The sequence below is a fragment of the Erpetoichthys calabaricus genome, chromosome 14 (assembly GCF_900747795.2).
Source record: "Erpetoichthys calabaricus chromosome 14, fErpCal1.3, whole genome shotgun sequence".
NCBI lineage: Eukaryota > Metazoa > Chordata > Cladistia > Polypteriformes > Polypteridae > Erpetoichthys > Erpetoichthys calabaricus.
The window spans coordinates 104,007,971-104,253,260 of record NC_041407.2 but is presented as its reverse complement, the minus strand read 5'-3'; the positions used below and the strand labels follow the sequence as shown (position 1 = coordinate 104,253,260).

The 245,290-nt window shown below is 38.8% G+C and overlaps 1 protein-coding gene across 5 annotated transcripts; it reads right to left on the bottom strand.

Moving 5' to 3' along the window:
* Positions 1–6,221: 6,221 nt before the first annotated feature.
* Positions 6,222–222,878, bottom strand: hdac5 (histone deacetylase 5). 5 transcript variants are annotated; one of them, XM_051936384.1, is made up of 27 exons: positions 222,660–222,878; positions 180,902–181,143; positions 144,981–145,052; positions 92,775–93,085; positions 91,219–91,396; positions 85,482–85,587; positions 82,617–82,750; positions 71,836–71,967; positions 63,689–63,801; positions 56,617–56,751; positions 54,624–54,855; positions 53,618–53,835; positions 52,772–53,086; positions 38,383–38,548; positions 34,087–34,220; positions 30,119–30,239; positions 28,537–28,586; positions 27,995–28,102; positions 26,109–26,164; positions 25,923–26,010; positions 22,631–22,750; positions 21,077–21,174; positions 20,396–20,514; positions 19,561–19,694; positions 17,833–17,917; positions 16,327–16,480; positions 6,222–15,497 (listed from the first exon to the last, which is right to left on the bottom strand). In XM_051936384.1, the coding sequence occupies exons 2-27, from the start codon at positions 180,921–180,923 to the stop codon at positions 15,458–15,460; spliced, it is 3,441 nt and encodes a 1,146-aa protein (XP_051792344.1). In that variant the 5' UTR covers positions 180,924–181,143; positions 222,660–222,878; the 3' UTR covers positions 6,222–15,457. The 5 variants fall into 5 exon arrangements, with proteins under 5 accessions (XP_051792344.1, XP_051792342.1, XP_051792345.1 ...); XM_051936382.1 differs by having other exon boundaries at positions 180,902–181,146; positions 222,660–222,877; XM_051936385.1 differs by lacking the exon at positions 144,981–145,052 and having other exon boundaries at positions 180,902–181,146; positions 222,660–222,877.
* Between the last annotated feature and the right edge of the window lie 22,412 nt (positions 222,879–245,290).

Below are 245,290 nucleotides of genomic sequence, written 5' to 3'. Positions count from 1 at the left end.
GTGTGCACCCCATTTGACAAATTAGAGGTACTTGAGTATTTGGAGTATTAAAGCAATGTTGCAGGGTATACCCAATTTTTAAAAAAGGTACCGTACCTGCATTTTTTTTGTGTGCAGATTGTACAGAGCACCAGGGAGGGGGGTTAGTCATCCATTATCACCAGTTCTAAGATTCGAAAGCGGGTATCAATACCAAATTCTAGTAGTGATCCAACCACTAGTATTGCCGTGGTGGTAGATCTCTTTATCATTCGTTCTCCACCCTTGTACCCTAAAGCGCTGGTTTCCAGGTTCAGTCCTTAAAGGCCCCACTATGGCTGCAGGTTTTCATCCCAAACAAAGTCTCCTTTTACTTGGACTCTTCACTTTAATTAAGCAGGCTGTCATTGCCCAGTTTCTATTTTTTTTTTTTTACGTTTTTTCATCATCATGATTTTCATTCTACTTTTCTAATCCAAAAATGATATATATACTTTTTATACGTTACTTACCCCATGTAGTTTGTAGTGACAGGTTGAAAAATGTTAAATCCCCTGTTTTCATCCAGAATGTAAATAAAGTTTATGATAAAATTTACACCAATGATGACCAATGCTGTATAACGGCAAATGATGTGAAAAACATCCATTGGGAACAAAAAAAAAAAATTCTCACATTACTTGCGTCACATTATCCACAAGTTAGTTATCCAGTCATAAGCTTCAAAAGTGCAAAAAACACACATTTTTTACTTAAAAAATCTGGAAAAATTAGTGCACATCATAAATAAGAAACACAAGTCTCCTTGGGACTGACTTTTTAAAATGAATAGTGAATTACATTTATAGCGCTTTTCTAACCTACGCAAAGACAGTAGAGGAGCCACTTGAACTTCCACCAATTTGTAGCATCCACTGTTGTGCCATTATGCTCACCACACATTAACTAATAGGTGGTGAACGAGTGAGAGATAGTTAAGTATGGGATGGAGATGATTTGGGTGTTCACAAGACCAGGCAATGGATCTCTTATGACCACAGAGAGTCAGGACATCAGTTTTACATTTCAGCCGTAGGACTGCACTAATTTTTACAGCACACTGTCCATATTGCTGCTCTGGGGCATTGGGATTCACACACAGACCACAGCGTATGTGCCCGCTGTTGGCATTGTCAACAATTCATCAGCAACAACCGCAGCTTTTCTATCCTAATATTATCCAGGCCCAAACTGGCTTAGCTTCAGGTGGATTACCTGTTCTGACATGCAGGTGCCATTGCTGATGAAGATGATCATTCCTTAGTCAAGAGTCTTTTCTGCACTTCAAAAATTGCATTTCCTGTTCATGATGTTAACGGATTTTTCCTAAAGTATGTAACAATATTTTAGCAAGAAATGCATGCGTTTTGCACATTTTGAGCATGTGACGTATGGATTATGCAACATGAGTAATTTTTCTTTTTGCCATGTTTGTTTTTCACATCATATTCTATTGTACATAAGTGGTCACCATTTCTTTGTAATTACATCATTATTATCTCCTTTCTGCATGAAAACAAGACTTTTTTTTTTCTTAAAAACATTACTACAAAATACATGGGTAAGTAACTGTGATTAGAATAATAAGTTTAATGTCACTGTGCTCTGTACAAAAATTTTTATAAATCCACTCACATGTACAGCACTTTGAGATACTTTTTTTGTATGAAAATGTGCTATACAAATAAATGTTATTATTATTACAGGCCAGGCCAAAGTTAGCACACAGGGGCTCTCAGCATTTAGAACTGCTAGGCAAGCATTTGAAAAGTGAAAGGTACAACTACGAAAATGGGCATCGTACTGTTTCTGTATGTTAGAGATGCAATTGAATCTCCTTGCCTTGTTTGGAACCTAAGTAAGGGCCTGCATGTGGAGAAAACAGTATAAAAGACGTGAACAGCAGCCAAGTCTTCGAAGCCAATGGACGGATGGAGGATATCGTCATCCCGTCCTGAGAATCCTTGCAGTGCATCGGCAAAAAATGGCAGACTGTAGAAATCAAGATCCCACCTTGGTAATGTCTTGCTATGGCTTCCTTTGTCTGTAATGCCACGTAAAGCGTCATTAAAGAAAGCCAAGTTATTTTCTCTTACGTGATTTCTTACCACCATATCACGATGGGAGAGATATCGCCATTTAATATTATATCTATATAGTTACGGGTTACTTAAAACGCCACAATTACAAAAGAACTTAATCCAATTAGGGATCTATCACCCCCCTACAGGAAATAGTAACAAAAAAGCAAAACACATTTTTGGATGGAGTATTCCTTTAAGCAGCCATTAACTTATGAGCATACCGCAGGGGTCAGGCGCTGAAGTAGTTACAGCCTTTCTGCAGTTAAGAGTTGTTTGCCCCCGTGTTTCATTTTCTTGTTAATTGTCATTATTAAGATAAAATTATGTGGAAAAAGTTAATCAATAGGAAAATCAGAAAAAGAATTTAAACACTGGCAAAAAATACATATTTACAGTGCATCCGGAAAGTATTCCCAGCGCATCACTTTTTCCACATTTTGTTATGTTACAGCCTTATTCCAAAATGGATTAAATTCATTTTTTTCCTAAGAATTCTACACACAACACCCCATAATGACAACGTGAAAAAAGTTTACTTGAGGTTTTTGCAAATTTATTAATAATAAAAAAATTGAGAAATCCCATGTCCATAAGTATTCACAGCCTTTGCTCAATACTTTGTCGATGCCCCTTTGGCAGCAATTACAGCCTCAAGTCTTGTTGAATATGATGCCACAAGCCTGGCACACCTATCCTTGGCCAGTTTCGCCCATTCCTCTTTGCAGCACCTCTCAAGCTCCATCAGGTTGGATGGGAAGCGCCGATGCACAGCCATTTTAAGATCTCTCCAGAGATGTTCAATCGGATTCAAGTCTGGGCTCTGGCTGGGCCACTCAAGGACATTCACAGAGTTGTCCTGAAGCCACTCCTTTGATATCTTGGCTGTGTGCTTAGGGTCGTTGTCCTGCTGAAAGATGAACCGTCGCCCCAGTCTGAGGTCAAGAGCGCTCTGGAGCAGGTTTTCATCCAGGATGTCTCTGTACATTGCTGCAGTCATCTTTCCCTTTATCCTGACTAGTCTCCCAGTCCCTGCCGCTGAAAAACATCCCCACAGCATGATGCTGCCACCACCATGCTTCACTGTAGGGATGGTATTGGCCTGGTGATGAGCGGTGCCTGGTTTCCTCCAAATGTGACGCCTGGCATTCACACCAAAGAGTTCAATCTTTGTCTCATCAGACCAGAGAATTTTCTTTCTCATGATCTGCGAGTCCTTCAGGTGCCTTTTGGCAAACTCCAGACGGGCTGCCATGTGCCTTTTACTAAGGAGTGGCTTCCGTCTGGCCACTCTACTATACAGGCCTGATTGGTGGATTGCTGCAGAGATGGTTGTCCTTCTGGAAGGTTCTCCTCTCTCCACAGAGGACCTCTGGAGCTCTGACAGAGTGACCATCGGGTTCTTGGTCACCTCCCTGACTAAGGCCCTTCTACCCCGATCGCTCAGTTTAGATGGCCGGCCAGCTCTAGGAAGAGTCCTGGTGGTTTCGAACTTCTTCCACTTATGAATGATGGAGGCCACTGTGCTCATTGGGACCTTCAAAGCAGCAGAATTTTTTCTGTAACCTTCCCCAGATTTGTGCCTTGAGACAATCCTGTCTCGGAGGTCTACAGACAATTCCTTTGACTTCATGCTTGGTTTGTGCTCTGACATGAACTGTCAACTGTGGGACCTTATATAGACAGGTGTGTGCCTTTCCAAATCAGGTCCAGTCAACTGAATTTACCACAGGTGGACTCCAATGAAGCTGCAGAAACATCTCAAGGATGATCAGGGGAAACAGGAGGCACCTGAGCTCAATTTTGAGCTTCATGGCAAAGGCTGTGAATGCTTATGTACGTGGGATTTCTCAATTTTTTTATTTTTAATAAATTTGCAAAAACCTCAAGTAAACTTTTTTCATGTTGTCATTATGGGATGTTGTGTGTAGAATTCTGAGAAAAAAAATGAATTTAATCCATTTTAGAATAAGGCTGTAACATAACAAAATGTGGAAAAGTGATGCGCTGGGAATACTTTCCGGATGCACTGTACTATAAACTGTACAGTAAATCTCACACCACTGTGCTCTTCTGAATGTAGAATCAGAGAACAAAAGTAGAAGACCACCTAATTAAGCAATAATAGGTAACACACGGTCACTGGTTTGAGTAAAAACCTGCAGCTACACAGGAATTTGGGAAACACTGCGTTAAAGTACTTGGTGTGGGTGATATTTCAATCCCTCCCCCCAAAAAAACAAGATTGCTTTACACCGTACATTACCAATACGTTTATGTTGATCACCACAACTGTCTAAAAGTAGCAATGGCCATTGTGGCTGACACCGCGATCACTGACGATCTTTACAACTAGTAGAATGGGACACCTAAAACCTGCTAAAATTGAGTTTGTGCCTCTCGGTCAGCTCACTGTGGCCCCAAGAAGAGGAAAGCTGCTCTAAATTCCCCTGAATGCTTGTGCTTGATTTGGGGTAAGGGGGGGGACAGGCAGAAGACCCTTCAACCTTAAAGAGTATTGCACAGTTTGGTGAAGAAAACAGTTAAAGGATAAGTTTAACATTTTTCAGCTTGTTGTGTCTTCATAATCATGGTATATATTAATTTGCACCATTCATTTATATTTTAAAGTGAAATGTTTATCCATTTCAAAAATACCTTCTCTGTTCCTATGGGTGAAAATGGGTCTGAAAGGGTCCACAGGTGAAATAAAAAGACTTAAATCTTACCAAATTCATCCTCTTTGAAGTAGCGCAGGTTTCAATTTAAGAAAACATGCCTTCCGCATTTATGAGTCATCCTTGTTACAATGAAGGGAAACTAGAAATAATTATTTTATCACAAATTGTTGGAATTGTTTTTGTTGAGGTAAGAATACACTTCCTGTTCGCTTATCGGATGACAAGTCGTCGTCATGGGTGAAGTTTGAATAAAATAAGGAAGTTGATCAGCATACAATGAAACATGTGTCTGATGCGGTTTAGAGCAATTTTGTTGGTTTGAAAATGCGCATATCCAGCATGTAAAAAAAGTGCTTACAGCTTCTTTTAACTTCACTCAGATAATCGCAATACCTTAAAACAGAGGTCCTCAATCACAGTCCTGGAGGGCCGCAGTGGCTGCAGGTTTTTGCTCCAATCCAACTGCTTAATAAGAAGCCCTTATTGCTCAAGTGACACTTCTGCTTCACTTTAGTGGTCTCGCTCGTTAAGATTTTGAACCCTTATTGCTTATTTTAGTCTTAAACAGCCGAATTCTCGTTTTTTTTATTGTTCCTAATTAGCAATAAGATGAAAATGACAAAAGAGACCAGCATTTCTCCATTTAGCTTGTTACCATTTACACTTGTGTGTATTTAGCGTGCACTATTGGGTTTAATTAAATACTTGGAAGGAACGTGAAGAGAAAAAAGTGAAGGACTGAGAATCGATCCTCCATTTTGGCTTTCAAATCATTTGGATGATATCCTTGGAAAGGGGAAGAAAATCCAGGATATGAGAATGGCCTGACATAGCAGAGTTAAAGCAACTAACAAGCCATGAAATTATTGTCAAGAATTGCTTTCTAATTAAGCAACCGAGTTAGAACAAAAACCAGCAGCTACTGAGGCCCTCCAGGACTATGACTGAGGGCTCCTGCCTTTAAAAGTTATGGCTTGTCGCAACTTAGGTTGGATGTGAACGCTCGAATGGAAGGCCTACTGAAAGTTTGTTCTGCTCATTTCTCCCAGGATGACATTTTGCCCCGAAGAGTCAAAGCAAACATGTTCCTGACTGTCCATTATTGAAGCCAACTGCAGTTCCACACAAATTTAAGGTGAGTCATTTCACTAAAGCTCAACTAAGCGGGCTGAAATGTACAGTCACAGAATATTAAAAATGGAAACGTCGTTTACTATCGAACTGAATACGGTATAGAAGAGCGGCTCTCATGTTGGGTGGTAAGTAGAACAATTGTTACCAGTGTGGCTTTACCGACCTCCTGTCACAGGTTTCAATTGGGTGCCTGGACATTGTCCAGAGTTAGCACAGTGTTCTCTTTGACACGCACAGAAAGCCTTTAAGATAATTTGAAACCGCGTGTTGTAAATTTAAAAAACAAAAAAAAAAAGAAATTCCAGACTCTCAGCAGAAACAAATTTGTTTATTTACACAAAGACAAATGTTATAACATGATACAAAATACTTGACAAGAAATAACAGAAAGGTCAGAGATACAAGAAATAAAAACTTTAAAAGGAGTGTCGTCTTTTTTTTTTATATATTTTCTTCAAAAAATATATGTAGTGACAAAATGAACATCTACAACACAATACTGGTCATCAACCACTAAAGACTCACACTCGTACTTTACAGAATAAAGACAATTTCGCATTGACACTGAGAACAGTATCTACTGAATGTGCTCATGAAAAAAAAAAATACATTTAATAAATTAAGGGAGAAAAAAAAACAAAACGCCCTCATTTATTCCATTTGGTTTAAATGTTAAGACAAGGAAAAAATCTTTAGTTCATGTCCAAGAGAGAAGAACAAACCATACAACCCACCCCCATAATCCTCCCGCCGCCTTACCCAAGGGCACTAAAAATAAAATGAAATCTTCACATAAAAGTTCATATTCTTAACGTGTCAAATGCAGGTGTTCCATGTCACTACGCAGGTAACGTCGTAGGTGGTTTTTCACAGAAGTGGTTTTTGACACCCTCATCCCCTGAGAAACTGCAATGCCAACAAGAGGACACAACACACACAAGAACTGGATGTCCCTCATTCTTCTTAAATAAACACAGAAAACAAGCAAGAAATGGCTCTTATAGGCACCTAAACAAATAAACACACAACTCTGAAATATGGAGACCGTATCCTTAGTTGATTTCTTTCTTTCTTTCCAAAAAGCCTCCATCGTGTTTGTATGGCTTCCTGCCTGGTGGAAAATAACTTCCAAAAAAACAAAACAAGTAAATAAATTTGTCTCCTCTCCAAAGAATAAAACAACAATTTTACTTTTAACAAGAGAGAGACAAAATGTCTGCGGTTCTGCAGAGGTCCATCAAGCCATCCCTAACAGGTTCTTCCTGCCGCATACCCCAAAATAAAACCCAACCCCTCCTCAGCCGTCTTTGTTTGCCACAGAAAATAGTTTTGTTTTTTTTCCCCCCCAAACTGCAAGTTACGTTTCTGTTCTCCGTAAGAGTTTTGATTGAGCTTCCTGGCGTGTTGAACAACACAAGACTGAAGATGTGAAAATGAATTATGGCTTCTTCTTTGATTCACTCGGTAAGAAAAGGGCGTAAAAGAAATCGATGGAATGGGACACACAAAAGACGAGACAACTTTAAAGGGAACACGAGCCGCGCGTGCTGTGATTTGAGGACGATGCAGTGCTTGACGCTGCATTCACAGTTTTCAGAGATTCACATTCCAGTGCCAGTAGGGCTGACTGCATATTTTAACTCTCCCAGATCTGCAGTTTTCTCTGACTTTGTGTGATTAACACTGAAGTACAACTGAAGGATTTCGCACAATGTGGTTCCTCGTTCCCAGTGCAGGAGTGCGGTTCACATCCGAGCTGGGCTCCTTCACTTGAGCTCAGGTCGTACTTGTAAACCGTGAGCTTGCGTCCGTACCGTGTTTCCCACTTGAGCACGTTACACCAGGTGACACCAAGAACAGACGGGCCCATCTTTTTTTTGGCGTATTGTTCTGAGTGACACAAAATGAACCCCCAAAGCACATTTCACCAAATTTTTATTGCTAGGTATGATTTCTACTAAATTTGTGAAATTAAAATATGCAGTCCATGCCTTTCATTTTTTTTTTATTGCAAGATGTATACATGTATGCATGTAACGGAGTTAAAAAAAAAAAAAAAAAAAAAACAGCCAAATACACGTGAGGCACTACAGTATTTGGAACATGAACGGTTGAAGCAGCATCTCCTCCATGATTTCTAACAGGCTGCTGGTGCCTACCAGCTAGTTTGTCTTTTCTCCCTTTGCCCGTACCTGTGGTATCTTAAAGCACTTGGTGCGACTGCCCTTAATTAAACCCGGAAAACAAAAGAAATAATAAAAATGATGATGACGATAAACCTCTGAGGGTTATCACAAGTGTTTTACGGGGCAGTGAGCACACAAGATGATGTCAGCTTTGCGCAGCTAGTCAAAGCTTTTGAGTAGTAAGGATTTACAAAGGATATTAAAATGCATGTAGGGCTTCTCCAAATAGAACTTGCTCCACCATAATATTGCTCTAATATAAGAACATTTAGCTTTATTGCAAAAATAAAAATAAATAATAATCTGCTACAATATGCTGTGTATGCTCTGAGCAGAAAAGGCTTCCACTTTCCAAGCAGTACTCTGACATGGCCTCATCGCCATTCCTGAGAACCACAGCGGTGTGTAATAAGAACAATCGGCCCACTCGTCCTCACTCCTGCCTTGGTCCCGTCCCCAGTCTGTACGGTGCAAACCTAATGACCCCCCCCCCCACTCAGCTGAAGCCATTTACAGACGTCTGGCCGAAGTCAGCTGCCAGGTTTCACCGTGCAGAACGTCTTCCTCGGCACACCACAAAGCCCCATTGCAAAAACAAGAGGGTGAAATTAAACGGGCCAAGAAAATGGCAAGCAAAACAGAATTGCACTTGAATCGTTAGAAGAGGGAATGAAAATTTTAAAAGCAGTGTCACTGAAAAACAAGAGTGCAAAACTAAAGTTGTGTACCGTGTGTGGGGCAGCCCAGGACGTCAATTTGTAACGTGTGGCATTCACACTCCACTAGCAAGTGCGATCAACAGGGGTGTCCTGGCAGATTGTTGGGCCTTTCGTCGTTGACTCGTTCGTCTGTACATCGTCGGTGTGTCGTGTGTTTAAAACTCACAAGAGAAAGAATAATAAAAAAAAAAACCTGCAAGGGAGGCCTGACGATGACTTCCCGATAAACATACTAAATAGCAAGATGCTTCTTAATTTATTTATTACACTTGAATCCAGCAGGCATCAAATGAGTAATAAAAAAGTGTAGTAAAACATTCAAATGTATTTATATATAAACCCACCCCCCCATCATCATCATCATCTTTATCTCTCTATAAATTACTGCGACAAACTGGTGTCTGCTCACCACGGCTTCCTGGGCCAAAAGTTTGCTTTTCTACCATCCCAATTACAATACAGGCGGTGATGGAAGTTGACAAACTAAACTGAGAGGAGGAACCACCGACACGCGGATGTCACCTCAATTAAACAAAGCCATCCAATTTAATGTATAGAATGTTCAGCCTCTTTTAAAAATATATATCATCATCTATACTAGCAAAATATTTTTTCCTTTTCTGTATAAATTGTTTCTTAGCTAAAATATTCCTGTTCTTGACCCCTTCCCCACCCTTAAACATGTACAACGTTTCATTTTCTAATCATCCATTGCAGACCCTCCTTTGTGCTGCCGGCCTCCTACTTTGCGTCCCACGCAAGTGAAAATGGACGAGTGGCAGACCAGCCTTCCTCGTTTCATCTTCAGAGACTACTCCTGACTTTTGACCGGGTGGCCCACTTGCTCCTTTTCGGCGGTGATGGATTGTGAAGTAGTGGTAGTCATCCAGTGAAAGTCTTAACTGGCACATCCGTCTCTCTGGAGCCCTGAGAAACTTTGTTTTAGTGAATAGAAATTTCATGAATTTGTGGCAAAAAAAAAAACAAAATTGGAAAAGCTACGTCAGGGGTGAACAGTGCGATGACAGAAAGTGCAGAGTATTTACAAAGGGCGATTCAAAAATAGAATCCTGAACGTTCATAAGGAGGTTTATAATAAAAACGAGGGCAGACGAAATGCACAGGTGGAGGCAACAAATACAAATCAGTGCGGAATGGCAATCGACAAATGTGTTAAGGCGTCCCAGAGTGATTTGGAGAAGCCGGATTTTTGAGGACAAGCTGTAAGAGCAGCATGCGAATAACATGAGGTGGCATCATTCACATTGCTGATGCATTTCTAGAAATAAGGCAGAGTGGCAATTCAGTGGCCGCTGACCTACATTCAGTATTTTGTTTTTTTTCCTCTTCCTAAATTACTTCTAATGCTACCGACTTTCTAATCTCAAGAGGTGCACAGTAGTCATCTTGTGACTGATCAAACTCTGAGCGGTGTTATGCAAAATAAAGACGTGATAAGATTTTACAGTATAGGGTTAGGGTTTACAGAGCAAAATGGAGTTTTAATACTGAGCAGCTTGCAAAAAATTCAAGTCTGTCACATTAACGGATGCTTTTTATTTGACACCCATTATGGCCACGTTGAAGAGGACGCAGCAAATATGTAGACACGCTTGTTTAGGTTGTGAAACTGTGCGATTATGCAGCGTAGTTTAAAACTGTCTCGATGCATGCTCAATAATCCAGGTAAGGAAATCCTAGAAATTTGATTCTGTTCATCTGTCTGGACAAAGTTTTTAAGTCCAGATGAACAGAATCAAATTTCTAGGGTAGTTTAAAACTGTTCATTCTTTGAAGAGCCTTGTGAAGTTGATTCATGGTAAAATAAAAAATTAAGAACCTGTGAATTCCCTGCAACTTTTCTGTTAGGGTAAGACTATTGGGCCAGTGTCACCGGTGAAAAGTCACTCGGGGTCCCATCTCCCCACACATGGAGACATTGGCTGCAAACTCAGGACCTTTGAATTAGAAAGCTGCAGCTTACCCAGTTGAGCTAAAGGGAGCTGAGAAGTGGAGCTCGGACTTCTAAACTGAAACATGGAGGGCATCACACTACCTCAGTCAGCCTCGCTGCAGGTGTAGTAAAAACCTGTGCAGTTCCTCCAGTCTCCCAGGAGATGGCGCTGTGCCACTCACATCTAACTTTCTTAGTAGAAGGTGCCTTATGCTGTGGCTGGTATGTCAGAAATCCTGACATGACTGGCAGAACGCGTGCCTGATTTTTTGGGCACTCGGCTAATAAAAGGAACACCATAACTCAAGTAAATGATTTTTCAGTTGTTCCTCCATTCACAATAGTGATGATTACTGTGAGATGGCAGGAGTCCCAACCTGCTTGCGAGGTAGTAGGTTCTTTCTATCATGACCCCCATATACTTAAAGAGTTGGTAGAGATTTTGTAAACTACGTGCACTCACTTTGTGTATTTTACAATGACAAGTATGTCCACTTATCAGATGCAGGGCTCCTCCGCTCTGAAAGGAAATGGCCTGAAAACACACAACAGTTTTTCCAAGTTTCAAAAAGAGGAAAAGATTGCAAAAAGAGAGAAGTCTCTGTACATTTAGGTGACTTTTTAGTTAATCAAACATGTGGCAAAACGTCCAGCCCCTCAGCACTCAGGGTCCAATGTCTGGATGTTCATTTTTAAACCGCCTAGTCACCAATATTGTCCTTTACCGTTAAGACAAGAGACGTGTGCCTAAAGTGCTCCAACACTATGCCCTACTTTCAACTGACTGGGACCCCCACACCGCCCTCAACAGTAAAATTCAGACAGACTGGCTTCCTAGGATATGTTTTCAAGCAAGCCAGCTGAGTAGACGTTTAACTTCCAAACTGCTTTAGAAACAAAAGTGGAATAAAGCCTTGTAGTAGATAACTAATTGTGATTTACAACTTGATGCTCCCCCCCTAAGGAGCAAAACAAACAAACAATAAAAGGATCAGAGGGTCCCACCCAAGTGCTAGCAAACAGAGTGACCCCCCAGTGACTTAATGACACTCTTCATGCCAAAGACTATTGCACGTGATCATTTTGACCCTGACATACCAGCTGAGACAGCCCTACACTTTTTATTCTTTCTTGCAGTGAATTTGACGATTTTCACTGCAGCAGCGGGTTCCGCTTTTGTTTCTTTTGTGTGTACCCGTCAGAGTAGTAACATTGAGGGATGGTGACAAAATACACTGGACAAGGCCAGGGCACACAGCTCACCCCTTTACTATCTCAACCTCAAGCCTCCACACCAAAAAACAACACCTTTAAAGTAATTACATTTTCTCAGTCGAGCTGGAAGTCATCTTTTATGATTTTTCTCCTTAAGCGCACCAACATTACAGACGCCTACTGCTGTGGCTCTTTGAAAGTCACTTTAGATTAGCGATGGATTTTGACTTCGGTATCGATACCAGCTTTCAGGCCGCAGTGCCATTACCAACATGGTTCAGTTGGGAAATAATGGGTAGCTAACACCCCAGACCCCCAGTCTCAAGGCTGCTTCATTCTCCTGGCACGCAGACGCACAAATACACACCTCGCCAATTACTAACAGGAGGACCCGGGGGGTGGGGGGACGTGCCAGGGGGTGTGTTCTTTGAAGTGTTGGGTGTATTTATGTAAATATATATGTTCAAACACTGGGGGGGGGGGGGGGGGCCTTTACTGATTCAAGCAAGATTTAATATCTGACAGTCATGGAGCAGGACCTTGGGGTCTGGATGGGGTGGTTTTTGGTTTTGGTCCCCCTTGGAGTTAAACACACCTCGCTGCGAAGTGCTTGAAAACTTCCATGTCTTCTGGTAACGAAATTAAAGAAATGCTGGTACCGTACCGTCTTAAAAACTGTTTTTTCTGTACTTTTTCTATGTTCATACAGGTATACTGCATAACCCCACTTTAGATTTTCAGATATTATAACAATAATAAGTAACAATTTTTCTTTAACCTGTTTCACGCAAGCTGATTTAAAGTATAATGTGCAGTAAATATGGAAAAAAAAGAAATAAGAGAACCGCAAGATAGAAAAATATCAGTTAAGACTAGACGACTTCAAATAAAATGATCACTGGGCACAGCATGTCAGTCCAGGCCAACTTGTCCACTGGCACCAGTCCTCCCCGTAATACACACGTTTACAGATTGAGTGCTGATAACGCACAACCGGACCGCTGCACTATTGGTGAACAACGGGCAAATGATGACATCACGTGTGACAAACGGAACGCTTTACAGCGACTCCGTCTCCTTTCCTCTGGACACCTCCAACGACTTTCCACTCCATCCCCACACCTACAGGACCCTCCCCGCCTGCCATGTTGTCCGATTCAGACCACTGACTGACCGTCTCTCGTCTGAAATGTTTTTCTTTCAAGTGCTGGGCCAAGCGCGAGAAGGCCGCTTTCATTTGCTTCCTTGAGTTCATTTTCTAGTATCCCCTGATAACAAAAGACCTGAAGTGTTTAGCAGTTAATATGGAGAGGTGCAAAGTGCCCAGCTGTACTGCCAGTGAAGATTCCATATTGCAGCTTCCTGAATCCTGAATAGAGCCAAGTTCTTAATCCTGGAGTATTAAACTTGAAATGTGCGACTCATTTAAACGATTTCCCCAAACATTTATTCCTCCAACCAACTGTTTCATCACACCAAGCGGGTGGCTTATGGAGTTTGTAAATTGTGCAACGATGCATTTTGCCCGTCTCCATAATGTTTATTACTTTGCTTGTCTTTCCGTCTGTCCGACAGGAGGGACACGTCGTCTCTCCTAGCGTGGAGGTGCCGACTGCAACCATTGCATACTTGTGAACATACCCGCCATTTGGAGACATAAGTGAGCCAGCAGGCTGGTGTCTCAGCTAACCCCTAAATAAATCAATATCGGTGCTTACATTTCAAAAGACAAAATTAAGAGTGTTACGTTACAAAGCGGACAAAAACGGTTTTGATTTTTTTACTTAAATAAGTACTAAGGGGGGGCAAACAGCTATGACATGTCACTTCGCCCGTGTCCTCTTCAACCCTAACTTACTCAGCAGTGCAGACCAACCAAATGTGAAATTCAGAACACTTCACACTGACCAAATCCACAGTAAATCCTCTCTGTAAAAATCAATCATATCAAGCAAAATAAGGACAATAACACAATCAGTTTAAAAAAAAAAATACAAAACTTGAATATTAAATAATACTTTCAAATTAATATTATATTCAGTTGAACCTTGAGACCATCTATTACTTCTGTAAAAGTGACAATGCATTAAAAAATAAAGAGGAAAATAAATTGTCAGGTGATAAAACTATAAAGATGAAACAATCTATTTACATAAAAAGAACATTGAAATAATTGGTCATATATCACAAATACACAATCTTTTGCTTACTTACAATAAATAAAAATTACAAAGGAGCAAGCAGAGATTGAGGAAAGGGTTTTAAAAATCCTCAGAAACTCCGCTTTAAATGGAGCCCCACATCTTCCCTTAAAAAATAATGGAGACAAGAGAAATAAGAACTTATAAAATATAACAATAAAACAGATTTAAGGAAGGGAGTCAAAAAAAATAAAAATAAAAAAACATGTCTTTGTAGCTAGGCAGGTCCATTAAACTGAGTATTGAACAAAAAAATTAAGGCATTTTAAACAAATATGCAAAGTGATAATCTTGGATTTACTTTATTGGTTTGCTTTTATTGGTTTAAATTCTCTCTTTTTTTGTTTTGTTAATAGTCACTAAGTTTTTCTTTGTAGCTCTGTCCTGCCATGGCTCCCCCAACATTTCAAAAAAAAAAAAATATCGTCCTTTTCTTTTCTTTTCTCATTTCTTTCAATGCTATTCGCTCCCTGGGCTGAACTTGCAAGCTTCTTAATTCCACGCCACGGCCTGTACGACACACGAGTTCTCCACTGAGGGGAGGTAGGCAAGGACGGTGGATGCCACTGGAATATTCCACAACTCCCAGAAAAAAATAGAAGGAGGAGGATGAGGAGAGAAATAATAATAAAAAAAAAAAAAATCACAGGCCTTGAGTAATGTCATCGTAACGTTCAAAACACAAGCTTGTCTTTATAGTTATAATAAATACTTAAGAGGAGAAAAAAAACAACAAGGGTTTTGTTTTCAAGTTGATCCATGGACGCTCCTTATTTTCTTCTGTAACTCACCCTTGTAAAAATGAACAAGAAAATACAAAAAAAAAGAAGAAGTGGTGCCAACACAGCGGCAGCCCATCGATTGATTTTTTTTTTTTTTTTTAAACTTTAATACAATTTGCCACTTGTGATTCTTTCCTGAAACTCGTACGTAACCAAAACAAGATTTTTTTAAAGTGTTCAGAATGAATTCTCTTCACTGGAAAACAAACAAATTGTTGACCATCCGGCACCGAGTTAAAAAAAAAAAAAAAAAAAAAAAAATCACACCAAAAAAAAGAAAAAGAAAAGAAACGTCGAGCTCCCCCATCTGCCTGCCTAATCCCCACACCTATCAGACGCTCCCCTCTCAAAGGTGATCAGTGTGATGAAGAGTGAAGCACAAGACACATATCTGTCAGACCTGGATGAAGCCAAGGAAGAAGAGACGAGGCAGTGTCACGCAAACGTGAAAACAAGGGCATCCAATGACGAGAGCTTCACTTCGCCCTATAACACTGGCTCGTCTTCCATTGGTTCATCTACCTGCCTGCAAAAGACCAAAAATAATAAAAGTCAACCTAAAGAAGCATCTCTTGATGCAGCACAATGTTAAGACGCTTTCAAGCCAAATTACCTTCAAAGATAGATTGGGGTCAGGGCCGGATTTTCCTATAGGCTAACTAGGCTTCAGCCTAGGGCCTCAAGATCAAGAGGGGCCTACATTCAAATTGTTAGCAAAATTTTATTATCTCTCATGTAATTTACAAACTTAAAAATGGAAGGTGAAAGGGCCTCATAAGTGGAATAGCCTAGGGCCTCTTTTCATATAAATCCGGCCCTGATTGGGGTTATTCATTTTTTTTTTTTTTTGTACTGAACGATATTATTTACTGCCAGGCCTCTCACGTGCCTTCTGTAGCACCGCGGCTCTCTCGACTTCACACGTCAAGTTTAATATATGACGCCTTCACAAAGTCTTCAAACCTTTTACTTTTTACACATTTTGTGTGAATGTCTGAATACTTTCTGAAGGCACTGTAGCTAATGGACACTTACGTTTTTGACGGAATTATTAATGACAATAATTCTAATAATGATAGTAAGTTTCTTTAACAAATATTTTGCATTACTTTATTTTTAGGTCTTGTAATATTTCAATTCAAAGACTGCATTTGTATTATGACAATTCTCAGGAGTATGGATTTGTAAGGGTAATGAAAAAGAGATAAAACACCGCAGCCCCTCCTGCTAACAGTGTCTACCCTTAAATTTCTGGAGTGTAAGGTGTCTGCACTTTAAACATTTCCTGCAGTTCTAAGTTGTATTACCAATTAACGTAGTCCTCATGGAAATGTGAGAAATCAACATTTGCCTACCTTGACTCTACACTGACATTTGTCTGCTCAGTGTCAACAGACAAAGAAGCCATTGCAGTGACTGTTTCAGCTTCCTCCTTCTCTCGCTTCTGTGCCTCCAGTAGAGACAGACCCACCGTTGATGCATAACGAACTATGGAACCCCAGTGTTTACCTGCAACATGACATTAATAGGACAGACATACTTTACTGAGTAAACAGTACAGAGTCTTGAGTTAGAAACTCCAGTTCTTAGCTGCATATTCATTTTGCTGACAGGTGGATGGCTGTCGGCAAACCCAAGTTGTATCTGATATCTCTGTAAGCCAAACACGGCGTCTGAAGGGCCAGCAGCATCCACTCCATTGCTGATGATGCTTATGAATTACTGGGCGGTACACTGAAACAACTTCATACTTATGTAAGGGCTGATTGAACAGTAATGGGACTGTCCCCGTTCCTCATTCATGGAGGTAGAAATGGGAGTGCCTGTGAACGGCACACATCAATGTCTGCGAACCTGCAGTTGGACCACCATATTCTTCAGCATTCTATCACAGTGAGTGGAAGAACCTTGTATGTGTCATCATGCTGAATGAAGAAGACGTTCCTGTGAGAGTATGGCAGAGGTATGTGATTGAATTTTGCGGTAAGCTTATGAAAAGCGGTAATTTTGGTGGTGGAAGCGCTTTTAAGGTTGGCAATACAAGACTGAAATGATGAAGCATGTTTGGGAAGGCCATCCATCACATTTAAAAATGTTACACAAACTTTCAGCTTCTCTTGGTATCTCGTTCAAATGTACTCGACACATTGTGACAGAGATACTGACAACATGTCACGTGTGTGAGTTAGGAGGTTTACTCAGAAATCTCATAGAAGAGCTGAGGCAATGATGAACACTGTTCAGTGTCGGTCGAGGAGTCCTGATTTCTTAGCATCCACTGTTAAATGTAACGAATCGTGCATTGCTGTTCTTCCCAAGCTTAATGCAAAATTTAGTCACACGTCTCTGCCATACTCTCATAAGAACGTCTTCTTCATCCGTCATGATGACACATGTGAGGCGCCTCCACTCACTGTGACAGAACGCTGAAGAATATGGCGGTCCAACTGCAGGTTCACACACATCGATGTAAGCTGTTTACAAACACACGGACAGCCTCCCCATGTCCACCTTCTTGGAAAAGAAACAGGTACGGTCTCAAGACTTTTCAATCAACCATCGCATATATTAGGTTATTCTTATTAAATAATTTCTATTCCAAGGTGGACACTACTAAAAAATCTAAACATAAAATCAACCACACAAACTACAGGCGAGCACTGGGGTCCAATGGTGTGGAGACCGATTTGTGGTTAAACTATTTCAAGATATCCTGATTATCCCAAACTTGCAAGTCTCCCCCAGTAAAGGAGTCCACAAACTGTGTTGTATGAGAACAGAGCATTTTATATTCAAGATGTTTCCATTTTCTTTTTTGCTCATAAATTGTAGTGGTCTACAATGAAGACAAACACACTTACTCTGTATTTCAATTACTTTTTCCAATGACGCAACAGCTTTTGGACATGGCTTCTGCTGAAGGAGAGACTGTGGCAGAGGTTCAAGCTGAACAGAAAGTGAAAAAAGTTTAGTAAAGAACATTAGCTGAAACAGAAACAAAAATGGTGGCTTTGACAGCCTAACAAGTAAGTGCCTTGCTACTTGTGCTTGTGGCTCCTGTGGTTGGTTATGCACACAGGGCCGCCTTGGACTTTGTACATTCAGGACATCCACCACCTTACACTTACAACTACTCCAATTTCATCCATGTCTACTACTATATAGTATACTATATACTGCTCCACTGACAGACTGAGGAGATCGTTCCTCCCCCATACTATGCGACTCTTCAATTGTACTCCTGGGGGGGGGAGGGGGGGAGGGGTTGGGGGGTTAAATGTTAACATTATTCAAAGTTATTGTCTGTTTTTACCTGCACTTTTATTACTCTTTAATTTAAAATTGTTTTTTTTTTTATCAGTATGCTGCTGCTGGAGAATGTGAATTTCCCCTTGGGATTAATAAAGTATCTATCTATCTATCTATTATATAGTGCCTTTCAAATCTATCTATCTATCTACCTATTATATAGTGCCTTTCAAATCTATCTATCTATCTATAGCATCATCATGACCTGGACTGTTTTATTTATTTATTTTATATTTTATATATGGGTGTCCATAAAGTCCATGTGCAATTTAAAATAGTTATAGCTTTGTAAGTATATGTGATAGACAGAATCTGTAAAAAAAAGGATTAGAAAGAAGAAACACTTAATTTTTTTTTTTAATTGTTCTTGTTAATTTTCAAACTGTCCACTATCATTACTAATACAAAGGGTAATACGATTCTGTAGTTCTCGGAAAACATTTTCAAGCTGATTTTCAGTAATACCAGCAATCACATCAGTTATCCTCGCTTGCAAGTCTTCTAAAGATTGAGTTTTGGTTGAATAAACATTATTTTTCACATGTCCAATGGAGTCAAATCTGGCAAACATGGTGGCCAAGAAAATGGTCCACCTCTTCCAATCCATCTGTTAGGGAATTTCTCATGTAGAAACTGTCTAACATGCAAAGCAAAGTGACAAGGAGCACCATCTTGTTGAAACACTGTATTCTCTATCCACCCTAATTGTTCAAGTTGAGGAATAAAGTAAGTTTGCAGCATTTCTAAAATAGCTATCACCATTAACAACACGCCCTTCAAAAAAGAATGGCCCTAGGACTCGAATTTTTCCCAAAGCACACCACACATTAACAACTTTAGGAGAATCTCTTTCATGTTCAACAGACTCATGTGGATTTTCAATTCCCCAAATATGGCAAAAATAAAACTTCTAAAGACAGAAAAAAAACTAGAAATATCAATCAAGCTTTCTAATCCTTTTTATGAATTCTTTCTATCACATATACTTACAAAGTTACAATTATTGTAAATTGCACACGGCCCTTGTGGACACCCTGTATACATTTTTTATGTCTAAACGTTATCTGCAAGACCCTGTATTTATGGATTCACTCTACAGTGAAACATGTATGAACACATTTGTTAACCTGATAAAAAAAGTAACATATCAAAATGATACATTTTGTAAGGGACAAAAACTTATACTTCATTGTTTGACAATTACAGGATGGAGAAATAAATAAGTAAATAAATAAATAACAACACAGCCCACATGTGTGGCCACCACCACAGGCTCTTACCTCACTGCCCAAAAGAGCGGAGACGCAGGATTCAGAGGCATCACAGATGGCCGTGAGGTCGTGACCCCCTTCTAATGCCAATACAACACGCCCTCCTGCCAGCTTCATCAGCTGCTTGGTTAGGTGACCAAAACCTTAAATAACAAATTAGAAAGTAAACTTGAAATACTGAAACTGAGTAAACAATCACATGTCAGGGTGCACAATGGGGTGTGAAAATAAATACACTACTGGGTCCACGATGTGTCTTTAAATAGGAGCATTTTTTTAATTAAGTATAAATGGCACCTTATAGCTACTTACACTTACCTAATTAAAATAAAACACAGACGATTTATCCTAGAAGTGTCACACCTAAGCAATTCTTAAACACAAGATAGCAGACGCAGTACAATAATTGACCCAGTTAGAGTAACTAGTGAGTCACATGACTTGCCACATACTGTACCTATTACTTTTAGCACATCTCAATTCTGCGTGTATTTATCATCACAAGAAAAGAAAACACAAAAAAAACCTCTATGTAAACTAAATATGTCCACTCATAGTGGACAAAAATCAACCAATTAACAATGCAAGAAAGATAACACTGTCAAGAGACAAATCAGGTCAATTCAGAAAATATAGATTAAGGTGGACAAAAAGAGATGAGATTGGAAGATAAAGTGTGCATATTTTATTAAGACTGGACTGAAAGCAGAAAACGGAAGTCATGTGAAAAAAGGTGAAGAGAACATCCAATAGACAGCAGGGTTCAGAATGAGCTTGAAAGACAAACAGAAAACAATGGAAGGACAGGATGAGTCGTGATGTTAAGAGGGTACTCTCTACATACATTTAGCAGTGACTGAGTATCCACCCAGCGGAGACTGGTGCCCTTCCACTGCATCAAAGCCAGCCGAAACCAGGACTACATCAGGAGAGAACTCATTGGCAATGGGTATGACTACCGTCCTAAAATCAAATGCAAAAATGTACACAGTTATGGGTGGCGCACAGAGCTGAAGAACGTTTTCCAAGTCAAACATGAACATGTTACTAAGGACTGGAGCCTACCGCATCTCTTTTTTTATAGAAATCGGACACTTAAAGGAACAGAATGTACATAAGGTACATTAAGTGTGCGCATTCAATATTCATATCTCATCTATAAGACAAAAACATATCAAATTCTACTTGCTCCACTTCACAGAGGGAAGCAGCTGGCTGTATTTTTTGATAATCTCTCTATTCATATAGCCATGTCTAAAGAAGAGAGCAGAAGGAGAATATGTACCTTGGCTCAAAGACACTCAGACAGATACGTTAAAATGTTCTTTATAATGAAGGGGATTCACTGATTTATTAGGATATCACAAGACAACCATCGGGGTCAGAGCTAAACACGGCAATAAATGTACAATGAGGTTAGAGCAGAATGTTGGTGAGGAAGAGACATGGAACATAAGATATTCAGAAATTAGAACATGTCAGCAAATGCTTCTACATGATGAAAGTGAAACGTCACCACACATACCTAAAGGCAGCAAGATATTCCACATCTCCCACTGGTGGATCCACTCCACCAGTCCAGGCTATGTTAACGTTGTACCCCACACCGGCTCCTGACCCCACCTAAAACACCCAGAAAAAAGAAACACTTTAACAGCTTGGACAGACGTAGTAATACATTCTTTAAAAGCTAAAAAAAGTTTTCAATAAACTTTTCCATAAATGATGTAATCTCCTTTTGCACTGGGCTTGAAGTGTAATTCTTTTCCTTTTAATATATGGATGTATATATGCACAACTGCTTCTCTCAATTAAAATATGGTTCTTTATATCTTTTGTTAATGTATATTGCTCTATAGATAATAAACCGAATCATTCACAATCTAATTTGTCCAATCCAGGGATTCAGCAGGTCACAGCCTATTCCAATAACATGGAGCGTAAGGCAAGAATCGGCCCTCATCAGGGTGCCACCCGCGCCCACACACTCATCCAAGTCAGTCTACGGCCGTCAGTTAACCTAACCGAGACATTATAGAGGATGTAGGAGGAAAACTGGAAAACACATACGGTCTCCGCACAGATACCATCGGGGTGCGGGATTCAAACCAAAGGATGCTGAATCTGTGACATTGTGGCCATTACAATTGCATCATCATTCCAAGGCCAGGGGTGACATGGTCATCTCAAATTCTTAAATAAAACTGAAATTTGGAATTTTTTTTTTTAATTAGAATTTTAGAGTTAAAAACATCAGTCACTTATTAAATTTACTGATCCAATACATATCAGGTGAGAGTCACAGTACGACTTCACCTTCCAACATTTACATCTTCAGGATGACGGCACCATATGACCAAGTAGCAAAATCCAAGCACAGAGCAGAAACACAAACAGTAAGAACATGTGTTCAGTTTCTGCCATGCCAGGCCACTTTACAACTCCTGAAAGTTTATCATGATAACAAGTCAGAGAGGCGACTAATAAAACTTTAAAAAGTGGCAGGTTCAAAGCAGAAAAACTAACGCAGAGCAAATTTCATACATTTGCTGCCATGCAAACAACATTTACATGAGTTTTCAATGTAGTTTTTGATTGATTCACTTTTTTAACCTTCAGAAACAGTTCTCTTGTACATCGTCAATCTAACAGAAGTCTTTATGAGTGTTGATTAAAAACAATTTGCAAAATAAAAGAGCAAAGATTTTTCAAGCTAATATTTCTGACAAAGTCACTTTGGATCATGTCAACTGAGAATAAAAATGTATTACTACAGCAAACCTTCACAAATGGCAAATTGCATGCAAGTTATACCTTATATTCCTATTTGAGAAAACTCATTACTGAGTTTAAATTACAAAAATGAAGCATGAAAAACTAAAAAGTTATAACATTAATTACAGTCACAGTGAATGATAAGGTGTTCAAAAATGTTTCATCATGTAAAAAAATCAGTTTCAGGAGGCACTCAAACTCTTGAAAAACCAACAGTAATATTTATCACATCAGAATCTCCCTGAGTCCAGTGAAATGTGCCCACATGGCTTTTTCCAACTGGTGCTTCACTTTGAGACCCTACCTCATCGGGGGCCCCACTTCCTGGAAAGAAGTTTCCATCATCATATCGGTGCAAAGAAATGTACAGCACATTGGGGTCACTGTAGAAAGCTTGCTGGGTTCCATTACCATGGTGAATGTCCTGCAGTGGTTACAGATACAAAGTGAAAAGCTGTCAGCGCATGAACTCTTATTTTAAAGTGCATTAAAGAACTAACAAGGATTTACTAAAGCAAGGAAAACATACTACACTAATGCAATTATAATATATATACATACACACAGATGGAATCCTGTTGTATCAAAATTTATGTGACTATAAAAATAATTCGTATGAACAGTAACTTCATTATAACATGGGGAAATATGTATACTAATATGACTGGGATTGCCACCAATTCACCATATCATATGGCAATGGCTCTAGGACAGCTCTGTACTTGCTCTGCTGTGTCTGGTAAATGGCAAACTGAGGGCAAAGTAATTGGCTGTCCTCTGCAGGATCAGGCTTGTCGCACGATGTTCACAACATTTAACACCAGGATTTGGCCTGCTCTTCCTCACACTCCTGGTCTGCCACAGCGGTGATTCCAAGCTGCTGATGTTCTTCTAATCTGAAGATGGGCGCTAAAGCAGAACGTTTGCCTTGTCGCGGTTACTATCTCATGTGCTTGAGTGCTGAAGTTACAACTCCTAGTTTGAATGAAGTCTTGAGACTGTACCTGCCTTCTCTGTACAGTAATAAAGTATCTATTTTTCTTGGAAACCTGGATAGGCCTTTCTGCCTCTTGTGCAACTAAGTGTCACCCAAGCTTGACAATAACTGTGTGTGTGTATATATATATATATAAATAGAAGATAAATAGAATATAAATATATATATATATATATATATATATTTTTTTTTTTAAAAAGCACTTCTTAAATTGAAAAAATATTTTATTTGACAAATGATTTAAGTTAGATTTAACTTTTTTTTTTTTTTTATTACAGAAATACTTCTAATTTTTTTTCCAGTCAGGTCCCAACGCCCAATCTTTAACTTAATCTTCTATTTTTTTTTCGAACCTTCAAAATCGTTGAAGTCACGATTCTGAATGCTTTAGCGGCATCATTTTTCTTCATTCCTGAATCAACTTTTTACAGGATTTTTTATTTTTATTTCAGTGTAAATTGATGCCGTTTCCACTTTTTTTGTTCATTGCAAAGAAAACTCTGAGAAGCGCTATGAAAGTCTATCAGTACAGTACCTGCACACGACACACCTACCCACGCAGACACTCTGTGAAGCACTGACTAAGAATTCAGCTATACCTATATGATGTTGTGCCTACACTCTTGCTGAGACAGAAAATTTTGCAGCAGACTGTCACTTTTTATTGGTCTAACAAGAAAGAGACAGCCTGTTTGCAGGGATCCCAAGACTCACTGAAAAAGTGTAGGGAATCACTATTTTTGACATCGCATTATCATCTTTGGTTGCCATTTTTGGTCGAAAAATACATTTGTTAAACTGAAATTTACATTTTGTTATAAACAAGATTTATTATACATTATGTTGTATGAACATTTGTGTGGGCCAACAAAGTTTTATTCTAAAAATTTTGTTACCTCAGTATTCACTGTAACAGGATTTGACCTGTGTGTTTATATATATATATATATATATATATATATATATATATATATATATATATATATATATATATATACACACACATACATACATACATATACATATATATATATATATATATATATATATATATATATATCAGTAGCAGACCGTGCATTTCACACCTAGGCCTTCAGTAGTGCTCTGTCTGAATCAACCCGTCCCTCAAAAACTAATTTATGGTTATAAAAACCATCTTAATATGCAGAAATACAGCATAAAGAGCTGTTGCATCGCATATAAATAACTCTATAGCCACAATAAATGCCTTTATTGAATAGACAAACCAGGGGTGAACAAGTTCCTTTCTACTGCAGCTACAGCCGCGACACACACAAAAAACATCAATAATAACTCATAAACTTGCAATATTATTTAGGAAAATCGCAACAATGGGTCGTTTTACATGCTTCCTCAGTTGGTTTGCCCAGTTGATTTCATACAAGGGACGCTATTGGCAGATGGCTGAGAAGCTACCCAACTTACTTTTCTCTGTCTCTCTTGCGCTGACTATCTGTGATCCTGACGTATGGGGATTGAGCAGGGGGGCTGTTTGCACACCTAGACGATACGGACGCTCGTCTAAAAATGCTGAAAGATTATCTTCACGTTGCTATCTTTTGTAAAGCTGATTCCTGAAAAGACATGCTGCACAGTGCTTCGCATACTTAAAAGCTTGAAGGGCACGTATTGATTTTTGACTGAAAAACAAACTCTGTCTCTGTCTCTCTCTGTCTGCTCCTGACGGAGGGGGTGTGAGCTGCCGCCTTCAACAGCTTTGTGCCGCGGTGCTTCGCATACTTAAAAGCCAAATAGACATATTGATTTGTTTGCTTCACTCCTTTGAAGAGGAAGATATGTTTGCATTCTTTTAATTGTGAGACGGAACTGTCATCTCTGTCTTGTCATGGAGCACAGTTTAAACTTTTGAAAAAGAGACAAATGTTTGTTTGCAGTGTTTGAATAACGTTCCAGTCTCTCTACAACCTCCTGTGTTTCTGCGCAAATCTGTGACCCAAGCATGACAATATAAAAATAACCATATAAACATATGGTTTCTACTTCGCGGATTTTCTTATTTCGCGGGTGGCTCTGGAACGCAACCCCCGCGATGGATGTATAAGCCGGACTTATGTATAAGCCGATATTCTATTTTTTCATTTTCACAACTTTTTTCCTTAGATAAGCCGCGGCTTATAGACAAGAACTTAGGGTATTTATATATATATATATATATATATATATATATATATATATATATATATATATATATATATATATATATACAAATCCCCTTAAAATGGAAAGTCTTCAATGTGCACTTTAATCAGGTCTGAATGGTTTGATTTGTAATTTTAAACTGTGGAGTAGGGGAGTAAATCAAGGAAAAATGCGACTTTGTTCCAAACATTATGGAAGGACACTGTGTTCTTATTTATTTATGTATGTATTTATTTAATATAACCACTCTCTGACAACCAGTTCAAAAAAGCCAGGCCATCAATGGTTGCCATTATAATTTTTCTGTTTGAAGTCCAACTGTGAGGATTTCTGTCTAGCCTAGCGTGTATAAAATCAAAACTTATAAATGAATTATCATTCCCACAGAATTGAAAGTGACACAGAGAACAGTTCTTACCCAATCAACTATAAGGATCTTCCCAACATTCAGTTTCTGTTGTAGAAGTTTGGCAGCAATAGCAACGGAATTGAAAAAACAAAACCCCCTACAAAGAGAAATGGCAAAATATAAAAATATAATTAAGAATGCCCACTATGTACACATTAGGCTTTAATACAGAACTGCAAATCATTTTCAACATACATTGCAGTGGATTCCTCAGCATGATGTCCTGGGGGCCGCACAACCGCAAAGCCGTTCTGTAAATGCAAGACAGCACAACTCTCATAATTGTCTGTAAAAATGTCTGTCACAAGGTAAACTCCTTTTTTGAAAAGGATGATAAATGTTGCAAGTAGTAAACTCTCCTGCTTGCACACATACCCTGCATGTCACTGCACCTTACAATTCCCAAGTGAGTGTGAGTGTGCTCAGGATACATATTTGAAAACAGTGAAACGATGGCCAGCAGATGCAATCTAGCGCTGAATGGACCTGACAAATCATTTGTTTTGCAGCTCACACAATTGAGCAGTTTGCTCACCAATACTCAACTTTTTAAATTGAAAATAACGGCTATAGATTAGATGTGTTTTATTTAAATGTGAGAAAGAATTACGAGCATGAGACAGTACTGGAAAGCGAAAGGAATGACAGCAGGGAAAGAACAAAAAACAAATACATCTAGGATTTTGACGTAGCCAATTCTTACACTAGAAAACATGAGATTTGCCTCCTCAGTTGCATCCAATAACAGTCAGAAATAAAATTAAACAAAGACGAAACAGGTTAAAATGTAAACAGAAATTCTAATATATTTATATAGTTTGAAAAACTACATCTAGCAGGTTTACCTAAAATGGTTACGTTGCATATACAAAAACTTTACACTTCTATAATTTTTTTTTTATTATCTCTGACATTCATTATTAAGAAGATGTATGGCACTGGGAAGAAAGGAATTATGGGAGCAATTTTTGTATGGAGTTTTAAAGTGTCCTCCCTGATTCACTGTTAAGTTCTGCATGTAATGTGTGTCTCATCAGTTGAGATGACTTCCGATTTTATTCAATGGTGTCCTCTGGCACACACTCACCAAATCATCTACGCCAGCTCCAATAACTTTAGCTGCATGTCTAGTAGTCTGCTGGAGCTTTTCTAATATTTTGATTTGTCAGACTACTAAACTGGTCAATGAAGTGAAGACAGACTGGATCACACTGCAATACAAGGCCAACATGAGGTGCTTGTCCACTTTTTAGAGTCTCAGTTTACATTGAAGAAATAAGCACCAATTGCATTTGTATGTTTTTTGTATTTATATTCAAATTAGGATTATCATCAAGAGTTCATGAATATTTCTCTCTCCTCCTCCAGAATAATGGTGGGTGAATATGGAGATTTAATTTTTTTATTCCTTTTCACATTCAGAGTAACAGAGTTCCTACTGCACACTGAACTCTGTGCCAAATCAATTAATATTTTTATAAGGCTATTTGAGATGGTGAGCATACTGTATATACATCTCTAAACAGCTGCAAAAATCATGACTTCCAATTTTTTATGAAAGTGTACTATTGCAAAATAACTGGGTATTCGGAGGACTGAACAATCACTGAATATGTGCATTATTACAAACAAGGATCACAAAATATACAAACATACGTAGATCCAAAAAAAATAAATGTCTATTCTGCAGTGGAAAAAACAAAAATTCATGTCAAAACTAGAAGGTTGTGATCAATTTAAGAAAAGGGGACATTCATTTTGAGAAAATGTAAATGAATCATATACGGTGTAAATGTATATGGATTGTTAATGCACATCCTTTTCAGAAATACAGTGCCACTAAATCAGTTAACTAGAATTAATAATAATAATTACAATAGCATGTGTCTGACAAAAGAAATGCATGGAAACATAGCAAGCAGCCATAATATTATTATTAATGCAGGAGTAGGGCTGAGAGTCTCTTGGATCACCATAATATTTACAATGTTAAGTACTTCCACAAAGACAGCATGGCTGTTACAGCACTTAGGCAAGCACTCCACCCTTTGACTCTGTACTCCTGACATGAAATGGCTCACCTTGAGCTCTCCTGAGGCTACTTTAAATGCAAGCTCAATGACACATCCCACCGCCATTCGCACAGCACTGGATGAATGCATCTCATTCCAGACGGTGTCACTGTCTACCTGCAAAATTAAAGAGCACAGCAGGGGCCCATTAGCATTGCACTAAAAGCCCTCGGAAATAATCACACATAATAAGATCAATTACTAAGTGATTCTTAAATTTATTCCATATAAAGGTGTGCATTTTAGTGTCTTTTCTTGCATTGACTACAATTTGAACAGACGTCATGCTTCCAGTGGAGATGTACATAACTGAATTTTTGATCTTGATGGTGTGCCTGCATACATGAAATAGCACAGCTAACAGATTTAACATTTTATTAACTTGTAGTAACATAAAAAAATAAATAAAAAGAAGCATATTCATATATATATATATTTTTTAACATATACTCAAGGAATTAAACAGGAGAATTTTTTTTAAAGGCAAATTATTCACATTACAGGACAAAACAGGACCAGAGTTTTAGATGATAAGTGATCAAGGCTCTTACCCCAATGCCTCCACAAGGCAGGACTGCATACATCTTCTGGCTAATTGAACCTGAAAGGGCAAATTAAGAAAAGAGAGAGTAAAGTCGGTCAGAAGCCTCAGTAACTCACAGCTTAGTCGACTTCTGACAGTCTGTACTTAAGAGCTTGCCATTTAGTCTTATTAACGTTTAGTGGTTCAGGCTAGAGAAGATGTATGCGGCATTGCACTGCAGCTTCAAACAACACTCAGTGATGGTAAGACCTATCAGAAACATTGGAAAAAGATTTTTAAAGCAGTCCACAAGGTATCTATTTATCTTAATTTATATTCCATACTGTGCAGGGTATATCCTTCCCATCCAATCACAGAAGGATGGCCATCTATCACAGAGCACAATAGCTGCCAGATACATAAACTATCTAACCATTTAGTGTCACCAAACCTTCAAGTCTTTAAAAAGCAGCAGAGTGTCACAGTACCACCTTTATATTCAGCTCTTTCAATTTTATTTTCTAAGTTTTTCTCAAACGGACCTCAGTTACTGAAAAATTATAAAACACACCTTTCCTTCCGAACTGACAGTGGAACTACTGGTAGAGCATCTGCCGTCCCATGGATCGGACATTTGAAGAAGAAGCTCTAGAGGACACATCACTAACGCACACCAGTGTTTTTAGAAGCAAAGAAAACATTAATTTTTGAAAAGAATGTCATTTTGCACATGTTTTTCTTTCCTCTAATAATTTAAAAGCATTAGTAGAATTTTGTTGAATTGATATGAAGAAGTGAATTGTACACAGCCTATTGGCATTTAACCCTGATACTGTTGTTTTAAACTTTAGAAACTTTTATCTGGGCTTAAAATTTAGTCTGCCCTCAAAAGAAAAAAAAGAAAGAAAACAGATTTGTCTTCAAACCTCGACAACCTTTAAGAAGAATCTGGATGATAGATTGGGACAGCTTAGCTATTGGCTAAACAAACAGGCTTGATGACCTGAATGGTCTGCTCTCGTTTGTCAAATTTCTTATAATATGTTCTTATGGGAAAATGAAGAGAAAATAAAATAATAAAAAGCGTGACCTACAACAGTTGGTATTTATTTTAATAGAGGTTCAAAGGGATGATTTCAAATGTAAGCATTTATTCTGGACTTTCAGAATTTATTTTACAATAGTTGAAAAGGCATAAAGATAAACGATTAGGACATTATGCGATTAGAAATGCTTGACGTGAACAAGCCATTCATTCCCAACAAAGCTCAGCAACCCTATACACTTGACTCCTCCAAATCTACCCTACTACTTGGTAGTTTATTCCTTGTGTCTGTGGTTCTCTGTATCAAAAAAAACGTCTTAATGTCTATGCAAAATTTACCCTTGACAAGTGTCCAACTGTGTCCACATTTGCTTGTTGAACGTTTAAAGTAACAGTCTGGACCCATTGTATTCTTTCCTTTCATAATCTGAAACACTTCAATCATGTCACTTCTTAAATCTCCATTTGCTTCAACTCCTTTCATCTTTCCTCATAATTCATACTTATAACATGATACTTCATACTTCACAACAGCATGTACTGTAGACTTTGGTCATCAAAGTACCTAGAAGCTTTTTGCTGTCAAGTTTCTGCCTGTTCAATGGGCTTGTGCCATACAAGAGTGCGTGGTGCTCTGAATGTACAGTCTGTATCTCATCCAGCGTAGCTTTTCTTCCTCGAATTCGCTGGGGTGGAGGATAAGAAGAGAGAGAAAAAAAAAAGACATTGAGATTTCCTCACATGCAAACAACAGGAAGTATAAATATATTGCTTAACATTTCATTTTTAATAATTTTTGATATCATTGCACCTCAAAAAAAAAAAAAATTGGGCAAGGCAATGTGCAACTTTTTAAGATACAAGAATGTTGCAAAAGCATTAAAACATCATACGGTCCACCGTACTTACGGGAGATTAGTTTATCTTTTGATATCATGCACTATACAGTATATTATGCTTTAACAACTTAATTATAAACGAATAAATCTTGCTGAAGGTATTTCAAATAGTTATTTTTAACTAATTTTCCTTAAAATTACCCATTTGTTTCCACTTAAATACAGAAGGATCTAAAATACTGCTGGTTTCACTTTAGATATCATGATCCCAAAATTAGATATAGCTCTGCAAATTCTGCGTATCTTCCTTGTGCTGTACTTCCATCTCCACAATGTTCAATAGCAGATGGATGGATTTTATTGTCGGAGTGGTACAGGACAAATTATTTTGGGTAAAATCTTTATATATATGTTACGGCCAAAGCCCGAAATCGGCCAAAGTGGGAAGTGTCCAGCCAAATCGGGAAATGGCCAATGTCGCTGTAAATTGACCAGCCAATGTCCGATCTTTCCTTGTTTTCAGGATTTGGCCAGCCAGCTTGCGAAATAGCATGGGGCGATCGGCCAACGTCAGAAGAAAAAAGGCATGAGCAGATTTTGGTGGGTCTGTAGAATTTCATATTTTGTACAATCTCTTTACTTTATGAATATCCATCACTTGTTACAACAAGATGAACTTTTATGACATTTTGAATTGTACAACAATTTCTTATTTTTCTACATTTGCAGCAATTTGTTGAGCATTTAGTAGTGCAATTACATCGAGTGCAGCCTTGGCCGCCAGTCAGTGATTGGGAAGATGCAACGGTTCGTAGTGATTTTTCTTCTGTGCCTACGGTTTCCAGTCCAAGCAGTTTCTCGTGTAGAATGGAAAACTCTTCGCACCTTGAGCACCTTCAGCACATCAAATTTTGGCCAGGGATTTCTCGCCACTTTGCGAAATGGCATATACACTGGTCATTTCTAGTAATTCGGACTTTAGCCACACCTCTCGGCCAAAATACGAAATGGCCAGCCAATTCGGGAACTGGCAGAACTTCGGGTTTTGGCCGTAATATATACACTTGACTTGCTCTTAGTTTTCATTTGGGTTAAAAACTGAAAATGTTTTCAGCTACAAGCACTAAATCCTATTAAGGTATTTTAACTGCTATACCAGTAAGTGAACGATGTTGTTCACTTGCTTGGTTTGGACATATCATCTTTTAATAGGCGGAAAACTTGGAAATAATTTATGTAACAGGTCCACAGGCTCAGACTTCAAGTCATTGATTTTCTCATACAACTTAGATGTAGCCTTCTGGTAACTTTGCCTGAAATCTGGAATTACTTTATACAAATTGGTGGCACACAGTTTTACAATGTCACAATCTTCCTCTCCTCCAATGTTTTGAGCCAAATTTTTCAGTTGCATTATGGCATTGTGCAAAGAAAAGAAGCAAAAATTAAAAATAGGTAACACGCACAGAAAACATGGGGCATAAAATAATTTAACCTTGGGTGGCGATTACTTTACACAAGCCACTGTGGGAATTACGCCAAATGGGAAGTTTTCTGTTGATATGAAACCCCTCTCTCCAAGTCCAATACTCCAGATCAACAAGTGTTCATTTCTGATGGACAAAGATTATAAGAATGGCTGCAATAAACTGCCTCACCTGACAATGCACTTTTAAACTGGACTATGAAAATCTCTGCAGTGCTATTGTGTGGGCTGCTCTTGGAACTGCAGGGGCAGATTGCTGTACAGCAGCATTAAGTGCCTTTCAATAGGTGTAGCCGAGATTCTTTCTCTATGACAACGGAGTAGCTGCAACAATCGTGAAGATTACCCCTCTCAGATTGCTGTCCAGCATATGGCAGACAGTATGCCAGATATACACAGGCACAGCCTTCATTGAAGCTATTTGCCAATTAGATGAACAAGAACTCTAACACAGGCTCCGGAATAAAAGAGGCTACAGTGCCAGTGCACCAACCTGGCCGAGGGCAACTTTCTTAACCTGCACACATTTGTGCAGTAAATACTGACCCAGGTTTCTAAAGGAGGGTTTATACTGGTGTGTGGAAATGTGGGCAAACAGAAGCCATCTCAGGGGGTCTATGGCCATTTCCACACATATGTAACCTTCGTCAGAATTGTAATTTGTTAACTGGTGTCCTGAAAGAACTGCTGCAAAGTGAGGGAAGCCATTTGGGACTGGCAAAAACACTGTGTACAGTAACTCCCCATAATCATTAAGTTACAGCAAATGGACGTGATGCAGAACACAGATTATGGGATCAGGGGTGCAGCACTACCAGGGTTTGCCAGGTGGAGCTTTCTGGAGATGGACCCAGAATTTTCAAAGGGTGTTCTCAGCTCTGGAAGTCCAAAATGTATATACTAAGCAAAGTTTAAAGGATGGGTTTCTTAATTGGGTGTTGTAATAAGATTATAAGTTTAATATGTCACTGTACTCTGTGCAAATATACTTATAAATCTGCCTTTTTCTACTCACATGCACAGTTTTAGCACATGGGTTCACCACATAGAATTGCTAGGCAAGCATTATAAATACAAGACAAGACAGACACAACTGCGAAACGGGCAGTCAGACTGAGAACTGTTGTATACTATTTTTTGTCTGTCAAAGTCAGAATGAAACTGTACCCTCTTTTGCCTAAGTGGGGGCCTGCACGTGAAGAAAGAGTATAAGGCCTTGGAACATTGCCTGGCACACCTTTGAAGCTGACAGACGGATGGGAGATAACATCATCCAATCCGAAAAATCCTTCCACTGGAACAGCGAAAACAGCGAGTCTACACATCGGGCCCCGACTCCCAAACTGGGTTTTTGCCATTGGCTTCCTTCGTCTGTTATGCAGCGTAAGCCATAATTGAATACAGCTAAGTTATTTCTCCTATCTGATTTCTTACCGCCGTATCACTAAGGGAGGGGCATCGCCTTTTTATATTATATCTATATAGTTTCGGGTTATGTAACACGCCGCAATTACAAAAGAACTCATTCCAACGGAGCTAACGCCCCCTGCTGGATACAGGTGTCAAGAGGAAAACTGGAACAAGTGATGTAAAGATTTATTAGCAGAGCATTAGCTGTTTCATATTAGATGGTAGTCAAGTGGTCAAGCTACCTCACTTAATAATCTTAAACCTGAAGCCTGCATTGTTAGGCCCTGGGGAATAGCTAGAGTCTGTTTTCTGTTTTTATTTCTTGATAACTTGTGTTCTCCCTTTTAATAATCCCCATTTCCTGTGTTTTGTTTTAATGAAAGCATTATCTGTAGTATATATTTGACTCCAGAGTGCTTTTGTCCGGGGTTAAGGGAGCACAAAGTATTGACTCTCCTCATTAAATGCTGACAGGAAATGTTAATTCAGACACCGAGTGAGAGAAAACATTCAAGCAAGAGACTAAAAGCGTTTCTGTATCTCGTTGGTGCTGCTTAAAGAAACCTCAAGCACTATTGATTAAGCAGTAGAAACTGGTTAGCCTTATGGCTATTAAGATGGCCACTCAAATGACTTGGCGCAACAGTGTAAAATACCACAGAGACATACAAGTTTAATGCTAAAAGATTCAAATCATTAAATATAATCAACAATAGGTTTACACATTACGCAACAAATTATGTTCAGCAATTCTACATATTTAATATAATACGTTTTGGTAAAAAGCAGCATGCCTACCTCACACCTGCTGAGAAGACCAGTCTCCTGCAGTCGGGACCAAATGCTCTGAATTCTCCCAGCATGCTCCGGGTGATTGTTTGTGTTCCCACATGTACACTGGTGTTTTAGCATGAAAGTATCATAGACCACTCCTAAATGACGCCAACACCAAGCCACAAAAAAGAAATAGGTTTGCTGTTACAAAAGAAAACGTTCATATGGACATACACTAATGTAACACTAAAAATGGTTTTAAACCTCTCGTCTTCCTATTTGCTTTTCTTGGGGTCGCAGTGGCAGGCGGCCAAGCAGGTGAGTCCAGACTTTCCTATCCTCAGTTAAAGATTCCAGCTCTTCCTGGGGAATTCCCAGGCATTCCCAAAGCTACCCGAGAGATTTACTCCCTTCAATGTGTCCTGGTCTTCCTCAAGGTCTCCACTGCGTGGGACGTGCCTGGAGCAGGCCACTAGAGGGGCATTCTTACAACATGCCCGTATCACGTCAACAACCTCTTCTTGATCGGGAGGAGCAGCAGCAACTCTCCTCGGAGGCTCTTCTGAATCACTGAGCTTCTCACCCTAACACGGAGTGTCAGCCAAACCACCCTGCATAGAAACCACATTTCTGACGCTTGTACTTGTAATCTCGCTCTTTCATTCATTACCTAGAGCTCATGACCGACCACAGGTGAGGACAAAGATATTTATCAACTGGTGAACTGAGAGCTTTGTCTTTAGACTCTGCTCCTGTTTCACCACCACAGACTGGTACACGACCTTCAAAACAGTGGCTGTTCCTCCAGTCCACTCGCCAATCTAATATTCCCATTTTCCATCACTGCCACTTGAACTCCTGCACTAAGGGCAGCTGTTCCCCCCTCACCTGGAGAGAACAATCCACTTTTTTTTCCCTGAGAAAGAACCTTGACCTCACACTTGGGAGGTGCTGATCTTCATTCCAGCCTCTTCACACTCGGCACCTTGCTGAAGGCAACAGTAAGAATCGTCAAAGAGGACATCAGCAATAATGCTACCTCCACAACTGAGACACTCGCATCCTCAGCTATGCCTTGACATGCAGCCTGTGAAAAATCACAAACAGGAGTGGTGACAAGACACTACCTTCAGATTTCAACTCCTACAGTGAATGAATCGTAGCGCCATGTATTCGGACACAGCTCTCACTCCATTCATATAGGAAAAGGACAGCACACAAGAGCACCTCCCGCAATACACACTGAAAGACACAGGAACTCCTTTTAAACATTCAGTGCTTTATTTACACCACAACAAATCCTATGATTTTTCTTCATTTAACATCTTCTCATACGATGTATATATTATACCACAATATTTTTCAGTCTTCACTTTTTGTAGGGAAAGTCTCAATGGAAGAAACAATGCTCACAAACTTCATCTCACTTCACTTTCTATACTCTTTGCCTAGTTTTGATTCAGGATTGCAAAACGTTGACCTACAGTATATAGATTAGGGCATCCCATCCTCCGTATCCTCCCCAAACATCTTCACAAATTTCGAGATGTGCACAGTCCAAGTAAGACATACAGTATAACCATTCCACAGCTTGTCCCAAGTCTTTACCCAGCTGGCCCTGCTTGTGTACCCATCATGGGGGACTCCCAGACCACACCACCTGCATCCTCTTGACTCAGCAGTTCTACTCCAACATTCCACTCTGTTGCTAAGTTTTTCACAATAAGGCCAGCTACCCTACACACTTGTACTTGTGATCTCATTTATGTGGTCTTTACGTAGAGCCTGAACTGTAGGTGTAGACAGGGACTAGTACATCAAAATATTCATCTAAGGATTTTAATTACAGTTAAGTACAACTGCTGCATTTGCATGCAGTTCACTGGTCAGCCTCACAATCATTTCTACCCTTAGTGCTCTTAAATAATTTATAGACATTTAGATTGTGATAATTGATTTAACCGCTAAAAATTAAATAAATAAATACATACATACAAGGGACATTCAAAAAGTTTCTGTACTTTTATATTTTCGTTGGAAATGGTGAAGGCGGGGGGAGTAGTAATTGGTCGTGTCTGAGAGTGTCATGTGACTAGTTCTGTCAGGCAAGCCGGCTGCCCTTGCAGTTTAGCATAAGAGTTCTCACCCTGTGGTGAAGATGGCTACGAAACGTATAAATTGCACCAAAGAGGAATGGTATTCTGTCATTCGCTTTTTGTGGGCAGAAGGTGTTGCCAGGAGCACAAATTCATCTCCGCATGTGTACTCAGTATGGAGATAAAAGTTCTCTCTCATAGAGTCAATGAGTGGATTGAAAGGTTCAAAAATGGCCGTACTAGTGTGACATTAGAACATTTGAACACTCTAGACGAGAACAGGCCATTCAGCCCAACAAGCTCGCTAGTCCTATCCACTTATTCCTTCCAAAAAAACATCAAGTCGAGTTTTGAAAGTCCCTAAAGTCTTACTGTCTGCCACACTACTTGGTCGCTTATTCCAAGTGTCTGTTGTTCTTTGTGTAAAGAAAAACTTCCTAATGTTTGTGTGAAATTTCCCCTTAACAAGTTTCCAACTGTGTCTCTGTGTTCTTGATGAACTCATTTTAAAATAACAGTCTCGATCCTCTGCACTAATTCCCGTCATAATTTTAAACACTTCACTCAGGTCTCCTCTGAGTCTTCTTTTGCTTATACTGTAAAGGTTTAGCTCTTTAAATCTTTCCTCCTAACTCATCCCATGTATCCCTGAATCAGCCTCGTCACTCTTCTCTGGACCTTCTCTAGTGCTGTTATGTCCTTTTTGTAGTCTGGAGACCAAAACTGCACCCAGGACTCCAGATGAAGCCTCACCAGTGTGTTATAAAGGTTGAGCAGACCCTCCTGTGACTTGTACTGCACATGTCAAGGCGCTATATAACCTGACAGTCTGTTAGCCTTCTTAATGTCCTCTGAACACTGTCTGGAAGTCGATAGCTTAGAGTCCACTATGTCTCATAAATCCTTCTAATAAGGTGGACTCTCAATTTTCAGACCCCCATTGTGTATTCAAACCTCACATTTTTTCTTCCTAAGAAATGTAATTTCTTTACATTTACTGACATTAAATTTCATCTGCCACAAATCTGCCCAAGCCTGTCTGCTATCCAAGTCCTTCTGTGATGATAACGGATTCCAAATTATCTGCTAATCCACCTATCTTGGTATCATCTGCAAACTTAACCAGCTTGTCTAAATCATTTATAGGATGCAGATCGCTCCAGACGTCCAGCTACAGCCACGACCATGAGCAATAATGTGAAAGCAGCGGTGCATCAGTGGCTATGCGCTCAACCAAAAACATTTTTTGCTGATGGCATTAAAAAATTGGTATGACGCTGGGAAAATTACATTGCAAAGGAAGGCGACTATGTAGAAAAGTGATGTCATTTGTTTTTGAAATTCCTAATAAATAGAGCTGAAAAGAAGTGCAGAAACTTTTTGAATGTCCCAGACACATACATACATACATACATACATAAAATATGCAACTGTGGCAATCAAAAATGTGTTAAGTTTATCCTGAAGCATCCTGTCCTGATCTGGTTACAAGTTTGGAACAGACCATTCTAATTCAATTTATATATCTATTTAAATAAACTAAGCAGTTGTTTCAACCAAGTGCATTTAGTCCAACAGAAGTTTTGAACCTTCAGTAATAAATTACATACTTCTTCAATTGAAATTTCATAAATTTGCAAGTCACTTTGCTTGAAAATGTCAGTTCTTCAAGATACCAATAACTTGACTGCATAAGTATTGTATATAAAGGCTATGTTAAATTTACCCTCTTTAAACCAACAGATTTTACATAAATATAATTACCTGAATATTCTTAAATTTCAATAAGCTATGTGATAAACAAACAAAGCTATGTAAAAAAGGTTATAATAAATACTGATACTGCATGCACACTCAATATTGACTTAGCAAGTCAACTGCTGTTCTGTACGGTAAACATCAACATTCATCTTCATCAACAGAGAACACACTATATACAATACTAACACAAGTGACGGTTTGTTTATGGGCTAAAAATGGAACATTAATATAAATTAGCCCAAAGACGGAACACAGTTTTCAAACTGAATGTCCTGGCTCAACTGAGATTAATGGCTGTTGCATTCCAAGCGCTTGGATTGAGAAGAATGGTCAACAGAGGTTGTGGTTGCCAAATCATTGCAATATTAAAAAAAAAAAAAAAAAAAAGGACCAGAATATGGAGAAGTAGAGGCTTTGGCAGCAACTCACACGACAACCAGATTAAAAAAAAAAATGGGGTTACCTGTAGTGAAAACATGCTTGATGAGCTTTGCAGTCCCAGCACTGCTTTTCAGACATGGGTTTGCAGGAGAAGATAACGCTCGGCCAAGTGGCCGGTGAGGCATGCCAGAAATTGGCAAAGAAGCTTGGTAAACCTGCAACTGCTGTAGGTGGTGCTGATCTGAAAACTGTGAACAAAATAAAAAACAAAACAATGATTTAATCAACTCATAGAAAAGTGTGTGTAATAAGATTATCACAAAATGTACACCAAAGTAGGCCTTCTGCTGAGAGAAAGCAGGTGTGTTTTTACCAAAATGTGTGCATGAAGTAAATGTAATGAACACCCAACACGCTGCTTGTAGCGCACACAGCACAGCTGCTCCCTGTAACACGTGTGCACAGCCTCATGTTCTACTTTAACCTCTTCAACCTTTATCTCTACCTGCAAGCTTACTACAACTCTGTGATGGCCAGTGTGATCTTCTACACTGTGGTGTGCTGGGCTGGTAACATCAATTCAAGAGAGGTCCACCAAATCAACAAGCCAATTATAAGGGCCGGCTCAGTTAGGAGATGCACTCTGGACCCCCTGGAAGTCGCTCAAAGGAAAGAATTAAAACTAAACGGAGTGCTGTTATGAACAATGCTACACATCCTCTATGTGACATACCAACACTGAGGACTTTCAACCAACGTACTATTCAGCAGAATCTTCTTGAGAAATACTATGGGGTTTCCTTTACCCCCAAATTCAATATGCTTTTGTAAAGCTTCAGTGGACCAAGTCAGAAGTTTTTTTCTTTTTAGTTATTCCAGTGTGTATTCAGGTCATAGTTTGTGTGTATGTGTGTCTCCCTGGGGACAGATAAGGTCCTATCTATCTATCTACATTCCAACAAAGCAAACCTAAAAAATGAACAGAAAATGTTCAAGAAACATGACATGAAAGGAAACAGAAATTTTTCACACAGAATCTAGCTACTAGAAAGCCTAACAGTGAATGATTTTGGGGTGTGCAAAAATTTTGGTAATAATATATTAAGACGTATTTTTAAAGTTGTTATGTTAGTGGAAGAAGGGGAGGACACCTTACGAAACATATACAGTGGAACCTCGGGTCACGACCATAATTCGTTCCAAAACTCTGGTCGCAACCCGATTTGGTCATGACCCGAAGTAATTTCCCCCATAGGATTGTATGTAAATACAATTAATCTGTTTCGGACCGTACGAGCTGTATGTAAATATATATTTTTTTTTAAACATTTTTAAGCACAAAAATAGTTAATTATACCATAGAATGCACAGTGTAATAGTAAAGTAAATGTTTAGTTACTACTTCTTGATCGCTCAGCTGGAGCGACTGCTTCTTTCTCCCCCACCAAGTGTCAGCCAAAACACCCTTCTCTCTCTGGGAATTCACAGGGACAGACTGAACACGTGCGGAAATCATCGGCGCGTACGAACCGGAAGGGAAACTGGCTTGTCCGTCACCTCAATGTGTGGTCATGAACAGATGCAAAAGTTTGGCAAACTTTTTGGTCGTAACCCAATTTGTACGTGGTCCGAGGTTCCACTGTACAGTAATTCTGGTCCTGTTCCTGAAAAATGGGGTACGTTCATTAAGACCATTCATTTACTATAAGGAATAAAACTAAAGGACAGTCTCCGTCATTGATACAACAAAAACCACCTTAACCTGAAAATTGCCCCAGGGCACAATACAATGGCTGACTATCGCTCTGACTTCCAAAGTTCATGCGAAAACACAATGTCCCTCTCGGGGATTAATAAAGTATATATAAAAAAATAAAATAAAATAAAACAAAAACCACACAAGGAATGGCTCCGCTTGACTTCCTATAGCCAATCATTTCCACTTCAGAAATACAATACACTATTACAGGATAGTTTGTCCTTGCACAGTGCAACTCTCAAAGCAAGATGCAAAGAGAGATTATACCAGTCGCTAAATACAAAACTATCACATACAAGGGGGCTTCGCTCGCCTACCCCCGGTGTTGGGTAACCCGAAATACATTGATGAATGTATGAGATATATTGGAGTGTAAAGGTGTAGATGACGAATAAAGGACGTATATTCATTAATCCTAATGAATGTTCACTAATAGTGGACTCATTACAGAATGCGTTGTCAGCTAATTGGCGGAATTGTTTAGCGGCCGTCTGTCATTCCTTTCTTTGCCGTTTATCTATTGACTCCGCTGTTTGAGAGGCACGTCGTAGGCGCCTACGTTCATTAATTGTATTCAGGCGGGCTCGCTTCTGTATGTCCGTAAGTTGAGATGTTTCGTTTTGGAGCCGTGACTCGTTTGGTTGCATTGTTTGAGAAGCGCGTTGTAGGCACCTGCGTTCATTTGTTTTATCCAGGCGGGCTCGTTTTTGTAGCCCCGTTAGTCGAGCTCTTTCTTTTTGGAGCCGTGCCTGCTTTGCTTGCGGCATTTCAGACCCGCGCTGTAGGCGCCTGCGTTCATTGATTCTATGTTCATTGTATTTGTCCATGTGGGCTCACTTTTGTAGTTCCGTTAGTCGAGCTGTTTGGTTTTGGAGCCGAGACACTTTTGCTTCCGCAGTTTCAGACACGCGTTGTAGGCGCCCACATATCCGCGCATGCGCCCTCCGTACTATCTCGGGTTTGACTATGCTGTGTTTTGTGGACGTTTGGGGACTCCGTACTTTGTCTGGTTTGACTGTGGGGCGGGACGCCGAAGCCTCTTCTGTTTGTGTTCTCTGTGAGTCCTTATAGTATTGTATTATTGGGATTAATAAAGTATCTATCTATCTATCTACTGTAATGTGATTCACATATGCTGTGGAGTCCGGATCTTTGGGTTTTCTGTACTATCTTGGGTTGTTGCCTGTGGTGCGTTCGAAGCGCGTTGTAGGCACTTGCACCTTCCGTACTATGTCGGGTTTGACTATGCTTTGTAGTATCTTTGTGGACTTGTGGGGCCTCCGTAGCCTCTTCTTTTTGACTCTGGGGTGCAGCGCAGAATCCTCTTTTTTGTGTGGCTGTGTCGTTAGTCGTTAGCTATAGGCGCATTGTTGCTTCATTTCTCATTCATGTTAGTTGAGCTCTTTCGTTTTTGGGCTGTGACTCCTTCGTTCGCGGTGGATCAGACTTCGCTTGCGGTCTATGAGACGCGCGCTGTAGGTGCCTGCGCAATATGTCTCATGGTCCCATCGCCATGTACCTGTGTCCATGCCTTCCAGTTTACCATTCTCGGTTAGTAATATGGATAAGGATACACATTTGTCAAAATACATCAGAAACAAAGTAGAGACTAATTAACATAAATGAAAACACCACCACTGCTGACACTTCAGCAATACTGCATTTAGAGCATATTTCATTTGTAAAGTGATTAGCTGGAAAGGCTGAAGAAAAATACAAACAAAAATGTCAAAATACTTAATATACAAATGAAAGCAATCTGTCACTGAAATCAAATTCCATTGTTATACAGTAAAAGGCTGTTTACTGGTGATTATATTTTATTATAATCTACAGAGCCACAATATAAAGGATAATAAATCATATTATTATAACATGCATGGTTTTCAATGTATAAAACTAGGGGGCTTCGCTCGCCATCCACACCCGCGCTACGCACCAGCCATTTCGCGTCTCTGCCGCTTGTTGAACGCACCCTAAGGGGATGCACTCGCCCCTCCGACACCCCCTCTTACACGGTGATACAATGGGAAACACATTTTTTTTTTTACCTTCTCTTTGCTTGATCAGCTGCTGGCTTGCTGCTGCTGCCGTGCCACATGATAATAATAAATAATAATAATAATACATTTTATTTATATAGTGCCTTTCCCATGCTCAAGGCACTTATAGAATATAATAAGGAATGGCAGCATATACAGTATATAGCATTGTACAAACCAGATAAATAAATAAAGAAGATTATGACAGTGAATTCAGAGAAAGAAAGCCTAACAGACAACATAATTGATGGTCTCACACACACACACAGGTTACATGAGCATCTTGACAGAGAGGTAAACTGAGAGAAAGGTAATAAAGTCAGGTAGAGCTAAACGTCTTCCTGAACAGATGAGTTTTGAGTTGTTTTTTAAAAGAATTCATGGAGTCAGCTGACCTGATTCATTTTGGTAGGTCATTCCAGAGTCTGGGCGCTATACAGCTGAAGGCCCTGCTGTCACCCATGGAGTGTAGATTAGTGTGGGGTACAACAAGATTGCCAGAATCAGAGGACCTTAGTGGGCAGGCAGGCACATAGTGATGGAGAAGGTCACGGATGTAGTTTGGCACGAGGTTATTTAAGGCTTTGTAGGTTATTAGTAGGATTTTATATTCGATTCTGTAGGACACAGGGAGCCAGTGAAGACGGAGCAGGATGGGTGTGATGTGCTCGCTGCTGCTGGTCCGTGTCAGGACTCTTGCAGCTGAGTTTTGAATAAGCTGGAGCTGTGATAGAAGATTAGAAGGAGCACCTGCCAGTAGGGAATTACAATAATCGATGCGGGATGTGATAAAAGCATGGACAAGTTTCTCAGCATTAGAGAAGGAGAGGAAGGAGCGAACACGGGATATGTTAAGGAGGTGAAAGTAAGAAAGTTTCTTAATGTGATTTATGTGGGCAGAATAAGAGAGGGAGGAATCAAAAATGACACCAAGATTTTTTACAGTAGAGGCAGGTCTGATGAGATCACCGCCAAGATAGACTGGGAAGGAGCTCATTTTATTAAGTTGCATTTTAGTCCCACTTTGCAGGAGTTCAGTTTTATTGCAATTTAATTTTAAAGAGTTCTGCTCCATCCAGGTTTTAATTTCACTAAGGCAGGTTGTGAGCTGAGAAAGCTCTGATGAAGTTCCACTTTTAACATTGAAATAGAGTTGAGTATCATCTGCAAAAAATGATAACCCAGTCCATAGCTACGGATAATATGGCCAAGGGGAAGCATGTAAATACAGACAAGCAGAGGACCGAGGACAGAGGCCTGAGGAACTCCTTGTGTGACTGGCGCTGAGCTGGATATGCTGTTGCCAAGACTAACAAACTCTTGCCTATCAGTCAGATAGGACTTGAACCACTGGAGGGCAGTGCCAGAGATACCCAGCATATTCTCCATTCTGGACAGTAGGATGTCATGTCTGACAGTGTCAAATGCTGCATCTGCATCTCGTGCGGCGCAAGTCTGTCACATCACCTATGTCCATATAGTCGATCTCTTTTCGCTTTTACCTTTTCGTTAAAATCGCATTGAATTATGATTCAGTGTTTGGAATTACATCTTGACAACGCAATGTTTAACAGCCCGTGAGTGAATATCGTTTCTTTCTCTCTACAAGAAATGTGTCTGACATAACCATGCAGGACTTTTCCAAATCTCTTTGCATAAGCTCTTGTCTCGGGTGTGGTTACATCTCTTGGCACAAAGACGCGTCTCGCAGGACGTGAAAGTGTCTCTCTGAGACAATCATTATGTCTCATCTCCTTCCAAGATTTTTATTTTATAATAGAGAGATGTGTTTGTTTTGTGTGAATAACATCAGGGTTTTATTTTAACAAAAAAGTGGTGAGATTTATTCCATTAATGAAATGAGAAAAAAAAAAAACAACGGGGTAGTTATCCAGTGATGTGGAGAAGATGGTAGGCCCTAGAAGTCTGAAATCAAGAAGCTTGAAATCAAAATGTTGTCAGTTCAATCTCACCTTTGACTGTGTAACCCAAAGGAGTGCTCTAGTAGGAACAAAATATGTCAAAAAACGTAACGTATATATGGAAGAGCTATACGTTTGCATGCTGTCTTTTTACACTTGAAAGCCAGTGGCATGAGCGAACTTCTTGTAGGCCTCTGGTAGGCAGAAGAGACAAACAGCCATTTTTGTATATCGCTCATTGGTTGTAAGCCAGCTGAGGCTCTGGAGGATTTCCAAAGTCGTCTGTTAATTAATCTTTGCCTCACCATCCAGACAAACATTGTCTTATGTAAACAAAGCATTGCAGCATATTTTACCAAAACGGTTTTACAGTCTTTTTCTTACATATTTGAAAATGCTTGGGGTAAATGCCAAAAAGTCAGTGTGATTCAGAAAGAGACAAGTCAGAGAGAGACCAGACTCTGTTAATGCACTTCTCCATTTTAAACGTTAACTCCAAAAATGTTTTTTTGGGTAAAAATGATTACATGCTAAATCTGTCTCTTTCAAAACACACCACCACCATCGATTCTTTCTTTCCTAGATTCATTCTTGGAAATGTTCCTTTTAGTTAATACTTCAAATAGTAAAAGAGACAAAAAGCACATGTTGACATATCTGGTGAATAGAAATAATGGAAACTGCTTAGAGGTCAGAAAATCTAACTGACAACTCAGTGAGTAAGCAGACTGTCAAGGTGGAGAATCTCAATTTTGGCTAAATTTAGGTCAAAGGTAGCCTATCCTCACAGGTGGCGCAGTGGTAGTGCTGCTGCTTTGCAGTAAGGAGACTGTGGACAATTGTGGGTTCGCTTCCCGGTTCCTCCGTGTGTGGATAGCGCTTTGAGTACTGAGAAAAGCGCTATATAAATGTAATGAATTATTATTATTTATTATTATTGTGCCAACAAAAATAAACCTGGGCCCAAGCTTAAACTTAATTTCACCAATATACAGTCATCCCCCGCCTTTCGCGGAAATTACGTTCCAGACCCACCCGCGATTGGTGAAAATCCGCCATATACAGTAGAAAGACCACTTTTTTTTTTTATAGTTTAAGCCTTAAAATACCCCTCCTACACGCTTTAAACACATGTAAACTTATTAAAACACACTTTGGATATACATATTATACATGGATGTCGGGCTAAAGATATGAGTAACATAATAATAATAATCATCATCAGTTTTACCTTCTCCTGTAAGGTCAAGGTCTTCCTCTGGTGCTTAGGCTCATTGCTACCAGTAGGCTTACAAGATGCAGGACGCTTGGGAGCCATCGTAGGGCTTAAAACAAACGAAAAGCTCACAAAAGTTTGCTCACAAAAGTCAGACCACAAGCAAAGCACGCGATACGCGATTCGTCAAGGACCCACGCTTACTGTTCTTGCAAGATTACACCATGTTAACAGCAGCTAATCAGAGCCCAAGAGAATAAAATCCGCTCCGCTTGGTTGAGTCTCCTCTTTCAGCCAATAACGGGCTTTGTAAGAAATCATCTGGGTGCTGTAACGCGAAACTCTTTCTCTGCTGAAAACCGTATGCTTTGTTATGAATTGGCTGCAAAGTACACTACAGGTAGAACGTACTTATTGAATTTTTCTCTGATATAGCGGAGGGCGTGATAGCTGAACCGCGATAGTGCGGGGGATTACTGTACATACTTTCAGTTGCATTTTTTATCAAGTTTCACAAAAAAAATCTGACGAGCCTGACAAGAAATTCTTCTCACCTACTTCAGGTAACTGTTAAAATCGAACAGAATAGAACAATTTTGATGAGAAGAGGTAGTTGGCTCAAAAAACCTCTTTCGTTCTATTCACCAAACTTTCTTATAGCTACCATAAAAACTTATTAAGTCATTTCAAGTGTCTATGGTTCTCTGTGAGAGGACATAAAATTGGAACATTTGTGTGAAATTCACTCATAACACATTTTTACCTGTGTCCTGATGTTCTTGTTTAAGAAATCATTTCGACATAACCGTCTCGATCCACTGGACTAGTTCATTTCATAATTTTAATCTTTAAAATCTTTTAACCTGATCTTTAGTTGCTTAAACTGAAATGGTTCAGTTCCTTCAGTCTTTCCCAACCACTCCTACTTCATAGTCCCCACATCAGACTAGTTGTTCTTCTGTCGTCTCTCTAGTGCTGCCATGATGGTTTTTTTGTACGATGGAGACCTAAACTGCACTCAGTAATCCAGATGAGGTCTCATTAGTGTGTTATAAAGCTCAGTCATCCCCTCCCTTGAGCTGAACTCCACAAAATGTGGATACTACATAACTGAACATCTTATTAGTCATCTTAACTGGTTTTGGCCTCTTTCTGGATGTATGTAGTACTGTGGTGTTGTACCGTGTTAGCCATAATGGATGTAGTGAGAAGTCAAGTAAAATGACCCTTTTTATTGGCTATCTAAAAAGATTACAATATGCAAGCTTTCGAGGCAACTCAGGCCCCTTCTTCAGGCAAGATGTCATTTCTGGATATAGAAAGTGTTGACTCCATCATGACTCCCAGGTCCTTCTAATAAGGTGTACTTTCAAGTTTCAGACCCCTAATTGTGTACTGAAATCTCTCATTGTTAACTTCCAACATGTAACATCTAACATTTTCACACGTTAAATTTCACCTGCCACAACTTTTCTCAAGTCCGAATTCTGCCCAGTTCTATTTGATTTGGGTGATTTCTACATTCCCTGCTATTTTACTTAGTTTAGTATCACCTGCAGACGTAACCAATTTGTTATTTGTATTCTTGACGAGATCAAGCTTGTATGTATTTATAAACAGTCTATACACATTACTGCACAAAAAATAAGCAATAAGGTTTTAAACAAATAAAGAAAGAGTTCTATAGCATTGATGGACATGTCCATAGCGAGAATGGTCCAAATTTAACTACGACTAAAGCAACTGCCTTTAAAATCAAATGCCAACTTAACGGACTACTAGTGCCGATCTGCAGCAATTAACAAAACTTCTGAGCAAATTCAGCAGTTTTTGGACATTCCTTGTGGTACACTTGCATTTCCAAAGAAAGACTCGATCATGAGCACAAAAAGCTTTCCCTAGGACTTCACAACAAAGCTGTTGTACTAGGGTGTGGTACCATTATGGATGTAGCGAGAAGTCAAGCAAAATGATACCTTTGATTATTTCTGTATTACATCTCGCCTGAAGAAGGGGCCTGAGTTGCCTCGAAAGCTTGCATATTGTAATCTTCATAGTTAGCCAATAAAAGGTGTCACTTTGCTTGACTTCTCACTACAATGAAGCTGTTGAAATTTAAAAATACAGGAATGGCCTTAAATATAAATCAGTGTGCACTTTACTTAAAAAGCTGAAGGCATGTGGTGCCAACTAGGACCCATACGCATCAGAATGACCCACAAGGCTAAATGCAAAAGCAGCAGGCCAGGAACATGAAGAGTTTTAGAACGGCAGGGTTCTAAAAATGAACAAGCAAGAGCAGAACACAGTTTGCTTTTAACCTGTAAACAACAAGACTGGTCAGCTAAGGACCTGTTGTAAAACATGGAGACAACACAACTTCTCATCCGGGATCCAAAGCCAGGTGGGCGGGAGGAGAGCTTTGGCAACGTTAGTTAAACCGATTTACTTTTTATTTTCAAAATCTATTTTCTGTCTCCCTTAAAAAAACATCTTCTCCCTTAAAGAGATGGGGGTCTGTGTATAGATGTGTGCAGAAAATAATACTTTAAATGCATGGAACGTACATGCTGACAGAATAACATGAAGGAAGTGAAGCTGATGAACATTTCTATAAGCACAATACATCTACATTACAGAAAACAAGCTTAAGATTACATTTTCTCTACTTCATTTAGAAAAGTAAATTAATTTCTGCCGTAACGTCAAAAGCTGCATGAAATTGATTTGGCGAAATAAAACAAACATGCAACATAAGGACAACAGCGGTAAGTATTCCTCAATAGCAACCAAAAAGCCAATAAAAAACAAATTATTAAAAACCACACATACTTAAACATTCATTAAAACTTAAGGTCCACAGGCTTTGGTCTTGCAATGTTACGGATAAGTCAAATCTGGTAGCTCTAGCCATTTACCAGAGGGAAGAAGATCGAACCGTGGGATATGACGAGTCAGGTAAAATCTTCATGGCTTTATGTTTCATTCTGCAAAAGTGCAGTGAACCCAAAGTGGGCAGATGGTAACCAGTAAAGTGAACCAACAGTGGTCAGACGGTAACCAGTAAAGTGAACCGACAATGGGCAGACAGTAACCAGTAAAGCGAACCCACAGTGGGCAGACGGTAACCAGTAAAGCGAACCCACAGTGGGCAGACAGTAACCAGTAAAGCGAACCCACAGTGGGCAGACGGTAACCAGTAAAGCGAACCCACAGTGGGCAGACGGTAACCAGTAAAGCGAACCCACAGTGGGAAGACAGTAACCAGTAAAGTGAACCCACAGTGGGCAGACGGTAACCAGTAAAGTGAAACCACAGTGGGCAGATGGTAACCAGTAAAGTGAACCCACAGTGGGTGGATGGCAACCTTAGACTTTAAAAGCAGTCCCCACCACCCTCCCTCTCCCCCTCTGGTTGTTTCCCACCTTCAGCAGAGGGACTGGTATACCAGGCTGTGATTAAAAAAAAATAATAATATATGTCAAAATACTTTAAACAGTTGACCTCTAGAAGATGATCTTTGCATTCTCTGACACCTTTATTCATTTAAATGCACATCTCTCTATTACAGTATATAAAAAATCTTGGGTCGAGGCGTGATTTTCTCGGAGACACTTTAACGTCCCGCAAGACAAGGAGGACAGCTGCTGTACAGGCTTTTAAATGTTCAAAGTGCCGTGTGCCCCCTAGTGAACTTAAAAGGAATATTAAATTCAGTACCTTTTTACCAGTAGCTTCAGCCTGTGGGCTGCTGAAGTCACTATCACATTTTCTGATCAAAAATTAATCTATTTACTTTATGACCAATTTTTATGAAGGTAAAAAAATGCATAAAGGCTGATGAATACGGTAAGGAAAGTGAGAGATGAACTAATAAGAACATAATCTGGAAAACAGTACAAACAAACATATTTCAAAGTGCTTGGATTTATCTTTGCAATCAATTAGTCGAGTAAGTTGTACCACACCTTCTGGGCACTGCCTAGAAAAGGACACTCAGAAAAATCTCAGTATTTGAACAAGGAGAATGACTTGAGAGGGGGAGTCATATTGACATCACTACAAATTTCAGTGGCAGAGGAGGAAAGCTGCATCTGTCAACATCTGCATAACACACTGACCTGTATGGGAGAGTGGCAGAAAAGACCAAGTGTGAGCTTCTTAGTCAAACATGAAAGTTCTGCTCTCACACTGCCCATGTCCAATAAACCTTAGAATTAAGTGAGCAGGTGACAGTATGAGACATAATGGAAAATGGATACAATACCATATTGTAAAATATTAGAGACTGCTTACCTCCATCTAATAAAAATCCAAAGCTAAGCTCTGGAAAAGATTCAACCACAGATCATAGCAAGAACAGAGGGGTGAACACTTTTGAGGGGTGCAGTCAAGGTCAGCACCCTCTAAAATTGGCTGCCTGCTTTGAAATGGGTTGTTTCTCAAGGGTTGTCCTAGAAACCGGAATGAAATTGAACAAATCTGCCGAGAGGAATGAATAAAAATCACTCCTACCCAGTGCGTAAAGATGGTAGACAAGGCACCTTAAATAAATATTCATATTCATTGTGTAAAACTTTCAGCTTTTCACTTTAAAATGTATGTTGACAAAAAACTCTCTTGTGTTTTTGTCGTCTTGAACATTTCAGTTTGCAGTAAAATACTAAAAAGTATAACCTGTAATCTATCAACTTGTAGAATTTCTGTAAAGAGTCAAAATATTTTGGAAAAAAAAAAAACTGCACCTTTCCTCTGCTTTTCTTAATTTATATTTGCAGTGCACGATTCTTAACATTATAGGTCTTGTGAATTTCCCCTTGGGATTAATAAAGTATCATATCTATCTATCTATCTTAATTTGCATTCATAGCACACACGATTCCAAGAATACAAAGTTTATTTCTTTTATACAGTAAATGACATTTCCACCAAAATTCGGTTTTTTGAATGATTTGTGCACTTATACATTGCTATATAAACAGAATGTGCGTATGTACATCCTACATATGTACAGTACATGCACAAAGAGAGAGATGCTGTGTGTGTGAGTCTAAGTATCTATTATATATAAAGCCTAAAGGCAGCTTGTTTCCCTGGTGGGCACAAAAATTAATTTGGAGTTCAGGAGCCGGCAGAGAGGTGGGCAGACAGAGTGAGTCACTGCAAGGATGATGACTCAGAGATGAGCCAATTCATACATTCACAAGGAAAGCTATTCAACAGTTTTGGAGGAGGGATGCTGTTGAAAATTACAATCGATGCTTTTTATTAACCCTGTCAGTGCTAGAAAAAAATATATACAAATTACATTAACTGACAGTTTATGTGGCTTGTCATAAGCAGCTATAAGTGCTCTGCATGAGGCATAGACATGAGAAGAAATGGCAGTTTTTTGTGAAGAACACTACAGCGGATATGTGATTCTGATTTTTTTTTTTTTAAAAGAAGTGAATAGGCGTATATTAGTTTGTAGCAGCAACCCACATCTAGGAAGTAAAAGTTCAGACAAGCTGTCTTTTTTGCACATGATCAGAAAGAAAGTAAAAACTGCACTTTTGCTTTTCCAAAGAACCTGGGAACCTTTCAGAAAAAGGGCCATAAAGCCCTTTAGCAAAGATGTCTCTCATTTTAGAAATATATAAAAAAAAATAAATAAATAAACTCAGATTGGTCCTAGCCCTGCAATGGACTGGTGCCAGGTCCAACACTGCCTAGAGCTCGATGCTGCTATTATAAGATTAAGTGGCATTCATCTTTATGCTAGGTTAACAGTATTTAAATGTAATAACATGCATTACCCAAAAACACAATTATAACACAGTTCCAAATAATTGTTTTCACTACTCTCCTATTTGAACCAGAGATCTTCAAACATGGGTGGCACGGTGGCGCAGTGGTAGCGCTGCTGCCTCACAGTAAGGAGACCCGGGTTCGCTTCGCTTCGTGGAGTTTGCATATTCTCCCCGTATCTGTGTGGGTTTCCTCCGGGCACTCCGGTTTCCTCCCACAGTCCAAAGACATGTCAGTTAGGTGGATTGGCAGTCCTAAATTGTCCCTAGTGTGTGCTTGGTGTGTGTGTGTGTGTGCATGTGCCCTGCAGTGGGCTGGCACCCTGCCCAGGGATTTGTTCCGGCCTTGCTCCCTGTGTTGGCTGACATTGGCTCCAGCAGACCCCCGTGACCCTGTAGTAGGATATAGCAGGTTGGATAATGGATGGATGGATCTTCACACATGAAACCATAAACACACAGAATACAATTACAAAGTAGTGTGGTGGAGAAGGAAACTTTAGGGACCTTCAAATCCCAACCCGATGTTATTCTGGTCAAATGTTATTTTGGATGAAGAGGATAACAGACTTGTTGGGCTGAATGGTCTGTTCTCATCACAATGCGCCTGCCCATTTATATCCTCTTCATAGACTTTAGTGGCACTCCACAGGTACTTTAGGTTATTCTTCATTCACCTCTAAAAACAAGAGGTGAAAGTAATGTAATATAACGGGACATTCTCAAGTGTCATGGTGGTGCAGTCAGTAATGCAGCTTCCTCACAACACCAGTGTCCTGGGTTTGGTCCCCACCCGGGATGTTGTCTGTATGAAATTTGCACATTATCCCCAAAAGCCTTCAGGTTTTTCTCCCTCATTCCCCAAAATTTGCAGATTAGGTAAATATTGATTCTTAGTACGCCCTAGGCTGGGAGTGTGTGTGTGGGTCCTGTGGTGGGCTGTTCCCTGCCTTGCACCTTGTGCTGCCTGGTTTGGATTCAGCCTCCTGAAATGCCTTAAAACAGGTTATCTCATCTCATTGTTAAGCCTAACTCATTAATAGGAATGTGTTTAACTAAATATTTTTCATGCTTCCTATCTGGTGAATAAATAAAAGGAAGACAGGGTGGAGAAGCAGCAGTTTATGCAATTTGTTATTGTTTTAACTTGCAGCTGCGGTGTCCATCCATCCATTTTCCAACCCGCTGAATCCGAACACTGGGTCACAGGGGTCTGCTGGAGCCAATCGCAGCCAACACAGGGCACAAGGCAGGAACCAATCCCAGGCAGGGCGCCAACCCACCGCAGGACACACACACACCCAAACACCAAGCACACACTAGGGACAATTTAGAATCACCAATGCACCTAACCTTTGGACTGTGGGAGGAAACCCACACAGACACGGGGAGAACATGCAAACTCCACTCAGGGGGGACCCGGGAAGTGAACCCGGATCTCCTAATTGCGAGGCAGCAGCGCTACCCACTGCGCCACCGTGCCGCCGCAGCTGGGGTGTCTGCTATGAAAATTTTGAATACTGTATCTTTATATTACTTTGGTAATATAGCTTCACTCAAAGTCCAAAGCAATGCATTTAGGCATAAAGTCAAGTCTGACCTGGTCCTTTAGAAGTGTGTGTAGTTGTGAGCGTGCTCTAAGATGGGTCCCATTAAAGATTATGCTTAATGCCACAGCTCTCCATTATCTGAGTTCAGAAAATAGGTAGATGGAGATGGGAGAGGGAATGGGGGAAAATTTACCTGACTGTAAAGCAGACTCTGGTCATTAGGCTCTTTAAGTTCAATTGAGTCTTCGTCATCATATGTCTCATCCTCCTCATCTGCTTCACTTTCTGTGTTTTCATCCCTTACGGTAATAGCATGATCTGAAAGACTACCATCACCAGGGTTTTCTTCCGCTTCTGGCTGCAGGCCATGTACTTCTTCTACCTGTTCGCTTGAAACAACGTCCCCTAACCGCTCATCTTGCATCTCTGCAGTTTCTGACAGCTCTTCCTCTGTTTCTTCTGGATGGGTTGGAGGTTGGCGTGGAAGGTCTGTGGTTTTCGACAGCATCTGAGTGGGTAAAGTACATGAGGTGAGAAGATGCTGGAGAAAAGCTAAGACGGCAGAGTAATAGACAGATGCTTGACCATTTCCACTGAAGCATACTGTCTAATAGTCCTCCACTACATTGTTAACAATAATACATTATCACTGTGCTTGAGGAGTGACAAATCCTCATTTTGTTTATTCTAGCACATTATCATCATCATCATCATCAAAACCTCTTTTTTTCTTTTTCACATCTCTATGGGCAGTACAGTGTTATAATCTTTCAATAAGCCATATTGTAAGATGATTGCTATAGAAGCTGTTGGATTTTTACATTTTTATACACCAGTGAACTCTAGATTATTTTAACTCCTCTCCTGTTATGGCTGGAAAGGTGAAACCAGCTCATTTACTAACTAAACATCTTTTCTTATGTGACTACACATGCTTTCCATGGTCTGATTTCTATTATAGACTACACTGTATTTGTTATTAGGATAGTTCCTACACATTTGGCAAATTCCTGTTGGTATGGTTGCAACATTCTCTTACCTTACTAAGCTGGATTTGCTGTTGGTATTGCTTCTGCTTCTCAAGAAAGTGCTGATGTTGCTGCTGCATTACAAGCTGCTGAAGTGCCTGGGGACTTTGGGGCAGGGGGGCAGACTGTGTCCTGCTCAAAGGTCGGTGCCGGGGAAGCTTATTTACTGTTCGCATGTTTGTGGAAACCCGTTCACCCGTTACCAGCGGGGACTGACCATAGATAGGAACTGAACATAAAGGGAAGAATACAGTTTTAGTATAGTCAACAAAGGAAGTCACCAGAGCACAGTAGTAAGACATTGTGTATAAAGAATCTTGTTTCATTATTCAGTAATACATTAAGATTTATTAAATGAAAGTTGCCACAAAGTCTGATTCTGTTACAACAGCTATGCTTACAAGGGCTCATACTAATGCACTTGGGCATCAATACCTAAAACTAACAAGAAACAAATAATAAGGAAGTACAGAAAGTATAACTCTTTAATCTGTGTCTAATTTAGAGTCATGGGGAGACAGCAGTATCAAATAATATGAATTACGCTTCATTAATCCAGGACACAGTTGTTGTATTTTAAATGAAACAGCCAGTGATTGAATTCGAGACTGCTAGCATGGCAAAGATAATGCCGTGCCATCCCCACATTCTTTAATGAAGGATGTTTTCCATAAAAAGCAGAGGGGCTGACCTAGTGATTTGATGGTTACAAATCATTGTTACAGATATTAAAATACCTGGAGATCAATTTATGTTAGGCTCTCTACTACCATAGTATATACTGTATTACCAAGAACTAATCCTAAATTTACTTCCTATGTCTGGAAAAGAATGAACATTATTCTACAGTTCCATTTCAGCCCTGCAATCATCATTTTTTTTGTACAAAGAAAACACTTCATATGTGAAGCACAGCCAGATGTGACTCAAAATCGAGTGAATAATCCTTAGAAGACATTAAAATGTGGCTAAAAGCCCAAAAAAAAGAATCAGGATGAGCCTGTTAAAGGGGTGTACCTGCTAGAAGTGCACTCTGCTGCCGAGCTTGCTCAAGAAGCAATACATGCTGCAGAAGGGATGAATGGCTGTGGCTATTGGAGGCTGTGTCGGTATCATGAGGCACCCCAGGAGGCAGGCAGGCAGGGAGTGATGTGGTGCTAACAAACTTTCCTGTAAGAGCACCACCCTGACGTAAGGACTGAATGGCCTGCCTTTCTGCCTCCTGCTGAGCAGCGAGTTTCTGGGAAGCCTGAAAGAAATGGTAACACAGGCAAATAAGATAAAACTTCTTGTTTATCACATTAGCAGGGATGATGGACAGACTAGTATGGATGGACATGGCTAATTCAAGTCTAAATTATTAACAGTGTTTCTCAATCTTTGTGGTGCCACCACCCAGTTTTTCTCATGCCAGTGCGTTCACGACTCAACCCTATGGGGGGGGGGGGTGCATACGGGGTTACCCCTCCATGAATTTAGCATGATCGTCTAAGCTGGGCAAGGTCGTCCAGGGCCGGCCATAATCCACCTGTGAATTGAGCATGACCATTGGAGCCTGGGTGAATGGGTTGGGTGATTGGGGTTTGGTTTAGGGTTGGCCACAGTCCCAAAGCTGGGAAACACTGTTTTACTATTAATGCACCCTACAGTAACAGAAGTCTGTTTACTGTTTTATAAATTGAGCTGTGTCCATATGAATTAATAATGCCTACAGGCATTCTTCAATACTGAATTTTAACAATTATACTAGATTTCATTATCAAGTAAAATTTAAAAATCCACCATTATTGTATATTTGGCTGGTGATTTCTTCCAAGATGAGCTACAAAACTATTATACTATACAACTGATTGTACATTATTATTTATTTAAGTTGGATCACAAACAGGATAAGTGACAAATGTTTTGATTCATCAACTGTTGAAGACTGCATAATGAAAACGTATTTCACCATAAATACATAATATTATTGCCTAAAAAGCATGTTTACAGCCAAAACCCAATACACATCCAATATAAATTGCAGATAGCTAAACTCTTAGGAAATTCTAAGAACAGTCTGCTTCAGGCTGCTATTTCAATTAAATATGTTTACAGTCAATTTATGGCATTCAAATACAACTGTACAGAAGAAAGGAGCAGGGTAAGTCTCCCAACACAAACTCACTTATACGACCCTGAACAAATTACTTAAATTGCCAGTTTCAATACTGCAGTAACATATAAAATTAGCTATACTATAAACGGCATCTAGGCAAAGTGTTCACTGTGAAATATGTGCCATTAAACGTTTGCTTCTTCATACTCGCCCCCAAGGAACTATCTGAAGTTATTGTTTTTGATGAAGAGGAGTATTTTGCCTCGATGTCTTACATATTCAGTATTGCTTCAGAAATTGATCATGAGAATAGTTTCCTTATAAATGTAAACGGGGTGAAAAATAATTAAATTCCTTCCTTTAAAGTATTTCTACAGTAACTCAATGTTTTGACACCCACTTAATCCAAGTAAGACTTGAGGTTGGAGCCCATCCTGGCAGCACTCTTTGCAAAGCGGGAGTCAAGAAACATGGCACCAGGCCAAATTAGGGCCCACTAACACACACTGGAATCACCAATTAATCTAACCTGCATGTGTTTGGGGATGTGGGAAGAAAACTCACACAGACAGTGAGAATGTGCAAACTTCACATGGATAATGTCTGGGCTATGAGGTGATAGCTCTACCTACTGCATCACCATGACACGCTTGAATGTATTTAACTTAACATGTTGTTACCTAAACATGTAATCATTCAAATGCTTGACTGTATCAAAGAAAAGGAACCTTCAAGAGCTATGATAAAAAGTTTTAATAATTTCAAGCCAAAAAAAAAAAAAAACAGTACGGGCTGACAAAGAGTTTTTTTTCAACTTTCTGTAGCATTCTCAAAATATGGAAAATTTAATACACACAACATATAGGAAGAAAAATGCTCATATGAATGAGCCACCAGAATGGATATACTTACAGACATGTGAGAGTTGGCAGCAGAGACTGAGGCAGGCAGGCCAAGAGAAATGTTAGGTAGCGATGGAGATGTATACAGACTGAGCTGACTGACTGATCCATCTGTATTTATTGTGTGATGATGTGAACGCATTTGCTGTATAAAGAAACCAGTGAAAGGGTCACTGAATTTAAAAAAAAAATCAATTTTACTTGAAAGTCTATTAAACAACATTTTATATACTGTATGCATAAAATATCCTGATATTGTAATTTTTGCATAAGAAACCAAAACATCAGATCTTAGGCATTTATATGCAACACTGGGGAAGCCTTCCATATTGGGACCATTCAACAGGTGACTGTGGTAGACACAAGCTTTCATTACAACCATTGCTCTATTTAGCCTTGTTCTTCAGAGATTTCTGTATTTCAATTGTGTATTTAAATGCCCCTGTTGTGTTTATTTTTGCTTTTTTAACAAATTAAGTAAACCTTAACTTTTACAGAATTATTTCACTACAATACATCTCCCATTTATGAAATGCTTGTTTAGAAGGTGCTTGTTAAAATGACTTTTACAAGGAGTGCTGACTTTCAGTCAATAATTTAACAAAAATAAAGCTCGGAATTGAATGCATTAGTTTCATCACTTTAATAAATTATGTCCATAAGTTTCAGTTTACGTATGTTAGTTTTGAATATACTAACTAAGGAAAAAGGAGTCAAACCAAGTTTAATTATATGACAGAGTTAAGCTTCTCATTAAAATTAAGTCTGCAGCCATGAAAATCTGTTGCACTGTAAATGCACAGCCTTTGTGTCCTTAGATACAGCTGGATAAACTTGTCAGTAATAAGCCTTACTGTATGAGAAGCCATAACAATGTATGGAATGTGTCTATATTATATTATAACAGGCTTAATAAGCTGTGTGATGATGCAGGTTCGCTCCACGCTCCCATCTTCCTTCTGGAAGCTCTTGAACCTGACACCGTCGGTAATGTCACCGATGAGTTAGGCAGTGATGCACAACAATGAAGCAAGGGGACAGTGCAAAAAGTGCTATTATTAAAAACAGCAAACAAAACAAAGTGTCCAAATTAAATAAAGTGTAGTGTATCAAACGTCTTCATTAAATAAATAATCGCCGCACTCGCAGCTTACCAAGGGGGCGTCGTATATGTGTGGCGGAAATGGTTCCCTGGGGAGTTTGTGATGCGGGCGGTCCTCGCTTAAGTGCACAGGTGAGGAGTCGTCCCCTTGCTTCACTGTTGTGCCTCACTGCCTAGCTCATCAGTGACATTACCGACGGTGTCGGGTTCAAGGGCTCCCAGTAGGAAGATGGGAGCGTGGAGCGAACCCATATCGTCACAAGCTGATGGTAAACTCAGCTTTGAAAAAAGTTTAATTGTCTCATACAGTATTTGAATAATATTCCGTACATCGTTTCCAGTATTTTTCTGGAGAAAAATAATACGGGGCTATGGGGGCAATGAGAGAATGCTACACCAGTGGAGAAAGATGCATTCATTGAAACTCAGAAAACAAAATAATACTTTTCCAAAAAAAAAAAAAAATTTTCAAATATAGCAGAGGAAAAAAGTTCTACTTTAATTAAGCCAATTTAATGAATAAATTGTATTCTCAGGGTAATAATTTAAAAGTCGGTTAGATCAAGGTACTTAAATAAAAGAGCAATTACAGCAAAGTGATGTTATTCAACATCACTATGGCCACAATGAGCAAGTTATAATCTCTTTGTATTGCTTGGGTTCCCCGCTAGGTTTAATTACTAAATTATTATAGATAGCTACAGCACTATATCATTTCTACAACTGACATAGAGGAATATATACAGAAAAAAAAATAGCGTTCCTATGTTTGAGTATTATCAAATAACAACAGCAACTCAGCTGTTTGTCAACTGCAAATATCATAAGGAGTTACTGTGAGACAGAAAAAGATGCAAATGAGAAACCGACTTTATGGAAACTTGTGGTACCACAAACGCACACAGACTCCTTGAGATGGCGAAGAAGCTGGGAGCCCAACCCATGTTTCAGTTGAGAGTTGCCTAAGAAAACAAATTAAACCCATTTGAAAGTGAAGTTTTAATATATTTAAAAACAAACACATCTGAACTAACTAGGTGATAAACTTTAAATCCAAGTGTAATTATATTGGCCATATTGTTTAATCTAAATATCTTTGATATTTTATTTAGTCATTGGGGCCCTGCCTGGGGTTTGTTCCTGCCTCGCGCCCTGTGTTGGCTGGGATTGGCTCCAGCTGACCCCCTGAGACCCTGTAGTTAGGATATAGCGGGTTGGATGATGGATGGATGGATTTATTTAGTCATTACCTACTTTATAAAAGGCTACACTGCCTGTGTACAATGCAAATCCATTATTCTTTTCCATAGCACACTTTGAAAGCAAGTCAATGGCGTACCAATGAAACTACATTTACAAGTACGGTAGATACTGCATAATATTTCATTGCGTAAAAATGTTTTGGTTATATGTGTGTGCACACACCATGTTTTCTCCACAAACTTTAGTTTTTCAATTTTCTATCATGGTCAGAATATTAACTGCATTCATTTTTTAATAATTATTTACTACCAACCTATTGTATGTTTAGGGAGATGTGACACCTACTATTTATGTTTATCAAGCAGTAACAAATTCAAAGCAAATTCTCTCCCCACTATGGAATTGGGATTTAAGGAGTTCAATGAATTGTGTTAATCACCAAAGCCAAATATTTTTCCATAAAAAGTATTACATTTAGAAATATCATTTTTTAATTTATCTTTTTGAAAAAACTTCTATCCAAGACTTTAATTTTCTGTTCCACTAAGGAAAAAAGTTAAAACTTTCTTAAACTGTTACTTCTTCAGATTTACACTGCATTTCTACCTCAAGGGGATACACAAAAGTGCAGAATCGCTTGCTGGTGTGTGGGCTGAATGAATCAGCTAGCTTAAAAATGCCAAGCAAAGAACAGCAGACATTTTCAAAACGCCATCATGTTTTAATGTCAAATTCTGCTCATATTCTCAAGGTTAAGTCGTATCTGTGGAGTCAAAGGGGAGTTAAAGGTAATACAGTTCAAAAAGAAAATGCATCTTTCAGGGAAAAATAAGTGTTGTTTTTTCACAAAAGACAACATTTGCTTCACTATTTTACCATCTAAGATTTTGCAGTGAAATTTTTAAGCATTTTGCCTCAGACACAAAACAGATAACCTCATTCTCTTCCTCTAAACATTTCATCAAAATCCAGCACAATATACACCTCTACCGGTCATAAGTTTTAAAACATCCATCCATCCTCTTTCTCTTATCTGAGATCAGGTTGCGGGGGCAGTAGCTTGAGTAGAGATTCCCAGACTTCCCTTTCCCCAGCCACTTCTATTAGCTCTTCCGGGGGAATCCCGAGGCATTCCCAGGCCAGCTGAGAGACAGTCCCTGATAGTCCCCTCCTCATGCCGCCACTTTATCATGGCGGAGGGGTTTGCGTGTCCCAATGATCCTAGGAGCTCTGTTGTCGGGGGCTTTATGCCCCTGGTAGGGTCACCCAAGGCAAACTGGTCCTAGGCGAGGGACGTGACAATGAGTGGTTCAGAAAACCTCCTATGATGTATAAAAACTTTGGATGGCGTTTTCCCTCGCCCGGACGTGGGTCACCGGGGCTCCCCCTCTGGTGCCAGGCCTGGAGGTGGGGCTCGATGGCGAGTGCCTGGTGGCTGGGCCTGCACCCGTAGCTGTCGGCTGGGCACAGCCCGAAGAGGAAACATGGGTCCCCCTTCCCATGGGCTCACCACCTGTAGGAGGGGCCAAGGAAGTTGGGTGCAGCGTGAGTCGGGAGTTTTAAAACACTGCAGGTTTTTTTTTTTTCAGTTTTTATGGAAATGCACGCAGTTTAATTTCTTACTGTTTCATGAAGTCAAGGCATAGAACAAATAAACACTGGCAAATGAAAATAAAGTCAAAGAATCGTTAAGTGTACAAAATGTTTGATTCATCAAAGTAGCCTGCACCTTTTGCTGATATAACAGCCAAACTGTAGTAACCCTTTTGAATCAGAATGGCAGTCGCTCTGTGCCAGTCACCAACTCTGCTTGTCCAGCATAAGATCCCCAGACTATCACACTTCCTCCTCCATGTTTGACAGTTGGTGTCACAAATTGAGGAGCCATCCTTTCACCAACTCAACAGTGTGCAAACACCGTGCGTGATAACCAAAGATTTCAAATTTGGATTCAGCGGTCCATAAGACTTTCTTCCAGTCTGCAGTAGTCCACAGTTGGTATTTCAAACCCAATTTTGTCCTTTAAGGGAATGGCTTTCTTCTTGCCACTTGCCCTGTCAAACCTGCAGCACAAAGTCTCCGCTTCGCATTTGAAATTGAAATGTTCTTTTATCAACCACTGTTAAGCTGTGCTTGAAGCTGCTATGCTGTGAGGCGCCTATCACCCAAGCTGGTGACTCTCAGCAACTTATCTTCTGCTTGGGTAGTGACTTTGGGTCTGCTAGATTTCTTCCCGTTTCCAATTGTCTTTGTATTGTATAGGACACTTACTATACGCACTGACACTTTGATTTTGTTTGTCATTTCTCTAAATGAAAGGCCTACATTTCTAATGGTAATAATGATCTGTTTCATTTCATTTGTTAATTGCCATTTTCTTGCCATTATAGCTGGAATTTACAACTTTCTACATTGTAATATTGTCCAAGTAGTACTTCAGAGGGTGTAGTAACACAGTGTGTTCCAACTCTGCTTTAAGTAATCCACAGAAGTTGGGACACCTGTGCAAACTGTTTGCTTCAACTTGCAAGGCTGAGTTTACTTTTATATCTGCAGAACAGTTGTAGGTTGTAACCTAGTAGTTGTTCCCTGAAGAAGTCCCATTTGTAATATTCTGAAATTTCCCTTTTTTCAGTTTCTGCCAACATGAACTTTAAATTTAAACCTCAGGCAGTTTACTGCTTACACCTTTTCACCGTTTTAGGCCATTCATTGCATTTCAACAGTTTAGAAAACCTGAGGTGTTCTAAAACTTTTGGCCGGTAGTGTACAAAGCATGAAAATGAATGCAGCAATACAGTACAATAATACATCTATCAATGTACCAAAAGAAGATAAACATTTCTGCACTGGAAGCTTTACTTGTTTGTGCACAGTTAGTAAAATTTGTTTTGCTTTTGCACAAACCATACTCATTCAAACCAATTCGTTTTTATGTAATAGTTCAGTATGGGACTGAAAAAAGTAAGAGTTTTAAAAAGCAGCCAAAATAACAATAATTGCTCCAGCAATTTATACAGATAAATATACTAGTACCTTACATCTAATGTAATCGATATGCATGCAAAGTTCTTGACAGTGGAAAAAAAAAGCCCACAATTAGACCACCTGCCTCTATGTGGTGAGAATTTTCCTTCTAGAATTAGGAGGAGAAAAAAGAAAAAACATGTCTAGACTGATCCATACAGTCAGTAGAAAATGTCATTATAGTTGGAAGTTGTTTACTTGTTGATTAATTCACATCCAGTTAACCAGATTCTTTTCTAACTCATTTTATACTCAATTTACCAGTATTTCCATTCAGATCGGCAGGAGCAGAATAACCTTTCCTTTGGGAATATTAACCCAAAAGTAGTACTCCAGTAGAAATAACAATTGCAGTGCAATTGTTATTTAATTAAAGATATTTTGAAAAATTCAATATTTATCAAAGATAAAATCTGTAGTATATAATGTATATAAATATTTGTTATTTAATTAAAGATGTTGTGAAAACTCAATATTTATCAAAGATAAAATATATAATGCATATAAATATCTATTATACATGATATTTAAATATATAAAGTATAAGACTTGTGGAAGAATTTGAAGACAATAGCACTGTTATTATAGGGATGTGGAGGTAACAAACTCCCACTATCCATCATTGCTGGGGCTCTTATGAGCAAGCCATGCCAAGTGGCAAATCTGCAAAGATAGCGTAAAGGAAAATTCATTTGGTTATAAAACTAATTGCAAAAGTATATCATTAATAAGTAATCGTTCAGTAATACTGCACTCTCTCTTTCTCTCCGAAGTTACATAAAGAGCAACAAAACAAATGTGCCTGCTTTAATTAATTGCTGCTTGTCACATACAAGAGGTGAGGACTGCTGCATTTCATTCTTAGAAAAAGAAGTACTCTTTACTTACTAAAACAGCATTCAAATCCCTATGAAATATAGTATGTTTCTTATACTAATGTCCCTCCTAGTCCTTTAGAAGTTACCACTGAAACATGCCTAGCTAAATACCATACGTTTTTACCTTTTTAGGCACAAGCCAGGCTGTCAAAGCAGCCTTCTTGCCCGTTATCTTTTGTCCTTGTTCTTTTCTGTCTTTATGTCATTCTCCTTCAAATTTAATACATTCTTTCATTTCTACGTTTGTCTTGCTTTGGTAACACAATGATAGCTTGTGATGCATGAAAATGCCCCTTTATTATGAGCATATTTTTTAAATTGAAATAATGGTATGTAGTGTGGTACAATGTACCTTCAAATGTTCAGTGAGCCATAACACATAACAATAGTTGTAATAACACAGGCTAAGTGAATAGTCCTCTATAAATTCATGATTATATAAATAAAATTTGAATGCTTGTTTACAATTTAGACTCCACAAGAGATGGCAGCTGAGAACAAAACTCAATCAAAGAGTAGGATTTCAAATTCATAATTAATGATCAGTTCAACTATCAAAAAATCTTGGGAAAAAAAAGTTAAGATTTCAAAACTACTAAAACATGGGGGAGATAATTAAATTTCCACATGAAAAATTTAAAATTAAAACCTGCTTTTTAACACAATGATTTAACTATGATGAGTGTGTCTAGGAACAAGCGTTTGTAAATGTGGTAATGTTAGGGAACCTCGTGAAAAAGGACAAGTCTAAGAATACAGTAGGACTAATGGCACCTCATTATCAGGAAAACACTGCAAATTACCTGAAAAGAGAAACTTCTATTAACTAAAAAGCCCATTTTATTTCAATTGACACTATAATGTACACTCACCTCAGCATGAATGTTTGGTACGGAACCACTAGAGCCATTCTCTGCTATGGCACTGTTGGAACTGTTGGGAGAACTGGGGCCCGAGCCAGGGGCACTGCTGCACATAGAAGACACTGAAATACAGAAAGAGGGGCCTGAATGTATCCATCCATCCATTTTTTGGCCCGGATTATTCCATAAGTTACACACCCAGGCACATAGGACCAGCAAAGACTCCTCAATCAGCCTAACACAGATATTTCTAGGATATGTGAGGAAACATGAGTAACCATGATAATTCCTTCTGAACATATAGAGAATACTTGCACGTCACAAGGTAACTATTTGGATTTGAACCCAAGTAGTATCACTGTTGTGAGAAAAAGTTTGTGAATGCTTTCAGATTTTCTTAATTTCTTGAATGAGACTTTATCATTACTTAAATAACAACAATAACTAACTACACTCCGATTAAGCAAACAGTACACACAAACTTGTACATGGTCATAGCTTTATCGAACATACTATATAAATGTAATGAATTATTATTACAGTGGAACCTCGAGATACGATCACCTCTGTATACGAGAAATTCAAAATACGAGGAAAGTATGAGCGAAAAATTCAGATCTAAATACGAGCATTGGCTCGCGTAACGAGCCACGAGCCATGCTGTGGGTATAGCTCGCGGCTTAGCAAGGGGGCGTGGTAGCAGGTGAGAGCCGCGATCTGCGGTGTCTGTGTTTCTCACTTAAGTGCACAGGTGGGAAACACACATCCATGATTGTTCCTGTGGCTGATGGGCTGCAGCTGCCATGTCCTCCCCGCATATATAGAGAAGCGCGAGCCGGTTAAGGGGGAGAAAAAGTAACAGAAAAGAGAGAGAGAGAGACAGAGAGAGAGAGAGAGAGTGCGCGAGCGCGAGCGTGCGCACAAGCAGGCAGGCAGGCAGGCACGCGGGCGGGCGAGTGAGTGCAGGCTCGCGTGTAGCTGAACAGTGAGCTGAACAGGCGAGCCAAACAGCTGAAGCAGGACGGTGTAGAGAAGGTCAGCTGCATTAAGAGTGTCTCGCCTGTTGCAGAGCCCGCAGGTGAGATGCTAACAGAGAAGAAGCACCGGGGATTGTCATCTGTTTTTTAAAGACGGCATCCTTTTGACGTTTTAACCTCGTGTTAAAGGATTGTTATTCTTGTGTATTTTAAACCTCCACTTCACAACTGTTTTAAGGATTATTTATTTAAAGATTTATTGAATGCTCTACTGCACTTTGGACACCGATTTTGATTCTTTTAATAATCAGTTATATTATTTACCAGTGTTATTTATTAAAGGTAGACTACAGTATATATAATTTATCAGTGTTATTTGTTAGGAAAATTGATTTTTATGTTAATATATTTGGGGTGCAGAACGGATTAACTGGATTTCCATTATTTTCAATGGGGAAGTTTGTTCTAGATACGAGAAATTCGCTATACAAGCTCAGTGCTGGAACGAATTAAACTCGTATCTAGAGGTTCCACTGTATTATTACTGTTCAAACAATCAAGATCAATTATGGAAAACGTATGCAAACCTTCAAGTTGGAATGCAACTGGAGTCAGACATTTTTGGTCAGTGAAATTACTTTCAGATGTATGATTCAGGTGCCCTGCTCTATAAAAACAACTCACAGGTTTGGTTTTCTGACTTTCACAACAGACCAGTTGTAGCACAACATGGCCCAGCCAACAGATTACAGAGGTCCTCAGAGGATCAGATGTTAAGGCTTATAAAGCTGGAAAGTGTTAGAAAAGATTTCTAAAGTCTCAGGACCCCATCATTTCAAAGTTAGGCAAAAAGTGAATGAAATTAATAAGATCCAGTATCAATGCTTCTTTCTCGAGAGTGTATGTGTGTGTAGGGTGGTGGGGGAGATAAGACGTTCAGGAGGTGACTTAGAATTCTGGTGTAACAGTAAAAGAACTGCAGGCACAACCAACACCAATACCTGTTTCAGCTTTGCTAAAAACTACCAGAACACAGCATTAATAGATGATCTGCGGTCAGAGGCAACAAGAGTTGAAGTCTGAGGAAAAAAACACACACTGCTTACTGTAACAAAACCTAATCTAATGTGCAACTGTGTCGTAGTCTACACGGCTATCAGTTACTGAAGAAACAATGAAGTTCAAGCTGAACCAGGAAAAGTACCTCTAACCAATATACATTGATAGATAGACTAGTGTAAAAGGAAAAAAGGTTTTTGAAATGGCCGTATCTGACTTCTTACCGCAATGCCATTAACCCCATTGATAGAAGTGAAAGGAAATATTTCAGTTGAGAGAAATGGGCCTCTTAAATACAGATGAGCAGCAAGAGACATTCCAAAAGGCACCACATCTAAGTGTTCTCATTCTTTTTTGATCCTTAGCTGTAAACATTTATGCAACATGTATGAGCTATTTGTTTAATAAGACTGCTTACCATTTGTTAATATGGCTTAGGTAAAGAATGGGGCATTTTTACAATAGTACATAAGCCTTGCCTTATGACTGTAAGCAACTGTAATGCCAACTCCAAGTGGCAATGCAGAGCAAAATGGCAGAATAGCTTAAACAGCAAGATAATATATACAGCTATAATTTGTCATTTTTGTAAGTGGATAAGAAGAACATTAACCTTCATAGAAATGTCCTGTATACGTTGCTTTATTGCAGATATCTGATGATTTTTTCTGGTTTGACTGCTACAATACATCTAACAATAATCTAAAGCAGTGTTTGTGAAAGTGTTTTGGATCTAGAACTATTCTGCCAAAATCAAAGATGTGTTGCATCATGTACAGACATCAGTTACTTCTTAGCATAGACTCTGCGCTGCAGTCACTACACATACTTTACTACATGTAGTGATAGCTACAAGGCTGAGGAAGAAACAATGGAAATGAAATGAAAGTTACTGTCTGCAAGAAAGCTAGACAGAACACTTGTTGGAGGTTGATTTAGAGTTGATTCCCACGCCACTGAAAGTAGAATACTTAATTTAGAAGTGTCCAAGTTGAGCAGTAGCCTGATGGTTGCAACTATAAAAATCTGCACAAGTAATAGTGGGCTTAAATGAACTTGTGGGTAGGTATATGCAATTTCTCCTCATGGAGTTCAGTTATAAAAGTTAAGTCACATAAACTTACAAAGTTGGATATTATAATAGCATTAATTAAAACTGTATACGTAGAAGTAATATACAACAGTTAAAGTATAATAAATGAAAAAAATAAATAAAATAGGCTGCTGGCCTGAACTGAAGGACCAGTGCAGAGTAGAGTATGAGAAGAAACAATTAATGCAAGTTAAAAGTCTGAACAAATAATTTATACTGTGTTTATTTTAGATTACTTGTGTTGTGGTCATTACCAGCACAAATTTTCAAATAGGAGTTTGAAGACTTGGCAGCAGTCATTTTAATAAAACAAATATGCCCAAATAAAAGGAAAGGTTGGACTGTCAATTATGTTTGCTCTTTTCTAATGGGTAGATTTCAACGTCACTTTTCTGAGACACATTGACTGTTGTCTTGCAGACCACTTGACTTTGAGATCCATGGATATAGAGCAACACATAAGGAGAAGTCATTGAAAGCAAGCTGGTCAACCAAAGAATAAATACTTTTCAATAAAGCAAGCGTGTACTTTATTAGGCAAAGCCATGTAATAGGAGGTTAGGTTACATTTTTCCCTCAGTTGTGTTTGAATTCACTAGGCCCAGAACTCTGCAATTTACCAAACGTTCAGGACAGTGAAGCTAGCCCATCATGCCCCAAAGCATTTGCAAATTAACTGGTGATGAACACCTGCTCTGAATATCTTGCTCCCTCCCCTTCCCTAGATGCTTATTTGGATTAAAAACTGTTGAGTAAGACATTCAATTTGTTAAGCTAAATGCACCGTAATGCTCTCTAGAGCATTTCTTAAGTTCTCCGCATATAAGACACAGCATAATTCTGCAAAAAAAGGCCAGAGGCAGACTATAGCAGGTATACTGCTTGCACGATCAGGTGCAGTGCCTCAGTAGCAGGTATCTTGTGCCATTCAAAGAATTCAATATATGACAAGAATTTAAACATCAAACCATTACACCTCCATCTCCAATCTGCATGGTTAATACCCCCCAGGTTAGATTTAGGAGCTCAACTTTTTTAACCATGTCCTGATTTCACCGCCCCATGCGATTTATTGGGAATTGGGATTCTTTACACCAGGTGATGTTTGTGTTCATTATCCGACTGCAACAGCACCTTTTTGTTTTCCAGTGACAGAAGTGAAATTTCTTTAGGCTATCTGCTGCTACACCTCTTTAAAGTTAAGCTACAGATGTACGTTCTGAATAGAGTAACAGCATCCTGAGTCACTGCTAATCTGTGCAAGTCCTCATCCTCCATCAGCTGACTTTCACCAACAGACTGTTTTCAAATAGAGGGCCACCACTGTCTAAATATTTTGAGTGGTGATGTATTCTCAGTAAAACGTATCCACCGTACTGTGAGCAAACCCTAAACCTACCAATTTTCTGGACACACTCACCGAAGCACATGGAAAGCAACTACTATACCACACTAAAAGCCACTTAAATCTCTAGTTTTGTCCATTCTCCCTTTGAACTCTACACAAATACACAATCCACTGGCATCAACTTTGATTCTTTACATAACTAGGTCTACAAATATCGTTGTTTGTTGTCACTGATTGAACAATTAAGTCTGTGGAAGTTCAAGTAAGCCTAATAAGATAAAACGCACAGTACATTTGATATACTGGCACAATGTACACACAGACACATACTGTCTTTCATGTTGTGCTTTTAAAGACATGCAGAAGATGGCTAGATGGTTTGACCTTTATAAATAACATATTTAATTGATCCCAATTAAATTTTCATCTTTAATATGGAAAAAATATAAATATTTTAAAACAGACAGAAAAGCTTAAGCATTGGCAATATAAATTAAATAACATAATTTAACAGTGACATGACAGCCAAAAATAAGACAACTATAATTCATTTTATTTTTGTATAATGCTCTTCATTGGAATTGCACACATTTACAACTTTAACTTAATAACCATGAAGTATAAAACCTTACAACATTAACATACATAAACACACAGGTGGAGAAAGCAAATGAATGCAACCAAAAGTATACTTTCAACAGGCAGTAGTACACAAAAAGAAAAGCATCATGACTGTGCCACAGGGTGACACTGTTTGGCTAAATAACTATAAATGGTTCATGCAACTTTGGTTTGTGTATTTTTGCTGTTCCTGTGCAACATCTGCTTATGATAATTCACAGGTATACAGTGCATCCGGAAAGTATTCACAGCGCATCACTCTTTCCACCTTTTGTTATGTTACAGCCTTATTCCAAAATGGATTGAATTCATTTTTTTCCTCAGAATTCTACACACAACACCCCATAATGACAACGTGAAAAAAGTTTGAGGTTTTTGCAAATTTATTAAAAATAAAAAAACTGAGAAATCCCATGTCCATAAGTATTCACAGCCTTTGCTCAATACTTTGTCGATGCCCCTTTGGCAGCAATTACAGCCTCAAGTCTTTTTGAATATGATGCCACAAGCTTGGCACACCTATCCTTGGCCAGTTTCGCCCACTCCTCTTTGCAGCACCTCTCAAGCTCCATCAGGTTGGATGGGAAGCGTCGGTGCACAGCCATTTTAAGATCTCTCCAGAGATGTTCAATCAAGTCTGGACTCTGGCTGGGCCACTCAAGGACATTCACAGAGTTGTCCTGAAGCCACTCCTTTGATATCTTGGCTATGTGCTTAGGGTCGTTGTCCTGCTGAAAGATGAACCGTCGCCCCAGTCTGAGGTCAAGAGCGCTCTGGAGCAGGTTTTCATCCAGGATGTCTATGTACATTGCTGCAGTCATCTTTCCCTTTATCCTGACTAGTCTCCCAGTGCCTGCCGCTGAAAAACATCCCCACAGCATGATGCTGCCACCACCATGCTTCACTGTAGGGATGGTATTGGCCTGGTGATGAGCGGTGCCTAGTTTCCACCAAACGCGACGCCTGGCTTTCACACCAAAGAGTTCAATCTTTGTCTCATCAGACCAGAGAATTTTCTTTCTCATGGTCTGAGAGCCCTTCAGGTGCCTTTTGGCAAACTCCAGGTGGGCTGCCATGTGCCTTTTACTAAGGAGTGGCTTCCGTCTGGCCACTCTACCATACAGGCCTGATTGGTAGATTGCTGCAGAGATGGTTGTCCTTCTGGAAGGTTCTCCTCTCTCCACAGAGGACCACTGGAGCTCTGACAGAGTGACCATTGGGTTCTTGGTCACCTCCCTGACTAAGGCCCTTCACCCCTGATCGCTCAGTTCAGATGGCCGGCCAGCTCTAGGAAGAGTCCTGGTGGTTTCGAACTTCTTCCACTTACGGATGATGAAGGCCACTGTGCTCATTGGGACATTCAAAGCAGCAGAAATTTTTCTGTAACCTTCCCCAGATTTGTGCCTCGAGACAATCCTGTCTCAGAGGTCTACAGACAATTCCTTTGACTTCATGCTTGGTTTGTGCTCTGACATAAACTGTCAACTGTGGGACCTTCTATAGACAGGTGTGTGCCTTTCCAAATCATGTCCAGTCAACTGAATTTACCACAGGTGGACTCCAATGAAGCTGCAGAAACATCTCAAGGACGATCAGGGGAAACAGGATGCACCTGAGCTCAATTTTGAGCTTCATGGCAAAGGCTGTGAATACTTATGTACATGGGATTTCTCAATTTATTTATTTTTAATAAATTTGCAAAAATCTCAAGTAAACGTTTTTCACATTGTCATTATGGGGTGTTGTGTGTAGAATTCTGAGGAAAAAAATGAATTTAATCCATTTTGGAATAAGGCTGTAACATAACAAAATGTGGAAAAAGTGATGCGCTGGGAATACTTTCCGGATGCACTGTATCTCAGAGGCACTAACAGTTCAAGGTCAAATTTGAAGCACTGCTTTGGAACTTCCGTGGTATACATTTTTTTTTTAAATGTGGCCTGAAGTTAAATACAAATACAAAAGATTTCTCATTTTGCACCTACAAGCAGGTAGCTGCATTTTTTATGGTTTTAAATATTAAACAGGTGAACTGGGAAAAATGAAGAAAGGACGATAAAGATTGCTGATTAAATTAAGGCAGTGAATACTTCTCAGGATTTCTTATGAAAGTGATTGAGGTGTAAAGGCTCTTTCACACCTCATCTTTTTTCTGTATTTTTTTCAGCAGTGAAGTAATGCAGGTAATCTGCTGCACACCAGTAAAATCAGTTCTACGGTCCCTGTTCAGATCACCGTGAAGGAGAAAAGTGCATTAAAAAAACTGTATATTTTCCACACAAAGAAATACAATTGTGTACATTAGTCCATTATTGCGAGAGGACAACGCACAAAAATGGGAGGCCGCCCCTAGCCATTAACTAGCAACTGCCCTTTTCTGTTTCCCGCTTGATGCAGATGCAGCTGATGAGAAACGCCAAGCAGGAATGTAATCAATATTGTCTCTTTCTCTGATGCATCTTTTAGAATTCAATCTCCATGACTGCCATCACAATTTGCAAAGCAGGCACCGTATAATAAGAACACCAAAATACATGTCACATAAGTCACCAGAATGTCTGCATGTGACGGGAATTAATTTTTTTCCACTAGAAAACTTTATTTAAATATAAAATGAAAGGCAGACATGAAAACATGTGAATGTATGTGGAGTAAAGCAGGGTCAAAATGCGTCAACACAGAAGAAAACAAAACTCTAAGTGTGAATTGGGCCTAACTAATAATAATAAATGCTTGTATTTATATAGCACCTTTCCCAACTAGTTGGAAAGAGACTTGTAACTGGAAAGCGGAGGACCAAAAGGTAAATTTGCAGTTGGCCAAAGTTAAGAGTAATAAGAGAAATAGTAGTTTGATGTTAGTGAAGCAGCCCAAATATTATATTCAAAACTAGCCAAACCAAAATAAAATTGTTTTGTTTGTAAAAAGACTTCCCATTTTAATATGTTGTGCATAGGACACCAGATTTGGTAAGGTGCTGCATTCTCTAGTAATAAGTTGTGCTTTACAATCACTCAAGTAAAACTGATTTCAAATTCCCAAAGCCCAGCAATAATACCTGTGATTTCGATGGCCCTTTTCTTGAAAGTGCTGATAACTGTCCCATCCTTGCGCCGTAACAAAGGACTGCTTCTTCTTTCTGCTACCTTCTGTTTTAACCGGGAGCGGACCTTCAGGTTGGGCTCTGAGGCTACAGAACAAAAAATGACAGTCTTACTATATTAAAAAGATCTTAGTGGCCTTTTGTGTTTTGTATCCCAATACTGAATTCTAACATCATAAAGTACTAAAGACAAAGCGTTATTATGTTTTCACTCTTCTCTTTTATTGTTACATTAGTGACCTCAAAGAAACATTGTACTGATGTAATTTGAGAGCAGAAAAATTGATTTAACAACTTTATGAAACACTGTAAAACAAATGAAAAATGTAATAACCATTCTTCAGATCTGCTTACTTATCTGCAGTCACTTTAAATAACCTGAACGTAACTGAGTTGAGGCATCTCACAACAGCTGTTTACAGGAAAATCTGATCTTTTAAGGTAACAAAAAAAAATACTCATTCGTAAGACCTAATCAGTTGTGTCAGGAAAATCTGACACACCTGTTTCTTATAAGAAGCCACTGCTAACAACTGAAAATTCAGCTTTTCATATGGTAAGTTTATTTAGTCTGAATGATTGGGCCTAAGTGAAACTTTGTGAAGCAGTAATAAAACAACGCTACATATAAAAGTAAGTCAATTTCTCTATTTAGAGCTTGAATCACTTTCTGCGCAGTTAAAATACCACATATGGCATTTACACAGCAACAGCAGCTTGCTTTTGAAGTAATGCTCTACTTTCACAGTCAAAGCCGAATGGCAATCAACTAATCACTGCCACTTGAAGAGGGGTTGGTGGGGGGAGACTGGCTTTAAAATCGCTATGTACATATTATACTCCTACTTGTTGGTGATCTAATGTGCTGTAAAGTTCATTTTTAATCACAGCTGAAAGAAGTTGATCTCTTTGACATTTAGTGATTGATTTGCATATTGAAAGAGAACGTCATGTACTACAATTTCATACACACTGGTTACAAATTATAAACAACAGCCACACTAAACAACTGGAGCTAGAAGTCGGCCTTTGTTGATCAAGATAACCTTAAAGAAGTTCCTAACAAACTAGTCTCAAAAAGCACTGGACCAGACTGACTAACCTGCTTCAGCACCTGGCACAACTCTGCCCAATGCTCATCTACATATTTTAGATACTGTATCTCAGGAAAAAAAAAACAAAAAAAAAAACACCCAAATCCTAAAGACATAGAAATGTTTTCCCAATCACCAAAACTGCGTACCCAAACAACTTGAACAACTTGGTTGCCTTATCGTCTCATACTGTATCATGAAATCCTTCTAGAAACTGATTAACAAGGAACTGGGTATACAAAACTTGGGTCTCAGTGGACCTCACCAATTACTGTACACAACAATGAAGGTGGATGCTGCAGCTATGCTTGGAATGCTTTGAATGTTCCGAAACCCAAACCAGACTGCTTTTTATGAGATCTTCCATCTATTTTTAATATCACTGAGCCTCTCATTTTACTTATTAATTTGGATGATGCCCTTATCCAAGGAGACATGCAACATTTGTGAAACAATTCATCACATTTCTTTTGTTTTTCAGACTGAAGCGCAGGCAGGTGAAGTGACTTGCTCATGGTCAAATAGTGCCAGTAGTGGGATTTGAACCCATAACCTCAGAGTTTGAAGTTAAAAACCCAAAAGTTTAACCATTACACCACACTGCCTAATTGCCAATTGGAACTAAATAACTTCAGTTTAGACTTTAAAATGTTTTGCTGGATCCCAAATATTTTTAATCGACAGAACAAAAAGAGTATGTATGGACAGCTATTTTTCTGATGAGTTCTTATCATCCAATAGGTCATCTTATGACTGCTGTCCGTCTCCTCTTCTGTTTATTTAGTATACAAATCACTGCCAGAGCTTACACAAGGACATCGTATCTTAACATTTATGGATAATAATAATAAATTTTATTTGTATTGCACTTTATATTTTAATCTTAAAGTGCTACAGAGTTAAAATAAAAATAATAAAACAGAAAAAAAAATCTATAAAATACTTTAACAAAAAGACTTTCTACAAAGATGAGTTTTTAGGTTTCGTTTAAAAGCATCAGTCGACTGTGGGGCTCTCAGGTAATCAGGGAGGGCATTCCACAGCCTCGACGCCACAGATGATAAAGCCCTATCACCCATGCTGCTGAGCTTAGTTCTGGGGACTTGGGAGGGTGTTAGTGTGTACAGAGCGGAGGGCACGTGAGAAGGTATGAGAGGTGAGAAGTTCCTGTAATTAAAGAGGGGCATGTCCATAAATGCACTGATGGCTGAGGAGGGAGACCTTGTACTCTATTCTGAGTAGGACAGGGAGCCAGTGAAGGGTTTTCAGGATGGGGGGTGATGTGATCATGCTTTCACACCATCATCAGGATCCTGGCAGTGCTGTTCTGAATATACTGAAGTCTCTGGATACTCTTGCCAGGAATCCCGATGAGGAGCGCATTACAGTAATCCAGCCTGGAGGAGACAAAGGCATGGACGAGCGTCTCTGCATCTACCAGGGTGAGTGTTGGGCGGAGTTTGGCAATGTTCTTGAGGTGATCGAAAGATGACTTTCAGAGGTGTTTGATGTGGGTGTCAAAGGTGAGTTGTGAGTCCATTTTAACACCCAAATTGGTAACAGATGTGGAAAGGGGGGTAATGGTAATGGTAGAAGAATGGAGATGGTGTGGTGTGCCAACTAAGATGGCTTCTTTTTTGGATCTGTTCAGCTGAAGGAAGTTGAGCCTCATCCATGCTTCTATCTCTTCCAGGCAGGTAGTCAGTGTAGATGTTGGCAGAGGAGCAACAGAGGAGGTGGGGGTAGTCCTAAGGTAAAGCAGAGTGTCATCGGCATAGCAATGGAAAGATAAACCATGTCTGCTAATGACAATTCCAAGGGGGGAGCATGTAGATGGTGAAAAGGATGGGGCCTAGCACAGAGCCCTGTGGGACACCACAGGTGACATTGTGGATGTGAGATTTTGCACTGCCCAGGGCGACATGCTCAGTTCTGCCAGTCAGGTATGATGTGAACCAGTTGTAAACATTTCCTGAGAGTCCAATAATGTATTGTAGGCGGTGAAGGAGGATGTTGTGGTCTATTGTGTCAAAAGCAGCTGTCAGGTCAAGGAGGATGAGTAGAGAAGGGGAACCAGTATCTGCTGTCATCAGAAGGTCATTGGTGACTCTGACCAAGGATGACTGTATCATAGTTATTTACAAGGATCATTGTGGAATTTTGTATTCAGATATGTTTTGTGTGAGCAAATTGATATAAACCTTTCACAACGCCTTTTGGGGTGATGTTGAGCATAAATCAGACCTGTTAACACACTAACTTCTATCCAAGATTTTTTTGGGTCTACTAGATCTTCCTCATAACATCCATTTCTTAATCTTTCTCAAATACTAAAAACAGTCTACATTGGATGTGTTCACAAATCAATTTATAGCTTTGCTTTGCCTTCTAGGAGTCAATCATTTTAAAGTTATCAGTTAGCCACTTAAGGCCTTAACACACTACACAATTCTTCCAGGGGGTAGGAGCAGTGACAGCCTGCTCCTGTGACCACTAGTTGTGTAGATTCAAATCCTCGGCAACTCAGCAACACCAGTCCATGACTCACTCTGTCTAAATCTAACAAGTCTGATTTTTTCAGGTGTGTACAAGAGCTGTAAACCAATGAGCACTTACCCCAAAGTACAATGCACAGAATGCATCCATGAGAAATAAGGAAGAGCTACTCCGGTTTTCCCAACTGTACTATACAGAAAGCCTTCTCCATTAGCCTGGAGTTGTTTGCACTTTAGGGAAAACTTTTAAAGCAGAGCCATTTCTCTTTAAAGGGCAAAGGAAAATGTCTAGTTTTTCATTTCTTAAAGAATGTTGCAAAAGCTCTTCAATTAAAAAACACTGCTTTGCCTCTACCTTCCTGCCCTTCTGGTGTCCCTGACAGTGTGATTCACGCTGACTCACACCTGCAGACGCACACACTGCTTAATATATGAACCTTCAATCAAGCCAAACAATGTTAGACAAGATCACACTTGCATGTCTTTTCAATTGCCACTAGCTAATATAAAAATTAACCCTTAAGGCACATTGTGAACAAAATAAATGTAATAAATTAAATGGTGCTTACAACATTCGATTTACTTGTCAAAATGCATCTCAGCCATATTAATGGATATGCTGTGCTAACTTGACAATGCAACATTTACATTTAAAAGGAGACTATAAAAAGTGTTATGCCTTTCAAAGACAAGTGCCTCTTGTCGGAAGTGACTTATCAACTCATGGAAATTACAACATATTTTTCTTACCTTTTTATGGTATTATAAAGACTTTAAAAAAAGTATATTTTACTATATAAACATTCTTATGTTAAGGCTTTATCCTGGTGCTATAGGTGTGGTGATGTGATGTCAGCGCATGCTCCCAACCTATAACTGAGTAATACTGAATAAATTCCTGTTGTTAGAAATAAATATAAATTCACACAGGTCAGGTCAGGTCAGGTCAGGGTGGGGAGCATGCATTGGTACAGCGCATTGCCGCACCCACCACACAACGAAACAACTTGGGATCCCAGTTGGTAACCCCCCAGGCAGACACTCAGTCCAGCCCCACCCTCCAGAAATGACCCTCTTTCTGCCACAGCCAGGTGTTATGTGGGTGTCCCCTTGGCCTGGTCCAGCCACTCGGGTCCTCAACAATGAGGATCCTGCGAGCTAAATCATCCTCGGAGAATCGCACCACATGGCTGTAGTGCTGTAACTGACGCTCCCTCACAATGCAGGTAATGTGCCTCATTCGGGACTCCATGAGCAACACAAAGTCAAACCAGCAGTATCCAAAGATTCTCCTAAGAGACACAGTACCAAAAGAGTCTAGTCTTCATCTCAGGTCACTGGATAGCGTCCATGTCTCACAACCATATAGCAAGACAGGAAGCATCAGGACTCTAAAGACTTGGACCTTCATCCTTTTGCATAGATATTGGGAGCGCCTCACACCCCTTTCCAGCGACCTCATGACCCCCCATGCTCTCCCAATCCGTCTACTGACTTCAAAGGAAGAGTCACCATAGACATGAATGTCACTGCCAAGGTAAGTAAACCTCTCGAGGAGGTTGACACTCTCTCTCCAGATAGACACCAGCGGTGTGTCTAAGAGGTCATTAAAGGCCTGTATGTTGGTTTTCATCCAGGACACTTGCAAGCCCAGACACTCAGACGACTCGTTCAGCCTCTCGAGAGCGCCGCTCAAAGCCTCCATTGACTCCGTGAAGATCACAGTATCGTAAGTCGAGATCAGTGAATCTTTCTTCGCCAACAGATGCCCCTCAGCTGCTGGACCCCACAACCTTGTCCAACCCCAAGTCCATGCAAGCACTGAACAGAGTAGGAGCAGAACACAACCTTGACGAACCCCAGAATCAACTGGGAAAAACACAGAAGTTCTGCCTCCACTCTGCACAGCACTCACAGTACGAGTGTACAGGCTGACCATGATATCCAGCAACCTTGAGGGGATCCTACAAAGTCTCAGGATGTTCCACAGGGCTGCTCGATCAATTGAGTCGAACAACCACCCTGACCGCAACTCTCTGAGGAACAGATTCAGATGTGTGTAATGCTTCAATTCCTCTGTAAGCAGGACGTGGGACACTAGACCATAGATGGTGTGTCACTTGTTCACAGATTCCTCCACAAATGCCTCCTTATCTGCCCTCAGAGCCCTCGCAGCAGTCCACCTCAGTTCCCGGTACAGACCAGAGTTGCCATCAAGCCATGCACTGCGACTCCTCTCAATGATATCCAGAGTGCCCTGTGGTCTCCCACATCATATTAAGATCGGCAGTTGCACCCAAATCCATAAATTCCTCACACAAACTGCGTGCAGACTCGTCAGAAACAGGCTGATGTTGGAGTCTAGCCAGGTCCAGCCTCATTTTCCTAGTAGGTGGTAGCCTACTGAACCTAAACTGGATCTTCAGAGTAGCAACAACAAGTCTTTTGTCAGAATTCACAAACTGGGCACTTCTGTAGACACTGCAGTTGTGTAAGAGCCTCCAGTGTCTGCCCACGAGGATGTGGTTGATCTCCTTCACCGCACCACCAGTATTGGAGTACCAAATCCAACAAAGTGGCTCTGGAACCAGGATCCAGAGGTTCACAGCCCCTTGACCTTTTGCAAATTCAAGGAACATGGATCCATTTTCATCCCAGTCACCAGATCCATGGGGACCGAAACAATCGTCTTTGCCAGCCTGTTAGTGCCAGTGGCTGCACTGAAGTCACCCATAACCAGAGGAGTGTCACTTCATGGGCACCCATCAAGCACTGAGCAAAGTTGCTAACAAAATGTCTCCCTCACGACGGTCAGAGTATACCCTGAGACAACAGACAAGGCACCCAGAGAGTGCCGTAATCCGAGTCTCACAACATGCTGGTTGAAAGGAGTGACATCGGACACTATTGGAAGAAGCCAATCCGCTACAGCAACAGCTACTCCCCAAGTATGACAGCCATTACAGCGACCAGACCAATAAAAGTTGTACCCCACCTACAGAGATCTGGCCAGTCTCAGGTCTGTGCACCTCAGAGAGTGCCGCCACTGAAATACGGAGTTTACGCAGCTCCTCCGACAGCAGAGTAAGTTGATCATCATGCTGGAGAGACAAGACATTCCACGCACCAATCCGGATGGGCCATCTCAAATTTGGCCCTGAATGCTGCCGTGCAGCAGTGATGCCTCAGCACCACACCAGTTCTGATCCCCGACAGGCCTGACCCCATTGGCTCTCTGACGGTTTTGACTCTTCTAGGGATGGGGCTCCAGAGGGCATTTCCCCAGTCCCCTTCATAATGCGAGCAGCCTTTGCAGCAGAGATACTCCCATGGAGAGCAGAAAAGAGTCCTGTCTGTCGACTCAGAGCTGTGTGAAGTTGTTACAGTGGCTGGAATGCAAATCCTGCCACCAAGCCCCATGTTTTCCCAGCAAGCTGGAGGACTGCTGGCAGGGCCGGATGTAGTTTAACGTCAAACCCAGAACAAATTCACACAGTAACCATTTAATACTGTAAACATTTTAATATTCATAAATATTAGTGCTCAGGGCAAAAATATGCCCAAAGCAGACTAATAATGTAAAACAGAGAAATTGAGTGTTTCATCAATTCAGCTGACGTGGCAAAAATAAAGTCAATCAGTGAACTGAAACTGGGCCTTGACCTACAGTCATTCTAATTTTTCTTTTCTTGGAGATTTCAAATTTTACAGTCTGTAAACAGAAAAGCCTATAGTTTGACCTAAAGATTTCAAACGACTGCAAGTGCACTAAAAGCCTTAAGTTGAAAAGCTCTGATGCTGAAATTGAAGAGGATGCAATGTTAGCATCATCTGGATTTTTTTTTCCCCAAACCTCATGGAGAACATTCCTGTAACCAATAAAAACTCCCACATATCTTTGCAATTCCATCAGTTTCCTAACTCACTCTGCTATGAAGCTGAATAGGTCACCTAGGTTGAATAAAACATATCTACAAAAACCTGGTTTTTGGGAGGTGGGCATTCTGTCTTAAAAGAAAAAAAACAAAAACTATAGCCCTTATTTAGCATGCATTTTATCCACCTACACCATTCAAGGGCACTTTCTTGTGCAGAACAAATCACAGAGCTCTTATGCAAGAGGCTGTCATCTGTAAGGGGGATCCTTCGCTTGGCAGCACAAAGTATAATCAGTAGTCATTTCCCTTAGCTTCTTTTAGAACGCACACCCACGTCCAGAAACTGGAATGTAATGGTATATTTTGGCAGGTTTGTTTTGGAAAGCAGATGCATTTCTTTTTGGCCAAGGAATCCACAAACCAGCAATATTTGTGATTAAGGTAACTGAACCGGACCACTTCATTGTCTTTTATTATTGCAGCACAGAAGGCAATTGCTGGTATCCTTTTAAAGCTGTATTATTTTTTTCTGTCATCATTACTTAAAACGTTTCAAGCTATGCCATTCAATATTGCCACTTATGTCATCAAAAAAAAAAACCAAAATTATTTGCCTCAGGATTCCACTGTGCTTAAACTGAGAATTGTCAGCCACCAATGGAGGCAACTGTATCGTTAGTTTCTGATGTTAACCTAATGGCAGAACATTGTCTGTGATGAGTTACGCCATTTCAGCTTGTCCGGTTATGGCATGCAGCACAGTTTGTTAGGAAAATGTTACTTAATTCTTGACTTATGCTCAATTGGCTTTTCCCTCAGTTTAATCCCACACAATTCACACACCCCATAGCATGCTGTAGCAAAATGCAACATCACTACTAATTAAAGTACACAACCTACAACCACACACTCATTCAGGAAGTGGTCCCTTGAGGCAGAACAGGCTCTGAGAGACTGCTTTGGAACTACGGACTGGGATATCCGGCAGGGATCATATAGTGAGAACATTGACTACATCAACTTCTGTATGGACATTGTAGTTCCAGAACTGTACGCTGCTATGCTAACAACAAGCCATGGATTACAAGTGACATCAAGGGCCTTTTGAACCGGAAGAAAAGGGCTTTTAAAGGCGGTGATCAGCAAGAGCTCAAGTGCGTGCAGAAGGAACTCCGAGTCCAGCTCAGGGCGGCGAAGGAGCAGTACAGGAGAAAGCTGGAGCAGAAGTTGCAGAATAACAGCATGAAGGAAGCGTGGAATGGGATGAAGATCATCACTGGCTGCAGCTCGAAGCGGGGTGCCTCCATCGAGAGAGACATGGAGAAAGCAAACCTGATGAACAGCTTCTTTAACTGCACCCTCCACCCAACCTTCTGCTGATACCAGTATAGGAGAGATTCCCCCCCACCCACCCACAATTACAGCAGCCCAGGTAAGCAGAGAACTGAGGAGACTTCATGCCAGCAAAGCAGTGGGTCCAGATGGAGTATCGCCATGACTGCTGAAGGCCTGTGCATTGGAGCTGGGGAGTCCTCTACAGCGCATCTTCAACCTGAGCCTGGAACAGGGGAGAGTCCCAAAGCTTTGGAAAACATCTTGCATCACCCCAGTCCCAAAGGTATCACGTCCTAGTGAGCTGAATGACTTCCGGCCTGTCGCCCTGACGTCACATGTGATGAAGACCATGAAGCAGCTGCTGCTGCTTCACCACCTAAGGCCACAGGTCCGCCACGACCTCGACCCTCTGCAGTTCACATACCAGGAGAAGGTGGGAGCGGAGGATGCCATCATCTATATGCTACACCGATCCCTCTCCCACTTGGACAGAGGCAGTGGTGCTGCAAGAATTACGTTTCTGGACTTCTCTAGCGCCTTCAACACCATCCAACCTCTGCCCCTTAGGGACAAGCTGACAGAGATGGGAGTAGATTCATACCTGGTGGCATGGATCGTGGACTATCTTACAGACAGACCTCAGTATGTGTGTCTTGGGAACTGCAGGTCTGATATTGTGGTCAGCAGCACAGAAGCGCGCAGGGGACAGTGCTTTCTCCGGTCCTGTTCAGCCTATATACATCAGACTTCCAATACAACTCGGAGTCCTGCCACGTGCAAAAGTTCGCTGATGACACGGCTATCATGGGCTGCATCAGGAGTGGGCAGGAAGAGGAGTATAGGAACCTAATCAAGGACTTTGTTAAATGGTGTGACTCAAATCACCTACAACTGAACACCAGCAAAACCAAGGAGCTTGTCCATGTCTCACAACCATATAGCAAGACAGGAAGCACCAGGACTCTAAAGACTTGGATGTTCGTCCATTTGCAGAGATGTCAGGAGCGCCACACACCCCCTTTCCAACAACCTCATGACCCCCATGCGCTCCCAATCCATCTACTGACTTCATAGGAAGAGTCACCAGAGACATGAATGTCACTGCCAAGGTAAGTAAACCTCTTGATGAGGTCGACACTCTCTATGTAGACAGACACAATGCTGATGGCTCTGCCCAAGAGGTCACTGAAGGCCTGGAGCTAAGTTTTTATCCAGGACACTCGCAAGCCCAGACACTCAGACTCCTCACTCAGTCTCTCGAGAGCCCCGATCAGAGCCTTCATTGATTCTATAAAGATGAAAAAAGTCAGAAAAGTCAAAATCAGGGAGTCTTTCTTTGCCAACAGATGCCTCACTGCCTCTGGACCCCACAACCCTGCCCAACACCCAGTCCATGCAAGCATTGGAACAGAGTAGGAGCAGAACACACTGCTGAGGGACCCCAGAATCAACTGGGAAAAATGCAGAGGTTCTGCCTCCACTCTGCACAGCACTCACAGTACCAGTGTACAGGCCGGCCATGATATCCAGCAACCTTGAGGGGATCCAGCAAAGTCCAAGGATGTCCCACAGGGCAGCTCAATCAACACTTTATGAAAATTGACAAAAGGCTGCAAAGAAACTCTGCCGATATTTGTGTTTGCGCTCCAAGAGAACCCTCAGTGCCAGGACAACCACATTCTATAATGGATTACACAATTTTCTGTTTAGACCATAAGCTGTTTTGTTTTTTTTAATAAGGCTCCTGTCTGATAAATATTATGTACATATAACACACCACACCTTTACTAGCATGTCTCAGACTTGTTTGACTTGTCAGTATGAGAGAAGCAGTTAAGTCTGACAATACTAAAATAAACAAACAACTGATCTGTTCTTTGCTTACATGGTACACATTTAGACAAGTGTAGTGGCACTTGGGATAATGAGCCTACCTGTCTTTCGTAGCGGAAAGTCATCCTTGCCATCATATGCTCCCAATAAAGGTGGCAGTTTATAAGATGGGGGTGTTCCAGGTGTGTTACTCTGAGGAGGGGAACTCTGGTCCAGTGAGGTGTGGTGTGCTCCCCTGGATGATAAAAGTAACGCATCTAGTATTAATGGCAATAGTCAAACTTTCATAAAATAAAAAAAGACTCATACTAAGTCCCTTAAATAAACAAACCTAATTGCATTTATTACATTTTGCTTTACTGACGACCATGGATACTATCAATATTAGTAAAAAGCTTGCATAATAGATAGATACAGTGGTGTGAAAAACTATTTGCCCCCTTCCTGATTTCTTATTCTTTTGCATGTTTGTCACACAAAATGTTTCTGATCATCAAACACATTTAACCATTAGTCAAATATAACACAAGTAAACACAAAATGCAGTTTTTAAATGATGGTTTTTATTATTTAGGGAGAAAAAAAATCCAAACCTACATGGCCCTGTGTGAAAAGGTAATTGCCCCCTTGTTAAAAAATAACCTAACTGTGGTGTATCACACCTGAGTTCAATTTCCGTAGCCACCCCCAGGCCTGATTACTGCCACACCTGTTTCAATCAAGAAATCACTTAAATAGGAGCTACCTGACACAGAGAAGTAGACCAAAAGCACCTCAAAAGCTAGACATCATGCCAAGATCCAAAGAAATTCAGGAACAAATGAGAACAGAAGTAATTGAGATCTATCAGTCTGGTAAAGGTTATAAAGCCATTTCTAAAGCTTTGGGACTCCAGCGAACCGCAGTGACAGCCATTATCCACAAATGGCAAAAACATGGAACAGTGGTGAACCTTCCCAGGAGTGGCCGGCCGACCAAAATTACCCCAAGAGCGCAGAGACGACTCATCCGAGAGGTCACAAAAGACCCCAGGACAACGTCTAAAGAACTGCAGGCCCCACTTGCCTCAATTAAGGTCAGTGTTCACGACTCCACCATAAGAAAGAGACTGGGCAAAAACGGCCTGCATGGCAGATGTCCAAGACGCAAACCACTGTTAAGCAAAAAGAACATTAGGGCTCGTCTCAATTTTGCTAAGAAACATCTCAATGATTGCCAAGGCTTTTGGGAAAAATACCTTGTGGACTGATGAGTCAAAAGTTGAACTTTTTGGAAGGCAAATGTCCCGTTACATCTGGCGTAAAAGGAACACAGCATTTCAGAAAAAGAACATCATACCAACAGTAAAATATGGTGGTGGTAGTGTGATGGTCTGGGGTTGTTTTGCTGCTTCAGGACCTGGAAGGCTTGCTGTGATAGATGGAACCATGAATTCTACTGTCTACCAAAAAATCCTGAAGGAGAATGTCCGGCCATCTGTTCGTCAACTCAAGCTGAAGCGATCTTGGGTGCTGCAACAGGACAATGACCCAAAACACACCAGCAAATCCACCTCTGAATGGCTGAAGAAAAACAAAATGAAGACTTTGGAGTGGCCTAGTCAAAGTCCTGACCTGAATCCAATTGAGATGCTATGGCATGACCTTAAAAGGCGGTTCATGCTAGAAAACCCTCAAATAAAGCTGAATTACAACAATTTTGCAAAGATGAGTGGGCCAAAATTCCTCCAGAGCGCTGTAAAAGACTCATTGCAAGTTATCGCAAACGCTTGATTGCAGTTATTGCTGCTAAGGGTGGCCCAACCAGTTATTAGGTTCAGGGGGCAATTACTTTTTCACATAGGGCCATATAGGTTTGGATTTTTTTTTCTCCCTAAATAATAAAAACCACCATTTACAAACTGCATTTTGTGTTTACTTGTGTTATATTTGACTAATGGTTAAATGTGTTTGATGATCAGAAACATTTTGTGTGACAAACATGCAAAAGAATAAGAAATCAGGAAGGGGGCAAATAGTTTTTCACACTATTTTACTATCTATCTATCTATTATGCATGCTTTTTACTAATATAATATGCTGATTATCTGCCTTTGAGCCAGAACTGTCTTTTTAGCAAAAATGTGAGATCTCCAAAGCAAATAACAGTTTACTGATTTCAGAATCAACATAAACATTACCTAATATTTCTGGAGAAAGCAAGCAGTCACCCTACCAGGTTAAAGATGAATAAAAGAAAAAATGAGGCATCAGGCTACAACAAAAATGTGCTGCTACCATGCTTTTCCAGGACCAAGTCTGCCCACCCTAACATTAATTCAGTGGTCTAGCCAAGATCTATTATATACATCCATCCAGCCATTATCCAACCCGCTATATCCTAACTACTGGGTCACGGGGGTCTGCTGGAGCCAATCCCAGCCAAAACTGGGCGCAAGGCAGGAAACAAACCCTATGGGTGGCACACACGCACACACACCATCCATCCATCCATTTTCCAACCCGCTGAATCCGAACACAGTGTCACGGGGGTCTGCTGGAGCCAATCCCAGCCAACACTGGGCGCAAGGCAGGAAACAAACCCTGGGCAGGGCGCCAGCTCACCGCAGGGTGGCATGCACACACACACACATTAGTCATAAAAGACATGGCTGGGGCAGGGCAGTCTTACCGCATGGGCATGCTGGGCAGTTGCCCGGGGGGCACCACAAGCATAGGGGCCCCATGCTAATCTATGTATGTTGTGACTTGCTGAGTAGTTGTGTAGGTAGGAGCCCCTGTGCACTGCTTTGCTCAGGGGCCTATAATGGTGTTAAGACAGGAGAGTTGGAGTGATGAAGAAGTAGTATACAGTACTTTCAATAGTAATCAGATGACGTAAAATAAATTTTAATCTCCGATTAGTATATTTAGAATATCCCAAAAACTGCAACCTTCCTAAACATTCTATGGTCTCATCATTCGTACCAGCACTTCTGGGGAAAGGAATGGTTTAGTCCTGCTGTTGGTTCTTTGGATTTACTGAGCAAAAACTCTTGCAGTTTCTGTTTAACTTCAGAGCTGGCGATCGCACCTGCATGTAAAATCAGAAAAAAACAGAATATGAAAGTTTGTTGGTACTAGGTTCAGGTAATAGTATATTAAAAGTAAATAAAATATAGAGACAACCAAAAAAAACTTTGTTCATATATATTAGACAATTATGTAATTACTACGATACATTAAACTAGGTATCAACATTTAAAGAACGAGAAGAAATAAAGTCAGTTTAATAAATGATATGAAGCACATAGTTTTTAAATTTCTAGTTAAATGTGGCAGCTGCAAAGGCTCAAAATATTTTTTCTATACATAGATAAGCTGAATCAAGATCTTCGTCATTATCATGGTGTTGAACTAATGCAGACTACTTTTGAATTTTCAAATTAATACTGGATAAATCTCACCTAATAAATTACTGTTGATTCGTGATAGGAACTGATCCCATTTTTTTTTCCATTTCTCTAGGGCCAGGGAGGAAACTCTCATTCTGATACACTCCTGGTACATGCACCCAATTGATAAAGTCTTTTTAAGGAACCAAGCTCTCTTAATTATCAGCAAAGTCTCGTCCAGGATTCTTCAAAAATGTGCATAAGATAGTTGCTAAGCACTTAAAACAACACATATTTTGTAGAGTAATGTAGCACTTGAGTGCTCAAGATTCAATAAGGCATCAATTAGCTCAAAAATGTATTATGTACTTCCTAAATCATCAGCATGATTAGTCAGCTTGATTTCAAAGGTGCTGGGCAATGTTTCGGACATTCTTCTCAGAGCGCGATTTTCCAGCCTACTGTACTAGCCCAAGATTGGAGGTCTGCTTATGAATTATTAAAGATACAATTTAAAAGACCTAAAAAGTAGATATTTTTCTTGTCCGTAGACTTTTCTTGAAAAAATGAATGTGTAATTTAGAATTGTGTGTGAACTACAGTATGTCAAGATGATAAAGCATGCTTTCACTTTTATTTTTATAGGAAGTTATTACAGAACAGATTACGGCAGCTGACGATCACAGCTCTACTTAGGCTCAGAGAGGTGTCTGTTTGAATCTTAACTGCATTTCTTGAAAACAGCAATGTTATAACCAGAACTTTGAACAATATAACACTTTAATTGCTTGTAGTCTTTTCAAACTCACATGGCTATTTAAGAGAAGCTAGGGTCAGGTGGACACCTGCCTTCCTCACTACATAAATCTCATTGGTCCAATGCATAGCTTTAGGCATTTAAAAAAATAATAAAATCAGGCAGCTGGATACTACTGTATGTATGAAAATAAATCTACAAACTTCCATGAGTGAAAAACAAGGGGTAGTCCCTATTTTTCAGAAGAAATGAGAGAATTCTGGATTTGAGCATTTATGTTCTTTTGTGTGTGAAAATATCAAGTACAATGTTAAACAAGAAAGAAAAATCTAGAATAGTTTGTGCACATGAAAGATCCACAGTCCTTTAGACCTTTTTTTTTTTTCTTAAGTTAAGGGCAGCACATTTAAAAAGAAAGCTTTCAAATATTCTGACACATTATATCATTGCAAGATGCAGGACTATAAACTTTCTCTATTTTTTTTTTTTGCACAGTGTACAGGTAGGCATCTTTGCAGCAATGCTAACGCTTGTGGTGTCTTTTAAGGACATGCATAACAAAATGCATTCCAAATGATGGTGTACTAGAAATGTTGGCACTGTTGCGGAGACACTTAGTTGAATGTTCTGTCCACATGCAAATCAAGTGTTTGTTGGTTACCCCCTTACCCCAAACCTGTAGGAGTCTTTAATTTAACGCATGCAGTTTGCGGGTACTGTCTTATTAGAAGAAATACACTGGCACCCCTACAAACTGGGACGGCCTCTCTAAGTCTGTTGACTATAGCATTTGAAATATACTGAATTTAGAATTCACAAACTGATGTAATCACAGAGAAAGCAGAAAAGGAAAATATTTTAGATTAAATCACTTATCATGCTCAGCGACATTATTTACAAGCTCCTGTGGGCACTTTGTTTGCTTCTGTCTTGACTGACCAAAGGTTTACCTCTGTGCGAGTTGCATCAAAGCTCCACAAGCTGACAAAAATATGGCTAATGTCATTTAAATGAAAATGTAAGTGGCTGCATGGCATCGCAGGATTACTTTTTCACTCTATGGCTATTTAACACATAACTATCAAGATTTGAAAACTGAATACTGTTCAACACATTCTACTTGTGTATAAAAGGTTAATCATTTACTAATATAACTTCAAGTTAACTGTCCATATATTACTCGTGACAGTGAATATTTATGTTGGTTTAGTTGTCTATTTGTATAACAACAACATTTATATAGAACATTTTCATACAAATAATGCAGCTCAAAGTGCTTTACATGATGGAGAAAAAAGACAAAATAAATAAGAATTAAAATAAGGGAACACTAATTAACATAGAATAACAGTAAGGTCTGATGGCCAGGGAGGACAGAAAAAACTAAAAAAAATCCAAGCGGCTGGAGAAAAAAAATAAAATCTGCTGGGGTTCCAAGGCCACGAGACCGCCAAGCCCCCTCTAGGCATTCTACCTAACATAAATAATCAGTTCATATACAATCAAAAACATTTTAAATGTGAAAATTTTAATCTCAGTGATTGGTTAACACCCACTGCTAATTTTTGATTTGTGTTAGGTTCCATAACTGAGTATTCTGTGCCTTACTGCAGAGTCTTCTAAGATGCATACAATACATTTCTACACTTAACAAAATATTTAAATAGGATGAAATGCGTCAAAGATTTTCCTTGTGAGGTATAATCAAATGACACATTTTGCCAAAAGGAATATGATTTCAATTTAACGTTTAGTTGAATAAAAAAGGAGCAACTAGTTTCTTTACATAAAAAAAGGCAGAATTGAAACATAAATCTTAATGGATTATGTGGTAAAGTGAGGTCCGTGGCTCATTGCCTTTTTAAAATAAATAATCGCCGCACTCACGGCTTAAAGAGGGGGCATGATAGCGTGGCTGGAGTGGTTCCTGGGTGTGATGCGGCGCGGGCATTTCCTCACTTAAGTGCATGGGTGAGGAATCATCCGTTTCTGTAATTGATGCCAGGAGCTGCTGATCACCACACCTGTGCCACGTCCCCACATATAAAATAAAAAGTGAGAGTGAGAGAGGGGAAGAAAAATAAGGAGAAAAATCATGGAAGGAGGTTAAAGAGTATGAAGAATTGCCTCGGTGAGGATGATCTGGCCTACTAGAAGAGAAAGGCAGCACAAATAGGGGCTCCACGAAGGAGCGTAGGTTGTAGCGCTGTAGGGGCTGGTTCACCCCACTGAATAATGGCGTAGAGTGGGCAGAGCATGGCAGATGACCTCCCCAGGGATTCGAGGTATGACTGCAGGTGCATCAAGGATGGCGGGAGGAGTGCCAGCCTCGGATGGTTTGGCTGCGCTGTGAGGAGGCAGCCAAGACAGGGGTCAGGGGATGAAGTTGGCAGCTGCTGAGTCTCTGCCAGGTGCACAAGTTATGGGAGAGCCAGGGAGACAAAGAAGGAGGTGGGCTGGGATCTGAAGGAGCCAGTGACTACATTTTTAACCTCTTCTTTTAATGGATTTATTTATTGTGTTTTCACTATTCACTTGTTTTTTATCAATAATTTATTTATGGATGTTTTTGAAGTACTGCACTGTGGACACTGTTTTTGGTTTTGTTTTGATTTATTTTAATAAAAGCACGGAACACATTTTACACCATCCCCTTGCTGCATGTGTGATTTGTCCTCATCTGTCAGCTCATTCAGGCATATATATCAACGGTGTTGGTTTCGAGAGGCTCCCAAATGTGAAGTGGGAGCATGGAGAGGACCCACATTGTCTCAGATTAAACATAAATGAAACATTTTATGGTAGCTAAAGCATAAGGTTAATATTGTATCTTTGGGGGCCTGGAAATGACTATGCCAAAAAACTACCGTATATATTCACGTAAAAAAGTTGGGTCTTGAAACCCGAAAAACCGTTTATAAAATTAGACCCCGACTTATACGCCCGTTCAAAAATGCGACACTTCAATTGTTTTTTTGTTTTACATCTTCTTGTCTCCTCCAATCTCGCATCAGTTTCTCAGCCACATCAAACTTTGTTGCACCAGTGCAGTTACCCATTTCTTTCGCTACTTCAACAACTTTTAATGTAAAACCTGCTTCATACTTTCTTTTGATCGAACGCTCCATCGTAGATAAGGGATGCTCTTACGATAAAGGTGTATGAGGGTGTGAGATACAAAAAACACAAAACAGTGCCAACGTTGCTTTGGAATCGTTCAGGTATTACCGTGGGTTTGGGGGGCTAGGAGCACATGCTGGTACAGTGCATTGCTGCACCCACATAGAAGAAAAAGGCTGTGTGCTCCGTGGTTACTCTCTCAACTGGGTGTTAGCATATCATAATCTCTTGGACCAATAGCCTGAGTTTTCCACATTTGACTTATACGACCGACAATATAAAATACCACACATTATACAGTAAAATCAAGTCCCGACTTATCCGTGGGAGAACTTATCTGCGAGTACATACGGTAATTTTTGTAAAATTGTTATCCTTCTGAAATGAGAAATGAAATGACACCTTTTATTGGCTAACTAAAAAGATAAGAAAATGCAAGCTTTCGAGCTTGCCTGAAGAAGGAACCTTAGCTGCCTCGAAAGCTTGCATTTTCTAATCTTTTTAGTTAGCCAATAAAAGGTGTCATTTTGCTTGCCTTCTCATTGCATCTATATCGGCTAATGACAGTACCACACCCTAAAATTTGGAAAGAAAAACATTACTAGGAACGTCAATGGGTTATTGAAGCTCCCCTACTCTCACATCTCCTCCTAAATTAAAAAGAAAGCTTACATGTGTGTTTTTTAATGTTTTTATATTTGGTCTTTGCAAGACAAGATTATAAATGAAGTATTGTATTGAAATTGTTAATTTACCCATGAGCCACTGAGCAAGAGTAAAATTTACAGTGCTGACACTCTAAAACTGATCTGTTTGCTTTTTTAATGTTACTTTACTGGCCTGTCTTTAAAGTTACATTACATAACATTTTAAGTTACATTTACATTACACTGGTTTTAGTATATGGCAAAGTCATCTGATTACTCAAGATCATCTTGATCCAAATAAAAAGATTTCATTGCAGTTACAATACTATTTAACCAATTAATTCAATTTCATTCAGGTAATACCTAGCACAAATAGTGTAATTTATAACAATACCTATTGCAAACAGCATTAATATCACCTATTGCTTTATCATTTTTGCAAAAAACATCTTATATTTAAAATAGATTTTAATGCTTTGTTGTAAAACAAATATAAGTATGATAAATATTATAAATATAATGGACTTTGTTCTATTCTGAGGTAATAAGATCTCCATACTCCAGCTACCCTTATTAAAACTTGTACCTGCTCATAATACATGACCAGCCTTCGATGTTTAAACCCACACTTTAAAAAGTCCAAGAGAATCACATGGTGATACACGTAGTTTATGACAGAATGAGACTGCAATTGTCCTTCTAAAATCCTTTCAGAAAGAGAATTCAAACAAACTGGACCCCCCTCAGTCTACCGCCACCTTAGTCATATACACTAGTAAATAAATAAATAGCTCTTGTACACCTACTTTCTTTGCCCTTCTCCTTGTTCCTTAACATTATTAGCTGCTGTTCCAGCCTCTGTTTCTCCATTTCCTCATGCCGTTGTTGCTCCAGCTTTCTCTGTTGTTCCAACTCCTGCTGTCGCTTGACGGCTAAGATCTCCTGTTGTTGCTTGCAAGGGAACGACAAATCATTTGAGCAGCCCTGAAACATTGATTATTGTATAATTGTACAGCCCAACACCATATCCTCAGCTGCTTCTTCTTTTCCTCTTTTCCCAATGCAAAGAAATTACCCAGCGTAATGAGAATACCTACAATGTGCTGAGAAACTTAATGTGTTTAAGGCATGAAGCTTCTCCTTGGTAATATTATTTTAGTTTTTAATGTTTCAATTCAAGGAACAGAATAGCGGTACAGTCGTCCAAAATATTTTCCGGTTATGCTTATTGGCAACTCTAAATTGGCCATGCACAAGTGAGTATATACTCTGATGGACTGGCATTCTGTCCAGGATTGTTTCATTCCTTGTATTGCAAACTGCTGATAGTAGTTCTGGCTCTCCATGACCTTTTATTGGAAGAAATGGTGTATGAAGAAAAAAAACATTTTTTTAATTTAGTTGTTGTAGTAGTGTGGATCTTATTTGTCACAGAAATTCAGTGACATCATGACCAGTTAAAGACATTACTCACTTAACTGGAAATTTACTTTTGTCAATTAAAACATACCTTCTGTACCTGTAATAACCACTTTGGTGTTCAAACCAATAACTTATTAGTTAACTGGAGGCGAGATCACTTAATTCAGAAGTAAGACACCCTATCACTTTAATACTAATTAGCGCTAGCTATTAAACGGGAGGACTTCATTATCTCATTCTGGGTTTCCAATGATGATTTCTGTGGCAGAATCACTGCACAACATACATCTTAAAAAAACTGATTCTGTCAGTTCAGTCCTTACTGTTGGATCATTGGGTCACACTGAGTATGTTAATTGGCAAACTAGCACTTACTTTACAGAGACACGCAAAGGAAAACTTCAGTTAAATAAATACATTTAAGTACTTTTGCTTCCAGTTTTTGGTTAATATCACCCCAATTTATTTAGTCTACCTTTCTGTGGAGAGAGTGTCTACTAGACATTAATGGATGTTTTAGATGCCACTCTGTCTTTAAAATGAGAATATATATTGACATCAAATAGAACTGTTGATTGAACTTCAAAATCTTGATAACTAGTCTTAGAGAATAAATATTACAAAAGCAAACTTCATCACTGACTTTTTTCTATTCTCCATTAAAATGTTTGCTTTTCAATGACTAAATCAAAATGTTCTTGATAGGACCATTTAGGAATAAACGTTAAGACAAATTTGTGTGAACATTTGTTTTGCCACAACTTGTGCATTTTATAAATGTTTCTGTGTTGGCTCTCATACAAATGAATCAGGATATAAAAAGTGCTTGAGTGATTTTATGTGCTTGGGCTATTTTTCAGAAAAAAAGGTCTATTCTACTTGTAAAGATAACCCAGAGGAATCCTGCTGAACCCACTAGATTTCAATGTGTGCTCTGTACCTTTAGGTGCTCCTGAAGCTGGACCTCATGCTGCCGTGTGAGGTGTTCATGTTGTTTCTGGAACTCAGCAAATAGCAATTGCTTTTGAAGTTCTTGCTGTTGTTTGAGAAGACGCAGTTCATGTTGGAGCTGCTGTTCCCGTATCACTGGGTCCACTGAAGTGAGGGGAATTCGGACATCTGTGCGTAAATCCACTGGACCCCCTCCTCCTCCACCACCGCTGCCGCCGCCACCACCACTGTCGCCGCCATCACCTCCATTGTTACCACTGCTCTGCATGGTCACTGGTAATGCGGACTTCACCTCCACTGCTGAAATATAAAATGAACAGAATTCACTACCAATGAAAAAAAAATCATACAAGTGAATATATCCAATAATGTTACTTTAAAGCATTAAAAGAAATCATTTTACATCAAATGTAAAAGCAGCACACTACAATGTTGCTAAAGATGATAGGCATGGCTTATCAAGAGCAGGAATTTCCAAAATCCTTTAAAGGATAACCTGGTTAGTTGCTTGCTCTATAATATACTCATTACAGTTTACCAACAAAAACATAACAAACTTAACTAACCAAAAGTTTATTTCCTCAAAGATCTGTTATACCAACCTACAAGAAAATCCCAAATCTGTGGCTTGAGACAAAGCAATTATACAAACTTAATGTCAGGGGCAGTACCACAAAAAGGGTCTCTATTCGAAGAGTACATTCTCGATGGGCTATGAAAATTTAATCTAAATGGCCAGCCTCCCTTCCTGGCCTAAAATAAAATAAAATAAAATAAAATAAAATAAAATATAGATTAGATTAGATTAGATTAGATTAGATTGATTGATAGATTGATAGATAGATACTTTATTAATCCCAAGGGGAAATTCACATACTCCAGCAGCAGCATACTGATAAAAACAATATTAAATTAAAGATTGATAATAATGCAGGTAAAAACAGACAATAACTTTGTATAATGTTAATGTTTACACCCCCGGGTGGAATTGAAGAGTCACATAGTGTGGGGGAGGAACGATCTCCTCAGTCTGTCAGTGGAGCAGGACGGTGACAGCAGTCTGTTGCTGAAGCTGCTCCTCTGTCTGGAGATGATCCTGTTCAGTGGATGCAGTGGATTCTCCATGATTGACAGGAGTCTGCTCAGCGCCCATCGCTCTGCCACAGATGTCAAACTGTCCAGCTCCATGCCTACAATAGAGCCTGCCTTCCTCACCAGTTTGTCCAGGCGTGAGGCGTCCCTCTTCTTTATGCTGCCTCCCCAGCACAGCACTGCGTAGAAGAGGGCGCTCACCACAACCGTCTTGATAGAACATCTGCAGCATCTTATTGCAGATGTTGAAAGATACCAGCCTTCTAAGGAAGTATAGTCGGCCTTTTCTTGTGTTAATGTTGAAAGGCTCAAGCCTGGACAGTTTGACACTGGGTGGAAAAGTCCACCAAACTCCCTAGGCAAGATGTAGGAAACTCCAATCATGATAATACTTTACTTAGTTTCTTCCTCAATTAAAAGACACTAACCTGGCCATAAATTACACAAAAATCATGTTATATTGCAGATAAACTCTTTATTGATCAATCATAGCAATATATACTCTACAATATTCAAAACATCTAAACGATAACTCTTCAAATGTGGCAACATACTGCAATGAAAAATGCAGCACACATTAAGGATAACTTTACTAATTCTTTTTACTTAAATTATTTTGTAGCTTACTCTCTTGTCATCTTGAGTTGTATTCTTATGTATTCTTTTTTCTAGAATATGAAGGTGTTGTGTAAAATAACTAATTTTTTTTAGCTAAAGAATTATAAAAAATATTTTAGAAGTAAAGTAGCAGCACAAAATAAGCAAGCCTGGCTATTACCAGCACATGGTGAATAGAACTATGGAGAGAAAAGCAGGAAAATCAGTACGCCTCAAGTTTACATTTCGGATTGCATTAGCTTTGTGGAATAAAGAGATAATCAGCTGTAAAAGTGAGTATATAAATAGCCTGAGCTCAGGAGCAGCTGTTGTCATAAGGAGGCAGGTCAAAGGACAAAACAGTACAGTGCTTCTTCTGCTAAAAAGTGATGATGGTTGGTGATAATGCAGTCTTTTCAACTGAAACAGTGAGATATGCAAACAAGAAAGCTTATCTGTCTCAGCATCCAGGTGCACCCAACATGGAAAACATGTGGGGGTGTTTATTTTTTAATACTGAATAATTATCTTAGCTTTTTAAGGTACAGTACAGACAATCATTTGGGGCTTTTTTTATCCAAACAGGCATTTAGCAGACTCTAAGCTTTATGCAGCTGAGGAGAACTGTTTATTATTTGAAGAATACAACCGGAATCACAGGAGAAAAATGCGAGGTCGCTGAGGATACTCAAGACCTGATCTTTTTTTTTTTTTCACTTTCTTGCCACCAATGGCACAGAATCAGAAAGCATTCACAGAATGTTCAAACGTTGTATTTCTCATATTCACTTTGGTGTCCTCAGCATTTTATACAAAACAGATGCTGGATTGGGTCTTTAATGAAAACTACAGGTTTAACTGACGTCTCGTTTATTTTTTACTTCACTGCTTATTTCAATGGTACTTTTGACAATGACTTTCTCAACAGCAGCCCCTCCAATGTAGAGGACAGTTTGGTCAGCTTTCTGCTTGATGAACTCAATGATCAACTGTTTGGTGTCTTGATATTAATGGTGAGATTGTTGCCCTGAGACCAGTCAGCTAGCTGGTAAGCCTTTTTTTCCTTTAAGCAGCCTTATTATTGTTGGTGATTGGGCCTTCCATGCTGGTGTCATCAGCAAATTTAATGAAGGAGTTAGAGCTGTGTTTGAACACACAGTCACAGAAGGGGGTTAAACACATTACACTGACGAGTGCCTGTGTTGAGTGTCAGAGCGGAGGATGTGATGCTGCCAATATGGCCATAATGAAGACTTAGGATTCAAAAGGCCAAAATACAGTTTGATGTTCAGCATTTGCAGTACAACAGTGTTAAATGCTGAGCTGTAGTCTGTAAAGATGACTCTGGAATAACAATTTTTATAATCCAGATTTGCCAAGATGGTATGCAATCCAAGGGATATGGCACTCTCTGTGGACTGATTATGATATGCAAACAGGAGGTGATCACTACCATCTGGAATATTCTATTTAATTTGTCCCAACAGCATTCTCCCAAAGTATTTCATTACAACAGGAGTAAGTGCCACTGGTCTGTAATCATTCAGACAGTCCACTGTTACTTTCTAAGGCTTGGAAATAATTTTTCTACTGAAGCATACTTAAGTATCAAAGAAATACTAAAAAAGAAAAATGAAAATGTCAGCTAGCTGGTTGCTGCAGGTTTTCAAAACACATCCTGAAGTTCCATCTGGACCAGATGCCTCATAGACATTAACTCATTTAAAAGTCCTTCTAACATCATGTACAGAAACAAAGCTGGTGTGAATTATGTGGTGCTGCAGGTATTAAACGGCAGGCTGCATATTATACCAAGCAAAATGGGCATACAGGGCACTCATTTCATTGAGAAGGGAAAACACATGTGATTGGATTAGGTTTTATGGTATAGTCCTTAAATACCTCTAATCCCTAGCAAAGTAAATGCACATTATTACATCAGCTATATTCTGTCTCTAGTTTACTCACATACTGATGTTTAGCCACTTTGGTTGCTTTTCTAAATTGTATCTTCATTTCTTTTAGGTTTCCATATTACTGTTTAGAAATGCACTGCTGCCAGTTTTCACTAAATTCCTGATGTTGGCTGTGATCCACTTATTAGGAAACATGTAGATTGTTTTTGTAGGCCCACAGTCATTAACACCATTTTTGAAGAATCCTGTTATAACACCTGCATACTCAGCCATGTCCAATAAGAAGTCCCTATAAACATGTCCCAGAGTACACAGTCATAGCAGGCCTGTAGTATTTTATTCTATTATTTCAAGACTAATTAGAGCTGTGAAATTATCTATTTGCTAAATTTGACTGTATGTTCTCCTGTATTTATATGCAGGATACAGCCACAAAAATTCTAGCTGGTTTGTGAAATACTGAGCTATAATTTGTAATAAATGACATCTCAAAAGCAGATCATTTGCAATTAACAAACACAAAAGTCACTGACATTACATATTCTCTGTAGGACAAAGCCAGTGAATAACATCACTGCAATAAACACATATCCACTAAAATATAGCCACTTTTGAGAAACTTCTATTGTAATAGGTTTTACAATTTCCATGATCAAAATGTCTTAATCTTGGTTCTTTTTGTCAAATTTTTGGAGGGAAACAAAAACCACACTGTTGGGGTATTCTGAATCATCCAAGGAAATGCAGAAAGTGGTAAATGGAGCAAACACTTAACAGCCACCAAAATTTTGTACAAACAAAGCTGAGCACTCATAGTTTAAGTATTCATGAGTTTTACAAGAAATTAGGTGTCAGAATAGAAAAGTAAAACTTTTTTTTTTTTAATTGAGAGGGCACACTCATTTAACAATCCCATTGTGCTGGTTATACAATAAAGCAGAAAGTAAAAGCTTGCACTGTGTACATTAGCAGTATGTGTGTTCCACAATATTGAACAATCTATGTTCAGCATACTGTGTCTACTCTATGCAATTTGGAATAAAGCAAATTTGTAGTTTAAGCTTAGTGAAACATAGCATCATTTTCAAAAATGTATATTTGTCATTAGACACTATATTATTTTACTTTTATTCAAAACCAAAAAACACCTCTCTTTCTGGACTGGACCACAATGGGAATTCTAAAATTATTACCAATGTTACTGTAGCTTAAATAATTGCAAATTGTGGAGCTAAATCACACCAGTATCACCCTAAGATTATCTTTTGTGGTTGGAACACTGCCTGCATTTTTAGTGTGTACATGTCAAAACAGACTATCCTGAGTGTCTGAGTCTGGAACAATGCTTTGAAATAAACCAGATATGAAAGCAACCTTGACAACAATAAATTGTTAAATATAAATTTAAGCAAATGTAAAACAACTTACACTGTAATATAACATTCTCAAACCCACTGTTGTATAAATAATTCAGTGCATACATTAAATCAATGCGGTCATCTTGCTTCGCTTTTATCTAACTGACAGGTATTGCCAACAAGTATCAAATGACTGCCTTCTTAAACATTCAAAAGTTTATTGGGGCTGTGGTTTTGTACAAGACCACAGACCAGGGCCACAACCAAGAACATTCCAGCAAGAGCTCAGATGCATATGCTTTCTTCTTAGACACAAATCCAAAATTAGACAGTTGACAGCATTAAAGTCATCTTGAGACTTACTTCAGGTTTAGTAGAAAGCAAAAACATTATATTTTTTGGCATGTTAAGTTGTTAATCAGGCAGTAAAGAGTCAACCAGAGAGTGTGCTTCAAGAAACAGCAGCCATGAAAGTCTGGGGTCATTTGCCTGTCTTGTAAGAAAGGCAAATACCAAGTACCTTACATATACTGTACATGCCAGGTATATTTTTTTACATATACTGATATGGGGGCGGCACGGTGGCGCAGTGGGTAGCGCTGCTGCCTCGCAGTTGGGAGACCTGGGGACCCGGGTTCGCTTCCCGGGTCCTCCCTGCGTGGAGTTTGCATGTTCTCCCCGTGTCTGCGTGGGTTTCCTCCGGGCGCTCCGGTTTCCTCCCACAGTCCAAAGACATGCCGGTTAGGTGGATTGGCGATTCTAAATTGGCCCTAGTGTGTGCTTGGTGTGTGGGTGTGTTTGTGTGTGTCCTGTGGTGGGTTGGCACCCTGCCCAGTGTGCCCTGTGTTGGCTGGGATTGGCTCCAGCAGACCCCCGTGACCCTGTGTTTGGATTCAGCGGGTTGGAAAATGGATGGATGGATATACTGATATGGATAGAAAATGACATCTTCATTAACTGTAAAGTGGTATTACTGAAATGCTGAGGTAAGTGTTAAGTATGATCTCATTATTTATACTGTAGTGATTTAGTTGAATGTTCCAATAACGTAAATGTTTCATAACCGCAAAATGAAAATTACACACGTGAGGATATGTTTATGCTGGAAACAAACTCAAAATTCTTATAGAACTTGCATCACAGTCTTTGAATTTTTACATATACTCAATTGAAGTTACAGGTGAGTAATGGGGAATTTCTAAATGTACATGTAACTCGGCTCTTATTAACCAAACCATTCAAAATGCATGAATAAAAGTATAGTGCATGGCAACAATATGGGATGCTATCACTGCATTTTTTCTGATCTAAGGTGTATCACTATATAAAGTCTAGGAGAAAGAAGTTTATCAAAGTGCTTAGACTAGAAGACAAATGAATATAAAATAAGGATAAATCCTATGAACCATAAATTAGTTGTGCCTAAGTAATGTCAAGATTTATAAAAGGGCACATTCCTGGAAACACTCAAATGACATATCTGCAGTAAGACGACGAGTAAAACAATTCTAGCTATATGAAGACAAACAAAATTGTGTGGCTAATATATATACGCTGCCAGTCATTTTAGATCACCCACATTTTTCCAGTTTTTCTTGAAATTTAATTAGCATAAGTCCAGTGAACAACTTGATAAAGTACCAAAAAAATATTTACGTTACCAAAAAATTATAAAATGATGAAATTATACAAAAAGACCTTTTCCATAGAGCAAATAATGGGAAAACAGCTTACGGCTTTTTCTGCAGCAACAGAAGTTAATTAAGCCATGGAAGTTCCTACTGTTATCGCAACTTTTGTTGATGATATTACAGACCCTCTGTCTATATAACAATCAACATAGTAAATATGAGTCTAATTACAAATAGAGGAGTCAAAGTTAGTGGTATCAGACACTGAAGAGTCAGAGGTACCATAATTTGAGGAATTGGAGTTGGAGTCGAATGTTGTGTGCCCCAACTTCACAGCCATGCTTCTCATTAGAAACTCATGTAATAAACTGAACTAAGCTATTAATAAAACTCACCCTTTATCAATTAGTGCAAAGCACTGTGTGCTTTAAATAAAAACTACACCACCCATAACTATCCCAGCTAAGATTATATAAATTATTTCTGCGAAAAGACCTGATGTTTGAACATTATCATCAAATGCCTGCCTATATAGTTACATGTTAAGAATGCATGACACATTTAGATCATATTGTTGTATAGACAGAGGGTCTGTAATATCATCAACAAAAGTTGGGATAACAGTAGGGATTACATCAGGGATCGGCTTTGAGCCCTTTCTTATTTACAATGGTGATGGACAGGTTGACAGACGAGATTAGACAGGAGTCCCCGTGGATTGTGATGTTTGCTGATGACATGGTGATCTGTAGCGATATAGGGAGCAGCTTGAGGAGACCCTGGAGAGGTGGAGATATGTTCTAGAGAGGAGAGGAATGAAGGTCAGTAGGAACAAGACAGAATACATGTGTGTAAATGAGAGGGAGGTCAGTGGAATGGTGAGGATGAGGGGAGTAGAGTTGGCGAAGGTGGATGAGTTTAAATACTTGGGATCAACAGTACAGAGTAATGAAGATTGTGGAAGAGAGGTGAAAAGGGGAGTGTAGGCAGGGTGGAGTGGGTGGAGAAGAGTATCAGGAGTGATTTGTGACAGACGGAAATCAGCAAGAGTGAAAGGGAAGGTCTACAGGATGGTACTGAGACCAGCTGTGTTATATGGGTTGGAGACAGTGGCACTGACCAGAAAGCAGGACACAGAGCTGGAGGTGGCAGAGTTAAAGATGCTAAGATTTTCACTGGGTGTGACGAGGATGGACAGGATTAGAAATAAGTACATTAGAGGGTCAGCTCAAGTTGGACGGTTGGGAGACAAAGTCAGAGAGGCGAGATTGCATTGGTTTGGACATGTGGAGAGGAGACATGCAGAGTATATTGGGAGAAGGATGCTAAGGATAGAGCTGCTAGGGAAGAGAAAAAGAGGAAGGCCTAAGAGAAGGTTTATGGATGTGGTGAGAGAGGACATGCAGGTGATTGGTGTGACAGAACAAGATGAAGAGGACAGAAAGATATGGAAGAAGATGATCTGCTGTGGCGACCCCTAATGGGAGCAGCCAAAAGAAGAAAAAGAAAAAGATGATTAAGGGAAAAAAAAATCTTTGCTTATTTGTCAGAAATGCTCCAGCCTACAATTACTCCAGATTCTCTAATAGCAATATTTTGAGTAATAACAGATGGGATAACATTCTGTCACAAAAAAAAAAAATCTATTGTGATATCTTATACTACACTGCTTGCTAGCTATATTTCACAAATTCAGATGGCATCTAACCTTCAAAATCCCATAGCGCAAAGGGAAATAACTGTCTCTTATTTTACTAAACAATTCTCTTTGAAGAATGCTCTACAGCTTTCTCAGAATGTGTATTATAATATATTGAGGACTACTTTATTTTGGGCACTCTGTTCACATAACTCTCAAATTGGGAAGCGAGAGGTGTTGAGATTGGTCTGACTTTAAACATAAATGCATGGAAATAAGTACTAATTGTATACTAGATTGATCTATGTCTTATTACTGTAATGAGATTTATAAAAGAAATAAAAAATATATACAAAAAACAAGGAAGCACAAGTGATTTTATACCATAATAGCTGTGTAAATTTCCTAAGACAATAGTCATTGTTTATAGTGATGAGGGTTAATCGGATATATCAAAAACACTTTTCTGTAAAAAATGTGTTTCCCCCCCCCCCAGGGGTGGTAATATGTTAAAATAAAACGGTTAGACCATAAAGTATATAGAATCCCGTAAGGGTATTATATATTACATTTATTAAAAAACAGTGACAGGATTGGTATAAATGAACACATACATGAGAAAGTTACCTTATCAGACAGACCACAGTCTGTGTAACCAGACCCTCATTATTTGTACAAATGTATTCTTCAATGTTCATCCTTCCACGTGTGGTGTAAAGTTAAGCAACACACCATTTTGTTGAGTTTTGGAATTTTTGGTACTACTGTCATTGCAGAGGGCTAATTTGAGAGCATCTAGTAGATGTGCATAAACATTCAGCAGGTATTGGTTTTACTAATATTCTCGGAAGCAATAAAAATATTAGAAGGTCAAACAGCACATCTATTTAAAAGGTAGGGGAAAAATTCAAACAACTGAGTATAGTAATATTCTTCCTCAAGATATATCTTAAATATACTAAGGAGGAGGAGGGTTTATTTGCTCCTTGTATGCACATATTATAGGAATATGTACATTGTGTCATCTGTGGAATTGTAAAAGCAATGCATTTTATTGATATGATCATAACAAAATACATTCCAAAACAGATGCACATTCCATATGCATTGTCTATTTCCTGATGCAATAATCAGTATTGCTGATATCTAAAACGTTTAGGACACGTTCAGCATTATGTCATTGCAATTTTGTTTTCTTGAAAGTGTTTCAGCCATGTCAGATTCCCTGCATCTCATTAATGCTGCATTGCTTCCCCACTTTACCATCAATTGCTTTACACAGGGAATATCCCTGGCCAAAAATATTCTCTGATCCTTTCCAACTGTCATCATATAGCAAATTGCTTCCTTTTTCACACCGACCCTTTTATGGCTAGATATATATGATTTAAACCAAAAGCCCATACCCTAACCATGTCTTTTGGTCACATATGGGTAAAGTATATCCAGTTTGGTGTGAGATCCTGCCTTATATGAAGGACTCATTCAAACTGATGCCTATTACTTCTGCATATTTTAGACTGGCTAAGCCATCAGTCTTTCCTGTTAGTACTATTACTCAAGGGACAATAACAAAAGAAAGTACTTCCACATTGGTATAAAATTTGTGGCTGTTGGGTTGCAACAAATATGTTGTGACATTTTTCAGGTAAAGAAGACTGGCATTTCAAAGTAAGGTAGTTCTACTCACTAATCCTATTAGCCTAACCTAAGCTAAGGGCCACACATTGCATGTGGATTACCCGATACAAGTTGGAAGTTCAGTGTACTCTGACAATAATGAACCTATAAATCTATAAACCACACACATTAGCGCTGCTGTAATGATTCCTATACCAAGTACTGTGTTGACATTAAGCTGGGTATTTGGATCCATCATTGGACTTGATATCAAGTATACAAGAATTGTCAAATTAAAATTAACTTCAGCACACTAAAAACTAGGACTACTTCTCAAGCCAAGATGATTTCTTACACACAGATAAATTCTGAAATAAAATTCAAGAGCATGAAAACATCAGCTGAAGCTGCTTGTCAAATTACCCTACAAAGTTCACAAGCAATTCCAGATGCCTTGTTTGTGCCCATCCTGACTGGCTACAGTTAATGTCTGCCCAGACTGCCTGAAGCTCTCCAAGTAAAAGAAAAGCAGCCTAATGGCCTCAAACAAAAAAGTGAGATGATCTAAAGCATCACAAGATGTTGTCTGTGATTACATAGAATGTTTATCAGTATTTGAGAAGTGTAATAATTCACAGAGGAAAAAAAAAAAGAACATTAATGACTTACATTTACCTCATGATAAAAATAATAATAATAATAATAACACAGGGGGTCCTCAGGTTATGACACAGTTCCGATCCTACAACAGTGATGTAACCCGAATTTTGGTGTAAGTCGAAACACACCCTAGCCTAAGTCACTTACCTATCCTAACACATTTGCAAAATCATAATCTAGAACATAAAAATACAACTAAGCCACAGAAAAAGGAAAAGGACATAAATATACTGTACAGTACACTGTACTGTAGTAACAGAAAAAATGAGTGTAAAAAAAAATCCTGACCTTTATTCCTTCTCACGTCTCAATTATTTTAAAGTTTTTATGGGAGTGAGCGTTGTAAACTTGAAACGTCGTATGTCGAGACGTTGTAACCCGAGGATCCCTTGTATCTAAAACAGGAAAATCTCTAATCTTGTGTACGAGTTGATTAACCTACTACAAATGTAAAGGCTCATCTCACAAAGACTTGCGCTAATAAGAGAGCATAGCAAATTGCACGTTATGTACCACAAATGATTATTACCAGCCTTACTATGAAAATTGCAAAGATAGTTGAAATCTATTTCCACAGTTAAAAAAAGATTTAGGTGGAATAGATTGAGTTAATGGTTTTACTTATTAGAAACACAGATTGAGACATTGTGCCTAAAGGGATATCATTTCAGCTTTTGCTTCATGCAAATAAAAAAGAAAACTACAACATACTTCTGAATTGAATTACAATATATAAAATATGTATTATTATGATACTGTGAAACAGTACCGCTAATATCTACCTTAACATTTAAAACCTTTTTGATGCAGTGTCCCATGATAGACTAATTAAATTTTAAATAGTAAGGACTAGAGGAGCTGTGAATAGAAACTGGCCTGAACACAGAAACTGAGGTGGTTATGGTGCGAGAAACTCTTCATAAATTTGCTAAGGTTACAAGAAGGGCCCCAAAGGGTCAAGCACTGTTGAAGAAACTCCTGGTTTTTTTTTATAATTTATATTATAAAGAGCTTGTGTGCCTGGATAGGGCTGGATACTTCTAAGATATTTTCTAATTATTAGGACAACCAGTTCTACAATATAACAGAAAGTACATTTCTAAACTTTGTTATCATTAATTTTATTAATGTTTAACAATAAACTATAAACATGCTTTCTGTGTTTAGTGATTTACATTTAAAATATGTTTTGCATGGTATGGTCTATGCAGAATGGTACTTAGACATGGTGGACTACCATAAATCAGTAAGAAGTACATTTGTAGCACTCTGCTGCTTTACAGAATAATGTTAGAAACTGAAACTCACTTTGAACAGGTTAAAAAATGTTTTCATCATGTTCAACTTTGTAAATTCACACTTACACAAATATGTAGAGATGAATAGTAAGAGAAATTCCACTGTAGCATTGGAGCAATCAGGATACAATGCATTACTGACACCCAAAATCTTATGAGAGAATAGGCTCACTACTGCGCTGTATCTGTTCACTTCAACCAGATGCTAATCTATTTTTATTTGAATATTTTTAAATGTGTAGATGAATGTACAGTATCTTATAACCATTTAAATTAATAGTAATCTTCATTGAAATATTAGCTGAACTTCAAATAAGAGAAGTCTACATCTCCTCCATCTCTAGTACAAACTCTGAAACGTTTACACAACATCTACTGGTACTAAAGCCACAGGACCTACTTTTGAATGTAAATATTGGCTTTTCTGCAAGAAGCATGGTGTCTACATGGCTCTACTGAACGAATATGATTAAGTGAAGTTAACCCATCAAAATCATCTACAGTATCTATGGCAATTGTGCCAATTATGAGAGATCATCAAGGTATTTCGTACTGATAAGCAGTTTAAGCACTTCACACATTTTATAGAGGCAGTGATGATCTTGTTCACTTATATGCTAGTTTACCTTTTTGTGAAAGATCAAATGCAGCTTGTTTGGAGTCCATTGCCTACTTTAATAAAGAAAATAACAAAAAAAAACATCCCCAAAATATACTAAAGGAGCCCCGATGACAAAGTTTTAGGTAACAACATGACATAAAAATGATAATGAAAGACTTGGCTGCTCTGAATTGTAGTCTTGTGAGCTTAAAGGCTCCTTGCAGTGGTTGTCTTCAAAAAACAAGGGTTAATATTAAAGTAAAACACATTATTATGAGGCTATGAAAGGAATGACTAGATCTCAATTTACTTATAAAGTGTGAAATGAGTGAAAAACAGATGTAAATCACACTCAAGATTGAACTTTTAGTAATATTTAATCTTTTGTTATTGTGTTCAGAAGTATTGATTGCCAAATGTTTACTGTTCAGGAGTAACAAATTGAAATTCATTCAAAAAACTATTTACTTCTGCCTCATAACCCTACTAGTTTTGAATACACATTTTTAACTTTCAATATAAAAATAGCTTTACAATATTAAAAATACAGAGAGTCATACCTATTCATAGAGCATTTTTTCTACAAAAGTACCTGTATTTAAATAAAACAATTTGGTGCAACACCGCAATTATTATTGCCTCCTGCGAGTAAAACATCAACTCCTAGCTTTATTCAGAAAAAAATAGATAAATAAAAGAAATGTTGATAGTATTAAGAATGCTAGGTCACTTAGCAAATAGTGACTAAACTTCACTGAGAAAGAAATGATTATACCTAAACACTGACTGACCAGAATGGAAATGCTGAGAGCTGTGGATTAAACTCTGCTTGCTGATGATGCACATTTAAAGATAGACAGTGCAGGTGGAGCTTGAAGTCACCTATTTTCCAAAAAAAATAAACCCCATTGTGGTATGTTTTTCGTAATTAAAAATATACCACTATACAGTGCAGGTCTTCAACTGAAGCACCTTCGTACACATACCAATTAAAACTACAACATACAGGATGTTGGAGACAACATTCCTTTCCACTTCTACAAATAGCATGGAGATTCAAAAGTCAGTGCACAGCTTTCACAAGAGGAAGGAATTGTGTGTCATACACATCCTGGACTATTATACTGTATTTCAATTAATTCCATCTGACAATATTTTGTCACAGTGAGCTATGATGATGTGCTGTGACTGCTTCTGTTTCTATTTTTTCCTTCTCATTGTTTTAATTTAGTCAGAACAGTAGGTCTGATCAGAAGTGCAGTTCAGTTACCTCCAAAACTGCTGCCATTCTATTTATTACTATACACAAGAAGAATGGAATCTGTAATTGTGTTTCTCTCTCTTTTTTTTTTTTTGTCATGGTAACCAACGTTGGCGTTGTGACATCGGTGGAAGAGAACACTCCACAGAACAGCTCAAATCAGCTTTTGGTTGGATAATTGGCCTCTATAATCCAATCTTTCAGTTCCAAACAGCAGTGTGGGTGGCTCTTTGACGTCTCCCACTGCGATTTTGCTTTTTGTAGTCAAATCAGCTGCCTGCTCTCAGCACCTCGCCGTAATTGAACTTTAATTTGGTTTTCTGAGGTTTGCTTCTTTTACAAGATTGAGAGAGTGTTACAGTCTTTAAAATCAGTTCCAGAGTGTGGAAATTTTTGGAGCACAGAACTAAAGTTTGCACATGGGCAGAGAGGAAAAATAAAAAGAAATAATAGAAATGTTCACTAGTATTTGGGAAAATACAACTAACAATTTAAAAATGAAAACAGAAAACCAAAATCACAGCAAGGCAACATCTGAAATGGCAAAACTTGCAGTATATGACAGAAACAAATATGTGATCGGCTAAACGACATGTTTTGAAGAAAAAGACACTTTTCCTGTCATTTAAAAAACTGTGAAGCAATAAAACAATCTGATTAAAAAGGAGAGTGGGATGTTGTTTTTGTATCAATGAAAGTAAAAAAAAAAAAAGTCTTTTCCTGTTTGATTAAGTGTCCTTATCTCAGTTGGACTGCATGATTAGCATGAAATAACTGGGTTAATTGTCCATTTTAATTTGTTATCATTACTGATTGCTTAAATTTGTTCATTTCTGATTCTCTACAATGCAGCTGATAATGTGTTCTACAGTGCTGTAAATGAGTTAAGACTTTATGATACAGGACACTGTCTTTAGTATGCCATGACATGGAGTGTTTTGACAAGTATAAAAAGAAGTGGTACTCAATGTGCTTTTTAGCTATCCTATAAACTCAAAATTCAGACTTAATAATCGCACAGCAATTGCTTTAAGTTAAACAACTGACGTGCACAAATAAAAACACGCACTTGGTGTTAAAAATGTATCCTCACCCCCTGACACAAGGTTGTCTACTCTCCATAGAACACCCACAGACATTTGTGACAACAGTTTAAAAGCCCCAGCCACAAGGAAATAAGTTTCCCTCTAATATGAAATGAGCAGGAGCACAAGAAAGACGCAAGCATTACGGAATATAGCCTACAAGCTTCAGATACATTTGGCTTAGTATAAATCACCCAGTTTCCACTGAATATCAAGAAATGTTACTATCATTGATTGATATCATTACTCCTACTTGATTTCTTTGTTAATGAGACTTTAGTAAAGAATTTAGTTTGTTTCTATCAGATCATAATAAGCACGCTAAACTGGGTGAAGATAAAACTAAACGGTTAAGGTAACATGGCATTTTTAAACTCTCCTCTTCTTGGTTAGTGTTTGAAGTGCTTGAACAAACAGCACATGATTATGACAAAAATAACAACTAATACACACACACACACCAATGTTCAAAACTGGAAACTGATATTTTTATCATTTTATCAAGGTACCAATAAATAAATTTTATACACCAATAAATATATTTAAAAATACTGCCAAGCCATTACTAATATTAGAAACGACTATAACTGCCTAAAATGACCGATTTATAAGTTATTATTCATATATGAATGCAAGCCCCATTTTCAGCAGCCATTAATCCAGTGTCCTAATTGGTAAAGTATTTTATTTTATCTTGAATTAATTATGTTTAAATGCTATTTGGCTTGAAAAGAAACTACTGTATTTGGGTTATCACTGCTGAAACCTGTCATTCCAATCAATAAGCAAATAAACTGTCTTTCCTTGGCATGTGAGGCACTGGCATTCGTAAAGTTTTATTCTGGATTTAAAAATGACCAAAATGAAACAGTATTCTCAGAATCATATCAGTCTATTGCAATTTTGAGAAATGAAGGTTAATCCATATGTCAGATTGCTGAGAAACTACAAGTTGAGCAACAAATATGTCCGCTGCGAGAAGATGACAGACTGTATCTGCTATAACCAGGACAGCAAAAGAAGTAAGAGGCACAAGAAGATATGTACATTAGAGTCTGACGTTTGAAAAACAGATGTCTTGAAGGTCATTAGTTGCTGCTTTTGTAAATGAATGCCAAATACCAATGCCATCTGCAACAGTGACAAAATGACATCAAGGATGTCAGCCCTAGTCGTCCACTGTCTGATGTCTGTGTTCTTTTGCCTATTTTAACCTTTTCTCTTTATTCGCCAGTTTCAGATATGGCCTTTCCTTTGAAACTCTGCCTCTAGAGGGGCGTAAGCTTAAGTAGATTTAACAATAAAGTTTGCACATTATAAACAATAATTGTATCACAAAATCAAGTCCCCAAAGGAAGGGAGTGCCTATACATTACCAGGCAAAACTCTCAATGTACACAGTAAATGATTACTTTTCATAAGGGTACATCATTGCACAGCTTATACAATTATGTGAACAAATGCACAGCTCTATTTCTATCCTATGATTTTTACCAAATATCATTTGAGTAAAATTTAAGATTACAATGTTTAAGTAAACAAATGTTTTTCCAGTTAACCAACAAATGTTTAAACTGTTCAAAATCATTAATTCAATGTTTTCTAGTATTCATCTGTTTAAATTGTTTAATTTCTCAGGCTCTTTCCTTCATAATCAAAGAAAAAGTGAATACTGGAAGACTTGTGTATAAGTGATGAAATTAGTGGCTTGTGTGGTGTTGCCACAGTCTTTGAGACAACAAATGATCCCACACTTTCTACATGTTAGCTTGAATCTGAAAACACTGAAAAACCAGGATGAGGAAAAAACACTCTTCTCAAACTGTACAATCATTCTCTGGGCAATAATATGCTGTAAGAGCATTATCAAAAACACCATCAAAAGCCTTGACTTGATTATGCAAAACGCTGTCTTCAAGATCTGATCAACATGTTTGTGCAATTTGTGGTAAAGTCAAGTTTTCACTGTAAAACAAATTTAATAAGACAAAACACAAGTGACAATGTTTGTGTATATTTTGTAACCCACGCAGGCAAGACCTGGAAGTCTGTTTCCATGATTACTTGCTGATCAGGGTATAGCGTGACTGCTTATATCTAACAATCAATTATTCCTAGCCTGCCAACCTTGCCTGAAGGCAATTTACAAAATTAAAGGGAGGCTACGTTAGGCTATTAATGTGAAATACAAGAACAACAAGAGTAAAAGCAGCCCAGCACAAATCTAAAACCCATAAGCTAATGAAGTAATAAATATTTAAACCGCCAGACTAAATCCAACCAAATGCTTCTCAGTTCACCTAGGGCTCTGCACAAATGCAACCTGATCTAGGATGCTCCCCCATCAAATGTCTGTAGGCCATCTTCTTACATGCTTGCATTACTTTGTTAATGATTAACTGTTGTGTTAACCTAAACATAAAGCTTCAACAAACACCCTAACACTAATTCGAATGGCTAACACACATGTCTTCATGAAGAACGACTAGGCGCCTACTACTTTCACTACCAATATGTTTAGAAAGAGTTGTCATGCCAGGGAGTTCTTTTGAAGTTATGCTTTTATTTTATGAACGGCACAAAGAAATACTTTATTTAAAAGTGTATGCTTCCGTATCTGTGGACATGCATTTGTTTCTCTTTTGGATGTGAACATCATCATCTTTTTCAAAATCTTCCTTAATATCCCAAATGTATAGTACAATGCACATTCAGACGCTCAGCTAAAACAACTTCAGTGGGTAAGTTTATCATGGCTTTATTAGGCACCAACTATTTACAAAGAAAAGCCTGCCAGTACTAGCTCAGTATTACTTAAACTCAGTTTATCTGTCTCCTCCATCAGTTTATAACCCTTTTTTACCCCTTGGAAATACTTTTTAATCTCTCATGTAATTGACAAATTCTAGCCTATCCTTTCTACATGTGGTGCCAATGAGAGATTTAAAGTTTTCTGAAAAATCACAAGTCTATGATGCTTTCACTTTCACACTAAGGTGGTTGTTGATAATTTTGGCAACAGTAGTTTGAGGTTTTTCCTTCACAGGTGACAGGTGATTTTCCCATCTTAAAATACAGTTATATTCCTGAGCTAATTGTCAAAGAAACATGTGGTTTCTTTCTCTCCTCCCACCACTCCAGTTATCCAAATTGAGAAGGTTCCTGTGGCCATTTTCTTGTGTGATGTCTCTTATTAACCAATAATTATGATCCTGGTATGGTGGAGGGCTGGTGTACCTTAGAATGACATTGTCTTGAGACACTGTATGTGCTCCTGATAGTGTTAATAATGTAACATTGGTCCTTCACTCTCATGTATGTTCTAATTGAATCTAAGGGAACAAATTTAGAGAGAGACTCAAGCCTTGAGTGGTGTTTGCTGGAATTGCCTGATGATCTGGTAACCCATGTCGCCTAGTTGGGCTTAGACCTCAAAAAGCTTTGAGGAGCTACAATATGGGTTCACCGACCAAAAAGGCAAAGTGTAAAGTTCAACTTGCCACATAGGTTACTGACAAAGCTGGGACCTTGATAATGAAAAATGGCTTTTGGAATGTGAAATTAAAAATTTTATTACTCATTTGAGGAAGTAGCCATGTAAAAGATTGAAAAGTACTTGCTAGATATACAGTAGCTGGACCCATCTCTATTCATAGCATAGATGCGGAAACCAAACTTATAAATCAAACTCTGGAATTGCCCCATGGAGAGGACCTAGGCTGGTGTGGGTATACTCACAAGCCCTATGTTGGGTGCCCTTAAGTTGGAACTTCACTCAGTGGATAACAGAGTTGCTTCACTGTGGCTGCAAATATGTATCAAACAAATATGTATGGCATTCAGTCTTTTTGCCCACCATCTCCCTAGTACATAGTACATTGCATCTCATTGGCTGAGCTTTCAAAGTAGCAACTTCCTTTTAATATATGACATGCCTTATGGAAACAGTAGTATTTCAGCAGTGACATTTAATTTATTGGATTAACAGAAAATATGCAATATGCATCATAACAAAATTAGACAGGTGCATACATTTGGGTGCCCCAACAGAGATATGACATCAATACTTAATTGAGCCTAATTTTGCAAATATAACAGCCTCTAGACGCCTCCTATAGCCTTTGATGAGTGTCTGGATTCTGGATGGAGGTATTTTTGACCATTCTTCCATACAAAATCTCTCCAGTTCAGTTAATTGTGATGGCTGCCGAGCATGGACAGTCTGCTTCAAATCATCCCATAGGTTTTCAATGATATTCAAGTCAGGGGACTGTGACGGCCATTCCAAAACATTGTACTTCTCCCTCTGCATGAATACCTTTGTAGATTTCGAACTATGTTTTGGGTCATTGTCTTGTTGGAATATCCAACCCCTGCATAAGTTCAACTTTGTGACTATGTTTGAACATTATCCTGAAGAATTTGTTGATATTGGGTTGAATACATCTGACCCTCGACTTTAACAAGGGCCCCAGTCCCTGAACTAGCCACACAGCCCCACAGCATGATGGAACCTTCACTAAATTTGACAGTAGGTAGCAGGTGTTTTTCTTGGAATGTGTGTTCTTATTCCGCGCTTTTTGTTCTGACGAAATAACTCCATTTTTGTCTCATCAGTCCAAAGCGCTTTGTTCCAAAATGAATCTGGCTTGTCTAAATGAGTATTTGCATACAACAAGTGACTTTGTTTGTGGCGTGAGTGCAGAAAGGGCTTCTTTCTCATCACCCTGCCATACAGATGTTCTTTGTGCAAATTGCGTTGAATTGTAGAATGATGTACAGATACACCATCTGCAGTGAGATGTTCTTGCAGGTCTTTGGAGGTGATCTATGGGTTGTCTGTAACCATTCTCACAATCCTGCGCATATGCTGCTCCTGTATTTATCTTGGCCTGTCAGACCTGCTGGGTTTAACAGCAACTGTGCCTGTGGCCTTCCATTTCCTGATTCCATTCCTTACAGTTGAAACTGACAGTTTAAACCTCTGAGATAGCTTTTTGTAGCCTTCCCCTAAACCATGAGACTGAACAATCTTTGTTTTCAGACTTTGGAGAGTTGCTTTGAGGATCCCATGCTGTCACTCTTCAGAGGAGAGTCAAAGTGAAGCACAACTTGCAATTGACCACCTTAAATACCTTTTCTCATGATTGGACACACCTCTCTATGAAGTTCAAGGCTTAACGAGCTCATCACACCAATTTGGTGTTGCAAGTAATCAGTATTGAGCAGGCATTCAAATCAGCAAAATTACAAGGGTACCCACATTTTTACACAGACAGTTTTTCACATTTGATTTAATTTCATACAACTAAATACTGCTTCACTAAAAACCTTTGTTTGGAAAACACCCCAGTACTCAGATGTTCCTAGGAAATTAAAGACATACCACTGTTATCTTTTTTTGTTGAAAGTAAAGTCAATTATTATGCAGGCTGAGAGGGGTTCCCAAACCTTTTCATATGACTGTGTATGAATGTATATCTATATATATCTATATATACTGTATATATATTATATACACTGTGTATATACAGTCGACCCTTGATATATGACTGGCCTGACATGCGAACAACTTGCTTTACGACCAAAAGTTTTGTTTTGAATTACGACCAACATCTTGCATTACGACCCGAATGCAGTCACGTGTATCCGCTTGTGCGATTGTAAAACAGCCGAGAGCGTTTGTAAGCGTCAGTCGGAGCCCAGATACATGTGTTTGTGGATGTAACTTCGGTCAGTGCAGTGATTTATATTATTTATTTCGATAATTGCTAAGGAAGGAAGCGAAGGTAATGAAGGTAAAGAAAGCGATCACAATCAAAATGAAGAAGGAAATTGTGTGGAAATATGAGAGTGGCATTCGTGTGACCGATCTCGCTAATATGTACAGCATGTCAAATCCACTATCTTGACAATTTTACAAAGAAAAGATTTGTATAAGGAAACTCCTTCCAAACAATAACCACCTTCCATTTCATTCTCCTTTTCCTTCCTTCCTGCAAGCCAAAGATGTCAACTTAAATGGTGAGTAGAGTATGAAATTGTTGTTTCTGGTAGGCTAGGCACTTTTTATAACTTTTTGGTTAGTACAATAGAAAAATTATTGGTGTTTTTGGTAAATTATACACATTATACAACCCTTTTCTATTAAAAAATGTTAAGTAAGTGTTGCTGTGGGCGGTTCGGAACACATTAAGGGAATTTCCATTATTTGTTATGGGAAAAATAGTCTTGACTTACAACTAGCCCTCGCGAACGAATTGAGTTCGTAAGTCAAGGGTCCACTGTATGTATATATATATATATATATATATATTAGTGAAGCTACAATCAACTGGATGCTGATCTAAATTACCCACTTTTCACTACAAAGGACTAGATTGGCCATTACCGATCACCAATCAGTAAAACCTTTTTCCAGCCCCTGCTTTTCTATATTTTACAGTAATTTAGTTGTAGAGGTTACAGTATCTCTCAAAGGGTTTGTTTTGTTTTCTCTGCCTAATGATGTCCTGGTTTTTACTTACATGGACAGCTCTTTATACCTCAAATTGAGAGTTCACATTGACAGCTTCCAAATGCAAATTCCACACTTGGAATCAATTCCAGACCTTCTACCTGCTTAATATTTAAAGAAATAATGAGGGAACCTGCTCACACCTGACTATGGAACAGCTTGTTAGTCTTGTTAGCTTCGCTCAGTGGTTGATGGGTGCCCACAAGGTGACACTCCTCCTCTGGTCATGGGTGACTTCAATGCAGCCGCTGGCACTGACAGGGCTGGCTATGAGGGTTGTCTCGGTCCCCATCGGTCTGGTGACCATGGTGAAAGTGGCTCCATGTTGACTTTGCAAAAGGTCAGGGGCTGCGAATCGCTGGATCCTGGTTCCAGCGCCCAGAACCGCATCATTGGACTTGGTACTCCAATACTGGTGGTGTGGTGAAGGAGATCGATCACATCCTCGTGGGCAGATGCTGGAGACTCTTGCAAAACTGCAGGGTCTACAGAAGTGCCCAGTTTGTGAATTCTGACCACAGACTTGTTGTTGCTACTCTTAGGATCCAGCTTAGGTCCAGAAGGTTACCACCTACTAGGAAAATGAGCCTGGACTTGGCTAGACTCCAAGACCAGGCAGTTTCTAATGAGTTTGCACGCAGTTTGTGTGAGGAACTTTCAGATTTGGGTATGACTGCTGATCCTAATGTGATGTGGGAGACCTTCCGTGACAAGACCCTGAAGATTGCTGACGGTTGTGTTGGTGTTACCGGTGTTCCCAGAAGGAGGTGTTTCATGTCGCAGGGCACCCTGGATATCCTCGAGAGGAGTCACAGCGCACAGCTCAATGGCAACTCTGGTCTGTACAGAGAACTGAGAAGGACGGCTGCAAGGTCTCTGAGGGCAGATAAAGAGGCGTTTGTTAGAGGAATCTGTGAGCAAGTGACACACCATCTGTGGTCTAGCGACCCATGTCCTGCTTATAGAGGAATCGAAGAATTACACACATCTAAATCTGTTCCTCGGAGAGTCGCAGTCAGGGCAGCTGATGGAACAGTCCTTACGGATGACACTGCAGTTGTGACCCACTGGGCTGGCTACTTTGAGCAGTTGTTCAAAGCTGATCCTCCGGCTCAGACGTTGGATATCTCTGGGTACACGGTTCTTGAGGCTGATCCTCCAATTAGCTGTGAACCACCCAGTCTCACTGAGATTGCACAGGTGGTGAACCAGCTGAGGGGGGAAAAGGCTGCAGGGTTCTGTGGTATCCGGGGTGAACTTCTCCAGGCTGGTGGTAAGGCTGTCCTCCTGGCATTGCAAGCAATCTTTGCTTCCATTTGGGAGACTGGCATCATCCCAACTGACTGGAAAACGGGACTTATTGTCCCTATCTGGAAAGGGAAGGATCATCGCCTGGATTGCACCACCTACAGGGGGATAACGCTGCTCTTGGGGCCGGGTAAGGTCTTTGCTAGGGTTGTCCTCAATAGGATCCGTGATCACTTGCTCACCTACCAGCGACCGGAACAGTCTGGTTTTTACACCTAAGAAGTCTACCATCGACCGCATTCTGGCACGGAGGGTTCTCATGGAGCACAAACGTGAATATCAGCAGAGTTTCTTTGTAGCCTTTGTCAGTTTTCGCAAAGTGTTCGACTCAGTTGATCGAGCTGCCCTGTGGGACATCCTGAAGGTTCGCGGGATCCCCTCGAGGTTGCGGGATATCATGGCCGGCCTGTACACTGGTACTGTGAGTGCTGTGCAGAGTGGAGTCAGGAGCTCTGCGTTTTTCCCTGTTGATTCTGGGGTTCGTCAGGGGTGTGTTCTGCTCCTACTCTGTTCAATGCTTGTATGGACGGGGTGTTGGGCAGGGTCGTAGGGTCCAGCAGATGTGGGGCATCTGTTGGTGAAGAAAGATTCACGGATCTCGACTTTGCTGACAATGCTGTGATCTTCGCAGAGTCAATGGAGGCTCTGATCGGGGCGCTCGAGAGACTGAGTGAGGAGTCTGAGTGTCTGGGCTTGCGAGGGTCCTGGATAAAAACCAAGATCCAGGCCTTTAATGACCTCTTGGGAACAGCCATCAGCAGTGTGTCTGTTTGCGGAGGGAATGTCAAGCTTGTTGAGAAGTTTACTTACCTTGGCAGTGACATTCATGTCTCTGGTGACTCTTCCTATGAAGTCAGTAGACGGATTGGGAGAGCATGGGGGGGGTCATGAGGTTGCTGGAAAGGGGTGTGTGGCGCTCCCAATATCTATGCAAAAGGACGAAGGTCCAAGTCTTTAGAGTCCTGGTGCTTCCTGTCTTTCTATATGGTTGCGGGACATGGACGCTATCCAGTGACCTGAGATGAAGACTGGACTCCTTTGGTACTGTGTCAGACCGGAAAATCCTTGGGTATCGTTGGTTTGACTTTGTGTCGAATGAGCGGTTGCTCACGGTGTCCCGAATGAGGCACATTACCTGCATTGAATGGGAGCGCGAGTTAAAGCACTACGGCCATGTGGCAAGTTTCCCCGAGGGTGATCTGGCTCGTAAGATCCTCATTGTTGGAGACCCAAGTGGCTGGACCCGGCCAAGGGGTCACCCACATAACACCTGGCTGCGGCAGATAGAGGGTCATTTCTGGTGGGTGGGTGGGACTGGACCACATGTCTGCCTGGGGAATTGCAAACTGGGATCCTCATGTAGTCATCATGTAGTGGGTGCGGCAATGCACTGTACCCCAACTTGACTTGACTTGTTAGTCAAATGTCCAAATACATTTGAGACCCTGAAAATGGGGGGCCAATGTATAAAAATGGCTAACATCCCTAAATGGCTCATACTAAATTTCTGTTAAACCCTCTGAATTAATGCTGAAAGCCTACACTTCAATTATGTAATTATTTCTTCATTTCAAATCCATTGTGGTTGAGTACAGAGCCAAAATTATGAAAATAGTGTCACCATCCAAATAATTATGGACCAAAAAGTACATTTAATATTTTTATGGTCACTGAACAATATGCCTACAGAATTTTGTTAACAGAAAATAAACAGATAAACCTATAGTTTAATTATAAAAATGCCAAAGTTGACAATTTAGAACATAAGGCTTCTATTCATCTGGTCATTTTTAAAGGGATTAAAACAAAAATTGGTATCGGAATCAGACAATTCAATAACATGACTTTGGTGATCAGCTAGGTGCATTTCAAGTAAGCTACTGACTCTCAGAAACCTGTTTTCTGATTCTGTTGCGCCTTCGGGTCCAAAATACCTACCCTCGACAGAGTTTCCTCCTGTTTCCAAGTTCCTTTCACTCTGCTTAAATTATATTAAAAAAAAAAAAAAACCTGGAAAAGTGTGGGTGTTTAAAAACTCAGCTTGACAGCTTGGTGTGTGTATATATTATTTTAATATAATTATATTCAGTATTATATATATATATGCACACGCTCAATTTTTTTTGTTATGTTCACATGCAGATTTAACTTGTATCTAAATATAATGCAGAATATAAAACACAAGTTTTACAGTACAAATATTTAGACATTGCTGAGAATGATCTTTAAGCAAGATCAGGCAATTTTCCGACATAAACATTCACTACAAAACAGAAACTACAAAACAAGAATGAGCTGAAGGTCAAGCAAACATTGTAACTAAGAACATTCTACTGTAGAATCTTCTGATAAAAGACAGGTGCAGGGACAAAAATGGGCATTTAGATCAACTGCATTGTTTATTAGGCTTATTTTCAACTCAAGAAGCTGTTTAAAGATAACATTACTTAGCTCCAATTAACTACAGTCAAAAAATTGGCCTGGACCTCAAATTCATAGAGAGCACTTAGAACTGAATCATATTTTACTCTCACTTGCAGTTACCTTCTCAACTTGGAAATTCAAAGAACAGTTTTAAAAACAAGTCTAATCCCACAGAGTCATACCATTGGAAATTTAGCTAAGAATTTCTTCCAACTTTGCTATACAATCAAGACTAAACAGCAAAGTGGCGACACATGTGCATGTCAATGCCAACAATATAGCCTTGGCCGAAAACAAGCACCTCAAATGGAGCTCACATTCTTTTTCTTACACATTCGCTCAATCTTGCCATAAGTCATAGTTTCAAGCTAGTAACTATAACCATTTTGTTGCCTCTGCTAGCTATCTTCTTTCACACGTTCACCACAGTATAAAGTCTCTGAAAGTTCTGCAACTGAAACAACTACTTCAGCACTACACCTTTCTGGTATCTACTATGTACAGCAACTCTGCTTTCAAAACAACTGAAAGAAACACAAGAAGAGCCACCTGAAGTATCACAATTTTCGTTCACCCTGTCTGATTGCCTAGAGAGGAGGCTAGCAGGTTGCATGCATCATATTGCTTCTCAACCCTAGGAATAAGCACTTGAAATTAATGACAGGTGTAATAAAAGGTGCTGTAAAGACAACAGTGTGTGAACCTTTTCAAATTTAAGTAGTGGTGATGGTATGGAAATGAACCCTGTTCTTGATTTTGCTGAAACAGTTCCGTAGCGGCCACACAATGACAACAGGTTTACCACTGCAGTCCTGCTGTTCAGTGAGGATTAAAACAGAAACAACGCAAGCAGAACTTCACTTTTATTGCTAGGACATTTCATTTGGATCCTTCTAGACTGGTTGTAGACACAAAAGAATAAGAACCCGTAGCTGGTGAACAGCAGGACATTTTCTACACCAGCTGTACTCTTGTCTTCACCAAGACCAAGTCGATATGTTAAACTTTTTAAACAAAAACATGAATTTATTAGCTAGAGGAGGGTTGCTAATAAGCCGACTGCAGTCACACACATTTTTAATGTAGGATGGTTTCCAAAGTGTGTTATTAAAATGATACCATCATAAATACCTAAGATTTTTGTAGACCACTTTAAATTTACCACAGCTGTAGCCAAAAAGTCAGGAATGTTTAATGAAACAATTATTACTGTTAGATGCTATAACTTTACCATTGTAAATTATCTTTCAAAACATATTTAAAAATAATTAAAATAGCATAGCTATACAGCATAGGTTAGGTTTCTCTGTGACTCTCTTTAAATATTTTTGAAATTATGCCATAAATGCAAATAGTAATTTTACTAGTAACAGCTCTACAATACCGAAGTAAATCTTGAACCTGAAATAGGATGGCTTCTACTTTGTCCACATAGGATTTAAGGTCAGTAAGAACATAAGACGTTTTTCTCAGCCAAACTGGAGTGGAATGCAAAGCATGTCTGGTTCATGGATTATAAGGACCCACCAAACTTGTGCCAGGAGAGCTTAGAGCTAGGAGTGAAACTGAACAGCTTGCATTAGAGAGTGAGAGAAGAGCTGAAAATACAATAAATATACAGAGGAGAATATTACATGGGGCCGGGGAAGCCTTGATACATGCATGAGGATAACAGATTTTTGTTGAGTTAGGCCCACGAAAAGCATAAGTGTATATTTGCCCAGGGTATCCAACCTGTCCTCGCCTTCCTTTCTAGCTTAGGTGTTTCAACAAAATTATTTAATTTAATAAAGAAAAACCGCAAGATAAAAGTACCTATTTTTCAGGCCCCACTGCAAAATGCAAGACAGGGGGCCAACAAAACTCATGCACACAGAATCTGAATAGCACAGCACAGTCCAAAGTTGCTATCTCAACCCTGGCATTTACTCACTTTTTGCCCTCTACTATGCGAACATAATGGCTACAACATGAATAAATTTGCTGCTGACAACACAGATTGAGGTTGATCAATCACAATGGCAAAACCGTGCATAACAGATTTAGGAGGCAAATCTAAAACTGTGGTAATGTACAACATGGACACACTGAGAGACACACATCTCAATCTGTATCGCTGCAGGAACAGCAGAAACTAACTTGCTTCATTGTACCCTCAACAGTGAGAACACATTTATTTTCTGAAACACTGTGGAATGAGTTACAAGTTGCTCTTGAATTTTTATTTCCTGTAGAATTCAAATGTATCCAACTAGTAGAACACAAACAAAAGAAATCTAAGTGTTAGAATATGGGTATAAAAAAACATAATAGGACAGGACATAATATTAAAGGAAGAGATTGACACCAAACATGGTGACAAAAACATCTATGTCATAAAAGAAAACTTCACATGGTACAAATAAAGACGACCTAAACCATCTCGGGTGTCTGACTACTATCAAACATTAATGCTGGGTATCATTAATTAATAATGGGTCTTTCAAATGTCATATTTTCTAATGCATATTATTATATGAAGAATTGTGCGGAATTATCTTTTCACAGTATAACTCATGAGGGCTGAACGCCCAATGACTTTTTTTCTTTTTCATTTACTCCCTAATCCAGGGGTCTCCAACACGTCACTCGTGAGCTACTGGTAGCTCGCAACCCCTTTCCAAGTAGCTCACCGAAGGGTTAATGAATCCTACATAAATTTGAAAACTTGATTAGTCAAATTAGGGGTGGGCGATCTTTCCAAAAAATCATATCACGATCCTTTTAAAACAAAATCACGATTCACAATCTGAATTGCAATCTCACAAAGACCTAAGTAACACTTTATTTTAAATATCAAACAAAGTTGAATTCAGTTGTTCTCTCGTTCGCTAGCTAAGCAGAGTTAAGGACCACGCCCCGAAGCTGGAGAGTGTGTGAGGAAGGCACCTCCCACGGCCCGTTACGTGGATCTCAGATTCGCCCAAATAAATTGGTACCGCAAGCGAACTATGATACACAGTGAAATGAGATAAGTCGCAAAAGCAACAAGAATGTTTAAGCAAATTATAGAAAAAAACCCGATCTAAATCCGTTAAGTCGTTCTCTCGTGAAAAGCGGACAGACATACAGACAGACATTGGATTTTATATATTATATATTAGTAAACCTCCAAAATAATGTGCAGTTAAAATCTCAACAGCATTCTCATCATTTCTGGAGCTTAGTAGAGCCAGATAACTATAAGAGTCTTCACCAAGCAGCTCTGAAAATGTCTGCTTTGTTTGGGTCTCCATACCTCTGTGAGTCTGACATGAATGTCATGAAATCAAAGTTCAGAACAAGACTGGCAGACAAACATTGAAATGACTCCATAAGAGTGAACCTGAGTGGCTCCACTCCACCAGACACCTGCCTCTCTTGTTGACTCCATGCAGTGCCAGTCATCTGACTAACTAAAAAAACACATCACACATGCGACTGGACTTGTGAATTGGAAGTGAAACAGTGACATGTAACAAAATGACAAATGAATAAGTCATATCTGTGTATTTGGAATTGCATGGTTTTGTTTCGACAGCCTTCATGTTTTAATTCAATAGTGTGAGATACACTAGAAAATGCATACAGACATACAAAATGCACTTGCAGGTGAACTAAATATTTCTTGTGATGTTTTAATGCAAAATGTAAGTTGTGGACACCAACAGTTTGTAAATGTTCAGGCAAAACAAGACTTATTCAGTTTGTTTGGGTTGAAATAAGCTATGAGAATAAACGCTAGAAAACATGAGTAGCTCTCAGCCATTTTCATTTTGTAAAAGGAGCTCTCAGGGGGAAAAAGTTTGGAGACTCCTGCCCTAATCTATTGATACTGAGCTAACAAGCGTCAATACAAATATCAGTGTATGGTTTATGTAGGATAACATTTGAATAAAATTCCAAAAAAAAAAAAAACAAATCTAAAGAAGAAACACTTCTGAAAATTAAAATAGATTCACCATATTTACTTTATAATTAAGAAAATGGCATAAGGAACATAACAAATGACTTTTTCTCTACTCTACCCAAGAGCTCTTTAAAAATAATTTTTTAGTCATCAGTGGCCAGTGAGTCTTCACCTGAACAATGTACATTAAACATGGTACATATTTGAATTATGTCCCCACTCTTATCCATCAATGAACTTCTTGTAACTATCTCTGCATGTCAGTGACTCCTTTGTACTTTACTGCTGCAGATATCCCACTGGGATGATAAAGTCTACCTAACCTAAATGCAAGCTTGGTAATTAAAATTATGACCTACTGTTTATTCGGCCAGATTAACGGCTTTTAATTAGCGAATTTTTACATCTACTGGAGTGATCCACCTCTTCAGGATTTTTCTTATACACTTGCTCAAATCTGGAAGAAGCAATCGTTCAAGTTAATGACCCTCTCATAACAATTAAAGTCACTTGCGAATATTTTGACTACAGCCAAAACTGTTAACTGCTGTCAATCAAAAGACATATTTTAAAAGGCAAAGCATTATTAAAAACACACATCTTGATGTTTGCATTAGAAATTAATTCTATTAAACCAGCATAATCAAATACATTTCAGCAAGAACTCAGCAGGGACAAAGTAATCTTTAGAACAGAAGCTTATTTACTGTCTTATGTGCTCTGAGACAATCATACAGCTGTGAGGTGTTATTCCATTTTTAACATGCACGAGTGGTCCAGGTGGACTGAAGGATTTTTTTTTTAACCTTCAATGGAAGTCCTTACCTATAAACGAACATTCAAAAACCTCTCCTACTGCTTTGTCTCTGCACACTATTTGATGCTATAATGCATTTTTTGTGATATTTTAATCACACTGATTTCAAGCTTAATTTGTCTGCATTTTACAGTCATACATGTGTTAATCTATCATAGTGCTTGCATAATACACTGCTGTTACAGTCTCTTTGACACACCAAACACAGCCTCTGTGAGATAAGAGAAGTGATGGGAGTCACAAAAATATCCTGACTACAGATTCTGATCAACATGAACAGTTACATGTGTGCATGTAAACACAGTCAACTGTGTGCTTTTTTAACATGGGGCATTATTAGAAAAAGTAGACAGACTTTGGTCATAACTTCATTTACAGGGCCTACAACAATGCTTAAGTATGTTGTGGCATTCAAATGATGGTGAAATACTAGTAAGAGACCTATTGTGGGATAAGAAAATAATCCCTGTAGCAAAACACTACAACTACGAGCCTACAACATTTGACAAAAGTCTATAAAGACTCATAAACTCATGTTGTTTATATTCAGCTCTGTCCTAAATGTCTGAATGTTGTAGCAGAAATCAAGATTAGTCTGACCGAGTGTCATTTTTGGAAATTTCAACTGCCCAATTTTGTTGATCACATGTCTGTAGTAGTTTTCCCTGACTTGAGTGAAACTTAACAGGCTCTTCTGTTGCTACAGCCCACAGGTCCACCCTGTTGTGCATTTAGATGCCCTTCTGCACAGTGCTATTGTAAAAAGCTCTTATTTCAGTATTTGATGTCTTTCTGTTAGCTTGAACAAGACTGGCCATTCTCCTCTGACTTTCCACAGGGGTTTCAACAGAATTATTCGTTTAGGTTTTTTGTTTATTAAACTGCTTTCTGCACACCCTAGAGGCTGTAGTGCATGAAAATCCCAGGAGGACACTGAAACCACAACATCTAGCACCAAACAATCACTCCAGAGTCAGAGCCTCTTAGATCACATGTCTTGTTCATTATAATATCTGGTCAAAAATTAAACTTATTACCTTTTCCAGAATAGGCATAATATTAATTTTTGATGATACAATAAATTATAAATGAAATGCCCATCACTGAGATAAACAGACATTTAAATAAATGAATGAATGGAGCTATGAACCATTTGCAGGCTTTACCATTTACTGTTGTGCTCAAAAGGAGTTATCATAAAGGCATTGTGAACACTTCAAGACCAAAAGATCTATAATTAAGGTTCACAACTTACAAGTGAAATATACTGTATCAAGACAACAATGAAGTCATTTTCCATATAATTAAGAAAACCTGAGAGTCTGATAGGATGCTCTCTCGTCTAAGTTAAAGTGGTTTAATTTCAGTGCACTAAGTTGCTTGATCAAAGTGAGATCTTTAACTCTGCTTCACGTTTTCCCCGGTGTTACCCTTACTACAGAATATTGGGCTTATTCTCAAGCTAATGCCTAGTTCATAATGCATTTAGTTGTAAACTCATTGCATTTTTACTACCATGTGCAATGTACGTTTTTCCCTCCAGTTAGACTGTTAGATACCATTGACCTACAAGCACTTACTTGTGCAATTGCAGAATTTTCAGCCTAGTTTTGATTTTTTTTCTGCTTTTTTGAATTTCTTGTCTAATCTATTTCTATCTAATAGTTGGGCTAAATATTACTTGAAGCTGCACACAGTTAAGAATGACACTGAATTGTCACTTTCTATAGTTGTCGGGTTTCTCCTTTAAATAGACTACAGCTCCCAGAAGCCTTTAGGCAACATACTGCCAGTTTCAATGTCCTCAGACTGCTGAAACACATTATATGACATAAAAAATGTGGTGAAACCCTGAAACAGAATAGAGCGAGTTGGATTTAAATTATATGATACACAGAGAAATAGGTTATATTACATATAAACATGCCTGCCCATACTATGTACATATGTGTGTACTATAGAGGCAAATACATATTCTGCATTTATTATGTTTTATTTATTTATTTTACATTGTAGCACCAGAAACTGAGACAACCACAAAGGATAAGCCTCTAAAAGACTAAAAAGAATTTGGAGTCCTACTTTCTATATTCTGGAGTAGGCTAATTTAGTACAACTCACTAAATTAGACATGACTTACAAGTCTGTTTATCAGTGTGCTTAGTCAAAAAAGTAAAATCACCTGGCTACTAAATCATCAGTAACCATGCAAGCAACACAGGGTAAACCTGGCATATACATTGGTGCATCTTTAATTCTGAAACCAAAATACAGTAAATAAATAAATGATGCACGAGTACATTCTCTATTGCTATTCTGACCTTTTTTGGTGTGCAGCACTAAACGCATTAATCCATTTTCCAACCTGCATGCCAAGTTCAGGTAATCACATGGCTGAAACTAACCATGGATGTGTTGGCTATAAATTGCAGGGCGCACCCAGTCAATTTCAAGTTACCAATTAATCTAAAACACACTTTGGAATAAATTGGGTGGAAAGCCTGTGTAGACATGGATGAGAATGTGCAGACTGAACAGATCAGGTATTCAGGATTGCAATTTGAACTTAAGCCTTTGGAGCTGCACATCGTATATGCATAAAGCAATGAAGTTTGCATATAAGCTTATACTATAAAGTTACTTTTAAAATAGATCAGAGTGCTATATCACATACTTTAAAACCATGGAAATAAGGCAAAATCAACTAAAAGAGTGTAAAGTTAATGAACAAAATAAATAAATCCAAAGATAAGGAAGTTTTAGTTTAAGTAACATATGCAGTGCAAGCCCACTCATCCATGAACCTAACATTGGTACGGAAATAATTAAAGCATAATCAGTATTCCTGTTCATAGGAAAGCTTTCTCATTTGGATACCATATATCAGACGTTTGCAGAAATATGTTCAAGATCCTGCATTACTAAAATGTTTCTATTGTTCAGTAGCAAGTAAATTACCAACTGTTTCCAAGACTTTTAAAAATATTTTGAAAATATATTGCTTATTATAATATACCAGTACCTCCTTAACTTGTTCTAGTAAAGCTGGGGTCTCCAACTCCAATCTAGGACAGCTGCAGTGGCTGCAGGTTTTCATTCTAACCCTTGTCTTAATTAGTGACCTCTGTTTTTGCTGCTAATTAACTTCTTTTGAACTAATTTTATTTGACTTGCTCCTGAAGACTAAGCCCCCTTAATTGTTTCTTTCTCCTTAATTAGCAGCTCTTAGAAGAGAGAAAATCAACAGTTTCGGAAGTGTCTGCTATTGCACAATGAGAGCAGCGACAAGCCATGGAATTCAAGAATGGGTTTGATTAACAACAAGAATCGGCACCTAATTAAGCAACTAGTTGGAGTGAAATTGGTTGGAGTTTAAGGCCCTGACTTGGTCTTCTATTGGCTTGCTCACTCACTTCACAATTATTTTATGTTTGGGTGCCGTTTAAGGAAAGAAATGAAGCAATTCAGAGGAACGATGAAGAAATTCAGGGGAACAAATCTTAAAAAACAAGTCCATTAAAATTAATTCAAAAGAAGTTAATTAGCAGCAAAAACTGGTAACTAATTAAGAACAGGGTTAGAATAAAAACCTGTAGCCACAGGACCAGAGCTGGGGCCCCTGTAGTAAGATGTCAGGCTCTCGGTGATTGTACCAATCAGCAGCTAATTTAAGCAAGCCTGAAGTGACTATAGACCATTTTCATAAATGCTTTCAATTCCTAATTAATTTAATAAGTTCCCATTGCTTTGCTTTTGTTGAAAAGGGATAGGAAATATTGCTTTTACAATTATTATTTTCTTTAACTATCTTATGTCATGGGAAGAGAAATGTAATATAGAATCATAAATAAAACTTCAAATGTGGTGAGGCCTACTAAAACCTCAGATAATTATGAATCTGTTATTACATACTACTATGACATATCAGAGAGGTTTTACAAAATAAACTCAAAATCACAAGTGGACTGTTTTATTCAATAACGAGGAATGCAACAAGCATTCTTTATATTTGACATTAACATGTTTACAGTGATAGGATCACTATCAAGTAGTACTCGACTGCATTAGAAAACAGGTGTTTAATCTCAGTTATGATCAAAGCTTGATCAGATCACTCCTGTCACATTTGGAGGTGGTCACAAACAGGTATCAATCACACAAAACCAGAGCGAAAATGCAGATGTGTGTTCTAACCACATACACCAACCATGTAAGAGGAAGCAGACTTGAAGGTGAAATCAATTCTCTATCCAGACACTAGGGTTCCATTTTAACGCCAAGTGTAAATATAATCTAGTTTCAATATGTCCTCATAGTGTAAAGCGGTTCTTTTTTTTTTGCTTCAACCATTAATTCTGTCTGAGAAACCATTATCAATATCATAAGGAAAGCCCTAGCAAGTTTTCCCCTCCAATGGAATATTAAAACAAAAATAATAAAATTTTTATAAAACCATTTACGTATTCTCATGTTAGAACAGAAATATAGGTACATGCTAATTCACCAACAAAGTACCCTTGCTGATTAATTAAATAAATGCCTTCTTAAAGATGACCTCACAGATTTTTTTTTATTCTGATATGATGCATAGTGGGTCCTCCCTGCGTGGAGTTTGCATGTTCTGCACGTGTCCACATGGGTTTCCTCCCACAGTCCAAAGACATGCAGGTTAGGTGCATTGCCGATCCTAAATTGTCCGTAGTGTGTGCGTGTGTGTGTGTGTGCGTGTGCTTGTGCGTGTGTGCGCCCTGCGGTGTGCTGGCACCCTGCTCGGGGTTTGTTTCCTGCCTTGCACCCTGTGTTGGCTAGGATTGGCTCCAGCAGACCCCCGTGACCCTGTGTTCGGATTCAGCGGGTTGGACACTGGATGGATGGAGGTTGGATAAAGGATGGATGGATGGATGATGCACAGTAACTAATTACTTGTTTACCCAATTCTTACATAAAGAAACATACACAGAACACACACACTATACCATTGTTTAGAAAGTTTTACCTTTGGAACAATGGCATATTAAGCAACATGGTAAGGTTCATACATGGAGGTAGGAGAAAAACTGCCAACCTTGCAATGTATAGTGCAGTTCCAAACCTACCATGCAACACTGCCAGCATAAAATTACCACATGCTCAATTTGTTTATGTCCATAAGAAAATAAATCCCCAGCTAATCCACCAATTCAGTGTTTTGAACCAGTGGCACCCAGATTGGCCTCTGATCTAGCCAAAACCATAAGATTTACCAAAAACCTCCAAATAAAAATAACATTCACTCAGAGCTTCATCTCTAGCCGAGGTGGGTGCCAGATAGCTCTGCAATGCACCAAGGTCTTGTGGCTAGAAGGCTAACCATTACTGACATGACACTACTGGAACAAATTCTATTGCAGTGACAAGCTGACCCAGATTAAAAAGAATGGGTGTGCTTAGCTGAAGATGTCAAGACTGCAAAATACAAAGGCCGATAAATGCAAGTGAAAAAACAGAAAGGGCTTTCACATGGCAAGGCAAATCACCCTGTGCCAACAGATACTAAATGTGACTGCTGTGGCAAACAGACTTTTGCAGACACTTGATCTGAACACTGCTGTCGTCATTTGTCTTTAACTAATGCAGGAGGATTTGAAGAGTGCTAAGAATAGTATCAATGGGCTGAATGGCCTTTTCTTCTTGTAAACATTTACGCTGCTGGAACATTAAACTGTTAAGAACAGTGTCCTTTTTTTTTTTTATTAGAACTCACCAGTAATTCGCTTACAAAATAATGAATTGTACAGAAGGAGAGTATCTAATGACTGAACATCTATCATTGAATCATAAAGGGCTTTAAATCAATGATTGTTACTCATTAACCCCCTCTTCATTATGACTCCCCAATGCAAAAACACCTTTCAAAACAATTATGACATAAAATATGTATTTCACTGAATGAAAAACCCAGTGCCTATCAGCAACAGCTCATCTCTCTTCAAACAGCAGTGAACACGGGCACCCAAAACCACAGACCTGCACTAATCCAATGCGTGGGCAGAGACAGTGACTGTAAGGGAGAATGCTCCCAGCTCAAAAGAAAATTTCAAGAAATGTAAAAAGATATAAATAAATATGTCGTAAGAAGTAGTGACTTTCAGCATGACTAAAATACACTTGCTTCCTGAGCACAGCAGCATCAAAGCGCAGATACTGCAAAAAAGACAAGTACGATAGGAGCAACTGCACTCAGAAACAAATAAATTAACCTGATACAAATCAGTATGGCTGTACATTATGCTTGATGAAACCAATGCAGATGTGCACAAATTTTCAAAAACCACATTGCATTTTTTAAAAGGATTTTAGATTCTAGCTTCATTAACACACATCTGCTCCATGCAATGTTATAAAAAAAAGCCTAAAAGCTTGTAACAAAGGATATATATATTTTTTTATACATGTTGACAGTGAAGTACCATTAGTAAAACTGGATATTGCAAGGTTGAAAATTATTTTAAAGCAGCCTGAAACAGCACTTTGCCCTTCAATTGTATTTTTATTTCATTTTCATTCACATAAACTTCTACCTGATTTGCAAAGCCTCCCTGCATCATCTTAATTTAAAATATTTAAACACTCTTTCCTCACGCTTTCCTTTATCTAACACTAGTCATGGTAAAAATCATAAGCTTTAGTACAAGTAGAACGATGCATTTGATAAAAACACAGAGGGGTGAAAGGCAGGAACCAATGCAGGAGAGAATACAAGGTCTTCTTTAGTGCATTATTACACTAAACTATTACACTAATTACTATGTACAATTTAGAAATAACAGTCAAATCAAAACGTATTTGACTGGAATGTATTAGGAAATGGTGGACAAGCTGTATTAAAGATTTAAATGTGACTTAATACTAAAGATACTCTTTAAAATAAAAAAAAACACAAGAAAATGCCAAACTACAAACAAGTAATATACATAAACACAAGCACACTTTATACTAAATTTTAAGTATTTCACACTCATTTACGTATGCATTTAGGCTTTGTCTTCAAAGAGGAGTAAGTCATTTGTGGATAAGAAGCATTAACTATTGCCAGCCTGCCAAGTCTTCCAAATTACTTGGTGGTGTGCTAAGAAAACTGCCTTTCTGGAAAAAAATCCAAGACAGTCAGAAGAAATAAGAAAAAACAAAAATGCTTAAGGGTTCCAAATGACCCCAACATGCAAGAGTAACTGTTAAACTGAATGCAGTTAAGCTTAATATCTAAACAATTAAAGCGAGGACCTATTACCTAAATGAAGGAATCTTATTTGGATTTTCCATTACAGTTTCCCTAAGAAAGTGAACTTAAAAAGAATTTTGAGGGGATGATTCTCACAAACAATGGAATTACTAGTTTGATTTTTTACTTACAGAGTTGTAAGTCCATAATAATTGAGATCTAAAGCCTATACTACATGTCCATAATTTAAAAAGCTAGGTTTGTACATTGACTCCCATTACCATCCTTTTTCCCAAAAAAAGTAAGTGCTTAGCTCACTTATTATACCACTTTAATACAACATTCTTGTTTAACATTTCTCAAGTTCCCTGGTCTCACTATGAAACGAGAAACTTCACCTTATTGTGCATCATCATTCAGAGGAGAATGTTTGATCCAGTATAAACACAAAGAACTGCAAAGCAATAAGCGCTGAAACACACACACAAAAAGACTTGAATCAACTGTTTAATTTGGTTTTTTTTCCAGTCTCTGCTCTAGGGATGATATTGTTTTCATTCTCTCTTTGTTATCCCTCAGGCTCTAAATTCAATGACACCATCAGCAAAATATAACACAAATTCACAGGCAGGCAGCAGCCAGGCTTCCCAGCACCTGCTCCTAAGAAAGGCAACCCTCTGACAAAGGGATCCCCTGTTCTTAATGAGCACCTCAGGGAAAAAAAACAACCAGGCAGCACTTTTGCACTGTCAAAGAAAATTAATGTGCACTTCCTTATCCCGTGGTAAACCTGATCCTTTTTTTTTTTCTCTCCAAACCTTAGCAATACTGCAGGGTGACCTGATTACAGAGAAAAATTAAATAATAAAGTTTTGCTCTATGTCGTTTAAAGAACACTTCTTCGGTGTCTTTTGGTACCAGCTAAAAAGTGACCCAGGTTATGTGGCTTCCACTTTATCTGGATTTTTTCATTGCCCAAAAGGCACAGACCTCAAAGCTGGTGCCAAATCAAATGAATTTTGCTTTTAATAATTCTTTACATTTACTGTATATAGCACTTTTCTCACTACTCAAAGCTTTTATAAGTATGAGCCACTAAATGGTAGAAAATATGAAGGAAAACAGTCTTTGTTTTGATCATCCATTGGCTAACTCACAAATACTGCTATACTATTGTAGCAGCTAAAAATAGGGACACATATTGAAAACTTGACTATTCATTTTATTATTTACTTTCTTATGAGGAAGAAAAAAACATTCAAAATAGAATCCTATAAGTGCAATACTGTGAATTTGTTTCCATTTAGCCCTCAAGTATATAATAACACTACAGTATACAAATTATTAATAGGATAAAGGATCTTGTATATTATAAACACATACTTCTCAAAAACCAATGTGGCCATAAGGTTCATAGCAGACAGTCTGTATATTTAAACTGAATGGAAAAAGAAACATGTACTTAGGAACAGAGCACAGTTATGCTGTAGTTGCATCATGCTTACATCACATATGAAAAGAAATACAAGTGTGAAAGAAAAGTAACTTTATATCAATAAAGGAAATTATTACTTTTGAGAGCCGAATAAATAAAAAAAAAATCTAACATTTAATGGTAGGGGGAAAAACACATTTGGAATCCTTCTTTCAAATTTACAGGTTGAATTACTCCAAAAGAAAAGTGAACATCATGAAAGAAAACTATTAGCCTATTGACTAAAAGCATAAAAAATAAAACAAAGTACAGTCATGCACTAGCTTATGGCTCCATAATCCTGCAGATTTTATTTTTTTCTCCAGCCGTCTGGAGTTTTTTGTTTTTTTCTGTCCTCCCTGGTCATCAGAACTTACTTTTATTCCATGTTAATTAGTGTTCCCTTATTTTAACTCCTGTTTATTTTGTCTTTTTTCTCTTTCTTCATCAAGTAAAGCACTTTGAGCCACATCATTTGTATGAAAATGTGCTCTAGCAATAAATTGTTGTTGTTGTTGTAGTAATAACAATAATAATAGTAATACTAACAATAACAACAAAAGATTTACTATTTACAAGGCATTTATATCTTCTTGATAGAAGCAAAATGTTTAAACCATCTGCACAAATCATTTTTATTTATTTTATTTAGCACATTTTCATACAAACAATGTAACTCAAAGTGCTTTACAAGACATCAAAGAGAAAGTTACAAGAAAAGAAAAAAGAATTAGGCAGTAAAATTAAAGAATAAGTAACAAAGATAAAAAAAACAAATGAAGCTAAACAATCTTAAAAACAGAATAAAATGTCAAGTAGAAGAGTAGTGTCCTTATATACTACACAAATGAAGAAGACGCGCAAGCAAAATGCAACCTAAAAAACATTCTGTGTGGCACATCAATCATTGCCCCGAAGATTATGTGCCATGATATTATTTATTTATTTTTTATTTTGAACTTATTGTCAATTTGTGGCTATTTATTGGTTGCCGCATCCATACAGGGAGGAAGACCGCCGAGAGACTACTACCTCTGCAGCTCCACCATTGCTTCTCTCACTGCAGGCTGAATCATTTCATGGCTGACGGTGCTGCCGCAAGTACGCGATGAACGTTATTACTGTATATTCCTATGGCCCTCAGTTATAAGTACCAATGGCCTCAACTTGGGCAGCCATAATTTGAGCATAACTGTATACTGAAAACAAAAGCTCCTAGGTGACACCTATATTGCTGCCATGACCCCGATACATGAAACAACTCAAATACTTGGCAGTGTACGAGTCTGGAATGGCTGAACAATATGCGTATTTTAAACATAATTCTCTGCAAACTAGGACTATCTGATTTCATGGAGACAACTTTTACATCAAGATGAAAGATAAACAAGAAGCAACAAATCTCATATTAGAAAGCTTCTTCTAACAAACACTGCAAATGGCCAAAACTCAATATACAGTAGTGCCTGGAAACAATCTGTTAAAAAATATAAAGCCAGTGAAGTCAGCACACATCCCACCACCACAGACACAAAAAAAAGCAAAAAGAAAAATATTTTGTTAGATATCTCTGGAAAACAGCACTTCCACGATCTCCCCAAGGCAGAAAACCTGCCGCTTGTTTTCTGCTATTAATAGAAAAGACGACTCAGGTAGAAGCTCTGGTTAATCTGCCGTAGCTGCATTTAGCTAGCGCCAACAGGATCCTCTTCCAAAATGAATATTAAGAAGGTGCCTTTATTTTCCAAAGCCAAATATATTTTATTTTAAAGACTTCTATATTTAGGGCTTTTAGAAAGAGTGTAAAATTAAGGAACTAGAAGATATTTGCAGATTTATGTAATATATATTTTTCCCCTTCATAAAATAAACAGCTTAATACTTTGTGGCGAACTTCAACATATGGGGGGGTTCTATGAAAAAGTGCACTCCGATCTTCAAAGATGTGAATTATTCAGACCGCGCCTAGCTTGGTCTACCATTGCACTTGTTTGCTGTTTCTCAAATGTTTGTATAGTTTTACTGCTAAGAGCTTATTTTTATTGAATAAATGCATTTGTTCTATTTAATAATTCATTTTGGCCTTTATAAATAACACACATCAGTTTTCCATTGTCTATTGAATTTCAGGATGCAGTATAACATTTAATATGTCAATAAAATAAGGAAATTCTAAGAAAATTATGAACGCATCTCAAAATACTGTTAAAAGAAGAAAAGCCTCACTATGAAACCTGAACAGCCGGTAACACTGCACTCTTCCAGATTTTAAACACTTGCCTGTCAGTCACCACATCCATAAAACATCTTTCTCAGATTTGGTTAACCCTCAAGTCATGATTTTGTACACTGGCACTTGATTTAATCTCACCTTGCATGGGTCATTTAGGACAGAGAGAAAAAAGGTTCAAATATGCCTTTTACCTTAAGCATTACACACTATGGAGAAATGCTCTCTTTGATGACCATTCCAGAGATGGTTTAAAATCACCTCGTTCATAATTCCACACCATACTTTCCACTTGGAGATAGTAGACAGATAAAGTTAGTATTTGTAGCTTGTATCAATCCTTTACAAAGAGAAGGGGAAAAAATCATGATGTTCCATTCATCCATACATTCTTTGAACACAGCCTGTTTCAGTAATAAGGTTCTACATTACTCTTCTTCACCCCAAAAAATGTTGATACCTTGATCAAAAAAAAGTACAGAATCAGAACTCGGCAACAAGTATGTTACTTTTTTCCCTGGCATGATTAAGTAGATATATAGGTGTGCCTTATAAAAAGTCTAAATCTCTTATCCAAGTTCTGTCCATGCACCATATGCTAAACTATAGGCTGTGGCATCAGGGATTTTGTAATAGTAAAAAAAACAAGGTCAGCAAATGGAAGGATGGATAACAATTGACACCTGATAATGTCTTAACATTGGATGCTGCATGGACATGTACTGTACATTACACAAAAGAAGCTAAACACATGCTTGTATATAATATATTTAATCAAAGATTAAAAATAGAGTAGGTTCCTGTTTGAAGTTGACCTGGGTTGCAGTTCAACCTCTTCATGAATTAAACATGTGCCAAAAAAGATTTTATACAGGTGGCAAAAGAGGATTAGATAGCTATAAACTGTGACAATCATGCTGCTGGGTTTAAGTTTCCTCCATCTAAAAATACTCAGCTGACACTCCTCAAAACTGTCACCCTTCTCCCTAGTTCCATCTGTTCTCCAAGTATTTCTGTTGCTAGCCACTGTGCCTCACTATAAAATGTGTTCCTTATTCTGGGTCATTAAAGATAACTGTCAGGAGTTCAGAGTATAAAAACAGGTTCGACTACTCACACATACCCAGTACAAGTTCACGTTGCAATGATCCAATAATAGAAGTGGAGGGAGGGAATAGCTATATTGAGGTGCTTCTTATTTTAGAAATTCAGAAAAACAATGTGTCAAATACTTTAAAATCATTTCATTACGTGGGATATTTTCAGTATGTACTTGGTAAAGGCAAGTATTTAAACATTAATTAGCCAATATTTGAAAAATATAAATGTGTGTGAATATATGTGTAATATATATCATATGCCAATATCGCACTTAAAATAGTTTTGTGTTTGCAATTCTTGCATGTTAAAATTTTCTATCAAGTCCTTTAAAAAAAAAAAAAAGGTAATAAAGTGTGTTTTCTAAGAACAAATTAAAATAAACTCAATTAATGCAAAATTAAAATTGACTAGATGCAGCGATGTTGTGATGCTTAAAGAAAACCTGATATAAAAAAAGCACTGAAGCATCAAGCGAATGTTCTGTTCTGAAAGGTTGTAACAGCATCAGGAAATACCACTCGATAGTTACAGAAATTATTTAGGCATCACACTGCCCAGGGAATGAGAGAATAATCTTTGCTTTTACAGAATTTTACTGGTTGATCCTTTCTGATTCATGTTACTCTACAGAAGCATGTAAAATGGCAGCATTGTCCAACTGAGTTCACTCATTAGGTCAAATACCCGAAAAACAAGCAGCTGACAAATTACATCACAACTTAAAAAGAAATAAACACACACACAGATTAAAAAAAACATAAGTTTGGTCCATATAATTCTACTAAACAAAAATTCTCTCATTGCCTTGCACATGCAAAAGCAATACAATGAGCAGGACACTATTTATGTGCAGAAACAGAATGATGAAAAAAGGAAAGAATAGTATGACCGAGGGTGCCACTATGGAAGAAGAAAGATGAAATAATACAAAATGAGAAAAGTTTAACGAATGTTCTTAATTTCTGGATTCCCCATTATTGAGAACTGGGAAACTAATCTTTTCTATTGAAAGTGTTTTGCACTCAATTTTTTTTTTTTTTTTTTTAAGTTTGCTAGAGTTTTAAAATTTTGGATTTTTTTTGTTAAATTTAATTTCATGTATTAGTTTGAATTCTACTTCTTTGTTTCAAAAAGTTTTTCATTTTTTCCATTTTTATTTCTAGCTGCGTCACATCCGCATTTTGAAAGCTGCTATAAGAAGGCAACGAGATCCTGTGGGACTTTGCCTGGTTGCTAAGGACTGCACAATGTTATAAATTACTATGGAGTGGTACTACTAGCTGTTTTGTCTAGGACAAGGGTTTAAATCAGTGAACTAGCACTCGTGGAACATTTAGTATTCAATGTTCTGGTTTTGACTGTCACTCCTTGGTCTTGGCTCATTTCTTATAGTATTGTTTTGGCTCTGGCGATTAAATAGAATATTGGTGGTGGATGGCTTCTGCAATTCCATTTTGACTATGATCACAGTTAAGCCCTCCATTTGGAAAAATAGATTTGTAATATATAATGTTTCTTTTGTTTGTGAGTTTATTTCACAATTTTTGAGAAAAAAAAAATGTTATTTCATTTCTGAAGTAAATACGCGTCTCGCAGTAAACTTCTGAAAACATCTTACCACTGGGAAATTTGGGGTAGTTGGCTCGGGAAAGAAAATCGGTGGCCAGTTTGGAAAAGAAGACATACATTGGAAGTCTGTGTTGTGGGTTTATGGAGCTTTTGTGTTTTTCGGGATTGGCACAATACAGTAGTTAGCTGTCTAAGAGTAGGGAGCTGTCCAAGAAAGTACAAGTTGACTCACGAAAAGCTGACATTCTGAACACTAAATTGCTTGCACGTTATCTTCAATTCTAACATGAAATATAAACACAAGATCAAACCTTACAGCATACCATTAAAGGTCTTCTAAAAGCAAATGACAGACCAAATGAAAAAGTAAGACAGTTTACCTATCTTGCAGAAAAGGCATACAAGAAAAATGTGTAATGAAATCTAATTGGCCAAGAAAGGTAACATGGTTAGTGCAAAAGTAATAATGAAATATACATAGCTGGAATTCAGGGAATTTAAAGGAACCAGAATGCAGCAAAGGCAGAGGTGAAAGGAACAATCAGTGTGGAGGCATTAAGTTGTGCTGTGCACAGAAATAAGCAAGTAGATCTAGCATGTGGGAAAGAAAGACTGAGTAAATAGGTTCACTTAGATGTGGTGGATGAGGCTAAGGGCCAAAGACAATAGTTGTAGCAGATGTTATAAAGTAAAAAGAGATCTTAAAGTATGACAAAGCACACAGAGCATGGGTATAGGGAAGTGGTGGCCAACTAGCTAAGCTAGATAAACCAAGATAAAGGTTATTAAGATCATTATGAAATCTTCCCTCCCCTTACAAATTTAAGACCCTATTCCCACACAGTAATATAACAGCTAATGTTTTATATTTTCTACCTGTTGTTAAGTACTAACCCCACTGATTATTTTACCAGTGCTCCAACTGTAAAAATACCTAAACAACTAGCCTAGCCATCTTTTCTTTGATCTCTTTATTTATATCTGCTTCTGTTCTCACCTTCCCTACATACAATATACTGTACACTCATTATATTAGATACAAACCATTGTAATGGGGTCAAAATTTGAACTGTTCAACAGAGTTATAGGCTTTAGACACTCCTCAATAGGATATGAGCACTTACAGAATGTATATCACTCAAAAATGAAAAAAATGACAAACTTAGGCACAGTTAATTGCTGGAAGCCCACTGATTTTAAACAGAATTGATGCAACAGATTTTCTTCAATACAGATAACAATATATACACCACAAGAATATATATATATCATAGGAGTGTGTTTGACACAGTAAAACATACAGCTTTATGCATATGATAGACATGTAAAATATTTTTGCTTGTGTTTACCTGAGCATATAACAACTGAACACATGGACAGGAGTGACTGAAGACAAATGCAACACAAACACACACAAGCAGAAAAATTATTATAGTAGTGACTCAACTGTTCCTAGAATATGCTCATATTTCATTTGTTGGCTTGTGGTACATATACTACATTAAATAAGGTGTCTACTGATTACTATACCTTATTACTTAAGATTTTACTGTTAATGACTTATTGAAAATTCTGTGATGTAATCAAACCAGCTGTTGCAGCTGTTCAATTTTATGACATTAGCATTTACTAATTGATTTTATAAATTTATAACCCACCCCTCCTCATTTTCAAAACCAAGAACATCAGCAGTGTGTCTGTTGGCGGAGAGTGTGTTGACCTTGTTGAGACGTTTACTTACCATGGTAGTGACATTTATGTCTCTGGTGACGCTTCTTATGAAGTCAGTAGACGGATTAGGAGAGCATGGGGGGGTCATGTGGTCGCTGGAAAGAGGTGTGTGGCGCTCCCGATATCTATGCAAGAGGACGAAGGTCTTTAGAGTCCTGGTGCTTCGTGTCTTGCTATATGGTTGCGACACATGGACGCTATCCAATGACCTGAGACCAAGACTGGACTCCTTTGGTACTGTGTCTCTCCGGGAAATCCTTGGGTACCGTTGGTTTGACTTTGTGTCGGTTGCTCATGGTGTCCCAAATGAGGCACATTACCTGCATTGTGAGGGAACGTCGGTTACGGCACTACGGCCATGAGGCGCGTTTCCCCGAGGGTGATCCGGCTCTTAAGACCCTCATTGTTGGGGACCCGAGTGGCTAGACCAGGCCAAGGGGACGCCCACGTAACACCTGGCTGAGGCAGACAGAGGGTCATTTTCAGAGGGTGGGACTGGACTGCGTGTTTGCCTGTGGGGCTGCCAACCGGGATCCTGAGCTGTTTCGTCGTGTAGTGGGTGCGGCAACGAACCTCTCGAACTTGACTTGCTAAAGACTAGTACCTTTGTACCAATATGTTTAAAATTACAAGTTTCTAGCATTTGTGGTTTATAGAGTATGTTTCTCGTTTCAAAAAGAAGTCAACATGGAGGCTGAAATCCACAAAGTCAAACACCATCACTAAATTCATAACAAACTTTCAAAAGTTCATTCTTGCCTAGTCAATGTGCATCAGAGGACCATTATCCTTCATATTCTGTGATTAAGAGGTGGGCTACGTCTCTTAAAGATGACGTAAAATCTGATCAGTCTTCAATATCCAACAAGAGAAGAAACTGATGAACATCAACGATAACAACAACTATTAATGGTATATTATTAACTTGGCGCTGAAGTCTGTTACCTAACAAGATTGCAAATCTGATAATTAGGAAATGAACTTCTTTCATTCCACACACTTCTTTGGCAGTACATGTGTTTGTTAATTCAGGTGACAGATGCTTGTAAATTGTGCCACTTCAATTGACTAACTAAAGATAAAAGGGAAACTGAATAGCTGTTTCATCCAACTATCAGAGTGGCACTGGCATTTGAAGGCTAATGAGTCCATTAACATATTATTGAGAATAAATTTGTCCCCTTGTTTCCTTATTCAACAATCTGTCACTCCTGCTTATAAAATCACCATCAACTACTTGATACACTTGTGGTTCAGAATGGGTGTCCGCAGCATGTAAAGCAGTAGGACTGTTATGATCTAAATAAAGGCTGTGCTCTTTCTTGCCACGGCTCTCTGCTGTTTGAAAAGATCAACAACAGTCCTGAAAGGTCTCTGTTATAGTGGAACTGAATAATTTATTAAGCACCATTTTATTCTTACGTTTGCTGTAACAGTTTAATTAGTACTGCCTCCCATTTGCTTGCACCCAGAATTTAAGACAGGTAATGATACCAGCAAGAGGAAAAAAGGAAGGCCTGAGAGACGGTTTATGGATGTAGTGAGAGAGGACGTGCAGGTGATGGGGGGAACAGAACAAGATGCAGAGGACAGAAAGATATGGAAGAAGATGATCCACTGTGGCAGCCCCTAACGGTAGCAGCAAAAGAAGAAGAAGAATGATACTTGCAGAGATATACAGTGCATCCAGAAAGTATTCACAGCGCATCACTTTTTCCACCTTTTATTATGTTACAGCCTTATTCCAAAATGGATTAAATTCATTTTTTTCCTCAGAATTCTACACACAACGCCCCATAATGACAACATGAAAAAAGTTTACTTGAGGTTTTTGCAAATTTATTAAAAATAAAAAAAACTGAGAAATCCCATGTACATAAGTATTTACAGCCTTTGCTCAATACTTTGTCAATGCACCTTTGGCAGCAATTACAGCCTCAAGTCTTTCTGAATATGATGCCACAAGCTTGGCACACCTATCCTTGGCCAGTTTCGCCCACTCCTCTTTGCAGCACCTCTCAAGCTCCATCAGGTTGGATGGGAAGCGTTGGTGCACAGCCATTTTAAGATCTCTCCAGAGATGTTCAATCGGATTCAAGTCTAGGCTCTGGCTGGAACACTCAAGGACATTCACAGTTGTCCTGAAGCCACTCCTTTGATATCTTGGCTGTATGCTTAGGGTCGTTGTCCTGCTGAATGATGAACCGTCGCCCCAGTCTGAGGTCAAGAGCTCTCTGGAGCAGGTTTTCATCCAAGATGTCTCTGTACATTGCTGCAGTCATCTTTCCCTTTATCCTGACTAGTCTCCCAGTTCCTGCCGCTGAAAAACATCCCCCACAGCATGATGCTGCCACCACCATGCTTCACTGCAGGGATGGTGCCAGGTTTCCTCCAGGTTTTCCTCCTTGTGGCATCATGGTCTGAGAGCCCTTCAGGTGCCTTTTGGCAAACTCCAGGCGGGCTGCCATGTGCCTTTTACTAAGAAGTGGCTTCCGTCTGGCCACTCTACCATACAGGCCTGATTGGTGGATTGCTGCAGAGATGGTTGTCCTTCTGGAAGGTTCTCCTCTCTATACAGAGGACCTCTGGAGCTCTGACAGAGTGATCATCGGGTTCTTGGTCATCTCCCTGACTAAGGCCCTTCTCCCCCGATCGCTCAGTTTAGATGGCCGGCCAGCTCTAGGAAGAGTCCTGGCGGTTTCGAACTTCTTCCACTTACGGATGATGGAGGCCACTGTGCTCATTGGGACCTTCAAAGCAGCAGAAATTTTTCTGTAACCTTCCCCAGATATGTGCCTCGAGACAATACTGTCTCGGAGGTCTACAGACAATTCCTTTGACTTCATGCTTGGTTTGTGCTCTGACATGAACTGTCAACTGTGGGACCTTCTATAGACAGGTGTGTGCCTTTCCAAATCATGTCCAGTCAACTGAATTTACCACAGGTGGACTCCAATTAAGCTGCAGAAACATCTCAAGGATGATCAGGGGAAACAGGATGCACCTGAGCTCAATTGCGAGCTTCACGGCAAAGGCTGTGAATACTTATGGACATGTGCTTTCTCAATTTTTTTTATTTTTAATAAATTTGCAAAAACCTCAAGTAAACTTTTTTCACGTTGTCATTATGGGGTGTTGTGTGTAGAATTCTGAGGAAAAAAATGAATTTAATCCATTTTGGAATAAGGCTGTAACATAACAAAATGTGGAAAAAGTGATGCGCTGGGAATACTTTCCGGATGCACTGTATGAACCAGCCATTCAACAGTCTTTTAGCTCAACCCCCTGAAATGTGGAATTATGCTTGAAGAAAAAAAAAAATGATTCAGTTTTAAAGTTTGAGCTAAAGTTCATACTTCCTATTACACTTGAATTCTTGCCTATTAGAGCCCACACAGCCAGTTCACATCCAAGGGAAGCTGCCTCAAGGACAGTTTGAAAATATGCAAAATAACTTTCTCAACAATGGTTTGCAGAACACCCACAGATCTGTACAGAGACTGAAGTGATTCAGTCACAGTAGTTTCTGTTACATATGCAAAAGGCGCATACGCATTATTCGATCTTGGCATTTATCTTGCCTGATAACAAATTACATTAACAGCCTAAAAAATAGCTGGTTTCTATCATCATGTTTACCTCTTCCTATAAATATAATAGAATAAACACAGCTTTGACACCAAAACATGTAGAAGTATTCTACTGCTGCCCACAAAATAAAATTTCAGGTTGTCCCAGAAAATAGTCAATGCCAAAAGGTTAAAAGGTCTTTATATTTTGGTCCTTTGAGTAGAGTGTTTAGAAGTAGCATTTTCTCAAATACAGAACCTTCCTTTAAATCACCTGTTTACCAAAAAAAAAAACAAAAGAAAAAACAGTATAGTCCACTGGTCTAACCTTCTAGGTTCTAACAGCATCTATATAACATTAAGTATGTCAGACTTCAGCTAACATTTGTTGAAAGCAACCTTAAAGAACAGCTTTTGGAAGTATATCTTTTGTGGCTTAAAATGAATTACTCCCAAAAAGTCCACATTGGTGTGCATTTGCATTATATGGTGCAAGACAAACACCAAACAAATACCCTCTTGTATTATAGCTTTTTCAATTTAATTATATTCAGCCATTTAAAACCTAATCACATACCTGAGTATAAAACAACTTTGAGACAACTTTCAGTGAACCTAAAACCAAACGAAGAAAAAGACTCAGGTATTCACATGCCTATTTTGACTTGCTAACAGGTGTTCATACTGTACAAAGTAGGTATGTACATGATGTACGTTGTGATTAGAGAGTGTCCAAAAGCTGCATGTGCTTGTCATACAATCATACCATGTAATGTTTTTTTGAATGGAGACACCACAAAGACCTCAAGGTCCAACTAACGACATACAATCATGAAAGAATGCTACACAGATACATGCACAATGTATGTTATATATATTAATAATGCAAAGTTGACTGACTCATTTACTCATCAACAAAACCACTACTTTATATTTAATTAAAATGCTGAAACTTGGCAGGATTGTACATCTAGGACATTTCAATACATCAGTATTTAGGGGTAAAAAAAATGCTCCTACAAAAATGAAATACCCCAAAATCTCATAAATGCTTTGACTGATTTGATTTAAATTTGGTGACCGTATAGGAAAAAAAAAAAATTGACATGTGTTTATTAATGTTATGCTAATGTATGTGCTCTGTGTTGCACTTACAGGTTGCTTTATGCAAACAAAGGACGCAGCAGAAGTAACTGACGGGCCAACAGCACCACTAACCAATTGTGTGGATGGACAATTGAAGAAGGGGCAGTGTCCAGGAAAAAAGAGACATGATCATATTTGGCGCATACAGTGAAGTGCTAAATGGGACCAGAAAGTTTGGCAATGCTCAATGAAGATGAAGAGGTCTATAGTTAGCAGGCCCTATAAATCTTCAGTCAGGGTGTCAGGCACTGATGCTGTGGTTATGAGCTTAGGCATTGTTTCACCAGAAGCAAAAAGGGATGGAGAGGAAAGAAGAGATGGAAGTGATGTCTTTTGAACCAAGACAAGATTGAATGAACGGAGTCAGTTCAAACTTAATGGGCTTTCCTCACAAGCATTGTTATTTACTTTCGCATCTACAGATTCTGAAAGGAGACACCCCTCTTCTGAAACAATTTACATGCAGGTCTGCTTACTTTGAATGGGGATGCCCCACCAATCTCCGGAATTCTTAATATATGCATTTGCATCTACAAACTTAAAATGGGGACCGCAGTAACAAAAAACACTGAGTGAACAACAAAAACAAATGAAAATCATTAATATCTAACAATGATGATATCAGCATATCATTTTCTAAACCCTCTTAATCCTAAACAAGGTCACGAGGGGCCTGGAGCCTATAATGGTGGTAATACACACTCAAATTTCACATTTTTCCTACACATGACCTGTTTCAATTTGAAAAACTACCAAAAGCCAAGTCACGAAGCCCAAAAAAGCAGGAATTGGTCTAATGCAGGAATGTTTTACTCATGGGCAATTGTATATAGCATGTTCAAGAGTAAGCAGCTCGTGTGACCTAACAATATTACTATTACTTATTATTTGACACCTTTATCCAAGGCAACTTTAAAGAAATGGAACCAATCTGAATTGTTGTGTATTTCCATTTGGCGTACAGGCAGGCTTGCTCATGGACACATTTGAACCTACAACCTTAGGGTTTGATGTCCTGGGTCCAAAGCCTTAATCTCTACAACACACTTCCTGCAAGTAATATTAGCCATCGGTGATAAAAAAAAAAAATAAATAAAATACAAATCTTGTACACATAAAAGTATTTAGTTAGTTACATAGTGCTTCTGATACATCTGATTAACTGACGTCGCTATAACTGAGGCCCAGTGTCTTATGAAATAATTCAGGTGAAGCCAGGTAACACAGCTAGTTATATATATGAATACAATTCTACCAAATATTGACAAATCAGTTATCAGCCAAAGTCCTAGCAATAATTTTTCTCATAACTTTAGGCAGGCCACAGACATTCTTTAAGAGACAGTGAGCAGTCTGGCTTCTCACATGATCACAGACAGTGCCTGAATAGCAGATTCTGGTTACACAAGTCATAGCAAGAAAACAAAAAGGGAGGCGGTCTACAAAACCATAAATAAAATCTTGTCATGTGGTTTAAAGAAATGTCATTGTCTGTCCAACTTTCAATAAAAATAAGCAGCTCTTCAAATTGATGCAGCTAAGTAAACTTTCTCAATTTTTGAAAGGATTAAATGATCCCAATTTTTATTATTAGTAACTTAAGTTATAATGTTAGAACTAAGTGACAACCTCATCAGCAACAGTAATTATAATCCATTTGAATCAAACCAAAGCAAACAAGGCAGTCAGCAGTTTTAAAAATATTTCCCCAAGAAGACTGAAGCATAACAAACTGAAGATTTACTGTGGGTACATAAAAGAACACATAAAAAGTGACAAACACAAAACACACAGTTTAGGGTGGGGAACATACATTTCAATTGACAGATGCTTTAAACATCAGCACAAAGTATGTCTGAACTGCGCAGAGAATCAAAGTCCATTTGGAGACTAGATCAAGCCTAAGTATTCAGTAGAACAGTACAAAGTGTATGATAAAGCAAAAGGTTACAAGAAGCAGATGGTTGCTTTGTATTTTAAAACTATTAGCCATCTCCATTTCTAATACAAAATACACAACAGACTGAGCAAAGTACGCAAGGCCACACTAATATGGACAGGATGTAGTGACTGCTGGGCACAGCTTCACTTTTATGAACTGAAGTTATTACTGAATTCTATGGAGCTAAAGTGTGTGCTAAAGTTTAATTGTCTATTTTACCATAAACAATATCGATAAAGCAGGTAACAAGGAACACTAAAAATTATTAGCTGTTTTTCTTTATGTCTTTCCTAAAGGCAGTGTTCAGTAGCATCACATCTCAAGTCATTAACAGCATAAGCTGAATCAAATTTATGTAACCAAGATTTAGACTCACAAAGCATTATTTAACAATGCATACAAGCTTTACAGCATCAAAAACAATATAGTAAAACTTTAGACAATCCCCAAACAAAGAGGAAAAATAGCTTGCCTACTCACCTGTGGCAGGAATGGCATGTATCCTGCTTCTGGCCAACAGTTCTAATGGCTGCTCCCGACTGGTAACCCCGTCTGAGGAAAAACATGATTCTGTCTCATAAATAGTCTGCAACATAACGGACAGCCCCGGAATTTTGGGGTTCAACAGCATGCCCAAATGATAAGTGTTTAACATAAAAGATGATAACACAAAAAAGGCCAAAAAAACTTTAATGTTGCTTAGGAGTTGAAGCTTTAATCAGTGCATGTGTATCATGCAAGAAAAGAAAAAGAAAACAAAAAATAGTGCACAGTCCTGAGGCTATTTGGTGGTTAACTGTACGTATGAAAAATCCAAAGCAACATTTTTCCTTTCCAACAGAAGTTGTGTAAGAACAAAACCACTCCTTATTAAAACTCAATTTTCATTGTTTCATATGGTATAAAAAAAAAATAATAATCAAAAAGTCCAACTATTTCTTCAACCCAAATATGTCCACGTTGTATAGCTCTGAATAAAGCCAAATGCACATTTTTGTTTTTACAAATCCAAACAGAGTAATCACTTAAAAGTAATTTTATTGCCAGAGTTTTGTCAGGTGTCACATTTATACTCTGACATGTTTCACGAGCCTCCTTAAAATAATCAATAAAATAAAGCTTGTGATGTTGATATGGAAGAAGAAAAGCAAATGATGTAGCAGAAAAAAAGACCATGAATCCAGTAGCTTCTACTTCCGAGCGCAAGGCTTTGGTGAGTGCATGGAGGATGTCATTTGTTGAAGCTTTGGCAGGAGGTACAGAAGAGGCAATTTAAAAAAGAAAAATCCATTCAACAGGGATTCCCTACACTGCAACTCCTTGGCTCACAAACTATAATCCTGAAAGAGGCAGGAAGAACAGAACCAAAAACTGGCACAAAAAGAATTGACAAGCCTCCTTGTCTGCTAACCTCACCTGCTAAAAAACGCATCTGTGAGAGCGCGACAGAAAGAGAGAGAGCGCGAGTGAGGGAGGGAGGGAGAAAGAGGGAGAGAGGGAGGGAGGGAAGGCAGATAGACAGAGGCTGGGGAGTTTACAAACACACTTGGCTCTGAAAGCCTCAGTGGCTGGAAATAGCTCTGGAATTGCATCAAGGGGAGGGGCCACCTATAAATAGAGACAGAGGAGTGATCAGGGAAGGAGGTCTGGTAATGCAAACACCAGGGACCAATCACAAGAGCTTTTCCCACAACCCCCACCTTACTGCTTAGAGCTCCTTAACCTCCAAAATGCCAGAAGCCTATCCACACTTGAGGAAGGCCTTCAATATCTTTTGCGTCAATGCACACAGAGAATCAAAGACAAATATTACAATTAAATACACACTGCAAAGCCAACTGTGCGCATAAAATGTATTTCAAAGGGGGTTTATAGTTAACTCGCAATAATAAAACACTACATTAGGACATGTTTGATTCCTCTTTATTTTAACAATGCATTATTTGAAGTTTGTTTAAGGCAACTCAATAATTAGCTACAGATATAAAATCAACTTTTCTTTTTTTGCTGGTTTCTATCATTCTGCCCTGAAGCAGTTCCCTTTTTGTTAACACGGGTTTATTTACACAAAATGTGAGAAAACAGTTTTTATTGTGGGCAATCATCACTATCAACATTTTCATTCCACTTTCTCAATTGGGGTTCCTAGTGAGGGGGACGGTAGTAAAATGTTGAGTTGGTCTGACCAGACCCAACACCTGCAACCTTCTCCAGTTCTTTGTGGCCAAGAACTGGACAATACCAGAATAGTGAAGAAATAAAATTCCCGCAGCATGCCTTGGGTCTGCCTCTCAGCCTTCCTCCAGTGGGCTGTGCCACATTCCAGGGAAGGGTCCAAGGGCCTCCTAACTGAGATGATGCTACTGTATAATCCTTCATTAGTGCTGAGCTCCTCACCTGTCATAGAAATTTAGGCCATCAATGCTGCCTGGACATCCTGTCCATGAAACGTATGAACAGAAAAGAAGGCAAAGCACACCTTTGAACTGCACTGACTTTATACCAAGTATGCACACAAAACTTTCAGCATGCAAATACAGGGATAGACTGGCACACAGTAGAAAACCCAGAACCATATACTCTTGCAGCACTTTCCATAAAATACTGTGGTGTACGTGCCATGATCTATGTGAATTAGAACATCCATGAGGTCAATTAATTGTTCTCTGCCTGGTCTATCCTGGTGGACCAATGTTCTGTGAGCAAGCCTATCAGAAGCACTGATCTCCAGGCAACAAAAACAGAATATATTTTGAATGTTGTGAGCATACAATTAGATAAGTGATATACAGATTACATAAAACAAGTAACTTGAGATTTTTTTCCAAGAATGAATAAATGTTACTGACTGTTGTTCAGCATTTTCCCCTTCTGGTCCCAATTTAAACCAATTAAATCAGAAACTTTATTTTTCCCCATTCCCCAAGAAAACATGGCATTAAACATTTTTCTTTACCATCACTCACTATAAACACAGGTTAAGTAAGAGACTAAAATTTTCATTTTCGGGTCTTGTATTCTATTGAACAGATATTTTTTCAATACCTTCAATATTGCATAATTAAACAACTCATTTGTTAGTGTCAAATTTTGTTCCATAAATCACAGATTACCCAATAATGCTTTTATGCAAGAAGAAACTGTTGAAACATTTGTATTAATGATTCAAACTTTTAACACAAGGAAATTAGTTATATTTTCCTTTCAATTTAAATCACTCACAAAGAGTAATTTTCTTCTTAGTGGCTTTTTTATTTTGTTGGTTTCAAAGTATCAGTACAATACAAACATTACAAGTGAATAAACTACTTACAGTTGCATACTAGAAAGTAGTGACTATTCAAAGCTCTCTTTCACACTTTCAAGCAACAAGAACTGTACAGAAATATTAGATAAATAAAAAAAGATGTCCAGAGGGCTTACATATGTTATATGTGGTAGCAAATTACTTACATACTGTAGCTAGAGTGCCACCTGTGAACAACAATGTTGAAAAACTAGCAGATACTAAAAACAAAATGAGAGTGGTTTCATGTACACTGAAATTAATTAAATCAATTTTTATGTAATGCAAAATATAAAAACTTCTCACTGTAGTACTGAAGGCAAGATAGGACTCTAAATGAATAGAACGACACAGCTGGTTAGTAACGCTGTGAAGACAATCACCATAGAAAGTACATCAAGTAGTGATTCATCACCTGGTGTAACTCCAAATAGTGCAACTGGAAAAAGAGGCAGAATTCCAACGGAAATCCTATGGGACCCGAATCAATCTCTTGCCGTGCCAGACTGAATGTAAGAGTAGTGAGTAGACACAGGTGAGTAGACTTTATTCCTATGGTCCTGAGCGTGCGATGATAACATGGATGAACCTCTAAAAAAATTCCTGAAAAATTAGCAATATCATTTTACTATTACATCATCAATGCTGCAATCGATACAGTTTCACTGTAAAAGCACATAAAGTCAGAAATGAAGAAAAGCGCGCTTGTCTATGATTCGGTGGTATCTTGATTTTATTTTTATTTTTTTTTAAAAACAGTTTTCAAAAGAATCATTCCAAGTACTGTGGAATATGCTTATGCAAAGCAGCTTACACAGGCAGATGCATGATATGACTAATGGTTGGAATACTGTGTCCTCCCCCTTTCCTTCATATATGTGTTGACTTCTCTGCAGGTGGACAGGGTCAGCAGCATGTTTAGCTGCGCTGCAGTTGACTCACATCATGCCTTGTGAGTGCATGAATAGTGTGGATTTTAAATGCTTGTCTTGGATATGCCAGCTTTGGTGCATTTGGTGCTATCTATATGGTGTCCCACAAGGCTCCATCCTGGGTCTGCTTGCTGTTCTTTTCGATTTACATGCTTCCATTAGGTCAGATTATCTCAAGGCATATGCTATGCTGATGACACACAACTGTATTTATCAATAGCGCCGGACAACCCTGACACTCTTGATTCACTGACACAATGTCTTACTTGTGTTTCTGAATGGATGAATAGTAATTTTCTCAAACTAAATAAGGAGAAAACAGAAATTTTAGTGATTAGCAAAAATGGATATAATGAGGTTATTAGAAATAAACTTGATGCATTAGGATTTAAAGTCAAGACGGAGGTAAAGAATTTAGGAGTAACTATTGACTCTGACCTGAATTTTAAATCACATATTAAATCAGATTACTAGGACAGCATTTTTTTCACTTAAGAAATATAGCAAATGTTAGACCTCTTACAACATTGCAAGATGCTGAGAAATTAGTTCACGCTTTGTTTTCGATCAGCTAGATTACTGTAACGCACGTCTCTCAGGACCACCCAAAAAAGACATCAATCAATTGCAACAAGTGCAGAATACAGCTGCTAAAATCTTAACTAGGTAAAGAAAATCTGAGCACATCTGTCCAGTTTTGATGTCACTACACTGGTTACCTGTGTCATTTAGAATGACTTTAAGTTTACAGTGCTTATAGTTTACAAAGCCTTAAATAATCTGCTCCATCCCATATTTCAGAATGTCTTTCACCTTACACTCCAAATCGTAACCTTAGATCTTCAAATGAGGGTCTGCTATTATTCTGAGAGCTAAACTTAAAAGAAGTGGTGAGTCGGCCTTCTTCTGTTATGCACCTAAAATCTGGAATAGCTAACCGATAGAAATTTGGCTCATACGGTGGAGCACTTTAAAAAAAACTGTTAAAACTCATTATTTTAACATGGCTTTCTCATAGCTTCATTTTAGTTTAATCCTAATACTCTGTATATGCATTTAATTATCAATATCATTCTAGGTGGTTCCATAATCCGTACAAACTCCTACTTTCTCTTCTGTTATTTTTCTGGTTTTCTGTGGTGGCGATCTACACCACCACCACCTGATCAAAGCACCGTGATGTCCCTACATTGATGGAATAAAGACCAGAAGTCTATATGACCGTCATCATCAAGTTCTTCCATGTGAACCCTGAATACAATGAGGACTGATTGTGAGGTCATTTATGTTAGGTAGAATGCCTAGAGGGGGCTGGGTAGTCTCATGGCCTCGGAACCCCTGCAGATTTAGTTTTTTTCTCCAGCCGTCTGGAGTTTTGTTTTGTTTTTTCTGTCCTCCCTGGCCATTGGACCTTACTTTTATTCTATGTTAAATAGTGTTCCCTAATTCTATTTTCTTATTTATTTTGTCTTTTTACTCATCTTCATTATGTAAAGTACTTTGAGCTACATTGTTTGTATGAAAATGTGCTATAGAAATAAATGTTGTTGTTGTTGTTGTATCTATTAGAGCAAACAGATTTTTTTCAAAGACTATGCTCTGCAGGAGGGATATCATCAAACCTTCACACATGCCTTCACAAAAATGTTTTTTTTATTAATTTTTCTAATCAAACAGTTAATTCTAATCAATCTAAACATCCTAGTTTACATTCAGCTAATTAGCAAACTTTAAAGACTTGCACAGTTGCTTTTTCTCTTACATAACAGCAAAACAAGGACAAACACAAAAAACATCCTATAATTAATATTAATGTTTTTACCGCACATCAGACATCTTAACATCTGAAGTAAAGGTAAAGAAAGCTGCATGTATCATAACTTAAGTCCTCGCTGGTTTCAGAAATGATAGCTTTAAAGGAACAAGCCTCATCAAACAGTCTGTCACTTCTGTTGATGAGCTCCCTGCTTTAACAGAAGTTCTGTGATTTTGCAGAGTGAAGATGTGGCTTAAGTCACACATGCCAGTTCTCCTGATCTTACATTCGACTTCCTAGTCATTACATCCTGGTCTAAAATATAGTTGTTCATTTTTTAATTTGTTTATTTTACTTGTCTGTTCATGTACACTTCCATTTTTGGCACCTTTTTGAACTTATAAGTTGGTGTTGATATTGCTCTGTCCAGTCCTCCTAGCTTTCATCTCAGTTAAATTGCCATGTGTGATTTTCATTAAACAAACCGTCTGCCTCACACGCATTACGCTGATTGAATGTTCAAAAAATATATATGTCGCACATGGTCAGATGAAATCAGTATGTCTGCCTGTTTGTTCACACAGTCAAAAGTAACAATCAAGACAAAGTCCTGGACAATTTTAGGGACTTTATAAATATTAGCCAGATCGCTATTTTGGGTCTGAAAAAAGGACATCATTGGGGAAACAGAGAATGTCTGGTCACCCTTATCTATTCATCTATTATTTTTTTGTAAACAACATCAATAGATCAGTTCTGACTGTATTGTGAAAAAGAAAAAACAGTCATAAAACAGATTTATTAGCATCTCTGTTATTTTTAAGTGTCTACTTAGGCTATGTGCCCAATTCTAGGGATGCACTGAAATGAAAATTCTGGGCCAATGCTGATATTCCAAAAATGTCTATGTACCTTTCTGCAGAAGCCGAAATACACATTTATAAAATACAGAGAAAAATGAGACTACTTCTGTTTGGATAAGAATTACAGAGAAATGTAACATTTATTGGTATAATACTTCACTTTTGCATAAATTATTAAATTATTAAAAATAAATAACATCTGCCAAATTTGGCTGGCTACCTGTTGCTTTTATGTGAAATAGTATTGCAGGGTGTTACTTTAAATAACACATTTCTCTTTCTTTTTGATGGAAAATAATTCAACAAGAATTGCAAAAAAATGAGAAAAAAACAGTAAAATGATACACTGAAAAAAAGGAATAAGTAATATCACTTAAGAATAACAATAACCTCTGCAAATCATTTACAATCATTAAAATAAATGCTTCTGCAGAACCACATTTAGCTGGCTATCTGATCTTTTCTTTTCAGAGGCTGTTGTCTTAAATGTTACATTGTTTCATGTTTTCTTGTGTAAATATGACTAAATAAAGAAACCTTAAACCTTATTTTGTCTCATTTTTTCCCCAACGGAATGAACCTGACCACAACTGAAAGGTTCAAAAAAAAAAAAAAAAAAAAAATCAACAAAGATAAATTAAGCTTATCATTTTATTTTTTTTTAGTGGGGGGGGGGGGGGGGGGGGGGGGGGTCTTATCAAAGAAAACCATCCCAGCCTCATTGCAGGAAATCCCGCTTCTCTATTCATCAACCACATCCAAAGCCACAATCTCTTGCTGTCCATGATGGTGCACACACCTGACAGGAACTTGCGTGCTATTTTGGCAATGGTAAGGAATCCACTCCATGTGTTATTCCGGTATTACAATGGACTTTCATTCCTTGGGATTGGTGCTTCTGACAAAAATCCCTGCGCATGCTAAATATTTAAACATGTATACATATGCAGCATTATATTCAATGACATCTTTTATATCCAAAAGACTGACCTGCATTTTTGATCCACCAAAGCTGTCTGATTTAAGATTTAAATCTTCATATTGAAAATGAATATAAAGTAGTCATACACAGGGTACATGCTTAAGGGGTGTTTGAAAGCATGTCTGTATGTGCGGTTTTTAAAATATTAATATTTTTACTTTTTCATTGTAAGGCTTACGAGTCACACATTATTCCTTAAGACTCAAGTTAAAAATGTGGCTTCAAAGCAATGCAAAAAAAGAGATAAGACAGAAACAAAACTGTCTGTGATTGCCTAAAAAAAGGTAAATAGTCATTAATACTTTTTCCTTTATTCCACCTATGCTTTTTTTCTACAATCCAGAGGACCTTATGTCCGGCGTATCATTTTTCTTTTTACAGCACAGAAACTGAAGCGCTGTGAGCCTTTCAATATTTTACAAACTAAACAAATGCATTAAATGTTGCTTTGTGGTGGAGTCTTTAATTATTAGCTCCGATGCTAGATGAAAACTAGCGGTTATTTAAAAAAAAAAAAAAAAAAAGTTGTGTTTAAAACAGAGAATGCTGACTGTTTTAACTAATGACTAATAACAACATATTGGCTGATCCTAAAATGCAAAAACAGATCTATACATGCCATGTCTTAAGTAACACGATAACCAAATCAGTGCAAGGTAAAATCAGGAACTCTTATACATTTTTTTTTTGCTTTCCAAAATTTTTTTGGCATGCAAAACTTGCTTGGATTTGCGATTCCTTTTCTCTTTAAGAATACATTTGGCATTGTTTCCTTGATTGTACTAATGAGTCTGAACTGCAAACAATTGTGCCTGTCAAATTCAGCTACAAGGAGACACAACCAGTCCCTACGTCTCCAGCAAACACAACTCCCACATATAAAGGACAAGATACTTCTGGATGTCTACTGCATTCTTAGTAGGACTGTGAGTACTCTGAATCATAAGCTGAAAAGAAATAAGGTGCTATTTTGTTCACTGAAGATAGATATTTTGAAAATAAGGAAGGAACAAGTTATGTTGTGCTGAACGCAGAATCATAAATAATCAAGGGAAAAACATAAAAAAATGCTTCTAAATAAAGTAAATTTGCCCCTTAAAATAAAAGGGGAGGAGCAAAAACATTCCCAAAATCACATGCAATATTAGTAATTTGATATGTGTGACTGTCACCATTGTACCAAATTCAGTTTTAACACTCCAATTCCATCTGTTTTTTTTTTTTGCTCCACTTTTACTTTCCCTGCCTTTCCATTAAGACTACATAAACACATTATTAATAAAATGGACGATTCCATTGCATGACCAGCCACATGTACATAAAATACTATTTATCTGTCCATCCATCTTTTATACTCCATTTATCCAAAGCAGGGTCACGGGGCAGCTGCTGTATGGAGAACTATGAAGAATGGGAAGTAGAGGTGTGGTGGAGCACAGGGGGGAAGTGCTTTTTGTGAGGGTACAGGACATGTGTGTAAGAAGAGTTGAGCAACTGGGGTTAGGGATAAGATTGTGCTTTCATGCCAAACAGGCTGTGCAGTTTAAAACTTAAGAACCTGGGCATCAGTAGTAGACTCAAAAAAAAAGAAAGACGGTGGTGCTGATGCTTCCCTTTTATAGGGTACAGCTGATTGGAATTTTGATGGCTCTTATTTTTAAATAACAGCTGCCCCAGTTTTTTTGATGTTGGTGTTTGTTCTAGCTCCGGCTACTGCTGTGGCCATTATCATAATAGTAAAGTATATAAAAAAGCAAATACAAATGTACATATAACGCACAGCAGCATTAACCTAAATTTGAATATACTCTATTTGAATATTTACCTATTTTTAATTTGAATATTCAAACCTTTTTTTGCCTAATTTAACAGCCCTAGTACACAATGTTAACTTTTCAATGCTAAATGAACTGTTTCGCAAATTCCTGTGCATTCCAGCCATGGGTTCGCCATCAGGGAGATATATATGTGCAGTGCTGGGGGCAATGTAGTCACATATCAACATTCATGTCTGAAACCAGCAAAGTTTGACATGCTGGTTTTCATAAAACAAAAAAAAAAAATCAATAAAGATCACTATGAGTGTTAAGAAAACGTTGAGGTGGCAGGGGAGTAAGCATTATATAAGGCTTCAGTTGTTTGGAGTAATTTTAAGATTTTAGTTGTTCTGCACCTATATCCTACAGTGACAGCCTTTTTCAAAAGTTAAATGCTGGTTATCTGCAAATGTTTTATTTGAATGTGCAATAATTAGATATTTGGAATAACACTGTATTCTATTTCTATTATTATCTTTATTGATCACTTTAATGATAATTATTCTGTGGTTTGTCAATTTATAAGCTAAATGCTGGATAACATTAAGTAATGCTCTATTAATTATAGATTGTGTAATATTTAGATGCTACTCCTGAGCCACAAATCACAGCATTTATGATGTTCTGTGTCTGGTTGTTCTATGGCAAATAAAAATGGAATAAAAATGGCAATCTTGAATATAAAGTATTTAAACTTTTGATGGTATCTCATGTGTTGATGCTCTATCGTGTTTTAAATCTATTACACAGTGACTATTGAACTGAAGATTGACTTTAAAAAATTGTATCGCAAGTCAAATCACAAGTGCAATATCCGTCAGAAAAATTGCAATTAGATGTTTTCCCCAAATCGTTCAGCCCTAATTTGTGCCTTGCACTGCACTGGCACCATAGGGGACATTTATCCTCCAGTAACCCTATTCAGGGTTGGTTACTGCATTGCACCAAATGCCCTTAGGATAGACATTGGCTCCCCACAATTCTGTAACTTTATAAGCTATTTCAGGAAAATGAGTGATGACTGTATTTGTCCAAGTGTATATTGCACAAATATATTCTTTCCATGTGAAAAATGGATTGAATTAAAGTTTGTTCAACTAAACAAAATGACACTTTGGTATTAATAATACTGTTTAAAACAGAGAAGAAAATTAACTATAAAACTGTTCAAAATATATTGCTTTCTGTTTTACTTAACACCCCAAAAAGTGTCCTCCATTATAAACTAATTTACAAAGCAGTGCAAAATAATCCTTGTTGCACGAGATATGGAAAATGCAACTGAATGCAAGGCACAGACAAAAGCCTCAAGTGAGACAGAAAGCTGCGATAAAATTAACAGAGTATTCTCAAGATTAACAAAAAAAAAAAACACCTACTCACAAAACTACATTTCAGTGAACGGTTGTAAATTAAGGTTCTGCCACGGGGGAGATCTAATGCTAGTTTAGAACTTGCCTACTGCAGCTCTTTTACTTAAGAATTATGAAAAACTACAGAAACTAGGTCAGTAACAAATCTTCATGCTCACGACTTTAGAGCAACCAGAGTGAAAAAAGTGACAACAGTGAAAACCTTCTGATTTTGACCTACTTCGTGGAACATGAACAGTCACATTTCCATTCCAGTATTATACAATGGCATCATGTTGCACACACACACTTCATCCTCAGGCAAACACTGGCGGGTGAACGGTGGTGTGATGTACAAAATTAATGTTGACAGAAAGAACCCAGTTTGTATGGTGAGGCACTGGATGAATAACATTAGAAATTATTTTTCCCCCAAAATCACTGTATGAAAAACATGCTTTGTAAAGTAAAGCTGTATTTAAATGTTTTCATAACTGGGAAAAAAAAAACACACTCCTGGTCTCCAAGAGGGTAACAATCAAGGAAAAAAAGAGCATAAGTCCAAACATAAAATAAAATCATGAAAACCTATTAATTATGCCCATTTTAAGAGCGGGAATGCTCCTGTTGTCAGAATGTCTTGAAACTTTTTTTTTTTAATTATAATGCATTTTGCATGTTTACTTCCCCTGTTATTTCTTTGTATTTATTTGTCCCCTGTTTTTTCTGCTTTTATTCTTGATATTATTCATGTTGGGGTCATGGACACTTCCTGCTGCAAACAACTACAATTCGTGTTTTTGCCCTACTGAAAATGTTCATTTGATTACTCAATGCTTGTCCGTGTGTCTGATGCTGATCCTGACCCATGCTTATTACCTCTTCCACTCTGCCAAATGTTGAAGCTAATAAGTATTTTTTTTTCCATCGGAAGACTTCATCGATGGTCACTCCTGTATATTGACTCACATTCTAAACATATTAAGCAAGTTCTTATTCAAAGTGTTTTCACAAATATATTTGATTTTTGAAAGACATTGCTGTTATTAAAGGTGGCCTAATGCTCACACTCCTGTATGTCCCTTTCACATCCTGAGGTACATTTGCAAGTAGTCTCCTTACTTTGAAAGCAATTTTTGTGGTCTGGCCATAGCTTTTTTTTTTTTAGCATTGCTATTTTTTAAACCTTTAAAAAAATAAATTGCTAATTACACCTTCAAATCTGATTGGGGAGCATTATGTACACGAGTCAGAACACTCCAGTACAGAATTGCCACAACACACTGAGTGACACAGAAATCATGAGATAGGGAAATTAGGAAGACAAGCAGAAGAAAATGTCCATAACTTCTTAGGGGTTCAGAGCAACTGGAACTCAGTAGTTTGACCATCACATGGGAAAGGTCAACAATTCTTTGGAGGCCCTCCATCACTCACAATGTGTTTCTTGAAAGACATCAAAACTCACCAGTCACTATGTTCAATGTTTTAAACATGTTTATTTAAACACACTAGACAAAAGAACAAACATTCTCACACTATCTTAAAACAATTCAGGGAACCAGGACCAGAGCCTATCCTAACAGTATTGGACAATGACAGGAGCAAACCACACAAAGGACATATTCATATTCATATTCATACACACTGAGGCTAGGGATCTGCACTGGCAATCAGAAGGTTGCCGGTTCGAACCCCGTAAATGCCAAAAAAAAAAAAAAAGGACTCTGCTTTGTTGGGCCCTTGAGCAAGGCCCTTAACCTGCAATTGCTGAGCGCTTTGAGTAGTGAGAAAAGCACTATATAAATGCAAAGAATTAATTATTATTATTATTATTACACACACAGCCATATGAAGATCAATTAGAATCACTCATTAGAATAACATGCATGTCTTTGGAGACATAAGAAAAGTGAAGTACTGGTATGAAAACCCACAAAGAAAGTCTAGGAAAGTGGGGATTCCGCACAGTCAACTTGGCATGAAATGCTTCTAACTACACTTAACATATCAAGTCCAAACATTCATATCATGATAATATTAATAATATATTTACCTGATCAAATTTGAACTCAGTTGAACAAATACCTGAAATAAACCATTATAATCAAACACAATGGATACAATAAAGAAGGTATCAACACTGCCATTAACAACATTTGACACTTCTTGAATATATATAGCAGTATATGGCTCACCAAGCGTAATAGTTACATACAGTATATATGCAATCTACATAGGTTTGCTAACAGCATTAGAGCATTTAGATGCTGTCACAGCTGAGTGACATCAGTAACAAGCATAGAAATGCTTTTCTGCCACACAAGTACACATATAAAATAACCATAAAGCAGACTACCAATAATAAGTTAGCAATAACTAATAATTCAGGAAGCCATTTTTCTGAGAGAAAAATCCATTCAAATGGGCTATTCTAAAAGAATAATGCACCTTTCAGCATAGTTGTGAGCCAACCATTTATATCATTTCAAAACATGGCCTAGCACAGTTGTGTTTAGTGGACAACAAAAAAGTCAGAGGTTTCCAATGACAGTTCTACCTCTCTTTCCCTTTCATTCACAGACTGATCAGTATAAAAAGCCACAGTAGGGCAAGGAACAGACTACCATACTTAGGAAATTGTGATCCATTTTTTCTCATCTCTTGCTTTCCATTCAGGAATCATTGTGGCATAGTAGGAAAGGAACTAAACTCTGCTTTGATTACATGCAGTGCTTTAATTCCTGTGGGGGTTTCAGGTATCACATCTATTGTCTAAAAATATTGCCTGACCTAACGTAATACAGTTAAAATTATGCTGCTCTTTCAAGACAGGTAGTAAACTTATAAATAAAGTAGTCCATGATGACCATTCTTTATAAATGCTAAGCTGTAGTACCAGGGTGTTGTACCGTGTTAGCCATTAGGGATGTAGTGAGAAGTCAAGTAAAATTACACCTTTTATTGGTGTTATTAAAAGGTGTCATTTTGCGGACTTCTCACTAAATGCCAAGCTGAAATCCTCCCAGGCCCACCTATTGTTGATACACTGGGATGAATTTTGAATGCTTCTTCTTGTCTAATCTGTAAATGTTCTGTGGTTGGGTACAACCACTGTGGACTTTGATGAGAAAAAAATAATTTAAAAGACTGAGCTTATTTATTCATTTTGAATGATATCAACACCAGGAAAGAATTCAAAGCAATATATGCTTGAAGGCTCCTCATCTTTCATAGATGCAAATCTGATTTAAACTAACTTAACATGCCTGATGTGAATAAGAGGGTGATTAGAGTGTTCAGAGGTGAAAGAGGCAGTGTGTCTGTTAGTGTGTGAGAGAGTGTATTTGTAATGTGTTTGGCGAACAGGGTCTGGCTCAAAGAGCATTTGTTCTGTGAGAATTTGGACCAAGGTCAAATCTATTTGATGACCCCTGCTTTAATACATTATACTATGTAAGCATAGACATAGTTCAACGCAAGCACCGGGCAGACAAAACTTTTAAGAGACATGCCATATACGGTCTTGCAGGCAGAGCTGCATATGATGCACAAAAAAAAAAAACAATCTTAAAACATTTTTATTTTATGCCCTTACTTTTACTAAACATGAAACGAAAAAATAATTTTGCACCATATTCCTACTTTGTAATATGACTCTCCTAAATAATGAAATAATAAAAAATAAAGTTGAAACTGATGTTGCTTTGGGAAATGTCTAATCTTTTTTAGTTTATTTATATACTGTAGGTTTACCATGTAAGGAAGTAGAACAAGGGTAAATTCAATATTATACAAGTAATTTTCGTCAGTCAACAAAAATAACAAGGTCCTAGGCTGAGCAAATTCTAGACAGAGGAGAGGCCTAAATAATTTATGCCAAATGCTGCTTTGCACAGGTTTACTCTCCAAAAGGTAATGGAACATAATGAACAGTGCAATAGTTGACAAAAGATTAACAGGCTTTTATTCCCCCCCATCCAATACTATTTTAAAAGACTGTATGTCAGTAACACTTCTAAATAAACTGTGCAAAAATATCTTTAAGTGTATAATAGTCATTGCCATCCATCTGTCCATCTATTTAAAGAATTGGCTTGACCCAGTTTGAACAATGTAAAGGGATGAAGCTCCTGTCAGCAGCACTGGTCACAAGGCATGAACTAAACCCGAATGGAGCACCAATTTGCCATGCTTACACTTAAGAGAAACTTCTTTTTCCAATTGATTAGCAAAATTAGGGGCTTCTTAGAGTCCAAACAAATGATTTTTTTCCCAAATTAATTAGTAATTACCCTATTTAAGTGCAGGGTGAGTCAAAATTATGTTAAGACCAATGGTACTGCTATGTATATACTTAAATGCAATTTTTGGGGACAATTTATTTGCCACATATGGTACATATATTGAACATGATGGAGAATAGGTTGAGACAGTCCTGTAAATCATCTTGCACATATGAAGTAGGTTTTGTGAATACATTGTTTCCACCATTCAAATGTTAACATAATTTTGACTCACCCTGTAGTAGTTTCCCAATATTACATAATATAGATTAGATTCTCAAACACTGACTCCTGCGTTACCCTAACGTTCCCAACACTGGCTCCAGCTTCCCACAGCATTACAAATGGATGAAGTAGATTATTAATAGATAGCTTGCCACAGCTTCTTAAAAAGGGGAGCTTGGTTAAATTACTGTACATGTGATAACTTTATTTTTAACATCACTTTTGCAGGAAACTAAACCTTGCTTCAAAAGAAAATGCATAATTGATACAATTTCAAAATAATATTTCATAATATTGCTTATTTATAATGTACCTTTCTATAACTCAAGCTTTTCAAACTGAGAGTAACCTAATTAGAATAAAGTACTTTTTTTCTATTTCATTTGCTCACACACGTTAATACTATTCAGTGCTCACGGATGCAAACGCTTTCCAGGAAGAAAGTAAGCCTCTACTAGTGACAAGTGAAACATGAGCTGTTAACCCTATGAGAGAAGAAGAGTGACATAAGGCAAGCCTTTGATCTCATCCGGTCTCATTTATTTGGATGGTATACAGTGTGAGGCCATCTACTTACCCTATTCTGAGCCCAGCAACAGAAGTTTGAAGTAACTGAGGGAGACATTAATCTGTATGAGCATTCCCAGAAATAGCATTCAGGTTACAGAGAGACAAAAGGGGGAAAAAATCTTATCCGGGGTATTAGGGAGTCTAATCAGCATAATCCGATAACAGGAAACATCGATATTATGATAATAGACTCAGGCTTATTTCATCTGACCCTTGGAGAAGGTAGTGTCATTCACCACGGGTTGCATTTCTGGCTGAATAATCCTCAACTGAAACTAAAAAAGGTAAATGAACACTAAAAATTAATACAGGGGCCCCAAAAAAAAAAAAATTTTCAACCCAATGACCATGCCGCTCTACAGAGAATCACAACATCATTCAGACATATAGTTTAGCTGAACAGAATGAAGATTCCCTAATGCACTCACCACCTGTGCCCTTATAGAACAAGCCACTGAGTAAGGAATAATTTTTATTTTGCTGTCATTATTTTAATAGCTGAATCGTTTATTCATATTGGAAGTGTCAATTGAACAACTTAAGCTGAGCAAGGCAGTATTTAAAATACATATTGAATATTCAATATTTTACTCAACAAAAACAATGCGTCTATTTTAGATAGTGTCATATGTAGATACAAACATGTTCTACAGAGTATGCCATGTATCGATATGCTTAAATAAAGGAAGCCTTATTGTAAATGGCCGGCCATTTCAATAAAAGAATTCCATTATGTCTTGAAGAAAAACTGAGAAATAAACACCACCGCAGTATTCAAAGCATGGGATTGCTTATGCTGGGGCCAAGATAATAATTACTCCCCATGCTATAAACCACTGCCCTCGACTCCAAGACCACCATATGGATTTAAAGCTGACTGAGTTGAGGCAATTTGTACTTAAACCAAGGGGCGTTGGAAAACAACAAGGTAATAATGTTCTAGGAGTTGCCAAAACCAGCCGCAGTAATAAATCTTTTCATTATTATTTCTTCACAGGGTCTCGCATGTTTCTGACTGTTGGAGCCATCTCTCTCCCCCCCAAACCCTTACATGAGTGTTTCCCAACCTTTATGGTCCCGCAACCTAGTTACCCATTAGCAGCAATTGCCCATCTTGGTGAAATAAACTCACTTAGAAATGGAGAAAAACATCGCACAGTGCTACCAGTCGCTGAGGCAACCCACTCATGAACCAATGAAGTCAACCCGCAACCCAGTGGTTGAAAAACACTGCTTTACACGGATTCAGCAAGCAACCACCGAGACTCAAGAAGATCAGTTTGTGCTATTCCATACCAGCAGTCCCCACCAGACCCAGAGAGCCTCAAATGCAGCCGTACAGCCAATTTGACATATGGCCTGTGACGGATCGGGTTAGCTCCAGCATCCTTGTCACACTTGCAATCAGAGCCTTCAAATAATAGTGCCCATTCATAATTAAAACTGTAGTGCAAATCTTCATCATAAATAAACTACAATAAAAGTGCTCATGTGGAGGATAAAACACAAATAATAGAAAAAGCCCAGTCTAAAACAATGCAGATATCCGATTCTATTCCATTTCTTCCAGCCCTGTACAGCCTTCTCTCCCTGTCTCACTAGCTCTCCCCATTAGGTCTGGCAGGTGCCAGACACACCAGCAGCTACGGTCCCATCCTCAAGCTGTTTTTGTGACTTCCTCCATTAGCATCTGTCGCCCTAGAACCCCTGTCTTTTCATCACTGTGCTGGTTTGTACTTCCCAAATCTGCCTTTGGTTTTCCTTCACCAATCTGATTGTCGCACTGTCCTGCTCAGGCTACCCGTTTCACCTCCGTGTGTGCTGTGTCCTAATTACTGTACAACCTGCAGAGAGTCAATGTGAAAACTGGAGACCAACCGTGCCCTCACGTGCAAGTGTGATCAGCACCATTAAACATCCTAGGGCCCACACCAGAGCCTGAGGCACACCATTTTTATTTAAAGCTTGCATCACCACAGACTTGTCCCATGCACTGCTGCATGTGCTCAAATGGCCGGTTCCAAATGGTGCCATAAGTCCACACTCTGGCCTGCACTTTCTTGTTCAACTAAAAATTTTGATGTAATTAATCTACTCTGAAAAATCTCCCAAAACGGTTCAGTATATGTATGCATTTTGTACTGCTGCCTTTGCACTGTTTTCCTCTAAAAAGCAAAGCTCTGTTGCCTCCAATCTGAGACCCACAAACAATGTGTTAGTGGATGAGATTTTTGAAAATTGTTACACTGAAAGAGTTTGCTTTAATTCCTTTTTAAGTAACTCTTTTCAACTGATTACTGAATTACAAAGGTTTAGAATGGGATAATTATGGGGTCATGTTGGAAGAAGTCACAAAATACAGCTCTTGTAGGATGCATCCACATTGCTCAGAAGCCGTAATAAGGGAAGATCAAGACAGAAGGAAATGCCTTCAAGATAAAATTTTTTTTTTCACTAGTTGAAAATATTCTGCAAGAGAATTTCTTAAGAAAACGATGACATTTAACAACTGCACATGTTCTTTGCTCACATATTTATTACAAGAAGAGCAAGAAATTAGCCAGTCAGTCTGTCTTCATGTACTAAGAACAAAAACTGTGCAGTACATCTTTAGATCAAAATTAAAAGCACTTAAGCAGAGAGAGGTTAGACTACATGGTGCTTAAGCTACATGCTCGGCTTCCTTCAGAAGTAATACATTGTAGAAAAGAGTAATTCCTGCACTGGAATCTGAAGCCCAAATCAGATTTGGAGACTAAAATCCATTCCCTTTGTACTGCACAAAGTAACACTGCATACACATTCGTGGAAAGCGCCTTCACAGAACGCAGGACTATATCCACATATGGTTTCACTTACAGTACAGTATGCTGTATAATTGCCAACAGCTCCAGGAAAGAATTGCATCTCAGTACATCACTGAAAGCCACATAAAAAAGAAAGCATATATGTAATTGTGTGCCAATGCATTTTTAATTATTACATCATACTCATTGCTTTGAATTTCATGAATCCAAGTGATTTACAGAGTCCTCACTGACTATGTATTTAAGAAGTTAATTTAACTCTAACAATGTTTCTTGCTCTTTAGAGAAGATGGATTCTAAGACCACATTGATCCATTTGGTTCACTCAATATGAACAGACTGTCAAAATCATCTTTTTTCCCCCTTAACACTGCCCAGCACAAACAAGAGAGAGCACAAAAACATTTGTTGATTTTACGGTTATTCCAGAAACACAACTTAAGCAAACAAACCAGAATATGATGTGACAACTACTACAACGATGAAGAGGCATTCTAACAAGCCCCCCAAGCTTTTGAATAACTTGTGTTATTTATAGGCAGATGTACTTTGTCACTGACGTAGGCAAAGATTTATTTTTAAGCATGAGGAGCGGGTAAAAGGCCAGGGCTTGTTTTCCATGGTTGAACTCTCCCAGTGAATGTCAAGGACTCTGCCACAGGGAGGAAAAAAAATATATATTTATATACAAAAAAAAATCTTATATATGTATATGTTTTTATATATATATATATATATATATATATATATATATATATATATATATATATATATACATGTGTGTGTGTGTGTGTGTGTAAAATAAAATCACACAATTTTTTTGGAGTAATGTGTGATTCAAATTTGTTTAGTAAATGTTCACAAGCAAAGCAAAAGCAAACCAGGGTTTTCAAGACTTGCTGTGCTCAGTTGTTTCATTCTTAGTGGCCTACTAGCTAAAGTGAGCCACTTTCTGTCTGGTAAACTTTTTACATGCAAGCCTGAAAAAAAAATGCTGTTAAATTCAATGTTATTACACAAAGCAATGCCACCCCATTCATGACTTCCTCAAGTCCATCACTGCTTCAGTTTTATACAGCAGCCCCGGTACCCTATTATACCTAACTGTAAAAGCAAATGTTGAACAGGCCAATTAGAAACAGCATTACTACTAAATGTCAGGTTCAAGAAAACATAGATGAGCTCTTATGACTTATAAAGAGAGATATACTAAACCAGTCTTCTTGGTGTGCAGACCCACTTAGAGCTTCACAGAAAATGTCATAAAACTGCAAGCTATGAAAAAGATGAAATTGTTCTGACAAACTTGTGACAAGAGTAAAATGCCTTATCAAGATTTCTGCAAGGTAGGCTTCCTATCACAGTATTACCTTTAAGAATCGTCAAGGAAAGGGACCATCACCCTACACCCACTCACTCATGCATGCATGCACCCATATATTGCAAGACACATAGCATTTCACTTTCTAAAAATAGAAAGAAGAAATGACTCATGCTCTCTTCAACCTCAATAGCAATTTTATGTCCTGACAGGTAACAAGTTTTTTCTTTTTAATAAATAATCCAGGATCTCAGCCATCACCAGTAGATAAAAAAGGATGTTTGCTTGCTTTATTAAAGGGCAAAGTATGATCATGCCAGGAGGGATATACCATTGAATCCAGGGACAGCACATAATTAAGCTACAGTCCTGATGCATCATGGAAAAGAAAAAAAATGGTTAAAGCAATGGCTAGATTTTTTTTAATCAACCAATATCACTGTTAACAAAATTGACTTCTCCTTTGATGTTTTTGAAATTAGCTTTGGGCACCGAAAAATAAACATTCTAAATATGAAGGTACTCAGGTACATTTTTAATCTTAGTCCTGAAGAAACTTCAAACATGTCTAATCGTGGGTACAGTGATAGACAAGAGTTTGACACATCCCAAATCCACAAAGTCTAAAATTAACAATGGGCATCCTGGCCAGATTAGTGCTCCCGCCTAGAGGGACAGCTCCTTATTGGGCCCACGTGTCCAAGTTAATATCATCATTTAAGAGACTAAAAGATGCAAATTTTCATAACGTGTCAATTCTATCCCTACGAAACTGTGTTACCTTGACTAAGTATCCCAAATTTAAAAAAAAACCCATAACACAATAATAAAATAGCAACCATTTTAAGTCAACTTGTAAAATTTGAATTTTACAAGTTCTTGTAAAGCAGCTTAGCATAACATTCACTGTGCAAACCTGCTGGGCAAGGTTTGTCTTTATCCACACAGCAAGGTTACTTGCTCAATTTTAGTGCAAAATGTAGAAACCATTATTCTTCATTAGCATCCACTAGCTCCACTTTGTCCTTGTCGAAGATCTGATTCTAAGATAGCAGTTGTAATCAAACTTCCCTTTATAATCTGTAATACTTCTCATATGGAACCTCTTACTTCCTTCCTACTACCTTTTTTGATTTAGATTATACTTCAAAATGTCAGTTTAATTAATATAAATGCTATTACTAAAATGTTAAAGCAATTTTCAAAACAAATCTTTCCTAAGTTACATTTTTTCATCACTTTGCTCACTTAATTTTACATTGAGATTTTTTAATATACCATAGTTGAAATCATAAGCACAAATCATGGATGGCATGGTAGTGCAGTGGCTATGACTACTACCTAATAGTTTCAGCTACTCTGCTGTGTCTGCATAAAATTACACTTCCAAAAAGAATGCTGATATTACTGTAGATATGGCTGTTACTTTCATCCGGGATGCGACCAATAGGTTTAGGTTACAGGACAACTGTTTGCATACATTTCTGAGGCAAGAATTAAAATAGTAATCTTGTGATTTAAAGTCAAATACCATAGCTACAAGATGTATACCACTTATAATAAAACCAACACTATGCACAAACACTGTATAATATATATATATTATATATACACAGTGCATCCAGAAAGTATTCACAGCGCATCACTTTTTCCACATTTTGTTATGTTACAGCCTTATTCCACAATGGATTAAATTAATTTTTTCCTCATAATTCTGCACACAACACCCCATAATGACAACGTGAAAAAAGTTTACTTGAGGTTTTTGCAAATTTATTAAAAATGAAAAAACTGAGAAATCCCATGTACATAAGTATTCACAGCCTTTGTTCAATACTTTGTCGATGCACCTTTGGCAGCAATAACAGCCTCAAGTCTTTTTGAATATGATGCCACTAGATTGGCACACCTATCCTTGGCCAGTTTCGCCCATTCATCTTTGCAGCACCTCTCAAGCTCCATCAGGTTGGATGGGAAGCGTCGGTGCACAGCCATTTTAAGATCTCTCCAGAGATGTTCAATCGGATTCAAGTCTGGGCTCTGGCTGGGCCACTCAAGGACATTCACAGAGATGTCCTGAAGCAACTCCTTTGATATCTTGGCTGTGTGCTTAGGGTCGTTGTCCTGCTGAAAGATGAACTGTCGCCCCAGTCTGAGGTCAAGAGCGCTCTGGAGTAGGTTTTCATCCAGGATGTCTCTGTACATTGCTGCAGTCATATTTCCCTTTATCCTGACTAGTCTCCCAGTTCCTGCCGCTGAAAAACACCCCCACAGCATGATGCTGCCACCACCATGCTTCACTACAGGGATGGTGCCAGGTTTCCTCCAAACGTGAAGTCTGGCATTCACACCAAAGAGTTCAATCTTTGTCTCATCAGACCAGAGAATTTTCTTTCTCATGGTCTGAGAGTCCTTCAGGTGCCTTTTGGCAAACTCCAGGCGGGCTGCCATGTGCCTTTTACTAAGGAGTGGCTTCCGTCTGGCCAGTCTACCATACAGGCCTGATTGGTGGATTGCTGCAGAGATGGTTGTCCTTCTGGAAGGTTCTCCTCTCTCCACATAGGACCTCTGGAGCTCTGACAGAGTAACCATGGGGTTCTTGGTCACTTCCCTGACTAAGGCCCTTCTCCCCCGATCGCTCAATTTAGATGGCCGGCCAGCTCTAGGAAGAGTCCTAGTGGTTTCGAACTTCTTCCACTTACGGATGATGGAGGCCACTGTGCTCATTGGGACCTTCAAAGCAGCAGAAATTTTTCTGTAACCTTCCCCAGATTTGTGCCTCGAGACAATCCTGTCTCGGAGGTCTACAGACAATTCCTTTGACTTCATGCTTGGTTTGTGCTCTGACATGAACTGTCAACTGTGGGACCTTATATAGACAGGTGTGTGCCTTTCCAAATCATGTCCAACCAACTGAATTTACCACAGGTGGACTCCAATTAAGCAGCAGAAACATCTCAAGGATGATCAGGGGAAACAGGATGCACCTGAGCTCAATTTCAAGCTTCATGGCAAAGGCTGTGAATACTTATGTACATGTGCTTTCTCAATTTTTTCATTTTTAAGAAATTTGCAAAAATCTCAAGTAAACTTTTTTCACGTTGTCATTATGGGGTGTTGTGTGTAGAATTCTGAGGACAAAAATGAATTTAATCCATTTTGGAATAAGGCTGTAACATAACAAAATGTGGAAAAAGTGATGCGCTGTGAATACTTTCCGGATGCACTGTGTGTGTATATATATATATATATATATATATATATATATATATATATATATAAATAAAATTAAATAAATTAATAGCAAATAAATAAATAAAAAGGTTGGTGATATGGTTTGCATATTTATAGCAAGAAGTCTTAAAATATCTTAAAACAGTCTTTTATTCCCCAGCTTTCAACACCTACCAGGTGTTAGCAGATGAAAATGATTAAACATACAGGAACAAAGGTAATATATAGCAAATGAGGAAGGGGGGATATGTGAGTATGGTGAGTGGGTGGATGAGTAAGGTGGGGTTCAGAGGATGGTATGTGTTTAAAGCTGAAGAAGTATCTGTTTTCTAAAAGCAGAAAATAAATCTACTACTGCTTCCTAGACATCAATGCAAGAAAATGAAAAAAATAGTTGTATAAAGAATCAAGCAGAATATGTCAATGAGCAGAAAGAAAACACAATACAAAATTAATTTCATATGTATAGGCAGTTATTAACATGAACTTACATAAACAAGCAATTTACTTAGATTACATTTTTCCGATTATGTTATGTAATGTGCCTACCTTAAACATTCCCATTAAAAAGTTGGTTAGTGAACGACTGCTCATTGCAGGAACCACAAGCTGTTATTGTATTACAGCTATCTAATGTCCTTAATATTGTTTTTCCTGAAAGAAGACTTTCTACTACCACCTTCTTAAGCTGGAGATACTGTAAATTATGAAACACTGAATCTCTTCTAGGAAAACCATTGGTATATGGTGAAAGGATCAGAGAATATTTTGGCAAGAGACATTCAAACATGCAGGTTTAAAGTTGGGGTGGTGGAGCAGTGCAGATTTATGTGAGATAAAGAGAATCTCGTAACTCTGCAACACTTAAGAAAACAAAAATGCAAAGGATTGATGAACATGTTTTAAAAGTTTTTAGATATCAGCAATGTTGATTTCTACACCTGGGAACACACCATGCGTAGGCTATTTGTCATATGTAAGGCAGCATCTAGTTTTCTAAACCTTTTGCTTTTAAATTTTGTAGCATCCTCCAGAATTAACGTTTCTCTATATATGAGAATGAAAATGTACCAGCTATTTTCTTATCTAACAAATACAACAGAAACTGTGGATGAGCGAGTACCATTGATAAAAACATTCAGTGCTTTCACAAAAGAAAGTTAGTAGTTCATGCTAGGTTGGTGAGTGGGAGTGTGTATATACACATTGTTCATCTGCTTGCTGCATTCACTTTGAATTTCCACCACTGTATTTGAGACAGTCAAGTTTCATTCAGAAATTTAGAAGGGTTTCTCTGGTACTTGTGATCAATTTGCAGTAGGCTTTAGCGTTGTTCTATTCTAAAAACAAGAAACTTCCGTGGACAGAAGAGCTAATGCACAGCTTGCAGGCCGCCTTCCATAACAAGTGACTCTGAAAACACCCTGCCAAATTGAAATTGTTCTTTCTTAGATGATATCACATATGCAGAGCTGACACTATGAAGATATTATAGCTGGTGACGGAAACACCTTTTGGACACATTATGTAAAATATAACTGCAAATATGTTCAAGATGATGAGCAAATAGACGACTAAACAAACATATTTAAACTTTAGTCTAAATAAGTTTAACTTCTTTTTCAGTGTTATTCAGTGTAATTTTTCATCTGATCCACACAGACAAGATGGCACCATGCCCTTGGGTCATGTATAGTGTACTAGTCCTAGTTATCATTCCATGTAATTGATTTCTCAATGATTTGGCAGACAATCTAGATATGATTGCTAGTGTAGCCAATGCAAAAATTAACAATGCATTAAAATAATCTCTCAAAACCAGAAATTGTAAATAAACAGTAAAAATATATTCCTTTTGCACTTAGAATAAAAATGATGAAAACTGTAAATTAGCATATGGAAAGACTATGTTAAACTAAGTTTAACATTTAAAACTTTGTTTTTACCATGATAAACAGCTATGGGTGGCAGGCATCCAAACTCATTTAGTTTTTCATTATTATGCACGTTAGGACTTAAAGATTTTAAAAATTAAAATCAAGAGAGCGAAGTACCATGTAAACTAGCAAACTACACCAAGTCCTATTGTTGTCTGTTCAGCAACCCAAATATGAAATTGTATACAGTATGCACATACTGAAAATGTAGGTGGTGTTCTTTTCATGCGTCTTGTCCACAGGGAACCTCCAGTTCATTCCATTTTCAAGATGGACACATCCGAGTGCCACTAATACATATTTTTTAAATATGCTTATTAGACCACAGAACCATTGCTAAAATACGAAAATAAGAATTTTCAAGCAATCAATTAGTAAAAAGTAAATAATCTTTACATATAAAATATGGACTTTTTTGCAGCAAGCACCTAATAAAAATTTATGTTTGCAGCAAGCACCTAATAAAAATTTATGTTCCCAGCAATACACCATAGCAAATTTAAACTAATAACATCCACCAAGTCGTACCTCTCCATTCAACAGGTTGTAAGAGTATGACTGTGTTTAGTCAGCATGTTCTACCAGGGTCAGCATGGATATATCTCAAGGCACCAAGGGTTTTCCTCTTATATTTCACAAGCTTTTACTTTGCAACTTAAAATTGGCCCCACACTGGTTAAGGTGCATGCCAAGGAACTGACCTTATTCTAGAACTGGTGATGCTGAGTTTGACTCCACCTTCAAGATTCTGATCTAATTAATATGAGTAGAATCAATAATGGATGGGTTGATGAATGTATTTGGAAGAGCCATTACCTCTTCAAAGAATTACAGTTTTAAAAGAACTAGCCTCTAGATTATGATAAATGGAAGGTATGTGGGTAACAAAATTTATCTTGTGCTTGATGAAAAATAAGGTACTACATTCAGGATACCTAAACATTATATTTAAACACACAATGAATCAAGGTCTGAAACTTGAAAGTATACCTAACTGTATGAGAAGAACATAGAAGTTGTGGTGGACTTCTCATTATCAAAAGCCTGACATTGTTCAAAAGCCACTATGGAAGGTTATGTTATATGGCACAATGTATAAAGTAGTTGTGAAAAAAGATTATGCTTAAGTTACATAACACACTGGTGAGGCCTCATCTGGAGTACTGTGTGCAGTTCTAATCTCCAGGCTACAAAAGCCCAGAGAAGAGCAACATGGCGGATTCCATGACTGCAGGGATATGAGTTATGACTCAAGTTTTTAAAATTATGAATATTATGGATCCAGGCTATTTCTTTAAAATGAGTTCAACAAGAACAAAGGACACAATTAGGAATTTAAGAGTAAATTTCGCACAAATATTCAAAGGTTTTTCTGTACACAGAGAAGCACATGGAATAAATTACCAAGTAGTGTGGTAGACTTCAGGGACAGGAAAAACTCATCTTGATGTTATTTTGGAGATATTAGGGGGATAGAATTAGTGAACGTTCTTGGGTTGAATGATCTGTTCTCACCAATTTTTCTAAAGTTCTAGTAAATTACACACTAATGTATCATTTTTTACCCACATTAAATGATGAAACTCAGCATTGTGGCAAATGGATTCATCATAACAGTTACAAACATTATGTGTTACACCATAAGCCATTTTAAGTGTGGTGCTTGAATGCTTGGTAGTTTTCCTCAAAAAGCTTATTTCTGAAGTGACAAAAATATAGTGTTTAAATATCTTATGGATTAATTCCTCAAATTTTCTTTAGCATTTTAAAGGCTAACTTCAGATGGGAAAAATCAACTTATTGTTGTCTTTGAGACAACAAATAAGCAGATTCTGTCATCTGACAAATGTGTGAATTCCAGATAACATGTATGTATTGGAAGCAGTACATTAATATGCAATTATTTCTTAATTCCATTGTCAATTTGGAATTACTTCCATAATAATAATAATAATAATAATAATAATAATTCATTACATTTCTTTAGCGCTTTTCTCAGTACTCAAAGCGCTATCCACACAGGGAGGAACTGGGACGCAAACCCACAACCTTCCACAGTCTCCTTACTGCAAAGCAGCAGCACTACCACTGCGCCACCTGTGAGGACATAGCCGGAGAGGAGGGGGGGGGGGGGAGGTTTGGGGGGGGGGGGGGGAATCAAAATTTGACTTGAAGACAGCTGGTAACAGAAGAAAGCTAACCAAAAACAAATCCCCTGTTTACATTAGATCAGCATTTGACCATAGTGCTGTTACACAGCCTACACCGTACTGCAGAGCCATGTCTGTACAAAGGTCTAACACAATTGGTTTCAAAATGGTTTATAATTTTGTAACAGCCATGTAAATTCATTTGCTTCAGGCAATTTTATAACCAATCAAGCCATGACGCAGCATTCAACACAAGTCAGGAAAAGCTCCCATTGAAAGGCAAAAGATTTCTTCCTTTGCTATCCCAGGCCTCTGTCTCTGGCACTCAAAAACAAACTGCTGTCTAGAGTAATGCCGTCCTACTGCTTTTAATTCCCTTAGCCTGTCAGCATCAGCAGGGAGCATTACAGTTCCATCTATTTCTGTCACTGAAAACTTAGATTCACAGCTCTTATAAAGCACGCACGATGGAAAGAGGGTGCTGCCAAAAGTAAAGAAAAAACACAGAAACTGTTCTGGCTAATTTATGTTTCTTCCATACTATCACTGCTTAGTCTCTTAAGTCACTGTACTGGTAAATTCGCATTTTTCTTCATTTTTTAGTTATCCAGGCCCTATTATTTTAAGTTCTACAGCACAATAAATGAATAAACAAATAAATAAAAGTTGAAAGGGGTGATAGAGGCCTGAGACACAGTGGAACAAATGTGTCAACATAACATCTTTTTGTACATCTTTGCAAAACATGCTTCTAAGTAACAAAGGCATATTTTAAGCTAAATTTTGCACTATGAACCTACAGCCTTAAGCAATATAATAAAGTGGCAATATAGGCTTTTAGTTAGCTGGAACAAACAGCAAAGCTTTCCTGATTTGTAATGAACCACATTCTCGTCTTCCCCCGCAAATGCAGAATTTGATTAAGTAGAAGTAAAAATGAATGGATGGAGCCATTAACTTACATAACTTATGTAACACACTAGATTAGGAATATCAAGGGACATTAAAGAACTCTGTGGCTGCCACCTTGAGGACTTAGATGTCTAATACAGAACCAGCACTGGCTTCCCATAACATTGCAAACTATAACTTAAATTGTTTAGTCAATGATGTGATCAAAAAATTTGTAATGGAAGCAAAAAGCAAAGTGCTGCCTGAAGCATTTTCCCCACTTTAAATAGAGAATGGCACTAGATAACTGAAAAATGGTAAATTATCATATCATTTAATAAGCAAATCAATTTATCTTGCTTTTATCACATTATCAGAATAAGCCAAAAGTTAATACCAAACATTTAGATACAAGACTAAAACCATAATCTATTTCAGGTTAGGTTTAATGTTAATACTATACAGAAGGAAACCAACTTCAGGTAATTTTCCTACAGCTGCACTATTCTAGGAAGTTTAAAATTATACTGAAACATGCTGAACAATAATGAAAAAACACACACAAAATACATATCCCAGAGTCTTCATGCACCAAACATTATATATGCATACATCCTTGGCTTTCTTGACTACAATGGCCACTTGACAAAATGATTTTCATAAAACTTATTAACATACAATTAAGTACCTATGTAATATTTATTCAGAGGTTAAATACAACCTGCCCTAAATCCACCAAAGGCTCTGTCCACTGCCTAACCTGGTCTATATACAGCGATATGACAACAGAATATTGGCTAAGGTTCAGGCTAGATTGCAACCAATATAACATTAGAAATTTGGCACTTCCTTTATGCTTACATACCCTGGGGCAATGGAGTAAAAATTTCAGTATACAAAAAGAAACATGAATTTGATACAAAACGTTAATTCAAAAAAAAAAAAAAATTTTCACTACCCACTGTATATAAATATTGAATTTTGTTTTACATGCCATAAGATCTGGGACTTTTGCTTATGGGATATTTCCTCATGCATTAATGGTAAATGAATACAAAACAGCTGTAAGTGCATAGTGCTGGATTTAGTCTTGTCTTTTCAGTTTGCTGTCAGCTTTTAAAATCAGTACAACTAAAGCCACACATAGACTGCAAAACAGTCCATGAATGACACTATAGTGTAGAAACTGTGTACAGTAAAAGTATATATAAAAAAAAAAAAATAGTTGTGAACATAGTGCCAATTGATGAAAACCAGGAAAACAATAGAAAACAGCAGCAGTTAATTGCAAGAAAATTATTGTCACGGTTGGGGAAAAACCTTAAGCATCTCCAAAAGCAGGGGGAAAATATGTTCTACTCTTTATAGTAAACTTCAAAAAGCAAATTACAACCTGCACACTGCAGGATTCAAAAAGAAGAAAAAAAAAGAAAATTCACACCAGGATCATTATTGTAACACCCGATTAAAAGTTGTTACTAAAATAGTGAAAAAAAGACATTTTAATCCTAGAACAAAATGTTAAATACAGATGTCAGAAAGGTAGACGTTAAGCAGGTTTAGTTTTCTGGAAGAAAATAATCACAAATAGCCCAAAGCGTTCCATTTCGTCTGTGTATTATGGCGGAGGGATAGGTATGACACCTCTAGATTGGACTCAATTGTCATTAATGAGTGAAGTAGTGGAAAAACTTCATAAGTGGATTGAAACATCTTGTCAGCCAATGTGTAAGAAAACCTCCTTGGGCTCATTTGACCACTGTTTCATAATGCAGCAAGACAATAGACAAGACACACTGCTGATGAAGCCAGGGGAATTAACAGCAGATAAAAGAGGCACGTGTTAAAATGGCACAAACCAAATCCAACTGAAAATGGACTTAGCAAACTCTTGTTAAAACATCCACAATCAGTACATTAAGAGCACAGTAAAGTTAAAGAGTTACAAGTTTGATTTAAGATTAAGTAGAAAGGACATGCAAACAAGGTCTGTGTTTCATACTACTAATTTACTTTTACTCCACTTGTCTCATTATTTGCTCATCCCAAAATAGAGGAAAAGAGGTGGGGGATGGAGTACAATAAATTATCCAACCTTATATATGTGTATACTTAAAAGTTATTCTTGGATAATTTAAATCTTCAAATATGAATTTACTGAACAGGAATTTCGAACTCCGTCGTCCACTACCTGTAAAGGCACCCAACCCTTAGACTCACGTGCTAAAGACGTTTTATGAATTTTCTGGCTTGGAAAACATTGGAACGCTCACACTACTACATATATTTATAATGAGTGTTCTCCACTTAATACTAAAGATAATTATAATAAGCAATTTGCACAGAAGCATTTTATACTACAAAATCATTTCAGCAAAATTCTTCAAATGTAGATAACACTTTTCATAAGAGTTTACAAAATTAATGACACCTTCTCAATAGTCATGCTCTGATTGAGATCGGCTATTTTCACCCCACATAATTTGATCAGTAATCAGAAAATTGGCACTTTTTCTTCAGAATCTTCTTTTCTAAGATTTACGGTAAATTTATTTGTAGCGCTCCTTTAAACCATGTATTATGGTACTTAAGGAATAGCATGGGTAATTTTGCTGTGGAATTTCCTGTAAATGGAGAACAACAAGGCTTTAGGAAAGAGTGAAGGCAGGAATATTGGCTTTTACATTAAAGAAAGTCGAGTAATAAACTGAGAATACAGAATCTGAGGAGTTCTCCTGTGCATGAACGGAAACTGCAGAATATAAGAAAAAGGTGCATCTTCAACAGAAATTAAAAGAGAATGAGTTCAGATCTTTTCATTTTGTCCTGTAATTAAAGCATACACTCCATGTCTGAGTATAGATGGTGAGCGAGTGTGTTTCCTACAGCAGCTCACATTTTTAATTACAAAAAGAACAGATAAAGAATTTGCCCTCATTGTTTAGTCAACAATAAGACTTAAGAGCCAAATATGCCAATTTTACATGTAAAAACATTGTATCTTCTTGATAACTATGTAACAAGCCACAATTCCAATAAAAAAATTTTATTTTCATTTATGGCATGTGTATTATGGATACAATTTTGTACATGTTTTGTTAGTTTCAAACAAAGCAGGTTAAGGGGATTTTATTTTTACTTTTTTGATAGTTACTAAAAAAAAGGTAGTCTGCAGTTTAATTGTAAAAATACTACAACATAGACCAAACGAATTTCACATGGCTGGTTACGCATGAGTTCAGTTATATACTGTATATAAAAAATACATACATATGGAATAAAGAAAACAAATAGGAATCAGCTTCATGTCAACCACCACCACCACCTGCACAGTCACAAAGACTCAGCAAAGACTTTTTTTTTTCCCTGAGGAGGCTAAAGAGCTTTGGTGTAGTAACCAAAACATTAGTGAACTTATAGCTGGATCACAAACACCTCCAAAAAACTTTCCATACAGCTTCTAAAATCATTGAAGCTAAACACCTCAGCGTCATGCCATCTACTCTACCAGGTGTCAGAGGAGAACTGAAGCTATGTATTATCTCCTAGTGACAGCCATTCAGCTCATGCCGTGTTTTCACCTCTGCCTTCTGAGAAGCGCTGTCAGAGCCTCACCACTTTCTCCAAACCCCTCAGAAATGGTTTCTTCCCCCAAGCCATAAGGTCACTGAACTCCCAAGTAACCTGATCCTACCTGCCCTGCACTGTGTACTGTACCCACCTGCTGGTTTATGTGTAATTGTACTGTGCATTACTTTTTTACTATTATATTATTTATTGTATTTATTTATGCATTTATCTTCAGCTAGTGTTATTTATTTACTGTATTATTGTATACATCACCACAAGTGTGACACAAGAATTTCACTATGTTTTTGCAGCGTATGTGATAATAAAGATCTTTCTAAGAACAAATTCTAGAAGCATGAAATCGGTAATCTGTTTAGGCCCTAACAAAATCCCTAAGGTTGACAAAAGATCTTCAAAAAAAAAAAAAGAAAAATTCAAATGCGGATAGGCAGAAACTTTCTGTCGTTAATGAACATATTGTTTAATGATCCATGGTCAAGAAAAGAAAATGTACCAACTAATGAACTTCCTTTAGTTGCAATAACCTCAACTACACATTTACTGCAGCTGCTGGTCAGAATGTCTGTGTTTATCTTCCTTTGCCCCATATCTCATTACCAAACTGTTTTAGTCCTTTTCTACTTCCTGAGAGTCCACAGAGTCCTGAGAGTGCACGAATGGCTTGCTTCAGATCATGCCACAGCACTTTAGTGTGATTAAAGTCAGGTCTCTTTTGTTGGCGATTCTAAAATGTATGATTTTATGGAATTTAAAATAAGGTTTCTTTTTAAGATATGTTTATCATTGATTTTTGCTGTAATTAAAACCATTGTCAAACTGAAGATGACAAACTTCCTCTGTAGCACCTTTGGTACCTGCCTGAAGGTCCTTGGTCGTCATGATGCTCCCTCTAACATGATTCACAGTTGGAATTAGGTTTTCTAGGTGGTATGCAATATTTTGTTTTCTGAGAAAAATATCACTGTGCAGTTTTACCCAAATATACATTGTGTGTGCAGTACTATAGATGATCCAGGTGGTCTTCAGCAAACTTGAAATGGACAGCTTTGTTTGTTTGTTTTTATGGCCCACTTGAACAACACTCTTAACAGTTTGTATTTTTTATTTATTTATAATGTTATCTAAGAGAAATTGCATTTCCTTAACAGTCACAGTTAGTATTCTTAATTCTTGCACTGCTTTTTGCACTATACCCACTAGAGTCACAGTGGTACTGAATTTCTTACATTTGTTCTCTCACTCTCTCTTCAATGCTTTTGAAGTTCTTTCAAGTTTTATAATATTCAGCAGGTCTTCTAAAATCACTTTGACTAATATATTGTGGCTCAACAGATTTCAGTTGTGAACAGGAAAACAAAACTGCACTTTTTCCATAACAGGACAGGCCACCTCTGTCTGAGCCTCACAACCACAAGTGTTAACCACCGATTACTATGACTGACACCAACTACATTCTTTTCTAGATTATCATACAGTTTATTAATCTCTGACCTTATCATTAAATATTTAATGTATTCAATAAAGAGGACAATGTAATCTTTTGTATGTGCAATTTGATTAATGAAGTGTGTTTATTTTCATGAAGGAATAGAGAAACTTCCCAACAGATTCAATAAAAGTTCCTCTTAAACATTAAAAGATACAAAAATATTAGAGGCAGATTGAGAGTATTCAGTACAATGTATTCTGGGTCTTTAAAACATATCCTCCTGTTTTCTGGTTGCTCTAGGCTGCTCTAATGTGGTTATAATTGTCGTACCATTAACACCTGCTTGTGCGCCAATTAAGTCACTCCTACATTTCCTGGGTAAAAATTACATAATTTTTAGGAATCGATAGCTACAAGGTTAATTTGAATATGGAATATAAAGAAATTTAAGAAGGCCACATAAATAATAAAACTGCATAGGAAAAGGCTAAAAAAGAAAAAAAAAAAGTCAATGTGAACATTCAATAATCAACAAACGTAAGCTTCATAACATGACCCAGGCATCACCAACAAAATAAATGTCCATTTAAACTCTACATATGAAGAAAGAAACCTTTACCTAAATAGAATCATCTTAAAACGCACTATGGAGTTTGGCAAGTATCACAAAACCAAGACTGAATCTTTTATAAAAAGCAAAAAGAGCAACATGCAGCATAAACCAACTCATGACCCACACAGCATCATCACTACACTGAAGAATGAATAAAGCACACAATGAATATGATACAAATTTCAGCAAAGCAAAATTTCAGCACCTAAGATCTAAAATGGTGAGTATCATTCAGTCAACCAGACCTCATAGATGCCTGGTAAAAGGTGTCACATTCGCAAATATGAATACATGGGGTTTTATGCAAAGAGCAAATTTCAGTTTTTGACTTCATTTAATGTATTTGCTAACAAATACATTATTTTGTTTTTAAATTTCCTCTTGTTTAGCTTGTATATTTACAACAAAATACACATTTGGCTTAGTAACTGCACTATGGTTTTTAAAAGTAACAGGTGAATGTAATGTACTGCATAGAGCTAGTAAACATACAAGATGATGCCAGAGAGGGGTGAAATGTATTTTTTGGTTAAAGTACTAACTACATAAACACATTAATAAAAGTGACTTATAGTGCACAAAGTCCATTTTCTTGAGAGCAGTCACCAAAGCTTTTTAGGCTCCCAAGCAATCATGCTATTTCTGTTTTTGCAACTGAGAAGCACTATTTTATTGAAAGAAACAAGGACAAACTTTAGGTATCCAGTGTAATCACCTCCATAAGCAGTGTTGTGCTTGAACATGTTCAAAAGGGCACGTTCATTGAACAAGCTCATTTTTCTAAGAACAGTGAACTTAACGTAACGTTTTTGCAAGTGAAGAACTTGAACATGAGCTAAGTTCAGCTTAATGTGACATTCTGGATGTGGTTTAGGTCCACAGAATAAACATTCTGGCCTTACCCTATAATGTAGTGGAGTCAAATAAGCACAAATAGTAGATTTTTACGAATGTTTATTTCGTACGAATTTTTTGGCATTTTTTTGTATTCAGAAAAAATAATGCAAAATCAAATAGGCACTGTCTGTGTCTGCCTGCTTGCCTGCTTGTGCTTAAGCTGCACCCCCGCTGACACGAGCACGTGGTGAAGTTCCGCTTTCGCTTTTAGGAAAACCGTGTATTTCACAAGGCCACTTTATATTATTCCCTGTTGGATATGCAATATGTGACGCGAATTTTGACCGGCAGCGTAATAGGTTAGTTCATGTACACACTGGTTCCACGGTCACCATTTGTGTCACACAGTTGGAAATAGAGAGGTAATTTATATGTATACTTGCATCTATTTAATTTCTATTTTGACTGGGAGGATATTAGCATATATGGTTATACGTGTTTGTTGCTGGGTATAACAAAGTGTATTTAAATAAAAAAAAAGTTTTCATAATTATTGTATTTTATTCAAGAACACTGTAATAGCCTAATATAAGGCATGTAAAATTGAAAAAAGTAAACACATGGGTAATTTATTCTCACTCCTTAAAAAATACAAAATGAACTAGTTGAAAATTGAAATAGTGCACTAAGAACGTGAATTTATTCATTTTAATCTGTGTGAACTGAACTTTGAGCTCGTTCTTGTGTGATGTGAACTTACACAACACAACACCATAGGAAAAGAGATGCTGTTGATGTAAGCACAAAAGAGAGAGAGAAAAAAAACAAAACAAAGCAAAACATACAATTGGTGACTTTTGATACAAGTATTTACTAACATTTTCGTAAAAGTATGAAAGTTGAATGTTATGTACAATTGAACCAGCTCAGCTCTTAGTTCAAAGTAGGAGCCAGGTTTATTCTTCCAGCTCAATTAATCATCACACAGTGCCCTCTGTCACTTTGTGAACTGTGTTCAAAGTCATGGCAATAACCATTCTCTCAACATACGTACACTAAGCAAGACTTCCATCATGTTAAATGTACTTTGTCATGATGTTCTGCGCATTAAGACTTACCTTAATTTGTCAATATTAATTATAAAAGATCTGTGCTGTAGTCAAAGTAGAAGTAGCTGCATACATCATTGTGTTCATTAAATATGTATTATTTATGTTTATTCTGAAAAGTGCTTTACATCCAAAAGGTATGTTTTTTTAAAACTTAATGGCACAGTTGGATTAAAATAAATTGTGCATTGCAAAACAGTATTGCCCTCAGAATATAACATGACAAATGCAAAAATTCACACCATAACCAAAGGCTATCCAGAAACACTGAGCAATATTATGGTTTATGTCCCATGAATTTTTTTTCCTGTTTTCATAATAGCCTGGGCTTACTTTCATAACAGAGTGACAGGCAGTATTAACATATAAACAGATTTTTTCAATATTCACTAGTAGAACTGAAGAGATCTTACCTGGACTATTTTGGGAGTTCATGAATCAAATGGTTGCAATTGCTGCAGTTCTTCACCAGGCTGAGAAAAACAGGCTTCACTATAAGCCCCTCCACAGGCTTGTAACCAAGGGATAAGTAGTGCTTGTATTCATGGGGAAGGGAAAAAGGGGAAGGGAAAGGGGTTTGGGGAAGGGGAATGTGGACTAAAGGGGATCTTCTTCCTCTGACATTCTGTTACAGTGAAGGCATCAGTGGTGGGCTCTTCTGAAAAAGAAAAGCAATAGATATTAATGTTTGACCAAGCATTTTCTTCTTTTCAATTTGCAACAAAACAATTGCATACTTTACACAATCTTGAAGGATAACTCGATACACAACTTGCCAATAAAGAAAAAAAAAGGTTGCACTCCAAGACCATAACTCAAATTGCATAAAATAGGTATAACAGAGATCAGTATGGCAAGGCACGTAGAAGAGTATTTTCTTATGCGAATTACAATTTCCAGCACTCGAAGGCTACATGTCAGACACACAACTGTGGACCTTCTGGACGCATGTATGCTATTCCTCTTTCACACAACCATAAATGAGAGTGACTGTGTGACAGGCAGAGTCACTGATGTTTAATAAGGCACATTTTAGACCCATAAATATGACAGTTGGGCCATTTTGGAGAACACAGTTGCAGAAAGGATCTTCGAAAACACAACCATGGGAGAACTGGAAAACTATGATGTACTTTCTACATGGAGGCAGATAATAATGACTTGTTAATGTGGACCTCCATTCTAAAGTCTACCAGTCTTTAGCTGTAAGTCTGCTCCTCTAGTAGAACTCTTGGTTATATGCTAGTTAGCACAGGAAGACAAACAGACATCGTCAAATACAACACCTCCTAAATAGCAGCTGTTTTACTAGGCAGCACCTACAATCTTTGCTGCTAGTTACAAACAGTTGAAGCGTGTAATGTTGCAATGAGGAGATCTTTGCACCCATTTTGTTTTCCTTTCATGATGCATCTACATAATGCTGGTACACTTTCTTGACTACTTGTGCCCCAGGACAATCAGCACTATATAAATCATTCAATGACGCATTGCTGCATGCATTTTTGCAATACCAACTATGGAAGAAGGACACTTTTAGGCACTATTATCTTGGTCAGACATAAGTAATGGAGTATTAACACATCTGTTAACACACTACTATTAAAATATTTCTGAGTTTTGGAACTTCATTTTGTATAAGCAATTATCTATTACACATAAGGACCACTGTGAGATATGTACTAGGCCAATGTTTTAACTTTTTAAAATTATTTTTATACTGTATGGCATGCTTAATTTCCAGTCATATTATATAGTGCCCTCTATAATGTTTCGGAAAAAACAGACATTCTTCTTGATTTATCCCTCTGTTTCACCGTTTAACCTTACAAATCAACCAATTCAGATGTGATTAAAGTACACATTGCAGACTTTGATTTAAGGGTACTTGAACACATTTCAATCACACCATGTAGAAATGACACTTTTTCTACATGGTCCTTCCATTTTGAATATCAAAATGTAAGTGACTTAGTTGGTATTGTGTTCTCTGCGGACACTTTCATTAAGACGTAGATTTGCATTTGTTTTGAGAAAAAGCAAGGAAGCTGTAATGTCACCATGTCAGTAAACCCAATATTTCCTTTGAAGTTGGGTTGTCCAGCAAATAGATGAAGAATGCATCCCACTGTACTGGATTTTGAAATAGAAAGAAGCTGGGAGCAATCCAGACAGCTGAAAAACATCTTACATTTCTGATTACCAAAAAGTACATTATTAAGATTAAAACCAAGATGACTTTTGATAGATTAATAGTCACACATCACTACTTAAATGGCTTCCATTGAGAACTGTCATGACGCTGTCCATCCATTTGTCCATCTCCGTCACTTCCCCTCCTGTGTGTGCTCTGGTGGGAGAGCTGGCCAATTCAGGAAAGGTAGACCCGGGGACATGATGGGTTGATATCGCTGGTGATGTCTTGGCATTCTCTTTTTGTTGATGTGTCAATTGCTGTTTAAAGTGATAGACTAATTAATTTACTGACCGTCTCCAAAGTGCGCCGTTCTCAGCAAATTTGTGGAATGGAGCAGGACTTGAGAGAACTCTTCAAGTAGTCCTTAAAGCATTTTTGTTTTGGTCCACCTTGAATTCAGGATCCTTCTGTGAGTTCACCTTACAGGACCACCTGGGGAAGCCAAGACTCATAAATGTGGATAACATGCCCGGTCCATGGGTGGACAGAGTTGAGCGGCATGGCCTCAATGCTAGTTGATAAGCAGCGTTCCAGAATTTTAGTGTGTAAAGCCCCGTTCTCCCAAGTGATGCCCAGGATCTTCTGGAGGCAGCAGATGTGAAATGCTTCCTTTGTGTGGATTTGCTTGCAGTAGGGAGTTCAGAACTCGCATCCATAAAGGAGTGTTGATATACACTCCATGTGATATACCACAACTTTGGTTGCCATGCAGAGATTTCAGTTACAGAAGACATGCTTGCATTGGCAGCTGAATGGAATGGAGGCTAGTTAGAGGCAGTTCGCACTCTCCTCAGTCACAGAGGCATCACTAGATATTATGCTTCCAAGGTAGGAGAAGGACTGCATGTTCCCCAGTGTCTTGTTGCCAATCTTGATGTCCTCTGGAGGATTTATGTGCTGGAAGGCAGTCTGAAGGGTCAGTGTCTTAGAGGTGCCAATTTCCTAGCCCATCCTAAAACAGGCTGAGTGTACAGAGTCAACAGTCCTGTGAAGGTTTTTCAGGTGAAGAGCTATGCCAGCAACATCGTCAGCACACTGGAGCTCGTAAATTATTGTCAAGGAGGTTTTCAAGTGGGGTAACAATCTTCGGAGGTTGAACAAATTTCCATCCAGTCAGTACCACATCCTTACTCCATCAGTGGCATCCAATTCATTTCTGGAGAGAACAGTGACGGTGACAAGGTGAATGTTGAAAAGAACCGGAGCCAGGACACAGCCTTACTCGACACCAACAGTAATTTCGAAGGGAGCAGATATTTCCCCGCCAACAAGGACGTCCGCTTTCATTCAGTTATGGAAGAGACAGAGCTTAGTGAGGAATTTTGGGGGGCATCCAAACTTATGAAGTACTTCCCAAGGCATCTCATGGTTGACTGTGTAAAATGCTTTTCACAGGCAGATGAAGGCAAAGCTGATGTCTCACTGGTTTTCAAGAGTCTTCTTTAGAAATTGTCAAATGACAAAGATGAGGTCAACTGTGCTGCATTTGGGATGAAAGCCAGCTTGCGACTCCAGAAGTATTCTGTCTGCAACGTGATGAAGTAGCCGGAGAAGAATGACACGGCCAAGGATTTTTCCCAGCAACATCCAGCATTGAAATTCCACGGCTGTTGATCGATCCCCTTTCTTCTTGTAGATAGTGACAATGTTAGCTGTTTCCATGAAATTTTGCCAAGCTTCCAGCACTGACTGGAGAAATCGGTCAATTTGACAAGACGTTTAAGCCCACCATACTTATATAATTCAGCAGGTATAGTGTCTTCACCAGCAGCTTTCTTGTTCTTAAGGACTTGGATGGCAATTCAGACTTCATGGAGATTTGGACACTCATCTAGTTCAGGGACCTGCGGGGAGTGTTGAGAGATTTTGTAGTTTTTCGACCATATGTAGAGGGGAGACTCACCAGGTGAAATTGTATGGCAGAGTATAGCTGGGACAAACTTTGTTTAGGACACCTTTTAATATTGTTTTGGCTTCCCTCGCTTTCTCTTCACCTGTACTTCCACTCCTATTAACATTTAGTCCAAATATTCATAGTCTCCCCTCATCACATGTCCATACCATTTCAAACTACTTTCCAGTACTTTCCTAGATATCTCTTCTACGTTTTGTTGTAACTTTGAGGTTCTCATTTGTTATTCCATCCTTTTTTGTAACTCCATACATCCAACTCAACATTTTCATTTCTGCCACAACCAGTTTCTTCTCCTTCACTCCCTTTACTGGCCATATCTTAGCTCCATACATCATTGCTGGTATTACCACTATCTTAAAAAAAATTACCTTTAACCTTTACCTTAATACTTCGATCTCACAATACTCCACATTCCTTTTCCAATTGGTCTATCTGCACTCCAATTCTATGGGTTATCTCTGGCTATCACCAATCCTAAATATTTACATGTATCCACTCTTTTCAATTGCTCTCCCTGCAAGTTAACTTCTGAATCCTGATCATTATTAAACCTCATATCTTCTGTCTGCGTCTTCCTATTTATCTTCAAACCTCCATCTTCTAAAGCACTTCTCCATTCTTCCAACTTTCTCTCCATTTCCTCTTTTTGTGCTACACAGCACAATTTCATCAGCAAAGTGCCTGCACCAGGGAGATTGGTCTTTTATCCTACAAGTCAACACTTCCATAACGAGATCCAAGAGGTTAAGGACTTGAAGATCCCTCGTGCAAACATTCTCTAATCTTGACCTGCCTATAAAATCTACTCCTCATCAAAAGAAATGTAAAAATCATTTAAACATATGTTAATAGGGGAATAATTTTAATAGGGTTAACAACTTAAAAATAAAGATTATCAATTCATTCAGCATTCTTTATTACAGTCAAGAAACCCTGCAACCCCTCATGATGCACGAGCGCTATGTCTCAATTCAATTTGCAGTAGACAGTAGCCAGAGTCTCGTGTCCTCTCCACTTACAGAGTTCAGCACAAAGCCCACACAGAGTGAGCAATTGCCAACCTATTGACAAGAAAGCTGGCACAATGAACATTTCATTCACTGGTGAGGTGATGAATGAAGTTATTATGATGCACAGCAAGTATTACGAATCATGTTATTCACAGTTGGGGGGCACTTTTCTCAACTTTATTCCTGCCTACACCAATTTCAAATTTGTCTGTAAAAGCTCAACGCATATTTAAAAGTGGCCGATTTGACAGCAATATTTTCTTCTTTTGTCCTGAACTTATTCCTATACAATTACGTATCTAAGAAAGAAAAAAAAAATGCTTTTTCAACCAAAGCAAAGCAGACTACAAAATAAATTATGTATTTTGCTGATGAATCCATTTGGCCCTGAATAACATGCTTCTGTTAACATACAGACAGTTATTTTTGTTACAGATGGTCAGGATATTATTAAATCCTTCCAGTAAGTCACCTTAACAAAACAACCACTAAAGTCCATGTTATGTGAAAATACAGACGTTTAGAAATAGTCTAGAAGTGATTTTGTTTTCCCAGAGGACACTACAAATTTCCCACTGGTACATTTTGTTGCAAAAGCACATAAAAATGAAAGAAAACAAGAGAAACTTTATGATTGAGTTGGGACTGACAATAAGGAGCCCATGGTTTCAAACTCTTTACTTGTTGCACTACATTGCTTCCTCTGAAGGACAGAAGATATTGAAGCAACGTTTTTCAAGAAATCCAAGTGGAGCCATTCTGAGGCCCAAGCTCCCCCGTCTTTCAGTGTCAAGCAGTAATGTGTATGCATTTATGATAATTGCAATTGACTATACACTCTCACACTCAGACAACTGCTTGCTTCAAGAACAAAATCGGCACATAAATTTGTCAATACCCTGCCTTGCTATTTGATTACACATTCAGGACATTCTAAGAAGTGTATATTTTTAGCATAATAACAAAAAGCCCTTGTAGATTGAAAAGCTTTCTTTTCACACCTACTCAGAACAAAATTTTAAAAGAAATCTGATGGAGAGGGAGTTGCATAGAATGCATCAGCTTAAATCAAAAACAGTGTATGCCTTTTCTTTTACATGATGACTCAGATTTCCTGCTTGGCATTCAAGACAGAAGCCCCATAATGTACACGGACTACGCAGAAGGTCATTAGCCCAGCAATGTGGTGACAAATGATTCTGGATCAAATTAATGATCTTTAATGCAGAGGCTGGATGACACAACTGGCTGCAACATTAGCCATTCAAATTCTTTAGTAGCTCTCATGAAATAAAAGAAACACATTTAACATGAAAAACTGCACCATGAGACACGTAGTCACCTATTATTTTTTTTACTAAGATCAAGGTTTTACCTTTTGTCACTAAATCAGGGGAACAAAATCTGATTGGGGGAAAACAACCTTAAATAGGAAAATCTGTTTTTCATATAATGCAAGAATAAACATCGCCAATCTGCCACCTTGTTGTTTATGCAGGTCAGGTTTTTGGAGCCAAGCCAAGCTGGGCCTGGGTGAACTTACTAACAAACCTTCTGGAGGTCTCCCACCTGCTAAGAAGCAGCATTACTCGACTGGCACACCAATATAAAGTATAGTGATAGCGGAGTGCAGGAAGACCTGCAATTTGTGTCACTTATCAAATACCACCATTAAGCACCTAAGAAATGAGAAAAGACTGTACAGCTATGTTCTTATGTTCTACTTCTTTTACTGGTGCAGTTAATAATCTTGTTTTGTTTAGAATCAGCCAAGCTGTAATATCCACACCCTTCTAAAAAGTGTTCATAATCTGTTTCACCTACATAGCTTCCATATTAATTCCCAATTCTAAACACTCTGCATGAAAGAGTGCTTTTATGGTTTTGCTCTTAAATGAACTTTGCCTGAATAACCTTTACTATCTAGTGCATGGTGCATTATTTAAATAAAAGAATTCTAATGGATCAACTATATTAATGCCTTTGGGAACTTTAAAATAGGATCCACTATTCAAGACTAAAGTAGTTCTGGTCTCTTAGATTCTGTCCTGAGCAGCCATGGATTGAGTTAAGCAAGTCTGAAAATGGGTGGACTGCTTTGATAAGGGATTGATGAAGAATCCTGTATTAAATTAAACCTTAGTTCTCACCCATGCCAGATACATATATAACAAGGTGGGAAATTATGTTAACAGGTTGTCTCCTGTATTTTTAGGTAAAATCCTAACAATGATTTGTTACACACAAGTGCATGGTTTCTCTGCTTGCCTTTAAAACAATGAACCTGCAAAGAAAAAAAAAATCACTAAATGTAGGGGAAAAAAAGTTTGATTGGGTAAATGTGAAACAAATTAAGACATTTAACCCATAATAATAATAAAAATATTAAATATTAACTAGCTGTTACTGCCTGCCTTCCTTAAAGACAACCTATCATTTGCTCAAAGAGCCACCCAACCAGCACAGGAAACATTCAAAAGTAATACATCAATAGAAAAGTGCAAGCCAAAACAGTAAACAATATAAGTAACTCATTCCAAAGCCAAAACCGAAATATGCCTAATAAAATTACTTTCTTTCTTATTGTTTAAAATAAACAAGCATCATTACAACACCATTTCATGCTACCAGGGGGCCAATAAATCATCAAATTCAAAAAGTGAGATCAACCACATAGAGAAGCACGATTACAATGCTGGCCCAATGCCACTAACAGTGTCAGTCATCAGGTGAAATATTGGAAGAGAATGTAAATCAAGATGGATAAAGAAAATTATACTAAGAAAAACATCATATTAGAATTACGTTATTTGTGCACTTGTTTTCTGCCATCACACTCTCAAATTCATGATGATATTGTATACTTTTAAAAACTGATTTCTTTTCAAATTTTTGTAAAACAGTGCTCTATTTTATGAGACACTACACAGAATGCCTGAAAACATACAACAGTGAAATAAATGTTACACTATATTTTTTCATTTAGATATCACTTTTAAGTGATATTTGCAACACAAACATATCCAGGATTGGTCTTTGCTTAATGTCTAAATCATCATGTGGTTTTAGCTCCAAAAAATCAGAATACAGTGATCCCTCGCTATATTGCGCTTCGCCTTTCGCGGCTTCACTTCATCGCGGATTTTATATGTAAGCATATTTAAATATCTGCGGTGGGTTGGCACCCTGCCCAGGATTGTTTCCTGCCTTGTGCCCTGTGTTGGCTGGGATTGGCTCCAGCAGACCCCCGTGACCCTGTGTTCGGATTCAGCGGGTTGGAAAATGGATGGATGGATGGATATTTAAATATATATCGCGGATTTTTCGCTGCTTCGCGGGTTTCTGCGGACAATGGATCTTTTAATTTCTGGTACATGCTTCCTCAGTTGGTTTGCCCAGTTGATTTCATACAAGGGACGCTATTGGCAGATGGCTGAGAAGCTACCCAACTTACTTTCTCTCTCTCTCTTGCGCTGACGTAGGGGGGTGTGAGCAGGGGGGCTGTTCGCACACCTAGACAATACGTACGCTCGTCTGAAAATGCTGAAAGATTATCTTCACGTTGCTACCTTCTGTGTGCAGCGCTTCACGGTGCTTCGCATACTTAAAAGCTCAAAGGGCACGTATTGATTTTTGACTTGTTTTTCTCTGGCTCTCTCTCTCTCCCTGCTCCTGACGGAGGGGGTGTAAGCTGCCGCCTTCAACAGCTTTGTACCGTGGTGCTTCGCATACTTAAAAGCCAAACAGCCCTATTGATTTTTTTGACTGCTTGCTTTGTTCTCTCTCTGTCTCCTGACGTGCACTCCTTTGAAAAGGAAGATATGTTTGCATTCTTTTAATTGTGAGACAGAACTGTCATCTCTGTCTTGTCATGGAGCACAGTTTAAACTTTTGAAAAAGAGACAAATGTTTGTTTGCAGTGTTTGAATAATGTTCCTGTCTCTCTACAACCTCCTGTGTTTCTGCACAAATCTGTGACCCAAGCATGACAATATAAAAATAACCATATAAACATATGGTTTCTACTTCGCGGATTTTCTTTTTTCACGGGTGGCTCTGGAACGCAACCCCCGCGATGGAGGAGGGATTACTGTATAATAGCATGCAATTTGAAGAAAAAAATAATTTCCAACCTCATTTGCAATAGAAAGCTACACAGCAACTTCTTACTGACTACAATTTTTACTCCACATATTGCTTGCATGATATGAAAGAGAACCTTTTTTCCCATTCAACATTTTTGAAAAAATCACCTATTTGCACAGATCAACTGAAAAGAAAGACATTTTCCTTGATTAAGTTTACTTTTTACCCCCCTTGAGCTAGGCTGAATACTCATTTCATCTAACAACTGGAATCCTTTATTTATGGAACAACCACATGCCAACTTAGGAGGAAGGACACATGAAGAAACACACAAGATGGGCCCAGCATTAGAGACATGACCATACGTGGGAACTTTTTAAAAGCAGCGCTATACTCAAATGATTAATGGAAAATACTTTGGGGGGTGGGGGGGGGGGGGATCTATATAAAAAAAAAACACGAATAACCCTTTATAGCAAAGTAAATTATTCCCCAAAATCTTCTCCTACCAACTGCTCATAAGGCCTTTTTCCCTTAAATAATGAACAGTTTACAACTCAGCCATCAAAGTATTGCTTCTTGGGTAAATACAATACACCTCATTTCCATGTTCTTCTCTAAACAAGAACAAAGTGGAATTTCACAAAAATCTGTTTAGCAGGTTTCACAAAAGCACATACACAGAAGCAGACGCATTCATTAAACATCTTGACCTTGAATTCTGCTGCAATAACTTACTGAGTATGTCCAAGTGTTTCTCTTTAAACAGGTTGCTTGGAGTTGCTGAATTATTATTGCTGTCATCTTCAAATTTTATGCTTGCACTGAAGTTTGCATACTTTTTTTTGGTCAAAAATTGTTGATGAAAATAAATACAGACACAAATTAACCTAATCATCTGGCAATAAATTAAAGGCATCCACAATTAATACATCACAATTACAAATATTTTTATAATATTAAGCTTTTCACAAGACCAGACCATTCCTCACAGTAAAGCTCCTAGTCTTGGTAACTTTCAGTCATTCTCTATACAAGGTAATATTTCTAAACAATTGTGAATAATGCATCCCAAACCATAATTTAATATTTTGAAATGCCTTAAAAGTAATACTTAGGGCAGAAAAAAATATTGTCATCTGACATGTTCAGGCACAAAATTGAGACATACAACAGTTTCTCTCATTTGAAAGGTTGCTGACATTTACCAAGCTGGGGACTACAGCAGGAGGTCTGGAAAAAAAGGAACACTCATAAAGGATAGAAAAGAAACACAAAACATCAGTGCAGATACAGCTGCCATGGCACTGATTCACTACGTGTCAAGTCTGTCGTTGATTTTGTAACTTCATGTCAGTGACAAATCTCACAAAAATGTTTCCTGATGCACAGTGTTATTTGCAGCCCACTTTAATTTATACAGATGGACTAGTACTTTATTTGAGTAGGTACTTTGAATAACAAAAATAAATAAAGTTGTATCAGAACAGCAGTGTTAAAAACAAATGTACCACTGACCTCCTCAAGTTCTCAAAAAGGGAGGGAAAGCTACTGTGTTTGATGGCTTTTAGTGAGGACTGCTCTGATGACTTTACTGATATTTATTGAAGTATAATAATACATGTATATAATTCTGCATCAGCCCTTTTTCCCTCTTTGAAACAGTGCTTTCAATCACAGTACATATGTAACTGGGTAACAGTCCCAATTTAACTCCTCTCAATTTTAAATAAAACTAAAGCAGGCCTTAGACTAGAAAAACTGGGACTGAAGCTGGCTGGAACAACATGCACCACAAACTCTAGCATTAATACAAAATTGACACCTTTTCCAGCATAACGTGCATAAATAATACATGATACACACATTTTAATATCATTGATAATTATATTCCTAAAGTCTAATTTATATTAAATGTGCACATGGCCATCTTTTCAGATATTCTACAAGTGACCCAGTATGCAGGCAGGTTTTTGTTCCAACCTGAGTCATAATCAGTGACAACACCTGATAACGCTGATCTCATTTAATTAGCTGGTATTTTTTTTTCTCTTATTCTACATTCAGAAAGCACAGCAGCAGGATTTTTACATTTATAAGACATTTAGAAATATTTTTTCTTTTGCTATAGATTTAAATGCTTAACTCTTTTGTTGATTTCATAATAATTTGCTCTTTCTCTGTGCAGTTTTCCCCCTTCGTTGTATCTTAGTAATGACAAGCACAGCAGACACACAGGCAAACCACACTGAATAATCAAAGGCTGCAACTACTTCAGCGTCAGACCCACTAATTAGTAAACAATGGATAAAACAATTAGAACACATGGAAAAGTAGAATGAAAATCCAGATGAAAATATTGTTAAAAAGAAAAAAAGATACATTATTCCCATATAACTGCTTGGTACATTTATATATACAGTAATCCCTCGCTATATCGCGTTTCGACTTTTGCGGCTTCACTCTATCGCGGATTTTATATGTAAGCATATCTAACTATATAACGCGGATTTTTCACTGCTCCGCAGGTTTCTGGTACATGCTTCCTCAGTTGGTTTGCTCAGTTGATTTCATACAAGGGACGCTATTGGCGGATGGCTGAGGAGCTACCCAATCAGAGAACGCAGTTAAGTTCCTGTGTGCTGATTGGCTCAGCGATGGAGCGCTGAATTCGATTCCGCTGCATTAACCAGGAAGTCTCGTCTCGCTCATTCAGCATCAACGTGTTTCGCTGTGTAAAGAGTTAACTTTTGTGCTCTTTTGTGTTTATCTTTGTGCATAGTCAAGCCCTTCATTATGGCTCCAAATCGATCTGCTCCTGCTACTGCTTCAGGGTCCGTGCCCAAGTGCCAACGGAAGATGCTAATGATTGTCGAAAAGGTAAAAGTTTTGGATATGTTGAAACAAGGGAAAAGCTACACCGTTGTAGGACGCCATTACGGCATCAATGAGTCCACGATTCTTTTTATTTAAAAAAGATGGAAAAGAATATAAGATCTAGGGCCGCAGTGTCCTTTAACCAGGGCGCAAAACGAGTTGTAAGTGGACGTAATAAGGCGGTAGTCCGGACGGAATCTGCTTTAGGGATTTGGATTGAAGACTGCCGGAAGAAGAACAACGGCGGTGCTACACAGTCGCCTGAAGAGGCTCCTTTAAAAGGAGCTGTAATGCTCTCCTTTGTTGTGCAGTAAAATTAAACTCATCGTTATCGGACAAGTTGTCGTGTCATTGTTGGTGAGTAACCATAATTAATTTTCTACGTACAGTACTTAGTACATGTATGTACGTTTAGTGTCACTGTACACACATTTTACTGTATATAATTTTTCTTGCATTGTACATATTTATTGCTGGTGGCCTGTCTATCGTAATGGCTGTAACATATGTGATATCGGAAATGCTCGATATGTTTAAAATAATATTTAGGTTTTACTGTATATAAACAGTGTGTTTACATACATAATTTCAACGAATCTTACCTAATATCCAAGAGAATACAAAGGGATTATGCTGTATAACTGTGCGGGAAATGTTTATAAGAGTGTGGGAGAGTTTATAAGGGCTTAAAATATATAAAAATAACCATATGAACATATGGTTTTTACTTTGTGGATTTTCACCTTTCGTGGGGTGTTCCGGAACACAACCCCCGCGATCAAGGAGGTATCACTGTGTATATATATATATTTATTTTACCAAACTTAGTTGTGTAATTTCGATATTTTTCCCAAAATGCAGAACTTGGGAAATAACAGTTCACTTAATTAGCCCAGCCACAGGGGGTACCCAAGACTGACTTTGGGAAGCACTGCTGTATGTAAATCTGTGCATTCACCTTTTTAGATAGATAGATAGATCCCAAGAGGAAATTCACATTTGAACAACAGGACATTCAAGACTTCATAAAATGTATATGACACATTTGCATAAGCACAGGAAGAACACACCTATAAGAAAAGAAAAACAAGATAGGACTGTCTTGATTTTATGTCATCTTGATAGGTCACACTCTATCGAGTTTAGAAATCTCTATGATGTAGATGGTAAACTGCAGACACGACCATAGCTGTAATCATGCAGGCTGCAGTAGAGAATTGCTACAATGATGAAAGCCTATACCTACACTCCTCTTGAAATTATTCACTATGCCATGTAGGGAAGTGATTTTTTTTTTTGTAACGTTTGTCCAAATTAAGGATTAAAACTGATTGAGAAAACAAAAACAACCGTTTGCTCCTAAGGACAGCACTGTGGCACAGTGACAGTGCTGCTACCTCACAGATGATATGGTAGTTGCACATTTTATAAGACAGGCAAGGAAGCAGCAAGCAGTGAAGTTGCAGTGTGTATAGAAAAGAATCAGACCCCTTCAAAATATTCACATTTTGTTGTTTTGCAGCCTGAAATGAAGACACACACAACAACAACATTTATTTCTATAGCACATTTTCATACAAATGATTTTGCTCAAAGTGCTTTACATAATGAAGAAAGATGAAAAAGACAAAATAAATAAGAAAATAGAATTAGGGAACACTAATTAACATAGAATAAAAGTAAGGTCGAATGGCCAGGGAGGACAGAAAAAAAAAAAACTCCAGACAGCTGGAGAAAAAAAAATTAAATCTGCAGGGGTTCTGAGGCCACAAGACCACCCAGCCCCCTCTAGGCATTCTACCTAACAACAATGACCTCACAATCAGTCCTCATGGTATTCAGGGTTCACATGGAAGAACCTGATGATGACGGTCATGTGGACTTCTGGCCTTTAATCCATCAATGTAGGGACATCACAAAAATATTTCTCCAGCTGTATTTACTAATGTGCAACTTATAACAGCCAAGTGAAAGATATTAACATTAACAGTTCAAAAAAACACAGAATCACCAAGATGGTTAAAGGATCACCTCACTGTGTTCGTACTTTGTGGGACCCCCTTTTGCTTTGATTATAGCCATGAGTGTGTTGGGATTTTTTGCCTATCTAGACTGTGCAATATTTTCCCACTCTTCTTTACAGATTTGCTCATGCTCAGTCAATTTGGATGGTGACTGCTGGTGGACTGCAATCTTCAAGTCATTACACAGATTTTCAATACAGTTAAGTCTGACGGGCCACAGAAGGACATTCACTTTTTTCCCCTTCAGCCACTGTGTGGTCAACTTTGCTGTGTGCTTCAGGTCGTTGTTATGATGGAAGGCGAACCTTCTTCCCATTGACAACTTTCTGGCAGAGGGTAGGAGGTTTTCTTCAAGAATCTGACAGTACTTTTTTTTCTATCTTGACAAGTCCCCCAGTCTCTATTGCAGAGAAACACACTCACAACAGAATGCTATAACCTATGCTTTACTGTAGGCAGGGTGTGTTCTTTGGATGGGAAGCTGTATTGGCTTTCCACCAGATATACCGTTTGGCGTTGAGGTCACATAGTTGGATTATGGTGTCATCTCACCATCACAACTTTTTCCATTAGGCCTCAGAATCTTCAAGGTGTATTTTGGCTAAGTTCAATTGAGACTTAATGTGTCCTTTCTTGAGGTGTTGCTTTTTTCTTGATCCTCCCATACAATCCACATTTATGGAGCGTTTGTAATATTATTGGGCAGTACGGTGGTGCAGTGGTAGCGCTGCTGCCTCGCAGTAAGCAGACCTGGGTTCACTTCCCGGGTTCTCGCTGTGTGGAGTTTGCATGTTCTCCCCATGTCTGCGTAGGTTTCCTCCGGGTGCTGCGGTTTCCTCCCACAGTCCAAAGACATGCAAGTTAGGTACATTGGCGATCCTAAATTGTCCCTAGTGTGTGCTTGGTGTGTGTGTGTGTCCTGCAGTGGGCTGGCGCCCTGCCCAGGGTTTGTTTCCTGCCTTGCGCCCTGTGTTGGCTGGGATTGGCTCCAGCAGACCCCCGTGACCCTGTAGTTAGGATATAGCGGGTTGGATAATGGATGGATGTAATATTATTGTCACATGCACACAATGACCACTCCTTGCTGCATGAAAGTTGCCACAGGCCTCTCAGTAGCCTCTCTGACCAGTTTCCTCCTCGCTCTTCCATACAGTTTGGTGGGACAGCATGACCTAGGAAGGGTCCTAGTAGTACCAAACCCTTTCCAGTTCTTGATTCTGGACTTTACTGAGCTCCTAGGGATTGATAACGCCTTTAACATTTTTTGTATCCATCTCCTGACTTGTGCCTGTCCACAACTTTATCCTTGAGATCTTTTGACGGTGCTTTGACACCCAGAGTTGATTGTTTGCTTTCAGTTGCATTTCCAAGCAGTGAAATGCTCCAGGAAAACCTTAACAAACCAGAAGGATTGATCATAAGTGGAAGCCAATTAGTTTGGTGTGCAACGGAGAAGGTGATTATTTACACCTGATTGAGTTTACTAGTATTTTTTTTAGGAGGGGTGATCCTTTAACCATTTCTGTGATTCGGCTTTTTTTTTTTTGTACTGTTGCTATAATATCTTTCACTAGGTTGTTAAAGCTGCATTGAGTAAACACAGCTGGAGAAATAATTTTTTTCTGTGCATCTTCATTTCAGGTTGCAAAGAAAGAAAATGTGAATATTTTGAAGGGGGCTGATTCTTTTCTATGCACACTGTACATTTAAGCTCGGAGCAAAGAAAGCGGAGAGAAAGTATACTTAAGTGAGACTGAGATAGTGGCACCTGTACTATGGGTGTTCACACTAAGAAAAGAGAGGTCAGAACTTTCTTTGATTCAGGACAAAATATGGCGAGCACAATGAGCAATCTTTATCATCTTTTATAACAGCTGACAATGTCAGTGTGCTCTTGTTGCTTTATCCATTATAATCATTGATGGTGTTATAGCTGGGCTGCTTTTTCTGCTTACAGGTGCGTTGATAGGCTGGCGGCATACAGAGGAATAAGTTGTTCAACATTTTAGTTCTCATAAAAGAAAATTATGCAAGATTTCAAAACATTGCTTTTAAAACCAAAGAGTCTGTGCTCTTACGTTTCGTTTCTTTTTGTTCCTACCGGAGCGGCAACACAGTCACAGCTTTCCTACAATAAGACGAGTGCTTTGTACTGTTTCAGTACTTTAGTTTTCTTTTATAGGGGTTAATTTGTATCTACACTTTCATGATTTAGTTTAACGCAACAAAACTGTTTTATATGTGTTTTAGTGATGTGCAGGAGTGTACCGCCATTTATGAGAGTTTGTAGATTTCCTCTGCAGATGAATGAGGAGTATTTGTAAGCATACCTTCGCTTGCTTCTTGGCATTTGTCGTATGGGATTTGAGAGTCCCGCATGTAAACTAAAAACTGTCATACACTGGGTCAGGTAGAAAGGTCTTATTCTGTCATTCTAATAGCTTTTTACTTTATTCTCCTTTTCACACATTGAATTGAAATGGCTTACGACAAACAAAAACAGGCAGAATCAAATGCATGTGACAAGCTACTTTATAACACACTTTGCATCAACCTTAGTACGGAGCGAGTAAGCGCATACGTGGGCAAGAACAGAAAAAACAGAAAGGCATCCCAATAGCAAACAAGAGAACACATAACACAACCCCAACTCCCACCATTTATGCACTAACTACCTACATACGCATAAAGCTTGGAATATACTGTGGAGTCTTTTTTATGTTTGCAGACACTCCAGTGTGGTCCACGTGACCTTCCAGTGTTTATCAACATTCACCAAAAAAGAAGAGGAACATTGAAATACGTCTATTTTGAGTTTCTGTAATTTGACATTAATAACTTCAGATTTCCATATAAACATTTACAGGGTTCTTATTCTATATTTAATAATATTTACCAAATTTCTTGGCTTTTAAGATGCCTGCCTTAAAAGACCAGGTATGACTAAAGGCATGGGAAGGCATGGGACCGCAGTATTAGAGCTAAAACCATCATATTCTCAAAATGCTGTCGGGGATATTTGCTTCTTGCCAGTGATTTTTGACCTTTTATTATGTTACAACTCTTAACAAAATAATGCAATAGAAACAATTCTAAGCCTTCTTAGACCCAAGACACACACCCAACACCAAACAATTTACAATTCTAATATTTGTACCAGATGACTGACTTGTTAGTTTTTATTTTCCCCAATGTTACTTTCAGTCAAGTGCAAGAAAGACAACAGTCTTTAAAGACCACTATATAGTACTTCTTAATGGGATGTAACATAGGGGGGTATTTAAGCTTATAAAAGACTCAAACCATTTAGCATATACAGGAATCTACTTTAAATGCATTATCCAAATGACGTGGACACATGGCTCAAAAAAGCAGAGTCCGTGCACTACACAAAGGATGGGATAAGAGTTACAAAAAAGGTAAAATTGGCTTTAAGTGAATTAATGGCCCATTTTGTTTTCCAAATAATGAAATATAAACACATCTATGTTTGACTCTGACGAATTCTGCATCTACATAGTGTCTTTAAGATGTACACTAAAATGTACTTTCAGTATTAAAACATATACCACTACTGAAAGAAAGTATAAAAACATAGCTTTACAAATGAAATTTAGTCTAGTACGAAATAGCTTCTGGATTTAAAAAAAAAAAAAAAAACCTGATGTGGCTAGCAGATAACTTTATCCATATTTGCAATAGGGGTACAGTGTACAATGGGAATCTGTCAAAATATATCACAATATAATACCAACGAGGTTTATTTCTCATATTCTAGGTCCACTTTAAAGGCAAACCTATTATGAACGATGCTACACATCCTCTCCCTAACACACTAACACTGAGGACTTTCAACCAACAAATCAGTCAGCAGAAATGTGTCAAGAAACGTTATGGGGGTTCGTTTATACCAACTGCAATAAGCTTGCATAATGCCTCACTGGACTGTGACTGCCAAGTCAGAATTGTTCTTACTTTTTAAATTTTCGTCCTTTTTAGTCATTCTGGTGCAAGTTGTGACCATAAATAAATAAATAAATACACACACCCACACTATGAATTTATGCATTTAAAGAGCTTCTGTAAAAAAACAAATATTCCCCAAAAACAAATACATTTCTATCTAACTTAAATACATAATTCATATTATTTGCCTAAAAATATGAAACTTGGGCTTATATCTTCTTGGCCTATATTTGGATAATTAATGAATCTATTTATCTGTAACCGTGTGAACTCTGTATTACCTCTTGTATTAATACAAAGCCACACCTTCCATCATGGCTGAGAGGGTAGCTCTGATGCTGGGGATTTGCACTGGTATCTGAAAGTTTAGCACTGGCAGAAAGGATCTTACTCTGCTGGGCCCCTGACAAGGACCCTTAACCTGAAAATTGCTCCAGTGGCACGGTGCAACAACAACATTTATTTCTATAGCAAGTTTTCATACAAATGTATGTAGCTCAAAGTGCTTTACAAGATGAAGAAAGAAACATTTGGCAATGCTAATTAACAAAGAATAAAGTAAGGTTCTATGGCCAGGGAGGACAGAAAAAAAAAAAAAAACTCCATCTGGCTAGAGAAAAAAAAAAAAAAAAATCTGCAGGGGTTCCAAGGCCATGAGACCCCCCCCCCCCAGCCCTCACTAGGCATTCTACCTAACATAAATGATCTATTCAGTCTTCATGGTTGACCTTGTGCTGCAAGCCCCAAAGGTCTTACAAAAAGACAATTTCCCCTTGGAGATTAATAAAGTATATCAAATCAAAATTTAGCTGGGACGTCCTTGGGGCTACACACTATGCTCATGAAAGGAAGGTAACTTGTTTAAAAGTTTAAGTAGGAAAGAAAAAAAAAGAATAAAGTACCTGCATTAAACAAACACAAATTGTGGTAATATAATAAAGCCATAAAATATTTAAATAAATAATGTTTCTTTGGAATTAGGGTTTAAGTGCTCTTAAAATTTGAACTTTAAAGACTCAAGGCTCAGACTTTGGACTTATCAACTTTAAAAACCTTTCTCCAAATTCAGCCAAAACCTAATTTACTCTTAAAAATAGGAAAAGCAAGTTTTCAGCAAAATGGCATAAGAATCTGTCAATTTATTTTCAAATTACAATGTCCACAAAATGCTACAACTGACACTCATCATTCCAAAAATGCCAAAAAAATGTTCCAGAGATATCAAAAGATATATATTTTTTAAATATTGAAGTATATTTTTTTCCATGACAACAATAGTTCCTCCCTATCTCACAAGTGAAGAAAGTAAAAACAATGCTGAATAATGATGTCAAGGTATTGACAACCGTTTTAGAAAACAGAATCAGACATCGCAGGATCAATTGGGATTTGTTAAAGGTAGACGGCTATTGTTACACCTTTGCCGATTGATTGATGTACTTCACATCCCCTCAGTATTTTGATTTTCCAGAACTTTTGCTGTCTCTGCATGCATAGAAAGCATTTAACATAGCAGAATGGGGATACCACAAATGTACTACACAAACTGGGGTTTGAACTTAATATGTGTGTGTGGATTGTGTTACTTTCTCTAAGCCCAATGATTACTTATAGTAACATTTGAATGCTGTACCAGACAGGGCTGTACTGTACTGTATGCCATTATCAATGCAAATCAGTAATAAAAAAAGCCTAATATTCAAACCAAATTTATAACAAATGTAATTACAGGAAGTAATCACAACTTATAAAACTGATGAGTAATTTTGATATCAGAAGGGGAAAGCTGTAACCGTGTGGCACTTACATGCAGCACCATGATGGTGGGACAGAGCCCAGCCTGAGGCTGCACACATGGAAGTAGCTTACAAGATGTTCAATCCACAGGGAATGGGAGTTCTATTGCTGTCCATAATGCAAAGCTTGTGAGGATGTCTGTGGAAACCAAACTTGCATCCCATTCAAGATGCTAGCGGAAGCTGGCCTCAGAGAGAATTGTCAAGAAGGCATATTTTCATTAGAATGTTTTTTAATATTTTAAATCAACACGTCAGTATAGTGATCCCCCGCTACATTGCGGATTTATTAATATTATTATTATTACTACTAGGGGCTCCACCCCCTGCTCGCTTCGCTCACCCACCCCCAGGTTTGGTTTACCGGATAAACAATTTAAAGAGATTGTTATTTTCATGGGAATTGTTACATATGCATTATTTTCATTTTTACTTTAAAACTTTTGTAAAAACAATATTTGTCCTTTATTTCCTGCCCCGGGCGTGGTTAAATCTCTTTCTCGCGGGACTTATAATGCTGCTCGCATTGTGAAGGGTGGGGTCTGAACGCACGCTAAAGAGATTCAATCGGTTCAGCTGGTGTCTTGCTGCTGGCCAGCTGTGTGTTGTGCTTGTCGCGCTCTGTGCAATCAATCACTTAAAAGCCTGTATAGCAGCTGCCCTTTTGCCACTTCGTGTCTCTGCCGCTAGTGTTCTGAAGGAGGAGGAGGAGGAGGAGTTGTGTGTGAGGGCTAAACACACGCTGGCTTGCTGCAGCTGCTGCTGGCAAGATGTGTGTTCTGCTTGTCGTTGTTTTAAGAGCTGGGAGCACCTGAAGTTTGTCTGCCAAAAGCATTCCAACAACTGCTAGGTTAGATGTCAGTGAACTTGTTTTAAATTGTTTGTAACTTGGGCGTGACGTGCAAAGGCCACCGTCTCACGGGGTTTGCTTCCTAAGGTTGCAATGTCTAGTCTTGCGTGATGATCTGGTCTCGATTGCTTCGCTCAACCCCCCCGGAGGCGCACTACGCTCCTGCCACTTCGCGTCTCTCCCGCTCGCGTTGTGAAGGGGGAGAGCTGAACGTACGCTAAGCAGAAGTGGACAGATCAGCTACTGGCTTTGCGCTGCTTCTGCCAAGAATGTCTGTTCTGCTTGTCGCGCTGCGCGTCAATCATTTAAAAGCCTGTACAGCAGCTGTCCTTCTGTCTCACTGCTTTGTCTTGCATGACCGTTAAAATGTCTTTCGCGGGATGTCAAATTGTCTTCTGAGAAGATCAAGCCTCATCTCCCTGGTCTCCCTGCCAAGATTTTTTTTTTTTTTATAACAGAGAGATGTTACTCATATCCTTAGCCCGACATCCTCATATCATATGTGTTTACAAAGTGTGTTTTAATAAGTTTACATGTGTTTAAAGTGTGTGGGAGGGGTATTTTAAGGCTTAAACTATATAATAAAAAAAAAAAAAAAAATTATTTATATGGTCTTTTTATATCACGGATTTTCACCTATCACTGATGGGTCTGGAACATAACTTCCGTGATAGGCTGGGGATCACTGTACACCACTATATTATTATATTATATTATATTATTATATATATATATATATATATATATATATATATATATATATACACACATATACATACATATATATATATATACATATACATATACACACACATACAGTATATACATACACACATACACACACATTCTCTTTAATAAAATCCCTGTGTGCGTCCAGGTGTTCGTGTGTGTGTGTCTTCTGGTGTTGTGCGCACGCGCGGGGCACGGTGCGATGCGCAATATTACTGTCTGAGAAAGTTACAAGCGTTTTACGGAAATACAAACCAGTATTACTGCGAGAGGAAATTAAAGGTACACAATACAGTGACTCATATTACAGCCACATGCAAGCCAGTATTACTGTCAGAGGAGATTAAAGGCATATTACCGACGCGCACGCCTGTATAGATTACCGCCATAGAAAATTAAAGGTATATTACGGACGTACAAGACAGTATTACTGTCACAGAAAATTAAACACACACAATACATGGTGGCAGCCCACGAAGAACGGTCAGCTCAGCAAGTAAACATCAACAAAAGAAAGGCTGAAAGAAAGAAAAATACGACCAACAAAAAGAATGAGGTCAAAGTCCCTTGCCATTTAATATAGACTGTTCCTACTAATGTTTATGCACTACTGTTCTAGCGCCCGTTATTGTAACGGGCTAAATGACTAGTGTATATATATATATATATATATATATATATATATATATATATATACAGTGGTGTGAAAAACTATTTGCCCCCTTCCTGATTTCTTATTCTTTTGCATGTTTGTCACACAAAATGTTTCTGATCATCAAACACATTTAACCATTAGTCAAATATAACACAAGTAAACACAAAATACAGTGTGTAAATGGTGGTTTTTATTATTTAGGGAGAAAAAAAAATCCAAACCTACATGGCCCTGTGTGAAAAAGTAATTGCCCCCTGAACCTAATAACTGGTTGGGCCACCCTTAGCAGCAATAACTGCAATCAAGCGTTTGTGATAACTTGCAATGAGTCTGTTACACCGCTCTGGAGGAATTTTGGCCCACTCATCTTTGCAAAATTGTTGTAATTCAGCTTTATTTGAGGGTTTTCTAGCATGAACCGCCTTTTTAAGGTCATGCCATAGCATCTCAATTGGATTCAGGTCAGGACTTTGACTAGGCCACTCCAAAGTCTTCATTTTGTTTTTCTTCAGCCATTCAGAGGTGGATTTGCTGGTGTGTTTTGGGTCATTGTCCTGTTGCAGCACCCAAGATCGCTTCAGCTTGAGTTGACGAACAGATGGCCGGACATTCTCCTTCAGGATTTTTTGGTAGACAGTAGAATTCATGGTTCCATCTATCACAGCAAGCCTTCCAGGTCCTGAAGCAGCAAAACAACCCCAGACCATCACACTACCACCACCATATTTTACTGTTGGTATGATGTTCTTTTTCTGAAATGCTGTGTTCCTTTTACGCCAGATGTAACGGGACATTTGCCTTCCAAAAAGTTCAACTTTTGACTCATCAGTCCACAAGGTATTTTCCCAAAAGTCTTGGCAATCATTGAGATGTTTCTTAGCAAAATTGAGACGAGCCCTAATGTTCTTTTTGCTTAATAGTGGTTTGCGTCTTGGAAATCTGCCATGCAGGCCGTTTTTGCCCAGTCTCTTTCTTATGGTGGAGTCGTGAACACTGACCTTAATTGAGGCAAGTGAGGCCTGCAGTTCTTTAGACGTTGTCCTGGGGTCTTTTGTGACCTCTCGGATGAGTCGTCTCTGCGCTCTTGGGGTAATTTTGGTCGGCCGGCCACTCCTGGGAAGGTTCACCATTGTTCCATGTTTTTGCCATTTGTGGATAATGGCTCTCACTGTGGTTCGCTGGAGTCCCAAAGCTTTAGAAATGGGTTTATAACCTTTACCAGACTGATAGATCTCAATTACTTCTGTTCTCATTTGTTCCTGAATTTCTTTGGATCTTGGCATGATGTCTAGCTTTTGAGGTGCTTTTGGTCTACTTCTCTGTCAGGCAGCTCCTATTTAAGTGATTTCTTGATTGAAACAGGTGTGGCAGTAATCAGGCCTGGGGGTGGCTACGGAAATTGAACTCAGGTGTGATACACCACAGTCAGGTTATTTTTTAACAAGGGGGCAATTACTTTTTCACACAGGGCCATGTAGGTTTGGATTTTTTTTCTCACTAAATAATAAAAACCATCATTTAAAAACTGCATTTTGTGTTTACTTGTGTTATATTTGACTAATGGTTAAATGTGTTTGATGATCAGAAACATTTTGTGTGACAAACATGCAAAAGAATAAGAAATCAGGAAGGGGGCAAATAGTTTTCACACCACTGTATATATATATATACATACATATATACATATACACACACACACAGTGGGGCAAAAAAGTATTTAGTGAGCCACCAATTGTGCAAGTTCTCCCACTTAAAAAGATGAGAGAGGCCTGTAATTTTCATCATAGGTATACCTCAATTATGAGAGACAAAATGAGAAAAAAAATCCAGAAAATCACATTGTCTGATTTTAAAGAATTTATTTGCAAATTATGGTGGAAAATAAGTATTTGGTCACCTACAAACAAGCAAGATTTCTGGCTCTCACAGACCTGTAACTTCTTCTGTAAGAGGCTCCTCTGTCCTCCACTCGTTACCTGTATTAATGGCACCTGTTTGAACTCGTTATCAATATAAAAGACACCTGTCCACCACCTCAAACAGTCACACTCCAAACTCCACTATGGCCAAGACCAAAGAGCTGTCAAAGGACACCAGAAACAAAATTGTAGACCTGCACCAGGCTGGGAAGACTGAATCTGCAATAGGTAAGCAGCTTGGTGTGAAGAAATCAACTGTGGGAGCAATTATTAGAAAATGGAAGACATACAAGACCACTGATAATCTCCCTCGATCTGGGGCTCCACGCAAGATCTCACCCCGTGGAGTCAAAATGATCACAAGAATGGTGAGCAAAAATCCCAGAACCACACGGGGGGACCTAGTGAATGACCTGCAGAGAGCTGGGACCAAAGTAACAAAGGCTACCATCAGTAACACACTACGCCGCCAGGGACTCAAATCCTGCAGTGCCAGACATGTCCCCCTGCTTAAGCCAGTACATGTGCAGGAACGTCTGAAGTTTGCTAGAGAGCATTTGGATGATCCAGAAGAGGATTGGGAGAATGTCATATGGTCAGATGAAACCAAAATAGAACTTTTTGGTAAAAACTCGACTCGTCGTGTTTGGAGGAGAAAGAATGCTGAGTTGCATCCAAAGAACACCATACCTACTGTAAAGCATGGGGGTGGAAACATCATGCTTTGGGGCTGTTTTTCTGCAAAGGGACCAGGACGACTGATCCGTGTAAAGGAAAGAATGAATGGGGCCATGTATCATCAGATTTTGAGTGAAAACCTCCTTCCATCAGCAAGGGCATTGAAGATGAAACGTGGCTGGGTCTTTCAGCATGACAATGATCCCAAACACACCGCCCGGGTAACGAAGGAGTGGCTTCGTAAGAGGCATTTCAAGGTCCTAGAGTGGCCTAGCCAGTCTCCAGATCTCAACTCCATAGAAAATCTTTGGAGGGAGTTGAAAGTCCGTGTTGCCCAGCGACAGCCCCAAAGTATCACTGCTCTAGAGGAGATCTGCATGGAGGAATGGGCCAAAATACCAGCAACAGTGTGTGAAAACCTTGTGAAGACTTACAGAAAACGTTTGACCTCTGTCATTGCCAACAAAGGGTATATAACAAAGTATTGAGATGAACTTTTGTTATTGACCAAATACTTTTTCCACCATAATTTGCAAATAAATTCTTCAAAAATCAGACAATGTGATTTTCTGGATTTTTTTTTCTCATTTTGTCTCTCATAGTTGAGGTATACCTATGATGAAAATTACAGGCCTCTCTCATCTTTTTAAGTGGGAGAACTTGTACAATTGGTGGCTGACTAAATACTTTTTTGCCCCACTGTATATTATATATATATATATATATATATATATATATATATATATATATATATTACACACACACATATATATGCAGTGGGCTAGCACCCTGCCTGGGATTTGTTCCTGCCTTGCACCCTGTGTTGGCTGGGATTGGCTCCAGCAGACCACCCATGATCCTGTGTTAGGATATACCGGGTTGGATAATGGATGGATATATATATCAGGTGCTGGAGGAGGACGAAGCTCCAGTGACAGGAAGAAAGGTGGCCCACGGACGTTAAAAGGCCTGTGTAAGAGTGTTTGGTGCTGGAAGTACTATGTGTGTGTGCGGGACTTGTGTCTTGGGGGACTTTGTCTGTAATAAATGTGTGTGTTTTAAGAACTGCTGGTGTCCGTCTGGTTGAATCCAGGCTGAACTTTTCACAATATTATATATAAGCAGATGCACCCTGCAATGGTCGGGTGATCAATCTAGGGAGGATAAGCAATAAGAAAATTAATGAATGAATATAAGCTTTATTAGAATGCTATGCTATATCTCAAATGGTATTACGCCATGCACCTCTGTCCATAACTGCATAATGAGTAATAAATGTAAAGCAAATATACTGACTGTAGCATCATGCGCTATTTAATGAGTGCAAGTGCATGATAAAAATCACAATAGTTTCAGTGTTTGTATGTATGCCACAGACTTTGTCACAATAATTATTTATACGACAGATCTGTTAAATAAAACTGTGCTAAGTTTTAGTCATCCAGTTCCAGTCACTATTAACCTCTTTCTTAAAATGTAATGCATTGAGGATTTAAAATAACTACACACACTTTAAACAAAAACTATCAGCAGTCTTTGAAGCAGATAAATAGTACCAGAAGATAGCACTGGTGGATGCTGTCAACTTATGAGTCTACCGTGCTGTCAAAAGTGAAAGCCAGCATGAATTAAATACTGGTATGTGCAACACAGAAAAACAGATATGCACAACAAAATGAATAGTTATTCAAGGAATTTAATCGTATCATATTCCCAGAAAAAAAAAAAAAAGCTGAGACTAAAGCAGTTTATTCAATAAAAGGAAGCATGGAATTAATCAAAAGAAAAAGGTGAAGTGGTGTCTGCAACTCAAAAACTGATCAATCATAATGTTCAAATTCTTCAGCACAGACAACTGACTACATTTCAAAATAAAGGAGGGATGGCAAACAAGTGCAAGCCCCATAATTTTCAAAGCAATAAAAAAATAAAAGAACAACTTCAAGGTGCAACATGTTTGTTGCATGCTGTATAAACAGAAGCTGATACTCTACTGATGACACTCCTCTGTCAACAGAGATTCTAAAGAAGGCTAACAGGAGAGGTAAGCAGGTGCAGAAGATTTTTTTTTTTTGGTTAAGAGGACTTTTAAAGCTAACTGTAAGGGTTGTGTCAACTGTAAAATGCCCCTAATTCAAAGCTTGGCAGAATGTAAATGTCACTTTAATTTTCTATTGCATGCACAAATTACCTACATTAGCATGTCATATCTAATTGATTTCGATAGATGTTTTTGTCCATTAAGAAAAACCTGCTTTTGCTAGCATATTGTTTTCTTTTCTTAACAACAACTTTGTTTCCAAGACACAAAGGGCATGGACTTCATCTGTAATTTTGGAAACAGGCACAAAATGCAAGAAACAAAAGGACTAGACCTTCAAACCTGCCTGTAACAGAGGCTTACCAATGAGGCCATAACAATGAGGAGACGGTCAGAGTGGATAGTGACAATACGAATAATGAAATAATTTCCATGGAAAAGATGCATAAACAGCATTGTGTTGCAGAATGTATTTTCTCATCCATTTCAAGCAGCTGGGTTTTACAATTCACATATTAGAAAAAAAAAAAAAGACTCTCCCATCCATCATATTGCATCCAACCATGTTTCATGAAAAGAATCTAGAAGCAAATCCTCAGCCCATCAATGACTTAAAATAAAAGACCAATAACAAAAGCCTCCATGTCTTTATTAGAATTTAAAATTCTGTTGAATGAAAGCTGAAACCATGGCATGTCATGCCAGACCTTTATTCCATCTTTAAAATACTGTAATCTGCAACATTCAATTAAAAATGTGTAGACCATTTTCAAGGAAAATAATGTAAAAAAAAAAAAATCTGATCAATTACTCACCAAGATGTGCACACCAGTTACTTCAAATGGGGGTTGTAACTCAATTCAGATTAAAAAAACAATTATATACAAGATCATTCTTAAAGGCAAATTGACAAATACAGAGGTAATTGCAACTAGCCATAAACAAAATCAGGTGTCCTGTAGTATTTGTCCTGAAGCTTCTTGGCTGCAAAGTGGAGAGGTAAGTATGGTTCATAAAAGATCAGAAGGGGTCTACAGGATTTTACTGTTGAAATGTAAAGAACAGATGCATATATAAAAAGTTCAAAGGCATAACACACACCGTGGAGCCCTGTGAAGTCAATTAAGGCATAGTGGAAATATGGCACCACCATGTGTCTGAAAAGATCAGGAGATCACTTCAAAAAGTAAGGACCAGGCAAGGGAAAAGTTCATCGAGCAGACTAAAGGCAATATTAAAAAAAAGATGTAGGAGTTTATGAAAGCAACTAGCCATTCCCTGCATATTACAATTATTTTGCATATTCCCCATAAGTGGCGGAGTGGTGGCTCTGAGGTTAAGGATCTGTGCTGGTATCCAGAAGGTTGCCGGTTCGAATCCCCGAATGTGAATTTACCCTTGGGATTAATAAAGTATCTATCTATCTATCCATCACTGCCAAAAAATGAGATCCTACTCTGCTAGGCCCTTGAGCAAGACCCTTAACCTGTAATTGCTCCAGGGGCGCTGTACAATGGCTGACCCTGCGCTCTGACCCCAAGGGGTATGCGAAAACTAACAAATTCCTGATACAAGAAATTGTATAAGGAGAAATAAAGAAAAAAAAAAAAAAGTCTCAGTTCTGTAGCAGGAGGGCAAGATGAAAGCCATTTCTCAAAAAATAAAAAAATAACCTACAGACATCTAAGCACATAAACATTTTAATAGGACACCAATTCCATGTACCAAAACATAAATCTTTTATGGCCTGATTGGTTCAATGGGGAACACTTGGTCTTTATTCCAAAAGATCTGCTTGGGACCAATCCAGAAATGTTCATCAACCAAAGAACACAGAGTGTAATGTCAACTGTGGTGTTGCAGCAAGAGACTTTTGTGAAGTTGTTTAGATAGGGTCAGGATAAAAACCAAAAATTAAGAGCTCCAAATATCAAAATAATCTGATGTTAATTTCTTCTTCTCTTTCTAAGACAATCCTAAAGTTAAGGAAGAATTTAACATTTTCATTGGGCAACAAATCCAAGCACGTGACCAGCTAAATTAAACTAAAATGAACAGAATTCCAACTGAATTAAAACTAAAATGAAGTTACTAAAGAGGGTTGTTACCAACTCAAAATGGAACTGAGATTCCACAGTGAAGAGAGGAGCACAATCTAAGTGTGTCAAGTTGACAAAGACTTATCCAAAGAGACACACCACTGGAATCAAAGTAAAAAGATGCTTCGGATAAGGTCCAAGAGCACACAATTAAATACCAAGAGAGTGACTCAGATGCATTTTTCAATTGCCACTATGCTGACGAGAGTTCTTTCTCTGGATGAGCGTAAGGCAAAGCAAGTCATTACTTATGTGAGATACTTTGAAAATAAAACAGACTTCTTACAGATAATCCAAAAATAACTGGTGGGAATTCAGACCCCAATGTCATTACATGCTATTACTCAGGTAATAATTTCTGAATGTACAAATGCAAACAATCATACCACATCAAACGTCGGATACCCGACAAAGCATCTCGTGCACAAATACAACGTTAAAAATATTGTTACAAAATCAGCTTTAAAGTGTTGCTGCAAATCGCATGTTGCAACTAAAATTAAACTTTCCTTTTGCAAAGGATATATGTTAGGCCGGGTTTACACCGGACGCTCAGAATGCTTGCGTGCACACATAATGGCTGCCATGCATTCCCAGTGCTCTTTTGAGGCGTCCTTTCAGCACGCCGGCAGAAATTAACGGACGTGTGTGGGAGTGGCAGTACCAGCAAAAATGTGGGTGGCATGTTTGTTCAAGCTTTGGTACGCGATGTCATCGTCACGGTTTATTATCAACATCTCCACAGTGACAGACATGCCTGTCAGAATGGCTGGAATCAAATCGCCAGCTCTTTGAAAGTGGATGTGGAAATGTGCAAGACAAAAATGGAAGAAAATTCGAGACAGATATATCTGTGCAAAGCAAGAAAATGTCCAAGAAAAGAAGCAGGGTTTTGGCCATTGCAAGAAAACACAGTGTGACAGCAAGAAGCTTTACGGCTCCAACAGGATCAATGTGCATGCTTTGGTGTTAAACAGATGGTTTGATGCAGTGAAGTAAATCATCAAACTTAAAATGCTGACAAACAATAGTATTCATGATGCTTTTCTTCGTCCATTTCTTACATTGGCAATACAATCTTGCCTATTCACCATCCTAATGACGTGATACACGCCATCTTCTATGTCGCTGTTGCCATCTTTTTCTGCACCTTCACAACACCATTGGAATGCAAAGAATTTTTATCTTCAACATATTTCTTCTCTTAACTTGCAACACGGCGAAACGGAAGTTTTCTCACCGTGATTTCTCGCACTGCCTCCTTTTCTAATGCTGCTATGTCCTTTTCGTAGCCTGCAGACCAAAACTGCACACAGTACTCCAGATGAGGCCTCACCAGTGCGTTAAAAACGTAATATCAACATAACCTAATCCTTAAAAAAAAATCTTTTTTTTTTTTTTTTTTTTATAATATTGTATTCCAAGATGCTATGCACTCATATAAAACAAAAAAAGTTGCAGGTAACCCTCCAACCTGTATACAGTATAAAGATGGGCTGATTAGTTATGGATCAACTTATTTCTTCCCTATGTTCATTCCAAAATAAATTGTAGCTTCCATAACTTCCATATTACTCAGCTCATAGCTGAAGTGCAAGGCAAACCTCACAAATGATATGCGATGTAATATGGTAGCAGAAGCACATAATCACAGAGATGCTGTGAGCAGGGCTGCTAAAACTTGACATTTCATTTCTCAAAGCATTGCATTTTTGCAATACAGTGGAACCTCGGTTTGCGAGCATAATTCGTTCCGGAAACGTGCTCGTACTCCAAAGCACTCGTATATCAAAGTGAATTTCCCCATAAGAAATAATGGAAACTCAGATGATTTGTTCCACAACCCAAAACTATTCATATAAAAATGATTAAAACAAAATATAAAGTAAAAATACATAAAACAAATTAACTTGCACTTTACCTTTGAAAAGAATCATGGCTGGTGTGAGTGAGTTTCTAAACTCTTGTGGGATTGCACCCAACGGGATGACACGCTGAAGAGCGTCCCAAAGCAATCGCAGTCTCCCAGCGCTATAGCAGTTCTCCGTAAAAGTGAATCCGAAAAGATCGCGGACATGCTATAAGCGCCTGCCATCAATGGGTAATACAAGGAACAAGGAACATTATAAATGTGCAGGGCCCTGCCTGACTGATGTGTCTGTGTATAAATAACGCGTCACACAAGACAGAGTGGGCGGGACCTATAAAATATCGCGCAGCCGATCCAATCGGATTTCGGTAAATGAGGTAACACCTAAAACATAAGGCACGAAAAATCCAATCGGGTACTGAGACGCGGAGACCAGCTTCCCCAAAGAGGTGGGATTAGTTTTTGTTGTTGTGCAAGTGTTCACTCTGAGGATGTCAGATTTGCGATTAAGAAGCTTGGCCTGGTAAAGTGTAAAGTGTCAGTCGTTGAAGGGGTTTTCCTAAATATACGAATTTTCATGATATTACAATAGGATGACTTTTAAAAGTAGATTTATTTTCGCGCACATAAAATCCATTGCTGGGGAGACGCCACACATACAATAATCAGCTGCACGCCAGCACAGATTAAAATACTTGTTGGGGAACTGCAAACTGCACAGTACTTGCCGGAGAGACGCCACAGCAAGCTAAAATAAAGAGGCAGGATAGGAGATGTTCAAACAGAAACAACTTATCAATCAACAGCCACAGAGGAGAGGATAAATGTAATATTAATTATACTTACTGTATTGTCATATACGTTTCTATTGTATTTTTATTATTATTTTACTTAAGGCTTCTTGCAAAAATATTTTTGACAAAAAAAAAAATTAAGACAAGAAACAGAATGAGGTCAAGGTCCTTGCCATTTAATATAGACTGTTCCTACTAATGTTTATGCACTACTGTTCTAGCACCCGTTATTGTAACGGGCTTAATGTCTAGTTCTTGAATAAAAGCGCACTTGTTTTGTTATAACTTTTGTGAAAGTTTTATCTGATATTTGGACTTCAGTCTTCACATACAGTGGTGTGAAAAACTATTTGCCCCCTTCCTGATTTCTTATTCTTTTGCATGTTTGTCACACAAAATGTTTCTGATCATCAAACACATTTAACCATTAGTCAAATATAACACAAGTAAACACAAAATGCAGTTTTTAAATGATGGTTTTTATTATTTAGGGAGAAAAAAAATCCAAACCTACATGGCCCTGTGTGATTAAGTAATTGCCCCCTTGTTAAAAAATAACCTAACTGTGGTGTATCACACCTGAGTTCAATTTCCGTAGCCACCCCCAGGCCTGATTACTGCCACACCTGTTTCAATCAAGAAATCACTTAAATAGGAGCTGCCTGACACAGAGAAGTAGACCAAAAGCACCTCAAAAGCTAGACATCATGCCAAGATCCAAGGAAATTCAGGAACAAATGAGAATTTAAGTAATTGAGATCTATCAGTCTGGTAAAGGTTATAAAGCCATTTCTAAAGCTTTGGGACTCCAGCGAACCACAGTGAGAGCCATTATCCACAAATGGCAAAAACATGGAACAGTGGTGAACCTTCCCAGGAGTGGCCGGCCGACCAAAATTACCCCAAGAGCGCAGAGACGACTCATCCGAGAGGTCACAAAAGACCCCAGGACAACGTCTAAAGAACTGCAGGCCTCACTTGCCTCAATTAAGGTCAGTGTTCACGACTCCACCATAAGAAAGAGACTGGGCAAAAACGGCCTGCATGGCAGATTTCCAAGACGCAAACCACTGTTAAGCAAAAAGAACATTAGGGCTCGTCTCAATTTTGCTAAGAAACATCTCAATGATTGCCAAGACTTTTGGGAAAATACCTTGTGGACTGATGAGACAAAAGTTGAACTTTTTGGAAGGCAAATGTCCCGTTACATCTGGCGTAAAAGGAACACAGCATTTCAGAAAAAGAACATCATACCAACAGTAAAATATGGTGATGGTAGTGTGATGGTCTGGGGTTGTTTTGCTGCTTCAGGACCTGGAAGGCTTGCTGTGATAGATGGAACCATGAATTCTACTGTCTACCAAAAAATCCTGAAGGAGAATGTCCGGCCATCTGTTCGTCAACTCAAGCTGACTTTGGAGTGGCCTAGTCAAAGTCCTGACCTGAATCCAATTGAGATGCTATGGCATGACCTTAAAAAGGCGGTTCATGCTAGAAAACCCTCAAATAAAGCTGAATTACAACAATTTTGCAAAGATGAGTGGGCCAAAATTCCTCCAGAGCGCTGTAATAGACTCATTGCAAGTTATCGCAAACACTTGATTGCAGTTATTGCTGCTAAGGGTGGCCCAACCAGTTATTAGGTTCAGGGGGCAATTACTTTTTCACACAGGGCCATGTAGGTTTGGAATTTTTTTTCTCCCTAAATAATAAAAACCACCATTTACAAACTGCATTTTGTGTTTACTTTTGTTATATTTGACTAATGGTTAAATGTGTTTGATGATCAGAAACATTTTGTGTGACAAACATGCAAAAGAATAAGAAATCAGGAAGGGGGCAAATAGTTTTTCACACCACTGTATTATACACTTCAACATTAAGTCATTATTACTATAATATCTCTCTATTATAATAAAAAAAATCCTGGGACGAGACGTGCATTTTTCAGAGTGATACTATCACGTCCCGTGAGACTTTGTGCTAAATGATTTAACCACACCCCTGGCCAGAAATAAAAGACAAAGAGTAGATGACAAAGTAGAATGTCGTAAAGATTTCAAAAATATTGGCTCGATACACGTGCAGAGCAGGTTGGAGATAATGAAAGTACTAAAATTCGAAAGTCTCAAAAAAAAATGATAGTAAAGATCGCATTAGTGCAAACAAACGGAAATTATTACTTGGTGAAATAACAGAACAGCGAAAAGAGATCAAATATATTGCTCAGATTTAAACATTAAGTTGGAGACTTGTAGATCGTCTAATTTGTGGTGCCATCAGGGAAAAGTAGTGTTTTTTCCAAATGAAGTGGTGTATCCGTGAGAATTAAAAGATTTGTTGTTTGATGAAAGTGAAATCCACATATCTGAGCGGCAGAGACGTAAAGTGGCTGGCGCATAGCGCTGGTCAGAGAGGTGGGGTGTTGGCGAGTGAAGCAAGCAGGGAGCAAAGCCCCCTAGAATGAAAAAAATTTATGTTTTAGTTATGTGTTCAGCATTTCTTGCCTCTTAAGAAATGTCATCCTACATTTACACAGATCGTTGAGGACATGAAATGCATACATTTCATGTGTGTTTCAAATAACGATATATTATTTTCCTATACAATTCAAATCACCTCACTCCCAGATGAATAGACTTCATCTGTGAGAAGTTTGTGTCTGACTTCAGCTGCCTCTGTGGGGAATGGGATAGCAGGCAGTGCCTGCGGTTGATTGACATATTTGCAAACAAAGGTGATATCAGGGTGTAATTAACGCAGAGATGAGGAGGTGTGAGTAAGACGAATGTGGCTCGGCACTATAAACATTTTCGCAAGCTTCGGGGATTCTAATGTTAAAACTTTAACGTAATGAATTTTGTGCCATAACACAGGAATAAAGCCAACCCAAAAACAAACTATTATCGCTTCAATGGTGTGGCGAGCAGTGCCACAGCATCAAGTAAACATCAGCAATGCTCAAAGGCAATTTAACTGTTCCAACTATGGCACATTTAATATCTAATTTCTACATGATTAAGCAGGATTTAGAATGTTGGGTTGGAATTTGAATTTCATATCTGTAACTGTATTTTTACTTGTGAAAACACTATGACTTGTAAGGAACTATGAATTAATTATATCTGCCATATGTTGTAAGGAACTCTGAATTAATGATATTTGAATATGAATTCTGACTGGTCAAAAATGTAACTACCGTATATATTCACATATAAGTCGGGTCTTGAAACCTGAAAAATCGATCATAAAATCATATCCCTGTTTTTTTTTTACATCTTCTTCCCTCCCCCAATCTTGCATCAGTTTCTCAGACGCATCGAATTTTGTTGCAGCAGCGAAGTTACCAATTTCTATTGCTACTTTTTGAAAAGTGTCATGAGAATCTGGAACAGACGACAGAGTCGTATAGCTGAAGTGAAAATCTTGGTGCTATTCTGTGACTGGATGAGAATTAGGAACAACTAATCAACCAGCTAATCAAACAATGTTAACAGACTAAATGGTGCCATCTACAAGTTACTTTGAGTGTTACAGTATCATATGCTTGCTTGGTCTTTAAAAGCACCTTCTGATGAAGCATTCACCTAAGTACAACACTATTACATAAACTATGTTAGATGTATGTAGGGGTAGTATGGAGGGATATTTGCTAGAGCTGAAATCGCACAGAACCAGGAAACTGTGTTTGAATCCTTGTTCGGTCCTGGTCCACATGGAGTTTTCACATTTGCGCCATGTTAGCAAGCAGGGGTTCTCTTAAGAGTATTAAGCCTTCCTCTGCTAGACCACAAGCAGCTCCAAATTGGACTGGTATGAATGAGGACCAGCGTGCCCCGTAATGCAATGTTACATAAAATCATGCAATCACTTTTAGGAGACAGTTACAGCCTACTCCTAGAATTCTCAAGAACACTGTTCTGAAAGTCAAAATTTAAATTTTCTACTGCATGAAATGTCAAAACACAAATTTAAAAGTTTGCATTCAAAATCAAACCATTAAAAATAAAGGGTAAAAATAAATTTACATGAAGGAAAATAATACAAGAAGACCACTAAAATTATTATTCTTGCAAGGAATTCTCTTGCATTCCACTTATTGCAGATCATCAACGATGATTAATTATTTGGCATTTCCCAGTTACATCAGGTAATATGTTTCTACATAGTTGGCCGCAAGTATGTGGTCAAATATGGGAGTGGACTTCTTATTGGAGAACAGAGCAAAGGTTGCTCTCCTTTTCCCCCTCCACCCCCTAGGTACTTAACTGCTGTGATGTCACAGGGAAAACAAGAAAATGACATATTACAGAAAACAGCATTATGATGTTTATGTATTACTACAATTCCTTTCCCAGACCAAACACACATTTTTAAAATTTTAGACAACATCCAAAACTGCAAAAAAATAAAAGTCCTAAAATTATCTGATACCTGTACCCTACTCTGTGGCTGCCATTGGGAGAAAATTCGACAACTACGCTATACTGCAAAGCGGCCAGTGCCAGTGCTTATGGTTAAAAGGCCTGCAAGGTGAGAGTAAAATAAAAGATACAGTCTATGCACATTTCATATTGGATACAGACGACCATACTTCTAAAGCTGCTATTACTGCCCTCTCTGTGCAAGTTGAACTGCAGCAATAGAAGGCAACACCACTTGAAATACAGACGACTCTCCTCCTTTCCCAATCTAAGCTCCTATCGGCAAAACCAAAACACACACTGTCTTGGAACTCACGCTTAACCCGATTTTGATATTATTACTATTTAGTTTTATGCTTGTAGCTTTTATTGTACTTTATCTTTATTGTCCCCTAGACGATTATTATTTTTATTTTTACAAGGTATTCTACCTACTTTTTTTCCTTTTAATAAGTATTGGTGCAAATTTCATTAAACGTTATGCAGTTCCACAGTTTTGACAATGTCTCTGGCAATAGAATTCACAAAGGGTAAAAATCCTCTCCTTTGCACCTCCTCTTTCATAGCTGCTGGGACAGGCTTCCTCCGTTTCAGCCTCATTACACTTTGTCACTCCCTGGGGTGATCCTGGAGACAGACGAGTGTAGAGAGGTTGAAATGCAAGAGGTGGTTAAGTCATTAACTCATTGGAGATTTGAGGCCCCTTTAAAAGTGTAAACAAAAATTTGACAACTGTAGATAGATAGATATCTGACAACAATTATTTTTTATTAATCGTTTCAGCATTACTCTGCACTATACTCAGATCAGTGTATGTTTTACCTCTATTATTTGCAAATATGCAAGTTTAATATTTATAGTGCTCCCATACTCATAGTCCAATACACATAAGACAGGGCACACATGCTGTTATAAAGCTTTGTTTTGAAAATCATGTTTTAAAAATTCCAGCCCTTGGTATTGCATATTAAGTTCTATAAAAAGCATCATTTTTTTCAGGCTGATATTGCACCTTAAAAATATTTATACTGAAAAACACCTTGGGAAGGAGCATTATATTAAATGGTGATCAATAAAACAAAGTCTGATTAATTTACTGATTGATTCGCCAGGGAAAAACAACTTCACCTAATTCGTATATAATTACTGAAAAATAATCTTTACTTAAAATACTTCTGTCTTTGGAAAATATAATTCTGAGAACTTTATATTAGAGAATTATAATATTAGTATTCATTCATCCATCATCAAAGCCTCTTACCCCAGTTTAAGGTTGTATAAAATGTAGTTCACCCCAGCAGCAGAGGGTACAATTGAAAAATGAATGCAAAGGGCAGCGTGTTAACTGAAGGGCTTCACACATCGGCACCTACTCATACAATGCCAATTTGGACATCTTTGATGTGTGGTGAAAAAGCTAAACTACCAGCAGAAGAACCAACATGAAACCACAGAGAACAAGAAAGCCCCACATGAGTGCTACCCAAACCAAGAATTGTTCTTAGGATTAATACTGCTCTATTAAAACTTTTCCAATATATTCTTATAAAGCCCCCATGCACTAACAAGCAAAAAGCATCATATTAATTAATTAATATACTGTAGTTGTACAATTATTTTCTAAATATGCTTTGTTCAGACTTTAAAAATACTGCTTTTGGTTTGCAAAGCCTTAAATAATAATCTCCTCTATCCTATATTTCAGAATGCCTGTCACCTTACACTCCAAATCGTACCCTTGGACCTTCAAATGAGTGTCTGCTTATAATTCCAAGAGCTAAACTTAAAAGAAGTGGTGAGGCGGCCTTCTGCTGTAATGCACCTAAAATCTGGAATAGCTGACCAATAGAAATTTGTCAGGCTAATACAGTGGAGCTCTTTTTAAAAAACTGCTAAAAACCCATTATTTTAATTTGGTTTTCTTATAGCTTCATTTTAGAATAACCCTGATATTCTGTATATGCATTGAATTATCATTTTTATCATGGCTCTACTAACCCCTACTTTCTCTGCTGTTCTTTTACAGTTTTCTGTGGTGGCGATCTGCACCACCACCACCTGATCAGGGCACCATGCAGTCCCTACACTGATGGATTCAAGGCCAAAGGTCCACATGACCATCATCATCTAATTCTTCCACGTGAAGCCTGAAAATCATGAGGACTGATTGAGATCATTGATGTTAGGTAGAATGCCCAGTGGGGGCTGGGTGGTCTCGTGGCCTGGAAACCCCTGCAGATTTGTTTTTTTTTTTTTTCTCTCCAACCCTCTGAAGTCACACACATTCACACTCTCAAAAAATTTGTAAGTGAAAATAGCTGGCTGCTTGTTTGCCCTACCAGAACATGTGCTGGATAATGAGAAGAATAAAATGAACACAAATATCTGTAAAATTCGACATAAACAAAGTCATTAAACCAACTTTGTTCCAATCCATTCATTTATCTATGCAGCTTGTTTACTTCAACTGACCCAACCCATTTAGTTTCAAATTAAATATTATATAGATCGTTCACTTGAATCAACTTGCTGTTCATTTTACACTATTTGTATACATAAATATTATTTAAGCTAATGTACTTCGATTGGATATAATTTTACAGTACAATCAATATTGTAAAATCTTCAGATGTGTGATATCCTGTGGTATCTCTAAAGTGAAATTTAGACGGAATTACGGTATGGACTAGTTCAGTCCTGGGGCACCACTGTGGCCGCAGGTTTTCATTCTAACCAGTTTCTCAAATATAGTTTAGTCTTACTTGTAAATGATGTAATTGTGTATTTAGTCTTTTTCTGCTTTTATTTTGCCTTCAGAAATATGTCATCATTTTCTAACCCAGTTATTCCCAAATAGGGTCGGGGAGAATATGTGCTAGTATACTTGCATAGATAAAAGTCTATAGATAGATAGATTGATAGATATGTGAAAGGCACTATATAATAGAGACAGACAGACAGACAGATGAAAGGCACTATATAATAGACAGACAGACAGATAGGATACTTTATTAATCCCAAGGGGAAATTCACAAATTTTGCCATATATTTAAATGTTAACTGTCTTTTACCATATCTTTTTTTAATTAACCTTTCCTGTGGAATTTACTCCCTTAAAATTGTATCCAACTCCTGCTGAGTAGTGATGAGCAATACAGACAAATTCACTTTTAAGCATTTTCTTATTAATTGACTCAAATGTCCTGAACATAAAAAGACAAACTTAAAAAGTAAGAAAAAGAACATAATTAATGTTACACACACACAAATACTTGAAAAATTACCCTAAACATTTAGCAAATCCATTTTGCAATTTCTAGATCGATGTAAAAAAAGGCAGATACTGGGAAATAGCATTTTATTTAATAAAGGTACAAGTCCAAGTATACGCAGAAGGTGGTTGGGATGAACAAGTGAGGTTAGGTAGTCTTTAGTTAGTAGTTAGGTAAACTTTAGGAACACTTAGTTAAGTCCTTCATTACTAATCAGCACAAAAATGAATGTAGCATTGAAGAAGCAGCTCTGCTTTAACATTCAGAGTCCTCTGCACTGCTCATCCCTAATTGTCAGTATCTGGATACAATTTAAGGAGCAAACGCCACATAAGTAAGGTGAATTTATATAAAAAATGGCAAAGGTAAATTAGGTGTTTAAAACTGTGACAAAGAAAATACATTTCTGAATTTCTTCTAAATGCAAATATCGTACTGGAGCCCTTTTCTGTATGCAGAACAAGAAAGGAAATAAGGCTACCTAAAGAATTAGACTGATGAGTCATATGAGTGACCCACTGACTTGTGAAAGTGGTTAGAATGAAAGCCTGCAGCCAAAGTGACACACCAGGACTGAACTTGAGAAAACCAGTATGGAATGGCCCATACTATGGCTTTTTTCTTTTCACATATTTTATTAAGAGAATTTTTTATGTAAGACACAGGTGCAAATAAGATCTAATTTTAGCTTGCTTTGCACGTCATTATTGTTTGGCTCCTCAGTAAAGAAGGAAAGAAACAATTAAAATGGAAGTCAATTAAAATCAAGGCAACAAAGTATTCCTATTATATTGAGTAAATTTGTTAATAGTGGAGAAATGTCTCTTGAAGGAAAACATGCAGCAACTTGCAACATTTCAGACAAAACTGGCTCCATTTCTTATGTTTTTTTTCCCAATTGGGGCACAGACAGGTGAAGTGACTTGCTCAGGGTCGCACAGTGTCAGTAGCAGTATATGAACTTACCACCTCAGTGTTAACCACTATGCCACACTGCCTGCAAAGATTAATTAATTAATCCTACGACATCCAAATACACAGAAAACAAAGCACCAATAGAAAAACCTTTGCAAACACTAGAAGGACATGAAAACTCTACACAGACAATATCTGGGCTGACGTCCAATCTCTGTGTCTATAATAATTACATTTACATAGCGGTTTGATAACCTACTCAAAATGCTTTACATAGACAGTGAGGAACCACTTCATTCACCACCAATGTGCAGTTATCAACCTGGATATGGCGATGGCAACCATTTTTGTATCAGTATGCTCACCACATCCTATCAGATGGTGAACAGATGAGAGACAGAGTTTGCCAATGAGGGACAGGTTATGATTAGGGGGCTGAATAACCAGGCTGTGGTGGGCAATTTTGCCGGGACACCCTACTCTTTTCAAAAGATGTCAAGGGATTTTTTGTGACCACAGATAGTCAGGACCTCAGTTTTGGGTCTCACCCAAAGAACTGCACTGGGAACAACACACGGACCACAGGATAAGCTCGCTCTGGCGTCCTCACCAACACCTCTTCCAGAAGACACTCAAGCGTTTTCCTAATGGTCTCGCATCCAAGTACTAGCCAGTTAAATGAGGGGAGGAGGGTTGGGAGCATCCGCTGACAGCGTGTTGCCGCACCCACCACACGACAAACCACCTGGATTGTGACCCAGAGTACAGCGGGTGACACCTCAGAACCACACTGGAACTGTGTGAGGTGTTTTCTACAGTGGCTTGAGTGCCAATCCTGCCACCATCCCTCCGGTGTACTTTTATTATCCCAGAGGGTAATTCATTAGTAACAGGAAAGTATAAAACATAAAGCACTGTAACATGATACACAAAAATAATCCAAGACAGAACAACTGACAACCAGTGTTATCACATGTGCACAGAATCACAATTTGTCCAAAAAAGAATAATTACTTGTAACTTTACACAAAATAATAGCTTAGAATTCAGTAGCACCCTACAAGTAAAATAATGCAAAATGCTTAAAGCTCTAGGAGTAAAAGAAATCCTAAATCTGTTCATCTTTACCCTGGGAGCCTAAATCCGGAGCTTGGTGGCAAAGAGCTGAAATTTTGGGAAAAAAAAGGCCGTAAAAGGGCTTATTGGTGCAAACCAATAATTTTACTTTTAATTTTTACAATGGGCCCAAACAGGCCTAGCTTGAAGGGGACTCCCTGTTATGGCGTTTAAGTGGTACGGCAGTGCTGGGTCATTACTAAGCACTGCGCCATCGTGCTCCCAGGACGTCCATACACACACGCCCACATCTGCACCCTCCTGATCCCCACTGAGTGTTCGTCAGTCAGATATTGCGAGATCGTGCCCGTCACGTTTTACCCATCAAAGACAGCTACATCGCGACCACGAAATGAAAAACCTTGGCGCTTCTTCTCCGCTGCAGGTCTCTACCGCTGTCCCTAACCTGCAAACCCCCCTCCCCCGTAAAGTACAACCTTCATTACCTTAATGCTCTACCCCTTGCCCGCTCGACTTTTCCTCTTCCTGCGAGTCTCTAGATGTCCACTTACAGCAAGTGGAACTTTTACCGCAGAGATGTTGACTCGTAGACGGAGCGTGCCCGCTGTGCCCGTCCGCAAAGCACCTTTCTTTCCGCCGCATTCGGACCCTGGCGAAACGCCGCCCGTAGAGCGGGAAAACGGGGAGAGCCCGGCGCGTGCACAAATCAAGTTCAATTTTGAATGGCGCGGCGGCTACGGTGGCGGCGTCGACAGCAGAGACCCTTTGCCCATCCCAAACATCACACCTCAGCAACCCACCCCTCAATCTGGTGCGCTATACGGCGGCGAGCCTGCGCTTCAAGTCACAGCCGGGTGCTCACAGATAAGACACGTCCCATTTATTTTATCTCACTACACATGAACAGAAAAAGAAGTGCAGCAAACATCAAGAAGAGGAATAAGAAGGAAAAGAAAAAACGGGGGACGCTCTCCCACCTGAATCGCGCTGACAACAGTTCCCTCCTGCACAGACCAATCTTGAGCGTCTGGCGGCGAAACAGGTTACCATGGAACGGGTGTACAAAAGGTACCGTTTCTTTATTAGGTTTGTGTGTGGTGTTTTTTTTTTTTTGTTTAAAAAAAAAAAAATCCCGTCACGACTCCCGTTCCTCCATCTTTGCAGCTCCTCCAGAACCAACAACAACATTCCTGACGTCACTCCCCCGTCACGTGACCCCCAGCCGCGTGCTAAAAATAGCACTTACAACCACTGAATAACCTGCAGCTGGCAGGACGACCGCGCGCCCGGCGCGAGCGAGCTTTTCCGGTGTCGCGCGCTCCCGCCCTCTGCGGCCACGCGCTGCCACGGGTCAGATCTGTGACAGGCGCTCACTAGTGACGGGAATGTCGATTCGCCTTACAGAGTCCGTTCTTTCTAACTACTCGTTTATGTGACACGATTCATTAATAGGTTAAAAAATAACACTGAGGGAATCTTTTGGAATGAATTGAAAATATATAAATTTTATATATAGCGTTTGGAGAGACACAGTCAGGGCTCCGCTAAGGTAAGCCAGGCCACCCAGGGACTAAAGGGGACGCTGTTGCTATAAACTTTTTCGGTTTTACCTGCAGCTGCTAAGGGTATGCCATGGACGTTCGCTGACCACGACCTCACCCCCACTCCCCAACCTAAGGTCCTGCCCCTTTCACCCACCCATATATTCATGGCCGTGATGCACGTTCACTTAGAAACCCGATTCAGGGGTAAATATCACAAGTAAACATAAAGCTCTTTATCAACAAAATTTTGGCGTCTGTATGGAAAAAATTAAGCAAGACTTGCATAGATGGTCAACCCTTCATCTCACTCTAGCCGGAAGACTTAACATTGTTAAGATGAATATCCTTCCTAAACTTCTCTTTTTATTTCAAAACATTTCAATATATATCAATAAATCGTTTTTTAAACAGTTAGATTCAATAATAACCTCATTCATTTGGAACTCAAAACACCCACGTATCCGAAGAGCGACCCTACAAAGACCTCAGGCAGAAGGTGGCATGGCTTTACCTAATTTTCAGTTTTATTACTGGGCAGCAAACATACAAGCCATAAAAACCTGGACACAAATAAATGCACATACACAGGCTTGGTCTGCAATAGAAGTAAAATCCTGTAGTACTTCTTTATATTCCCTGCTCTGCTCTCCAATAAATGAAAGTTATCGCAAATATACTAATAACCCAATTGTGCTTTACTCACTCAGAATATGGAACCAAATTAGGAAGCATTTTAAGATGGAAAATCTTTTATCAGTGGCACCTCTGCAAGGGAACCACCTCTTTCAACCTTCGCAAGTATATCCAGTTTTTAATACCTGGAAAAGTTTTGGGATTAAAATGCTCAGAGATCTTTATATAGACAACATATTTACATCTTTTGAACAATTACGTTCAAAATTTAACCTCCCAGCTACACATTTCTTTTAATATCTTCAAATTAGAAATTTTGTTAAACAGAAATTGCCAGATTTCCCCCACCTTGCACCCTCCACAATGCTGGAAAAAATACTGCTCAATTCCGAGGAAACAAACACTATTTCCGCAATATATAAAATCTTATTAGAGTCCCTACCTTTCAAAGATCCAAGAGGACATTGGGAAGAAGATCTCTTAATCAATATATCAGAAAAGGAGTGGAAGGTAGCAAAGCAGAGAATTCACTCGAGTTCTATATGCGCAAAGCATAGAATTATTCAACTAAAAATTATATATCGAGCTCATCTGTCTCGCTTAAAACTGTCCAAAATGTTTCCAGGCCAGGATCCAACCTGCGAGCGCTGCAACCAAGCTCCTGCCTCACTGGGTCACATGTTCTGGGCCTGCACCAAACTAACATCATTTTGGACAAAAATTTTTAAGTGCCTCTCAGACAGCCTTGGTATCACAATCCCTCCTAACCCACTAACAGCTGTGTTTGGTGTCCTTCCAGATGGACTTGAATTGGAGAAGGACAAACAAACGGTGATTGCATTCATTACACTCTTGGCACGCAGACTTATTTTTTTAAATTGGAAGAATCCTAATTCTCCTCTTATAAGTCAGTGGGAAACTGATGTTTTATATTATTTGAAATTGGAAAAAATCAAATTTTCAGTTAGAGGATCTGTACAAAATTTTTTCAAAACTTGGCAGGATTTAATCAATATTATTTTAGAATAAGAGAATTAACTATTATTGCATTTAACTCCCTTCTCCATCTCTTATTTATATAGATATTTACTTCTCCCCTTCTTTTGTCTAATGTTGCCTTATTAAAAAGCTTAAAGAAATTTTCCTTTAGCTAAGCTCTCCTTCTCAGGGGTGGGGTTTGATTTGTTTTCAAATTTGTTGGGTTATAAATTGATCTGTTTGTATGGAATGATTACAATGAAAATTAATAAAATAAAAATATTAAAAGAAAAAAAAAAAAAAGAAACCCGATTCAGAACCGGGGGGAATCTCTGTGAGTCTATACTATGAAAAGCATATGGTGATAGCTGTCATTTCTGTTTTTTTTGTTTTGTTTTATTTTGTTCATTCTGTATAAAGAGGCTGCCAGGGTTGTGCACTAGCTCTTGAACCCTTGTCTGAAGCTTTGGACAATATTAAACATTCTGATACTTCACAACATAGTTCATTAACTTTGTTAAAAGCATGGAGTATGGCCATATAGTGAAAATATATAATTAAAATTCAACACTAAGTTTAAGATTCATAAGTGAATAAGAATTGTGTAACTCATTTTCAGGTAATAATTCAGTTTGAACTGGAAAGAGTCACTGAAAGACGCAAACTGGCGCAGTCAATGATCCATAAAAAAAGTGTGCGCTAAAGTCGAAAGCAAACAATTGTTAGAAATTAGAAAAATATCTTTATAAGGTTGAGTTTTTGTGTAACTAATTTGTTGAAAGTATAAAGGGCCGTAAGTTTAATTTTATGCTTATATGCTTTAGTACTAGGGTGTTGTACCGTATTAGCCATTATGAATGTAGAGAAAAGCCAAGCAAAATATATGCTTATATTAAAATATCTTATATGCTTTATTAAAACAATTTCAATAACAATTTGCACAAAACAAACAAAATATTCTAGTATAAATGTGTCGTTACTGTATAGTGCTTATACGATGAAAGAGAGAATGATCATAGAGTTCTTGTCCAAAGATGATGATATAGCTCGAACACAAAAAAATGTAAGACTAAATGAGAATAATGACCAAATTACATAAGTGCTTTAAACATCTACCTGTGATGTGAAAGACGCCAGTGACACTATATGCGCACTTAAGCTCCACCTGGTGCTTAGAAGAACAGTTTTACTTGATGCCAGTTGCTCTCGGGTCCCAATCGTTTATATTGCCCCTAATGGAAAATATCCCAATTCAGAAAAAACACTTGTAGGTCAGTCTGCCAGTGCTGGCCAGGTAAACGGGTACTGTCATTCATCCAGCAGCTATCAACGGGTACTGACATTCATCCAGCAGCTATCAACAGGTACTGACATTCATCCATCAAACATCAACGGGTACCGTCATTCATCCAACAGCCAACAACCCATATTGGCATTCCTCCATCCAGCAGCAAGCATAACTGTTCTATGGTTAAAAGAGAAAGCAGAGGATTAGGACATTACAAATATTTATTTGCTTAGCAAACACTTTCATTCAAATTCATGTGAATTTCCCCTTGGGGATTAATAATCTATCTATCTATCTATCTATCTATCTATCTATCTATCTATCTATCTATCTATCTATCTATCTATCTATCTATCTATCATTCAGAGCAAGCTGAGATGAGTTAAACTAAGATGGGGTGCTGAATAAATGGATGAGCTGGGATACCGAGAACCTTCGTCTTTGCCAGGTTCAGCTGGAGATGGCACTTCTTCATGCAAGTTACAATATCTGTGAGACATGCAAAGATTCTAGCATATACAATGTGGTCCCCTGGAGAGAACGACATATACACCAGAATGACAGGGAATGAACTTGAACATTATTGGCAGGCCACATAGCTGCTAGGAATTTCTCCTAGCGTTCCCTCCATACACATAAGGTAGTGTAAACGCTAGGGGTCGCTGTTGCCCTGTTAACCCTAATGGACAGACACTCTGGACACCAAGTTAAAGCAATAAGAAGTGTTTTAATCTTTTTTCTTCTATAAATAGTGCCCTAAGCACCTTAGCCACCACTAATACAGGCAATTAAATATAATAATAATAATCAAAATACAGCACAATTCTTCTCTCCTCCACACCCCCCCAGCAAGCTCTGTCACACGCCATCCGACTCCAGCTCTCTTACTGGGTCTTCAGCAGTCTTCCGTAAATGTGACTTCCCAGCACTTCCGGGTCAGATCAAGAATCCCAATTCTTTAATCAGACCAGAAGTAGTTTGGGGCTTCCGTTCTCATGACCTCCTAGTACTTCCAGGCCGCAAGGGAAGCATGACTCTCTAGGTCCTTTTACAGCTCCCCCTGGCGGCACCCACAGCACCCATGCAGGAATCCGGGGCACCACTACACTCCAGGGGAGCTGTCATGTAGCATTTTGGGGGAGGCAGTGTCCTGGAAAAGCTGCCTTCCCCCATCCTTCCATCCTTCGGGAGTCCCGGCCGTCCCTCACAGTAGATACAATTAAACAACGCAGTTTACAATACACATCACCATTACAACATTACCTTTAGTAGTAGTAAAAAATACATTAACCCAGCCATAGGGGATGCACATACCAGTGTGTTTCTTCATGCCGATCCCAAGCCTGGATAAATGGGGAGGATTACAGGTGCTGGTCATAAAATTAGAATATCATGACAAAGTTGATTTATTTCAGTAATTCCATTCAAAAAGTGAAACTTGTATATTAGATTCATTCATTACACACAGACTGATGTATTTCAAATGTTTATTTCTTTTAATGTTGATGATTATAACTGACAACTAATGAAAGTCCCAAATTCAGTATCTCAGAAAATTTGAATATTGTGAAAAGGTTCAATATTGAAGACACCTGGTGCCACGCTCTAATCAGCTAATTAACTCAAAACACCTGCAAAAGCCTTTAAATGGTCTCTCAGTCGAGTTCTGTAGGCTACACAATCACGGGGAAGACTGCTGACTTGACAGTTGTCCAAAAGACGACCATTGACACCTTGCACAAGGAGGGCAAGACACAAAAGGTCATTGCTAAAGAGGCTGGCTGTTCACAGAGCTCTGTGTCCAAGCACATTAATAGAGAGGCGAAGGGAAGGACAAGATGTGGTAGAAAAAAGTGGACAAGCAATAGGGATAACCACACCCTGGAGAGGATTGGGAAACAAAACCCATTCAAATATGTGGGGGAGATTCACAAAGAGTGGACTGCAGCTGGAGTCAGTGCTTCAAGAACCACCACACACAGACGTATGCAAGACATGGGTTTCAGCTGTCACATTCCTTGTGTCAAGCCACTATTGAACAAGAGACAGCATCAGAAGCGTCTCTCCGGGGCTAAAGACAAAAAGGACTGGACTGCTGCTGATTGGTCCAAAGTACTTTCTCTGATGAAAGTAAATTTTGCATTTCCTTTGGAAATCAAGGTCCCAGAGTCTGGAGGAAGAGAGGAGAGGCACAGAATCCACGTTGCGTGAGGTCCAGTATAAAGTTTCCACAGTCAGTGATGGTTTGGGGTGCCATGTCATCTGCTGGTGTTGGTCCATTGTGTTTTCTGAGGTCCAAGGTCAATGCAGCCGTCTACCAGGAAGTTTTAGAGCACTTCATGCTTCCTGCTGCTGACGAACTTTATGGAGATGCAGATTTCATTTTCCAACAGGACCTGGCACCTGCACACAGTGCCAAAGCTACCAGTACCTGGTTTAAGGACCATGGTATCCCTGTTCTTGATTGGCCAGCAAACTTGCCTGACCTTAACCCCATTGAAAATCTATGGGGTATTGTGAAGAGGAAGATGCAATACGCCAGACCCAACAATTCAGAAGAGCTGAAGGCCACTATCAGAGCAACATGGGCTCTCATAACACCTGAGCAGTGCCACAGACTGATCGACTCCATGCCACGCCGCATTGCTACAGTAATTCAAGCCAAAGGAGCCCCAACTAAATATTGAGTGCTGTACATGCTCATACTTTTCATGTTCATACCTTTCAGTTGGCCAACATTTCTAAAAATCCTTTTTTTGCACTGGTCTTAATTGATATTCTAATTTTCCGAGAAACTGAATTTGGGACTTTCATTAGTTGTCAGTTATAATCATCAACATTAAAAGAAATAAACATTTGAAATACATCAGTCTGTGTGTAATGAATGAATCTAATATACAAGTTTCACTTTTTGAATGGAATTACTGAAATAAATCAACTTTGTCATGATATTCTAATTTTATGACCAGCACCTGTATGTCAGGAAGGGCATGCGGTGTAAAAGTTTGCCAGATCGATATGCGGACAAAAATACAGAAAGATGATCCACTGTGGCAACCCCTATCGGGAGCAGCTGAAAGAAGAAGAAGAAGTAGTGAAAAATATATTGCACAAAACGGAAATATATAACACAATATGGTAAAGTAGAACTACACTCCCTCCCACTAACACATCAAGGATGTCCTATAAAATAAACACAAAATAAACGTAATTTAGATTGATTGGAGGAATTTAGAAATCAGGAAAAGCCAGAGATGTGTCAGAGATGGCAATAAGCTGTGGCGAGTGGCTGGGGGCGGTACCCAGCCGGGACGCCCGGAAGGACCAGAGGAGGGATTATGCCTCCTCCAGACCATGAGGGGGCGACCGCCCTGATGGCTATGAGAACCACGGGAAAGGAGCATGGAAGCTCAACCCTATAGGGGCCCATGGTCACAGCCAGGGGGTGCCCAGATGCCTGAGGAGCCCTGGCCCTCAGCACTTCTGCCACACCCGGAATTACTGGCGGGACGAAGACCAGGGACACCCGGAGTGCTTCCAGGTGCACAGGGCAGTAGCTCATTGGGAGGCACCTGGAGCACATCCAGGTGGATATAAAAGGGGCCGCCTCCCTCCATTCGATGACTGGAGTCGGGTGGAAGAAGGACAGAGCTCGGAGGAGAGGAGAGGAGGCGGACCCAGAGGAGAAAGGCATTGGAAAGAGAGGCCTGGACTTAAGGGTGAATATTACGGGAGTACTGGGTTGTGTGCTGTCACTGGAAATAATGTACAATAAATGTGTGTGTGGTTTCAACCCTTCGGTGTCCACCTGTCTATGTCCGGGCCAGCTTCCACAAAGCCATAGTGACTGCAGCAGGAAAGACTCCTGATGTGAGCACTAGTTTTTATCTTTAGTGACCAGAAGTGTTTCCTTCATGATGATAACTGAAATAGATGTGCCGGGTGAGTGTCATCTTTGATTTTATTACCAGTGAGTTTCCTGACTTGTGATGTGTACAGGGTCTCAGTGGAGTCCAGTTTCAGGCCTACTGTCTTTTCTGCTGTCTGAATAACACACCACAGTTTGTTTCTATTTCGAGTGAGCAGATGCATTGCCATATCAGACTGTTATGGAAAAGTGAGTATGCTTTCAATATGCTGTACAAAACTGTACCAATGCTGATTGGGACAAGTTAAACGTTTTAAGTTGATGGAGAAAAAACATCCACGTCTGAGCTTTTTTGGTAAGAACAGTTGCAGTGTCTTCCACAATGTCCAGGACAAAGGCACATTTTTCCTTGATTTCCTCCTCTGCTCCACAGTTTAAAACTACCAATCAAAACAATTCAGTCCCAATTAAAGTGCACATTGCAGACTGTCATTTAAGGGTATCTCCATAAATTTTGGTCACAACGTGTAGAAATGACAACACGTTTTCCACATGGTCCTCCCATTTCAGGTCACCATAATGTTTGGGACACTGCAATGGCAGGTGTATTAAAGCCGTGATATTTAGAATTTTGTCGAATAACCCTCGCATGCAATGACTGCTTGACGTCTGAGATTCATAGACATCACCAGGCGCTGAGGATCATCTCATTTTATTTAAATTTTTTATATTTACAGACTAGCCACGGGTCCTGTCGTGGACAGGTAACAGAATAATTAAAAAAACATTTGCTATCCCTTGCCCTACGTGGACCTTCAGTGTCTTTCCTCTAAATGACTCTTAACCAGCGCTTCCTTTCTCAAGCCCGATCCCATAAAGCCTCTGTTATTATTTTCAAGGCATTTTTGTCACCTCCTGTCCAGTTTTATACTTGCCATCTTTGAAGGTGTCTCTCTCAGTGTGCCTCACATGCCTTTTCCCTTCCTCATGTGTTTCATACTCGCACTTCCTCTGTCATGGCATCTCCAAAGCCAAACTGACCAATCAGATTGTTCAGAGGAATTGGTGTTCTAGTATATAAGTAGATAGATGTCACTTATTGAATATTTTTTGGTGACTTGTTAAAGACTGGGTAACATGGGCATAGACAGGACAGAATACGTGAAGTTCTACTGAGAATCAGCTGCCCTGGCACATGCTAGTGTGAGGCTTCAGTCAAGGATGATGTTAGACTTTGGTTTCTCAGCTTATTCCTGTTCGCTGTGCTCCACGTAGCAGTGCCAACTTTTATTTTTTTTAAGCTTGAACACCAGGCTCTGCTGCGTCTTGCTGAGTGACGGCATGGTTTATGAATGGTTGCTTTGTACAGGTGAAACAATCCAAATGAATGGCTTCCTGAGTGATGGGTATTTTCCATGCAATGCTGTGCAGGTCACACCTGCCAGTTGCAAAAGCATCACTTGTGGCCATACACAGTTCATTGATTGTATGCTTCCTTATCTGAATTGTGTTTGAGGGGTAATTAGGCCTGGTCTATTCAGTGCATGGGTGGCAAGGTGCCAAAGCGAGCAGAAATACTTTATCATAAAGCAATGGGTCCCGAGTTTGAATGTGAGCAGATACAGTAATGGAAGTTGTTTGTTGTTTTTGTGTTTGAATTGATATCCTGTCATAGGTTACATGCAATGTTTCCATGTCAAGTGGCATAGCACCTGTGTATGTGTTATGTAATGGTATGGCTATCATGTCCAGGACAGCAGCCATACCACATGCACTTCAAAACAGGTCATCCACCTGAAGCTCAGCAAGGTCAGGCCCAGCCAGTACTTGTATTGGAGGCCATCTAGGAGAAGCTTAGGTTGCTGCTGGAAGTGGTCTTGGTTAGGCCATCAGGGGGCGCTTACCCTGCGATCTGAATGTGGAGCCCAATGCTCCAGTGCAGTGACAGGGAACACTGTACTGTAAAAATGGCACCTTCCTTTGGGTGAGATGTAAAACCGAGATCCTGACTTTCTGAGATCATAAAAGATCCCTGGGCATCCTTCATAAAGAGTAGGGTATATCCTGATGTCCAGGCCAAATTGCCCACCATAGCCTAGTCATTCTGGACCCCTAATCATCCCCTTTCTCTAATTGGCTACCTCCTTCACCACCTAACAGCTAATGTGTGGTGAGCATACTGCCGCAATAACAGCTACTGCCACATAATATAGGTGGGTGCTAAATATTGTTAGTGATTGAAGTGGCTCCCCTCTCACCATGAAAAGGTATATACAGTAAATATAAAGAATTATTATTATTATTATTTTGCAAGCATTACTACTTATCTCCCCAGCATGATCCCCAGCTTTATAGGTAATTGTGCATTTGTAGGTGTTTTTAACCATTATAGTTATTTATTAACATAACATTCTCAATCCTGCTTAATCCAATTCAGGGTGATGGGGGGCTGAAGCCTTTATCGACACTGCTGAGTGCAAGGCAGGAACCCACCATGGACAGGCCATCAGTCCATCGCAGTCATCATGAATTATTTGTCATTTAATTTCTGGTAAGTTACTTTTTTTTAATGTATTTCATAGAATTTAAGGATTATGAAGAAGAAGACATTGCATTTATATAGTGCTTTTCAGGACACTCAAAGTGCTTTACATCGTAAGAGGGGAGCCACTTCATCCTCCACCAATGTGCAGAATCCACCTGGATGAGGCGACAGCATCCATTTTGCGCCAGTCTGCTCAGCATATTGGCAGAGGTGTGTGAATGGTAGTTGCCAATTTGGGACAGGGGATGATTAGGGGGCCAGACTGACCAGGCCGTGATGGGCAATTTAGCCAGGACATCAGGGAAACACCCTATGCTTTACAAAAGATACCCAGGGATCTTTCATGACAACAGAGAGTCAGGACCTCATCCGAAGGACCATGCCATTTTTGTAACACAGTGTCCCCCGTCACTGCACTGGGGCACTGGGATCTATACACAGACCACAGAATAAGCACCCCCTGCTGGCCTCCTCAGTACCTCTCCCAGCAGCAACCTAAGCATTTCCTTAGATGGCCGCCAATCCAAGTACTGGCTGGGCCCGAATATGCTTAGCTTCAAGTGGATGACTGGTTCTGAAGTGGTATGGCTGCTGTGTTACAATTAGAAATTACTGGGAGAAAAGTACAGAACAGAATAGCATATCTTATTTAACTCTTTGAGGGCTGCATATTTTTTCCAAAAATCTCAGTTTTCTGAAAAGAACACAAAGCAATGATTTCAACATAAAACGTCTGTTGCTACATGCTGTGGCTGCTGTTGGCGCATGTTCGGCAACTCTGGCGGCAGTGGCTGCACAGGGGCACTTCGATGGCCAGCAGGAATGCATGGTGGGCCAGCTGCCTGGCTGTCTTCGCACAGCCTGTGGGCAGCGGTGGCAGTCGCAGTGTGACACAATATGGGTTGTACCTCTGGTCATCATAAGTGGTGGTCCTCCCAGGCAAACGCTGCTGTAGGTGTATCAGCTACACAAACGATCAACTGGGGACTGTTCAGCTGATGCTGGTACCTCACTTTCATTTTTGATGTCCATCTCCTGATCACAAGTCCGACAAGTTGGAGTCCGATTCAGTGATAATATGTAAAATGTCTATGGAGTGTTTAATCTCTCGCCAGATGTTGATGCCTTTTTTGAGGTTCTTTGTTCTTCGCTACTCATGCAGGGAGTCGAGGTTAAATCAACAAAGCTACTTAACTTTCCTTCTACCAAAGAGAGTCAAACGTAAATGTAAGGGCGAGTCTTGTCGTAGTTTACAGCTGATTACTGTTCCTCTACCTCTGAATTTCGACAAAAGTTGACATCAGCCCTGAAAGAGTTAAACCATATCAGATATCCCACTAGCCATCTAGCGAGCATAAGACATCATCTTATGCTAAAACTCAGGTGCCCAAAAGCGTAGGAATGGTTCTGCAAACTCAAATCACTCGTGGAGAGCATGTCAAATTATAAAGACATTTTGGGATCTGATTTTTTTTCTCATTTTTAATACAATTGGCTTTTTTTAATCCCACTATAGTATGAAGCTTTGCATTTCAGAAAGTTAAATTGGCGAGCTAACAGTGCAGTCACAACAGATTGTTCATTAAGCGGTAATGATGTCCAATGGAACATGTTGGATACTCTCTAACAATTCTTCCTAAAGAGAGCTGTTAGAATTGTGAATTATTGTGATTCAAACATTGATAAATAAACAAAGATGTTATTCTAGTAGTCTGAGTAGGTGGCATTCCCAAAATGTCTGAGCCAGTGAAGCAGGTGCCCAACAACATTGCGCACAATCAGGGCTGTCATGAGGAAAGCATAATAATATTATAATAAAAATATGAACTTAGAAAAAATAGTAGTACTTTAGAACTTACGAAAGGGTGAAATTAGTAGTGATGAAATCTCAGAAACAGACTGGTCAGCTAGGCCGGGGCAAGATAGGTGGGCTGAGATGCAAGAATTTTAATGGGCTGCCATAGCCTGGAATGAAAGGGATAAGTAAAATTTATGATACCCCTAGCTTGGGCTAGAAAGGGAGTGGGACTGGAGGACTGATGCTGCGTTCCATTTACCTCAGAAGTTGGATGTGGGAACTGGGAATGACAGCACACCTCTCCTCCTAGTGACCAGGCATTAAATCTGACTGTGGCCGATGTGAGAAATACTCTACAAAGAGTCAACCCACGGAAGGCTGCAGGACCAGACAATATTCCTGGCAGAGTACTAAGGGAATGTTGAGACCAGCTGGCAGATGTTTTTACGGACATCTTCAACATCTCCCTGAGCACCGCCATCGTCCCAACCTGCTTCAAAACCACCACCATAGTTCCTGTGCCAAAAAAGTCGCAAGTGTCCAACCTCAATGACTACCGTCCCGTTGCACTCATACCCATCATTATGAAGTGCTTTGAGAAGCTTGTTATGAGGCACATCAAAACCCTGCTGCCCCCCTCACTGCATCCCCTGCAGTTTGCTTACCGCCAGAACCATTCAACAGATGATGCAATAGCCACCACTCTCCATCTGGCTCTCGCTCATCTGGACAATAAGGACACATATGTTCGAATGCTGTTTATGGACTTCAGCTCAGCATTCAACACAATCATTCTTCAGCAGCTGACGGAAAAGCTGAGCCTGTTGGGACTGAACACCTACCTATGTAACTGGATTCTGGACTTCCTGACTGAGAGACATCAGTCAGTCAGAATTGGAAACAACATCTCCAGATCCCCCACACTGAGCACTGGAGCCCCTCAAGGCTGTGTGCTCAGACCATTACTGTTCACACTACTGACTCATGACTGTGCAGCAACGCATAGCTCTAATCACATCATAAAATTTGCCGATGACACGACTGTGGTGGATCTCATCAGCAACAACAATGAGTCAGCATACAGAGAGGAGATGCAGTGGTTAATGGACTGGTGTAAATCCAATGACCTGTCTCTGAATATAGACAAAACAAAGGAGATGACTGTTGACTTTAGGAAGACTAAGAGTCACAATCTGCCACTGAACATTGACGGCTCAACTGTGGAGGTCATCAATAGCACCAAATTCCCGGGTGTCCACCTGGCAGACAACCTCACCTGGTCCCACAACACCAGCTCTTTAGCCAAGAAAGCCCAGCAGCGGCTCTACTTCCTGCGTATGTTGAGGAAAGCCCATCTTTCACCAGCTACTCTAACAACATTCTACAGAGGAACCATAGAGAGCATCCTGAGCAACTGCATCACTGTCTGGTTTGGAAATTGCACAGTCAGGGATCGCAAAGCCCTACAACAGATAGTGATGACAGCTGAGAAGATCATCGGTGTCTCTTTTCCCTCCATCATGGACATTTACACCACACGCTACATCCACAAAGCCTCCAGCATTGTGAGTGATCCAACACACCCTTCACATTCACTGTTTACACTCCTTCCATTGGGAAAAAAGTACCGAAGCATTCGTGCCCTCACCACCAGAATGTTTAACTGTTTCTTCCCCCAAGCAGTCAGACTCCTGAACACTCACGGACCGGTCTGATATCTGATATATGTGTTCTGTTCTGCAGTGTTGCACATGTTTGCACATGTTTGCACATTTGACTCACATGCACCTTGTTATATATTATGTGTCTTTATGTTGTGTGTCATGGATTCTTCATTGTCCTTTGTGTTATGTAGCACCATGGTCCTGGAGGAACGTTGTTTCGTTTCACTGTATGCTGTACTACTGTATATGGATGAAATGACAATAAATACTCTTGACTTGACTTGACACCTGAGGTAACTGCATTCAAATAAAAACATTTGGAAAATCAATATGGATGCAGCCAGGAAAACCTTTGTTGAGTTTGCTCCACTGGATTAAATTGCAGTTGATAACAACACATTACACAGTATTTTGCATATACAAACATCATAGCAGTACGTCCACAGATAGTGTGTGCGAATGATTTAATGAGGCACAAATAGACAGAATTGCTAATAAACAGTATAACAGTACAGCTTTCATTAAAGTTTGCAGTGTGTCGCCATTTTGGATTAACGCCATGACCTGAAGTCAGAAAAACTTGGACTTGACAGAACAGCTCCAAGAAGCCAAGTTGGAAATCCAACTTAAGGGGGCTTTTCAGTTTAAAAATTTTAAATAGGAACTTGGAAGTTCCAACTTCCCGTTTCAAATGGAATGCAGCATGAGTAATGGCTGAATAGGATTGGTATGAAGTAGGGAGGGAGGGAGTCGGCTTATACTATTGGGCTGGATGGTACATCAAGTTTGTTGGACAAAGATAAAGACAGAGGCAAAAAAGAAGCTCAGTCTCTGAGCCATTTCCATTTGTCTTTGGGAGGGAAGACCACGTCTCTCAGCAGCCATATATAAAGGCCATGCTGGAGCAAAAACCAAGACAGAGAGCCACCTGGTAATCTAAACAAGATGAACTGATTATTATCCTGGTTGTATCTTTATTTTTTTATCAACATTCACATATAAACTTTGTTTATTATATGGGGCATATAATACAAGAAAAATGTGCAATGTTTCTCCTACCTGTTCTGGTACTCCATCTAATTGCATATGGTTACAGATGTAAAAGGAAGAGGGAAACATTGAACAACAGCAGCAGTTAATCCTGACAGTACGGTAAGAGTGTGGGATTTGAGGACATTTTGGTCAGGTCGACGTAATAAAGAGTATATAGAGGGGGATAGGGTTATCCAGGGACCCTACCACGACAAAACAGGGTCTTCACTAGAGTACTCTTTGAATACTCTGACCTCAGGAAGATGTGTGTGCAATGTACAGTTCCGAGTGGAACTAGGCCATGTTTCACATAAAGTGAGTGTGTTATATTAAGGGTCGACTTTTATTCATTATGTGAAAACCTAATAAAATGTTTTCACCTGTTATGACATGAATGATCCTATTAACAGTATCTTTGTTTGGTAAAATAGCTAATAACAGAGAGCATCAGAAAGTCCTTGTTTGTGGCATCACTGACAGACCAGAACTACCAAGTTAACTGGCACACATACCCATATATTTTTTGACAAAACATCTGTCAGTCAATCAATTTATATTGCGCCTTACACATCTATCTATCTATCTATCTATCTATCTATCTATCTATCTATCTATCTATCTATCTATCTATCTATCTATCTATCTATCTATCTATCTATCTATCTATCTATCATTCAGAGCAAGCTGAGATGAGTCTATCTATCATATACAGTGCATCCGCAAAGTATTCACAGCGCATCACTTTTTCCACATTTTGTTATGTTACAGCCTTATTCCAAAATGGATTAAATTCATTTTTTTCCTCAGAATTCTACACACAACACCCCATAATGACAATGTGAAAAAAGTTTACTTGAGGTTTTTGCAAATTTATTAAAAATAAAAAAATTGAGAAAGCACATGTCCATAAGTATTCACAGCCTTTGCCATGAAGCTCAAAATTGGTCTCAGGTGCATCCTGTTTCCCCTGATCATCCTTGAGATGTTTCTGCAGCTTCATTGGAGTCCACCTGTGGTAAATTCAGTTGACTGGACATGATTTGGAAAGGCACACACCTGTCTATATAAGGTCCCACAGTTGACAGTTCATGTCAGAGCACAAACCAAGCATGAAGTCAAAGGAATTGTCTGTAGACCTCCGAGACAGGATTGTCTCGAGGCACAAATCTGGGGAAGGTTACAGAAAAATTTCTGCTGCTTTGAAGGTCCCAATGAGCACAGTGGCCTCCATCATCCGTAAGTGGAAGAAGTTCGAAACCACTAGGACTCTTCCTACAGCTGGCCGGCCATCTAAACTGAGCGATCGGGGGAGAAGGGCCTTAGTCAGGGAAGTGACCAAGAACCCGATGGTCACTCTGTCAGAGCTCCAGAGATCCTCTGTGGAGAGAGGAGAACCTTCCAGAAGGACAACCATCTCTGCAGCAATCCACCAATCAGGCCTGTATGGTAGAGTGGCCAGACGGAAGCCACTCCTTAGTAAAAGGCACATGGCAGCCCGCCTGGAGTTTGCCAAAAGGCACCTGAAGGACTCTCAGACCATGAGAAAGAAAATTCTCTGGTCTGATGAGACAAAGATTGAACTCATTGGTGTGAATGCCAGGCGTCACGTTTGGAGGAAACCTGGCACCATCCCTACAGTGAAGCATGGTGGTGGCAGCATCATGCTGTGGGGATGTTTTTCAGCGGCAGGGACTGAGAGACTAGTCAGGATAAAGGGAAAGATGACTGCAACAATGTACAGAGACATCCTGGATGAAAACCTGCTTCAGAGTGCTCTTGACCTCAGACTGGGGCGACGGTTCATCTTTCAGCAGGAAAACGACCCTAAGCACACAGCCAAGATATCAAAGGAGTGGCTTCAGGACAACTCTGTGAATGTCCTTGAGTGGCCCAGCCAGAGCCCAGACTTGAATCCGATTGAACATCTCTGGAGAGATCTTAAAATGGCTGTGCACCGACGCTTCCCATCCAACCTGATGGAGCCTGAGAGGTGCTGCAAAGAGGAATAGGCGAAACTGGCCAACGATAGGTGTGCCAAGCTTGTGGCATCATATTCAACAAGACATGAGGCTGTAATTGCTGCCAAAGAGGCATCGACAAAGTATTGAGCAAAGGCTGTGAATACTTATGTACATGGGATTTCTCAGTTTTTTTATTTTTAATAAATTTGCAAAAACCTCAAGTAAACTTTTTTCACATTGTCATTATGGGGTGTTGTGTGCAGAATTCTGAGGAAAAAAATGAATTTAATCCATTTTGGAATAAGGCTGTAATATAACAAAATGTGGAAAAAGTGATGCGCTGTGAATACTTTCTGGATGCACTGTAGTGCCTTTCATATGTATCTGTCTATCTATCTATTCTATAGTGCCTTCTATTCATCTATTATATAGTGCCTTTCACATCTATCTGTCTAGGATAGATGCTTTCTGCAGCACCTGTGTATAAAGTTTTTAGGATTGCTGGGGAGACCCTAGATTTCCCCAATTGCCACAGATGGTACAGATGCTGCCTCATCTCTTTGACCTGAGCTTGGATATGCTGAGTTCACGTCAGGTCCACAGAGATATAAAGTCCAAGGTACCTGCAGATGATCACCCCTTTCACTGTAGCCCTATTGACATGGATTGATGTGAAGGACTGTTGTTTCTTCCTGCTGAAATCCACATACTCATAGATCCAGATATTCAGTTGAAGAATATTTGCCAGGCACCATGATGCCAGATTCCCTACCATCTTCACATAGGGTGTCTCATCTTTGTTAGAGATGAGCAGAGCCGGTTCTAGGCATAGGCCAAGTAGGTGGTGGCCTATGTCATTTCAGATGGATTTGTGAGGGAGCCGATCTCCAAGGAGTGGCACTCCCACTCATTTACTGAATATGCAATTGTAAGGGCACCATTTCTCAATGGGGACCCCTCCTCTGCACATTGATTTTATATGTGAGCATGAGAGTGGTGATCCTCAAGGTGGAAAGCTCTTGTTGATTTTATACTGTATATGGTTGCAGCGCTGCTAATCTTCAGGGGGAAAGCATCATTGATTTCATATGTGATCTTGGTTGTGCTGATCGCCAAGGGGCAAATTTGCAACCAGTTCTGAAAAGTCGTGCCATGTACCCTTGAGCCGGCCCTGGAAATGAGACCTATTTCTGCTCTGTCATCAGCAAACTTTACAATGGAGTTAGTGTTGTGTGTGGTCATGTAATCATAAATGTGAAGGGAATACAGCAGGAAGCTCAGAACACATCCTGGAGGGGCTGCTGTTTTAAGGACATAACAGTATTGGAGACACAGCGTCCCACTCTCGCTACCTTGGAGGAAATCCAACAAACATTCACAGAGACATGTTTTAGCTCCCAACTACATTAACTGGTGAACTGTCTGTGCGGAACTATGTCTAGATGACCAGGGAGGTGAGGAAAACAAAGGCATCAGCTGGTGAGATGCCGGAGGAAATCAATCTTTAGGAGCTCAAAAGCCAAAAGACTACCCAACCCCTGTTAAGTATTCTACAAAATATAAATGCAATAAAGGAAGTCATTATTGTTATGAGGCACTGCTCTAGAAGATTAGCTGCAGTGGGTCTCATCACGTTTCCTTGCAGGATTACAGGTGGCTATGAGCACTTTGATCAGGCACACCACCGCAGAAAAGTGGAAAGGAAAACAGAATAGTACAGGATAATAAAGAGTGCAGATTTTCTAAGCATGTGATATTACAGGATGTACTTAAGCACTTAGTACTTAATCTACAACAAATGCCTCAGAAAAGAAATTATCCATCCATCCATTATCCAACCCGCTATATCCTAACTACAGGGTCACGGGTGTCTGCCGGAGCCAATCCCAGCCAACACTGGGCGCAAGGCAGGAAACAAACCCCGGGCAGGGCGACAGACCACCACAGGGCGAAAAGAAATTATGAAAAGACCAAATTGAAAAAATCAGGAGTGGTCTCAGATACTCAGATATGGGGATAGATATTTGAGGAGTAAACTGCCAGACAATGATTCTATTTTTATATTATGCACATTAAAGAACCATCAACAACAAATCAAATCTCTCTATATATAAAATCCAACATACAGTATGTCTGTATGTCTGTCTGTCCATTTTTCACGAGAGAACTACTTAACAGATTTAGATCAGGTTTTTTTCTGTAATTTGCTTGAATATTCCAGTTGATTTTGTGACTTTTCTCATTCTATGTATGTTAGTTCTCTTGCGGTACCGATTTATTTGCGCGATTCCAAGAGACACACAGCGAGCCGAGGGGAGCGGGGCCCTCCTCACTCACGCGCCAGACTCGGGGTGTTCCTTACCTCCACTTAGCTAGTGAACAAAAGAACTATTTAACGGGTTTAGATCAGGTTTTTTTCTATAATTTGCTTGAACATTCCGGCTCGCTTGCAGAAGCAATATATTTGCGCTAATCCAAGACAGAGGCTGTGGGCCTAGGGGAGGGGGAAGCGTGGCGTCAGGAGTAGGGAGCCACGCAGGGCCCTCCTGACTGCCCTGTCTCACTACTACGTGGGCGGAGCCGCGGGGAACGTCTAGTTAATTATATATAGAACAATTATAATCAAAGTAAAGTTGAATAAATTGGATTCTGCAGCTGCATGAATAAAAAAAGTACCACTTCCAGTTAACAGAAACAGCTCAAAACTTGATAGAAGTCTATGTTTTGTACCTAATACTTGTATGCAAAATTTTGTTGACCTAACTGAAAGCATACTCAGTTACATACACATGCACACACACACAGACATTATTATAGAAACTAGCCATGTGCGCCCAACTACATTGCGCGTGTTAAAGTTGTCTGTGAAGGGCTCCCTGTTTAAACGCGGCTGCCAGTCGTGAACTGGGCCCTTCGTCGCACAGCATTATGATTTTTTATAAGGGAAACAAAATTACAAAACAAAACCCTTGGACATTGATTCAATAGGAACGGCCTACTCAAAATCACTGTCCGAATAGTAATTATGTGGTGGTGGAGGAGCATTTCTGCTTCTCTTCGTTCACAGTCCGTCTCGTTTTCATGACGCTGTCGTTTCCTCTCACGATCTCTTCTCAACCTTTCTCCAATCTTGCAGGTTGCTTTGTGGCAATCCAAAGAGTAAGGAAGAACCAATGCTTCTTTCTTGAACTCCAAACGGCGACTGATGGAAAATCACAGAAGTGTGCCCGACTTATATACTCTGACTGCCGACTCCAAGAAGTGGGTGAACATTCGATTTGGACGAAGTGCTGCCAACGATGGTCAATAGAAACACAAAAAACCACAGTCTCGACAACGAAGCAGGTGTCGACGCCAGATCTAAACACAAAGCACGGTGTCGACATCAGATCTAAACACAAAGAGTGGTATCGACAGTGTTTGTAAAGAAAAGTAACAACCAAGGTGTTGTGTATTCAGCCAGTACAAACAGCACATAGTCTCCTTTAGTTCAATCCTCTTTAATCACCACACTCCAACCTCATTCAACGATCCTCCTCCTCACTTCCTCTCCTCCTCCATCACTACTGCCCTCTACTGAACACAGCAGGAACACCACATAAGGCAGTGAATTCGCAGACAAACAAAGATCAAGATCCAAATGAAGATTATATATAAAGATAGTATTTTCAGACTTAAGGAAGTCTAAAACGTTGAGATTCATCAAAATCTCGAGGTCGAATTTTGGATGATTATGAGACTTTCCCTATACTTCGTATACAAGAAAGTAAAAAGTGGGTTTTTAGACATTCCTTGAAACATTAGGCGGAGTGGTGGCTCTGAGGCTAGAGATCTGTGCTGACAATCTGAAGGTTGCTGATTCAAATCCCGTAAATGCCAGAAGTGACTCTACTCTGTTGTGTCCTTGAGTAAGGCCCTTAATCTTCAATTGCTTCATCCTGGGTTTGATGTTAATCTGCATCCAGCCCTTCAAGCAGGTCCTCCACCTTACAGGGGAAAACTTGAGGGTTGGTGCAGGACTGGCACTCCAGCCACTATAAAAAAAAAACTCACACTGTTCCAGTGTGGTGCTGAGGTGTCACCCGCTGCACTCAGTTTCTAATCCAGGTGATTCGTCGTGCAGCGGGTGCAACAACGTGCTGTATCAGCACAAGCTCCCAACCTCCTTGAAATGTTCCACAGTATTAGTCCAGTGTATCTTAATCAGTAAAGCATTCCAGATTTTGGTCCATCAGAGCAAAGGGCTGCCTCACCAGCTTGCGTGTGCACAAAAAGAGGCTTGAAATGTGTGTAATAATAATAATAATTCTTTGCATTTATATAGCGCTTTTCTCACTACTCAAAGCGCTCAGCAATTGCAGGTTAAGGGCCCAACAGAGCAGTCCCTTTTTGGCATTTACAGGATTCAAACTGGCAACCTTCCAATTGCCAGTGCAGATCCCTAGCCTCAGAGCCACCACTCCGCCCATATAAATAATTCTTTACATTTATGTAGCGCTTTTCTCACATGCAACTTCCCATGAAAACATCAGGATTTATAACAGAAAACTTGACAGGGGAACATGCGTATATTTGCAACGACTCTGACCCATATGTATGCAACATTTTGGAGGAACTGGGAAATGACAGCACCCTCAATCAAGCAGGAAAATGCAGTCAAACCACCTAAATGACAACTCATATGCATAATTATAATATAATTATAATTTTCTTTATATATATAAATGATATGGACAGGAACATAAATAACAATATAGTGAAGTTTGTAGATAATGCCAAACTAAGTGGATTGGCAGATAATCTAGAATCTGTTGAATCATCACAGAGGGACTGGGACAGCAGACAGGCTTGGGCAGATTTGTGGCTGATGTAAATGTGAAGTATTACTGGTTGGAAGTAAAAATGTGAGGTTTAAATACTGAATGGGAGGTCTGAAAATTGAAAATACACCTTATGAGAAGGATTTAGGAGTCATAGTGGACTCGACTCTATCACCCTCCCGACAGTGTTCAGAAGCCATTAAGAAGGCTAACAGAATGTTAGATTATATAGCGCCTTGATGTGTGGAGTACAAGTCACAGGAGGTTCTGCTCAAGCTTTATAACACACTGGTGAGGACTCATCTGGAGTCCTGTGGGCAGTTGTGGTCTCCAGGCTACAAAAAGGACATAGCAGCACTAGAAAAGGTCCAGAGAAGTGCAACGAGGCTGATTCCAGGACTACAGGGGATGAGTTATGAGGAAAGACTAAAAGAGCTGAGCCTTAAGGAGATGAAGAGTTGACATGACTGAAGTGTTTAAAATTATGATAGGAAGTGCATTGAAACGGCGACTTTAAAATGAGTTCACCAAGAACAAGGGGACACAGTTGGGAACAAACATTAGGAAGTTTTTTTTCACACTGAGAACCACAGACAGTTGGAATAAGTGACCACGTAGTGTGATGGATAGTAGGATTTTCAAAATGCAACTTGATGTTATTTCAGAAGAATTACTGTAAGTGGACAGAACTGGTGAGCTTTGTGGAGCTGAATGGCCTGTTATCATCTAGGTTGTTCTGATGTTCTAATAACAGCTCAGTGAAACTGATTATTGTTCAATAATTTATTTCACAGAGCCATTATTATAATGTGTATTAATGTGACAACTATGAACTACAGAAGCATGTATCGCTTCATCAAGCCCTGAACCTTCTTGGTATATCTGGACTGCACAACAGAAGAGCAATCAAGAACATTCTTGAAGCTGCTGTAAAGGCTCCTAGGTGGCTTTGGAACAGGTGGGCTGAATCTTGGTGTAGCTGCTTGATGGACTGAATGGTCTCCTATCATTAGTCAAATTTCTAACTTTAAAAAGCAGCTTTTATTTTTTTTTAAACGCCTTTTAGAGTAATAACCTCCTCAAAGTATTCACGATACTGAGTGAGATCGCGAATACAAGCAACTGAAATGAGTTTCCTCCGCAGGGTGTCTGGGCTTTCCCTTAAAGATAGGGTGAGAAGCTCAGTCATCCTGGACGGGCTCAGAGTAGAGCCGCTGCTCCTCCGCATCGAGAGGAGTCAGATGAGGTGGCTCGGGCATCTGATCAGGATGCCTCCTGGACGCCTCCCTGCTGAAGTGTTCCGGGCACGTCTAACCGGGAGGAGGCCCCGGGGAAGACCCAGGACACACTGGAGGGACTATGTCTCTTGGCTGGCCTGGGAACACCTTGGGATTCTCCCGGAAGAGCTAGAAGAAGTGGCCGGGGAGAGGGAAGTCTGGGCATCTCTGCTCAAGCTGCTGCCCCTGCGACCCAACCT

Coding starts and splice junctions, on each gene's coding strand:
- hdac5 (XM_028819685.2), bottom strand. CDS start 145,155: ATGTTAAACACTTATCATTTGGGCATGCTGTTGAACCCCAAAATTCCG. Junction 30,240..34,086: donor GTCTTCTCAGCAGGTGTGAG/GTAGGCATGCTG, acceptor CCTCCACCCCAG/CGAATTCGAGGAAGAAAAGC. Junction 28,103..28,536: donor TGCCTTGTGGAGGCATTGGG/GTAAGAGCCTTG, acceptor TTAATTTTGCAG/GTAGACAGTGACACCGTCTG.